This window comes from Rhodamnia argentea, chromosome 4 (assembly GCF_020921035.1).
Source record: "Rhodamnia argentea isolate NSW1041297 chromosome 4, ASM2092103v1, whole genome shotgun sequence".
Lineage (NCBI taxonomy): Eukaryota > Viridiplantae > Streptophyta > Magnoliopsida > Myrtales > Myrtaceae > Rhodamnia > Rhodamnia argentea.
Window position 1 is genome coordinate 16,467,460 of NC_063153.1, and position 286,820 is coordinate 16,754,279.

The window sequence follows — 286,820 nt, forward strand, 5'->3', positions numbered from 1 at the left end:
CCCCGACTTTAAAGTTTAAAGGATCATAAGCCAGTTTCAACGGAATGGCAATTTGAAATATGTATCATCAACCAGCGAGAGCTCCACGGCGGTCAACATCAATCTTTGCACCTCAATTACTCTTCTTGAAAACAACAGAGCTCGGCGTGAAAGATCAAACCTTTTCACTTTGAAGGATGAAACCGGGGGATGACGCCCTTGTCGTTCAAGCCTCTTCTTCCCAGTCCTCCACCTTCTCCAGGAACAGCTGATGCTTTGGCAAACCCATTGTTTTATCTCCCTTCCAAAGATGGGGAAAAAGAAAAGCACAGAAAGCTTGGAAATGAAAAGAAATGGAAAGGCTTCTTCTCTTGCTCAACTCTTAAGAGAAGCTGCAATGTTTGAAACACTGATACGGCCCTGCAAGCTTCTTCTTTTTTTTGGGTGTGCGAGTGTTGGTTGGCGACAATGAAGTAGAGAGGCAGAGAAGAGCAGGGGGAGAGGAAGGGATTTGCAATTGCAGTTCTGTGTGGGGATGGTCAGAGGATAAGGTTCTTCTCCTTCTTTCACCCTGTCATCTTCTGATCCAGTCATTCAGTTTTCTTTTCATTTGCATGAATGACAGGAAATCTTTGAACTATGTCTTATGTACAACTTTTACAATCCTTGAATTTGTGCAATGGCGTGGTCCGATTCTAATGGATCGAAATGCACAACGATCATTCGAGTTAAGGATCATTGTACAAATTATAGTTAAACTTTGTCTCATTATGTAATGTGATTTATGAATATTTAATTTGTACAATGTGATCTTAATTTTAGCTCAATGTATAATGTAATTTTCGATTTTGTAATTTATTTAATATGGTTCCTAAACTTTTGATAAATATCCAATTTAGTCCTCAAAATTTTTGAAAATATTTAATGTAGTTATTTTGTTAATTCAAATTCAAGGACAATATTGAATATTTTCATATAATCTGGGATTAAATTGAACATGTAACAAAAGTTCATACAACATTGAATAAATTAAAAATTCATATATCATATTATATATTGGATTAAAGTTTAAAAATCATATTACATATTGAGCCAAAATTCATAAACGTTATAGATGTAAAAGACAAGTCTCAACTTACATGTCACTTCACAAAGGTCTCTCTTGAAACTTGATTGAAACTCTAGTGTTATAAGGACTTTTGACATACTTCGCATTTCGAGTGTCATTTAATCGGCTCTTATATTTTGTCATTCAATAGGCTAAAATCTCTAAACAGAGCAATATCGTCATCCTATGACAGTCTCACTCTCATCGTCCTTTAAATGACTCCTATGGTGTTGATTAATTGCGGCATGCATCTAGTGGAGACACCTTCTGCTACCGGTGTCTTAGTAGGGTGGGCTCGCCAATCTAGAAGTTTCGAAATGAGATTGGCATGAAATAGCTGCGACTCAAATCAAACATCATATGACCAAAAAAACACAAACATCGTATCCTCTTTTCATAAGAACGCTAGAGTGTTGCCGCTCCCACGTTTTTACTAATTAAAAAAGATAACTTGATATAAGCAAGCATTTCCTTCTTTTGATTTGTTTCTCCCGTTTTCCGTCTTTTCCCTCCCACCAAACAATTTCAAGCAGCAGCCGCGTGCCAGCGATCAAACCAACACAGTACACATTCTCTCGACGTCTTACCATTGCCTTGCCGCCTCTGTTTCCTCAGCTCACTCTAATTCGGCGATTCCTAATGTTGTGAGTTGGGTACCGCGCGCAATCTTCAACTGGCGGCGGTAAAGTCTTCTATCTACTTCTCTCCATGCCTCCTATATGCTTGTGAAAATTACCCATTTGCAAAATCTTAGTGATTCACACGAAAGTTGGCAACTTCATGATTTAGAGGCAAGATGATTTCATCCTTCCTATGACCTGACGTTGGAATCTGCTCGCAACTACGTTACCCAGGTTGGATTGTGGGTTTAATTTCATTAGTCTTGTTCTAGTTGTGGACGATATGCTTGAACGATGGTTACCTCTCAAATACCGTCTTTACTATTCTCCGTCAGTTGACAATTTAGGGGAAACAATGCTCTGTTAAGTGTGAAAATGATATTGATGAGTGTTGGACATATCATAATTCTGACGGAAGATGTGGTAGTTTTCGATTCTTTCTTCTGCTTTGAAGCTTATATATCCCATTTTCAGGAAAAGGAAGAAAAAACCTGTACGGCATGTGTTTTTATAGTCAGTATCGCGTGGATATCCCTTGGAGTTTTGGAGATCCAACCATGTAAGCTTGATCAATGAAAGTGACCAGAAGTGTCCTATTTTTCTGGAGATTGCGGACATTTCCCTATGTCTTGAGGTAAATAATGTATGTTAAATCATATGTCCATCATATTATTATGTTCACTCTTTGGTTTGAGTGCAGATATTCTTTGATCGTTCGTGGGGCTAATTTTAATGTTAGTGAGAGAGAGAGAGAGAGAGAGAGAGAGAGAGAGATTGACATCATTTGTTCTTGCCATTTCATGCATGTGTACCCAAGGAACAAGAAAGATTGAGGTCGATTTAATGAGGAATTGCTCAGATGAAAAATGATTGGGCTTGATTATGTTAAATTTATTTCACAAAAGCCTGTTAAATATTCATGTAATGCTAGAAAAAGAAAATCATGACTTTGCATTTTTATTCTTTTGGTACCTGTGATATCTTGGTTTCCTTTATTCCTCAGAGTGATGCGAAGAAACAGAGATAAGTATCATTGTGACTCTCTTCCATATGCTGGATCTCTTTGCTCTTTCTTCTCCACAAATGCTCTGCAACTCGAATCAGATTTCATTGGGGTTGAGAAGGAAGAGAGGGATTTTGATCTTTTGGTCCGGTCTCACACAAAAATGGATCATGCTAATTGTCATCATGCTCAGCTTTTAGTATCAGGGAAAGCTCAAAATAAGTTCTTCTCCACCAGACTAGTGAATCTTTATTTACATCTTGGTGACGTCTTCTTATCTCGATGCACCTTCAATTGGATCCCAAAGAAAGATATCTTCGTATGGAACTGTATGATGTCTGCTTATGTCCGTTATGGTTTTTTCAGTGCCGCTATAGATTGTTACCGCAAGTTTCTTCTATCCTCTGATCTTCGACCTGATTTTTATACTTTTCCTCCGCTGCTGAAAGCTTGTGGAAATGTATTGGAAGGAAAAAGGTTCCATTGCTCAATTATGAAGCTGGGTTTTCAATCTGACGTATTCGTTGCCGCTTCCTTGGTACACATGTATGCTCGACATGGCTACTTAGGTGTTGCTCGTCAGGTCTTCGATGATATGCCATTCCGAGATACGGGCTCATGGAATGCAATGATTTCTGGGTATTGTCAGAATGGGAATGCAGCTGAAGCACTGGATATTTTGTCTGCTATGAGGTCGCAGGGAATAAAGATGGATTCTATAACTGTATGCAGTCTCCTTGCAATTTGTGCTCAGTTTAATGATTCATTGAGTGGGATATTGATTCATCTATATATCATTAAGCATGGGTTGGAATTTGATTTATTTGTGAATAACGCTCTAATAAACATGTATGCTAAGTTCAGTAAGTTGGGAGATGCCCAACAAATATTTGAGAGCATGGTTGTAAAAGATGTAGTCTCATGGAACTCAATTATTGCCTCATATGAGCAGAATAATGATCCAGTTACTGCGTGTTTGTTTTTTAAAGAGATGCAGTCAACTGGTTTAAAGCCTGATTTGTTGACAGTAGTTAGTTTAGCTTCAAGCTTTGCTCAGGTAAATGATTTGCGAAATAGCAAGTCTCTTCACTGTTTCACTCTCAGGAGGGGTTGGCTTTTGGAGGATGTAGTACTTGGAAATGCAGTTGTGGACATGTATGCGAAACTGGGCTATGTAGATTATGCACTTCAAGTGTTTGAAGAACTCCCTGCCAAAGATGTTATTTCATGGAACACTTTAATTACAGGTTACGCTCAGAATGGTCTTGCAAGTGAAGCAATTGAAGCATATCACCTGATGGGAGAGTGTGAAGACATAACTCCAAATGAAGGAACTTGGGTGAGTATTCTAACAGCTTGTGCTAGCGCAGGAGCTCTGAAAGAAGGCATGAGAATTCATGCGCTCATTGTTAGAAATGGCCTTATAGCAGATGTCTTTGTGGGGACCTGCCTTATCGACATGTATGGAAAATGCGGGAGACTTGATGATGCGATGTCATTGTTCTACGACATTCCAAGAAATACTTCAGTCCCATGGAATGCCATCATATCTGGCCATGGTCTTCATGGGCATGGTGGCAAAGCTTTAAAATTATTTGAACAAATGCAAAAAGAGGGAGTTGAGCCAGATCATATAACCTTTGTATCCTTATTGTCTGCTTGCAGCCATGCTGGTTTGGTTGATGAGGGTCAATGTAGCTTTCAGGTGATGCAGGAAAAGTATAAGATTAAACCAGGTTTAAAGCATTATGGCTGCATGGTTGATTTGCTTGCTAGAGCTGGTTTGATAGAAAAGGCGTATGATTTTATCCAAAACATGCCTATACGTCCTGATGCTTCTGTATGGGGTGCTCTTCTTGGTGCATGTAGAATACATGGAAATGCTGAATTGGGGACCTTAGCTTCGGACCGCTTGTTTGAGGTTGATCCGGAGAATGTTGGTTATTACGTTCTATTGTCTAATATTTATGCCAATGCTGGAAAATGGGATGTAATGGGTGAAGTCAGATCATATGCCAGAGACAGGGGCTTGAGGAAAACTCCTGGTTGGAGTTCAATCGAAGTGAATAATGCTTTTGATGTCTTTTACACTGGCAACCAAACCCATCCAAAATATGAGGAGATCTATAATGAATTGAGGATTCTGACTGCAAAAATGAAAACCCTGGGTTACATTCCTGATTATAGATATGTGTTGCAAGATGTCGAGGATGACGAAAAGGAGGATATTCTTACAAGTCACAGTGAGCGATTGGCCATTGCATTCGGAATCATCAGCACCGTTCCTAAATTTCCACTTCGAATCTTCAAGAACCTGCGTGTTTGTGGTGATTGCCACATTGCCACTAAGCTCATATCTGTGATTACAGAGAGGGAAATTATTGTGAGAGATTCAAACCGTTTCCATCACTTCAAGGATGGAATTTGTTCATGTGGAGATTACTGGTGAAGTGAATTATTGTTGTTGCTATTTGGTTTGGTCAACTCTCTCATGAATATTTGAGAATGCTATGTTTCGAAACTATACATGCAAAATGCCTCCTTTGACAACGCGGTAGTGTACATCGTCTAGAATGATATGAAGTGGAATTTCTGATTACTCCTGTCCAGGTACTTACTCTTCTTTTATAATCAGTTTTAACTTTTTTTTTTGTTTCAGTTACTGTGCTTCTGTTTTTCCACTTTTTCCTTAGATGAGCTTTTCCCCCCTACAATGACATTTTTGTTGGGTATGCCATGCTTAAGAATTTTAAGCTTGGGGTTTTGATGCTAATGGCTGTGAGAATTATGTTTGAAAGGGACATCTTGCCAGTATGTCGTAATGTGTTGAAACAGTGCCAATTTAATCAGTGGAAATTTTACTTTGTTAACATGTGAGAATGTTCAAAGATTTGTTATCACATAATGGTGAACAGCACGATCTAAAGCTATTAGTGCATCTCATTCGTGTGCTAGATACTTTAATGTCCTTTGGGCTGGTCTTTAGGATTGAAAGAATGGATCAGGTGTCATGTACTGTAAGGAGAAGCTGTTTTGATTGAGTAAAAAAATTAAACAGAACAGTTTTACTTGTTCAGCTCATCAAAATGGTTTGAGTCTCCAGTGATGGTTTGATAATGGGAAACATCTGTCATCATACTATGAAGGAAGTCCATATAATTGTAAGGTCTAGCAATTAATCAGAGCATATGATAGGGGACTTTGTTTGCAAGCACTTGAAAAGGAGGCACCATTTCTTTCTTATGTCAGCTGAATATATGCAGGTCTGTCGCTACCGTACTCAAGTGACTGTTAAAGGGAATGTTTGACAGTAGCAGCTTCTATAGCCTCTCTTCAGGAAGAGTCCACGGGCAAAAGCACATGTTGTCGCTGATACGAATTTGCTTTATATGAGGTGCTTTCAAATTTGCTTTTTGGCCCCATCTCTCTCTTGAGATAACTCAGCTCTCTAGCGGCAGACTTGAGGGTGAGAACAAGCAAAGATTGTTGCGTGGGGGAGGCTAGGCTGAAAAAGAAAAAGCATTTGGAAAGGGACATCTGCCAGAATAAATGCTATTGGAATACTGTCCATCCAGTTCAGTCGGTCTATAACAACGCTTATTATGACCTTGCATGAGTCCTCAAGTAGGATAAGGAGGAGGCCCTAAGGACATAATTCTCTACATGTAATACCAACATATAAAAAGATGGAAGTGGTAAGCATCCTGCTTTGTCACTATTGCATACTTTTCTTGCCTCTACTGCACACTTGTTTAGCCTTTTTTTTTTTTGTTTTTGGCTTATGGATGATGCCTTAATAGCTTCACAACCATACTTCCCCTGATCTTCAGTAGCTCTGGCTGCTGATAGAATAGGATTGCCAACTTGTGTCAATTATCTAACTTATAGCTATATATGACAGCAGAATTGTTCAAGGCACTTATACTGTGCTTCTGTGGCCTTAAAGCTCTTATGAAAGGAGGAAATTCTAACACTGGGGTAATTTTGGAGTGTAGGAGGTAGCAGAGAGCTAGGATTTCGTAATGAGCAAGAGATTCTTGTATCTTTAAAATCATTTATAAGTTGGATGGAACCAATGCTTAAGATGTTAAATGCAAGATACAAGCAGATGAATTCAAGTGGATAAGCATGTATGGTATGTTGGTCGATTGCAGCATGCTGATCAAGCATAAGGGAAAGAATAGTGCGAGGTATACTGGGACTAGTTTATGTAAATGGTATAGTGAGTAAAGAAACAGACTTTTGTTGAGAGTTTAATGTGGCCAATTTGCCTAAACACCCTCTACAGTCTGCCACATAAAATGGTTGTAGCATAGGAGGATGTTTGAATGGATGGATAAATGAATACTTATAAAAGAAAGAAGTAGAGGTGGAGAATTCGAGTAGATATTTCTGTGCTTTGAACATGTGAGATGAAGGCCCTTCAAATGATCAAATGAGAAGGCGTGATTTTATCATGGGATATAGGCTAAAAAGTGTAGGAAGGACCCAAAAAGATGCGGTAATTGTTGGAGAAAAGCATCTCGAGTTCTTGAATGTCAGGGAAGATTTGATATTGTACAGAGGGGAGGCATAAAAGAATAAAGATACTCTGAACTACGATCTACCAAAATTTATAAAATTTGAAAATTCGTAAGGACATATGGTTCACTTAATAGGAAAAAGGGCGGGTGATTGTATTGGACTTACCAATCTATTTTCGTATTGATCTTCAGAACCCAGCAAATAGTTCTTTATCGGATCATATGTGGTGCAAAGAGAAATATCTCAAGTATCGTGACAGCATTTTGCGAAAAGCAGTGAGAATTTCTTTTACTGACAAGTTAGCCCCATCAGCATTGGCCAGTTAACTGCAATGGATTCATGCATTGGCGTTATCCATGAGCTACAAGGTGACTCTGAAATCTGCTTGTTACGCCCACTTCAGTTAAGAAGCAATGGTTTTCGCAATTGCTCATTCGCAAAGAATGCAATGATACATGTTGTATGCTCTTCTTTGGTTGATATCACCCAGTGCTTATGATGATCTCAATGGTCCAGGTGGCATGAAATTTCTGAGAGGTTGCTGGACAAGAACCTTTTCATTTTGAAGCTCAACAATGTCTGCTTCTAGCTAAAAGTCCTTCCACTTGTTTCAGAAGACTTCCATTAAACACGTCAAAATGCCCAACATAAACAATCCTGTTGATGGGTATTATATCGTACGCTGAACATTTCGTTCACTTATCCGTGAGTTTCAGTCAGACAACCATAACTTCACTGAGCTTGGGGTGGACTACGCACCTTCTGCTACTAATGCTCATTTAAGAGGTATGTCTGTCTGATTTGGCTGCATAAGCTAATAACAATCTGAAGATCATGTCGCTGCAGTCTCTCTGCTGCCGTGATTTGATTACTGTTACCACATGCATCCTTGGCGCTGCTGTGCAACCCGACTGTTGGTAAAGAAGGAAGATTGTTTTGGCTGGAGGGTCTCCTTTATTGTAAAGATTATGATTACAAGGATACTTATACAGTTGCTAAAAGAAGGAAGATTGTTTTCGGGGTTAAACCACCACGTTCAAGGAAGGGCCTTTTCGCTTTTGCTTCCTTCTAGTTCTGTACTGACCATGATATTGCTTCCACATTTCTGAAAATTGATTATTTTAATGAGCAGGAAGGCCTATTCAACTTCAATTGCGCATTTGATAATTGTTAAAATGTGAGGGAAACCCTGCATCATTTTCCCAGTCACTGTAGCAAAAGCTGTGCTGCAAAACGAGTTGACTTTACACTCGGTTCAAGGGAAACGAAACTGCTCAAGTACGCATATAGCATACTCTGCATAGGGTTTTCTACATTTAATCTATGGACTCATTAAAGATGTACCGCAGAAAGAAAGAAAGAGAATGAAATCAGAAAAACAATAATCTCTCAAGTTAAAAGAGTAAAAGATAAACCTAACGGGAAATTATTCTTTCTAATAGGGTTGTGAGACTGTACTTACGATATTCGAGCAAGGAAATTTTCGTTTTAACAGTTTATCGGTGTAGATTTAGCTTAAAATATTAGCCTATAAATAAACCAATTGCATTCCCATAGTATATTTTTATCACTTTCTTCATTTTAAACCACTGGTAATGTTATAATAAGTAACATATATCTCCCGTATGAATTGAAACGGTATTCCTTTTGTGGATAAGAGATAAAACTCATGCAAAGAAATTCACATGATCTGCTTTGTTATATAAGAGGCCGGAAATGGGTTCTACTTCATCAAATCAGTTCTTGCACCAGAACATTGAGAGGCAAAGAAACAAGAGACATAGAAGCCATCAAAAGGGTCCAAAGACATGGCCAGAGTGTGTGTAGCCATAGCCGCTGTACTGGCCGTGGCAGCTCTTCTTCAAACCTTGGCCGAGCTGACCGAGCACGTCGTCAGGGATGACCAGGGGTGGTTGGTCCCGGGCAAAGATGGGACACCCTACGTGACGTGGGCTGAAGGCAAGAAGTTCTTCGTCGGCGACGTTCTCGGTAAGCACGCTCGAAACCAATTTTTTCATGCTTTGTGGTGTGCTTATTTCATAGAAAAAGACTAATTTATAAAGTATTTTCCTTAATATAATCACTTGTGTCACTTCTAAAAATAAATAAACAAAAAGTATTTTCATCGTTCACGAGATTGTTTAGATATCAAATGCTATCAATAGTAATAACATTCTTCAATGACCAATTATTTAAAACTATACAAGTGATCGTTTTAAAAAAAAAATTAAAATTATTCATTTTTTGTGAAACAAACAAGCCTTAATTGTACTTTTAATTTTCCTTGCCATATTTAATTGTTCTTCTCATGGTTAAGTTACATATGTGCAGCTTCCGATTGGAATTTTTTTACTTAGTTCGCATTTGCAATGCACATAACATGAGAGAGAAATTAACTTTCTCGCTAAGAAGTTTTCTACAAGATTTACCAAACACTTTTGGGATTGCAATTTGCTTTTCAAGAAAAAGAAGTTGAGCAAGTGCAAACCACGTGATTAGGGAGTAATCGAGTCGAGCCGACGCAATGCCAAGCCTGAGCTCGACTCGCCAAGAACACCCCCAAGACTCGAATTCGAGCTCGAGAACAATGCTGAATTAGTTAAATCAATCCCAAGCGGTTATCGAGTTGAGCCCACGGAACGGTTTTCGTGTCGAAATGCAATCAACGGCACTGACACGATCATTAAATCTAATAATTTCTTCACCTCCAAATGTTGTCAGTGTTCAATTTCGGAGAAGGGCAAGATGTGGCGGGGGTCGACGAGGAGGCATATTAGTCGTGCGACTCCACAAAGACAGACCCCATTTGGCAAAGCGAAACCGACGGGTTCCGCCACAAATTGGAAGACAAAGGGGATTACTACTTCATCAGCACCGTCGGCAAGCGCTGCTTACACAGACAAAAGCTGGCCATCAGCGTCTCCCCCGCCGCGCCCGACGAAGGCTCCTTCCCTTCGGTGGAGGATCCTCCTAACAAGACACCGAAGCCTGGTAATGGAAAGACAGCACCACTACCACCGAAAAAGAAGAAGCGCGTAAACATTTTCGGCGCTTGTGTTAAGGAATAAAGACTTACGGTGATGGGGCCGTGAAGAATAATGAAGACAAAGCGCCGCTTAAGATCTCTCCCCCGAATAATGCATGTTAAACGTTATTTCTTTAAGATATCTTATCATATACTTTTGATTCTTTCCGGATTGCAAGTATATATTTTTTAATAAGACCTCTAAAAAAGTTCATGTATTTTTAAATAATTAGTATAGAAATATACAGAAATTTCATGCCATGATTTTCATATTTCTCAACAATACAGACCCAAGTGCAGATCTCGTATTTCGTGTAATCTTCCCTTTCAATGAACTACTCGGTCGACCCTCAACAATGCCCGTCACGTCCGATAGCCAACGTCAGTCCTATCGTGTAGTCTGCAGAGACATGTTAAATAAGGAAGCTCCATCGAATCTGTTTCGCAGTAACGCCAAATTCATTGGCCGCATTTTTCTACGATGTTCGTGACAACGCCAGCCGTACCGGCAGCATTTGTCCACAGGCAAACGCCGCCGCCATACTCGTCACCCTCAAACGAACCACGACAACTTCCTACAATGACAACGGCCTCCTACTGTATAGCTTGCACAACAGCCACGAAAACACATAATAGACACGTCAATGTTAGCCGGTTCGCTCGTCAGAACATCGCGCAGGCATTTTTTGGATTCTTTTATCCGAACTCAAGTTTACATATTCTATGCCCCTTGAATTTGAGGGGATGATCTTCAATTGTCTTGATTTTTCGTACCTCTCGGGATTGTCCATATATCTCCATTTGATTATTCATATCCTTAATTGATATGTCATCTTAAATAATCAGCTCATAAAACCTATTAATAGGCTCATTTACTCTTCATTATTTAAAATCAAAACACACACATATTTCATATTTGTTCCTGTATTCAAGTGCAGAATTTCATTTGGATTGGAAAAAGCAAAGATTATTTTTGTGCCTATTTGGGTTCGTTTCTATAATGTCACTCATGTTCTTTGGACCAAAATAGGCTTAAGTTATTTGTTTAGTGTTCTTGGTATACCTCTACATATGGATAAGGCCACCAAACAAAAACGGCAGATATCATATGCTAAGGGATCCATCCTTATGGATTTTGATAACGCACTCCCGGATAAATTGGATATTGACATGGGAAATAACGAAATTTTTTAGGCCATAGATGACTACAGCTGGATGCCTTTAAAATTGAAGAACTATGACTATTTTGGCCACAAGGATTGTCCTGCTATTGGGGGTGATCGGTTTTCGGTCCGGTCATACTAAGCATCTGTTAGTTTTTGTGGAGGCCAGTTTAGTTTTGTGAGTGAGTGAAGGGAGCACAAGGAAAATGAAATGCTTTATTAGTTGGTGAGTATTACAAAGACTTCTTTTCTTCTAGTTACAAGAATGAAGTCCACTACACGTCTACACCTTATTTATAGGCATCCATCACCGACATCATCAAGGACAATCTCTACTTTTTCACATAATTCTAGAGACTTCTATTCTTAATGCATGCTAGACTTTTCCACACACTTCATCACCTAAATTTTTTAGTATCTTTTTGACTTTTCTAACTTACTCACACATTCCTAGAAGCTAAGCATTTCTCTAGACTATTCTACATTTTTCTATTCTAGAAATTGGATTGCCATATTAACACTCCTCCTTAATCCAATTTCGTGAAACTCCAAGCGTGTTCCGCAGTGTCTCGAACTTTGCTAGTAGCAGTGCTTTAGTGAGTATGTCCGCAACTTGATCTTTGGTCTTGCAATATTTGAGCTCGATTTCTCCGTTGCTTTGCGCTTCTCGAATGAAGTGATATTTGACATCGATATGTTTAGTTCTTCCATGAAAGACGGGGAGTCTTGGTTATAGCGATTGCGGACTTGTTGTCACAAAATATTGGAGTCGATTCTACTTGTGCTTCTCCAATGTCTTCTAAAATTCTCCGAAGCCATATCGCTTGACTAGTACTTATAGCAGTTGCGACGTATTCAACTTCTGCAGTAGAGTGTGCCACCGACTCTTATTTTTTGGATGCCCAAGAGAATATTCCGTAACCCAATGTGAATGCATAGCTAGTAGTGCTCCTCCTATCATCAGAAAACCTGCCTAATCACTTTCGGTGTAGCCGATGAGCTTAGCCATTGCGGTTGGCCGATACCAAATGCCATAATCCATAGTTCCTCGTAAGTATCTTAGAATTCTCTTGGCAACTCCAAAGTGAATTTGAATCGGACTCTGCATGAACCGTGACGGTAGACTTGTCGCGTACATGATGTCTAGTCGTGTGACAGTGGATATAGTAGACTGCCAATCAAACTTCTGTAGAGTGAGGCATCAACCTTTTTTGCTCGGTCTTCCTTTAGTAGTTTTTTGTTTGTCACGAGCAGTGTTGTAATTGCTTTGCAATAATCCATCTTTAATTTCTTCAAGGGGTTCTTGACATATTTCTTTTGTGAAATGAAAATCCCTCTATTTTTGTCTATTTCGATGCCGAGGAAGTAGTGCATCAAGCCCAAGTCCGTCATCTCGAATGTCTTCATCATTTCTTCTTTGAACTCTTGAATCATCTTTTCATTATTTCCTGTATACATGAGATCATCTACATACAAAGAGATGACGAGAGTGTCGGACTTACCTTGGGTCTTGATGTAGAGTGTCGGCTCGCTCATGCTCCTCCCGAATCCATGCTTGGTGAAATGTTTGTCAATTCTACTATACTACGCTCGTGGTGCCTGCTTTAACCCGTAAAGGGCCTTCTTGAGCTTTAGAACTTTTTCTTCTTGGCGTTTGATGATAAAGCCTTGTGGTTGTTCCACATATATTTCTTCTTGAAGATATCCATTTAAGAATACCGATTTCACATCTAGTTGATAGATCTTCCGTTCTTTCTGTGCTATTAGTGCTATAAGAGCATGAATAGTATCAAGCCAAGCAACAGGAGGGAAAGTTTCAGTATAGTCCATACTGGTTGTTGCAAATATCCTTTTGCCACGAACCTTGCTTTATGCTTTTGGATTGTTCAATCTGCCTTAAGCTTTGTCTTGTAGACCCACTTGACGCCAATGATTTCTTTGTCTTTGGGGTGATCGATGAGCTCCCAAGTTTCATTCTTCTCGATCATCTTGATCTCTTCCTCCATTACTTTTATCCAAACTTCTTCTTTGTATGCCTCTTCATAGTTTTCTGGTTCTAAGGCAGCGAAGTTGCATGTGTCATAGATTTTTCTAAGGGTTTTTACCCTCAATATTAGAGACTTTGGAGTAGCTTCTTCTTTCTTTGCTCTTGGAGAGGATGGTGGTGTTACATCGTGAGTGGTGGAGTCTAATGCTTCACCTTCTTCTTGTGTTGTTGACTCCTCACGAGTAGGTGGTATGTCAGGCAAGGTGACATACTTCTTCTCAATCTTCTCATTCTCCCGGTTCCAAGCAGCATTCTCGTCAAACTTGACATCTTGACCGATCGTGAGCTTCTTAGTTCTTGGGCTGTAAACGCGATAGCCTTTTGATTGATCGCTATAGGCAAGGAATATTGCCTTTTCTGTCTTTTCGTCTAACTTGCTTCTCTTTTGAGTAGGGACATGGACGTAGCATATGCAGCCGAACACCTTAATGATATTTTTTTGAAGGCTTCCATCCGCTCCATGCTTCAATTGAAGTTTTATTTTGAACAGCTCCGGTTGGACATCTATTTAAGATGTATATAGCCATGTAGACTACTTATGCCCAAAACGAGTTTGGAAGGCCTTTCTCCTTTAACATAGACCTTGCAATCTCCACAACGGTTCTATTTTTCCTTTCTGCTACCTCTATTTTGCTCCAGTGCATAGCCTACAATTAGTTGACGATGAACTCCTCTGTATTCACAGAATTTGTTGAACTCTCTTGAATAGTACTCCGTGCATCCGTTCGCTCCTTAGGACTTTGATTTTGCGGTCACTTTGATTTTCAATGTGATTCTTGAATTTTCTGAAAATAGAAAAAACTTCCGATCTTTCCTGAAGAAAGTAGACCTATGTCATTTTTATGTAGTCGTCAATGAATAGGATAAAATATTTATTTTGACTGGCTATGAGAGTCCTCATTGGACCACAAACATCTATATGGACTAGTTCCAATGGCTTTTTGGCTCTCCATGCGCCTCCAAATGGGAAGGACTACTTTTGCTACTTTCCAAGGATGCCTTCACAAACATTTGAAATTTCCGAAATTGCTGGAAAATCTCTCATCATATTTTTCTAATGGAGAATTTTCAATCCAGCAAAGTTGAAGTGGCCAAATCTTCAATGCCATAGCCATGAGTCATCAAGTTGAGCTTTCATGGCCATATCTCCGACATAGTTCCATCGAATAGGAAAATTCCTATTCGGCATTTTAGCAGAGGCAATATTATTGTTATTTTTGTTGTAGATAATGCAGCATCTCCACTAAAGTATAGAGAATACCCACATTGTATTATTTGGCCCATGCTAAGCAGATTTTGTGCAAGATTGAGCACTAGATATACATTATGAATATATTTTGGGCCTTTATTTGTTTCAACGGCGATAATGCCTTTTCCTTTCACATCAACTAATACGTTGTTGCCCAATTTTATTTGGTGTTTCATCAATGTATCAATTTTGGTGAATATAGATTCATCCCCCATCATATGATTGCTACACCCACTATCAATGTACCATGTATCATTTTTCTTATCATTTGTCACTTGGCTAGCATAAAATGTATTATATTTTCTTACCTTTTCTTTAGCATAGTTGGCTCAAGAATTTGTTTTCAAGCTATAATTTTTTTTTACGTGGCCATATCTTTTACAAAAGCGGCATTGTGGTTTATTTCTAAACCAGCGGTCCTTCTCCAAATGATTGGTTTTCTTGCAAATACCACAAGGTAGATATTTCTCCTTTTGTGAAGCTTCTTCTCCTTCTCTTTTATTTTTCTGCGAACTCTTTCCACCATTTTTAGATTGATGAGACCGTATGTTTATTTTAGACTGGAAGCACTTTCAACTAAATCTTCATCTTGTGCCATCAATCTTTTCTCATGTGCTTCTACAGAGCCAATCAATTCACTTACCGAAAGGGTCGATAAGTCCTCGGTTGCTTCTATCGTTGTGACAATAGGATTGTATTTTTGGGTAAGTGACACTAGTATTTTCTCTACGCCCCTCTGATCAGTAATTCCATCTCCATAGGCTCTCATTTGATTAACTAGTTCCTTTACTTTTCCACAGTATTCTTGAACGGTCTCATTTGTTTTCATTTTAGAATTCTCAAAATCTCTTCTTAGAAGTTTGAAGCCAAATAGTACATACCTTGTCTAATCCTTGAAATTCTTTCCGTAGTATCTCCCAAGCCTTCTTTACCGTATTTGCTCCAATTATTCTCGGAAAAACCGCTTCCGAGAGCGCTTGTTGAATAACGCATAATGCCCTTGCATCTTTTTGTAATTGATCCTTTGGAATAGATGCACCTTCTTGCGGAGCCTCAGAGCCTTTCTCCACGATGTCCCATAAATCTTGGGCCATCAAGTACGTAGTCATTTTGATGCTCCAATAGTCGTATGGGAATAGGAAATGAGGATGAAGCAACGTTGACCATGGGGTGATTTTAGGAGAGGATGATTAGGACAAACGTCCAAAACCAACCGAACGTGGCTCTAATACCACTATTAGTTTTTGCGGAGGTAAGTTTAGTTTTGTGAGTGAGTGAAGGGAGCACAAGGAAAATGAAATGCTTTATTAGTTGGTGAGTATTACAAAGGTTTCTTTTCTTCTAGTTACATGAATGAACTCCACTACACCCTATTTATAGGCATCCATCACCAACTTTATCAAGGAAAATTTCTACTTTTCCACATAATTCTAGATATTTCTATTCTTAATGCATGCTAGACTTTTCCACCCACTTCATCACCTAGATTTTTTAGTATCTTTTTTACTTTTCTAACTTACCCACACATTTCTAGAAGCTTAAGCATTTCTCTAGACTATTCTACATTTTTTTATTCTAGAAGTTGGATTATCATTTTAACAGCATCCTAAGCATCTTAGGTTTAGATTTAGGTTTAGGTTTAGGTTTATATTTAATATATAGTTTTTTCAAATATTATTTAGTCTAATTTGGGCGGTTTGGTTCCCCCTAGAGTCAGACCGGAGCCTTGAGAAAGGCCGGTTCAATCCGATCCAACGGTTCCTAGTTCGGTCGATCCATTATACTCCGCCCCAGCTACTACCAATAAAGAAGTTTGGGTTCCTAAAGTCCAAAAAACTATTGCCCCTCTCACCATGAAGACAATCTCTCCGGTGTGGGGAGCCCCTGGAGGTGCTGCACACGATACAACCGCCCTATGTAGTTTAGCTTATATTGTGCTATCCAATGTTAGCTCTTTGGCTGCCCAATCTAATGTTCCTAATGTTGTCCAATCTATAGATTAGGACAAACGTCCAAAACCAACAAAACATGGCTCTAATGCCATTATTAGTTTTTGCGGAGGCTAGTTTAGTTTTATGAGTGAGTGAAGGGAGCACAAGGAAAATGAAATGCTTTATTAGTTGGTAAGTATTACAAAGGCCTCTTTTCTTCTAGTTACATGAATGAACTCTACTACCCCCTATTTATAGGCATCCATCACCGACTTCATTAAGGAAAATTTCTACTTTTCCACATAATTCTAGAGATTTCTATTCTCAATGCATGCTAGACTTTTCCACACACTTCATCACCTATATGTTTTAGTATCTTTTTTACTTATCTAACTTACCCACACGTTTCTAGGAGCTTAAGCATTTCTCTAGACTATTCTACATTTTTTTATTCTAGAAATTGGATTACCATTTTAACAGCATCCTAAGCATCTTAGGTTTAGGTTTAGGTTTATATTTACTATATAGTTTTTTCAAATATTATTCGGTCTAATTCGGGGGTCCGGTTCCCCTTGGAGCCGGACCGGAGCCTCGGGAAAGGCCGGTTCAATCCGATCCGACGGTTCCTAGTTCGATCGATCCATTATACTCCGCCTTAGCTACTACTAGTAAAGAAGTTTGGGTTCTTAAAGTCCAAAAAACTATTGCCTCTCCCACCATGAAGACAACCTCTCCGGTGTGAGGAGCCCTCGGAGCTGCTGCACACGATACAGCTGTCCTGTGTAGTATAACTTGTACTGTGCTATCTAATGTTAGCTCTTTGGCTGCCCAATCTAATGTTCCTATTTCTGCTCAGTCCGGTCCATCTTCCACAGATTTCACACCAATCGGTAGCACGAAAAAAAGTTTCCAATTGAACACACTGACCTTTGGAAATAGATTTGCTTTACTGGGCTAATTCTTCTGGTTATACTCATAACTACATGAGTCAGCAGCCATTCTTAGCCTAACAATGAAGGGAGTCCCCGTGCAAGTCATACACTGCCTCATTGAAAGAACTCCGGGCTAACCCCTTTCTACTTTTTGTCATTTATGGAAGCAACGCTGAAGCTGAACATAGGATTCTGTGGCGTAGCATTGTCACATTCTCTACTCAGGACACCAGAAACCTGCCTTGGTTACTGATGGACGATTTCAATGAATTAAGGATACAAGTAAAAAAGGATCAGCTCAACTGCTTGATATGAACTTCTTCTGTTACGGAGGAGCTAAATACCATGTTTGAGGAGCTCGCACTAATTGACCCTCCTTCTGCAGTACCTTTTTTTACATCGACAAACAAAAATTATTTGTATATTGATCTTAGAACAAACAGAATTGACAATCTTTAATTAATGCAGAATGACAGAACAGTTATAACCACTATTCGATTGAACTTTTGCTACCATGTATCATATCATTCCCCTTTCGTTCTTTGAGTTCAACTAGATTGGGAGTATATGGCCTGGTATCATCGCACAAAATGGTATTGGACATTCACTAGGAGGATAAAATGGGAACTTTAATGGATTATCAGGGTCACTAAGAGGTATTTTTCTTAGCGACTATTTGGATGGAGCACAACCACACAACCGAGATCTCTAAGGTAAGTAAAATTGTCGGAGGCAGGGATTCACTTTACGAAACTTTTAGACCTTCCTAGGGAAATGCTTTGTTAGCTACTATGCGGAGACTTCCTGTCTTCATCTTTTCGCATTACTCTATGTGTGATGCTAGGGATGACCCTAAGCTTTTGTACTCAGTCTGATTAATAAAGCTTACATCTTTGCACCAAAAAAGAGAAACTAGAATATTGATCCAACTACTCGTTTATTATTATTATTGTTATTACATAGAAAGTGGCTTCACGTATAAAATCAACTCTCATTGTTGTCGAGGATCTAGTCTAATTGTAACCGCAAGAGGATTGTCAACTTTGAGATAGAAAAGGTTGTGAAAAAAAATACTAAGCATAGACCAACTTTTCACCATATACCACTTTCATATCTATCTATAATACACTAATTTGCTACCTAAGCTTTGTCTTCCTTGACCATTTTTCCCATTTCTATTAGCTTTTCTTATGAATTAATGTATAGAAAAGCCGTTTCTCTTTTGGAAAACGTCACCTTTCAAATCCTGAAGTCCGAAGACCACCCAAAACACTCAGAAAGATATGCATCCTCGTGGATGTAGACAGCTCATTCCCAGGAAAAATTCGATATCGACATGAGTAATGGAGACATTTTTTTTAGCCTACGATACACTACAGCTGATATCATTTTGATGCAAGAAATGCATTTGCTTTGGCCCCAAAAATTGTACCCGTTGAAGTAAAGAAATTTGGGTTCATATGACCCAAAATACTGTTGCCCGGGGGCTGAAATCAAATGAAGATGTTGCACGGGTTATCCCAGGATTATCTAGACCGTCTCTCTATTAACCCCATGGTTGCCCAGTCGAATGCCCTTGCTGCGGTCACGTCTGATCCTTCTCCCTCCCAATTGTTGACACCTAAATTTTGATTTTTAGAAATAAGGATTAGTCATAATTCTCACAAAAAATAATCTTCATACATTGCATTTTTATCTTTTGTTAGTTGCATCATCTGCATTTAGGGTCATAGATAAATCAATTGAGTTTGGCTTGACAAGCGCCCGGACTCGACTCAATCCAAGATTTTTAACCGAATCTCTAGGGTTTGCCGAATGGACCTATTTCTTGAGCGCAATTCTACTCATTCAAGCTTGTTTTAATCGTTAAGGCTTTCAATTAAATGCTCGTTATTTAGAAAAAGCCTTAGTTTGGGCTCGAGAATTCAAGATGAGTCCGTAATTTGGATTGAAAATTAGGATGGGTCACGAATGTGAAAGTGCCAAATTTTATATATGTGTCTTGGACATAAAATTAGATTTAATCAGCCCATTTTTTGTTGCTTAAATTATAGGGGGGCTTCGGTTAATTGTTAGTTCAATAATCTAGGCCCAAGGATATGTTTCAAATTCGTGAGCAAGGCCATGTTCGGCCATCTTCACTTCAACATCCCCTTGGGCGAAAAACTGCATGGTGTCCTTGAAGAAATGGACTCTTGAATTTTCGGATTTGATTAAAGGAGTTTTAAAGGTCTTATCTTGATAAATTTTTTGAGAAACTCTATCATTCTATGGTAGATAACGGAGAGTTTCAATAGATGTGGGCTCTATTAATCTGATGGATGCAAATTAATCCTACTTTACCTAGGATTAACAATCCGACGGTTTCCGACAAAAAAAGAGAAAATACAATATTGATCCAACTACACTTTTATTATTATTATTGTTATTACATAGAAAGTGGGTTCACGTATAAAATCAACTCTCATTGTGGTTGAGGATCTAGTCTAATTGTAACCGCAAGAGGATTGTCAACTTTGAAATAGAAAAGGTTGTGAAAAAAAATACTAAGCATAGACCAACTTTTCACCATATACCACTTTCATATCTATCTATAATACACTAATTTGCTACCTAAGCTTTGCCTTCCTCGACCATTTTTCCCATTTCTATTAGCTTTTCTTATGAATTAATGTATAGAAAAGCCGTTTCTCTTTTGGAAAACGTCACCTTTCAAATCCTGAAGTCCGAAGACCACCCAAAACACTCATAAAGATATGCATCCTCGTGGATGTAGACAGCTCATTCCGAGGAAAAATTCGATATCGACATGAGTAATGGAGACTTATTTTTTAGGCTACGATACACTACAGCTGATACCATTTTGATGCAAGAAATGCATTTGTTTTGGCCTCAAAGATTGTACCGGTTGAAGTAAAGAAATTTGGGTTCATATGACCCAAAATACTGTTGCCCGGGAGCTGAAATCAAATGAAGATGTTGCCCGGGTTATCCCAGGATTATCTAGACCATCTCTCTATTAACCCCATGGTTGCCCAGTCGAATGCCCGTGCTGCGGTCACGTCTGATCCTTCTCCCTCCCAATTCATACTAGTTGGTAGAAATGAAAGAGGATCAAACCGTAGAAACAAAGATGGTCCCAATCTAGTGTGGATTCTGATAATAGGTTCGCATACCCAATGTCCGGGATTCAATTATCTCTTTGGGGAATGCCATGCATTGCATTCACTGTTCGTTTCGCTGCTGCTAGTGACAGGCCCAGTGGCTTGTGTCTTTATGTTCTTGTTCTTCTCTTCTTCTTTTTTCGTCATTGATTTCGTCCCTTGGCCAAGAGTAACTAGACATGTACTTCTTGCCAAAAGAATACTTACTACTTGCTTTGCTCTTGCAATGCAGGTTGTCGTCAATTTGCGTACGGCACAAATGCTCGAACGGCTGTCGATTGGACCGAAGGAACATGGATTTTTTTCTACCATGATGTAAATCTGTTCTTGTGTATTGTACTTTTCTTCGTTTTTCACTTTCTTTTCTATCACATTGTTTTCTCAGTTACTCTTATTGTTGAAGCATTTTAATGCAAGAAAACCCGAAAATAAAGCACCTAAATCATCATTGAATTAAGGTGGTTTGCCGATCAAGGTGATTTATCGTCCGCAAGGGAGTTAATTGAAAAAAACATGACAATTCCACCTAATGATTAAAGAGAGTATTCATACTTTATTTAGGTATCTAATCTACCTTCGAAAAAGATTATCAAAACTCGAACAAATCCGATTGAATCACGGACTTCACGAAGTGGCTCTTGGCTTAAGGAATATTTAATTAATTTTAATCCTTAATCGAATTAATTTTAGAAACCCATATGCTAGTCGGTAGAAATGAAAAGGATCAACCGTAGAAACAAAGATGGTCCCAATCAGTGTGTATTCTGATAATAGGTTCACAAACCCGATGTCCGGGATTCAATTATCTCTTCGGGGAATGCCATGATTGATTACTGTTCGTTTCGCTGCTGCTAGTGACAGGCCGGGTTTGTTTATGTTTGTTTTTTTCGCATTGATTTCGGCCCTATCGGCCCAGAGTAACTAGCATGTACTTCTTGCCAACAAGAATCTTCAATTTTTTTTCCACGTTTTGGGCCGCACAAATTCCACGATATGTCGAGGGCATGGGTTTTTTCAAGCTAAACTGGACCGGGTACATAAAATTCATGACATATTTAATACTCTTCCTTTGGTTTTTCCTGATTCTCCGCAGTTGGAAGCTGTAATTGTCCTAGGTGTTAGAAGAGACCTTCCTGGAGGGGCAATTAGCACTCGGATCACTCAAGGCGTATGGAGGTTATGCTTGCAAGGTTTATCAGATGAATTCCTTTCTGGTTATCAATAAAGATGTACTTTTTTAGACTTGTCGATAATAGGAGAATTTGGGTCAAGGATTTTGGTAAACAAGCTGCTAACTCTTGATCAGATTGTTGGTAGGATTCTCCGCTCTATGCAGTCACGACATGGACCGACTCGAATAGAGGAATTTCTTCTGGGTTATCTCTGGAAGGCTCTAACGGGAGCACTGCTTTAGTCGAAACTGTCAAATGCTACGACATACCTGCTTGAGGTGGGGGCATTGAACTAACGACTTGTCGCAGTTATGCCCCGGTTTAAATTTCAATGGCTCCGGTTTTCCTTCATATGAATCTTGACCTTAAATTTCCATTTGGGAAACTTTGTTTGTGTTAAAACCTGTGAAGTTTCGTGGATTATCCCACTATCCCAAGCAATACTAGGAAATGTACAGTGATTTCCTGGTAAAATGAAGTGAACTTTCTAACTTTAACCTTAAAAGCCGTGGCAAGTGACTCCATCAGATCCTGTATACACGGTTTTGCTTTGGCGCGTTGTGTATGTGAAGTGAGATGAGCATATAAGCCCGATTCAGCAATTTACTCGGAGTTGAAATGGGGGGTTGATTTGCCCTGGTTATAGGTGTAATTACTCATCCGAGAAAGAAGAACTCAGTTTACTTTGTTACTGAAATTGCGTGCATTCTCCTTGAAAAATGAAGTCTAAGGATATGATATTGATCGCATCGGAAGTCCCTAAACCGGCATTCAGGGCACGGCGATCCCTGTAACCGATAGCGGCACTCCAAGCACCCTAATCAGTAATCTTATCATCCGCTGTTAGCAAAGGAGATTGGACGCATCTTTAAGACAACATGACTGTACCCTGATTTTTCCACACTAAGCTACTTCCGTAGTAAGGCCATCATCAAATCAGATCAGTCAAACTAGGACATCATTCATAAATTGCAAAAGGAAGCAGCACTAAAACAACAGCCCACATTCACATAAATTGCTAACTTTGCATCCTTCGACTCCGCACAGCGATCGACGTTCAAAGTTTTGATATCACACAAATGTCTGCCCCCAAAGATTCTTTAACCTAAAGTAAACATTCTGTCCCGTTTGCATTAGCAAGCAAATTTCAATATTTTATCCATGAAGTCTGGAAAACATGGTCCTCAAACCAAAATCTCTCCATTATTGACCTCGCATGCAAGAGGTCTGAAGTCCGACTTGCGGAGCTTGCCTCTGCTCGCCACGATCGCAGTTACGAGCTCCAAGCTCGCCTCGGGGTCACAATTGCTGAGGTCCGAGGCCAAGCTCGCTTCTGTAATTGGGCTCAGCCTATTTTAGTATGCATAACTTCGGATTTTCATTGATGTATTATTACTAAGTAATACTGTAAATCATGTCAATGCATCTTCCTCAATCTAGAAGAACTGATTAGAAGTGTCATATTAATTATGTTATTGAGAGTTTTGTTGGGTGATGAGACTCATGGAGCGGACACAATATTTGAGGGAAAAATACCAAAACCGTCCTAAACCTATTATTTTGGCGCCAATTGGCAACCCTCGTTGGTTGCGGGCAAGGGACCGCAAGCCCTTGACAGATTTGGGCAAGGCCATCCCGGCCTCGCAGGCAACCCTTGTTGGCCAGAATGAAATGAAAAAAAGAAAAGAAAAGAACAATTGAAAATTCAACTTTAAAAAATTATTAAAAATGTATGCATCAATGTCGGCCACTCGGCGTAGGACGGCCGGTGTCCACAATGACTACGCTTTTCATCGTATGTCCATCCCATTATACTTTCAATATTGAATATTCATATTAAAATTTAAGTTAGCTACTTTGAAAACTCTTATGTCCCATATAATAAGAATTAATTAACAATGTAAGATATCAATTTCACTAGTTGTGCTTGTACAAATTGGATTAAGAAATTGTCTAGTTATATACATATAAAATATCTATTTTTTTTTAACCTCATTTTTAGGTATTTTATTTTGTATTTGATTGGGTTCTCATAAATAAATGTAAATCCATGTAATAATATAGACAAAGAGTAATTCATACATCCTATAATCTATTCCCCTATCACCGATTTCCAGCAAAAATTGGCCAAAATGAACTCAATTGGCACAAATACAAAATATTTAGGACTTAATTGGTCTAATTAAAAGGTTTAGGACTGAATTGGTACAAATGCAATAGGTTTATAATTTTTTTTTTCTATTAGCATAGCGCAACTTTCTATTTCGATTGTACATTTCCAAGCTCAAGATGACAATTAAGCATACAACGAGGGAAATGCTGCGATAATCACGGGAAGTTTGAGCATTTCAAGTTGCCAACGGAAGAGCTTGAGTGTGGAGAACGAAAGCCTCGTTTGGTCCGTAGTACCAGAGAGTTGCATGTACCAAATTTTCTTACTTTCGCGGCGGATTATTCTAAGCCACAAATCTTCCATGTCGTTTTCTCAAAAGTTTACCAAGCTAAGCATGAAAATGATACATTACCAAGCTAAAACTCAATTGTTTCTAGAAACCCGTCTGTCACAATTGTAATATTAATATAGCCGGAGACATTGACAAGAATTTTCTCCCTAGAGCAGTTTTATAATTAAATAATTTTTCTATAAAAAGATAGAATAGAGGGAGGACCAGAGGACCTTGACTTCATGACCTACGTATTACGTAAATATGTGAATGTGTGAAAACGTTATCATTTGCTTTTAATGGTTGAGAGAAGATTAATATAGTAATCGAACCTGATGGGTTTCACATGTGAACCTTCCATTGTACCTAACTAGATATAAAGCATGTGAAACCCATTGGGATGATTGAGCTAGTCGTAACGGGAAAATAAGCGAAAGACGGCAAAGTGCACCGATGCGAGAATTTTGGTTTATTCTTACTTTGAATCGAAATACTAAACGTGACGGTTACGTCTTATGATTGGCGATGCTTGAACTTGTGCAGATCAAGCCTAGTTATGATAGGTTTACTAAGTTGACACTCAAAGATTATATATCAACGGATGTGACAGATTATTGACGGATATTTAAAGAGTCGAGTTATATCAAATGTCAATGTCAATCCGTCATATTTATTCACTATTTCGCTTCTTTTAGTTCTAGAATGACTATGATTTTAAATCCATTTTCTGAAAATTGATTATTTTTAATGAGCATGAAGGCCTATTCAACTTTAATTGCGGATTGAACAATTCCCAAAATGTGAGGGAAACCCTCCATCATTTTCCCGGTCATTGTAGCAAAACGTGTTGACTTTGTCCGCAACATTTAAGGGGGAAAATGCTCAAGTGAGATGTTTCTTACTCTGCATAGGTTTTTCTAGATTTGATCTTGTGCACTCATTGAAAAAGTTATATTGCACAAGGATAAAAAAGTAAACTTAATGTAAAATTATTATTTTGGGTAGGGCTGTGAGACCGTAATTAGGGAATTTCGAGCAAGGAAAGCTTTGTTTTGTCAGCTATTCAGCGTAGCTTTCGTTTAACATAGTAGCTAATTAATAAATCAATTGCATTCCCATAATAGATTTTTATCATTTGCTTAATCTTAAACTACCAGTGATGTTTATATGTAACAGCTAATTTAATCTCGTTGCTGCAACTGAACGAAAGTCGTCCATGCCGTGGCGAAATTGTTCTCCAATTTCTCCGAACCTCTTTCTCATTTTAACCCTTCGGGGCAAGGGAAGATTCTCAGGTTCTGGAGACGTGGAACGTGTCAAAGAGAGGAGGACATTTCTCTTTCTCGTTACTACCAGAATTTAAAGCAGAAGGTTCCATGCTCAAATGATTTGACAATGAAAACGTCGGCTGCATTAAAAGATCAGTTAACCGATTTGACGTTTTGACTTTCGTGGCATTGCTTGAATCTCATCACGCGTCCCTCGGTTGACTGAAAAACATGCACAGGATCTTCTTCATTATATAAGAGGCCACGGATCAGTTTCATTCGGCACTCAGTCTTCATCAAGATTAGTTCTTTGCACCACAACATTCAGAGGCAAAGAAGCAATACAAGGATAGCCGATCAAAGGGTCTAAAGAAGACATGGCCAAAGTGTGTGTAGCCATAGCCACAGTACTGGCGGTGGCGGCTCTTCTCCAGACCTCCACGGCACAAACCACGCACGTTGTGGGGGATAGCCTCGGGTGGTTGGTCCCGCCCGGCGGTAAGATTGCCTACGAGACGTGGGCTGACATGCAGACCTTCGTCGTGGGCGACATTCTCAGTAAGCACACTCGGAACGGAAGCCTTTTTACGCTTTCATTGTTTTTTTTAGCTTTGCTTGCTGTCCTAAACATTTTGCGCAAAGAGTTTATTTGCATGATTTACCAAATATTAGTGGAGTACAATTTGCTTTCATGAAAAAAAGTTTTAGCAAGTTCAAATCACACGCTAAAGGGTGTAATTAAGTCAAGTCGAATCGAGTTGAGTTTAAGACACTCGAGTAGTTTGAATTCGAGCTCAAGAAAAACTTGAAATTAGGCGAATCAATCTGAGTAACCATCGAACTGAGCCTGAATAGGCCGTTTTCATCCCGAGATGCAATCCATGGCACTGTTATGATCGTTAGCTAACTTCTCTTCTCATTGTGGCTCGAAAATTTTTTCAGTGTTCAACTTCACAACCGGAGAACAAGATGTGGCCAGGGTCACAAAGGAGGCATTTGACTCGTGCAACTCCACAAGCCCCATCTTCCTAGAGACAACCGGCCCGTTCAACTACACTTTGGATGCTGCCGGTGAGTACTACTTCATCGGCACCATGGACAGGCACTGCTTCTTCGGTCAAAAGCTGGCCATCAACGTCTCCACCTCCGCCGGCCCTACCCCTTCCCCGCAGGCTCCGACCCCAACACCGGCCCGAGGCCCCGTGACGTACATCGTCGGCGACGATTTGGGTTGGCTGGTTCCTCCCGGTGGCTACATCGCTTACGAAACTTGGGCATATGACAAGACCTTCTTGGTTGGAGATGTCTTGGGTAAGTTGAATAACGCTACGAAACAATGCTTCTTTATGTCTTCGAACAATTCAGTCTCGTCGTAAAACTTGTCACGCATTTCATAAAAAGGTTGAGTGCTAGGTACCAAATTTTTTTTTTTTTAAAATACGTCGTGTTAGATCAATTTAAATTTAAAAAAAAAAAAAGATCTCGTTTGTTTCGTGGAAACTAATGACTAATTTAAAATTTTTTGTCACTTGAAAAAATTGATCAATAATATTATTTTCAAATGAATAATAATCTATCCCTAACTGGTTCTAAAACTGATTGTTTATGTCACTTGAGTATCTTTTCCATGGAATTAAGTAGCATGCGAACCATTCAATTAATTACCGTAGTCTAATAGGTTCTATCTCTGTTATGCAGTTTTCAACTTCGAAAATAAAACCCAGGACGTCGCCGTGGTGACAGAAGAGGCCTACGACTCGTGCAACACCACCACCACCCTCGCCGTCTATAGGACAAGCCCGGTCAAGTACACCCTTACCACCGCCGGCGAATACTTCTTCACAAGCACCTTCTCTCGCCACTGCTTCTTTGGTCAAAAGCTAGCCATCAACGTCACCGCATCCAGCTCCGCCACTCCGCCTTCCACCACCACAGCCCCGACGCCGTCCAGCAGCTCCTCTTCCTCCGCTCCATCTCCAACCGCTGGCGGCCCCTCCGCTCCACCACCCGAGAGCTCCGCTCCGGCTAGGGCCATCTTTGGCGTCTCATCCACGTTGTTGCTCATTGCCTTGGCTCTTGTTCATTGAAAATGTTTCTAGAATCCAGTAAATACAATATTGGTCTGTACGAAATTCAATAGATACACCACGCACGTCATCGGCCTCCGTGACCTTTTCTTCACGTCTTTGTTTATACTTTTCACGAAGTAGGGTATCCACCAGAATTTTAGGCTCTTTTGTACCTTGATTCATTGTCAGTCCATTCAGGACAATAAAGGTTGATCCGTGCATTACTTTCATATGAATTATTGGAGATTATATTAAATGCTTGTTCAGTGAATTGCTTTTGATTTTGCTGCCTAAGAATCAATAAACATCCGATTTTCATTATCAAAAAAATAAAAAATAAACATCCGATTTTAACACTCTTTCCCATTCTCTCTCTCTCTCTCTCTCTCTCTCTATATATATATATATATATATATATATATATATATATATATATAAAATCAATTAAGAAAAAATACTTAAGTAAAATAGCATATATGCACATATATATATATGTGTATATAAACTCATACTCATAGACAGGTGTACATGGCTATACATACGTACGTATAAGTATATTGGAAGTCCTAAAACTTGTCAAGAGAGTGTAATTAAATCCTAAAACTCGTAAAAAATGCAATCAAATTCTAAAACGTATCTGTTAACTTCGTTTGATTTGACTAAAGAAAAATGCTTGGCTTTTCGTTATTTTTTATTCTACCGACGATGTGGCTAAAACATTAAATATAATATTAAGTTGGCGTCATTTTTGGCAAAATCTGAACTTCTAATTGAAAACTTATATTCAAAATAGCAACAACAACAAAAGAGAAAGGGAAGATGCAGGCGAGGGCCGCAACCATGCAGCCTTTGCTGCCGCCGTCGCCAGGAAAGGCTAGCGACAGCACGTAAATGTTCAGCGGGGGTCGTGTCCCTCACCCAAATGAGGCGAGAGCCTCGCACCGCCACCATTGGCGGCCCTCGGTCAGCCCTAGGTGTGTCTAAGTCGGTCCACACCCACTTGCTTAATGGTGGCAAGCGTCAGTCCATACGACTCCTATTCACGGGGCAGATGTTCAATGTGAAACCTAAGAATATAGCGACCCCACACGAGACTTCCATTCACCTTTAAGTCGTTGAAAACTTTTACAATTTAGTATATGGGGCTCATATTTGAAGGGTTTCGACTAGGTGTTGACTTTAATGATTATATAAGTTTCGTTTCTTATCAAAAAATGAGGTTTTGTGTGGTCACGCATGTTGGTGCCAGCCTTATCACCAAAAGGGGTGAATAGTATTGTGTCTAACAATATCACTTAAAGGATGAATAGGTGATTATGAACAGTTTTGAAACTAAATACCAAATTTAAATAAGTTAAAGCGGAATTTGAGTAGATTCAGTAACAAATCTAGAACAAGACGTGCAATGGTCTACACACAGTAAAGCTAGTTCGGAGTAAAAAGAATTACACACAAAATTTATATTGATTCGGCTTAGATAAGCCTACGTTATTGGCTGGGTTCACTTCCATGTGGAGGAAGCCCAATGAATTGTAAGCCTCTAGGCTTGAGTCCATATAATAATATATATGGAGAAATAGGGTTTCTCACTGTCATTATGTCGTAGCTGCAAAAGACGTTTTTTTTTTTTTCAGACGTAATAGCAAGAGAGAAAGAGAGAAGAAAATTTGGAAGAGAGTGTTGTTAGGATTTCAACGAGCTTACATCGGAGGTCAATTCGTGGTCCGATTGCTCGTGACGCATTTTTCTCAAATCCGATCGGTTTGATTTTCATTTGAATCTTCTTTCATCAGGTTTTTCGTAGGAAGAACTAAACATGCATTTTTTGGTGAGATTTATCCTTAATCTTTTGCGAATTCACATGTATTGCCAAAAATTGTGTTCTTGATGTTATTATCGCTATGTACCTCTCGTATTAACTAGAGAAGAACAATGTCTACCTAATTCGTTGATAGTGAAGTTTTTGAGTGGACTTCGGTCCCGTGGTTTTTTATCTCCTAACATCGAGAGATTTTCCACGTAAAAATTCCTTTGTGTTTGTGGGTGTTTGATGTTTATATATTCTGTCAAATATATTGCTCTATTAAATCATTTCCTATTAGATTTGCACAAGAGGAAAGATTTTTTATTCCACTGCGCTAATTCAATATGGTTCGGACTGTTGTAGATGTCCTAATATACGTTCATTCTCTCATGCCAATAGCTGATTGGCTGGATTCCATCAAATGAATCTTTGAAAGGTTACAAGTGATATCATATTTTTTCACTGTTACAAAACATTTCAAAGATAAAGTATATAGTTCTCGAGAATAAGTATATGAATCTGAAAAACCAGTTATGTTTATATGTGGCAGCTAATTTAATCTCGTTGCTGCAACCGAACGAAAGTCGTCCATGCCGTGGCAAAATTGTTCTCCAATTTCTCCGAACCTCTTGCTCATTTTAACGCTTCGCCCGAGGAAAGATTCTTAGGCTCTGGAGACGGGGAATGTGTCAAAGAGAGGACATTTCTCTTTCTCGTTGCTGCCAGAATTCAAAGCAGAAGGTTCCTGCTCAAATGATTTGACAATGAAAACGTCGGCTGCATCAAAAGATCAGTTAAGCAATTTGACGTTTTGACTTCCGTGTCATTGCTTGAATCTTATCACGCGTCCCTCGGTTGACTGAGAAACGTTCACAGGATCTGCTTCGTTATATAAGACGCCACAGATGGGTTTCATTTGGCACTCACTCTTCATCAAGATTAGTTCTTTGCACCACAGCATTCAGAGGCAAAGAAGCAAGACAAGGAAAGCCGATCAAAGGGTCTAAAGAAGACATGGCCAAAATGTGTGTAGCCATAGCTGCGGTACTGGCGGTGGCGGCCCTTCTCCAGACCTCCACGGCGCAGACCACGCATGTCGTCGGGGATAGCCTCGGGTGGTTGGTCCCACCCGGCGGTAAGATTGCCTACGAGACGTGGGCCGACATGCAGACCTTCGTCGTCGGCGACATTCTCAGTAAGCACACTTGAAACGCAACAAAAGTTCTTTTATGCTTTTATTGTACTTTTAACTTTGCTTTTCCCCTCTTAAACGTTATGCGCAAAGAGTTTCTCTGCATGATTTACATTAGTTTTAGCAAGTTCATATCATGCGAGTAGGGATATAATCGAGTTGTGTCGAATCGAGTTGAGCTTAAGATACTTAAGTAGTTTGAATTCGAGCTCAAGAAAAACTTGAAATTAGGCGAATCAATTCTGAGTAATTATCAAACCAAGCCTGAATAGACCGTTTTCGTCCCGAGATGCAATCCATGGCGCTGTTATGATCGTTAGCTAACTTTCCTTCTCATTGTGGCTCGAAATTTTTTTCAGTGTTCAACTTCACAACCGGAGAACAAGATGTGGCCAGGGTCACAAAGGAGGCATTTGACTCGTGCAACTCCACAAGCCCCATCTTCCTAGAGACAACCGGCCCGTTCAACTACACTTTGGATGCTGCCGGTGAGTACTACTTCATCGGCACCATGGACAGGCACTGCTTCTTCGGGCAAAAGCTGGCCATCAACGTCTCTGCCTCCACCGGCCCTACCCCTTCCCCGCAGGCTCCGACCCCAACACCGGTCCGAGGGCCCATGACGTATGTCGTCGGCGACGACTTGGGTTGGCTGGTTCCTCCCGGCGGCTACATCGCTTACGAAACTTGGGCATATGACAAGACCTTCTTGGTTGGAGATGTCTTGGGTAAGTTGAATAACGCTACGAAGCAATGCTTCTTTATGTCTTCAAATAGTTCAGTCTCGTCATAAAAACTTATCACGCATTTCATAAGAAGTTGAGTGCCAGGTATCACTTTTTATTTTTCGAAAATACCTCATGGTAGATCTGTTTAAAAAAAAAAAAGTTCTTAGAGTCAGTTTGTTTCGTGGAAATTAATGAATAATTTAGAATTTTTTGTCACCTGAAAAAATTAATCAATAATATTATTTTCAAACGAACAATAATCTATCTGTAACTAGTTCTAAAACTGATTATTTATATACCACTTCAGTTTCGATGGGATCAAGTAGCATGCGATCCATTCAATTAATTATCGTAGTCTAATAGGTTCTATCTCTGTCATGCAGTTTTCAACTTCAAAAATAAAACCCAGGACGTCGCCGTGGTGACGGAAGAGGCCTACGACTCGTGCAACACCACCACCACCATCGCGGTCTATAGGACAAGCCCAGTCAAGTACACCCTTACCGCCGCCGGCGAATACTTCTTCACAAGCACCTTCTCTCGCCATTGCTTCTTCGGTCAAAAGCTAGCCATCAACGTCACCGCATCCAGCTCAGCCACTCCACCTTCCACCACCACAGCCCCGACGCCATCCAGCAGCTCCTCTTCCTCCGCTCCATCTCCGACTGCCGGTGGCCCCTCCGCTCCGCCGCCCGAGAGCTCTGCTCCGGCTAGGGCCATCTTTGGCATCTCATCCACGTTGTTGCTTATTGCCTTGGCTCTTGTTCATTGAAAATGTTTCTAGAATCCAGTAAATACAATATTGGTCTATACGAGAAATTCAATAGATACACCACACACGTCATTTGTCCCGGTCACCTATCTTCACGTCTTTGTTTATGCTTTTCACAAAATAAGGTATCCAGCAGAATTTTAGGCTTCTTTGCACCTTGATTCATTGTCAGTCCATTCAGGACAATAAAGGTTGATAGGTGCATTAAATTCATATATATTATTGGAGATTATGTTACATGCTTGTGTGGTGAATTGCCTTTGATTTTCCCGCCTATGAATCAATACACACCCGTTTTTAACACTCTTTCTCGTTCTTTACATATATCTGATATTCAATTAAGAAAAAATACAGAAGTAAAATGGCATATATACACATGTATGCGTGTATAAACTCAAACTCCTAGATAGGTATACGTGCCTATACAAATGCTTATATTGCACAAAAAGTTCTAAAACTTATCACGAAAGTGCAATCAAATTATCAAACTTATCAAATTAGTGCAATCAAATTATTCTATTAACTACGTCCGATTTGGCTAAAGGAAAATGATTGGCTTTTTCCTATTTTTTATATCCTACCGCTAAAACAATAAACATATTACTAGAACAGCTTTGTTTTGGGCAGAATTTAAATTTTTCATACAAAATTTATGCAAATTATATTCAAAACCGTGCAAACCTCGCCGGCGCCGTCCCACCGTCACCGGGAAAGGCTAGCGACAGTACAAAAATGTTCAGCGGGGGTCGCGTCGGTCCACACGCACTTGCTTTATGATTGCAAGCGTCAGCCCATACGACTCCTATTCACGGGGCAGATGTTCAATGTGAAACCCTAAGAATATAGCCACCCCACACGAGACTTCCATTCACCTTTAAGTCGTTGAAAACTTTTACAAGTTAGCATATGGGGCTCATATATTCAAGGGCTTCGATTAGGTGTTGACTTTAACAAAGTTTTGTATTGCTAAAACCCTTTGATTTAAGAGGAATCTCCTAAACATATATAGAGGTCGTTTTACACAGGAGAATGAGATTTCGCGTCGCCGCGCGAACAAGTCTAGTTAAAGATACATGTGATTGAAGGGATTCTTTCGGTGGTTCGTGTGAAATTTCCAATTCCTAGTGAGAAATTAATGTGTGAAAGACATGCTCGATGACTATTCTTTCCTTTGTCATTGGCTTTATTGCATGTAAATTATGGGGGCTCGCGCATAGAACCCACTCTCATTGACGTCAAGGATGTCGTCTAAGATTGTAACGGCAACAAACCCCGTCAACTTCAAAGTTGAAAAGGTTGCCAAAAAAAAAAATATCACCTTCCTTCATAACTCTATTGTCACAAAAAAAAAAACAAATCAGTTAGCTACCTGAATTTTGTTTTTGTAACCATTTTGCACCTTCCTATCAGTTGTGCTTATGGATTTACATACCCACAAAGCCATTTCTCTTTGGAAACGCCACCGTCCAAATCCAGACCACCCAAAATCCTCGGAACATTCCAAAACTAAGCCACCCAACCCAACCCCTAAGCTTGGCCACTAGCATCGGTCGTCGCTGCCGCCCCTCTCGGTGCGTGCTTACTGCAAGAACCCTCTCTCTCAGTCAGCCTCATTCGAGATCGCTCATGGTAGCTCTCGACCTTAAATCGAGATTTCGAGCCACCTGCAGCCATGGATAGATCTAGTCCACGGGTCTATAAGAAACTGTGAACTGAGAAGGAGATGGAGAGAGTTACAAAGGAGAGAGTGCCACCAGCGGCCATAGACATACCGTGTCCATGGAGGATTACAAAAAAAGTCAACAACATATTGCAATCATGTTAATTCAATCCTATATAATTTTTTTTTTTTTTTGCCAATTGAGTCTTAAACATTTTTTATTTAAGCCAATTCAGTCCATCCAACTAATATTGCTTGGAAATCGCTAATATGGATGACCGTCATCCTACATGGTGCAGCAGACGCTGACGTGGATAATTTTTAATAATATTTTATTATTTTTATAAAAAAAAACATTTTTCCCTTTTTTACCCTTCTTCCTCTAAGCGAGGGCCGGCAAGGGTGAGCCTCAATCTTGCCATCACTAGGCGAGCCTTGGCCTCGCCGGTAGGCCTAGCATAGCCACTAGCGAGGCTCAACCTTGACGAGCCTCATCTTTAGCTAGTCGCCTAGGTTCGGAACCGGCTAGAGGGAGAAGGGGAACAAAAAATAAATAAATAAATAAAAGACAAAAAAAAAAAAACAAAGTTCCATCTGCTGAAAAAATAAAAAAATAGGGGCCAATGAGATAAAAATAATGAATTGTAAATAGAGTTCAAGTTTGAATTCCATCGAGAATATGGAAGTTAAAGCAAAGTTCCAAAAAATAGTGATATATCATTAAAAATATCCATGTCACATAGGACACGCCATTTTGGCGATTTCCGGACAAAATTGATCGGATTGACTAAATTGTCACAAATGTAAAAAGTTTAAGACTCAATTGGTAAAAAAAAAGAGAATTAAATTGACACAATTACAATAAGTTTATGATTTTTTGGGTAATTTTCCCTGTCTATTAGAAAATGAAGAGAGAGAGAGAAGAACAACATAATTGAGTAGAGGCGTCGTGGTGAGGGGTTAATGGAGGCGATGGCTATGGTGTGTTGGGGTGGTCGACGGTGGCAGACGGAGGTGCATGACGGAAGGGAGAAAAGGGATTATGCCTTTGTGGGGATGGAGGTTAGGATTTGGATGAAGTATGACAGGTTTTGTTTTAGTATTTCCAGAAAACTTTTTGAGTCCTGAATGTGATACTAGTCTAGGTTTATGTCATGAGATTTTCCTTTAAACTTCCACTCTTTCATGGAAGAACTCTTAATTTTGATTTAGAAAAGAATAGACTCCATTCATTAAAATTCAATGTATTTAAAGTGCAAAAGTCGCTTCTAATGTGATATATTATATAATACAAATGTATTCACGACTGTACTATTTTTTATTCCAATTTTAGGCATTATTTTATTCATTTTATCCCATATTTCAATTGCCATTGTTGTGAAGAGTCTGCGAATAGTTAGATGAATTATGTGATTCAGTTGTCCGATACTAACGATCTATTATAAGATTGAAACACTATTCTGAACATGAATACAATGTTTAATGATGAGTTAGATATGATAAAATTTTTGAAGATGATTAGGTAAATGAAATAATTAGCTTGAAAACATATCTTGTTTTAACTTCTATCATTCTGAATAATCTTTCATTATGCATAGTAATCCAATTGACATTGTAATATACGTCAATTACCAATTCTAACAAATGAGATTATTGTTAATGATTGAGATTTATCTAGATATAAGGTAGATCACCATTTTACCACCTCTATAAATCAAGATGCATTGGACAGCTAAGGGAAAATTACATCGCCAAAGATTATATATACGGTACAATATAATTGTTATTATACAACATATAATTTGTGGGGAAACCGATCCTAACTATATCTAAATTTTGTCTTTATATGTAGTGTCATCCTTGAACTTTTATTTCGTTCAATATGATGCTTAAGTTATGTTTAAACGTTCAATCTAGTCCTTAAAATTTCAGTTTATTCAATCTAATCTCTTAGGTTTCCAAAGCAAAGTCAAATCGGTTGTTCATTACTATTTGTAATTTTTCATAATTGCAATATTGCCCAAATTTTAGAATACTTTTCATTTCAATTAATTTCCTTAAATGATAAAAACATGAAAGCTTTTTATTGCCCTTTACATTTTGGGTCTTTCTAAGTATTACGGTAATACTATTTATGTATGTTCTGATCTCTATAATATTATAAGTAAAACCACATTTAAATATCGTGTTTCTATTCCTGCTATTTTAAAGATAAATATGTTATAACGATATCTCAAAGACAACATCAATCTAAATCTTGTTCTTAATTTTTTAAATGGAAACTATTTTCAAGCCTTTGTATTTTGTGTTTTCTTAATTAACTTTAGCTAAATCTGCATAAAGATAAATGTGATGCAACTCTCGATGAGGATCCATTTTTAGTAGCACAGAGATCATAAATTAACATATATTTAAACAGAACTATTGTAATGTTTATAAAGACCAAAAAGGTAAAGTGCAATAAATACAAAGCTTTCTTTTGGGTTGAAATAAAAAAAATATATTTTAAATATCAAATAAGGGCATGAAATATTTTCATTTTCTCAAATAAGAGCCTAAAGTGACTATGTCAGTATGAAAAAAGGGCATGACCTCACCAGTTAGTTAAGGGCATTTTCAACCTTTATTTTTTTTATTTTTTCTACTTTTCTATCTTTTTTCATTTTTCTATTTTTTTTCTTTCTTTTGCGCTATGGCTGGCACCGGTGATGAGGCCGCCCTCAAACGCCATAGGCCCTACTTTGCGTTTTACGCAAAATATTAATTAAATATAGTTTAGAAAATCCAAGAAAAATCCATAAAAAGACAAATCCAAAAAAGAACAAGTCTAAAATTTTTAAAAAAAAAAGCACACAAAAAAATGAAAAAACCTCAGGCCCTCCACTTGCAAAACCTGCCTTGTCCACAGTAATTCAAAAAAGAACAAGGCTAAAATTAAAAAAAAACACACAAAAATTGGAAAAACTCAGGCCCTCCTTATGTAAAACCCGCCTCATCCTCAGTGCGGCATCGATGATGTCCGCCAAGATTGCCAAAGATCCTGGCCCGGACCTGAGAGAAGGTCGCGGCCCTCTCCCCCTTTTAGGGATATGACGATGGCCTATATTTTTTTATCATTTTAATTTTTAATCTAACTTAATTAAAATTTAGGTTACAATTATTTTTGGACAAAAATGCATTTGATCGATCATAATATTAGCCAACTTGCAAAATCACATTCTTATTTAAAAAATTAAAAGCATTTTAAGCTTTTATTTGGAATTCTTTTCAACTAATAATAAAACTTTTTTGATAATATGTAAGGACTGAATTGAACAAATTTATAGCCCAGGGATTAGATTAAAAACGATCCGGGATTTGCACCTTTTGTCAAAATCTAAGGATTATTTTGCGTTATTTTCCTCGATTTTTACTTTTTTTCTCCTTAAATTATCCTCTAGATTAATACGAAACCGAAGGCGTCAGTGAAGCCGCGGCCAGGACGCTCTCTTTCTTCTCCTCTTCTCTTCAGAGAAACCCTAGGGAAGAAGGGGCAGCAGAGCATCGTCGGATACGGCCGCGCGTTTTCTCTGTAAGTAGAAGCTCGCCTCCTTTTCTTTGCCCTAAATCTCGTTATTTGTCCTCAATTCCATGTTTTTTTTTTCTTTTTCGAAGTGCGTGCGATCAATCTTGGGAGACCAAGCTCGAGCTCCGTGCTGCGTTCTTCTGCTTTAAGGTCGATTGATTGATTGATTGAAAAACTTGGGTTTGCATCTGCGTTTTCTGTTACCGTGTCGATGTTTCATGCTGATGTTGTCAAAATTCTGTTTGTTTGTTTGTCTAGCTAATTTTTTGGGTCAAGCTGCTCGCTGGTGCTGAGAAAAAATTGAGTTGCGTCAGAGATTGGGATTGAGTTGTTGCCTATGTTTCCGGTTCGAAGATTTCGATTTCAGGGAATTTCTCCTTTTTTTTGGGAAGGGGGGATTGCGGTGGAATGGTAGAATTTCTTATAACTATTTGGGTGATGTGTTTGCAATCAGATAGATTTTGTACTTCTGGTTGACGGAATTGGACGACTCATGTTTGAGATCTATTACTTGGTGGTCATTCATTGAAAAATTGTTTTCCCCTCGTTGGGTTTTCAATGGTGAAATATGGAGAGCATTGAGTTTCTTCAGTTACTCTGTCGTTAGGATGTTGTGTTTGGATAAACTTAAATTTGGTTTGGACCCTTTCTGGTTTCTAGAAACGTCAGAAAACGACCGGATCTATAGCGGTGAGCATGGCCCGGGTTGGTCCAGGTTCCTAAGGGAACTAGGGACCAAACCAGTGGTCCCGGTTCTCAATTTCCGGAACCGTGGAATGGACTGGAGGTCCCTGGAAGCAGTAAAATGAACATAAAAATTGAAGCACACCAATTATTTAGAAGGCAAAGATGTACAATGCAACCGGCTCCACTAGTACATATAAACAATCATACACAATCACATAAGTAGCTCCAGCATTATATACCTGATCACCCACTCTTTTCATCTTGCCCACTTGTTACCTCATGCTTAAAATGTATTAGAGAAGGTCTTGCCTACACCAAAAACATTAGCTATAGAGGTGTTGCTATCAGTGTCACACAGCAACTTGTCGTCCCACTAGCACAGCAAAACAATCAGAATTCAAAAAGAGACAGACATTCTCTCTGCCCATTAGATAGAATTCCAAATACCTTAGATGTTCCCAAAACACAGTTAAATTGCTAACCCCTTGCATAACAACCAGAAACCGTTTCCCATTTTCAAACCCCTTTCTTTTTGCCTTTTCCAGTTCAATCAAATCTACTCATCAAAGAAAGAAAGGAAAAAAAAAATAGATTAACATGTTTATTATCTTTTTCTTAGAAAAATTGTCGGTCATGGTGGGTGATCCATCCGTTTGGTTCTCCCTAGAACCGGGAACCAGACCACGTGGACATTGGTTCCTTTTTGAGGAACCAGTGACCTTCAAAACCGGACCAAACCCGTCTGTCCGGTCCGGTCTAGTCTGGGCGGGTCCCAGTCCAATCGGGGCGGTCTTGCTCACCCCTACAGATCTTTATATTCATGTGGAAGGATACTAGATTACCTGGTATTTACTAGCACATTCGCTCTTTCCCTTAAAAGACTTCAGTTCTTTCTAGCTCAAAGGAAGGGATGAAGACCGGAGACAATGAAACTAGGAAAGACTCAATAAATCTGGGGCACTCTCCCACCCCGGTCTTTGCTTTTCTTGTGTTAGAATTCAGTCCAACAATAGGCTTCTTAGTGAAAATAGAGGTTCTCGGACAATTCCAAATAGAGAAACTTCTATCATTTCAATTTGTTTGGAAGGGAAAAAGGAGAGGTAATATCTACTCCTATGTGTTAATCTGCGTTGCCCATGAATCTCGGTGACCACTAATTGGAAATTGACGTGGTAAGCAACAAACCAGAGACCTTGCCTATGAAGTATTTATCTCTCCTACGGTCCAACCAATTGGGAGAGATTCAATAGATTCCATTTTGGGGAGTGATTCTACAACTCTTTGTTGTACTGCGCTCATGAGGTTGATCTTGAGCTGCCATCCAAGCACAAATTCCTTTGTTTAACAGAATACAAATTCAGGATCTTCCGACGCACAGATCTCTTGAGAAACAAAGTCATAGGCACTGTCCAATACTATTGTGGATAATAATTACGATGGAGAAAATACGGATTTAAATTGTTGAATTCAAAAATGATGTTATTGTGGATCTTTCTTCTATATACGTTGATCTGCCTGTTAGGCTGCAGTGTTTCTGGTTCTTCTATTTCCTGATTTGCAGGGTCCTTTTTTCCCTGTTTTTCGGCTTAAAACTTTGCTTGCTTCATTATTGAGAGTTTTGTGATACGTTCAAAGTTGTTTGGTTTTCTGATGTCTGTCTGGATCTGCCAGAACTTCTGACCATGCCGAAGAACAAGGGAAAGGGAGGAAAGAACCGGAAGAGAGGAAAGAATGAAGCTGATGATGAAAAGCGTGAACTTGTTTTCAAGGAAGATGGGCAGGAGTATGCCCAAGTACTTCGCATGCTCGGTAATGGCCGATGTGAAGCAATGTGTATCGATGGGACGAAGCGCCTTTGCCACATAAGAGGGAAGATGCACAAGAAGGTTTGGATCGCAGCAGGTGATATCATTCTCGTGGGGCTTCGCGATTACCAAGATGACAAGGCTGATGTGATACTGAAGTACATGCCTGATGAGGCCAGGCTCCTTAAGGCATACGGAGAGCTTCCTGAGAACACCCGTCTCAATGAGGGTATTGCTGGTGGCCTTGATGAGGAGGATGAAGGCCCTGGTGATGATTACATTGAATTCGAGGACGAAGACATTGATAAGATCTAAACTTGGTTTGATAAACACCTCTATTCAGTTATCCCGAATGTTTCTCACCATTGAGTCATGTTTGCTTATGGTGAATTACACAGTATTTGGTATTCATGTAATAAAGTTGGATCTGGTTGTGAACCCTCATGTAATCTCCATTTTATTCAGCGTAAGCACCTGTATTTGCCCTGTCTCTGCAAGTTCTTTTTTTTTTTCGCTTTTTGCACAGTCAATATTAAGTTGCTTTTGGGAAGGCAGCTCATGTCTAGACGCTCTGTGGAGTCGAAGTTTTCTTTGCTTTCATTCTATCCGGTGCTTATGTATGCTCTGGTTTTTGGCTGTCACAAGTTATATGCTACATTGCCGGTGGTTTAGTAAGCATTGGTAGCTCTTTTACTTCTCTCCGGTTTTAAAGCCGATACCTCTTTGTAATTAGGCTCGTAGACTTAGTATTGGTTGTGTGATCTTTCCCAAGTATACTTAATTTGCTATGTCCGGGATTTGGTTTGAGTGTACTGATGATTGCCAATTTGATTGTTGCAATTTGAGTTACAAGTTTAGGCGGTCACATCAGAAACCTTCTTCAGCATGTTCAACTTTCAGTGCTCCTGGTCGGGGCGAGAAAAGATTGGATTACAATGTTCTGTTACTCGAATGAAATTCGATTTCTTAGTCCCTGAAATTGGATTTCCATTAGTATGTTAAACTTTTCGGATGAAGTGCTTTACAAGATATCGCCAAACCTCCTTGGGGCGACGGTTCTCCAGCTACCTATCTGCTTGATCATGTCTTCACCTCCATTCCCCATGTATCATCGAGCAGCTACTTGTTAGTGCTAAAGGAACATACTTGTTTTACAATGAGAGCACGTTCCATATGGTTTGAGTTTTCAAGCAAAAAGGTCACTCCACAGATCCAACACTAGGACAAGTTCCACCCTACTCGTACAATATTATTTTCTCAGAAAAGGGCCTACGGTTTCCCTGCACCACTGAAGTCTCTTCTTAGTCAAATCTGCAATCAAATGAACTTAGATATCTTCTCATCGAAAACGAAAAATTTCCATTGGGAAAATCTGCGTATCCGCCGGTCTTGATTTCGACCCTATTGTCCCGCCACGTCTCTAATTTCTAACATGAGTCCCCTCCTTTGTTTGCATGCAAAGTCAAATAAATCTCAACCACCAACTGTTCTTTGCTCTCTCTCCTTCCTCTTCGGGTTCTTCGGTTTGGTAACGGTCGCAAGCCGGGTCTTCAAAGACTAACCGAAATGCAAAATTATGAAGTGAGTTGACTCCAAGATGCCGTGGCAGATCTTGCCTTCTTTGACGCATTCCCTGCTTCCCCTTCCCATTTGGGCTCCTCCCGGCGAACTGAAGCGATACAGAAACTTCGTTTGCACAGAGCGTTCTAGATGAGCGTCAATGGCGTGCAAGAATTTGAGCTTTTTTGAGATGGAGAGTTAACTCTTCTTTAAAAAAAAAACTATAACTTAAGCCGCTTACAGAAGCTCAATACCGATGAAATATCGGCTTAAGCTAAAGGTAGATAAAGAAGACAGGTATACAAAGTGTATAAATCTTTTAGATGAACGATACGAGATCTCCCCGTAAAGAGATGATGTGAAATATTACGACAGAATAAATTAGCAAAGCGGTGTCGGTCAATACTTTCACAAACATTTCAATTCTTTCTCTTGGCGTATGTTGGATCCCCTATCATAAGGAGCAAGAGTGACATTGAGGGATCCGGGCCGTCTATTTCAAAATGAACAGCTCGAATTCATCCACATCACCTTTTAAAAGGAAGAGAAATTTTTTGATGAGAAATTTCAAAATTTTTAAAAAAATGATGTGGATCAATCGAGGACCGTCCATTTTTTATTTGGACGGTCCGGATCGATCATGTCACCCTTAACGTTGTCAAGGGAATCGGTTATGGGCAATTTTTTTTTTTTTTTTTGTAAGGTCAATTTCAGTGGCCTGCAACTGCATGACTTTTCCTTGATGGCATTCAATGGAAAAGGATTGACTTGGTGAACAGCGTAAGTCTTTGGGTTCGGTGAAGTCTTCACGCGGTAGCCTGATTTTCTGGAATGCTGCCGGTCAAAATCGCCCCCATACGTTCGAGAACGTTGTTCTATTTTTAAGAGTTTTTCCTATCCTGACCGGCCTATCCGTACTAGTTCAAATAGCAAACAAGGACCATAGTTGTTCCGTTCGGCTCGGTTCGATTCGATTTGATCCCAAAAACACCAAGACCAAATCGGATTAATTTGATATCTTAACTATTGTTAGATTGGTTAGATTGGATGCCTACCTAGAGTTAGATATATGGGATCAGTAAAGACAAAACAAGTTCTAAGCCAGCTTGGTCGAATTCGATTTGGTGTCGCCAAAAAAGGTGCATGAAATTATCTACGATGCTTGTCTCCAACCCAATGCGTGGCAATCTCTAAAGAATGCTCTATTTATTTCGCGAGAGATGAATAATTTGAAAAAATATTTTCATAAAAATGATCGCTTGAAATCATTAGTTAATGAAGAATGTTTTCATTATCGAAAGCAATTTATACCTGAACATTTCTTCGATCAATGAAAAGTTTATTATTTCATTTTTATAAGAAATACAAGCGATCGTTTTTAGGAAACATATTTTTCTAGATCATTCATTATTCGCGAAATAAACAGAACCGATGCACCGAAATGGGCAACACTCGATTGAATCATAATGAATTCACATTACATTAGCATGTCACGTGATATAAGCAATGCGGCGGAGTGTCGTGCTGACCTCGACAAACTCCTCTTCCTCTCCGCTCTTAATCATAGACGCGGCTCGTTTCGGGCGGCTGAATTTTCCACACCTGGTGCCAAAAAGCCAATGCAAGGACCCCCAGCTCCTATAAATTGAAACCCTAGCGCAAATGAGCCTCTCACTTCTCTCTGCCTCCCTCTCATTGTCCTGTAAGTTCGAAGTAGCTCAAAAGCACGTCCATAGAGGAGAGCGAACAGGGGCGACCTTACCACTTTCAGGACACACACAGAAGAGATAAAGGAAGGAAGGAAATGGTGAGCAAAATGAACATGCTTGTGTTGATGGCGTTCCTAGCAGCCACGATACAGTGTTGCGGTGCTCAGGCACCGGCGACAAGCCCGACAAGGTCACCGGTGACTTACACCGTGGGCGACGGTGTTGGGTGGAATGTGCTTGTCAACACCACTCAGGCGTATGAGCGCTGGGCTGCCAACAAGACCTTCATGGTTGGTGACATCTTAGGTGAGTCTATTGCTATTCATATCTATGTTAAAAGAGCAATACTTATTGAATCGCGAGTTTTTATTTAACGGCTTAAATTCTCAAATCGGCGACAACGATCCCACAAAACATAAAATCGAATATATGGTGATAAAGAAAGATCAATGCCTATCTTATTAAATAATTTTTTTTGCTCCAGCTTTCAAACTAAAGATAACATTGGATTTGATTATCTAAGAGGCTAAAACTTAGCATGCACAAATATAATTGGACTTACCGAAATAGACATTAATTTTTGGCTATTGACTATAACGCGGTTCAATTTTTGGTGTATGCAGTGTTCAACTTTGCCAATAGGACGCAAGACGTCGCCGAGGTTACGAAATCAGCATTCGACTCCTGCAACACCACCTCCACCATCTCCGTCCACACTGACCCGCCGGTCAGAATCACCCTCTCCAGCCCCGGCGAGCACTACTACACCTCCACCTACTCGAACCACTGCTCCCAAGGCCAGAAGCTCGCCATCAACGTCACCAGCAGCTCCGCCGCAACCCCATCGCCATCTCCTGCTGCCACCCCATCGTCACCGGCCCCAGCCACCACCCCACCACCATCGTCGCCATCCCCTGCTACCCCTCCATCGTCCACTGCCACACCGCCCTCCACCTCTACCAGTCCTCCTCCACCTTCCACGCCTTCTCCAGCAAGTTCCACCACACCTCCGCCGGCAGGGAACTCCGCGGCCTCTTTGAGCGTCACCGGCTTGTTCTCGGGGATTTTGTCGATTGCCCTAGTGTTGTTGTACTAGATTAGCTAAGTGATATTTTTTCTACCCTTTATTTACAGGGTCGTTGTGAGTTGCTTTTCTAGAACTGAGACACACACCTGTTCATTGTGATTGATTTTATACAATAAAACCTATTTTTCCGTGAACTACGTGCTGGACTAGCTAGATTAACTAAGCGTGAACTCAGCTCAATTTTACCAAACCTTCTCGAAGTCAATGTTGTCGGCCGGCCGATCTAACCGACCACTTGAACAAATTTCAACATTTGGCTTTGACCCGGCGCCAAAAATTTAGCAATTGAATTGGCCAATCACGGATCGAAACATGTGCTTCGGAATTGCCAAAGGGAGATTCAACCAAACACCACACCAAACTCTTGGAATTAATTATAACCTTGACTTCCCCAAAAAGTAGCAAAACAAAATGTCCATTGCCATATACTGCCCTCAAAGAAAAAACAAGTCTATGTTTATTTCACGAAAAGTAAATATTTTCGAGAGCATTGTTCTCAATTTAATCACACGTATCGCTTGTAAAAGATATTTTCATTATCGACAATAATAAAATAATTTTTGTTCATTAATCTTTATAAATAATCCAAGCGATTGTTTTCAGAAAAATATGTTTCAAATTATTGCAAAACAGACGGAGCAAGAAGGTATTAATTAAATCCCAAAGGTGATTGTGGATTTTAATACCAAGAAAAAGGGTGGGATTTGAAATTAATCACAAGCTCAACTCCTTCTAGGTGTAACCTAGAGCAGATTAGATCACGTAAAAGTTATTTCTCATTAATCTCCCAATCTAATACACGATTTACCTATCTCTAATTGGATATTTAAAGATGCAATTAATAATTTTTTTTAAGGGAAAGGGACGGGAGGACGACCGGTGCTAGCATCCCTATCTAAGCATTACCATAAGAGCCTATGTGGCGTTAAGGCCATTAAAAATTTGAGGAAAATTGTCAAAAAAAAAAAGCCCTATATCTATTGTACTTTTATCAATTCGGTCCTAAATTTTTTATATCTGTACTAATTTAGTCACAAACATTTTACATTTGTGTTAACTCAGTACTAAACCTTCTTTTATGGCGATTCACTCCTAAACTTTTTATATTTATGTCAATTTCGTCCATCCGGTCAATTTTGATCGGCCGGCGCTAGCATGGACGTTGCCGTTTACATTCTTTCCTTTTACTTTTACTTTTACTTTTGCTTTCTTCTTCCTCCGTTTGCATTTGCAATAAAACTCGTGTTCTCAGCTAACGAATAAAATCAAGAACATGAGGAAGAAGAGGACGGCACCGCCGCCGCCGCCGCCACACCTACGATCAACCCGACCCCTTTGATGGCTTCACCGAAGAGATTATCCACCTCAACCAACTTAATCAAAGAGATCTCTTCTGGTCTTCAAGGTCGGCCTCGCCCGAGCCAAATGCGGGCGATCACTGCGGCCCCCGCGTCCGTCGGCTACGGGGCCGATCTCGCCCAAGCCGGATCCGGGCGATTGCCGCGGCCACCACATCCGTCGGTTCCGTCACGTTCAACATGTCAATCTCGACTAGGCCGACGCAATTCGTGGCCAGGCTCGACAGCCCCAAGTGTCTGAAGAACCTTGTACTTGTTTTCCTTTCTTAATGTTGTGTCTCTTTCCCATATTGACTTCTTCTTCTTCTTCAAATAATTTCTTATTCCTTCATCCTCCCTTTGGCATCTCTGAAAAGAAATTGGCCGTGAGCATTTGCCGCAGATCAAACACACCTATGACATTAACACGCCAATTAAAATTGGGAAAAGTGTCAAAAAAAAAAGTCTTAAACCTATTATATTTATGTCAATTCAGTCCAAAATATTTTATTGATATGAATTCAATCCTTGAACTTTTGTATTGGTGCTAATTCAGTCATAAACATTTGATATTGAACCAATCTAGCCAATTTTGATCGAAAATTTACTGACATGGGCGTTAGTTGTCTTTTGTCACACGATTGGCATTGACATAGATAAAGAAAAAACAAAATAAAAATTATTAAAAATATTTAATAATATTACAATAATATTAAAAAAAATATCCACGTCACTAGTCGTGTCACATAAAACAACCGACGTTCAAGTCAACGAATTTTCGGCTAAAATTAGTGAGATTGACTCACTTGATACAAATGGCTAAATTGGCACAAATACAAAAGGTTTATGACTGAATTGACACCAATGTAATAGATCTATAACTTTTTTTTTTATACTTTTTCATTAAAACTTGAATGAGTAGATAAGAAAATATGCGGAAGAGAGAAAATATGATTTTTTTTTATATTATTAAACGAAAGGTGCACGAGCCCATTTATAAGCTTTACAAGATGATTATTTAAAATAGCAGAGTATTAATTATAATTAATTAGGCCCAATCGAGGTCCAATGAAAGTGTTTCTATTAAACAAGTGGATAAGAGGCCAACCTAATGTGGTGTCCGTGGTACTCAGTCCCGATATCCGCCCTATACTTGCCAAACCAATGACTAGTTGACGACATACATATGCTTAGATATCTCACGTGATTTGAAATTTCCCATGGTTTTTCGAGAAAACCCTTGAAGTGCGCCACGCCCGCCGCGACAATTTACGGATGAGTTTGCTACGGATACGCAAAGCAAACTTGGTTGAGTTGTTCTTGAACGATCAGAATCAGTAGCCGACCTCCCCAAAGAGCTGCTTGGAATTTTATCCAGACGAGGGAAATGGATGCAGCAACCACTCGGACAATGACAACGATGGCCGATTGACGATGACGATCCCCCTCTCAAAGCTAGAAAGTTCGTGCGCGCTTAGCTTCCTCGCGCACCCGGTTGGAAGATGGCACCTGGCCTCATCAAATCTCAGCACGTCCGAGATTGTTTTCATAACATCAGATGGTCAAAATGTCGGAACGGTTAGACGAGAGGACCCGGTAAGAAAATGCTTTCCCATTCGGGTTTGTATCGATTTGTATAGAATCAGTCTTTGCCACCTTCTCGCTCATGCCTCTTTGATACCCATTCTTTATCTGTGATTCCCATTTCTATTTATACCCCCGAAGAGCTGCATCGGTTTCAAATCATCCTGCATAGTTCCTAGCTACCAGAAGTTGCAGTTGTGGAAGAAGATTTTGAGGGTGTTTGAAGCATTTTGGGTTTGTGAATTGGTCAGGGACGACCTGGTGAACACGCTTTGGGAGAAAAAAGATGGGGAGAGGCGCCGTTTCCGCGGGCTTCTTGGCCATCGCAATGCTGGCCTGCCTCGGGGGCGCGGCGACGGCGACGGAGTACGTCGTCGGCGGTAGCCGAGGTTGGACTGCGCCGCCCAACATCACGGCTGGGTATTACGACGAGTGGGCTGCCGGCAAAGCTTTCACGGGCGGCGACACTTTGAGTAAGCATTCATCTATTTGTTCTCCCTCCTACAATGAACATGTATAGTCTCTCTCTCCTCTATTAGATATGCATATGAACAATTTCTTGTCAGCTCATATTGGTTTTTATATTCTGTCAAAAAATATATATATATTGGTGTTCAAATTATCTTGGACATTAATTAGCATTAATCGAATATCTTTCTAAAATTCGAGGAGCGGATACGTCGAGAATGCATATCAAGTCTAAATCTTTTCTCATCATGTCGTATGAACTCGTTCTCTGTAATGCAGGGTTTATCTGGAATGGAAGGCACAACGTCGCGGTCGTCAATAGAGAAGAATACGACAGCTGCACAAAAGTGAGCTCAGTTTCTCAAGGAGGCGAAACATTCAATTACACGCTTCCGGCAGACGCAAATGGCCTGTACTACTTCATTTGCACCGTTGATTCCCATTGCGAAAATGGGCAGAAGCTTGCCATTACCGTTGTCAGCCCAACCCCAGCCGAGTCACCGAATAGCTCGGGTTCTTCCTCATCCGCTGTCGGCGCCTTACCCGTGCTGGTTCTCTTATCATCAAGCATTATCTCGATGCTTATGAACTAAATTCAGGTCATAGAGACGGACGATACTGTAATTTTAACCTTTTCTGATTATTCATATTCGTGTCTAGTATGGAATAAAAAAGAGTTGTCGTGTACGTTTTAGTGAGCCCTTCGTAATTGATTAGTAGCTCACAGGGCAAGCATTGATGTTAGCTTTCTCAATCAATGAAGCTCCTTAATATAAGCACGTCCATTTGTGAACGAAGCGAAGATCGTTCCTTGTTTGACGAGCATCGGACCACCTCCTTTCTTTTGTCTGAGACTTGGTTGGGAGCCGACTCGGGGTTCGTCCCAGTCGTTAAAACTTGGTTGGCAGGTTGACCACAGCTAGAAAAAAGATTTTGAGTTCTATAAATTGCACTTGACTACTTGAGTCACGAGAACAACCCGACGATGATATACATGACGACCTGAATCGTACGCCAATGCAACAATGGGGAGCACCCTACCACGAGGCACCACTCCTCCCCGCAGCGATGAGTAGACCCGGTTAAACGAATGGGTCGAGTCGAGTCATTAATGGATCGACTAAAGTAGACCAATTTATGATCAATTTATCGTATTGCAAATCTAATAACTTATATACGACCTTATCCATACCCAATTCATACCTAATCCGGCTCATACCCATCTCATATCTAACCCGACTTATATTTTTGAAATACTTCCTTATTTAATCCAATATAGGAAAAACTCATGCCTATGAGAGTGCGAATCGAGTGAAGGTGAGAGAAAATCAAGAGAGTCATAGAGGCGGGTTAGGTTTAAGTAAATTGTAAATCCATTTATGACTTATTTACAACCATTTATAATCAATTTAACACCCATATTATGTTTGAAACACATTTATAATCCATTTATTGAATATAAGTAACCTACATAATGACTCAACCCTTCATATATGGGTCAATAAATGGGTTTGTGACCCATTTTGTAGGTTTAGATGAGGAGACTTAAAATTCTGACCTCGAAGAGCAATAAACTCCATCCAATGTCCAACTTTTAGAAGATGTTCAACATTATGGACATCCCCAATGGCGAGAAAATGTCATCTACATGGTATATGTCCTCTTTTTCGCTTGTAATTGAGCGATGTAAACGAGATGTATGCTGTGATAATTATAATGGAATATCAACTAGACGTAGTCCTTGTTGAAGAGTGAACCGGGATAACATATTGTATCTCTATTTCCCTTTCTTGCTTTTTGGCTTTACTTTGTTGTGATTATGCGCTGAATGCCACTTGAAGAGGCATTATAAGGGTCTATACCAAGAGAAAAGAGTAGAATTTGGTGCAGCTACTATCAGCAAGTAATTCGAGTCTCATTGACTTCAGATTAATGAACCAGCCAAATGAATTATGCCTATTGTTGTGTCACGGGCCATTGTATAGATCAAAATGGATGTTAGTCTAGAAGCCTAAGTCCGAGGCCGTTAACATATACAGTCAAACATACCTTCACTCAAACTTCATAACCATGAAGTCTATCTTTGGCCCGCTCAATAACCGCATGGGACACTAACGAAGTTCGATACGAACGCTCTGGGAGAGCTCTAAGAGGAAGCTTAAGTCCGAGCCCATTAACATATCCAGTCAAACCCACCTTCACTCAAAAGCTTAAGCTAATGAGTTGTGGGCCAACATGGATATATTAATTGTTCTCCACCACTTTGATTCTCCAATGTGGGATTTCTTTAAACTTTTTAATACAACTCACTCACACGTGCATCTTAACAATACACCGATTTCCTAACACTTTGTCGATAGAAAGTATACATATACATACAAATCGGACTATCTATCCGAAAATCATGTCTTTGGCATTTCGGACAATTTATTTTCATTATTTTGGATAATGCCATTGTCAGGGACAGCGGCTGCTAGGAACATGGTCACACAGATGAGGCCAGTTTGCAACGACCAATTCTTTCTTCTATGCTGCGTTTGCCCTCTTATCAATCTTTTCGTGCAAGATGGCCTTCAAAGAATTTGTTGAACCTGTAAGTTGTAGATGCCAATGGGTACGCTCCAGATACTCTTGTCTCCCCAAGAGCACAAGAGATGGAGATGTTGCGCATGGAACAAGGAAGGGAGCCCCAAAAGGCAGGCCTCCGATCAGATAGATTTGTTGACGTCGTTTTTCCTTCCGTTATGCCGAGGCCCGGCAGTATTCAGCCCCTGACTGCAAGGTCATCGGAGTGTTGCTGAGCTATTCAGGGACTTGCTAGAGGTGTTCAACGATGCCATGGAGGCTCTATCCACTAGCGACGATCTATAGACCAATCAAGTTTTGTCATTCGTCTACTTGTTTTCGCAATAATCAGCCGCTGGAGAAGTAGTGACTTATTCGGTCCAGGTCTTGAAATCCGAACCCTACCCATTTGAATCGATTTCCTAATTTTTGAAACCTAAAATCTACTCTGTATAACCTAGAATCTCAAATCGGACCAAATCTCAATAATATGATTCTCCTATTCTTGACTCCACCCTAGAGCCATACTTAGGGAAATTGCCAAAAAGAGTTCCTAAACCTATTGCAATTGTGTCAATTCAGTCCTAAATTTTTTTTTTTCAATTTAATTCCAAACCTTTTGCAATTGTGTCAATTCAGTCCATCTAGCCATTTTTAGCCGGCCGGTGCTAACGTGGACGCTAACCGTCCGGCACCGACCGTCCGACAACATAATATTTTAATAATAGTTTCGAATGTTTTATTTTTCTTTTTTTTTTCTTTTGTTTTTTTTTCCTCTACTGTTCTTCTTCCTCCCAGAGATTGAAGATAACGATAGTCCTCCCATCTCTCTCTCACAACGGCTCCTTCATCCTTGGGCATCTAATATCGACAAACCGGACAAGGCCAAGCCTCACCTTGCGTCGCCGTGGTTGTGTGAAGGAGGAGAGGGGTGTCTCGGGCGAGGGGGGCCGAGACACCCCTCTCCTCCTTTGCCTTCGTCGTTGTCCTCTCGTTTCTCCCTCGTGGCAGCTCTTTCATCCTCAAGTATCGGGTACGGCACCATCACCATGGCTACGCGAGGCTCACCCTCGAGAATGGCCGCGGAGGCGACCTTTGCCGGAGGCCCATCGCCTCTGGATCAACTCCTCGATCACGAGACGAAACAGTTCAAGTGAGTCGTTCATGGTCATCGTCATCTTCTCCATCTTTGGAAGAAGCAGAATAGTCTTGGGATTGGGAAGAAGAAGAACAGTAGAGGAAAAAATAAATTAAAATGTTAAAATATTCAAAAATTTTATTAAAATATTATGTCGCTGGATGTTTGGTGCCAATTAGATAAAATTGACCGGAAGGATTGAATTGAACAAAAAAAAAATTTAAAACTGAATTGATATGATTGTAATAAATTTAGGACTTTTTTGGTAATTTTCCCGCCATACTCAATGCTAAAGTATCCTAGACGATCTCCGGGGCAAATGCGCTGCTTGATACATTGCGAGGAATTCCCCCTAAACTGCATTTGAAAGTCATCCGGCTCCGAGGATAAAACTAGGGGCCAATGATGGTCCATTACCCTCTACATGCGCCAATGCCCGCCCGACATTTTACCAATGAATTTGCCACGGACACGCAAAGCAAACGTGGTTAATTTGTCCTTTGTCAATTACTGGCCAACGCCCCAAAAGAGATGTTTGGAATTTTCAATCCAGAAAAGAAAGAGACAAAGAACAGCAGCTCCCGCTCTGGACAATTACAACATTGGCCGATTCACGACGACAATTTACTCCCAAAGCTACAAAGTTCGCGTACGTTTAGCTTAGTTTTAAAAAAAAAAAAAAACGGCACCTGGCATCGTCAAATGGTCAGCCTGTCCTAGATTGCTTTCACATGATCAAATGGTCAAAGTCTCTGAATGGTTCCAAAAGAAGACCAAGTAGAAAGACATGTCTGCCAAAAGACGCAACGTATGCATTGAATCGGTCTTTTTGCCACCATTTTTACTCGTGCCGGGTTTGATATCCCTTCTTTATCCTGATTCCCATCTCTATAAATACCCCCAAAGAGCTCCATTGATTTCAAATCATCCTACACACTTCGTTGTCTTCAGAAGCTGCAATTGCGAAAGAAGATTCGAGGGTATTGAAGCGTTTCGGGGTTTGAGAGGGGAGACTCGTAATTCGGAAGAAAAGATGGGGAGAGGCCTCGTATTGGTGGGTTGCTTGGTCGCCGCAATGCTGGCTTGCCTCGGAGGTGCGGTGGCGACGGAGTATGTTGTCGGCGATAGCCATGGTTGGACCGCGCCGCCAAACATTACTCCCGGGTATTACGACGAGTGGGCCGCCGGCAAAACTTTCAGGGGCGGCGACACTTTGAGTAAGCATTCATCTACTTATTTTCCTTCTTAGGAACATATTTTGTCTCCTCTCGATTAGATATGCAGAGGAACAATTTCATGTTCGCAGGTTAGTTCACTTGTTTGATGGGGACAATATACTTCTGTCAGCTTATATTGGTGTTTAAATTTACTTGGACATTAACCAACACAAGTCGACTATCTTTCCAAAGTTCAGGGAGTCAAAACATGACAACTCGTGTCAATTTCAAATCTTCTTTTCTCGTGTCATATCATACTCATAATTGTGAAACCCTCTGTATTACGCAGAGTTTGTATGGAATGGGACGCACAACGTCGCAAACGTAACAAAAGAAGAATATGACAACTGCACAAAAGTGGACTCGGTGTTCGAGGGTGGCATCGCGGTCAGTTTAACACTTCCAGCGTCAGCAAATGGCCCGTACTATTTCATTTCCACCGTCGGTTCCGACTGCGAGAACGGGCAGAAGCTAGCCATCAACGTCGTCAGCCTGACCCCGACCGAGTCACCGAATGGCTCGGCTTCCTCTATCGCCATCGGCGCCTTTTCCATGTTGGTTCTCGTGTCATCAAGCATCATAGCAATGTTTATGAACTAGATTTGGGGTCATAGAGGAGGAGAATACTGTGATTTTCCTTTCTTAGCTCATGTTAATTTGGTTTGTTCAGTGGTCATCCATTCGTATTCGTTTATTGTATGGAATAAAAAGAGGCAAACAGTGATGCTAGCCTTCTCAATTTTCAAATAAGTTCATTTGTCCCTCATTTGACGAACATCTTCGGCCATTTTGCCTTTTCTTTTTTGAAACTTGGTTGTGAGCCGCCTCGGATTCATCGGAGTCATCAAAATTCGCTTGGTCCGTGTTTTTATGGTACGCTTAAATAATTGAACAGTAATCTTAATTTCACCTTCTTTGGATTAAAGAAAAGTTGACTTTTTTCACTTGGTCAAATTTTGGTTGGCGGCTAAAAAAATAAGAGTTTTCAAGGACGGCACTTACAGAGAGAGGTAAAGAGAAGGAAGAAAGAAAAGAAAGAAGGAAGGGAAAGTAAAAGCAAGGGAAAAGTTAAAAAGAAACGAAAACTCGCGTAAGACGATTTATCTATCTTGTTTTGTAGAATCAATTCGAGATAATGGATTTTGGGCTTAGTTTTGTGGATTGCTGGGGGATAATGGTTTGATGTTTATCATCGCTATGACCAGATGAGGGGTTTCTAAGTATGCACACTGATTTCAAGATTTTCTTCTGGATCGAGCCATCGGCCGATAACAGATGGGGACCTTGCAAGAGAAATCTTGATCGCCTTGTCACTAGCCATATTAAGCAATAGGTTAGTCAATGAAATGGACCATTAATGTGGGGTTTGATAAAGGTTCATTAAAAGATTTGGCCATTGATGTTTGATGTCTCATGGTGAACAAAATGAGTATTTCTAATTTCTATAAAACTATGTTGAAATTAAACAACTCATACCGCTCGTTTTAAGGGCTGCATCCTTTAAGTGAAAGGACGGTCGCATTATCCCTATTTCGGTTGAAGTCGGGGTGTGACAATTACCGATGTAACGACTTACAAACAATGAAACGAGGTATCTCTCTTAACGTGCCTTGATCCTAGTTACGACTTTTAAACATTTGGGCCAAATTACAACAAATTAACTTGTATAAATTCAATATTTACCTAACCAACTACCTAATACTACGCGGGCTCATCACTAAGATTTCTTAAAAGAAGAGCTACTCGGAAAAAAAAAAAAAAAACTTGTACAAATTCCACTCATTTTCCTCTCATTGTCACCATCATACATATCCCCTTACTTATTATTGTCTTATAATTTCTAAAAATAAATTGATCTTTATATATGATGTTTCCAATAGTCCATCCAAGTACAAGACCCTCCAGTCTAGGGGTGAGCAAATCGGACCGCCCGAACCGGGATCGCCCCAACCCGACCGATGGTCCGATCCTCGGTTCTAGAGGGCGGCGGTTCGGTTCCCGGTTCCATGGATATGGGACCGGACCGGTCGATTGTAATATTTTTTTAACTTTTTAATCATAATGCTAAATCCAATTTTCCCTTCTTTCTTTCCACAGCCTCTCCCTTTCTCACATCTTAGGCAGTCATGTGATAATTTTTAATCTGAAGTGTTTTTTGATCACAAAGGGCAAAAATCAAGTGAAGAAACATAATGTAAAAAAAAGTAAAAGAAGTGAGAGGAGGGGGGGGGGTGGGTTGGTGTGGGGTTAAAGAAAGTGAAGGGAACGGGAAGCACAGAAGCTCATCTTTGTTGGCTTTATTTGCTTTCATGTGATGACCTTAAAATCTTCCTCCTATGACCCTATTCCCATGCTACTTGTTTCTTTCTTCCTTCATGAACATATAAAATATACATCAATAATATAAAGACAGAGACAGTGGGAGAAATGCAGTGGACCAACACCCATTTGGTGATTGGAGTGTGAATATTATTCAAAAGTTAACATAGTTACCGGTCCTATAGAACCACCCGAGAACCGGACCAGACCACCTGTTCCCGGTTCTTGAGGAGAACCAGACGGACCGAGAACTGCTCACCCCTACTCCAGTCCGAGGTACCATTTGGGTTCGCCCAAGCTCTTGTGAGGGGGTCTACAGCCTAATTACAAAAGAGTTCCAGGACCCCAAACACCAAGGCAGGAACTGACACATATATTAATTGATAAAGCTTTCTATCACAAGATATAAAAACATGAGAAATCTAGTTGCTACAGGAACAAAACCCGATAAAAATGTTCATATTTAGCTGGCTTTCAAGCATGAGAACACTACTTTAACCACAAAACCAATATAGCCAACCGAAGCGTAGGCCAGCTCTATTGGACTTCTCTAGGGCATAGGCACTAGCTCTCACACATCGGGTCATGAGTCGGAGTAGCAACAATCTGTATCTCCATATCTCCCATGTGACTACTAGATCTAGACTTGTTGATAACTTGGCCATGATATCAATTTTTGTTGATAACTTGGCCATGAGGAAAAACTTCACACTTATAAACCAACCGTCAGCCCATTCCATAATTGACGTAGGATAGCCCCAACAGTAAAAAAGGGTGGGAAATTGGATCTAAAACTTATGTACTAAACCATATTTAATAGTAGTTCATAAATGAGTAGCATTTTGTTTTAAAAACAAGTTTAAGTGGGTCAAAAATAAATTACTTAATAACTTAATGGGTCTTAAATAAATATTAAATAGGTCACAAATGGGTTACTTAACTATCTTAAATGATTTTTTAATTTTTTTATTTTTATAATTTGATTTTATTTTATTTTTTTTCTAGGAAATCTGGTGAGGGGTGTGAATTTTTTTAAAACGAATTCTAATTTTTAATTTTGTTTTATTCTTTTCTTTTTCCTTATTCCTCCGCCACAATTGGTCGGCGATGGCCACAGAGCAAACTCACCGGGTCGGCCGGTCGCTGGTTGTTGGCCGGTCATCTAGAGGTCCTCGATCGCCTCTAATGGTCGGCCGATCATCGATTAGCGAACGGCATAGGTAGAAGGAAATCCTAGAATTCCTAGAAAAAAAAAGGAAAAATAAATAAATAAACTGAGAACTTCAAAATTTATACGAAACAAGTTTCTTCAAATTGGATTAAATATGGAATTACGAGTATATACAAGTATGGGCCGAGAAATTTACATTGCAACAAATGAGTCATAAACAGGTTATATAAGTCGATTTGGGTCGAACCATTTATGACCCAACTCAATACATCCGTTTGACGGATCTACTCAACAGCATGTAATTCGCTAATAAGAGCATCAACTACCTATTAACTGGATTTGAAATTCAGCCGGCTCCAAGGGTGAAATTAGGGGCCAAAGATGGTCCATTACCCTACCCTTCCAGAGACTAACATACCGTTATCTAAGCATCGTTCTCTATGGAATGCTCCACCAATCTTAAGGATCGGCTAAAATACAAGTTGAAACTCGAATGAGTCGTATCGATAAAAAAATTTCCATTTCCGTAATTCACATTCATATATCCGTTCTCTAAGTTCTAAACTCGAATTAGTGGGCAACCCGTGAGCCACGCGCCCACACGACATTTCACGAATGTATTTTCTCCGGGCACGCAAAGCAAACTTGGTTGACTTGTTCTTTGACAATGAGCAGACGACGTCCCAAGATGTTTGGAATTTTATCCAGAAAAGGGACAAAAGGACAATTAACTCTCAAAGCTAGAAAGTTTCTGTACGTTTAGCTTCATCACAACCGATTGAAAAGTAGCACCTGGCATCATCAGATTGTCAGCATGTCCGAGATTGTTTCATGCCTTTGATATTCATTCTTGTCTTGATTCCCATCTCTATAAATACCCCCAAGGAGCTGCACTGGTTTCAAATCGTCCTACGCCTCTTCACAGCCATCAGAAGTTGCAATTGCGAGAGAAGATTCGAGGGTATTGAAGCATTTTGGATTTAGGAGGGGAGACTCGTAATTTGGAAGACAAGATGGGGAGAGGCGTCGGTTCGGCGGGTTGCTTAGTTGTCGTCGCAATGGGGACTTGCCTCAGAGGTGCTGCGGAAATGGAGTACGTGGTCGGCGGTAGCCGAGGTTGGACCGCATCGCCGAACATCATGGCGGGGTACTACCTCGAGTGGGCTGCCGGCAAAACTTTTGCGGAAGGCGACACTTTGAGGAAGCACTCGTCTACTTAATTTTCCTCTTTTAGTCTCCTCAATTAGATATGCAAATGAACAACTTCATGTCCAGATGGCTAATTCACTTCATTGATGCAAATTGATGCAAACCATGTTCTCGTGTGAGCTCATATTGGTCCTCAAATTAACTTGGACATTAATCTAACATAAATCGACTACTCTTTTGAAATTTCAAGGAGTCAATATTATCGTTTCAATTTTTTTCTTTTTTTCTTCTTGTCACATCATACATCCGATTTTGAAACCTTCTCCATAGTGCAAAGTTTGTACTGAATGGGATGCACGATGTCGTCGTAGTCGTATCTAGAGAGGTATATAACACCGGCGGAAATGCGACCCTGCTGTTCAACGGCTGGAGCGGTGATGTGTTGCTTTATTCGCTTGGAGGGTATGAGAACATGAATGGCCAGTATCATTTCATTTCCACAGTAGATTCCGATTGCGAAACGGGCAGAAGCTAAGCCATTACCATCATCAACCCGACCCCTAGCCGAGTCTCCGGATAGCTCGGCTTCCTCGACCACCGCTGGTGTCTTATCCGTGCTAGTTCTCTCATCAGCAAGTATCATCACGATGCTTATGAACTAGATTTGGGTTATAGAGTATGATCACAGAGCAATGAGTAATGCAATCAGGTCCCAAACTTTTTATTGCATAGTTTGTTCGTACAACATTCGGAGAATACATTCAAAGTACACACAGAGAAATTTAAAATTATGGCGCATTCCGAACATAAAATTTACGACTTTTACTCACGTTATCCCACTTTTTTCACCTCTGTGAATTGTAATTGCCTACATTTGTTGTTCTTGATATAAAACCACCAATACGAGAGCTCGATTATCTCCAATGTGTTTCTTGCCTAAACCGTTTGTAATAAACCAGCTCATTTCATATGAATCGAGCCCCGAAACTAAGAGAGTACTCAAAGGGATCACCCAAAGAGGTGACGTAAGTTTAAAGCAAAATGCAAGTGCATTCGAACATCAGCGGATGAACAGAGCTGACAGTATGGCGGAGACAAGCACGGACAAGGAATCGGAGCTGAGCGAAGTCAAAAATGGGACGCTGGAGGTGACCTTGATGGCGAGCTTCTGACCGCCCTTGCAGTGAGAGTCGATGGTGCTGACAAAGTAATACATGCCGTTTGCGTTCGCGGGGAGCGGGTATGCGTAGCCCTCGCCTTCCTCGCCTTCGCCCAACACCTTCGACACCCTTTTGCAGTGGTCGTATTCTTCTCTCGATACGACGGCCAGGTTCTGAGTTCCCTTGTAATTGAATTCTGCAGCACATAGTTTCAAGCATCAAATTCCACGGCCGTGAATCGATAGGAGATTTCCAAGCACACCTCGAGAAAGATTAGATCGGAAATATTTGCTTATCAATAGAGCGATTCAAAATCTCCCGGACATTAGCAAGCAAAAAAATCGTGTAAAGAGCAGCTTGTGCTTTTTTTCTTTTAACCTGCTTTGGGCTGGATGTTTATTGAGAAGTAGGTAATCTCCATACAGCAATTTCTCACGTGCGATGCAACTTTTCTTTATTCAAGCCAATGACTAAGTGAATGAACCAATGTGGTGATAATGATATCAAAGTAAAACATTGAAGAAACTAAGGAGCTGTGTCAATGACTTACCCAAAACGTCTCCACCCATGAATGTTTTGTTTGCAGCCCAATCGTCATAGAACCCTGAAGTTATGTTCGGCGGAGATGTCCAACCCACGTGGTCTCCGACGGTATAGCGAGCTGCCATCGCACCCCTCGTGAGACAGGTCATCGCGAGGATCAGCAGCACGATTAGACCACTTCCGACCATCTTCTTCTCGCGGAGTAGGTTTTCGGGTTTTCCACAGTGATCCGTCTCTTTAGAATCACTCCAAAAGATTTTTATATGCAAAATGTCGGTGGATGTCTAGAAGAGTACGTCGTGTGAGGTTAGTTTGAATTGTATGCAATCACAGCAAGTATTGACACTTTCAATGGAGAAAACAAGATGGGTCGAGCTTGGAGGCTGGTAAGAGTTGAAGAGGTCAGACTGTATGGTTCGTCCCTTTGGAGGAGCTTTGCATTCCCTAGTCATGTTGGGAAGCTTTCGTTGACAAGTAATGTTCATGTTTGACTCACTGTTCTCCGCCAAAGTTCAAACACATCAAACTCTCTCTCTCTCTCTCTCTCTCTCTCTCTCTTATCAGACGGTACTTGGAGAAGAAGATAGGCAGGAGCAGCGCCGCGATGACTCTGGCTTTGGTCGTTTTGGCCTTTACCGAGTGCGAGGCGGTGACGTACTACACCGTCGGAGACGGCAGAGGATGGACTACTCCGCCCAACATCACCGCAGGTTTTTACGATGATTCGGCCGCCAATAAATCCATCGAGGCCGGCAATGTTCTCCGTAAGCAATCTTGAGCCCCTGCTATTTCATTTCCGCCGCGCCTACTTTGGAATCAGAGAAGAGAGACCTTTCATTCTATGGCATTTGAAATAGGGAATTTAGCTGAATGAAGGCGGAGGATACACCCAAGATTGACCGGTTCATTCTTTTGGTTTAGGAAATTTGAATTTTGGCTCATTACCTGTTTGATTACCTGTTTAACGTGATTACTTTATTTAAATGTGCAATGTCGTCCATGAACTTTTCATTTGTTCATTATGGTCCCTAAATTTTTTGTTTATGCTCAATATATTTTTCGAACGATGTGAAATGTTCAATGCTACCCTTAAACTTGAATTAATGGAATAACAACGTTGAATATTCACTAACCGAAAATTCAGAGACTACATTGAACAAAGTTAAAGTTCACAGATAACATCGCATATTGGGTTAAAGTTTAGGGACCACGTTGATCAAACTAAAAGTTCAAGGACCACATTGCATATTGGACCAAAATTTAAGGATCATTTATGTCATTTTCCTTAAAACTAAAAAATAACGAATATAAAAATAATAGATGATAGAATATACATTATTCGTGCTCAAAACACTTTGACAAGTCATGAATAGATTTACTATCCACAACAATATATCATGCTTATGATCAAAACAATACCCTCATTTAATAAATTGTGCAGGTTTCGAATTTAATGGAACACATAGTTTTGCTGCCGTATCGAAAAAAGAATACGACAATTGTGCCAAGGTTTCTCCGATTTATAAAGCGTCCACTGGCTGGAGCGGCGGATACAAGCTCTCAAGAGGCGCCGGAATGTACTTCTTTATCTGCACCATCGACTCCCACTGCGAGGCCGGCCAAAAGATGGCCGTTAACGTTACTGCCACCACCTCCGCCAGCTTCGCGACGTGGTCGCCGCCGTCAACTCTCGGTGCCCTCTCAACGGCCGTCTGCGCTTTCACCTTGTTTCTGCGTGGTCACTAGAATCAATTCGTATTCATGTTTTTTCTTCAATCTTGCACGTTTTGTCAATCTTCTTTTGCAGAATCGGTTTGTATTCATGTTTTTGTCGATCTTGCATAGCTATTTGCATGTATTGATCAAACCTCTGCCCCTGATTTCATGTTGCCCGTGTTTACGATGGAAAGATTCCCCGGGGGGAAAATAGAGATGTCTCCTACATTACCCGTAATATGTGGAAGTATCGCAAATTTTGTAATGCTACATGAAGCATAAGCCAGCGGAAGCCTAGGATGTAGAAGATCATAACATAAGTGATTGCTATATATCACCAGGAGTACTTCATCATACGATATATACATAGTTGCGGCCATGCCGGTCCCAAGGTATCATCAATTGCTAAACGGGACAACCGGCGGCAACGGATACAAACTTCCGGCGAGGCCAATGAAATGTACAATTTCATTAGATCGATTTTGATTACGTTCAGAGCTTATTATTATTGTTAATGAAGAAAGACCAGCCAAAGAAATTGCCAGAGCAACTGATCATATTTGACTTCTAATCCTACACCGCAAAATTCATGAAGTTACCACAAAGGGCAAATCTCTCTCTCTCTCTCTTTCTAATCACTTTTCACAGTAATAATCACACATAACACGAAAATAGCCGATGTATTATAAATGGTAAAGTTTATCTAATCAATTGTTTAGGGGCGCTCGTTAACAAGACCTGTTCACTGATAACTTTACGAGGGGCATTTTGATATTTGGAATCCGCTTCGTGGGCATTCAAGGAAAAATAAAAATAAAGTTCTAGGGGTATTTTGAAATTCCACATCCCGTTTTGAGACAAAATTAACATTTGGGTGGGATTTTGATGTAAAAATGAATACCGCCGATATGATGTTATTAATAATAGCTTAACAATTATTTCATGTTATAATTAATTTATGTTGGTTAGTAAAGACATAACTGAAAAGACATATGTTTTTTTTTTTTATGGATGACACATGTTGAAAGGGCGTCTATTGATAGCCTTTATTTAAAAGGAAGCCCAGATCCTCTCTCCATCCTATTGATAACTACATTGAACGAAAAGACAGTAGTTTTATTTCTATCTTCCATAAGATAGTTAACATAAAAGCACATGGGGTTGTGGGAGATAAATCAAGACGTCTTCATCGTCTTTCATTTTTTTGCAACAACGATCGCCGAAAGGTTTTCGTTATGGAGAAAGGTATGTCTTTATCCCTCTCGGGACATGAAAATCATGAAGATAGAAGATCCCTTAATGTCGAATTTTTGCATAAAAGTAATTACGTTAATTGGTTACATTTGAGAGTATGGAATTAGTCCCTTGTTATAAATAATAGCACGACTGCAGAATCATTTGCCAGTGGCGAAGGGCCGTTCGCTCGGTCTTTACCAAAGTTCAAACCCATCAGACACTCTCTCTCTCTCTCTCTTCTACCAGACGGTACTTGGAGAAGATGGGCAGAAGCAGCGCAGTGATGACTCTGGCTTTGGTCGTTTTGGCCTTCATCGGGTGTGAAGCGGTGACGGATTACGGTGTCGGAGATGGCAGAGGATGGACTGCTCCACCCAACATCACCGTGGGTTTCTACGGCGATTGGGCCGCCGATAAATCCTTCGACGGAGGGCGGCGATGCTTTGACCAAGCAATCTTGAGCCCCTGCTCTTTTATTTCCGGGAATTCGATTTTGGAATTTGAGAAGAGAGAAGCTTTCGTCTTTCGACTTTTTGAAATAGGGAATTTTGACTGAATGAAGGTGGAGGAACCACCAGAGATTGACCGCCGGTGGGGAGAGGAGGGCCTTCCCCTACTTTGGGTTTCGAAATATTTAACCGTGCATATGTTTTTTGTGCCGGAAACTTATATCGTGTTCACATCTATGATAAATTTACTCAAACTATTTTTTTTTTTACCATCTAAAATCCTAAATTGGTACACTTTTGAGAAATTTACCCCAAATTGATACATTTGTGACAAATTTACCCTCCGTTAGTTTTCGTTAAATTTTGTAGTCAAATTGCCGAGTTAGATGATACGTGACAATTGCCGAATGAACACGTTTGGGGATTTTACCCTCTATTTATCACGGGTGTATCAATTTGGGGATTTTCGTGGTATTAATCCAATTTAACGAAAACTAACCGAGGGTAAATTTGTCACATGCATACCATTTTAGGGTTTTTGGTGGTCAAAATCATTAGTTCGGGATAAATTTGTTATAAAAATATCAATTTGGGGTTTTTGGTGGTCGAAAAAATAGTTTGGGAAAAATTTGTCATATGTGTACTAGTTTAGGGTTTTTTATGGTAAAAAAAATAATTTAGGGTAAAATTGTGATAGTGTGTGTTAGTTTGGGGGTTTTCATGATATTAACTCCTTTTTTAAATATCGACCGATTTTCGGGCCAAAATTTTGGGGTTCCCCTTATTTCTTTTCTCGGGCCGGCCTAAACTAGTTTTTAGAAAATAATTTAATGGGATATACATTATTCGTACTCGAAACACTTTGATAAAAGTCATGAATAGGTATTTTTTTTTTGCAAAAAAGATAAACATAAAAAAAAAAGATGATTTCAGATGTCAAAAATATAATAATTATTCAACTTTCCCTCTGTAAATTTAAAATTTAAAATATCTCAGGGTAGGCTTGAACGGCCCAATCTTCGATCCAGGCTTTTTTTTATTAACTTCGGGGCCGGGCCCAAAAAATTGGCCCGGCTCGTGCTCACTCGCGCCTTTAGGTTGCCGACTAATTGGAGTCGTGCCTTTGAATTATAGACAAGGCCACTTGCACTTGCACGGGTCAAAAACCTCGACTAACTAACTAGATGGCTCTCGCGTCCTTCTTAGTCGTGCAACTCATCTTCTTAAATGTTCTCATGACCGAGATCTTAAATTCATATAGTTCGGAAGTTGGGTTAAACAAAAAAACATCAGCATCTTGTCTTAGATATAGAGATATACCGACAAGATTATCAGAATACCAATAGGTTTCATGAATCCAATTTATCCACGACAATATCATTGTTATGGATCAAAAAGTACCCTCATTTAATGACAAAATGACTCCTGGAGTGTCAATATTTATGCATGGCGTTCACTTTAGTGTCAATATTTTTATTTTTTGGATCACTTAAGTGGCATATCGAAGAAAAAATAATCACTTAAGTGCCAATTTTGAAAAAGAATGATCACTTAAGTGGCAATTTTGACCAAACAGTACACGTGACATTTTTTTATTAATTTTTTTAAGAAAAAAGTCAATCCACTTGACGTGGCAAATTTAAAAAAAAATAAGCTTATTTTTGTAATATTAAATTAAATTTAAAAAATAAGCAAATTAACTATAAAAGTTAAAAAAAATCACAAAACAAAAAAGAAAAATTGCTAGGTTGCGGCGCTCATCGCCGCCGCGCACCATTGCCGACAATAGGTGGGTGATGGCCGACGGAGGTCGTCGAGTGGCCGGCAAGCCCCACAAGCGACGCCCCGCCGACCTTGGCACGACCTTGCCGGCCACTTGACCACTCCTGTTGGCCATCACCCATCCTCGCCAACAATGGCCAGCAATGGTGGGCGAAAGCCCTCGCTAATGCAACAAATTATTTTGCTTTTTTTAATTTTTTTTTATTTTTTTTAGCTTATGATTTAGTTTTAAAATTTATTTAAGCTTTTGCCTTTTTTGTTATTACTGACTTGGATGCTCTGGCGAGGCCATGTAGATGCTACGTCAGATTTCCGATGAAACTCATCGGAGTGGACACTAAAATAACAGTTTTTAAAAAAAAATTGGTAAAGATAGTTTTTAAAAAAAAATTGATACTTAAGTGATTCAAAAAAAAAAATTAACACTAAAGTGAGCGTCGTACATAAATATTGATACTCTAGATATCATTTTCCCTCGTTTAATTAATTGTGCAGATTTCACATAAATCGAAACGCATGGTTTTGCTATAGTATTATTGAAGGAAGAAAACGACAATTTTGCCAAGGTTTCTCCGATTGATAAAGGATCCAATGGCTGAGGCTACGGGGGTACCGACTCTCGAGAAACGCCGGAATGTACTACTACTTCATTTGCACGATCGACTCCCACTGCGGGCCCAGCCAAAAGCGGGCCGTTAAACGTCACCTCCGCCACCTCCGCCGCCTGCTTCACGATGCCGCCGTCGTCGACTTTCGGCGCCGTCTCGACAATCCTCTCTGCACTTTCGCTTTGTTTCTGCTTGGTCATTGAAAATCAATTCGTATTCATGTCTTCTTCGATCTTGGATAGCCCCTTTCTATGTATCCTGAGATTCAATCTGACTTTCTATTTGAGATCAATGCTGCACGTTCGCTCAGTCTCCTTTTAAGAAAATGCATGCCAATGGAAGGAGCTTGATGTCGATTCCCTGTTCGTCTACGCTTCTCGTCGTCCTCAAGAAATGCAGCAGCATCAAACACCTTCACCAAGTCCACGCTCAAGCCATCGCCAATGGCCTCCTCTGTGCCGACCCGGGCCCTGTCCTCACCCGCATTCTCTTTGCGCTCACCGCTCTCATCCCCGCTCCCTCTCTATCAGGCCCGAGCGCCGAGGCATCGGCGAGCTACCTGTCCTCGGTGTTCAGAGCCATCCCAGACCCGTCGACGTTTTGCTACAACACCATCATCAGAGCCCACACCCTCCTCGCTTCCCCTCTCTCCGCCCTCCTCCTGTTCGTCGAAATGCGTCGCCTTGGCTTGCCCCTCGACTTCCATTCATTCCCTTTTGCTCTCAAGGCCTGTGCCCAGCTTCAGGCCCTCTCTTTGGCTCGGACCCTCCATTGCCAAGCCGTCAAGCTCGGGTTCGCGGCCGATCTTTTCGTCGTCAACTCTCTCGTCCGCGTGAATTCTATGTGCGGTCATGTGGCCGATGCGCGCAGGGTCTTCGATGAGAGCTCTTGCCGCGATGTCGTGAGTTTTAATAGCATGATCGACGGTCTTGTGAAATCGGGTGATGTCGAGAACGCGCGGATATTGTTTGAGGAAATGCCCGAACGAGATGCTGTCTCGTGGGGTACTCTGGTTGCTGGTTACGCACAGACAAACCAGTGCGAGGAGGCTATTCGAATGTTCGATCTCATGATTGCTTCAGACATTCGGCCTGATAATGTGGCCATTGTCTCTGCTCTCTCTGCTTGTGCGCAGCTGGGTGAAATTGATCAAGGGAAGAAAATGCATGAATATATGAGGGAAAATGAGATTCTAATAGATTCTTTCTTGTGCACCGGGTTGGTCGACATGTACATGAAGTGTGGTTGCATCGAAATAGCCATGGAGCTGTTCGAGGAAAGCCCTGAAAAGAATCTGTATACTTGGAATGCCCTGCTTGTTGGGCTAGGAATGCATGGATATGGTCATTCATCACTAGACTACTTCTCAAGAATGGTTTTCTCAGGTTTACGACCTGACGGAGTGAGTATTCTTGGAGTTCTTGTTGGGTGTAGCCATGCCGGTCTAGTCCATGAAGCCTCTGAGATTTTTGATAAGATGGAATCGGTATATGGTGTAGTCCGAGAGCTCAAGCATTATGGGTGCATGGCCGATTTGCTTGCCCGGGCCGGTCTGGTCAAAGAGGCCGAAGACATGATATATAAGATGCCAATGAGAGGTGATATCTTTGTCTGGGGCGGGTTGCTTGGAGGTTGCAAAATACATGGAAATGTCGAAACTGCAGAAAAGGCAGCTAGGAATGTAACGGAGCTGTGCCCTGAAGATGGCGGAGCCTATTCGATCATGGCTAGCATATACACGAGTGTGAACCGGTGGGATGATGTGGTCAAGACTAGGAGATCGCTGAGCGCTAGTGCCGCAAAGAAGAGCTCTGCTTGTAGCATGATTAAACTAAATGGTATCAGCCATGAGTTTCTTTCTGCTGATAGCTGGCATCCTGAAATTGAGGAGGTATACTTTGTCTTACATTTAATAAGACAACATCAACAGGAAGGGCGGTATTAACTTATGCTCCACATTATGCACGTGTTAAATGCGCCAAAATTTTTCATGGGAGGCAAATTTGCTGATTCCCACTTGATATGCCAATGTATATAAAGTTGAAATATCTATTCATCGAGTTATTATGATCTGAGTATGTTGTTCATACCATGTCAAAGAAAAATCAATAGCATTGAAATTTTGAAAACCAATTGCAATTGCACACAGCGCTTTCTTCTCAAAGCTAGAAACGAATAAGGAATTTCATCTGCGATGAAAACCAACATCATGGTGTAAGGTGTGCTAAGAAATGCAACACCATCAAGAAAGATTTGAGTTCATACATTTCCCATAAGCATAGCACTAACAGAAGTTTTGAAAGAGCTCATCATTTTCTGAAAACAGAGCTTTGATGCACGCCTTTGGTGCGCCTTCTGCGGAACACTGAAGGCTAATCCCTTTTTTCAATGACGCTTACAGAAATGACGTTCCGGACCACCACATGGGGCGACTAACTCCTGCTAGAAGCCAATACAACAAGATCCAACGAGGATCAGATGACTACAGCTACCATACTGACCATCAAAACTAAACCAACTCAATTAAACTCTCTTACCAGATCAGATCGACCCCACTGTCATTGTTTCCTCTTGCTATGCTCTTTCTCTTAATTTATTGCTTCACTTCATTCAGTCTTTGACACACCTTCTCCAAGGACTCTTGACCAGGTCATGCTGGCATGAGCACACTCTGCTCAAGTTAGTTGACAACTCCCGGAAAAAGTTATAAAGTAAAAAGTCAGTGAACATCACCATTCCAATTGGAAAATCGAGCCAAAGAAGGCATCTCCATAGATGATGTTACCCTGTCTTTTCCTTCATCCAACAGACCATTTAGTTCATCCTAAAGTCTTAACTCTCATGAAGATACCAACAGAAGAATATGGCAGCAGGGCACTGCACAACTAGTTCAATATTTTTTGAAAAACTACTGAGCTCTCCAGTGAGACACCTGTACCAGTAAGACATCGCCTTCTGACGTGAGGACATTCTTGCATTTATATGCTCACTAAAAAAGCTCATATTGGAGCTGGTAAATATCCCATTCTCGAACGGAGGCAATGCTGCATCTACCCTCTGCCAGATATCAGTTCCCAGATAGCCCGTCACACAATGTAACTTAACATGCACCAAGAAAGTGTCCGGATCCATATATGTCCATATAAAGAAAATTCTTTGTGGACTGCCTGAGATGAGAAAGCTTGGTTTGTTTTGTCGTTTAAACTTTTGCACCACAAACACTAGCAACCATCAGAAGCAGGTAACACTATCATCGTTAACGTAAATCAAGGGCAGATGCATACTTTAGGGCATTTCTGAACTAAAAGGCATTGATATAGCTGCAAGAAAAAGTGTCTATAAACCAGTACCCAAATTGTGTTGGAACTCTGGTTGCCAGAAAAATTGCCCAGCTCCCTCATTGTTTCCAAAAGGTTCCTTGCGCTTCCTAATTGTTGCCTCCAAAATCCTACCCTCACCCTCTGAAATCCATTTACATGGCGAGAACTCGAGCTGTTCCATGGTTGAGGTTCTGCTCGGGAGAAAACAGAATTCCTTGTTGACATGCATTTGTGATGCAGTAAGCGCCATTCTCTCCTGGGAACAATTCAAATCAAAATCCTCAGCTTCAGGAACTGGACTAAGTCTCGTGCTCGCACACGGATCTGAATCCAAACTCAACCGTAATGACAAGTCACATTTTTCCTCTGATGATTTCTCACCGGTGTTTCTGGAATCGACTCTTCTGACAATGTTCAAAGTACCTTCAGAACTACTATGGGATAAGACGTTGTGCAGCATACCAGCTTCAGTAGACTCTGGAATCGATCTCCCTATGGGGGTTCCAACAAGTATAGTGCCGGCATCATCTCGAACTTGTGAAACTGTCCGCAGCTCTTCAGTTGGATAGTGGGTTCCATAGTACAACGGATATACCGTATCGAAGTTCATCAAGGTGTTTGTTTCCATGTTCATCAATCCGTTAAATCTTCTGGGACTACTCTCAAATGGAAGAGGGTGACTGCAAGGAGAAGCAAGTTCATGTCTTTCAATCACATGATTGGAAGGCTCAGCTACCAAGAGATGGGAACCCGCAGTTTCGGACCTGGCAACTTTCGGAAACTGTGCAGAATGAACCGCCGCCGGTGAAGGCGGAAATCGTCTGTCCATTAGCTTATCCGAAGTTCCAGACATCTCAGCAACAGGTTCCCGTGCTCTTGGAGTCAGATAAGTCCTAAAATTATTGTGCCTTTGACTTCTTGAAGCTCTCACAGCGACACAACCCAAATTCAATGCAGCTGCTCATGAGCAAGCGCATTAAATCAACACAGATACATGGAGAAGCAGTGTAAAAAGAATTCTAAATTAAGTCCAAAAGTAAATGGAGACAGACCAAAATAACATCACCGAACTCTCTTACTGCCATGTAATAACTGCATTAGGAATGGAGCCAGAAGCTGATGAACCTTCCAAAAAACTCAGAGCTAGATCTAGCAGAATGCAATCTAAAAAGCATTTTGGTACCTTCAACACATGGTGGCAAAAGGTCTCCAGTTTCAGTGCTCTCATCCCTCCGAATAATGGTATTAATGGCATCATTAACCCTCTCCCATAGAGTTTCTAGATCCATGTACTCCGCCTAAGCAAACAAACAACAACTTAAACTTCAACAAACCACCATACAGAAACCATGAAAAGACACACCAACCCACGAACCCAAGAACAGCAAAAAAGGCAAAAGAACAAGAAAAACCTCGGAATTAGCTTTAGAGTACATGATTTCCTCAGCTCTGAGAACAACAATGGGAAGCTTCTCTTGCCATTCCCGGTTCTTCTTGGTTGCAGAGCTGTGAGCCTCGTTGACGACCCTGATCAACACCAGGTGGGGCAGTCCCAATTCACAACTCCAGCACACAAAAAAGACACCAACTTTAAAGCCTCGAATTCAAGCACAAATCAACCCAAGACCAACCCACCTGAAGATCTGCTGGACGATGGAACCTCGCATGGGATGGTGCCTATCGCTGTGCCAAGCTCGTCTGACGCACTCATAAGGTCTCGGGCCAGGCCTTGGCATCTTCTTCGCCACGAGATTCACATCAAGAAAACAAGAAACAATGAAGGAGGAGGAGGAGGGAGATTTTATTCGTGGTGCTTTCAAGCGGCTAAGAGGACAAAGAGAGACACTACATGGAGGAGACCGGGGCTTGATGGGGTCACTGTGGGGAGCGCAAACGTCGTGCTTTTGCTGTCTCTTGCCACTTTCGATGCCCAGTTCCTCGCAGTGGGTGGAGGGAGGGGGGTTGAAGAGAGGAGAGAGAAGGAGTTGCTTTCGCTTTCCCCGTTCGTTTTATGGGCTTTGTCCTCCCCAATAATTCACAAACCTTTCTTTTCTTTCCTTCCCATGGCGCTGAATGATACATGGATTTGTATTGTCCTTGCCTGTAATTTTCTCTTTAACATTTTGCTCTTCTCTTGTGCAAAGAGAATATCAGAGCAAGGCATGCTCAAATGGATGTCCAGAATCCAGACAGACAATTTGTCATCCCTCACCAAAACATTTACAGAAACAATTTTCATCAGATTCCGAGTTTCAATCTCCTTTTCCACGGTGCATTTCTTATACCTTATTAATTGTGTTGCACGTGCTCAACCACATGCCCGGCTGGGCGGGGCGGGGCGGGGCGGGGCGGAGTAGGCCTCAATGTTTCTTGGCCCGCCGAGATTTAGATAAAAAGTCTCAGGCCAAACTAGAACGAGGCGGTCCCGGCCTGTTCAGCCCTAGCCCGATTTTAGTACTCTCTTTCAAGTTTAAGAATAAATCAGTTATTATGTTTTTCGGCCTCAAAAATCACTTTTTTCTATGTTTATTCAGCTAATTTATTCGTGATTTTATCAAATCGTTTTGAGCATAACTAACCGTATGTCATATTTTTAAATTAGTGAAAAAAATATTTGGGGCCATGCCGGGCCATTTCAAGCTTGGGGGACCCCGAAATCCTGGCCCGAGCCTATTCGGTCAGGTCCGATCCGGGCTTCCGGGCAACAGGCGAGTCACATGCCTGCGATCAGGTGGGACAAGGAACACAACTCAAAATGACCCCGTGAGTCGCCTCGACCAATTTCCAGTCAAACCCTGACCAGGAAATGGAGGTGAACGTCCTCAAAATCTCAACCACAGTCCTGACAAGGGCGAAATGGATCCGAAGGGGAAAAGAACATGTCATGCTTTATCTGTAGCATCTAAAGCTTCAATAACCAACCAAGATGATGTAGGAGCTCAACAACACAGGCGGTGGACCACATGGAGGGAGGCATGACATGGGGAAACATGACACATGTCACAACCTATGTGGTTGTCCATCTAGACAAGCATATGTCATGCTTCGATTGAGACTTGGACAAGAGCACTTAGGGTCCCCGTCTATTTTGCAAAAAATAAATGACTTGTAAAATATTTTACTCTAAAAATGATCGCTTGTATCGCTTACCAAATTGAATGAACCAAAAAATATTCTCACCATCCTCGAGCATGTTTAGACATGGATTGTTGTCGATATTGAGAACATTTTCCATTGACTGATTATTTCAAGCCATACAAAAGGTCCTTTTTTCTTAAAAGCGTTGTATAGATCATTCATTTTTCGACAAAAAACCGAAACCCAAAGAACATAGAGAATTGACTCTACGGGTGCTTAAACTATCCACATGTCTCGCACATCCTCATTTTCCTCCACTTTGATTTACATGGTTTGTCAATGCATGCGGCGTGTGCTTAATACATGGTCTGTGATTTTGAAGAAGTCCGAGTCCGATTAGGGTGCGACATCTTTTTGATCATCGCATCGACGGTCAATCCTTACTCTGATATGAGATTGCCTAAATGTGCTAGATTGACATTGACGTGAAATCGAAAATACATCCATAACGAGAGAAGGGGGTGTTGTTTTCAAGCTCACTGGCCCACGAAACTAACATAAATCCCCAACAAAAAGTAGGATTAGACCAATGGATTCTCTGCTCAACAATGTTCAGTTCGAATAACACCAATTTGGGTAAAATTGCATCTTATCAGACAATTTGTGGATGGACTTATATATATGGTACAAACCTAGCGAAACTGAGAAGTGTAATAAACAAGTATTTGGTCAACGGTCTCTTTTTTGACTATCTAAGGAGGAATGCATTATCACTAGCATTATAATCTTCTTGGTCAGATTCCAAATTATTAGTTTGCATTTTTTTTAAGAAACTAATGCTCTTCGGTTTCTTTTTACCGTATAAATTATTGAAATTTTGGACTTGAGTAAAGTCATTAAACTACTTCGTCCGAACTTTTGGACGTAAAATTTAAGGGTATTCTCTAGAATGAAAAGAAGAAAAATATTTTCTCTCGACTTAGGAGATAATGATAGGGAAGTTAAACTCCGAGTCATCTCCGGATTGCTACGGTCGAATAGGGTCGTATAGTAACGTCTCGTATCCGTGGTAAATCATCGGAGTTTTGGCTCTTGCGTCATCGATTTGTGCTTCGCACAACATCTTTGAACCGACTTATCGGTGATGTACCTCTGATTCAAAGACAATGTGTACTAGCATTATAATCTTCTTGGCCAGATTCCAAATTACTAGTTTGCTTCTTCTTTTTTTCAGAAAATAATGCTCTTCGGTTTCTTTTTACCGTATAATTATTGAAATTTCAAAGGAGCTTCGCATCTGTCCTTCAATGTCACGTCCATGTCTGTTGCTCTGTTTACAGAAAGGTTGGCTGTCCATTTGCTCTGCAGTCTGCCCGATGTACTTCTTTGATATCAAAAGCGCTCCGCATCCCAACCACCGTCTCGTCCTTTCGTGGATGAGCATCAATCAAACTGAAAAATCAGAGACTCGTGAAAGAACGTGCGTATGCCATGCTACATTTGTGTCATCTTCCATATTTTTCTCAATCTTGTTTCATGTAATGTCGTTTTAAGCCGCATTTGATCGCCTGAATTTCCAATTAGGACTAAACTGGATAGGGCATGGTACTTTTTTTAATTTCATTCACTTTTCCTCGAAATGTGAATGAGAAACATCTTGATTCAAAAAGCATAATATCAAATCAAAGACGAATTCCAGACAACTTTAAAAAAAAAAATCAACCTCATAATAAGAAAAATCATTAAAACAAGGTCATAGGTTACACAAGCAAAGAGCACACCTATGGTTTCTTCATACCAAAATTGACGGCCTATCATCAAATCCATTTTCAATAATGAGCACGCATTAAGAACTCCGTTTGTAGCTACAACTTTGCCTTTCGGCGGTGTGCACATATGTTTGGCATCCCCAACACCATCACTTAGCATAATAAAATGGTTGAAAGATTATAGATTTGACACCTTTGAAAGCCAAACCTTCACGAAGGTCTTCTAATCTTCTTTAAGACCGAACTTGTTTACCAATCAAACCCAAAGAAAGCGAAACTCCGAAAATATACCCGCAAAAAAACCCCAATTCTATATTATATTGAGGTAGAAATATTCTTGAAACGGAGAGAAAGAAACTTCCGGATCTAAACTAAATCGGCGAAAAAAAGCTCCCAAAACAGGAGGAAAACGAAAAAGGAAATAGAAAACTATAACAACCTAAGATAAAGGGGAGGGGAGGGAGAGATCTAGCTCAAACCCTCAGCTCCATTGAGGTGAAAGAACTAGGCCTTGTGAAGGGAAGACGGAGAGAAGAGAACTAGGGTCAGCTGGTATATCCCCTACATTTCATGTTCAAACGGATAGGATATGATATGAAAATCTAAAGATTTACTTATATCTTATCAACTATTTGGTGAATCGCATGTAATAAATTGAATATTTTACTTACCGGCAATAGACTTTGCCCTCTAGGTCCATAGTTTCCTCTATATATAAACTAGACTTATTTAAAAAGAAAAGGAAAACTCAATTCACTGAAAATTATATCTACACATTATAGTCTCAACTAAACTTTGAAAACTCAGCCTGCCATGGACTGAACACAAGCAAGACTAATCTTTATAATTTATGGAGAAAAATGGAATAACAATTAGGGGTGTGCAAAAGAATCGATAATCACCCACACCATTTAGAATCGGATCGGATTGGCCCGGACCGATGAGTGCGGGTCCGGTTGCCGGTTTCAAGTGTGAAACTACTCACCCACCCACCGGATCGGAGAGCAACACATAATATATTATTTAATTTATAATTTAAAAAAATGAAAAATCTTAAATCCCCAATTTGAAACTTACTTATCTCGTCTCAAACTCTCACTCTCATATTGGTCACTCCGTCTCCGTCTCTCGACTCACGGCCTCAACTTTCAATTTCCATCGACTCATGGTCTCAACTCTCAATTCCCATCGACTCAGGGCTGCACATTGGGTCTTTCATCCTCTCTCTCGGCCTTTCATCTCTCCCCTCTCTCTCTCTCTCTCCCTTCATTTGCTTGGTGGGACGGGCCCGGGTGGGTCCATGGAACCAATGGACAGCTTCCAATTTTAATTTTTTTGAATCGGCCTTTAGTGGGGCGGTTCTTGCCTCGTCTACCCGGGTCACACTCAACACTAATAACAATTTCAGCAGTCGACAGAGCACGATGATTATAGCGGCAGAGCATTTCTTGGGTCTGGGGATGAGTAAAGACCGACCGAAGCTTCTTTTCCTTCTCTTCGTGGCTTTCCAATGAATGAGATCTTCCCTCTTCAATAGGAAATCGGGACCATTTTGCTTTGGCATAGTAAGAACGGTGTCGTTCTCGTGGACGCAGGCGTGCAGCAAGGTCATTGATGGTCTGCCCTTTATAGTAGAGAAAGAAGAGTTTGTCCCCCACGGCGATGGGAACGAGGTAATTTACTATCTCTTTCCTCTTGAATGTCAGAAAATGGTGAATCCCAAAAAGAAGATCTCGTTGGGATGTTTTCTTTGTCGGGTATAGTTAATTCAAATCACAGTTATAAATACCATGGCTCCGTTTGGGAAAGGCTTTCCTAAAGGTTTGAATCGTCGAAGGCCGAAATTAGGTGTTTAGAAAGAAATTAAGGAAATCACATTCGAAAAAAGTCAGCTTTGAAAAGGCTGAAAGCTCAAAACAGGTCTTGGGTTGCCTTGGGCTTTTCAGCCTTATCGGTGCGCTGTTGGAATAAGTTAAATGAAAATCTTTTAACTACCTTTGCCCTCAAAATTTTGTTAAAATTTCAACTTTAACCATTTAGAAATAGAAATCGTATATCTATTCAAGCGGTCCCTCGCTCTCTCTTATGCCAGATCAGCCTCGGCCACCTTGGGTCAAGCGGCCCCAACGACCCCCGCTTGAGGTTGCGCCCCCCAAGCAACGCTTGAGATTGCGAGACCTCGGGTGAGGACGTGGGTAGCCAAATCTGGCTTGCCCGTTGATAGCCGGCTTGAGCCAGATTTGGCTCACAAGTGGCCTAAACCTCGCTAGAAATATATGAGATCTAAATATTTTTTTAGTTTAGCAACAACCATTTATACAATGTAGTTTTTTCTAAAAGTTATTTAAACCAAAGTTGCTTTCCCATTCCTATGCCTTTTAAAATACACTTCACCAAATATTGTTTGCATTTTAAAAAAAAATCACTTTTGACCTAAAATTCTTTGCATTTTTTCAAGGGCTTTTCCCCAAAGCCGAACCAAACACACCATATGTGGGATAGGTATCACCTCATCATTATCTTGTCCTCTTTTGAATTTTTCATTTGTTCGTTGTTCGATATCATATGACTTTGATTCATATAAATAATATACGGAAGCTTTCACAAAAATTAATGCTAAAATTGAGGTAGGGCGTTATGTTATGGAGAGATTAGTCTATACCGAAGTTGACTTTTTTAGTGGTCATTTAGTCTCGAATTGAAAACTAATACCATCACAATTCCGTGGCATTACTAGTTAGTGGCGTCACATTTCATGTATCGTGCAAAAGGTTGTCGATTCAGTATCACGTTCGCCTCTAGTATCTTACAATGACTTATCACTACCCTTACAACTGGCTATTGGTGGACAAAGATCTTCCTCCCTTTTGACACTATGACTCCCCCAATGGTTGCTCGCGCTCCCGTCAACCTCGTCGCTGTAGACAAGATTCGATATCGGCGAGGCGAGAGGAGGTCTCTCCTCAAGATCCCCCGCCACCACCCTCGAGATCTAAGTAAAGATATGGTGGGTTAGTTAGGTCTCGACGGGCCGACAACCATGGGCGCCTACAGGGAGAGATGAACTTGAAGACATTGACACTAAAGTGGTGGCGCTGCCACTTGGGATTCGCCATGACAACTTCACAAACGGCTGCGACGGAGTCGATAGCTTTGGGCTGCGACCAAAGGGGCTAGATGGAGGGAGATATGGGGTCTTGGTTTTCATGGGTATTTAATCAAGTGGATTGAGGATTAAAGTAAAGTGAACTTTAATGGAAAAATTTGGTGGATTAGGTATCGAGTGAGGTATGCAGTTCTATCCCGGTTTGTATAGCATCTCTATCTTGCACGACACTACGAATCCTCACTTACGAGGAGTTTTAGAAGAATGCTAACCCATATGGTAATAATCTTTTTTATGTGTACTAATATCTTGTTAGCTAGATTATTTATAAATTCATGTGCAACAGAAAATTTCCACCGTTGTTCAGTAATTTTTATTTTTATTTTTGCAAAGATTGAATTTAAGGAGAGAATAAACTTTTCCAATGGATAACATTTTCGAAATATATCGAATTGATAATTTTTATTTAGTAAAATTAATACTCGTGTGTAAGAAAAATGTAGCAATGAAATCACTTAATATGTCGCTTTTACTTTCTTTAAGGGTATTTAAACTTTTACACATGTCTTGTTGGGGATCGAAGTGAAGTGAACATGGATAAAATTTTGTGGGTAATGCATCGAGTGGGTATGCAATGTATATTATGTTAAGAGTGTCAATTTACATAATCGAACAATAAGAAAAGAGAAACAAGTTCGCAAAAAATGGTTCTAAGTGTTATAACTATATTAATCATAGGTGGATGCTTCACCTTTCACCATTTCCTCTTCCAATGTATGTTACAAATACATTGATGTACATTGATGTACATTGATGTACATTGATATGGATTGATGTTGCACCTTTCACATCCCATGAGCGGTTTTTCCTCTTCCAATGTAATATACCCTCTAGCCTATAAATAGAGGCTTTTGTAAACTTGTTGAGGTAATGAAAAGTGAGTTAACATTTGCTTCCGCTTCACTCTTACATTCTTCTCTCGTATTATATTTTCAAGTTCGCTTTGTATTTCCGAGTTGATTCCAAAGATCACCGTTTACTTTTACAACACGTTATCAGCACGAACCGGTTAGAATCTTAGATATCACTCGAGGTAACACATCTTTACCTCTTCATTATCTAACATCTCTACATTTTCTTTTTAAGTATGTCAAACTTTACCAAGAGAGAGTTTGCAACGTTAGATATTACCGAAAGTAATTATCTAATATGGGTTTTTGATGTCAAGATACACTTAACATCATTAGATCTTAGTCGATCTATTCTCCCGGAATCTAATTATACCCCGCCCCGGAAGGCTAAGGCTCTTATCTTCATTCGCCACCATTTACATGAAGATTTGAAGGCCGAGTATCCGAGCGAGGAGGACCCTGCAATTCTATGGCAATCCCTAAAGGATCGCTTTGATCATCAACAAGAAGTGGTCCTTCCTCATGCCAGGTTTCAATGGATCAATTTACGCTTTCGGGACTTTAAGTCCATAGCAGAATATAATTCTGCTATTCACCGAATTGTATCACAATTAAGACTCTGTGGCTAGCATATCACAGAGATTGAAATGTTGGAAAAAACATTATCTACCTTCCATGCCAATAACCTTGTACTCCAGCAGCGGTATAGGGCAAATAATTATTTAAAGCATTCGGAATTAATTTCTGCACTACTTGTAGCGTAAAAGCACAACTAGTTGTTGATGCAAAATCATAATTCCCGTCTTCCTTGGATCGCTCTTGTGCCTGAAGCACATGTCGCACGTCATAAAAACAAGAGTCACCGGCATTGGAAGGGTAAAGGGCATAACTTGAAAAATCAACCTTATAAGAGCCGAGATAGAGGTTTATAAGGACCTAAACGTGGTCCACAAAGAAAAGAAGGTCCCGAAGTACCTAACCAGGTTGGTGCCAATGTTTGTCATAGATGTGGTTCTACAGGCCATTGGTCTCACACTTGTCGCACCCCAAAACACCTGGTTGACCTCTATCAAATGGAACAAGATGAGAGAAAAAGGGAAGCCAATGTTGCAACCAAGCCTTTTATGGAGGATAAAGAATCATCTCTTGACAATATATCTTTTGATATTGATCATTTTTTGGATTTAGATTAAGCAATACATATAAGTTTATGTTTATTCACATGTATTCTCTTAGTTTTTGAATAATATTCACGTTTAATATTATAATTTCATTTCTTACTCTTTTATGTTAGTCATCAATGATGCTGAGCAATTATCTCGAGGAGAAAAATAGTATTCTTTGTCTTGTAGACAGTGGTACTACACATACTATCCTCCAGCAGAGGAAGTTCTTTGAGGCATTAAAAAAATGCGAATGGAATATTACCACTATTTCAGGCGATAGTAATATAATTACAGGCTCCGGAAGAGCTCGTGTAATATTACCAATGGGCACAGAAATTTTTATTAATGATGCTTTATTTTGCCCACGGTCTAAAAGGAACCTACTTAGCTTTAAAGATATTCGTTCCAATGGGTTTCACGTTGAAACCGAGATCGAAGGTGGTAAAGAATACTTGTATCTAACTCGGATAAGTGGATACAGAAAACAAATTATGGAAAAGTTACCATCATTCTCCTCCGGGTTATATTATACTTACATAAATGTGAGTAATAAACATGTTGTGATGAACCTGAAGTTCACAAACCCGGAAGGTTTTCAATCATGGCATGACCGTTTGGGTCACCCAGGGTCGAATATGATGCGCCGAATATTAACACATTCAGTTGGACATTCATTAACAAATCGTGGGCTCCCTTCACCCACCGATTATGTATGCGATGCGTGCGCCGAGGGTAAATTAATTATACGGCCGTCTCTTACTAAAGTAAGGGTGGAATCTCCTATATTTTTGCATAAAATTCAAGGAGATATCTATGGGCCTATCCACCTTGCATGTGGACCTTTCGGGTACTTCATAGTCCCGATTGATGCTTCAACGCGATGGACATACGTTGACCTGTTGTCAATACGTAATATGGCTTTCGCAAAATTACTCACTCATCTAATTAAATTACGTGCACAATTCCCTAATTACCCGATCCAGAAGATCCGGTTAGATAATGCTGGTGAATTTACGTCTAAAGCCTTTGATGACTATTGTATGGCTATTGGGATAGACGTGGAGCATCCTGTGCCACATACTCATACATAGAACGGCTTAGCAGAATCTTTAATCAAACGCCCGAGAATGATTGCTAGACCGTTGCTGTTGAGGGCTAAATTACCCTTTAGTTTATGGGGACATACGATATTGCGCGCTGCATCATTAATTAGAATTCGACCCACTGCATATCATGAATACTCCCCGATTCAACTTGTACGTGGATGTGAACCCGATGTTTCCCATTTGCGAATATTTGGTTGTGCCGTATATGTTCCTATACCACCTCCACGGCGTTCCAAAATGGGGCCTCAACGTCGACTTGGTATTTATGTGGGATATGAATCTCCATCTATTATAAAATACTTGGAGCCCCGGATGGGCGACTTGTTTACTGCCCTGGTTCGCTGATTGTATATTTGATTAGGCACATTTCCCGGCATTAGGGGGAGAAAGCCTGAAGCTTAAAGAATGCCGTGAAATTTTCTGGAAGGAAGATCAATTGAATTACCTTGATCCACGTACAAACATGACCGAACTTGAAGTTCGGAAGATTATTGACTTGCAACATTTAGCAAGTAAACTGCCGGATGCATTTATCGATCACAAAGGGGTGACTAAGTCCCATATTCCCGCATAAAATGCACTACCTAGAGTGGAGATCCCTTTGGGACCAAAAATGTCTGATGAGCCTAGTCAACGCCGGAAGCGTGGACGACCCACGGGAGCTAAAGACATAAATCCGCGAAAAGAAAAAAACATTCGGTCACCCAATGCGCCTCATGCAGAGGAAAGCAATCCTGGTGAAATTAGTGCAATTGCCCCAAATAACAATTCCGGGAATACGGAACGGCCAAATCCTATTGATTTGGGAAACGATGAGGATTTGGTTGATGTTAATATAGAGGTTGCGATAAACTATATGAATACGGGAGTGAGATATGATAGAATTACAACCGTTGTCGACGACTCATTTGTCTCCTTAGTAGCGCTTACTGTCTCAAAAGATAATCTGGATCCATAACCAAAATCCATTCTTGAATGCCAGAAGCGTTCAGATTGGAATACATGGAAGGAGGCAATTAAGGCAGAACTAGACTCGCTTAATAAACGTTGTGTTTTTGGACTTGTTGTCCAAACACCCAAAGATGTTATCCCTGTTGGATACAAATGGGTGTTTGTGAGAAAATACAACGAAAAGAATGAGGTGGTAAGATATAAAGCGAGACTAGTTGCCCAAGGGTTTTCGCAGAGACCCGGTATAGACTTTGATGTCACTTATTCTCCCGTAATGGATAATATTACGTTCCGTTATTTGATCAGTATGGCAGTAAGTATGAATCTAGATATGCACTTAATGGATGTTGTGACTGCATATTTATATGGGTCACTTGACACCGATATATATATGAAAGTCCCTGAAGGATTTTCGATTTCCCGAGATGGGAAAGAATGAAAATCGTAACATGTACTGTATCAAATTGCAAAGATCATTATATGGTCTTAAACAATCAAGTCGTATGTGGTACAATCGGTTAGCTGATTACCTCCTGAAGCGTGGATATATGAATAATGTAATATATCCTTGTGTGTTCATAAAAAGGTCATCAAATGGCTTTGCCATCATATCCGTATATGTGGATGACCTGAATATAATTGGAACCCTAAAAGAGTTCGAAGAAGCTCGTTCCTGCCTAAAGAAGGAATTTGAAATGAAAGACTTGGGTCAAACCAAGTATTATCTTGGCTCGCAAATCGAGCACCTCCCAAAAGGAATTTTATTGCACCGGTCTAATTATACAAAGAGGATATTGGAGACATTTTACATGGATAGATCTCATCCTCTCAGCACACCAATGGTGGTACGTTCACTTGAAGTGGACAAAGACCCGTTTAGACCAAAAGAGGAAAGCGAGGATAGGTTAGGACCTGAAGTTCCTTACCTTAGCGCTATAGGAGCACTGTTATATCTTGGAAATTGCACCGGACACGATATTACATTTGCAGTAAATGTCTTAGCTAGACACAGTGCCAATCCAACCGGAAGACATTGGAATGGCGTTAAACATATCCTATTTTACCAAAGAAACAAAGATTTAACATTGGTGCGATATTTAGATGCTGGATATATGTCTGATCCTCATAATGCCAAGTCACAGACTGGTTATGTGTTCCTCTGTAGAGATACGGCAGTTTCATGGAAGTCGGTAAAACAAAGTGTAGTTGCCACTTCCTCAAATCATTATGAGATTATTGCATTATTTGAAACTGCCAAAAAATGCGTTTGGTTAGAAACTTTAATACACCACATTTAAGATTCATGTGGTTTATCCTCAATTCATGATGCCCCCACTATACTTTTTGAGGATAATGCGGCTTGCATTGCACAAATGCATGATGGATTCGTCAAAAGTGATAGAACTAAACATATTTCACCTAAGTTATTTTATCCACATGAGCTTCAAGAAAAAGGTGAAATAAATATCCATCAAATTCGCTCTAGTAACAATCTTGCAGATTTGTTCACTAAATCCCTACCTACTTCCACATTTGAAAAACTTATATATGGAATAGGGATGCGTCGACTTATGCGACTACTTCAATTAGGGGAGCGAATTAACCATCCTCGAAGGATGGAACCCGGAAGGTTTATGGTTGTACTCTTTTTCCCTTTTGTAAGTTTTTTTCCCATAGGGTTTTTACTTGCCAAAGGTTTTTAATGAGGCAACCTACATGCAATGACTATTACAATGAGGGGGAATATTATACACACTTTACTCTTTTTCCCTTCGCCGAGTTTTTGTCCCACTGGTTTTTTCTTGGCAAGGTTTTTAATGAGGCGGTTTAAACAGTGTATAATAAAAGGTGAACATCCAAGGGGGAGTATTATAACTATATTAATCATAGGTGGATGCTTCACCTTTCACCATTTCCTCTTCCAATGTATGTTACAAATACATTGATGTACATTGATGTACATTGATATGGATTGATGTTGCACCTTTCACATCCCATGAGCGGTTTTTCCTCTCCCAATGTAATATACCCTCTAGCCTATAAATAGAGGCTTTTGTAAACTTGATGAGGTAATGAAAAGTGAGTTAACATTTACTTCCGCTTCACTCTTACATTCTTCTCTCGTATTATATTTTCAAGCTCGTTTTGTATTTCCGAGTTGATTCCAAAGATCACCATTTACTTTTACAACACTAAGTAATTTTACGGCCACATATCTTCCCTAATTTATGTATCACTTAAGAGTTGTCGCATCACTTGATAAAAGTAGCTTTATAAAATATTCAATAATAATAAAATTCACTAAATTCATTTACTTATTAGATATTCTGTAGTCCCTTATTGATAAATATTAGAGAATTCCTGTTAATTTGAGCAATCAGATTTAGGGATGATAAACTTTTGCAGACTATTCTACCGCCGAGCTACTGAGGAACAGTGGGAGATTCGATCTCATAAAGTTCAATTCTCGCACTCAACTCAAAATCAATATGAGTTTGAAGTTTCCTTCGTAACGTTCGAAATTTCTTTATAGTGGCTTCGTTACATTCTTCATTTCATAAGGAACAGATCGCATGAATGATTTTAAAAAGACGGTAAGATTACTGGTAAAATTGACGAGATTACTGTACGGCATACGAAGATAATTACTTATTGATAAAGATCCTTAAATAAAAAAGAAAAATACAAAATACAATATACTAAAACACGGGGTTTTTTTTTTGTCGGAATACTAAAACACATGACATGATCACATTCCGGAAGAAAATAAAAACTCCGCGAACAAATGCTTTGATTCATAAACGCACTGCAGCTCTGGCTTCGGTTTCGGCTTCGGGCTCCCTCCATTTCCTTGGGAGAACGCCTTTCAGTTGAAGAATTCTGATCGATCGACACTCCGAGCTCCGCCGCCGCCGCCGCCATGTCGATTCGCCGGCCGCCGCAACCGGCGGCGGAGTCCCCCTGGGACACGATGCTCCCGGGCCCGCCCAGCCGCAACAACTTCGGATCCATGGACCTCTCTGCCTCCGGCCTCCTCGCCTTCTCCTCCGGTTCCTCGGTCACCGTCGTTGACTCTCGTTCTCTCCAGCTCATCACCACCTTCCCCCTCCCTCCTCCTCCTCCTTCCTCCGGCGCCTCCGCCTCCCTCTCCCCCTTCGTCACCTCAGTCCGCTGGTCCCCCCACCCCCTCCCCCACTCCCTCCTCCTCTCCTCCGCCTCCGACGACCTCCCCTGCCCCCTCCTCCTCGCCGCCGGCGACCGCCACGGCCGCCTCTTCCTGGTCGACCCTCGTTCCCGCTCCCCGCCCCTCCTGACCTTCGAATACGACTCTGTTTCTCCTAAATCCGGCATCCAAGACCTCTGCTGGATCCAGTCCAAGCCGGATGGCTTCCTCCTCGCTGCCCTCTCCGGCACCTCGCTCCTCTCTCTCTACTCCCCCGCCACTGGTCTCTGCATTTGGAAGTACGATGCCTCGCCAGAGTACTTCTCCTGCATTCGCCGTGATCCGTTCGACTTGCGCCGCGCATGTGCCATCGGGATCAAGGGGTTTCTTCTGTCGGTCAAGGCGCTGGGCGAAACCGAGGACGACATCTCGATTGGCGAGTTGCAGATCAGGACTGACTGCAGTGAATTGCAGAGGTTGGAGAGGGATTTGAGTGGATCGTCCTCGTCGTCATCACCGGCAGCTGCGATTTTCCCTACTTATGTGGTGAAGTTGGCATTTTCGCCACACTGGAAGCACATATTGTATGTGACGTTTCCGAGGGAATTGGTTGTTTTTGATTTGCAGTACGAGACGGCATTGTATGCCGCATCATTGCCTCGGGGTTGTGGCAAGTTTCTTGACGTGTTGCCGGATCCGAACAACGATTGGCTTTACTGTGCCCATCTCGATGGGAGGCTCAGCATTTGGAAGCGAAAAGAGTAAGCAACTTTAAGCTATTCGCCATCCTAGGCAATGAGCGTACATGAAATTTTGAAGCTGCATTTCGTTGAGAGGATCATTGCGTAGGGGATAACCTTTGGCTTGGTCTTTATTTTCCTTTGCTTGTATGGTTGTCATGCGAGTGTTTGTCAACTAAAGCTAGAAGCTGTATATTTGTTGTTGATGATGAGTACCATGTTGAAATGGTCTCTCCCGCTCTCCCCACTTAGTTTGATGGTTTAGCTTGGCATTCAGGCTATTTGCTTACAAGCCTGGCATTGCAGGGGAGAACAGGTGCATGTTATGTGTACTATGGAAGAGTTGATGCCTTCCGTTGGCACAATCGTACCTTCTCCTTCGGTTCTTGCAGTTGTCATCTGCGAATCAGATTCCACCCTTCAGAATGTTGCAAAGCAATACTCCGATGCACCTCCTTCACCTGCCTCCAGTGTGGAGTTCGACAATCCTTTTGATTTTAGTGACGATTCTCTTCTTGTTTCCAAGACACGATTGCTCTCCATTTCTGATGATGGAAGAGTGTGGAACTGGCTTTTAACTTCTGAGGGTGATTTGTGTGCTCAAAAGGACACAAGTTACACGAGTGCTGTGCTTGATGCCACTGAGTTATCGGCTCTTGAGAATAATACAGAAAACAGTGGTTCTACCACTGAGGGAATCCTGTCTGAAGAAGTTCAGCCGCCAGTGAATGTCAGTGATGCTAGAAGCCGCACATCAAAATCACCCCTCAACGAGACGGAAATCTCATTTAAGGTTTGTGGGAGACGAGGTTCTTTATAGTCATTCAAGCTCCTAGGTGTTATCTATAACTATTTGCACTGTGGCTTTCCTGTTAACAGTTGAGATGCTGATAACCTGAAATTATACTTGCATGCATTAATAATATTCTGCAGCTATAGGTATATATGGAACTATAATTCTTGGTGCCTTCTGTTCTCTAGTTTGGCAGTGAATGTGTCCCGGTTAAGCTCTATTTTTAGTTTCCTCCTGTTAAAGCAATGGTGCTGCTGTTCTGAATAGTGGATAATTTCTTTCTGGTGTCTAATTTTGTTAAGGTGTTAAAGAGGTTAAATTTCTCTTCAGCTATGTTCTGTTAGCGGCAGATCAATGCTCATGTTAATATCATACTTTAGGACATCTTTGATGTGGACAAGGGCCATCTGAATGTTCAAATGTTCTGGTTATCCTTGCTAAAGTCGTGATTGCTCCCTTCTGTGATTACCGTGCATACTCTTGTTCTTGTTAAAGTTACAAACTAATGGATTTACCATATCATTGAAATTTATTCCCTCATGTCAACACATTCTTCCATGTACAACTATTTCTCGTGTTCCCCAACATTTACCATTTACGTCAATTCTCCCATTGCCAACACATCCCTTCTTCTCTGTTTAGCATAAAAAGGCATAGTGACAAGTTATATTCCTGATGCAGATGAGTTTAGTTGGACAACTTCAACTCCTTTCATCAACAGTGACGATGCTGGCTGTACCATCCCCTTCATTAATCGCTACATTAGCCCGTCAGTTGCACTCTATCACCTCGTGACATATCATAGTGATTTCTTCACTTGCTGAATAATGTAGTTGATGTCTATTGAGTATGTTTGAGATTTTTCACTGATTAATGAAAGTTCAAATATGAAGGTGGGGGAAACAGTCCTGCTGTAGCTGTTCCACTGGTTGCTCTCGGAACACAAAGCGGGGCGGTTGATGTTATTGATGTTTCTGCCAATGCTGTTGCAGCAAGTTTTTTAGTTCACAGTGGTGTTGTTCGTGGATTAAGATGGCTTGGAAACTCTAGGCTTGTCTCATTTTCATACACCCAGGTCCGTTTGCTGTACATGCTATTTATCTCCTCCATCCATTAGCACTATTAATGTCCCCAGCCATATAATTAGATTTGCAGGTCACTGTCAATTACTAATGCATGACTCATGTTTAATTTTCAGGCAAATGAGAAAACCGGAGGCTACATCAATAAGCTTGTTGTTACATGCCTTCGAAGTGGCCTTTATAAACCATTTCGTGTTTTACAGAAGCCAGAACGTGCACCAATAAGAGCTTTAAGAGCTTCCTCATCAGGAAGGTTGACTTCTCTCTGCTTTCTTTTGACTTTCTAGAGATGGTTTAACTACACAGTATGTTTTTTTTTTTAGAATGATCAGTTTTAACTTCACTATGTTATGGGTTGCATGGTGCTATGAAAGGAATAAAGAAACAATGTCACCGCACAATTTAGCATGGTCCTTTTAAAAGGAATGATCTTCCTTATCACTTATCCTATATCTGTTTCAAAAAGGGGCTTACAGCCAATGGACAAGTCAATTGAGTTCTATAAATCAAATATTGAGTTCTACAATTATGGCACTCCACGTGTTAAACACCTATTTGCTGCAATTAAGGATTTATGCCTTGCTATTATCTATTTTGTGTAGATACATATTAATCTTGTCATTCGACTGCAGGCACAAGGATTAGATTGTAACAATTTATGATAAACGTGGTGGAGTTTTGTGATTTTCTTACCTTTCTGAGCTTGTTGGTCCTCACCTATCATTTAAAGGTTAATTACACAAATACTAGTGTCGGAGTATCTTTGGGTCCCATGTTAAGTAATCGCATTTCATGAAAAAAACAATGATTGGCGTGTAATATACATGCTTGGAGTTACGAGTTCTGGCAGTAAGGTTACTAAAGAAAATGAATTTCTGCAGTTCCACCTCATTCTTGTGTTGCTTTATTGCCCACTAATAGTTTTTTATGTCTTTCACTGTTATCTCTATGAATTCCATGATGTAGCTTAAGAAAACTTGATGGGGCCTGCTACAACCTCTTGCAGTTAGAAGCAGTTAAGTCATATATTAATTCAAACCCACTAATTTGTTGGAGAACTTATTGGTGTAGTGGGACTAGAGGTGGGCGTGGGGGCTTGACCGTGTTATTTTTCGAGGTGCAACTAAGAGTAGTGGCCTAGTATTCATGATCGTACACAAAATACGTGGATGGAGTTCTTACAATGACAGGGGAACACTGAGATATGCCTCTAATTACTCTGACACTGAGACTTGTAAGGTGTTGGTTCTCGTCTTCTGGTTAAACAGCATAAGGAAGAAAAGTAGTGACTATAAGTCGTGAGAGTCTAGGCACTGCACCTTTTGTTGCTTGCTGATAGTTGGGATCCATTTAGCAGAACATTCAACTCATTATTGCCAAAAAGAAAGTTGGAAGAGGATCACTTGGTAACGACATTGTTCAGGCCGATGAATTACTTCTGATATGATGGTTATAAACATTAAAGAATAAGGGTCTGTCAAGTGAGAACTCCAACTTGTTACCTTCCTGGGTTGTACCTTTCTTGACTCCTCCACCTTCTGAACAGTTTTATTACTTTTTCCTTCATGTGTCTGAGTAAGTTATGTCATCACAACGTATTGCAGGTATCTTCTTATTTTGTTTCGTGACGCTCCTGTGGAAGTCTGGGCTATGACTAAAAACCCTATCATGGTAAGTTAGCTTGTAACATCTTCTCCATTCCTATTAGAAATAGTTTGCATGCTTCTTGCTCAAAATGATTTTACTGACTAACGATAGACTATTGTTTGAGTAACGTTATTACTAACTTTACATGTGGCTCTTTCCCTATAAACATTGGTGGCAACTAGATCTTTTTAGTCTTTAGCTGTTGGTGATCTCCAGATTTTAATGTTCTAGTGAAGCTTCTCAAACCATCATGAAAGCAAGTGAAATTTTACACAATAAGAAATGTGATGGACTATGAACTCTTTAAGTTGCAAGAATTTGATCAAATCTTGACGAGACATGCTCAATTCCATAATACATGGAACGAAATTACATTACCGGAGAGAGTTAGCTGCAGCATCCAATTTTTTGGCCCTTAACCATTCTGTAATGACTAGGACGTGAATGCTTCTCCATACGCATGATATTATTTCATTCTTTGTGAAGCTAATTGTGTGGGTTTCTTTTTATGGTATGGAATATTTTGAATGACAAGTACTGCATTAATGACCTCACTTTTTAAAAAAGATTAGGTTTGGAATTTTTGGAAGAATTCCGTACGGAGGAGGAAGTTGTAGTACCAAAATATAGTTCTTATTTTGCTCAATCGAATCAACAGAAATTTATGCAAAATCTGTACAGTTGCATTTTTTTTTTGTTTGAGTTTCCTACTTTATGTAATTTAGCTTTTCATCTAGTAAAGTACAGTATTTTCCAAATATCATGTTAGCCATATTTTGACTACAACGTGCAAGTCTGATGCTATCCTACAGCTTTGCCATAGTGAATGTTGTGATTTAGATATTTATCATTCTTTATATCTCTATGTAGCTTAGATCATTAGCCCTTCCATTCACGGTATTAGAATGGACTCTTCCAACAGTTCCGAGACCAAGTCAACTGCCTAAGCAATCACCATTACTGCCCAAAGATCGAGCAGCTATAGCAACAGACGGGATATCTTCTCCTACTACGTCTTCAGATTCTAGTGAGCATGTCCATATACCTGCTAGTTTCTGCCTTTTTGTAACCGCTGAATATTTCTGAGTTTATGTTTTTTAAGTGGAGAATGACTTTCATGTGCAGAAGTATTGACCCAGGATGCATCTCATGATGATACAACTGAAAGTTTTGCATTTGCTTTAGTTAATGGTGCACTTGGAGTATTTGAGGTACATGGACGGAGAATCCGTGACTTCAGGTATGTTAGCGTGTCATCCTTGTACATGGAATTTGTCAATGTTGCTTGGTTGTATCTTTGTTGAATAAACAGTGTTTTAAAGGCAAGATATTCTAGAAATCGGCATGTCACTGACCATAAAAGTCCTAAAATTCATGCGGATTTGTCAATTTAGCCCTAAAATTATTTTTGGGTCATTTACATCCTAAAATTTGTTGCTGCATTTCGAATTAATTGTTTCGTTTACTCTGTCACTTTTTGTTAAATGGAACATCTATATGTGGCATTTTTTGTTAATTTTTCTTTTATTCTTTGCACAAGTGGTGCATCGGCACCTCATCATAAAGAAACCAAAAATTGACAAAAGGACATTAAAAAATTGATTAGAAAAGGGGCTAAAACCATAGAGAGAGGGGGGGCAACTTCATTGCCAGCGAGGGTCACTGCCTTTGGTCTGTGGCTGCGGCAGCCCTCATATGGCGAGGGTCACTGCGGCCACCACCAGGCGAGGGCCATGAGCCCTCACTGGTGGCCCCCCTCCTCCTTTCCTCTTCCTCTCTTGCAATCTCCCCTTTCATTTCCTTCTTCAAATTTTCTCTTCATTTTTTTTGAATCTTTCAGCTCACTTTTAATTGTCAATGTAATTGTAAATACAAGACAAAAAGACGGAATAATAAAAAATGCCAAGTTGTTCCGTGACTTCTGTCCACTAGAGGGTGATTGAGTAAATGGAAGGACTAATTCGAAGAATGACAACCAGTTTTAGGATTTAAAGGACCTAAAAATTAGTTTTAGGAGTAAAGTATTGAAACAAAAGTTTTAGGACTTCCACTATTATGGTTTCTAAAATCTATATCCAGTAATAAATAGGTATTAAGCTCATAAAAATTGACTTTTAAATTGATAATTATTGTATTCCCAGTAAATCTGATTTTAGTGGTATTTTTTAAATTTTGACTTTTATTCCCCCTCTAATACATTTCATTCACGAAACCAAACAATTTAATAGGTATTACATTACTTAAAGCAAACAAAGTAATAGTTATAACAGCTCTATCACATTACAGCTTAATAGCTATTAAGTTACACCTTTTCCGTTACTGCAACCTGACGGGTGTTATGCTATTTGTAAGGATAAAACTACGTGGATCTGTTTGTATGTGCAATGTCATTATATATGACGTTTTGGACAAGAGGACTTGAATTTTCTCCATGTGGGGTGTTGTGATGATTTTATGGCTTAATAGGCGTACTCTAGATTTCTCTTTAGCTTGCACGTATTTGAGCTAATTATATGAGTGAATCCGCCACCTCCATGAACTTTCTGCTGCTGAAACCGTCTAATTTGCAATGATTACCGTGACTAATCTCCATAAAAATATAGTCTGAAGCTTAATTTCCAGAGACCTTTGAAGCATATGCTGGTTGCCTGCTCATTCATTACTTCGTCACTTTATCGCATTCTTATCATTTCAAATCTTGAATATCTACTTTGGCCAAGTTCTGCTATAAGTTTCACAAAGGCCTATCTTTTACTTGCCTGCAGACCTAAATGGCCTTCATCTTCCTTTGTTTCGTCGGATGGGCTGATCACAGCGATGGCTTACCGCTTGCCTCATGTAGTACGTATATCTTTATTTGACAGCTGATTGTTATTCAGAAACAAAGAACCAACCTTTCCAAATCATTAGTTTGACTTCTAGTAAATTTCTTATCTCTCAGGTTATGGGGGATAGGTCGGGGAATATCAGATGGTGGGATATAACTACTGGACATTCCTCCTCATTCAACACCCATAGGGAGGGAATACGAAGAATAAAATTTTCTCCTGTTGTTGCTGGAGACAGGAGTCGCGGACGCATTGCTGTGCTATTTTATGATAACACTTTCACTGTTTATGATCTGGTATATTCATATATAGACTGTTGATGAGGACTCTTTTCTGCCAATTGTCTGAGAAATTCTGGCTTGAGAAATCTTGTCTTTTGTTTGAGGGTATTCACAAAAATTTACATTCTTTTATGTGCAGGATTCACAGGATCCCTTAGCTAATTCTCTCTTGCAACCTCAACTTCCTGGAACCCTCGTATTGGAACTTGATTGGTTATCTGTTCGAGCAGCTAAGGATGATCCATTAGTTTTATGCATCGCAGGAGCTGATAGCAGCTTCCGCTTAATTGAGGTTAACATGTATGTCCTTCTAATTGTAGGTTACCATTCTCTTGTACTTTTTGGTTTTATCATCTTGCTCGTATGAAGTATAATATACACCTGCATTCTCCATAGTTTTGTCTTATCAATAGTCCAGTTGTCCAGTAATTAAGGGAATATGGTGACTTAGCAGAAAGTGCTCTACCGACGATGTTAGTAATGATACTTTTGGGACATATTTTCATTTTATTTCTCCTTTGTCACACTCAAGTTTCTGTGAGGCTGTTGGTAGAATGTTTCGGCGTGACATATTGGCTATCCTTACGATATGCTTGTCGATAAGAAGCATGTAAGGGCCACACAAGGCTTAAGGACCTTGGTGGTGGAACTTGCTAATTACAGGATATATACAGGGCTAGAACTAAGCCGATTGATTCAGCTCATTCAATCTGGTAAATGTGGAACGACTGTACAGCTCATCAACTGCTTAGGGGATGGCCAGTCCAAGCAAATAGCTGAAAAGACATGCTCTGATAAAGTATCTCCCTAAGTTTGGTGCTTTTACTTTCTATCTCTGCTCCCAAGTAGATCATTTTAACGAGTGTAATTGTTGATATCTTGGTTTTCTGAGTCGGAATAACTTATCTCGCTATTATTAGAGTGATGCGTGGATTGAGTGGAATAGATCCATCAGGTTTTGTGCCATACTTTATGACAATTTATTGCTAACTTTTTATGTACTTTCAAACTTTATTGGTTTGATTTCCACTTCAAGTGTTATGTCATGCCAGATGGATAACTAGGTTAGTCAAGATGTTTGTCTCTCTGCTTGCAGAAACGACAAAAAATCTGCCTCTGGAATCCAGCCCAAGCCTAGCAGAGAGAGATTTCGACCGATGCCTCTGTGTTCTCCCATTCTCCTGCCACTACCGCATGCCTTGGTAGGGGCAGTTTTTTTTTAACTTTTCTCACTTGTGTTTACATCTTAGGTTCCTTTTGTTTCTTGGAAAATAAACGATTTGGAAAACATTTTCAAAAAAATAATCGTTTGTATCACTTAGAAAAATTAGTGAACGAAAAATATATTTATCGTTCATGAAAATTTTTAGGCATAAATTCCTATCAAATATGAAAAAAATTTCTATTGACTAATTATTTCAGACGATACAAGCGACCATTTTTTGGAAAATGTTTCCCAAATCATTATTTCTCACGAAACAAACGTAGCCTTATTTTACTGAAATTACTTATAAAAAAATCCCACTATAATATATATTATAATTCGGCTGTAATACTCATAAGCAATCATTAATGTAATGTATGCATTGCAGTTGGGGAATAGGAATGGTTCTGCTAACTTGATTAGTTAACTTTGCAGTTAGCGAGCAAAAAATTTAACTCTGCACTTGTTCACGGTTCTGACGTTGGATATATCTTCATGGAGTATCAAGTGGGACTGAGATAAGAAGTTTGAGATGAAGGGAGAAAAGTCAAAATGGTGAATCAAACATCGAAGTTGCAGAACTTCTATAGGAGTCATTAGCAGAACACGATAGAAGTTGTATCACTGGAGCTTAAAATGCAGATATTTTTGGCGCTAGATAGTCCTCTTCCACTGAGAGAAGACCCTCACATTTCTGCAGTTTCATCAATAATCCAGTTCTAATAGCATGCTTAATTTCCTCGTATTTTCTTGATAATAGGCACTGCGGATGATCTTGCAACTTGGGGTAAAACCCTCTTGGTTCAACACTACTGGGACCAGTATAAATAAGAGGCCTCACTTAATTCCAGGGGCCACTTCGTCGACTGGAGATCTGCGTGGATACATGATAGATATACCACCAGTAGGAGACTCTGTGGTGCCAGAGATGCTCCTCAAAGTATTACAACCATATCGAACAGAAGGTTTTCTTTTTGCTTTAAATTCTGCATTCTGTATTTGGCTAGTACTTAAACATTGAATTCCTGAATTTTTTTTTCTGTTATTTTTGTTGCTCACACAAGTCAGGGCATGTTGTTCCAGGTTGTATACTTGATGAAGAGAGGGCGAGGTTGTATGCTACAGTGGTTAACAAAGGCTGTATCGTAAGGTTTGCATTTGCTGCTGCTGTCTTCGGTGAATCCTCTGAAGCCTTATTCTGGTTGCAGTTGCCTCGTGCTCTCAACCACTTGATGAATAAGCTAGCAAGGAAATCTCTGCAGAGAGCTCCTGCATCAGCACAGGTATCAGAGCTCGACGAGACTGCAATGCTGAGCAGGATAACTTCAAAAGGGAAGTCAACAACCGGAGCTAGGAAAAAGGATCAATTGGTGAGTCTGTCAGCTTCGAGCCAAAACAGGCTCACTGAGCTGATGATTTTAGGAGAAATAATATTGATCAGGGATCTGGCAACTCTTGATTCCTCATAATTCCTCACTGTTTAGGTTTTAAAATTCGTTTCAGTAGTTCCTCTTGACTAAATACTGGATATCTTTTAAATTGTTTGTCATCTGCTATTTCATTGTCAGAGCCAAGGTCAACTTAAGTCAATGGCCTTCGAACAAGAAGAGTTGTGGGAAAATGCCAGTGAGCGTATCCCTTGGCACGAGAAACTGGAGGGCGAGGAAGCTGTCCAGAATCGTGTGCATGAGTAAGGCCTGGCGCATATCACAGTTTGCTGAATAAACAGACATAGAAATGTGAAAAGAATAAATAAGCATGTGAAAACACAGTTTCATGAAAAAATGATGTATTTGTTCCTGGTGGAAGCATTTGCTTAGAAGTTCTCTCCATCAGTTGGCTTCCTCTTAAATCCACATATCGACAGGAAGCTTTGCGTCTTGCTTGATCTTTGCTGGACTGGTCTTTTAAAGTTCGTTGGGCCTGGTACTTATGTGTATATGTATGCATTTTTTAGTTGATTTTATGCATAGAATTTCCTTATATGTTCAAACTATTTGTTGCATTGGAGAAAGTCTGGTTTATGTTGCCTGTAGGGACCAATATACGTACGGTTGTATCTGTGATTTTAGGTTCTTGGTCAGAGGAATTTCTAACCTCTCAGTGCAATTTGAGAATGGTTTGGTATCCTATGAAAAATTTGACCTTTAGAAGATTAGTGCCAATAGACTTTGTAGTTTCTGGGAACAGTAAACTTGCCTTTTCTGCTGTGAAGTTGTAAATTGGGGGGGACAAGCCATTGACCCAATCTTATATGGCAGAGCGTACATCAAGCATGTGTCTTAAGCTCTTGTATTGACCAAAAGTTAAATCGGAACCATTACAATTCTACTAGTCAAAACCAGTTGATGAGCACAGAAAAGTGTTTACGAAATGCCGACAACAACAAACCAAGCCTTCTTCCACTACGTGGGGTCGGTTATGCGAATCATTCTATGTCATTGTGATCAATTATGTATCATTTCCTTTATAAGTTTCTGATGCTCGATATCTTTCGTTATTTCATCCCTGGCCTTCCCCTGCCCCTCCTAAACACTCTTCATTTCCTAAGACAGGAGTTTCCAAGGTCTTTGTTCAACGTGACTAAACCATCTTAAACGAGCTTCTTTTATCGCATCTTCGGTTGTTGGAACCCTTACCTTTTCCGGGGTGTATTTAATTCTAATCCTTTCTTTTGGTGTGCCCGCATATCCAACAACACATTATCTCCACTAATTTCGTGCACATTTCGTGCTTAACAGCCTAGAACTTCTCGCCATAAAACATTAATGACCTTAGTTGCATTATAGACTTCTTCCTCAAGCTTAAGTGGCATTGTGTAGTTGAATAAAATACAATGCACTTTTCCTATTTCATCCATCTTGCATGTACTCTATGGGTCAATCCCTTGGATAACCTGATGTGTAATTTTCCTCAAGATATTATCAGAAAATCTAATTCCAATGTTTAACTAATAGGTGAATGGACATTGACATGTATGCAAGGCCATAATAAACTCCATAACCAATTGATGTGAGACTCTTAATCATACGTCATTTGAACTTTCATTCTTACTGAACTTAGTCCAGTCGGGTTTCATACATGAGTACCATATACTTTTTCTTTTCAAGATGCACTAGGTATGAGGAGTGCTTCTTTTGATCATGTCATGAGAATGTTATCCCTTGAGGGTCGAAAAAGGGGACTTGGAATGGGTACTTCATATCAACATAGATGCATCACATAATTTGTTATAGGATATTTGTAATATACCAATTTTGTTATTTTCTTGGTTTTAGCCATCCCAAGTTCGAGTTTGTTGGATCCGAATGATGTCCCTAGTCTGTTTTGCAGTGAAGATTTTAGCAGTCTGGCATTAGTAGAACTATTGAGTATAAAATTGTCATCTTCCAGAAACCTGAATTGTTCTTATCCCGGACTGTCGATTATTCTCTTGCTGCTAAGTTCAAATGGTTTCAATTTACAAATTATATTTTTTATATTGATGATCAGGCTTGTGTCAGTTGGAAACTTAGAAGCAGCTGTCAGCTTGCTGCTTTCGACCCCTCCAGAAAGCTCCTTTTTTTATCCAAATGCTCTACGTGCAGTTGCACTTTCTTCAGCTGTTTCACAGTCCCTTCATGAACTTGCTGTAAAGGTGAGTTTAATCTTACAGGTGTTTGGAAATGTAGAACATTACTCAATGTATAAAGCCCAATATCTTCGACTCACTAAATAAATCAAAACTTGAGCTGCTTTGATGTATATATAATTATCTTTGACGACAGGCTAAAAATGTTTGGATACCCTTTTTTTTTCGGTTTTACTATGCAGGTTGTGGCTGCCAACATGGTTAGAACTGACAGGTCACTGTCAGGTACTCATCTTCTCTGTGCTGTTGGAAGGTATCAGGAAGCTTGTTCACAGGTTGGAATTTTCTTAACTAAAGCTTTGATATATCTTCATTATCGTCTAATGTCAGTTGTCAACTTTAGTCTCTATGCAAACCCAGATGAAGGTAATTGTGTCAGAGACATTCCATCTTTTCTTTGGTCTGAGCTCTTCTTGAGCTTAGATAGAGAGAGATGCCATGTAGTATCACAGATTTTCTGTTGGGCATTCCTGAGGTTTTTAGGTTCTCTGACATTCTTGTGTGCCGTTCTTTCTTACTTCCTAGAATGTTTTTGTTGGTTTTATGTTGAAGATTCTCCTAAATCATACCACAGAATTTGCTTAAACATCCTCGAAACATTTAAGTTAATTTGGTGAAGGGGAAACTTACTATATGTAGTGCAAGCCTCGACTGCTAGTCTTTACAGTAACAAATTGTATAAACCCCTTGCCTATGCATTCATTGAATGACATCTTCCTGCACAAGTTATGGACAATTTGATGAGGTTAATTACCATATCTTGCCAAGGTTAATACAAATCTCTATTGAGGGGTGGGAATGAGAATAACAATGTATGTTAGATTACTGTTCTGATGATCTGTTCTTTCTCCTGACTTTGTTTAGCTGTCCGGCTCTTTGATGTGGTTACATCAGCATCCTGTTTGGTTACCAATATATTCTGGCTTGCAGACATGGGGAAGCATTGAGGTTTTGATTGATTTACATCTAGAATCCATCTGTTGACATCTCTGGTTTTGCAACTGATGATCCATTGAAAGTCATGTTCCTGCCAGCATAGATTAAATCTCGTTAGAGATTGTCCTGGTGTGGTTACTTTTGGTGCTTTAATATCTCAGTGACTAAGGATGCAAACTCTATGTTGTCGGTGGAATTTTGGAGGACTTGCTAATTTATTTTTTATTTTGAATCAATCCCTACTTTTGGTTGCATGATAAACTGTCATCATCATAATCATCCCTGCTGATCAATTGTATTTAATTGGTTTTTCAATGAGTCGTAAGTACACTCCTAGTGCAAAAAAGGAAGTATAAGACTACTGCCAAAACTAACCAAATTAAACGCTGTCCAGACTTGAACAGCAGACCTAGCCAACATCAACTAAATGGCTGATCGCTTTGATTAATTTTTTGCAGTTACAAGATGCAGGATGCTGGACAGATGCGGCAACTTTAGCTGCTACACATTTGAAGGGCTCTGACTATGCAAGGTTATCCCAAAATCTCCATTTGCCAAATCTTGATTATTACTAAGCTTTATCCAATTCTTTTAAACCTGATTTTTCTCCTATTATCTAGCAATTACAATTTTAATAGCAGCATTTATGATCTCTGATGCTTATACTTTTTTTCTGATAACAATTTCTATTTGTTGGCCTTTCATTATTTTAAGAATTTTATCAAATTTTAGTTGCCCTCTTCTCTCATCAAGGAAAGAAGGAAAGTGGGCACGGGTCTTCAAGTATCCATGCACATTTAATATGCACATTGACAAAATGACACTTACTGTCTTATACTTCAAGAAAGATCCATGTTTTGATTCCTACTCTTAGGTGGATGATGTTAATTAAGTTGCTTGTCTACATTGTATTTCGTTTTTTTCTGGACATTTCAATCAACAATGTGCGTACTTCTGTATGCACAAGTTTCTGGAACTTTAGTTTTAGCGTGAGTTTGTTTACGCTTAAGCAAAAGCAAAACTAATATTTTTTTTTTGTTTTCCCCGAAAATTTAAATTGTACCAAATTTCAAAATCATATGAAAAGTTTGTGCGAGTCTGTGTCAACATTTACATGTTGCAAAAGCCTCAAGTGTTTTGGCTAAATGAAAAGTAAAAGTGCGTACTTCAAAAGATTCAGAGCATGTCTGAGCTGACTTTTACCTTGGAATTTTATTTTACCCAAGTCTTGCGGTGTGCACATTTCGTTTTTTTTTTTTTCAACTCTAAACACTTCTTTCACCACATATAACTAATGACACACAATTCACACTTAATTTTTCTCAACACCAAACGAAAATTAAAAAGTAAAAATCAATTCGGACATGCTTGTATTATATCTTTCAAAACATGATGATTGGGATGTGAGGATATCAGATATTTAGTTGCTTCAAGGGAAAACAAAGGCCAGTACCTTCTTTTTGTGGTTATCTTCATGCAATAATATGGATAAGTTATCTGGGACTCTAAATCTTTTCTGTGTTTTGGCCAGTGGAGAGGTATAAAAGTTCCTTTTGCTGAGGTGTGGCAAATGACAAATTAGAAAATACATATTGAGGTAGATTTGTTGACACTTGAGAATGATAGAACTGAAAGTTATTGTGTTAGATGATTTCATTAATTAGATGACTATCTTACTTAAAATGTCGGTGATTTCACTTCATCCTAAATGATGCTATCTACTAAGCAGGTATACAAGATTTGGTCTAATTGTATTGGATGTATTGACATAAACAAATCTCAGAGCATCCAATTACACAAAGTCATTGTTTAGCATACCAGCAGTGCTCTTTCATATAATGTTGGAGACATAAACTGTGAAAGCATTGATTTTAATTGCAGAAAGACGAGCAAAGTCGATTCTTTCTAATTAATTAGTTGCTCTTTGGTCAGATCTTTTCTGCAATGGAATGTCACCTTTATCTCTGGGTTTTCCCGATCTTCAGGAAATTTTTTCTTTCCACTAGTATTATATGTCCATGTCAAAATAGATGACAATTGACCTCAACCCGTGGAGGATAATGCGTTGCTTTTAACGCCAAACTATGTGAACAAGTTGGGGAATGTCCACACCCAATCTACCAGACGGAATTTCTCTTTCACATGGGTTGCTTCCCATTTTGGATATTTGCTTCTAGATCTTCTCACCCAATTAAACTGCATCACAGCAAATTCTTTAAGACTCAGATTGATATATTTCGGGGCAGGACCAGCCATCTAGTTACCAGGCCCTTTATTACTGAACAGCTGTGATGGATAGCCTAAGAATCAGTTTCTACAATAATTTTTTATAGTTCTTGCCAAAGCTAAACTCAGGAAATGGGCTTGAAGATGGAACATTTTCACTCAGATGGTGTGTTATTATGTTCGCAGAGTGTTGCAGAGATGGGCAGACCATGTTCTTCTGGCTGAGCACAACATCTGGAGGTTTAATTCCGTTCCCTTTCTGTTCGTCTTTAAATGGCATTACTGGCCACCTACTTGATTATGGTTATTATCTTTCGGAATTTCTGATGAAATTATAGAATAAAAGGCTTAATCGTGACTCAATCTGTGAAGTGGTGTAAATGTAGATTTTGAGGATGTAGGGGTGTCAGTATGGGATTAAAAAGATGTGGTGAGTGTAAATAAGTGAGGCCTTTTCTTTTATCAAGATCATTTGATGCTCTTCTCAAACCACGGAACTGTTATTACAGGGCCTTGATTTTATATGTTGCTGCTGGTGCGCTCCAGGAGGCTTTGGCAGCTATTCGTCAGGCACAGCGACCTGATACAGCTGCCATGTTCATACTCGCTTGCCGTGAAATTCATGCAGCATTTATGTCCAACATGGGTGATTCCGATGATGAGTCCTCAGTCAAGAAGGAGCAATTCAACTTACCTGTTTTGGACCCAGAGAATGAGGATGTCATTGCAGTTGGGGAATACTATGGGCAATATCAGCGGAAGCTTGTTCATCTCTGCATGGATTCTCAGCCATCATTCGACTAAACAAGCTAAGCTGGGTCATTGTCCTGTCTATTATTCACTAATGTCTCTTTGTGCGGTGACATCATGCAATACCTATAGCCGGTGACTGCTTGTGGGATTCCTCCTTGCTCACAATACTCGTCGTTGATGCTGGATTCTTCTTTTACATAACCTAAATGCCCTCCTGTTCAGAGGGTTAGGAGAGAGGAGGTTCGTCAACCTGAGAATATAGCGCGACCCCACGCAAGGAACTTATTCTGGAGAAGGATAACTACATTTACCAAGGGAAATTTGGCGAATTCTGGGAGAATTTTGTGTTGCAGAAAATTCAACCCAATGGTCCATTTGTATCTATTGTCGAAAATTTTTGCCGTCTTTGAGTTGATATCTGCAGTTTTCCGAGGAGAGTATGGGGCTTTGAGATTCACATTCTGATTTTTTTTTCCCCTGAATGTACAGATCCTTGAACTAATTTTGCTTATAGCTGTGTATCTGTCTATATGAGGCTCTGTGTTTACATTAATTCTCTTCATATTAGCTAGTCGAAAAAGTTGCCATTAGAGCAGAAACTAGTACAAGTACATGGAACGGTACAATTTGCCTTGCCACCGGCACCAATGAGTTCGAAGTTTTAAGGTAGATTGTTGGTACGATGGAATAGAGTTAGATTAGATTTGAAGTGATTAACGAGATAAGGTGAAATGGATATTTCATGATACCATGCTTGATAGGACAAGCACCAAAAAATTGAAAGATGGGTGAATAAATTAAGTGGAAGTTATGGCACAATGAAAATCAAATGTAAAGGGTGCAGAATTCGTTCATTGTATAGATCAGTGTATTTTATGATGGAGTTTTGTCCTTTTCCTGAAAAAAAAGTCTTAATTAATGAAGCTTAATTCAGATATTTGATCATTGAATTTCTTTTTTTCATTTGTCCTTTGGATTTAATAGAATTAGATTTTAATCAATGGAGTTTTCCCCATTTACATAAGCTTCCTAATTAATTAGAAGCAAATTTTATGTCTATAAATAGTAGACTTTTTCTTCAAGGATAATCTTCAAAGATCTAATAGTATGGTTAGTTTCAGCAGGTTAAATTCGCTAATCAACAACATAAAATGCTTAAAATCAAAGAGATTAAATCCAGTCTCTAGGTAAATCTGGGATAACTGCAGTCGCCCAAACAAATTATGGTCATGACATTGCAAGGTTCTGGAAGCCAGAAGATCTACAAGGAAAGTAAGAAAAGTTCGGCTAAAAGCTCAATGCCGACCAGGCTGAAATCGCGATCTTCACCGATTTCAGTGTCATCATCTCTGCAGGACGCTAAAGGCAGCAGCGGGCAGCAGTGCCACAACGTCTCTCCCTGGAGCAACCCAGTTGAAATGTTGCTCCACTGGTAGTTACAGAATCCAGAGTCCCTTTTTGAGCTTGATCTGAACACCTCCTCCATTCCAAAGAAATGCTGGATGTTGGATGCGGGAATTATGGGCTAGCTCAGCACCATCATGAGTAAACTGCTCCGATCAGCTGTCAGCACCCACAAAGATCCTCAACCACCTTATCCAATAATCACCTGAAAACAGATTCAACCACAATAAGATGATGTATCCTCGACAGTCCATGCCCTCCATGCCCATTCCTCAAGTATCGTCAGTATGTTTGACTCTGATTTTCTAGTTTCCTACCTTCAACGTCTTCTCAGAGAAGGGACCATAGATGAATGGGTTGTTCATAGTAATCAAGCACGCCGAAACGTTCAATTTCAGCTCAACGAAGGAATCTCCGGCGGCATCGAGCAGATCCCATCTCTTCATACTCAGCTTTTGTGACGCACATAGCTTCAAAATCGGGGCTGGATGCCAATAGTGATCCTCCTCGCCACACACCTAGTATAGGACTAAAGAAAACAGACATTTCATGCAAAAGGAGGGAAACAATAGCATCTTTGGAGTGACAAATGTAACATAGAAGGGAAAAACTTACTCTTGTTGAGTTGTTATCTTAACTTGGTAGTAATCAGGAACAAGAGGCCGGAGTTCTCTTTCTCTGTAGGAAAGTGTCAACACTGTAAGGTGGGTGAAAATGTCTTGCTAGTTTCAACTCAAGAGCAGGTGATGGAAAGAGAAAGCTTACAGTCTCTCAGCAAATTGAGGAAAAAGTGTGCTTCCACCAGTCAATATGATGCTGCAAAATTCAGAAAAAAGAAAAGAAGCATGCAAAAAGAAGTTAACTACTGGTAATTAACAATGGCAAATGCATAGAAGTGAAGCCAGCAGTTCACCATTGCAATGCTCAAAGGATAGAATACCTTTCATAAAGAACGGGATGAAGATGTGGATGGCATGAATTGATAGCTCGAACAATGCACTCTGCCAGTCCAGCCTGATTCATTCCTGAAAAAGAAGGTTCACAATTGCACTTCAATGCCTGATATTTTAATACAGTACTGAACAATAAATGAGAATAGGATCAGATTAGGCACTTCCTCAGACCAAACAAGATGTGATTGACATTTTTAGTAAAAGACAACTGGTAAATGCACCAATATATCGAATCTATACTAAGATGCTGATGAGTAGATTTAAAGCAGTGAACCAATGATGACGGATGCTTACAAATAAAGAAAAAAATGAACAATGGATCAGATTAAGCACTTTCCTAGACCAAATGGGATGTGATTCCTCACTTCCTTAGACTGAACAAGATGTGAATCATGCGATTGACATCACTTAGCGATAGGCACTTAGCAATTCAGCAATACATCAAATCATAACAAAGGCACCAAAGAGCAGGTATAGATAGGAGCACAAAACGCACCCAAATCTGCAGGTTGAAATATCATCTCTGGGACGAGGAATCGCTCATTTGTCAGGTCAAACTCCTGTATATAAGGTAGTAAATATAAGGGAGGTTGCGAAGGAAAATATTTTCTATTTTTTCTCTGTGCAGAAACCAGACATTTACGAATAAAAAAAATCCCCAAAAGAGCTGTAATAGTATACGATATTACATTTTTGGTTAAATCGATTCTCTTTCTGTCTTCCGCAGATTCTGGCTTCTCAACATCAATAATTGTTCCACCTATAAGATGAGACTCATCTGTCGACTTGAGGTATCGTCGTGCTGCTTCTGGGTCTTTCACAAAGCCCTTTGTATGTGAAACTCCATCAGGAAGAACATATGTGCATCTAAAGAGATTATCCCATCCAGGCTTCCTAAAGATGTACAGTTGATTCATGTGAGCTCGCTGAAGTGAAAGTTGTCTACCAAAATGCATTGGTCCAAGTTCTAACACAATTAACTGACTAATCAAAAACTTCTGCTGTACTACTGAGCATTTGATTTCTTGGGGTGGTACTTATTGAGTGCTAAACATAGAGGCACAAAATGCATAGAGAGTAGTTCTAGCACAATCAACTAACTAAGTAATATTGAAAACAACGAGTAAGTTTTATGCCTTATCCCATTGAATAAGCCAACTACATGAATTTTTGTGTCATCACACTCAAGTATCAAGTTTTCTGTAACATCTAATACGTAGCTTCCCCTATGATTCTCTGGAAGATGCAAGCACTCATTATCTTTCATTCCTAATTTAGTGATATTAACTGATATAAATCAATTCAATTCCAGAGGCTATTCGTAATCATATTCCATCCTTCCTGAAGGGCTCAACTACTTGGGCTTCCTTAGTCCTTGACTTTAATTTTGTGCTGAAAAAATCTCTGGATGATACAATAACAGCAGGCATGGCTCGTAGCAAGACAACTCTGTGTGGTTTTGATATCAGTAGCAGCTTAGCCATGTATAGTCATATTGTGGAGCATTAAAAATTTATCCACATTTGCAAACCATTTTTAAGTATAATGCAAACCTTTGTAATTAGCAGACATTTAACTGGGCAAGAACAGATTCAATCTCACTATCTCAAAATTTTCAGGAAACCAACTAGAAGAAATTCTGTTACCATTACCTTCAGAATTCAATAAATTTTCCGAGCAATAAAGCAGAAACAAGCTTAACAACATACATAAGCTGCAGACTATCTTCAACCCATCATAACGAGATGCCTAACAAAATAAAGCATTACCTGGCAAGCTGCAAATCACGGTCAACATCAAGGGAAACAAAGCATAGCTTCTCCTTAACATCGTCCATCAAAAAGCTCTCATCCATAACACTAATCGATCTGTACGACACCAACTCCTTCAAATAATTCGTCAAAGCCTTCCCGCCCAGATCGATCCTCTTCACCCCATAATTCAAAGTAAAGTTCTGAAAAACAGGCACAGCGTGGGTAAAAGAGAACCCGCAATCTACAACAAGACTACACTGTGCCTTGGAGACCAACCTGATACAATGCATAAAGCCGTTACAAAGTGAAAAAGCCATAAACCACTCGAAATTTCCAGCTTTTCAAGATCACCATAAAGGGAAGAGGAAAGCACAAAAAAAGTTATCGAGACTTGAATCATATTCATAACTCCTCCCAGAAGAGAAGTCCTAAACCAACCTATACATCAATTCCAAGCATCCTAATAAAATGAGGAGATGAGTCGAAATGGTAGTGATTACCCTTGTGGGCTCGTGCTGGCCTCGTAGAGATGAACGAGTGCAGCGGAGTCGGCGACGTAGAGGGACTTAAAGTTGAAATCCTCGAAGACGAGCTCGTCGGTGGCGCGTTGGATGGACGGGAGGGTAAAGGGCGGCTCGGTGAGGAGGAGGGAGGAGGAGGACGTGCTGACGCGGAGGTGGTTAGCGAAGAGGTGTGCCCAAATGTCTCGCTGCAGGTCGGCGTTTATGAGGTAGCCGCGATCGATGGGGCGGCGGACGGCGGCGGAGGTGAGGTCGAGGGCGGCGGCGGAGGAGGAGTGGAGGGGGTCGGGGTGGAGGAACTTCTTGGAGGAGAGGGGGCGGAGGAGGCAATTGGGGAGGACGGCGGTGGGGTCGAGATCGCCGCCGTGGCCGGCCTTTATAAGGCCGCCGCCGTTGTCGAGGACCACCACGCTGCACATTGCTCCGGCGAAAGCAGAGATTGACTCGTCAGGTAGTGGGAAGGTGGGGTGAAGTGGCATAGATAGGGACGGTGACGACTGACGAGCAGGATGAGCAAAAGGAACCGGAGCAAAACCGTCCAGACCGGATTTCGGTCCGGTCATAGAAGAGCCGGTCTGGCTCCGCGCTATTTAGCATCCACAGTGGCCTCAGCGCCGTCTCCTACATTTTCCAACATTTCGACCTACTTCGACATGCGACACTTATTGACAATCTGACCCTCTCCGATGTGCGAACGATACGTGATCAGCGCTCTATACATGCCAGCAATACGCGAACCCATCATCCCCGACACGCCATTTAAACATTTAAGGATCAATTTTAAGTATTTTTAATAAATTAAGACTTAAGAATTTAAAATTTATTAAAAATATATATTTAAGTAATATAATCAGATTTGACAAAAAAAAATTTAATATATTCAACAACCCTAAAATTAATATACATAGCTAGTCTGAAAAAATCTTAATTGTAAACCCCTAACAAAAGAAGAAGAAGAAACTCACTACTAATATTATTATTTATATAATAAATTATATTATTTTATATATAACGTGTCCCAACGTATTGAAATTTTCAATTTTTTGATGAATTACGTGTCGAGAAATTTCATCGAGCTCTGCTTCTACTTTGATTGATTGAGGTAACAACCACTCTCTGCCATGCCCATGCACGAGCGAGTGAAACTCTCTCTCTCTCTTCTTGACTGTCGCTTTGTTCGGTCATTAAGAGTAGAAAAAGAAAAGATTAACGATTCGTAGATTAGATTATCATCAACAGTCTGCAGCACACTTAAACCATTTTAGCTAGAGTTTGAAGTTTCAATTAGCCAACATTAGCCTGCCTTGCAGTTTTAATAATTGTACGTTGTTTTTAGGGGCGAAATGACTAGGAAGAGGGACAGATTTTGGGAGTATGCAGAGCAATTAGGCAATCGCTTCAAGTGAAAATTCTGCCATCATGATTTCGCCGGTGGTGGAATGCCAAGGATTAAAGTGACATTTGGCCTGCATTCCTGGTCATGACATTGGTGCTTCCTAATGATGTCCAGGCCATGGTGGCTTTAGAAGCAATTTGCCCTCAAAAGGAAAAAAAAAAGAAGAAATAAATGTGGAATGCCTTCTTTATTCCATGCTCGGCACGAATTTTATCCCCAAATCGAGTATGGAAGTCGTAAGTATGCAAATGCTGTCAAAAAATCTTCTACTTTCCATGAGCCCCTCCAGAAGAGGCTTGTCCAAAATTATCCTGGTACCTACCTGACATTTTGTGCTGCTCATGCCATTCATTTGCTTTTCTATCGTATCTCTCGGATGGCGACGCGACGTTGGATTGGTGAATGATTATCTGCACAAGTATTCTGAGTCCTCGTCATGCTCGTGAAATTCGGAGGCTAAAGAGAACCGAGAGATGTTCTTTAGCCTGAAACTTCAGAATGCTTCAGCGTATTCACAATGCAAAATCGGAGATACGACGTTTGGTTGCCTCTGCTGAATGGAGGCATTTGACACACCCGAGGAAGAAAAAATGAGCAAAGTCGTTTCTGTTGTTGTTAGCCCCAATTTTGGAGCCAAGGCTAGGAGTTGTTGCAGCTTTTGGAACCACTATTTGGAGTTTTTTTTTGCGTATCTCGTAATCCTACAACTTCATACTTGTATGAAGCGATGGAGAGAGTAAAAGAATCTCCGAAGAAGAGGCTTCATGACAGTGATGATGGCAAATATGAGTCGATATGAAAGCTTTACTCTGGAATGCGTGCTAACTAATTCATCCAAATTCATCCGGTGCATGTTGTTGCGGCTTCTCCGAATCCATCATACTTCTTAAAGTGACAATTTTCATGGGAGTGAAGAAATGAAGAGCAGATCAATTTTGTACTGCAAAATATGGTTGCCGACGAAGAAAAAGAAGCTTTCATGGTCCAGGTGCAGCAATACAGCAAACGAGCGTCAAAGTCGTTCACATCTGCAGCAGAGACAAAGTTAAAAAGCATTTCATCACTGTAAGAATTCTTCGTTTCCTTATCAAGTTCCACTATGTTTAAGTTAAGTTGACCCAATACTAATGTAGCCAGAAGGTGATTGTCTCATCATTGTATTCAGAATCTGTCTTTTCTCATTTAGTTGCAACTTTTCAATCTAAAATTGAAAGTTCTACGAAAAGCCACATTAGAATTCTAGAATTAATTAATATCTAACCTTCGTGGAGCATGTGATCTGCAAAAGAAATCCTTCCATACACTTTTGACTGACTCTGAATGTGCATTAATTTCCAACCCAGAGTCGTCATTTCTTAGCTAGTGACTATCTTCTTATGACAGATGAATGGTGGGAATACAATGTTAATGGCCTTCCTGTCCTTCAAAAGTATGCTCTTCTGATTCCTAAGCCAACCCTGTAGTTCTTTTTCATGCTTGGAGTGTCGAAAAGCACCATAAACTTCCCAAATCTGGAAATCCGGTGGATCCCCTATCGGTTAATTGGATGACAATCTGTATGTAAGGGCAAATGCAATGATGATGGACCAGTTTAGAATGTTGGAGTCAGAACCAATGAAACCGATCGATTTCAAACAACTTAGCGACAACCATAATGATTTTGTTGATCTTGAGCAACATTGGAGATGTAAGTCTCTCCATACAGTACTTGAGAATAGCAGTTGAGGCGACATCCACGGAGCAAGCACAGAATGGTAAGGTCACCGAGTTTTTGCTCATTATGTTTGTTTCCTCAAATGCTCTCTATTGCTTGTAAGTTGCAAGTCTACCCTCACACTTATTCACAGAGGCAAAGGTTCAGGGAGATCAAGGAACAGTCATTTGAGTTGCTCTGCTAAGTCCAGAAACTGGACATGTGCACAACGGACCAGGATCAACGGATAAGTTGAATCTTTTCATACTTGAGGGTGATGTTGAGGAAGTTGAGATTACTGGGGAACAATTGGAAAGCCGCACAATATCAGGAGGGTCTGAGGATAGAAAGCCAATTCTATCTTGTGATTTGCTAGTGACCCTAGAAGGAGGGATAGGCAGATTGGGCGATTTCACTTTTTACACAGGATTCGAGAGAGTGGCAAATACGGATTTGAATCCTCTGACATGGCATTTCTATGTCAGGGTTACCATAAAATGAAATCGGGCCGTCCATTTTCATCCCTCGGCCAAGAATGCTCCACGTATTGAGGGGAAGGGAAAATTTTTGGGTGGGGATTTTGTTTGGCAGCCTTCCAAAAATTTTGAATTCCATCATCTCTCATCACATTCGACCCTCCCAACGTAAAAAAAATCAGAAACTTCCTCTCTCCCTAAAAACTCTCTCACACCGATAACCCTCCTCCAAGCCGGCCAACAAGCTTTCTCCGGTGACCTTCCTCCACACCGGCGTCGGAATATTTCTCTCTCCCCTCATCCCCTAATTCCAATCCCAAAAATCAGATACCCAAAATATATTTCCATTTTTGATCGTCCCTTATCCTCGCACCGATGACTTCGCCAAAGAAAGAGAAAAAGGCAAGCCAACTGAAGAAACCAAAAACTCTCTCCCACCGGTGACCCTCTTCCACGCCGGCAAGCGATCTTTCTCCGGTGATCTTCCTCCACACTGGCGTCGGAATATTTCTCTCTCCCCTCAAATAGGGACTCCCTCTCAAATGGATGATGATGGCACAAGGTAATTAATGTCTTTATGAAAGTATGTTAGTTTTTCTTTTGTTTTATTGTTTGTTGTTTAAGTTATTACTTGCATTTCCTTTTTATTGTTGATGCTCTTGTCCATTAATCTTTGCTATTATATATAAGTCTAGAAATTTTTTATATTTGATGGTTTTGAACACCAATGGAGAGATTTCATTGGAAAAATTTCTATCTTTTAATTAGTTGTTTCTTTAATTCTTTTTAGCATTTCAATAATTCAATAAAATCACTATTTTATCTTCTAATGATGCCACTTTGTCCACTATTTTTTTTTTTTTGTGATTTTATCAGTAGTAATGATTGGACTCCATAAGTAGGTATGGAATTTAATGATGTAGATAAGGCGTGGGAGTTTTGGAAGACGTATGCATTGAAAATTGGTTTTGATGTACGTAGGAGAGTTACTAACAAAAGAAAGAACGGTTCCATAACTTCTACATGCTTTTGTTGTGCAAAAGAAGGATGTCAAGGAAAAGATAAACGGCAAGAATTAGTAAAAAAACCTAGGCCTTAAAGGATGATGGACTATCATGCCCGAATGAGAATCATATTAGTTCGAGAGAGTGGTAAATATTGTGTGTATGATTTTGAGCCAAAGCATTTCCATGCACTCCACTTTGCAGAGTGTACTCACTTGATACGGTCACATAGGCAAATAAGCGATATCCAAACTCAGCAAATTGTGTTGGTCGATGATGCGGGCCTCACACAGACAAAGCAACATAACTTGTCTAGTGTATAGGTTGGGGGAAGAGAAAATATTGGTTACACGAGGGTTGATCTAAAAAACTATCTTCGCACTAAACGAAGGAGAGATATGGAGTTTGGAGACGCATGATGTTTATTGATGAACTTCGACAAACGACGGATCTTAGACACATCTTTATTCTATGCTATTCAGCTTGATAGTAATAAACAAATAATAAACATATTTTGGGTAGATTCTAAGATGATTATTGATTATGCCCTTTTTGGCGATATTGTTACCTTTGACACCACATTTTCCACCAATAAAAAGTACAGGCCACTTGGTGTATTTATTAGATTCAATCACCATAGAGAGCTTGTGATTTTTGGGGCTACACTTTTATATGATGAAACCACAGATTCCTTCAAATAGCTTTTTGAAACATTCTTGAGGGCACACAAGAGTACATGCCACTCGATGTAAGCTTCTTCGCAAGCTTCTGCACATAACTTTGGTGGCGAAAGTAATCAAGTTCTTGGAAGTTACAATATACCTCGGGATTTTCACAGTGGTCTACTGAGTAGGTTTGAGGTGTCACAAGATTTGAACATGCCTTCCATGATAGCATCGCTTGGTAACGTGTAATGCGTTATTCTATTTGCACTAAGTTATATTGATATTATCATGCATGCTAATTTCTGATTAAATTAACTCTTTCTATTTCTTCTATTTGACAATCGGGATGTAAGCCTCCTCCAATCTCCGATACACTTATGTGAATTGAAAAAGATCTTGATTCCGTCTGTCAATTGAGTGGGCTTGAGTGCATAATTTTCTTATTATTTTACATTTCATCATGTACTTGCTTATATTAATTTAATTTTTTATTGGGTTGCATTGTTAAGATTTAATCCAACACGTTTCATCATTGTTAAGAACTCAAATCAACCAAAAATTCTAACCCAGCACATACAAAATGCATCATGCAAGCTTTAGCTTGTCAATCTTAAGCTTAAGCAATAACAAAAAAGCACGCAGTGCCTTAGCATTTCTAATCGATGTTAACATTCCTGAAGCCACTAATCATATCTCGATAGTTGTCATTCACCTCCCTTACATAGAGGCGGTCGGTTCCGTGGAACCACCGGTTCCGGTTTCACGAAAAGGTGGAACCGGAACCGGCGATTGAAAATTTCGGTTTCGGTTCTGAACCGGAACCGGCGGTTCCGGGCCGATTCCGGTTCCGAACCGGCGGTTCCGGGCTGGTTCCTGGGCCGATTAATTCCGATTCTTTTTTTAATTTTAATTTTTAAAATAATAAATAATAAAATAAACATAATAAATTATAAATTATAAAATATAATCAAATTGTACATTGTAATAAAATGTGGGAAAAAAATAGAGAGAGGAGGAATGGGCTTGAACTTATTGAATTATCATTAACCGCCTACATATTTTCTTGGGGATAAAAGAATCAAAGCCCATGTAGTTCTTTTACCTTTGATAACTCCAACTTACCTCATCGTCAATCGTCGCTACCCGTTGTGATACCCGTGGCGGTGGTATCTCCAATATCATCACCAAAAAATTTGTGTTCTCGATCTAGCTCTTGGTGTCGAAATTTCGCCCTCGTCCAATCGTCGACACGAGCTTGAGCTTCCACGGGACTCGAGCTTAATCTTGAACGGCGAGAGTCCAAAACTAATCCTTGGCGCTAAATGCTTGTTCAACGCAACCGTTGAAGAAGGGGTTACTAATATCGACGGCGATGAGGGCGCGGTATCGATTTGGTCAACTCTTCCACCACATTAGGATTTCAAAAGCTGTACTATGTTTCGCATCACGAAACTCAAATTGAGTGGTTAAATATTTTTCTAATTTAGAAATACTACCTGTTACCCCTTTTTTTTTTTTTTGCCTACTCTTGAGCATATTATACCCTTTACTAAGTGAATTACCACCTTCGCTACGTGAGGCGGTAGATTGTAAAGATCCGGAATCACTTAAACCATATCTACTACAAAATTCTCCATATAATACTACTATAGATTTTTTAACATCTCCTAGTATATTTGAAATATTTATTGAATCTTCTAAATATAAACAATCATGATAATACACATTCAAATAATCTAGTAAATCATCTAATTTAATACGTGGATCAAAATCAATACCAACTAAATAGACAAGAGGAATTTGCAAATAATAATACAACCATTTTTCTCGCATTACTAAAATAGTTCGAGCTAATTCGGTATCATTTTCATATTCACTAAAAACACTACCAATATTAACACACTTTATTAAAAATAAATGCGTAGTAGGATAATAAATACTAGATAAAGTCTTAGTAGCATCATTAAAAATTTTCAAAAAATCTAAATTTTTTTTGCAAACGTCCCAATGTTGAGGAAGTAAAGCAATTTCAAGAATATTTTGTGAAATAAACATACGTAATAAATCTTTATAATCAAAAGTTTGCCGAAGCAACTCATACTTAGAATTCCAACGAGTCGGAATATCTTTTGGAAATCTTCTTGTCTTTCTCCCATTTTGTTTACAAAATTTTCTCCATGATTTCATAAAATGGGGACGACTCTATAAAAATTTAATTGCACCCTTTATTGGGGCAAGAGAAGTGTCAAGAGTTCGTAAATCATCTTGTACACATAAATTTAAAACATGACAATCACATCTAATGTGAAAAAATTGTCCCCCAAAAGTGGGTTTGCAAATATTTTCTAATTCGGAAATAGAAGCGGTATTTGCGGCGGCATTATCAAAACCAATTGAAAATACTTTATTTATCAAATTATATTCTTCTAAAACTTGTCTAATTATTCTATAAATATTATGAGTGAAATGTCTTTCATAAAAAAACTCGGAATGCAATAAGTCTTTTTGAATAGTCCAATCGTCACATATCCAATGACACGTGACACCTATATAAGAATGAATTTGCCAAGAATCACTCCAAATATCGCTACCTATATGCACCGTCCATTGAATTCAAAAAATTTTGCTAAAGATTTTTTCCTTTTTATAAAGATGAAAAACTTCGCGTTTAAGAGTATTTTTGGAATAGTTTGTGCTTGGGAACCAACGCAGTATTTATCAAATATTTCGTATTAAAATTTTCACCAGTATTAAACGGAGCATGATCAAGGGCAACATATTCAGCTAATGTTTGTTTATAAAGTGCATCGGTGTAACGGAATATATGATGAGGATTAGAAGTGGCGTACCCGAAAATTTGTTATTGCATATTGTCGATCCCCGCTTGCGTGAGATGTTTTTTCGTCAAATGCCGATGGAATGTTCCGTAACCGTCTCCTTTCGTAAATTTATATGTTTGCGAACAATATTTATTTTACATTATACTTACCTTCGCCTTCATCACGTACCTTGTCGAAATGTAGCCACAAGTCGGATGTATTATATCGGCCCTTCCGTTCCGGCTTATTTGCCGTTGACGTTTCTTCGACACCGGTGGGAGGATGAAGACTTTCTTATGTTGGGATGTGCTCGACGTTCGGAATCGGGACATAGTTGATATTATCGTCGTTGTCTTCCCAACATGTATACTCACAAGGATCATATTCGGGAATGGGATACTCGGAATCTCCGCCATCTTGCTTGATTTTCGCTTCCACTTGCCATTTTTTAGAGAATTGATCGGAAATTCAATTGAGAGAATTGAGTTGGGATTGAGAGAATTTGAGCAAACCGAGAGGATTTGAGAGAATTTGAGAGAATTGTTTATGGGATTTGTGAGAAAAATGAAAGGGAGATAATAGGTATTTATAGGCAAAAAATAAAAATAATTCAATTTTTTTTTTTATAAATGGCAACGGCCAATTTGCATGCAACGGCTCTTTGGGCCAACGGCCCAAAGAGCCGTTGGGTGGGGGGAGGGAGGGAAGGGGGGAAGCAGGCCCGGCATGGGGCAAAGAGCCCACTCTTTGCCCCACTGCCACTTTTTTTTTTTTAAAATAATTATGGGTTGGAATCGGCCCGGAACCGGCCCTTGAGGGCCGGTTCCTGTGTCGGTTTGGAACCGTGGACCCGGTCAATGGGCCGATTCCGGGGCCACGGTTCCAAATGGCCACCTCTACCCTTACATTATGTAGCTCATGTACAATTAATCAAAGCAAACATTGGGTATGTTCCAACTCTTGTATGGTCAATCGATACGAACATTCGCTATGTTCCAGCTCCCTTTGAGTTTGTTCTAACTTAAATCGGGTTTGTTCCAACTCCATTTTCAGATCTCTAATTATATTGCTACATCTACTAGGACAAGCATCGTCCTGATTAGACATAACGAGAAACCATATAATTTTTAGATCCATAAACCATTGAAAACTTAAAGTGTTTCATTACAAGAGTAAGCAACTAACATACCTGTTTCACATGTTCAATATTGGGATGAAATCGTGTAGGCAAATGAATTGTCATTGGCAACTCCTTCATATTGAAAAATTTCAAGTACGCCTGTTTTGCGGCTTCTCAATTGTTATATCATTTATAATTTGCATTACTAAAACCACTTACTTGGACTTAAGTTTGAGGCCAACTATCATATATGCTGATATTATGGTCATTGAAACGACATAGTATTCCTTCGGCATTTCAACAAACCTAAAATAGCATAAATAAGTAACATCAAATACCAAGGAGCATTAGCATTCAATTTACAAAGCATTCATTTTACCAAGTATAACATAAAACGTGCCAACACTACAATTTACAAAGCAAAGGTCAAGCAAAATATAAGAAAATGGAAAAATTAAGCTCAAAGACCAATGTCAAACAGAGGAACATACACTAGAAATACTAATACAATTAGTATTGATGAAAAATCTCACCATGTAACAACTTCAGATGGTGTGTTAGAACCCTTATTATACAATGCACCATGCGAACTATTTGATCCAAGGGATCCTACAATATACAAAAAGTTTCCATGAGTAGTGACAAGGAACCGATTACGACTTAAACAACTTGGAATATATAAAAATGTGATCTCACCAACTTGGTGGAATGAAAGAATAACTAGAGTTATATCTTACTACTTAATAACGTAGACTAGATAGAGAACTCATCAACTTTGCAAGTAAAAAATTAAGTACATTCAAAGCCGATCGAGAGAAGACGAAGAGTATAAGTAAGCGTCCCCTGCAAATGTACAACAATATAAATAATTTTATCTCCACAGAAACTACAGAAGCAACAATTGACTAACAATTACTAAGTCAACAAACAGAGCATAATTTTGGGTTAACCAAAAATTTTCTAGTAACAAAAAAAAAAATCAAATATTTCAAAAGCAACTTACCCTGAAAAATTGAAAACCTAGAATTTCAACCCAACAACGCTGCATTTAGAACAAACAAAAGCAAGGGTTCAAAACTATAAGAAAAGGGAAAGAATTGAAAGTAAAAATTGGGTATTTGAAGAATTATGTACCTTTTTCTTCGGTTGCCTTGCCTTTTTCTCTTTGTTCGGCAAAGTCACTGGTGCGAGAATGAGGAACGATAAAAAATGGGAAAATATTTTGGGTTTGTGATTTTTGGTGTTTGAATTAGAGGATGAGGGGAGAGAGAAATATTCCGGCGCCGGTGTAGAGGAATGTCACCGGAGAAAGCTCTGGCCGGCATGGAGGAGGAGGGTCATAAGTGGGAGAGAGTTTTTGGGGAGAGAGGAGGTTTTTGTTTTTTTGGGTTGCAAGGGTCGAATGTGATGAGAGAGGATGTGATTCACAATTTTTGGAAGGCTGCCAAAAAAAATTCCCACCCAAAAATTTTTCCTTCCTCTCAATCTGTGACGTAGAAGAGCATTCTTGGCCAAGGGATGAAAATGGACAGCCCGATTTCATTTTATGGTAACCCTAACATAGAAATGCCATGTCGGGGGATCCAAATCTGGCAAATATAGGCTTGGATTTAAGGTTGCCTTGTAGATGCTATGCCACTGTGCATATTCGTGGGGCCTTATCCGAGGCTTTCGCTGTTGAAGATAACCGTGGAGAACGTGAGTCTTCAAAGCAACTGCTATTTGTCTAGTCTTTGTTTAAAACACACCATCTAAAACTACTACGGACAGCTAGTATCCGGAGTTGTGTAGGCTGTACTTTTTAAAGACAATGCTAGAAAATCAATTAGTCATTCTTATGCTAGAACCTTTTCGGCAAGCAATTTAACATTAGAGGAGATTTGTAATGCGGTACTTGTTGGGAAGTTTCTACTGCTTATGCAAGGGTGGACAAGTGCACAAACAATTGACAGGGGCTGGCATTGTCATAGTCCGAGATTTTGTCGACCTTCTTTATTTGGATCAATCAAGACTGAGAAATGTAAAGCCCCGCCTTAGGTAGTGCTGCAACATTAAATCTTTGTTTTCGTATACATAGTTCTCAATGAATTATTTGAATCTCCGATGCTATGTGGAGCCATATTCTGGAGCATGCCACATTATGCGTCTCGCTGCCGAAGAGCATGTTTACTATTTCGATGAAGGCCAATCCAAGGGCATTCGTTTCAACTGGAACTATGAGCTCAAAGGACTCATCCGTGATGGACAATTCCTCGGTGTGGAATCACTCTGCAGAGATCAAACGGTTAGGCTTGAAGCGTTGTCACAATCTGCCACATTCATGATTATTGAGCATACTTAGATGCAAAGAAACCAAAGCTTTCAAGCTTTAATCTAAGGATCAGACAAACAAACAAAACTAATATTGACATGACATTGGCATGGTTTAATGACAATTTGCAGCTTGTTTCATGTGTGAATTGTAGTAGAGAAAATTTTAGCGATCTTATCAACTAGATGCGAACTCAATCACCGCCGAAGAAATCCTCGAGGGCGTCAACACTGAACTTCGTGGAACTCATGGTATGCAGCAAGACGCTCATTGCCTTGGTTGACACAGGGGCGGCAAACCTATTTCTCTCAAGCGAAGTGGCTAAGAGATTGGGACTCCGCGTGGAACCCACTAAACATTTCTTCAACACACTGAACTCAGAAGACTAGCCAGCTAATGGCATTGCTAGAGGCGTCAAGATTCAAGTTGGCGGTTGGAAAGGAAAGTTTGACTTCGAGGTAATTCCGCTCGACAATTATGATCTCATACTGGGTATAGATTTCTTTGACAAGGCTCAAGCAATGGTTGACCCGAGAACCAAGTCGATCATCATCATCGATCCCGATTACCCATTGATCGCAACAATGTTCAATGGGGTGAAAGAAACAAAAAATATCAACACGATTCGACTCGTGGAGAGTAAAGCAAGAGTTGAGGCGTCGCTTGAGTTAAGCGCAAACACCCGACCTTTGGAGAAGCCAAAGGAAAAGTGGGAGCTGCCCACGTAAACACAAAACACTCTGCCAATCAGTGTGTTGTTTCCAAAGCTGGAAGACATTGATGCGGCCAAGACAAAGAACGAGTCGCCGATGACTCATGAAGCGGTCGAAGCATCGAAGAAACCTCAAGTCTCGAAGCCGAAAAAGAAGTGCTCACGCAATCGAAAGAACAAAAACCAAAAGAAGCCTACAATCCAAGAGAAGGATGCGGGAGGCCAAAAGAAAAATTCCGCTACGTAAATCAACCCTTAGCCAAGAGCACCGAGGACGGCACTCACATGGGTAGAGAAAAATAACACGGGCTGAGACTTTCATGCCCCAACCGGTCGTGAATATGGCTGCGATGATCCCCCAAGATTCTCCGTGTATTGGTCCCCTAGGGTTTGTCTAGGGTTTTCTACTATATTATAAAAGGTTCTCGGGGACGGGCGAGCCAGTAATTTACCTTGTGTTATGGAACCTTCCTAATAAATGTTGGTGGTTAGAAAGATGGAAGATGAGATCTTAAGCTGTTAGATGAGATAGAGATTTACGGTTGTAATTCAAGGTCCCCTGCTATATAAAGAGAAGTCCTCTATGTTATTTGACATCCACAAATCAATATCACAAAACATTTCTCCCCAAAGTCTCTCTCTAGAGTTTCCTCTCTCTATGAAGACCCATGTGAATTAAAGACAGAAGGCTTCAACGATACAAAGAGATCCATGTGAATTAAAGACAAAAGGCTTAGCTCGGGCGCTTCAATGATACAAAGGAAGCCCGAGTCGCCGCATGGGTCAATCCCAAACTCTACGGCCGTGACACTTGAATGTGAGAGAACTCTCTCTTTGAACCCATTCTACAGGTTTACCTCAAATTCCAGTCGAAAATCGCCTACCAAAATTATGACCAAACCCCATAATATCATGAGACATTGGATTTAGATTTGATCGGGTTGCTTTAACGCGCTACTAAATTGGCTACAGTTTGTTTCCCATGATACAAGGAATAGCGAGAACCATGAACAAGGTACAGTGTCTCATAGCATGAGCACCATGCCGATGATAGATGTCCTGACTTCTCTTTTTCCGCTTGAACAGGACCTGGAAAATGGAGCCACTCAGCATTTCCGTGAAAGGTTCCATTAAATGCAGACATAGATCAATTAGAGACATATGAGACTCTTGTAAATTGAAAAGTTCTATTAGGATCTAAGAATAATATCAAACCATCACACAGTCTTTAAATGTGTGTACGACTTTACAATTGATTTTCGATAAAAGATGCATCCAGTTAGAAGCATCCTTGACTGGCAAGAAATGACTAGAAAGGGTTGAAACCAACCTGTCCAACCAATTTAAGTATCACTATTGGGTCAACATGACGAATGAAAACTACAGTAGAGAAGTCACAGTTACGAGATATTAGGCTGGACCTTCAAATCTTGTTGTGTGCATCCATTGACGGCCAAGTTACAACTTACCCTGAAGAAGATAGCTCTGTTGCCTGCTGACTAAACATCAGAGCTTGAAGGTGTAGTCTTTTTCGGAAAAGTTGCATTGGCTTTTACATCCCTTTAACTTTGCATTTTACAACAATACTGCAGAAGCAAAGTTATCTATGTTTCTCTACTAGCAAAGTCATCTCTCTTTTTCTATTCATTTGAAAGCTAGAAGTCTGAAAAGGCAAAGTTATCTAAGTTTCTCTACTAGCAAAGTCATCTCTCTTTTTCTATTCATTTGAAAGCTAGAAGTCTGAAAAGGGCAAACTTCTTTTCAGAAAGAATGAACATGTTTCACCCTTGCGCCACTTAAAGTCATTCATCATCTTGCTCTTCTTTGCAATTATCACCCTCCTTTTCAAGATCCGATCCCAAAAGTAACTGTCTATTTTCCATGCCAATGTCAAGGCTACCGTGCAAGGACAGCTGATCCATTCGGACATTCTTCCTCTTGTAGTTCCAAACGAGCATTGAAATGTAACCCCGAGGGGACAGAAGAGCTTGCTCACGAATGCAACTCCTCTGCTCTTCCAAAGTCTACGAGTCATCAAAGCTTATGTATGCCATTAATGCCTTCTCATCTCCAATTACATGGGAAAGGAGAATAATCAGTTTCAGGAACAAGAGACATTCTAGGATACTGTAGAGCATTGATAGGCTCAGCAAGACCCATCCTCAGCAAATTATGGTAGTCATGAGACTGTCCTTTCTTTTCCTTTAATGGACGACTCAGATTTCTTGCACCAATCTTGTACACCTTAGCTCGCGAATGGAGTTTGTACTTGGCAGCATATAGCTTTGCAAGAGAACCACTAATTATGTAGGAACAGAGGTTCCCAATTTTCATCCGGTAGTCAGCATATCGATAGCACTCAACCATTGTGGACAAAAACTTTTTAGTTTCCACATTTGTGTGAGCCTGCGTGGCATGGAACATTCTGAAACAAGTTTGTAGATCAGGAACTTTATGTTCCTGAACGGCCTGATACATTGCTTCAAGCCCGCTGTGACTGACAAAAGGGTGCCCACATCCTTCTTGCTAATTATCTTTCCCCCAGTCGCAGTGTAACATAAAGTTGGATAGACAACCCTCCAGCACAAGACATGATCAAGGAACATTATGCCCTTCATGATCTACTCGATAGGGAGGCTCTCATTGTCAAGCTTAAGCATATATTTCTGATCACAAAATTCTATCAATTGCTTTCTCGATGTTGCCGCATATGCTCTCGGGCCCCAAACACCAATCAAAATGTGACCACCATATTGCACATAGTCCATCTTCCGAGTTTTATCAGGGCCACTTGTCAGAACAAACTCTGGCCAAGATGTATCCCCGGTGCTCTTCCCCTTCTGGGCTATTCCATATGACGTCACTCTTAGATGGACGATGAAATTCCGTTATCTTACTCTCCATCGAACGGTCTAACTCATCAAGGCATATATTAGCCAAAAGTGGGCTAAGAATTCCACAATCTCCACAATTAGGAAGCTTCCCCGCTTCGTCGGGTGCAAACCCGAAAAATGTGTCTAACCAGTAAGGGTGGGGCTTTGGTTCATCTTCTGCTAACACCCTCTTCTTTTGATACTTCCTCTTCTTCTTTTTCTTCTGTTCACCATCATCGGGCTTACTCGTTATGACTGTTGTTATTAACGCTGCCTTCACCAAAACAGCTATCTTCTTATCTCTAACATCCCTCATCAACAACCTACAACTAACCCAACCTTCATCCCATCCAATATGGTACTCAAATACTCCTTTATATACCACAAATACCCTGCAAAATTCCTCCACATCACCCTCAACACCGTATGTGCATTCCTCCCAGGCCTAAAAGCAAATGACTTCTGTGAAAACCTGGCTTCATAAATTGGCTCCAAAATCATCAACAAAACCTCCTGCCCGATCTTATCCTGAAATGGGGTCGGCTGTGTGGTAGTCAAGATAGCCTTAATCTTCCTCTTCGATAATGACTGATACTCCATCTTATCCCTTGGTGACTTAATGAAAAACTCCAACCCAGAACCCCATCTAAACCTATTATCAAGAACAGCATTTCCCAGTGCCAACAAGTTGTCCAGCTCAGCTCTCCGGATTGAACTCTTAGGCACATAGGAACCAGTCTCATCGATGCGGGCCTTTTGATATGCCATCACCCATAACTTGAACCTTCTGAGATAAGAACTCAAACTGGTAGAAATTCTATCAGGTTCTTTGAAGTTCTCGATCCACATTTGTGAACAAACAGACACCCCATCTTCTTTTATCATCACCCCCATGACGGTGCGTCGGAGTGTCCTTCCTTATCTGCCTTGGCTATTTGCAATCTGATTCTCTTGAAAGGGAAAACCAAAACAAAAGAAAACCGCCATCTCTCAAATCCAAAGGACTACAATGAGAGCCAAAAACATTCCGACTGGTACCGATGGTAACATGCAAGTTCTTGAGAAATTGTCGAGTCAACAAAGATATGCCACTACGCATTTCAGATTAAACTTATCACACTCGGAACTATTCTTGCGTCAGCAACTCCCAAAAAACCACCGAGAACAGGGGCAAAGGAAAAATTGCTTCTTGAGCATGAAAAGTAAAGAACCTGCCATGAGCCAGGTTGCCAAAATCCCTCGTTGGCCTGCGAATAATCTCTCTACTACAGCAATCTCTAAACCGGAACTTTATCTGAGCTGATTGTACGAATGCTGCAACAGAAGAAGAGTTAACATCAGCTCAAACAATCCGGAACGCATATACCAGAGGACAACAATTTCAGAATAAACCATGTCATCGAACCAATGTTAACTTGCTCGCACAAGGACATAGAGCAGCTCTTAAATGCTGGAAGAATTCTAATGAAGTAAGGAACCTTTCGAAAAGCTCTGTTCGATTAGCTGAGACAGAAGAACACGAGTAGCGAAGAGCCTAGGGAAGGACCGATTTCACTCACCTTCATTCCCGCGATATCGAAGCAGCAAGCAGAGCATTAATGGAAGGGAACTCCAACACATAAGCATTCACTTTCTCGAGAAAAGTCGAATAGAAAACTTTACTAGCTGGAACGCACGTCCCGCAAAGAGGAAGAAGAAGAAGAGGTGAAGGAAGAGATGGGAAGGGGTTGTGCCGATAGGGTCAGACGGAATGGCGAAGGATTAATCTCCGGCAAGACTGAGGGGTTGTGGAGCGAGGGTTGTGTTCGTATCGAAGTGGTGACTGTGAAGGAGGGTTTTTAGCCATTTGAGCTTTTAGGGTGTCGTTCTGGACGTGTTGGTTAGGGCATGGAGGAAAAGGACTCGCTGTTTTGCTCCAAAGGTCTTGAGACAAGGTTTCGTTTTAAGCTGGATTTTAAGCAAATCTTCTTCATTTTTTGCATCGGATGGCAAATTCAGGAAAAAAAAGTGTGCTTCCACCAGTCAATATGATGCTGCAAAATTCAGAAAGAAAGAAGAGCACACATAAAGTAGTTAACTACTGGTAATAAACAATTGCAAATGCATAGAAGTGAAGCCAACAGTTCACCATTGCAATGCTCAAGGGACAGAATACCTCTCATTAAGAACAGGATGGAGATATGGATGGCATGAATTGATAGCTCGAACAATGCACTCTGCCAGTCCGGCCTGATTCATTCCTGAAAAAGAAGGTTCACAATTGCACTTCAATGCCTGATATTTAATACAATCCTGAACAATAAATGACATAAGGATCAGATTAGGCACTTCCTCAGACCAAACAAGATGTGATTGACATTTCTTATTAAAAGACAACTGGTAAGTGCACCAATACATCGAATCCTCACTAAGATACTGAAGAGTAGATTTAAAGGCAGTGGAACCAATTGTGAAGGATGTCAACCAAATAAAGACAAAAAATGACCAATGGATCAGATTAAGCAATTTCTTAGGCCAAACACGATGTGATTTATCACTTGCTTAGACTGAACAACATGTGATTGACATCTCTAGGCACTTAGCAATTCACCAATACATCAACTCGTAACTAAGGTACCAAAAAGCACCTTTAAAAGATAGGAGCACAAAACGCACCCAAATCTGCAGGTCGAAATATCATCTCTGGGACAAGGAATCGCTCATTTATCAGGTTGAACTCCTATATAGGAGGTAGTAAATATAAGGGAAGTTCCGAAGGCTTCGCAATATCTTCTATATTTTTCTCTATGCACACACCAGACAAACGAATACAAAAATCCACAAGTCAGCTGTAATGAATATCCGATATTACGTTTTTGGTTAAGTCGATTCTCTTCGTCTTCTGCAGATTCTGGTTTCTCAACATCAATAATTGTACAGCCTTATGTAAGATCAGACTCATCTGTCAAATTGAGGTTGTGTCGTGCTGCTTCTGGGTCTTTGACAACCCTTTGAATGTGTGACTCCATTGGGAAGAACATATGTGCATCTAAAGAGATTATACCGTCCAGGCTTCCTAAAGAAGAACAGTTGATCCAGGTGAGCTCACTGAAGAGAAAGATGTCTACCAAAATGGATTGGTTGAAGTTCTAACACAATTAACTAACTAACCAAAAATTTCTGCTGTACAAAATTGAGTGCTAAACATAGAGGCACAAAATGCATAGAGAGAAGTTCTAACACAACCAACTAACTAAGAAACAGTCAAAACAACAACTTAGTTTTATGCATTATCCCATTGAGTGAGCCACCTATATTCATTTTTTGTGTCATCATACTTAAGTATCATGTTTTATGTAACATCTAGTACCCGGCAGCTTTCCTTATGATTCTTTGGAAGATTTAAGCACTCAATATCTTTCATTCCTAATTTAGTGATATTAACTGATATAAATCAATTCAATTCCATAGGCTATTCATAATTATATTCCATGCTTCCTGAAGGGCTCAGCTACTTGGGGTTCCTTAATCCTTGACTTTAATTTTGTGCTGAAAAAATCTCTGGGTGATATAGTAACAACTACATGGCTAGTAGCAAGACACTCTTTTTGGTTTTGCTACCAGTAGCAGCTTAGCCATGTATAGTCATCTTGTGGAGCATTAAAAATTTGTCCACATTCACTAACCATTTTTAAGCATAATGCAGAAACAAGCTGAACTCCATACATAAGCTGCCAGACTATCTTCAACCCATCATAATGAGACGTCTGAACAAAATAAAGCATTACCTGGCAAGCTGCAATCACGGTCAACATCAGTCCACTGAACCCTGACTCACTTTGTTTTCCATTTGCAGAAGTAGCAGTCGACAAAAGGGAATTGCATCAGCTTCATGTTTTTCTGATTAACTTCTTGGGCAAGAGAAGCACACCACACTAGTATGAAACCATACTATATATCACAGAGCTGACTAGTTGAAGGATTCCTTCAAAGGAGAGTGCTCTAGTGAAAGTCTCAAGTATTTGATAGGCAAATCCCCAAACTAAAACCTCTCATCCGGGTCATTTCATTCCAAACAGCAGCTCAAATTCCTTAAGTATATTTCAGTTCTCGCAAGGTTTCAGAATAGAAGACTTGAAAGATATTCAGAATTTCCCTCAAATAAGCCTCACAGGGCATAGAATAGAAGACTTGAAAGATATTCAGAATTTCGCTCGAAGATATAGAGCTTCCATTCCTCAAAATCAGCACATGGTCAACAAAACACATATACGTCGATTTAGCTTTAGAGCTTTTTGGACGATATGAAAAACCCGCTGCTCAGAATCTTAAGACGAAATAGTTTGGGCGTGAATTCACTTCGGAGTTCACCGAAGGATTGGAATTCTCATTCGACTCCAGTTGGATATTCTGGTTAACGCGCAAAATACGTCAATAGTCAATTGACATCAAATATAATATCTAAATATATAAAATCCTGAAAATAATACCTCCACGGAAACCTTCCCTTCGGTGTGGAAGACTACCTCCTCTTGAGTCTCAGCCAAGAGGTACCTGGAATCCCTCTCACACATTTCTTGGGTAGCCATTACACTTAAATAAATTAAAAATGAAAGTGAGATATAAAGAGCAAGACGGGAGAGAGGTAGGGCATCGCTCCCTCTCTCACCTTCAAACTCACTTACCTCTCTCCTGTCTCCTTCTTCATATCTCACTCCCGACTTCTCTCGATATCTCACTTTCATTTTTAATTTATTTAAGTGTAATGGCTACCCAAAAAATGCGTGAGGCGGATTCCAAGCACCTCTACCGAAGAGGAGATAGTCTCGGACACCGAAGGGGAGATTTCGGTGGAGATATTATTTTCAAGATTTTATATATCTAGATATTATATTCGACTTCAATTAACTATCGACTTACTTTGCGCGTTAACAACCAGAATATTCAATCGGAGTCCAACAAGAACTCCAATTCTTCACCGAACTCCAAAGTGAATTCGCGCCCAAACTATTTCGTCTTAAGATGCCGAGCGGGTTTTTCATATCATCTAAAAAGCTCTAAAGCTAAACCAACGCATATGTGTTTTGCTAACGATGTGCTAATCTTGAGGAACGGAAGCTCTATATCGCCGAGGGAAATTTTGAATATCTTTCGAGTCTTGAGGAATGGAAGCTCCATCTCTCTGAGGGAAATTTTGAATATCTTTCGAGTCTTCTATTCTATGACCTGTGAGGCTTAAGAACTGAACTATATACTTAAGGAATTTCAGCTGCTATTTGGATTGGAATGAAATGACCCAGATGATAGGTTTTGTTTTGAAGATTGCCTATTGGGACAACTTTCAACTGCTATTTGGATTGGAATGAAATGAGATAGGTTTTGTTTTGAGGATTTGCCTATCAAATACTTGGACTTTCACTAAAGCAGTCGGGTGTGGTGTGCTTCTCTAGCCCAAGAAGCGAATCAGAAAAGCAGGAATCTAGTGCAACTTCCTTTTGTCAACTAAGAAGTCAGGGTGAACTGGAGTGATATGTTTTTCCCATGAAAGAAGGTAGACTAGAACTGAAACAAGTTCATCAATGGACTTGAGCTGCTGCTGTGAAACTGATCTAGATGTTGCTTACTAGTTCTTAGATCTTCTTGCGTAGCTTGAGTGAGAAATTACTTGCTCAAGGATCTGTTCATTCCGCTTGTAATCAGCAGACATTTAATTTGGGAAAGAAGAGATTTGATCTCACTATCTCAAAATTTTCAGGAAACCAACTACTGACTGAAATTCTGTTACTTACCATGACCTTCAGAATTCAATAAATTTTCCGAGCAACAAAGCAGAAACAAGCTGAACTCCATACAAAAGCTGCCAGACTATCTTCAACCCATCATAATGAAAAATAAATAAGCCTTACCTGGCAAGCTGCAAATCACGGTCAACATTAAGGGAAACAAAGCATAGCTTCTCCTTAACATCGTCCATCAAAAAGTTCTCATCGACACCAACTCCTTCAATAATTCGTCAGCCTCCCACCCAGATCGGTCCTCTTCACCTCATCATTCAAAGTAAAATTTCAGAAAAACAGGCACCGCGTGGGTAAAAGAGAACCCGCAATCCACGACAAGACTACAATGTGCCTTGGAGACCAATATGATACAATGCCGAAAGCCGTTACAACGTGAAAGGCCATAAACCGCTCAAAATTTCCAGCTTTTCAAGATCACCATAAATGAAAGAGGAAAGCATAAAAAATTATCAAGACTTCAGCTTATTCAAGTCAACTTTGATACTTTAATAGCTTTGTTCAATCAACAAAAAGCCATGACGAGAACCTCAGAATCATACTCATAACTCTTCCCAGAAGAGAAGTCCTAAACCAACCTGGTAGAGATGAGTCGAAAATTGTAGTGATTACCCTTGTGGGCTCGTGCTGGCCTCGTAGAGATGAACGAGTGAAGCAGAGTCGGCGACGCAGAGGGACTTAAAGTTGAAGTCCTCGAAGACGAGCTCGTCGGTGGCGCGTTGGATGGAGGAGACGGTGAAGGGCGGCTATGTGAGGAGGAGGGAGGAGGAGGTGGTGCTGACGCGGAGGTGGTTGGCGAAGAGGTGGGCCCAAATGTCGCGGTGCAGGTTCGGCCTTTATGATGTATCCGCGGTCGACGGGGCCGCGGACGGCGGCGGAGGAGTGGAGGGGGTCGGGGTGGGGGAACTTCTTGGAGGACAGGGGGCGGAGAAGGCAGCTGGGGAGGAAGGCGGTGGGGTCGAGATCGCCGCCGCCGTTGTCGATGACCACCACGCCGGACATTTCTCCGGCGAAAGTAGAGAGCGACTCGTCAGATAGTGGGAAGTGGAGGAGAAGTGTGGCATATATAGGGACGGTGACGAGCAGAGTGAGCAAAAGAATCGCAACGGAAACCATCGAGACCGAATTTCGCTCCGATCCTGGGGCGACGATCTGGTTGGGTTACTACCAAATCGGAACCGATGCTAGTTTTACGGGTGAGCAAAAGGATCGGAACGGATCATGGGATCGAGTATTTCTTTTAATTTTATTTTTATTTTTTAAATATTGTTAAAGAAGCCATTTGAATTTTTTTTATTTATAATGATACTCTTACACATTTAAAATGTGAATATGTGTTTCAAGCACATAAAGTCGGTTCCACTGGATCTTTCGAAAACGAAACCGAACCAATTCCAAGCACCTTCAATCAAGTCTTCAATTTCTGGGTGGAATCAGATTGGATCGAATCAAAAACCGATCACCCTTAATGATGAGGCCCCTAATTGATTAAGCTGCCCAAAATTAATTAAGCTTAGGATCCCTTTTTTCGTAAGAAATGAATTACTTAAAAAATATTTAAAAAATGATAGTTTATATCGCCTAAAATAATTAGTCGATACATATTTTTTTCATTATTAATAATAATTTATGTTATAATATTTTCATACACGATGAAAATATTTTTTTCTGTTCATTTTTTTTAATTGATCATTTATGAAAAAAATATTTTCCGAACCACTCATTTTTTTCAAAACAAACATAGCATTAATCAATGGATTATCTTTAATAATTGCACGGTATGTATGGGTTGAGGAGTTGTTGTTGCCGGAAATTAATCGCGCGCTCGATATACATCAGTATTATCCAAGTATAATTGTAAATGTACTAGTTTTATTGCGTCTCACGGACTCATCACCTCCAATGAAAAAGGGCAGGATGAATTTAGGTTAAAATTCCATTTAAATCCTTATTTAATATTTTTCAAACATTCGTGCTAAAAAAAAGTTCAAATTGCAAATTGCGGAATTTGTACATATTAAGAAAGAGAAGTGATTAACTTTTTATGTCCAACATCGGATTTGCTAAAATATCCTCAAGCTTTTTAAGGTTCTCGCAACGACGGAATCAAATATGATGATTTCACATATTCGAGAGGATGGTTTTGTGTTGGCGAGTATTACTTCCACTAAAATCACTTATTTGCATTACGACATCTCTTGTAATTATCGGTTCCGTGGCGCGTAGGTCAGGTGCTTCCTTTTCATAGAGACCACCGAGTTACACACGGTCGTGTAGCACGTGCCTCAACTCTAATTTATGAGAAAAAAATGAGAAGTCATTCCAAATAGTAAGACCGACTTAAATATAAGGAAAAATAGAACAAATGGTATTTGGACCTTGATCCAATGTGTAATACCATCCTTAAAATTTGGGTAACATGATTTTTAAGCTTTGGCTCGATGTACAATGTCGTCCTAAATTTTCGATTTGTTCAATGTTATCCCCGAATTTGGTAAATTTTGAATTATATAAAAATGTTTAAAAGTTTAGGGACGACGACATCTCACATCGAATCAAAATTTCAGGTTCACGTTGATCATCTTGAAATTTCAGGAACGATATTAGATCAAAGTTCGGAGATTATCTGTGTTGCTTTCTCCGAGTGGTATGGTCACGGTTCCCTTTTGTTTGTAATGCGCGGCATAATACCGTGATTTTTCAGAGGGGGAAAAGAAGAAAGCCCCGACCTCTGACCAGGCCCACCATGTCCATCGGCCATCTTGGAGTTTCTTGCTGGGCAGGGCTTGGCCATCTTGAAGCTCCATGCGAGAGCCCATCACACGAGCTTTCGCTGACCCATTACCCATCCGCCACCAGAGCGCCAATCCTCCACTGTTTCACACGGAAAAAACCTCTGCTTGATCTTCTTTTTTGGTCAGCCTCTGCTTGATCTCACTGACAAGAAAACAAACCTTGAAAACACAAGGAGGAAAAAAAAAAAAAAGAGCAGCTTTAATTGTGGAGAAGCAGAGAGAGAGAGAGAGAGAGAGCATAAAGGGGTGACTGCCCAATTTGTGCAAGGTAGATAGGGTTATTCTCAATTTGCTTCCTCCAGTTTCTCTCCCTCCTCCCAAGTCACAAAGAGCAAATCCCTCTGCGTCTCCAGATTTGCTTTCCTTTCGCCGTCTCTTGAAACGCAGCAGGAATCAAGAAACCTCTCTCAGAATCGGAGAGTCGGGATCGCCCTTCTTTCTCTCTGTGTTTTTTTTTTTCTTCTTTTCATTTTTTTTTTTTTTGGCGTTTCGATTCGATTGGGTTCGATGGTATTCCCGTTTCCGCTGATCTGAATCAACCCAATTCAAAGAGCAGCTGCATGAGCTTCGTTTTGGGTTTCAAAGGCTTGTTAGATTAGATCGATCGCGAGAGGGGGGGAGAGAGAGAGAGAGAAGCGAAGAAAGCAGACAGATTTCTGCAAAACATGTCTGCAATAGTGTGTGGAAAGAGATCTTTTTTTGAGGAATTGAGTGCTGCACCGTCGCCCGTTGTTTCCAAGAGAATCCGCTGCTCTTCCTCCCCGGTTCGCTTGTCTCCTCCGAGGCAGCAGTCGTCCTCTTCTCCTCCTCCTCCTTCCTGGCACCAACCGGGGTCGGTGGTCCTGATCGAGGAGCTCGCCGCTATCTTCCCTGATATGGACAAGCAGGTTTCGGCTATTCACCATCGTCCTCCTTGTGTTCCCTTTATTTGATTGTTATGCAGTTTCTTGGGTGGAGGAGAGGAAACTTGTTTGACTTTGATCGCTTTTTAGGCTGTGATTTATGCTTTGGGTTGCTTGATTGTTCGTCCATAATGACTTCGTTTATGCCTTTTCATACGTGATCCTGATTTCTGGGTTATGTCAATTATATCGGTCTTCTGCTTCCGGATTGTTGTTTGTAGATGATATTTAAGCTGAGGAGTTTTAATCATAGCTTTAGGTGTTATGAGCATATTGGCATTTATCTCTTTTTAGAAAATATTGGATGATTAGATATTGATCGACTTGTGACGTGATTTCCAAGTGGGTTGATTGACCTCATATCATCTTGGAGCCTAATGATCAGTGATCTATGTTGATAGCTTTAGGTGTTTTGGGCATATCAGCATTGACTTCTTTTTAGAATATATGGGATGATTACGTGTTAATCATCTTGTAATATGATTTTCAATTCGGTTGATTAACGGCATATCATCATGGAACCTTATGATCCGTGATCTTCTGTTCTACAGAGCTTCTTTTGTTGCTTATCCTGCAATCTCGAGATTGCCTAGCAATTGACAGCCTGTGATATAATTGGAGTCTCGTGTTCACTGTAATGAAACATGGGGAAAAATGACTCAATTTGATATCTGAATAGACTTTCTTTTGTTTTTCTTCCCAGATGATGATATGATCATTAGAAAAAATATATAACTACCCGGTTGCTAATATGACATTTTACATTGTTATGACATGTTCCAGCTTCTTGAGAGAGCACTTGAAGAGAGTGGTAATGACTTGGATTCCGCTATCAGAAGATTGAATGAACTTCGCTTGGGATCTGCTGATCCAAATTTGGGTTCTGCTCTGGATGGGTCTAATGCATCAGCAGATGTCAATGTCCAACTTCAGTCACAAGGTGAAACTTGGATCCTTTGCAGATTAACTCCTGTATCGGGAAAGCGAGCTCCTCACTCATTAATTTCCATATAATATGAGGAATTTTCAGTTTATATTTTCCTTTATCTTCACGGGATTCATTTTATAGATGCGGAAGTAAATCAATCAATTTCAAATATTCTGATTATTAGAAAGAATGGCATAGCTCTCTTATGGAAATTGGATTACTGAGTATGAAGGAGGAATACTTTCATGCCTAACACCGGAAGTTCCTTTTCAATTTGCCTCGTGGCATATGGGAGCACGTGAAATGATGAATATGCAAATTACTTTGACCTCAATTACCAGCTTTGAGGCTCTCTTCATCACAATCATGTTGCACCCTTTTCTTTTCTTCTTGGGGGTGTATTACTGATTTGATCCTTTTGCATTGACTGCTTTTGTAAGCTTGTATGGGGTTGTGAGCATTATCTACTTGTCATGAGCCAGACATTAGTGCTGGATTTACCTTTTTCTTGGATTCCTTGATTGATGTGTCGTCTTACTTTTAAGTTTCAGAATTTGTTGCTCCTTGTTGGGGTTTAAGTTTCATGACAGTAGACGATATATGTTGCATTGCAGGGGGTGAAACAACTGCTGGAGAGGCAGGTTTAACGCAGGATTCATTAGCTGAAGAGACCTTATCAATTGATGGGCCAGAATGGGTGGAACTCTTTGTGAGAGAGATGATGAGTGCGTCCAACATGGATGATGCCAAAGCCCGTGCTGCTAGAGCGCTCGAGGCATTAGAGAAGTCCATCTTGGCACGGGTTGGTGCAGAAGCATCCCGGAACTTTCACCAGGTAGCTATTTTTGTTGTATGGAATATTTCCTACTTTGACTTTCAAACCCACCAAACTACCGACCCCCAAACAAAACAAAAACAGGAGAAGAAGAGGAACTTAAGATAAATCAACTGTATTATGCTGATATTTTATCCCCTCCAGGAGAATATGTTGCTAAAGCAACAAGTAGAAGCACTGATTCAGGAAAATACAATTCTCAAGAGAGCTGTGGCTATTCAGCATGAACGCCAGAAAGAACACGAATTAAGGAGTCAGGAATTGCAGCATTTGAAGCAGGTGGTGTCTCAGTACCAGGAGCAGTTGAGGACTCTTGAGGTTCGAACTTGTGAACACTGAATCTTCTTAACTATATGCTTGGGTTTTGATTTATTTGAACGTAATTTGTCTGTAGAATGTAGAGGGGTTTCGCATTTCCTGTTTGGCTCCTTTTATCGTTAGGTCCTTGAGATATATAGAATCCTTCTTGCTGTCTTGGTGTAACCGCTGCTCTGCTGTGGTCGCTAGACAAATGAATCTTTTCTTACGGATTTATCTTTCGATGCCATGCTAGGTGAACAACTATGCACTCACGATGCACCTGAAGCAAGCTCAACAAAGTAGCTCCATCCCTGGGCGTTTTCACCCTGATGTGTTTTAGGGAACTGTGAATCTGTTGATTTGGGCTGTTGATGTGGACTGTGGTCTATGCACTCGAGCTATCTTTCAAACGGTGCAATTGGCCTGACGACATGCAAAGGCTGTAATCCTCCCAATCATCGGCAATCAGCAGTGGGTGTCTTACAAGATAAGTTAGCAAAACATAGCAACTAGTTTGTTACATTGTCACTCCTTTCTTTGTATTTAAGCAGATGAAAATGGTATGCATGTTATGCTAGTAATTCAGTTTGTGTTTGTGTGTAATTATACATGGGGATTATTGTTTCTGAAAGTTGCTGCATCACTGCAATATCACATTGTTTCATGAACTGCTCTAGCAAATAAGTAGAAGCAATGTCGTTGAAGGCACTTGCATGGGCATCTTACCGATGCTCGGAGTGCCGGACAAGGAAACTTGGTGAGGCGACCTTGCTCAAGTACCTCACGTAATGCGCAAGCTGTGATTTGCTTGCCTCATAACCATTTACCACCGCAACAAGGAATGTTTGTTGGAGCCTGACTATGAGGACGATCCTCCTCTGTTGAAACAAAAGCTCACAGAATTAGGGGAACGAATGGTCTTTCTTTACGATGGTTCAATGCATGAGGTGATATGCTATGAAAATACAGCAATTCGATGAACTTTTCTTCTCATAAGCAGGTGGGCTTCAATTTGCAACCTTAATTTGGACTCGCGGCTTAGTCCTGTCACGAATATCCTTTTCCTGTTAGGAGAACCTTATACCATTAGTAAAGTTACATTCTTTGATTCTGCCAAAGAAAAGGTGTTAGGTTCTGTGCGGTGGCCAAGAGGTCCAGCATTGTTTCTCGCTTCAGCCCTAAGGAAAGGTGGATAGGAAAAGTTAGCCTTAAGTAGAGACTCGGTGCCGGTTCATTTCGGTGTGTCGCCAAGGAACTTTAGCTTTTTCTCTGGTGGGCTGCTTTCGGTGTGTTTCAGTTTCTGAGGTTTTTATGGAGTTTGTTTGTGAATAGTAGGGCCACAACTCTTTAAGATTCCATTCGCAAATCTGAATGCAGAACCAGGTGTCCATGGCTTTGAGCCCCAAAAGTAAGAGTCGGAGCAACCCTGTGAGAATCTGAACTTAGGATGTGGGGATATAATGCTCCCTCCTGTCTGCGACAGGTTTTTTCAAGGTTATTTGGTCATTGCACCAGGCAAGAGAATAGAATGTTGCAAGCGTTTGAACATTCCATGGGTATGGTGAGCCACGGAGCATTGTTTAACCATCCAGTCACAAAGCAAAGCTCAGTGGCTCCGATCTCACTTTCTGGCGCTCGAGACCCCAGCAGCAAAATGCGGGAGGTTTTTCTGCTTCGCCGCCTTGTGATTACGCGGCCGTGTAGATTGTTGGCTGATCTTCCAAGGCAGCCTCGATACCGGTTCGCTTCTATTCGCGATTTGAGGATGCTTAAGATGATTAAGCAAGGCATATTCCCTGCACTCCGTTGAGTGTAGTATAAGAATGTGGAGATTCCAAAACTTCCTTTTGCATAAAAAAGAAAAAAAAAAAAATAGCATAGAAGCCCTAGACGTATGTTAGCGGCCATGTGCAAATACGAAGTCATTTTGTCATGGATCTTCTATCTATTGAAGTAACCTCGTATCATTATGAGTAACATGTAAGGTCGGTCATTCGTCAAAGTTTCATTACGGCCACGATGCTTCTTCATCCTCGCGTGTTCCTAGGGGGTCAAAGGGACGGGCCTATGCTACGACGTGATCATATTTGATAATGAACATGTACGCCGTACAAGCACGAGCAATACTTTTCCCATGAGTTAAAGTTACATAAAATTGAGGATGAAATTGTCGAAATTGATGATGCCAAACGTTTACGAAGTATACATTTTGACTGGTCAAGCCCTTCGTGAGCTTGACTCGGTCCGTGCATAAAAAAAGAAAAATAAATAAATAAAGACGAAGAAGAAGAAATCAAACTCCCTTGCCATCCGGGGAATCGAATCCTGTTCCCACCCATTCTAATCTGGCCACGGGAGCAAGGACCACTTTTGTGCTACTAACTAAATGCCTACCGGGGTTCTGCTAAATTTCTAAGTTAAAAACCCAAGAAGAAAAGAACAAACTATACAACACGGCAAGAGATTCCTTGATGAACAAGTGAACCCTTATAGTAAGAGGTTTATGTATCTATTACCTAAAACTCCGAGGTTTCTCCGGCGACACGCGTCGATGATGATCGGCGGATCCCCTCGCAAAACACTCATGAAACTAACTCTATTTTGGGCCTTTGATGTTACTACGGTGGTTGTGATGGAGCCCGTTCTCGGACATCTGATCCTTGCAAGGACTCCACTGACGCTGAACCGACTGGTTTTTATCTGTTGCCTGTACAGTGTTACACCATTTCCTTTTGGCATTCTTGCATGACACTCGATGGCTTTGGGAGACAGAATAAGGGAAACCAAGAAAAGGGGTGGGCGAAGGCTCAATATGCAGAGACGAGGAGCGTTTGGCCGCCCCTCATCATCCTCTTGAACTCGTCGAAGCTGACCATCCCATCTCCGTCCACGTCCACCTTCCTGATCATCTCCTCGCACGCCTCCGCCCTCTTCCCTTCGCTCATCCCTAGCGACGACAGCACCCGCCCCAGCTCCTCCACCGTGATCACCCCGTTCCCGTCCCTGTCGAACACGTCGAACGCCTCCTTCAGCTCCGCCTCTCCGCTGCGCTCCCCGTCGACGGCCTTCCCGACGGCGGACATGGACTCGAGGAGGCCGCAGAACTCGTCCAGGTCGATGCGGCCGTCCCCGTTGGCGTCGGAGCCGGCCACCGCCTCCTCCACCTCCGCGTCCGACACGGAGATCTGGAGGCCCCTCAGGGACTCCCTCAGCTCCTCCCTCGTGATGAGCCCGTCGCCGTTCCTGTCGAACGTGGCGAACACCCGCCTGAGCGCCCGCGCTCATAGCCGGCCGCTCCTTCTTCAGCTGCTGCTGCGGCGGCGGCGGCTCTCGGGCCGTGGTAGATGAAGCGGAAGGCGGGATCGGGGGCTGGGCGAAGAGGGCCCTGAGCAGGACGGGGAGCTTCTTCGTGGGCACGCGGAGGAGGATGTTGGCGAGGGAAGCGAGGAAGACGAGGGACAGCAAGAGTGCAGTGAGTAGCATCATGGTCGTGTTTGTATGGGGGAGGGAGGTTGCAGGGAAAGAGAAGAAAGTTGGAGGAAGATGAGAGGAAGGAGACGCTGAAGAAGGAGGGAGGAGAAGAAGGTTGCAACGTTGACATCCAACTTCGGAGGAACGCGGTATTTGGCGTGCGGGGGCCACAAACCGCGTGGAATAAAAGCCGGAGTCCTCCAATCCTAGGAGAACCGGACATCCTGATACGCGTGGAGGGTGAAAGAAAATGAAATGTTGAGCAAACATTAAATTTTTTTTTTTGGCTCTTTGTGAGACCCACATAATCAACTGACTCGTCTCGAAGTTACACGACAAGGAGTTGGGATGTCCGCCCATTTTGGATTGGAAAATGCTTTGGTAACCGTCCTCCGTCGTCAAACCAAATAAAATGCTATTATTCACTGTTCATTCTCTAGGCATTACGTTATATGATTATGTAATTATCATTAATTTACTGGACGATTAATAGTATGTTCTTCGTCACAAAAGACAAAAAATAATAAATAATGAGAAATTATTGTGGAGTCCATTCTGTCAAGAATTCGTAATCAAGAGCACGTCGTTACTCTCTCGCAGGTATCCAAAAATTGCTATGTTAGCAAAGCCCTACCTGATAGTCTCTTTGCTGATTGGTTGCACATAATTTCCTCCAGGGGTAAGTGTATCGCTCGCTTCACCATTTCATGGTCTTACTCAGTACAGTAAGTTGGTTATGTAATAGTGATAAGCACAAACATAGTATATTGAATTTTAAATAGATGAACCATACTAATCTTTCCAAACGATGATACCGAGAATGGTTGGCTAGTTCACTCGATTTAAATGTTCTATATGGAAGCGGTAGGACATGTAAATTGATCTCACAAAAAAAAAAAATTGTGCCTACTGTGTCAAATTAGGGTGCTGATCTTAAGGGACGTTGCACTATTGCAGTGATCGGTAACTTTTACGCCATCTCAAACTAGCATTGTCCATTTTAAAGTCAGATGCACGCGTGAATGGTATTGTGACTTAAATAGTTTCACATACGCTGCAAGCCCAAGTGAAGTGGCTTATATATAACATATTTACATGTATACATTCATATGTATGTGTATGTATATTTAAGAGAATGCAGTAGAAACCTGATTCCTTTCGGGTGGGGAGATCTCAAAGAGAAAGCTAAAGTCCGAACTCATCAATATATTCAGTTGAACCCACTTCTACTTAAAAGCTTAATCAATAAGTTATGGATCAATTAAAATATATTAACTTCTCATACATACATCGTGCGAACTAGCAAAGCATGATTATTAAATGGTTCACCTCCGAGTTCAAATCTCGAACTATTCTATATAAATCGGTGTAATCTCTTTTTAAATATATTTGATGGGAAATGCACAAGTAAATTGACTAGCCGGCGTTACATGAATAAACGATGAGGAATAGTTTTTACAAAAGTAATCCTTTTTTTCATCATTACAAAAGAAATATTTGTCTTTTCATTTAAGTACTCTTTTAATCCTCGCAAAATGTGACAGCTCTTTTCACGAAGGCGGCTCTACCTTCTCAACAGCCCGCACGATACATATTGTTCGCCCCAATCGCTAATCAACTGCACGTCTTTAAGCGCGTCGTGCTTGTTTTAAGGTTATGCAAGACTTTTCTACCATTACAATAAGCCCCATGCCTGAGCGATGTGGGATTAGAAATAGATTTGAAATACACCCCAAACTCATGATACAAAATTTGGACAAGATGATACGAAGTGAAGTTGGAATTAAAACGTGGGTGATGTATTTCAAAGTCTCTAAGATAAATCTTGTAGTTAAAAGCATCCCAAAAAAGGGGAACAAAAACCAATTTTCATATATTCAACACCGTTTGCCTTTATGAGCGGTGTCCCATCCCTTCAAAACGAAAATCGTGGTCTCCAATGCACTGTCATTATCTTGGATGATGGTAACCGTTATGCTAAATTAGTCCTTTTCAATTCAAACCCCGTGGATTGCTTTCATTCAAATTCAACATGTTCCGTGAAACTTCTATAGATCATGACCATATGTACACATAAAAAGATTGAATTTTGTCTATTCGTAAGGCTTATAGAACATTTCGTGGGTCTTTTAAGTAGCCGAATCTTTGTGTCTTAGCCCCTAGGTAATCAAAATACGAATAGCGATCCCTTATCAACACATGGCGCAACTGAATACCGTTCTTCTCTTCACTATTTCTTGCCCTTTTCCCCTTTTCTCTCTTGTTCTCCTCCGTGTGCAGCTTCCACTTTTTTATGGCCCACCATCTCACTTCGCCGTACTAAATGTCATTGTACCTTGCCGACCTTTCCGGACTCAAATTACGACGGAGGCGGTGACCTCGGACGTCATTGGGCTCAAGCGACTCCGTATCAAAGGGTCCCTAGGCATCGAGGCCTCGTCACATCTGTAGATGATGATGATTATGGAGAGAGAGAGAGATACTGTGGACGACCGTAGTTCCAACCAAGATCATAGATATCTCTCCCTAAACCAATGCGCTAGTAGTACTAGCTTCCCACCGGCAGCTCCACGGAGCTCTATCGCCGAGCTCCATTGCCAGTCGCTATCATTATGGCTAGTGATGATTTCTATGTACATGTGTGCCGTACGACCCAATTCACATGGGTAGAGCTTTCAAAAAAACTACTCGAGTGATTACATGTGATGGTGGCATTTCTATGTTTGGGTAAAAACCAATTATAATAAAAGTATAAAAGTTGCACCATTTCACAATGAAAATATTTGATGGTCAAATGGTTGTGCTATTGTTTCGTATTGAAGGCCACGGAGTTCAATTTTCAGTAGGTGTAAAAAGCAATGTTGTTTCCTAAAAGCAGCTTTAAAACTGGGTTAGAATCGATTCAACCTCAGAACGTTAGAAAGACTTCTTGTTTGCTAGCATCTTCGTGACGCTACAACGACGGGCTCGATAACCTCGAACCTCAGAGTCTCCAGTGGTACAAAGTAATAACCTTTATGATAAAGCTCGGAGAGGATTGCTAGTGCTGGTGGCGCCTCCCAACCTTTCTTATAGTAAAAGATTACCAAAGTCACAACATAAAGCTGCTCAACTTGTGCCTTTTCTTTCCTTCAAGAGTAAGAGAGTAGAGCTCGCGCAACATGTCTATCGGATATGAGTTTTGTAACCTTTGGTGCTCCACTCAACGGATTCTCCCATTTCTTTATGATGCTCCACTGTAGTTTTGAGCACCCTATTGACGATCATGACCCCCCAAAATCCAAGTGGTGCTTTTGCTTGTGGCGTGGATGCACATGAAAATGTTTCCTTTGGAGGGTAAACGATTACAAATAATGGATCACCTACTCTTATTATGAAAAAATAATGGCAATTCGTCACTCCTTGTGCGTCTTTTATTCTATAGCATCACGAGCTTAAACATTATAAACTCTCTATACTATTAGATAGAGAATAGGGATCCTATTTTACAATGAAGGAACCTCTCTGTGTTGACTTTCGATCTCGGTAGATCAATGTTATGCTCGATGTATATAAATTTTAGCAGCATTGGCACAGACCGAATCTAACGATTATTCAAAACTAAGATAACCCAAAACTACTTTTGATTTCACAAGTTTCTTTCAAAATCATTTCACAACTAATTTCTGTCACAATCGTGTGAGAATAGTTCGAGTAGAAACTCCCTCCGCCGTCGTAAAGTAAAGTTTGCGAGCTCGAAAATTGCATGTGTTCGGACGTACAAATTTAAGATACGGTAACGTCCTTGATTACCGTAGAACGAGATTATGTCACATGCAATAAAAGATTGAAAATTCAAGAGTAAGAAAATATAAATGGAAGTGGGAAAACTCAAGATCTGAAAATCATTTTTCGAAATAACTAGTTATATTGCTTAGGAGAATTAGTCGACGAAAAATATTTTTGATTATCAACCACATTTTTCAAATCTTGAGTTTTCTGTGAAACACACGCACCCTAAAGTTTACGAACTTGCACATTTTATTCTCATACCAATGCATATAAAAAAATAATAATCAGTTGATAGCATTTCGGGAAGAATAAAGCTAAGAGATTCCACAAGAACAAAAGCACCTCTTTACATCATAAAATAGGACGTAAACTTCACATATCAAACGTCTGATGGGATTTGCGGCTATTTGGCACGATTTTGTCGAGTGCCGGGGCTATTTTGAAGACAAAAATGATGTTTAGGGAATATTTTAATAATTGACTTTCGATGTAGGGGTTTAATTGAAATTCCCTACCACTTCCCGGATAGCAAATCGCATGCTAACAGGCAATTTTCGTGACATTGGAAAGAACAGCAGAGCATTAACCTTGCTCTCTTCAAGAGACGAGTAGATCCACCTTAGTCCAGGTCCAGTTAGGTGGTTTTCCAAAAAGGCACTAGAAATGAAAATGGGAAAAATTATCAAAAAAGTCCTAAATTTATTGCAATCGTGCCAATTCAGTTTTAAATTCATTTTTTTTTTTTGTTGATTCAATCCCAAATCTTTTACAATTGTGCCAATTTAGTCAATCCAGCCAAATTTGCCGCTAGCGCCGACATGGACATCGGTTGGCGACACAATATTTTAATATTTTTAATATTTTTTAATTTTGTTTTATTTTTTTTATTTTTTTCCCCACCTCATCTTCTTCCTCGGCCAACGACTGCAAAACCCATCTAGTTTAGCATCTGAAGTAAACCATTTTCGGGAAAAATCAAGAGAAATCACAAAACCCACATATTTGCACTCATTCCCTCAGTTTCTTTGTGTTTTCCCTTTTTTTTTCTCTCATGGGTGTGTTTTGTTTGTTGTCGTTGGGCTTCGCCATGGCTGGCTGAGGCACGACCTCACAAGATCCGGGTTGGCGAGGTTCGGCCTCGCGCAGCCACGACGAGCCGAAGCAAGGTCGAGTCTCGCCCAACCCGGGCGAGGTGGATTTCGTTCATTGTCAAGACATTGGTAAATTTTGAAGCCGCTCGTGGTGGACATTGTCGGGAAAAGATTAGCATCGAAGAGTTTGTAAGCCTCTTACTGTTGGATAGAGGAAGAAGATGAAGAGGGAAAAAAATATAAAAAAAATTAAATAAAAATATTAAAATATTGTGTATTTGGACAGCCAAATTTGGCCGAATAGATTGAATTGTCATAATTGCAAAAGGTTTAGGATTGAATCGGCAAAAAAAAAAAATAGAATTGAATCGGCATAATTGCAAATTGATTTAAGATTTTTTTGGTAATTTTTCCAATGAAAATGCTATGGCTTTTTCGAATGCCCCATGGGATATGGAGCTATTTGACACAATTCTATCAAGTGTCGGGGTTGAAATGAATGTTCATGGGATATTTTGAGAATTGACTATTAATACAAGGGCTAATTGAAAATTTTCCTTTATATTTCCTTCATTTAGGGTGGGTTTAGTTTAGCATTCCCAAGAGTTTTCAGCCCTCAAAGCCTATTGGGAGAATGTTGAAACATTTGGTTTAGCTTTAAACAAGCATTTGATCAAATGCTGGCCTTGAGAAAGCTGAAAGCCCAATGCTAGTAACCAACATCGAGCTTTCAGCATTTAAACAAATGCTAAGAGATTTTTTTCCTTTCAAAATTAACATCATTAATTCTCCATATTTTTTATTTTGCCTCCCTTTTTATTGTTTGTCTTCTTTGTCGGTTCAGCAATGGGTAATTTTTTTAATTAAAAATTAAAAAATTACATTCCAAGCCCATTTGGAATGTTATTTTTACCAAACACCATTCAACCCAAAGCTTATTTTCAAATGAGATTTTACCAAACGCAATTAACATTTTCCTAAGCCTCTTTAGGTTGAAGGCATTTGTATTTCTCCTAAGCTCATTTCAAATGTTGAACCAAACCCACCCTTAAGCTTTTGAATCCATCTCTACTATTCATTGGGCCTTGGGCCTTTTCTTATTTGTCTTTCAACAATCGAATTGCAGGAGGAATTCCACATCGGACGATCCATCCTAGATCGCCAATCGTTGGGTAACGAGCAATTTTTGGAACCCTAAGAAAAACAGCAGGACATGAGGCTATTTGACAAAATTCCGTCAATTACCGAGGCTATTTTGAAATAAATGAAGTTCAAGGGTATTTGAAGAATTGACTGTAAATACAGGGGCTTATTGAATTTTATTTTTTTTCCTTTCACTTCTTTCGGCTAGGCTTTCAAGTCAATTTCTACCGTCTCTTGGGTCTTGAACCCTCTTCTTCTCTGTCTTTCGATAACATGATTGCCGGAAAAATGCCACTCTAGATAAATCGCAAATCGCATGCTAATGAGCAACTTTTGTAACCCAAGAAAAAACTAGGGGTGAGCAACCGGACCGGGTTTACCCGGAACCCGGATCGGCCCACCCGAAAAACAGGGTCGGGAATCGGTTCTTGCTCAAACCGGTCCGGGTTTCGGTTCCAATTTTTGGGAACCGGTTGAAACCGGTCCGGTTTCCGGTTCTAGGTGAAGACCCACCTGGACCGGTTTTAGAACCGGTTTTTAGTTACTTAAAAAAAAAAAAAGACACCATAATGTAGTATCCAAATAACTATGATTTTGGTTTTATGCTTGTGGTGTTTGAGTTTTTCTAGTGTTGGTTCATGCGCGTTAAATGTGGTGTCTTTTAGCATGTTATTTGGATCTTACAATTTCAGTTCTTTTTTAATGGGTACAACGAAAATTGAAGTGTGATAGAAAGATTTACACTATGTTAATTCGGCGTTACGGAGGATCATTGTTGCTTTTGATGGATTGCAACTTTTATTTTTTATATCAAGGTTTGTTGCTTTTGGTGAATCATACTATTATTTATTATTATTTTTTGGATTGTTGCTTTTGGTGTATTATAATTTTTTTTGCTCATTTCATCAATGCTCATATTATTTTGATGAAAAAAAAAAGGAAAACGAGGTTCTCGGGTAGACCCGAAACCGGACCGAAAAACAGGGTCGGTTCCAAAACAGGTTCCAAGACAAACGGGGTCGGTTCTCGGTTCTAAAAACTAGGAACCGGTTATAACGAGGTCGGTTTCGGGGTCTAGGCCTAGACTCGGCCCACCCGGCCCATGCTCACCCCTAGAAAAAACAGCACAATATTAAAATTTTCTACAAGATAAGGGTAGATCTATTTTAGTTGTGATCCTATCGGGTGATTTTCACGAAGGCATTTGATATAACCGTGGTTGGCCGGTGTTGGCCTTTTGAACTTAGGATAGAAGATTAGTTATTTGACACAATCTTGTCGAGTGACGGGGCTACTTTATAAAAAAAAAATGAAGTTCAGGGGGTAATTTTGAGAATTGTCTATGGGTTAGAAAAAATTTCCCCTTCCACTTCCTTTGCCTAGGCTTTCGAATCAATTTCTACCATCTATTGAATTATGGCCCTCTTCCTCTTCATCTTTCAACAATAGGATTACTATAGGAATGTCACATCTAGCCATCTGTTCTTGAGCTTACTTTGGCAGATTTGGAAGTCCCGCAGCTCCTTCATCTTCTGAGGACACAAAATTCCCCCTCAATCTACGATAATCGATGCCCTGGCCAAGCATGAAGAAATGATTTTTAAACAGCTGAAATTATTAACAGAGGTCAAAGCTGAATCCCTTGAACTAGGAAAATGGTTACCTTCATATCGTGGGTCGTGGAAGATCAACGTCAGCATTTCGTGATTGGAGGACAAATTGGAAGCTTCAATCGTCGGCGTCTATAGATGTAGCAAGGGTGTGATGATCGACGGCTTCGCACAAACGACATTGGGCCATCCATTTCAAATAGCAAATCGAGTTAATATCAAATTTCATAACCATGGAAAGAAGAACATAATTTTTACTTTACTTTTTAAGAAACGAGTAGACCCACCTTAAGTCCAGATCTAATAATGTGTCTTTCAAGAAAGGCACCCAAAAAAAAAAAAAAACGCGACTTTTATGAATATCTTATGGGACATGAGGCTATTTGACATAATTTTGTGAGTACAGGGGCTATTTTGAAAAAAAAAGTGATGTTAAGGTCCTAATTGAAATTTTCCAACTTTCATTTCCATCAGCTAGGCTGTGAGCTCAAAATTTATCGTCTCTTGGGTCTCGGCCCCATCGTTCTTCATCTTTCGATTCAACAATAGCTGGAGAAGTGAGAAGTGATGCATCATGCGATCCGTTCCTCTTCGCAAATCGCAGGATGACGAGTAGCTTTTGTTAATCTTGGGAAGAATATCAAAATCCCAACTTTGCTCTTCAAGAGACGACAAAGACCCATCTTTACTCTAGATCCGATCGGTGGTGTTCAGGAGGAGGAGTTGGTATAATGCGAGATCGATTCATTGCGGTTTGTGCGGAAATTTTCATGGAAGGGATGATCTGCGTGAGAGTGAAGATCCTAGGACGCTTCTCTGTGCTCTAGGTGGCCGAAGAATTTCTGCTTTTGCGCTAATTAGCAATGCTCTGTGAGAAGATTGCTGTCGTCGTTGCTTATTCTTCTGGAAGCAGTGGCCTTTGGTCGTGTTAATACTTGCCTTCGCGCTCGAAATGGTAGTAGTCTGCTAATCCTTTCATCTGTCGTTTCTGTTACTTAATGTGCTCGAATGCAAGGTTGGTTCTGTGCTTGTCATTGTGGGTTTGGCCTGGAGCTTCATAATCTTTTTACAAGCTACTCTTGTTTCTATGTATCGAACCTAATGCGTTCCGTTGTTTGACCGGTGGGCCGGCAGTGGTACCTCCTTGTTTCCTTTCAATTGATATGAATTTTAGTGATGAGAGCAGTATTGATTGGCAGTTCACTTCTTGGGGGGTTTGAAGTCTCTATTCTGATGTTTCCAGAGTGGAAACATACCCACTGACCATAGGTTATGAAATTTGCGCTTTAACTGCTTCCATCAGATTCTCTTCTTAGGTTTTGCAGACTCAGGTGGAAGTGGAAAGAGGAGAAGTAGTATAGTAAGGGTGACAATCCATTGAGGACGCTTTTATGAAATTTACGCACTTCTGCTGATGGAATGTCTTGTAACAGAACCATCTGAAAGTCTGGGACAATCTAAAGGCGCCTTTGGAATGTTAGGCATTAAAGTATGAAACAAAAGAAAGGTCTCTGGGTTGTCTAGTGTGAGTCACATGGATGACGTTCTACTGAAGTTGCAAATGGCCTCTAAACGTAAATAAGATGCACACCTTGATTGCACAACTCTTGTTGCTTTTGCGAGTTGGGCTTTTAATTTCTTTTCCCCTTTGTCAACTTGCCGCATTATTGCTGATGGAGGCAATATGCTACCATAGCTACAGATGAACGTTCATATGCTTGTTGTAGAGCATAATGTCCGTGAGTAATGCCCGCGTTTAAAATTCTTTTAGGCAAGGTTCCGAAGTTGAATTGATGTCTTTACTTTAATGCATGCAGGGTCATTCTTTTGCTGAAGCAGGGGATGCCCAGAAGAACAACTTTGATTTAGGAGAATTTGTGGGAGACTTAAATGTTGAGGAAGATGCCAGCAGGTACACTTTGGTTTTTCATATTTAATTTGCAAGTTCCTATTCTTTATTAATTACCTGCTATAGAGAAGTCTTTTTGTTTGATCTTGATTTACTAATTTCTTTCATGCTTTTCTATTCGTTGTTATGAACCCTCTGTACAGTGATGATATTTCGCTGGAAGGTCTTCAACAAGAACTGGAAGAGTGTAAAGAAGATGATGTAAGTGTTTCTTTTACCTGAAAAGTAGATTGTATGGTGTTGAACTATGGGCCTTCCTCTATCAGCATCTTAAAGTTATATGCGTTGCTTATTTGCATCCGCACTTTTTAAAAACTGAAGTTTGCATCCTAAGCTCTTTATACTGTCCTCTGCGCTGCACATGAGTCATTAGTGAGCTCTTGATCGAAGTTCAGATCATTGGCACTCCTATCCTTATAACTTTATGTGCGGACAATGTTGAAGCCATTTGCAACATCTTGCCTTGTCTCTCCCTTCTTGAATTTTTGGCACTAAAAGAAAATGTTAGCTTCTGCTTGAGAGTTTGCTACTAGAGTGAACCTTTCGTGCGTAAATTTGTTCGACTTAATTATTTCGTCATCATAAACTTCCGTAAATGAATCACTATCACTATTGGAGAGAATACCTTTCTAGTTGGATGAAGAGATGTTTCTAGGATTGTTTCTAGGCTTTAATCCTTGTATTTGTTGCTCGGCATACTCCACTCATGTTCAATTAGGTGCAATCTGAGATATAAAAGTTTACTTTTGGTCCTTAAGTTTTGTTGCTTATGCGGGCTTGTCTAGGTTTTTTTCAGGGAGGAATGTCCGTAAGTAGGTTTAAATCCCATGGGTGAGATGAAAATTTTACATTTGGAAGAAAAGCACTGTTGATGCCTTAGGTTTCTGATTCTTAGGTCTATGGAGGGAAAACCATACAGTTTATGCCTTGATTCGAAAGAGCCTATCGATGTGATCCAACTTGGTGAGTTATAGGGAATGCTTGATACAGCCGCACCATTACTGTGGTGACTACACTGAAAAACAGTGCTTTTTAATTCCTAGAAACTCCTTGAATGTTCCATGTTTAGAGTAGGGGTTGCATGATAGTGCCCTTATGCAATTGCTGTTGTTTTATCATAAAAGCGTTGTGAGAACTGGACAATGACCTGTATTTAATTGATTGCGAAGCATTAAGAAGAGCCTTTTCAAATAGAATAATAGTATTATAAGTCCTAAACCTTTTGTACGCAATGAATTTGAGTCTTAACTTTTTGTTTTTTACTATATGGTTGAAACCTTTTTGAAATGTCGCAATGTAATCCTTCCTGATGTTTGTCCTCGGTAGCCTAAGTACAATTGTTTCTGGACTTGCTTGTTTTCTGTAAAACAAGTTTAGTACTTACGGTTATTTTTCTCGAGGGTTCTGTAGAGAGGTACATAATCTTGTTACAGATCTGTCTATAGCTTTTAATCAATGATACTATAACTGGTATTTACAGCTTAAATGTTAATTGTACATTGTGCCTGTGGTTGTATGTAATTAGTAAGTTACTCTTAATCCAGAATGCCAACTTCTTGATGTTGGTTAGGTTGATATTTGTGATGGATCATGCAGATTGAACTTCTTTTCTTAAATTCTTTGGTACTGTCATCAGTATACCTTCAACTACCATTTCCTGCAGGTAGTAGCCAACATATTGTCCAAGGGTACAGCACTCCGTGATTACACAAAAGGGGTGGAAAACAATCTGCGGCAAGTTGAGTTGGACTCAATTCAGGTCTGCTGCTATTTTGATGCATGTTTGATTCTTGGCGGCCTATTTTTTTTTTTTTTGCTGTTGCATATGATTTGCATATGAGTTTATTTTATTCTTTGCTTAGTAGTTGGGGTAAACAAGGAGGGCCTTGTGGGTAGAGGTCTCACTTCATATTCCTAAGCTCACTTCCCAGATAACCGCGACCAGTGTGGTTCTTCAGGTCAATTATATGCCTGAAGAATGTCTGATTAGACTGACATTTTATTACCAACAAGCTTCTATCTTGGCCATGGATTACTATCAATTTACTTTGCAACCTGATATGTCTGCTTTTGCTTCCCTTAACCTATGTTGTGTGTGCAATTGGGTTCTCAATCATTTTTTCCTCAATTGGGGAGGGAGGGAGGGCATTGCTACTGTCTACAATTGCCATCTACAGTGGGTATGATCCTTGTTAATGGTTGGAGATGATGCCCTAGTGAGGGTCTGTGATGAGGGTCTCCAAATCCTTACAGGGTTTGTGGCTAGGTGGTGGTGGTGCCAATCGGATGCCACATCGACATGGCTTGTTAATTTTAGCCGTGTGAGTAATTTAACTGTGTTAGTCATAGTAATGGCTAGGGCAAAAGGACTTGATCTCAGAAATCGAGACAATTAGATGACTTGATTGCACAAACCAAAAATGGAGGACCATCTGATGCATCTATTAATAAATGAAGTTAGGTCAGGGCAGATCATCCCCCTTTCCCCAATTCAATGAAGTCAGTCATGAATCATGAAACATTAATGTAATTGAGTCATTGAGATTGGTACATGCATGCAAAACCGATATCATGAAAGAACCTTTTTTCTCTGGGGTGCTTGTGTTATCTCATCATTTTTCTCATTCCTTTTGGATAATTTGAACTTAATATGTATTGATCATAAATAATTCTTTTGGCAGGACTATATAAAAGAAAGTGATAATCTTGTCTCCCTTCATGATCAAATTCGGGAATGTGATGGCATATTGTCCCAGATGGAAACCCTACTTAGTGGTTTTCAGGTACTTCGACCTGCTTAGCTCTTTACCTATTATTTGCTCACAAATGGATCTCGGATTCACACTTACTGAGTGATGAGATGACGTTATTTTGGACTCTGTACGTTATTAAATAAGCACATTGTTCTGCTGTGACTGTGATAAACACTTAGATAAGTGGCTCCAAGAAATGCTTTCCTCTTGTGGAATTCCATAATTAAGCATTGTAGCATCAAATTCAGGCTTTGTTACTTTATGGCCAACGTCTCCATTATATTATGCCTCTACTGATTATCATGAGCTTGACTATGCTGATAAATGGATTGTTTGTTCTTGTGAATGGAGGCCAAATTTTGTCCACGTGGACAGGAAATCTGTAGAAGAAAATTAGGTCCTGATATCAAGTTTCCTTAACACCTCATAGATTGTGAGTAGTGTGGGGAGGGGAGAATTTTTATATGGCTTCATTTCATCTGCATTGCCTTATTTTCTTCGTTAATTGCTATTTGAATCTTTCCCTTTGACATGTGCTTTGCCTTCTACAAGTCATACAGTGTACGGAAGGCAGCTTGTGATACCTGTGTTTAAATTGCCTTGGTCAACATACTTCTGTTAAAAGTTACACTTGCTCCAATTCTTTTTGGGGCATGCTATTATCTAGCATGATCATTTAGAACTACCACTTTGTCTCTTAGTTCGGCCAGTTTTGGTTAAAACCTTACTTCTGCAGGCTGAGATTGGGTCCATTAGCTCAGATATAAAAATTCTTCAGGAAAAATCTATGGATATGGGTCTCAAGCTGAAGAATCGCAAGGTAATTAATGTCTGCTTTGTACTATATTTTCGTTTCTAGCTTAGGCTTATGCTTTGGCATGTTAGTCTTTATTGTGAGGTTAATTTTTCTCATTTTCCCTGTTTCTAGTCTAATGTCTTGATACTTGAAGACGATGAGTCCTATTCATTTGGTTTGATGTTTTATTTCCAAAGAAAACAGGCTCAGCAAACTATTGCCTTTTACTTCTTTTTTTACTTTTATTGGGTTTTTATTTATTTATTTATTATTATTATTATTATTATTATTTTTTTGGGGGGGGATGGGATGGAGGGGACCATATTTATTTTCAAACTTATGAGAAAAATATTCTGATCATTGGATTTATATATACCACATTTCCTCCGCAAATTAAGATGTACTTTATTTTACATTGCTTGCATCGCCAATAGCGAGGTTCGGTTATTGCTTTATTAGCTACAGGACATTCCATCAAAATTTGCAATATTATGATGTTTTCCTTGAGGCACATAAGAATGTTATTCTGTAGAAAGTCATTTGCACTCATGAGGCTCTTCCAGGTGGGGAGGAGGGGGAGGGGATGTTTAGCTATTGCATATAACCTTAATCTTTCAACTAGAGGGTGCATTTTTGTTTATCTACTAAAACTTTAAAGCACATTATATCTGTAAATAGCGGTGCTTGAGGTGAGGTGAGCTTTTCCGCTGCATTTGTAAACTTAAGGCACCTCTTTTTCTAGTTTCTGCGATAAACCTATTAGCTTCATGATCCAAACAGGTGGCAGAATCGAAATTGGCGAAGTTTGTTGAAGATATTATTGTCCCTCCAAGAATGGTGGACATAATTGTTGATGCAGAGGTACTGTTTCCTCTGTTCCAGTCTCTCTTCTCAGTCATCTCCATGGTGCACTTTTTAGAATCACTAGCAGGGAGCCTGTACTTTGACAACTTGTTTTGGTTCACGAAATAGAAAATTGAAAGGAAATAATCAATACATGTTTTTACCCTGAAAAGACTTTCATCTGGGACATAAATGAAAAGGAAAAAAGCAACAAATAGTTGTTGATTCAGATGTGCTGTTTCCTATCTTTCGGTCTCTCTTTTCTCAGTCATCTCCATGGTGCACTTTTTAGAAGCTCTAGCAGGGGCCCTGTGCCTGACAACATTTTTAGTTCGTAAACTGAAAAATGGAATTAACCAAACAAGGATGAGGGTGATTTGGGAGTCCTCAAAATGTGTGGTCCTAGAGGAAAAATGTTACATTACATTCCACACCTAATTTTTCCACATCTTCGATCCAATGCAATACCAAACTCCCTACCCATTTTCTTAGCAAAAGGTATATTATGTTCTGTTGTCATGTGAATTTTCTTTTAAACTTGAGATGTTTAACACATAATTTCTTTATCACTCAGGTCAATGACGAGTACCTGAGAACTCTAGAGATTTTGAGTAAGAAGTTGAAGCACACTGAAGTGGATCACATGGCAAAAACAGCTAAAGCCCTCAAAGATGTTCAGCCTGAGCTTGAAAAGCTGCGCCAGAAAGCTGTTGCAAAGGTTGTTATCTTGTCTAATAAATGCATTGACACATGGACCGTGACCAAGTCTTGTATAGTTGTGTACTCCTTAACTGTAGTTGGCATACCTTTCTTTATGTCCCTTTACACTTTCTGGGTGTTGTATTTATCAGATTAGATAGTGTCCTAGTCAATTATCTAGAAGATCCAAATTAGTAGTTCGGAGAAACTTAAATTAAACACTTATTTTAAGTTGCCAGATGGAAAATTATTAAAAAAAATGAAATAGTATAGCTTATGACCTCAAAGGCTACATCTTCATAAAGAACTGAGCTTTGAGCTGATTTTAATCGAATTCCAAATGCTAAATGAAAAGATAAAATCAGCAGGCTACGTAGTATGAAATCAAGGCTCTTATCATAAAGAATTCCTTTAAAAGCCTCCATGTTGAAGTCCTGAGTCCTCATTTAATATCACTTCCGACAAATGATGAAATGCATACCATGCACGGTGCACTGAGTTTATGTCTGGCAGGGCTTTTGCAAGAATGATCACTATAAATAAGAGAGCCTCTGTACTAACACCGGTTCTGAACCAGAAGAGATCTCTGGTTTGAAATTTCCAAACGTATAACTGTGGCGAGACTTTGCGAATCTTACCACAACCATCTGATTTTGGTCCATCAGAAATCCATGATACAGCTTGCTTCTCCTAATCTAAGAATACTCTTAGAAAGTATGGATAACGAGCAGTCTCCTGACAGTGATACTTGTATTTTCGTGGTGCTACTGAATGTCAATATACTGGCAAACTCTTAGAGATCCATTTGTACAGTATCTCTTCTATGTTAATAGTATCCTTGTACTTCATCTGATTTAATTCTGTTGGTGTTAGGTTTTTGATTTCATTGTTCAGAAGCTTTATGCATTGAGAAAGCCCAAGACAAATATTCAGATCCTTCAACAGAGTGTTCTTCTGAAATACAAGTAAGTGGTCTCTTGTTATTTTATTGATTTTAGTTTTCTGATGTTGATGTTGGCGGATGTATATGTAAGGCTTTGACTTAAAATCTTTGGATATGCCATCTAGTTTCCTAACAAGATACTTTTGGTGCATTAACAAATTATTATGATATGATGTTCTGTGTATATCTCACCGTTGAGTCCTTACCTATTTGCATATAATGCACCATGATGCTTATATAAGTGGTCTAGACATTTGGTTTAATAAATGCAAAAAAGCAAATATTGACATATGGTCTGCAATACCGTTTGGTTGACATTACATTTTCTCTAGGTATATTATTTCCTTCTTGAAGGAACATGGCAAGGAGATCTACCTTGAAGTTCGTGGAGCATATATAGATACGATGAACAAGGTAAACGTTTTTACATTATTGCCAGAATCCTGATCATATTTTGCATGACTAAGCAGTTACCTTACTGAGCTATGGAAATGATGTATAATATGAATTTAGAATGGCACTAGATCCACAAATGTGTGTAGAATGACATTGGTTGGCAGAAATATTGGGCTTTACCTTAGCTAAATGGGCATCTGTCATGGGTGCTCTTGTCTCCATTTATGCTCATCATCTTACTAGGAAATCTAATTACGGCTTTCTCAGTTCAATTTACGTGGCTTCTTTCTGGTTTATCTAGACATGCTCATCTTGAGCACAATATAAGGTTGTTACGATCTATTTATAGGTGGCTAAACATGTTCGACACTGGCTGGCTGCAGGTTTTAAGTGCACATTTCCGAGCTTATATTCAAGCATTGGAGAAATTGCAATTAGACATAGCAACATCTAGTGATTTGATTGGTGTGGATACCAGGAGTACGGGTTTATTTTCTAGAGGAAGAGAGCCCTTGAAGAACCGGTCCGCTGTATTTGCACTGGGGGAGAGGATTAACATTTTAAAGGTTTCATTCTTGTAATTATGATCTATAATTATATTAAGGCCTTATGCACTTTTTGATGAGAAACTTTCATCAATTGTGTAATTATAATTATGTGTTATATTATGCACCCTTTGACAGGAGTCCCGTGCTGTTAATAGAGGGATTATAATAATTAGAACTTGTTGAGTGTCTGGCAGTCTTGATCAGTTGACATCCCTCTTAATCTTTGTTGATTACTCCTTGTCAAATCATGGTTTTCTAATAGTGACTTCTATCTTATAGGCCAGCCTTTGTGCAGGCAGTTAATTGAGTTTGCGAATATCCAGATTTTTTATGCAGGACTAAATATTCTGCCAAGTGAGCACCTTGCATCATTTGAGACAAAATTAGTTATATAACTAGTCTAAGTTATCTCATGCTGCAAACAAAAAATTTCTGCCTTAGCACCAAGGTTTTGTTGCTATCCTCTGCCTCTCCGTTTTCATCTTGGGTAAATATGTTCCCATGGCATGAATATTAGACCAACCACTGACAGTATTCTCTCTTGCTAAGGATGGTTTATTTCCTAAACCTACCCAACAATTGTCAAAGAGCACATGAAGAACATGTAGTTTCTCAAGTAATGTGAAGAAATAGAGAACTTTCTGACCTTATTAAATAGTGATGTTATTGCAGCCCTTGATTTAAAAACCTCTTGAAATAGTCCTTCTGTTTTTCTTTTCATTATCTCTCTGTCACACGAGGGAGATGAATATGGTCTCATATCTTTGGTTTCAGGAAATTGATCAGCCTGCATTGATTCCACATATAGCTGAAGCCAGCTCACAGAAGTACCCATATGAAGTACTCTTCAGGAGCTTACACAAGCTGCTTATGGACACTGCCACTTCTGAGTACTTGGAGCATTCTCTGACTATTAATTTCTTGTTTATCATTGTTTAATATGTGATCACTCTGACTCTCACATTTTATAGGTACCTTTTCTGTGATGACTTCTTTGGAGAAGAAACTATCTTTTTCGAGACTTTTGCAGGTTGGTTGGATTGCATTCCCTTATTTCAATGAAGCATCTTGTGTTTGTCCCATTTGGCATTCTTGTTGTATGTTATGCAACATCTTGTATTTTAGGTGCATTTAAATTATTTGTGACTGTCTGGATGCTGCAAGTATTGCTTTTGAATAACAATAAATTGGGGGTTTAACAGTTCAATTTGAACTTTGTATTGACTCTCTTTCGCAATATTCCACCATTGCTTGTAGCAGCCATGAAGATTGCTTATGTGTTGTTACTTGGATCTAATCAGGTCCTTTTGCTGTCATCGATGAACACTTTGGTACAATACTTCCCAATTGTTATGATGCTATTGGTCTTATGCTTATGATACGGATAACACACCAGCATCAGGTAATGTTCGTGAATCTTATTTAATCTGCAGTTATTTCTTTCTTCGTTACAGAGCTAGTGTAGCCCAGTGAAGTAAATTTTACTTGAAGTCATAACATAATGCCAGATGACGATCTGCTATAAATTTTGGCAGCTATTTTTCTCACATTGCTTTGCTGGAAGTGGTCTCAGAAGTTCATAATGGCTGCAGCAAATGAGATGAGTAAAACCAACCTAGGAGTAGCACTATTTAGTTGAATAATAATTGGCCTTTCCAAGTTGTTGTTGAAGTTATGGTGTTCAATCTGTTTGCATTAAGTGATTAACTGGTCAAAGGTACTTGACTGCCAATTTTTCAAAAACCATTTTCTTCTGCACATACAACTACATGTTTTCAAATTGACTTCAACTGTCAACATCTAGTGATTAATTGGGTCGAAGGTACTTGACTGCCAATTTGCTCTATCCATTTTTCTCCGTATAAACAAGCTACTGGTTTTAGATTGACTTCAGCCATGAATTCTCTGTGGCGGTGTATGCTAATGGATCATGAAAATGGTTGGCTTTGTTATTTCCTTTTGACTAGTCTTTATGTTAATATTTCATTTCTTTTCTTCTTCAGCTAATTATGTCTCGGCGACGAATTCCATGCTTAGATTCATACTTAGATAAGGTTTGTATCTTCTCACCACATATCATTTAGTATCAATTGGCGACCTTTCTTAATTTGTACTCCTCAAGTTCACTTAGAATCTCATGTTCATGCATCTTCAGTTTGGCTGTGTTTACAAAGTTTCACAGATTGAGCGAGAAAGTAGATATCAGATTTTGATGTTTTTATCATTGGATAATTGAAAGCATAGTAGTTACAAATGTCTCATAAAGATCTAAGCATGTCATAGTTATAATTTACGGGTGGATATAAGGGGAACTTGCTCTTATTACTGTCAGGGCCTTATGTGTTATATTTCCTAAACCTGCTGTGTGTTTGTTGGAGCAATTTGCCACTGCTCCTACAGTTATATACTTTTAGGGCGACTCACTATCAACTGAAAATGAGCAGGTCAATATCTCTCTGTGGCCACGCTTCAAAATGGTGTTTGACTTGCATCTCAACAGCCTTCGCAATGCTAATGTCAAGACATTGTGGGAAGATGACATCCATCCTCATTATGTCATAAGGCGTTATGCAGAATTTACCTCATCACTTATTCACCTTAATGTTGGATATGGAGATGGGCAGGTGACTATACTGATAACAAGGGTTTGTTTAAATCACGTGAGTTGATTAATACACTCCAAACTCATTGTTTGCAGCTAGAATTGAACTTGGAGCGGCTGAGGATGGCTGTTGATGATTTACTTATAAAGCTAGCAAAAACGTTTTCAAAACCAAAGCAGCAGATCGTGTTTCTTATCAATAACTATGACATGACTATTGCTGTTCTCAAGGTATGTTACAGTAATTACTTCATTTCACGTATAGGTATTTCCCTAAATAATCTTATCGGTCTGTTGAACACCACTTTGTCCCCATGAAATATTGACTATTTTCCAGGAAGCCAGCCCAGAGGGTGGGAAAATTCAACTGCACTTTGAGGAATTGCTGAAGAGCAATACGTCGTTGTTTGTGGTATGAAATTTACCTGTTGCATGCTAAAGTTGCACATTTCATTGAAGAAGTTCAATCAAATCTGAGAAACCACAAAATTTGCCTTTTTGTTAAGAAATTTTTGTGGTATTTGTGCTTCTCGTCTGCAGGAAGAACTACTTCTGGAACACTTCAGTGACCTAATCAAGTTTGTAAAGACAAGGGCCTGTAAGTGCCTATCGTCAGTAGCTATTTTATTGGATGGACTTTAATTTCCTTCTATGCCTGACCTCTAGTAATTTCCTCCCTGTTCTCATCACCATTCAGCCGAGGACCCAAGTTCCACATCAGAGCGGCCTATAACTGTCACTGAAGTTGAGCCAATTGTGAAGGACTTTGGTAGCCGGTGGAAAGCCGCGATAGAATTGATGCACAAAGATGTGATTACCTCTTTCAGCAACTTTCTGTGCGGTATGGAGATATTGCGAGCTGCTTTAACTCAGTTGCTGCTTTATTATACCAGACTGTCCGATTGCATAAAGAAAATCCAGGGAGGATCTGCGCTTAACAAGGACCTCGTGTCTATATCTTCGATCATGTATGAGATCAGGAAATACTCTAGGACTTTTTAGGTTCTCTTGATTAGTGCAGCACATAATTTTTCTCCCAGCCTGTGGAGTGAGGATGTCACATGCGAAGATCTTGAGTACTGGCCCTTCAATTACACATTTGCTCGTGTGTTGATTATGTATTACAGAGAGGTTTTCTGTGAAGCTTTTTGAAATTCATCGTTTGATTATCTCGGGTACATTGTTCCATTGCAGCTACTTTGAAAAGGTGGCACTTAATCATCAAACATCTTATGATATGATTGCAGCGGTATATGTGCTCATTGTGATTTAGTAACAGTCGTTCTTGAAGTACATGAGTAAATCTCTCCACTTTGTTGAAATTCAGTTGCGTTCTAACCTTGATAGGTGACCACTTGCATCGATTTAGTCAAATCACATTTCTCCAAGCAATTTCACATATAGGCGGTCGGAAAACTTTGATGCCCCTTGACATTGTTGTTGAAGTTGTACTTGGAACAAGAAACTCTTGGGAAGAAATGGACTCTGCATTTCAAGGGAGATAGGAAAATTTACCAGCAGTATTCAGACTGGTAGATCGTGAGCAAGGAAAATACCTACGGAAAGTCTTAGTGGGTATAATATCTCCTTTTGTATCAGAGAGGCGTAGGCTTTTGCTTAACATATTTTGGCCCTTGTATGTCGCTTTATGCCTTGCTTTAAAACCTCTTTCTAGTATTGATAGCTGTTGCCGTCTTTGCCAGTTGGCTTGGAGGGGTCGTTTTTGAGATGAGACATCGTCCTGGTCCGGATAGTTGCTATGGGGCAGAATTGAAGCAGAGGGGCATAGGTCACATTGGTTGATAGTGCCCGAAGGCACATGAGCTATTGAAGGTGCTGACTGCTGAGGCATTTGAGCAAGTTGAGAACCGTGCTTATTGAAGGTGACTAGGGTGACATGGAGGGGGCTGCAGCTTGGACATGGCCCTGAGTAATAACTATTGGACGGCAGAGAAGGGTCTTGACTGGTGCCGCCGAATGCCACGAGTGTCTTAGCGTGGAATGCAGAAGAATCTCGGGGGCCTTGATGGTTCGGGAACCGATGGCATCACGCTGCTTCTTACCACCACCAAGTTTAAGCAGCTTTGAGACGATGACTGCAAAGCTCGAATCAAACAAGCATGGACACTGGACCATAAAGGATTAAGATGATTTAACTAACAAGTACAATAACAATGAGTATTTTTATTTTTTGTTTATTTGATTCAATCTAATCACGAAACCTAGAGACCAAACTAAATCAATTTGGATTCATGCTTTTCGGTTCACAAGCCGAAGCCACACAAGTACCGCAAACAAACCAATCCGACAACTTGTTGAAGCCCCCAACATGGAAAATTATATTAGATGCTCTCGGAACATCACGTCATCATCGTCCACCCAATCGATCATAAAACAGAAAGATCAGTACATCAAAACAGCGATTACCCTTCCACCGGCAAATCGAAGAGAAACTGTTTTCCCAAAAAAAACAAGATAAAAAGAGGGAGAATCTGTTGCTTCTGTCCAGTCTTTTTCTCCAATTAAGTTGGAAGCCCATGTGGACAATCCTTGGAAGGGAATCAAAAACACTCAGCAAGTCACAAGCAACACAGCCAATCGAGAGCGCCTTGTGCATTTAATTTCCACCAACAAAAGGAAGAGCACATGCCAATGTTCCTCCTATGAAATTGGCCATTTCCCCATCCCCCAAACAAAAGTTGTGATCGAATCATTTAGTGAGGAGTGGGCCCACTTCGTCTCTGGGACCAGTTCCTCTGGGCCCATCTCTGTTGTCCATTTTGTCATCGCACCAAAAAGATCCAACGGCAGCCCACGGCCCACCCTATGCTATTGGAAGCAGCCCGCATTTATGGCCAGCAAAGAAAAACTTAAAATCACAGTTATTGTACGTGACCCTCTATTCGAAATTCGACACTTGTCTTCAAGTAAAAGCGTTTCGGCAATCGAGTTTGTCATTTTCCCTCTCTCAATCGAATGGCTGGAAGGATGCACATGCCGAGATCATCGATGTCAGCTTGTTATAATCGGATGGTCTCGAGAGCATCATGCCTTTTATTCATTTACCGGTTTTCAAGTATCTTGTGGGCACGGGTAAACCTAACCGATTCGGCGGATCTTGTCTTGTTTCGAGTCCCCATTCCGTTCATCCTTGCCCCCGCCTTACGCCCTCCTTGCATCGCATGCCCCTACTCCTTTAGGATGGTCCACTTACTATTTATCTTTTTGGCTCTCTTTATTGTATGATATAACTATTTAGAAAAGGCATACTTTTTTCCATTAAAACAAAGTCATATGAATTGGGGTGAAAACTAGAGGAAGTAGAACAGTGAGACAAATGGCTGAACCAATTAAACTTTGCCCACTTTTTCATGGGATTCGACACATTCAAATGATACCAAATCACAGATTGCTCTTACTTGCAATGGGTTGACTGTTGAGAATATTTGGAAGTCTTCTAAAGAAGATACAGGCTCTCTCTCTCTCTCTCTCTCTCCGTTTATGGGCCATGAAAGAGAAACCCATTAATTGGCCAAGAAAGCCATTAATGCGCAGAGGTAAACAATAGTTGATATGGAAGTGGAGGATTCTCTTCTCGTTATATGAGAACTAGACGACTGCAAACAGGTTGACAGTTTTTTTTTTTATTATTAAAAAAATAAGCATTTTGAATATTTTTCATTTGTTTTTCAAGTTGGAAGTCCATATGATACTTTGCATTGCACTGATCAATGATAGCTATTAGCTATGCCATTGACCATCAGAGGAAGAAAGAAGTCACCGGTTATATCTTTAGTCAGTAGATATATGAGAAATACTAATAAAACCCTAATTTCCTTTTTTTTATGACCACTTACTAACTACTAATTCATTTCTTTGGGTATACTTCTATATTGCCTCCCAAGCTGGAAGCTGGAATATTCAGCTTGCTTATAATAGGTGCAACTTCTTCCCAATTAAAGTGTCAGGTAAGCCTCCTTACATAGGAGTGAACATGCGTCTAGGATAGAACCCAAAAGCGGAATGAACTAGCTATAGGAACCAACTCGGCTCCAGGTTCCCACGGTTACCAATCTGTTCCCGATTCCAAAAAAGTGGACCCAGTAATGTGCAATTCGATTCTTGGTTCCTGGGTAAGAATTGAACAACCAAGAATTGAATTGGGAATCGCAAAATCAAACTGAGAACTAGGAACCGAGAACTTTTATATGTTACATGTTTTGAACTTTTTATTGTTTATTTTGATTTACATGTTTATGTTCTATAGATTGTTGCTATTGACAAATGATGATTTTATTGTGGCTTTCATTTTCATTTTGTTTAACTAAAAATGTAATAGAAAAATGAAGAAAAAATGAAAAAAAAATAAAATTAGCCGGTTCCCAATTAGACCTTGGAACCGATTGATAGGGTAGGTTCTATGATGTGCTAGGTAGGTTTTAGTTTTCAAAAATTAGGAATTCGATCCTAACAAGATAAGTTTCAAATTGTAGGTGAAACGTGAACCGACCCTTGCTCTAGATAAGGAATGTGGATATTGAAACGTCTTTCTCACACAATCTTAAGAAGAACCGTTAACTCCTCCTTTGGGAATTGAAAAGGAAGGAAAAAAGTGAAAAATAAAACCAAAACAAAAACCAACAATCTAACAAGAACAGTAGCTTGATTTTGAAAGAGAAGCAAAATGAATGGCCATGATCTGAGAAGGATGCACAACGGAATCACGTAGAGAACAGAGAAGCTCGGCTTGTGATAGACTTCAACAGACAAGGATGCCGACGACAAGACTCACAAGCCGCCGGAAATGACATCTCTCCTGGACGATGACGGAAAGATTAGCGAGTGACGGTATAGGGTTGCTCTTAAGGACAACCAGAATAGATCTGAGACCACGACAAGTAGAGGAGGATGGTGCTACTCTAGTATGAAGAACAGTGGACAAAAAACAAACGACTTGTATCGGCAAAAGGTGGTGGTCCCAGTGTCAAAATACTCTAGGATTTACAGAAGGAGAGAAAGAGAGAAAATAGTCAAAAGTTATGCCCACACTCGATTACATAATAGAAAAGTACATTGATGGCTTTATCTATAGAATATGACAGACACAAATAAAACCCTAGTTTCTTTCTTTAGTATTGTTTATATTAACGTGCAATTTACATATATAATGGGGAATTTCTGTAAGTATGTTTTATCTATGCATTAGTCACTCCTATAAATACATATTATACACTCCTAGTTGGGGTAGAATCACTATAAATACTTTCTTGTTATTTTCTCTCTAATTCTAAATATGCACATGGTATTAGAGCAGGATAATGCATCATGTTCTTCAACACCTTTACCCCAAATGAGCACTTTTTTTGCTCCAATTGCTGTCTCAATAGTGTCCAACACATCTCCGAATTTTTCTTTTTCTCTACCATCTTTTTGGCCATCATCTTGTCTTCCTGTTAATCCCAATTTTCCATCACCTTTTAATAATATGTCGCCCACTTTCACCTCTTCTTCCCTCTTCTCTACTGTTACTCAAATTATGGCCGTGCAATTAACCTTGCTAGCTCTTGTTCTTCCCAACATCACTAATCTTGTGTCCATCAAACTTGATGCAAACAACTATCTTTTGTGAAAATCTCGGTGCGAACCTATTTTAATGTGTAACGATTTGTTGGGCTATGCGGATGAGTCTTTTATGTGTTCGCAGATGCTTATCAATGATCGGAATAGTCTCGTGGTGGTCAATGCCTCTTATTCCACGTAGGTCAAGACAGATCAATGCGTTCGTAGTTTGATTAACTCAACTCCTCATAGTTAACATTTTTCGTGAAGTTCACAACCTTCGAAAATCTCGGGAGATTTGGCTCACTCTAGGATGATGCTTTACTTATCGCTATGCGGCCAAGGAAATTGGACTAAAGTTTGACACAGCGAGGCATTCTTGGATCTAAGCTTCATCTTTCTTGTCAAATTTGGAATGGAGTGGGTGCCATCGCGCTACAATGTTGACAAAGATTTAACCATGCTTTCATTGCTACTGATCCGTTGGACTCTTTCTCATCTCTCTTGATTGGTGAGACCTCTGATCCAATGTGGTATTTTGACAATAAAGTGTCGGCACACATGACTAGCAGCATTAGTTAAATTCTATACCTTTTTATGGTTTAACAAAATTTCAATTGGTGATGGTTGTTTATTGCCTATCAAGCAAGTCAGTAAAGCCTTTTTACATACTGGTTCTCAATCTTTGCTATTATCATCTATTTATCATGTCCCTAATCTCGCTTGTGATCTTTTCTCACTTACTCAATTTTGCAAATATTCCTTCACTATTGATTTTAATGGTTCATCCTTTTCTTTGAAGGACCAATGATCCGAGAAAGTTCTTCTCCATGCTGATTTTTCTCTTGGTCTTTATCTGATTTTCAACTCCTTGGTGTCATGTCACTTACATCGTATTGTGGCATCTTCTGCTTTACTCACTTGCCGGCATGCTTGTCTTGGTCATCCAAATAAACAAGTTTTGAGTTGTGTTTGGAATTCTAATTCTAGGTTGGTATCTTGTGAGTCCTGTCTTGTGGGCAAATCTCATCTATTGCCTTTTCAGCTTGTAGGCACACATGGAAACACTTCTGTTCTACAAATCAACTTCGGTTTCTGAGTAGAAGGTGATGTTTTTACTTTTGGTGAGAAGTAAATTTTTTTACTTGTTCAAGTTACTTCAAAACTACTTCTGAAGCCCGAAAAAAATGCTCCAAAAGTGAAAAAATGAAGTTGCGTAACCAAATGGATCTCTACTCTAGAAGTGTTGTCATGCACATCGGTCATTGTGCATCTTTTCCTTTAGTTGTCATTCATTCTGATGTATGGACGAGTCCAATTTTATCTAACTTTTAATTTTAATTTTTTGTGATATTTGTGGATGACTCGGTTCGCTTAGATTTTTTCAATGAAAAAACAAATTTGAAGTGCTTGCCCACTTTAGAGTCAATTGTTACACCTACTTGGGATTGAGGGGGAGTATTAACATATTATTTACATGTATAGTGGGGTATTACTATAATTATGTTTTGTTTGTACCCTTACTATAATTAGTCACTCCTATAAAATACATATTATACAACACTAGGTGGGATCGAGCCACCATAAACACTTTGTCGTCATTTTCTCTCCAACTCTAAACATTAACAATACGGCCACCTCCATAATTATACATCTAACACATTGAGAAATGTTTAATCTATTAATAGGCCCTAAACCAACCCTAAAAGAGAGTATTTATTTCATGCTAGCAAGGACGAAAATATGCTCAAACTAGTGTACCAACCTCCATCTCAATTTATCTTCCCTGTGGGTAATGTACTGAAACTAATTTAAACGCCAAAATCAATGCCAAAATTTAAAGTTAAAGTCAAGGGGAACAAAAATAGAAAACCCACCATCCAAAAAAAATATTTCAATCTTTTTGGCTCCCTATTACAGGTCAGCGTACATAATTGTGAATCTGTGTGGGTGGGGGTCGGGGGGTTTGCATGTTGGAGCAAACTTGATTGTTTTTTTTTTTTCTCTTTTTCCCTCATGAGTTGCTTGTGCAATTATTCGGGTAAAAATTGAGATCTCGAAGCATTATATGCCATTTTTGTCCGCAGCCTTTTTGTCAAATATAGGAGCAACGTTGGATTTATCGTGGGTCGTACCCAACACCGCCACACAAAAAAGCGGTGCGACGTTGATCGGATGTTGTTCGTTTCTGCTTCTTCCTGCTCTTGCACTAGACTTGTCATGCATCATACCTCATCACACATAGAGAGGGAGAGAGAGAATTCACGGCTTGGTTTTTGGAACTTACTTTGATGGTGGGTCTCGCTCTGGGGAGATAATTTACAAACCATCTAATCGTTCTTCTGTTCTTGTAATTGTCTTCTTCTGACCCTTTTGCTTCGCTGCTTTACTACGACGGAGCTTCGACTTTATTAGGTTTTGGCTCCATGCAATCAACACATTGCTAATCGGATAGGTCGAATAGGGTCCCCATCCGCGGTTTCCCTCCTCTTTCTCTCTCTTTTTCTTCTTCCCCAACTTTTGTTTCTTTCGAAGATTTTGGAACAGTGAGGTTGAGGCCAAAATGCCAGTATCATACTATCACGGGGCATCAGAAAAATGGGCTCTCGATGAAATTGGCAAGAGTTTAGCCATGTTGAAAAGTTAAATTTCAGTCCCGTTCGCAATGTAATCCACGAACATCACTAAGATTAAGGTTACATGGGAGGATGTTATATTTGCGTGGAACGACAATACCAAAAGTTCAGCTTGTTTGATGAAGGCAATGTTTGATATTTAAGTAAACTTTCACTTCCTCTCATACTTAGTCCGGTCTTTGGCGAGACTTAAGCATGAACATATTTAATTGTGTGGCAAATGTGGCTTAGAAAGATTTGAACTCATGAACTTTTGCTTTGATATTATGTGAGATTTTATGGGACCGCCGTCAACTATTCTAAAAGATTTGAACGTAAGTTTTTAGATGAATATATGATTTAATAGTTAATTATTCTATCACAGCTTGCTATACTTGTATATGACTCTTTGATTTTCCCTGTGATTCTTTTGAATGTGCTCATACCGCCACCATCCCATGATCGCACTAGACAAACGTAATGCGACATACACCACTAAGGTTGGGTCATGGCTAGGGAAACGACTCCTAAAAGGACAGTATGAAGCCCAAAAGTATCACATAGGATTATGCATGCATTGATATGATCCTCCTCTCTCCCGAATGTGTAGAGAAATGGGGGAAAAAGAGAGACAAATGTCACTATTGAGTCAAGACATCGTGATGTGAAGCTACACCGGAGCGAAACCACGACCGTAATCGGGCTGGCGGACGACGAGCCCCGATGTAGATGGACTTGGGGGATGACGTTCGCACATTAATGCAATTACTTCCCTTTTCTAGGACTGCAACTTGCCCCCGTACACCCGACCACACGCAAGCCCCACCACATATCAATTTTGATATAACAGGTGGTGGTGGGGGCCAGCCAGGTGGGCCCCCGAATTCTGCAGCAACTGGGCCTCGCGCGAAATTCCCCCCATCTCGATTCAAGTTTCTTGGCCCATTCGACCGAGATCGGGCCCACCAACCACGTTGGCGGGAGTTGGAGAATCGCAATCATGCGCATGGATCGACGATGCGGTTATCTTCTTCGCCTTATCCTACGTTATTCAGTGCTACAACCAAAACTTGCCATCTCCTCAGAACCCCATCATTCATCCGCTTTCAAAAAAGCGTGTTTGGCTTCTTGTGGCGTTGCTATGGTATCATCGAGAAGATCCACGGATGGTGGTTGATGAACATTGTTATACCCATTTCGATGATGAGTTCTTCTCCGTTGTTCATTTGCGAGTTTAGTGCTAGTAGATTATGCCCGAAACGATGTCTAACCTGTCATTCCTTTCTCGCGCAAGTTACGCCTCCAATGTCCTAGCTGTTTGCAATGGTCGATCCCTCCTCCATTATTGTCCCATGTCCGTACAGATATGTTAGGATTGTGTGGTCTTCCTCTCTCTCGACCCCCCGTTTGAGGAGGTGGAGTCCTTCTTCTTCTTCGGATCTGTGGTTTCGGACAACCATATTCATGAGCGTCGGGAGGACTGAAACTGCGGCGCCCGCCCGCGTTCGACAGTACTTCTCAATCGTATAAGAGGCTGCTGCGCATTGTCATTGTCATTGTCATCTTCAATAGCCAGTCTCGTCTCCCACATACGGCTAGAGCAGAAGAGAAGGAAAACTTGAGACATTTGTGCTAGCCATGGCCCCATAACCTTAAAGTTTCTCCATTACAAGTGGAGCGTAAAGGTCTCTCTTTGTCAATGCTTCCTGTGCAAGCCCTCTCCATTTTTGTAATGCACAGATAATTTAAGCCAACATAAAAAGGGGGGTATGTTTAGATTTTTTAACCTCCCTTTTTATGCTTTAATAATGATAGTGGATATGTACTATATGCATGTTATTTATGCGGACTTGATAGTTCTACTATATGGTTCATTTGAGTTCACATGAAGTTCAAGTTGTTCGAAACCTAGATCTCTAATTGGGGATTAGACTATCAAATTTAACTATCTCATCTCATCAATATCGATACCTCTACGAAATTCAAAATCCAAAATCTTCCTATTTATAATCTAATTCCGTTGATTTGAATCATCCCACAAGTGTATTGTATTATATTGCCGAAAAATATCGAGAAGGATCAACCAAAAGCGACATAAGTATTTGTTGAACTTAACAAATTAAGATTGTCATATGAAGGAATATAACATACTTTGAGAAAATAATCATGCTACCACATCAACATGCATCGCATGTCCATATGTTGCATTCACATAATATAATTTATAGATATCGTAAGATCATCATTAGGTTGTTATCATACATTATATCTCCGTTGAGTAATCAACAATTATGCCAAGGGATAATGTAACTTAGTTCAATATTGTAATATGTTACGACAATGCTTATACGGTATGTCTAAAGCAATATCATTCACTATTTATAACTTCAAGATGCAATTGTTTACCATAGTCATTAGGTTTTTATATTGTCAACAATTATTTATGTGCATGTGTGTACGTACGTACGTACATACATACATACATACATACATACATACAATATTGTTCTAGTTTTAAAGATAGATGTCTCTTTTTAATATCCAACTTATTTTAAATTATAATAAAAATTTAAAAATAATTAATAAATATGTTAATTACTCGACACTATCCTACCTTGCTAAAAAAAGAAGTTTCTTATGCTATTAAAAAGGTAAGCTTTTGTATTTGCTCTAGCTTTTTAGATGTACTATTAATTGATTCGGATATAAAAAATTCTTAACCAATAGGAAAATCACATGAATGCTTACATGGAACAAAATGCTCTTTCTTAATAGGCAAACAAGATTGAAAATGCCCTTTTTCTTGGGGAAAAAAGTTTATAAAGATAGGGGTTTCGGAAAAAGAAAATCTCGATGTTTGAATATAAACCCACCAATATACAATTCGATGTTATTATCAAACAAAAATCTATGTCATTCTCAACAATTAATTTCATCAACATAGGAAATTTAGCGTTTAGAGATTATCGGGATTAAGGGTAAGCGGTTCTAAGTTCCATTCGGGTTCCACTTGAAATCTATCCTATCACAGGTTCTAGGGCTACCCGGGTTTCGTCTATATTCTTAATAGAATGATTGTAGTGAGTTATAACATCTAATGACTACCATTTGCCATTATAATTTACTAATCATAACTCATATTTAGAAACGTGAAAAATATGAAACATTAAAGAGTGAAAATCTGAGTCATAGATATCATCGAAAATGGAAGCTCATACCAATGGTTTCAGATTACACACTAACCATCGGACACCATAGAATTCCGTAGGATCGCGCGATGACATAGAACAAGAAAAACACAAAAATTTGTTGCAAGTTTCAGGTTTCACCTCTTGGAATTTGGAACCTATCCGTCAGACCGATTTCCTAATTTTTTGGAATCTGGAAACCCTACATACCCCAGAGCCTAAAACATATCATGTTTCCATTGATTTAGTTCTCTAGTTCTTGTTTCTGCCCTGGAACGGAGAAATTACCAAAAAAGTCCTAAACTTATTGCGTTTATGTCAATTCAGTCCCAAACTTTTCAATTGTGTCAATTCGGTCCTAAACCTTTTGATCATTTGCCAATTTAGTCCTAAACCTTTTCAATTATGCTAATTCGGTCCTAAACCTTTTGAAATGTTGCTAATTTAGTCCTAAATCTTTTTCCATTTTGGTCCTAAACCTATTGTTTGAGCAATTGGCCGAAAGGACTAAATTGGTAATTTGTGAAAAGGTTTAGGATTAGTTTGGCAAATCGTTAAAAGGTTTAGGACCAAATTGACATATTTGAAAGATTTAGGGCTGAATTGGCAAGTTGTCAAAAGGTTTAGGACTAAATTAACACAATTGAAAAGTTTAGAATTGAACTAGCACAAGTGCAATAGGTTTATGACTTTTTGGACAATTTTCCCATCTTGGAACCATACTCACTCCTAATCAGAACACTTCTTCCGTCTTTCATGGGATAAAAAAGCTCTCGGTCTTTATGTGGCATTTCAAGTTTTCAGATGTAGAGCAAATAAAGGAATCAAGGGATTTGACAAATTTTAGTGAAGCTAACGTAAGAAAGTACACTAGAAATCTAAAAGTTCAGGCAACCAATGCAATCGATCCTTTCAATGAACAGGACCGAAGGTCACCTATGGCGCTGGGAATTTGGCTATTAAAAAGAACGTTGCAACTGCTTTCTCCTCTATTCTAGAATAATCTCACATTGCACTGCAAAAAAAGAAAAGGAAAAAAAAAAGGATCAATCCACAAGCTGAGAGGTTAGGAGAGAAAAAGGATAATGTATAAAACGTCTTCCATTAGATTGATGTTCGATTTGATGTAGAAGAAAAGCAGAACATAACGATTGGGGGACCATGAACACCCCCATACCTTTATCTCCCAAATAAAATCAAAAGAAGATCCCCTTTTCACATGGTGGCATGTGGTTCAATTGGAATGGTGTCAAGGAAAATATATTCATTCCATATGTTTTTTTTCTTGGAGCAATTTCCCATATGAAGAAAGAGTACTAATTTTCCAAAATGATGCAATAATTGCATGACTATGGCTATAAGCATTGGAACTCATGATGACCAATTAGAAAATCTGAGACTAACATCTTCATTCATGCATTGAGCATTGTCTTCTCAATTTTAGCACATCTTCTTTAGTTTTTTTTTTTTACACTTTCCCGGTGCTATTTGGAATGTAGGGTTGGCAATTCTTGTCGGTGTGTTGTATTCGTGACCTTCTCCAACTTTTGAATTGCCGAAGCAAGAACTTTATATAAGAGTTTGAGGGAAGCAGTTCGATGTACCAGTGCACACATTGTTATCATCTCTCACATGCCATTACATACACTAGAAGTAAACCAAGCCAACCAATCCATAGCTCTTCAAGCATGAGAACGCAAGGAGCACATGAACTCATCAAATGCAGCCATATCCGCACCGCTAGACATGAGAATGTCAAAAAAGAATATTCACTCTATATTTCATTGCGTAAATGGGTCATACTCAGAAGTTTGGATTTTACCTAACTTGATGTATGAGATGTGCATATTTAACGTATTATTACGAAATTAGGGTCATATCTCTCTCTCTCTCTCGGTATAATTATATGATATCAGTTCATGAGGAAGTATTTTTTTAGAAATCCTCTAACTCCGATGTGGATGATTTTTTTTTGTATACCGAAATTAGGCTTAGTATGGTGAGCGAAACACCTTCCTCTGCTGCAAAAGGACACAATGATAGTAAAGTACGGGAGGAATTCAACAGTTGTTTACCCAATAAAAACTGTTTTTATTTAATTATTATTTTCCAAGAAGATTTTCAGTTCCTCGAAATTTTTCTTTGCTTGGCTGAGCCCCCAATCTGACATTTTCTTGCAAGCCCCACAACGCACTCACTCAAGAAAAAAAAAAAAAACAGAAAGGGGTTGGTTTTGTGGGTAAAATGAACCCTACTTGGTGTCTTCTTCCTTCTTCCACTCTATAAAGCTGGTTTTCTCTTGCAGATTTATGCTGGAGTGGTCCATGAAAAGCCCTTTTGTATGGGCCTCTCTCTCTCTCTCCCTGTCCCTCTCTCTCTGGGCTATATGAAGAGAGAGAGAGAGAGAGTGGACCTTTGTGGACAGAAGATAGAAGATTGGTGAGATCTGAGGAGGTGAAAGTGAGTGCAGCTTGGAAATTTCAAGTCCTGTCATGCTTTTCCACAGCTTTCTTGAACTTCTTATCTTCCAGTCTTTTGATCTCTCTCTCTCTCTCTCTCTCTCCTCTCTCTCTAAAAAGATTGAACAAACCATCCTTAGAAGCTCAAGAAAGCTGTGGGAAAACATGGCAAATTCAGGATTTTTTTTTTCAAGCCATTGTGTTGCAGACAAGGGAAAACTATCTCAGTATTCCTCACCACATGTTGTGAAACTCAGCGGCTTCAGATCTCTTTTCATCTTTATGGTAACACCACTGGTTCTTATCCTCCTTTTTTGGTTGTTCTCTCTTTTTGGGGAAATGGCATTGTGAATTGTCAGATCTAGTGCACACAAACACACATCTCTCAGCATACAATTTAGCAAATCAAACCCTCCAGAATTTCGTGCGATAATTGGGTAATTCAACTGGGATTATGCATTCTTCTTCCTAATGATGTGACCATGGTCGTGACTTGTGGCACAAATTTAACTAAATTATGCATTTTTTGTTCCCCGTACAATGTGGGTTCATCAGTGTTTCTGAGAAAAAGAAGATGATGACTTCTGCAACTGGTTTGCTTCTCTCTCTACTGCAACACGTTTGAGGCCATGCATGGCAAAAGGGCTGTATTTTCCCTAAAACAAAAGAAAATGCTATAATCTCCCTTGTTGTCAGTGAAATTCATGAAAAACATTTCCATTGAACTCTAAAAAAAACCAAACAAATTCTGATCACTCGATCAAAATGGTGAAAAGGGAGTGATGTTGCAGGGGAAGATTCCTTCACTCCTGCTCTTTTTATCTCCAACACCAGTACGTGTTAATTAATGATAAATGGCTCTTCCTGTTGCCATCCCTAGTTCTTTTACTACATCATCTCCTATATTTCTGTGAAATAAAAGGTTGAAACTTTGTCACCATGTGACATCAAGATTTTACCCACATAAAAATTTCTCTCTCTCTCTCTCTCTCTCTCTCTCTCTCTCTCTCATATTGTCTATGCTACAATCACCTTAAATACCAGTTCAATTACATTCTAAAAAACCATAAAACTTGTGGAACAATTTCGTATTGTGATTGGCTTATGCCCACCGCCTTCTCTCTAGAATCCGTCCGTAGGTGTATAGTTTTTTTACCCTACCTAGTCTGACTCTTTCAAACCTTCTCTTTTGCACAGTGCTTTTGAAGGCACACAGAATTCTTAGCAAAAAAAAAAGAATAGCCAAGTACCAATTAACTCTTCCATTTTCCCACCTGCTAAATTAAATTGAGGATCTTTTAACTGCCAATTCCAGGTTGCAACCTCACTTCATTGGATCTGAAATTCATGAACCCATCAAGGGAAAAGTTGAAGAACTCAGAAGAAATGTTAGGCCAAAGCACGTTTTCCTCCCTCTCATTCACCATACGTGTTTTTAGCTGGAGAGAGAGAGAGAGAGAGAGAGAGCAGGTAAGGATCTGTTGCAATTCTGACATGTTTCGCTTTTCATTTTAGTTGTTTATAGCTTCTGTGAGTTTCACAGACATGTCAAGTTGGAATGGTTGTTGGGTGTTGAATCGCGCCTGAAGCTCTCAGCAGGTATATATTCGCAATCCAGATTCAGTGCATCTCTGCAGAGGTAATCCTAGTTTTCAGATTCAATCACAATGTTTTCAAAACATAGCAAAGGTCTTATTTTTATTTTTATTTGATTTTTCAAAAAATGAAAAGAGTTGAAAAACCCATCAGTGTATTTTAATATACGAGTTTGCTTCTGAAAAATCTGCATTTTCAGCTATATTTTCGATTAATCATGGTAAACCAGACAGGCCAAAGATATACATTTTCAAGAAGCTTCCATGTCTTGGCCATAAACAAGAAGCTTTCAGTACTTAAAAGGGTTTGAATGGTTTCATCAAACCATGAAGCTTTGCAAAGGTTTCTGTTCTAATGCAACTGAGATGTTTTTCAGTCCACATTTATGTACGCAGCCTAGAGAATTATAAGATGAAAAACATGTCTTTTGGTTGCCCAACTTTCCTATAGTGAACAGATTTGCGACCGTTGCGACTGGCAATGGCGAAAAATCACATTGTGCATAGATGCTGTGTCAATATACTGTTTCATCTCTCGCACATCGATAGCTCAGAAAAGTAATTAGTTGTGTGGGGAGTGTTCTTACCTAGTTGTGACTATGATTACGGTTAGTATATGTGATACTACATGTACACTCAACAATTTTTGACAGCTTTTTAGTAGAAGTGGGTGGATGGGCTCTTTGATTAAGCTCAGTTACATTGTACTTGTAATTTTATGTGGGAGGAAAAAGGGATCAACTCACCGGGTCAAGGCCATCCTTCTCCGGTCGCAAAGTTTGAAATCGAGTCCAGAGGAAAACAAAGTTTTCGATACGCAATGTAGTAACTCTGCCAATATCATACCCTAAACAGAGTCCTATGAACAAGTATTTCATTGTGAAAAATGGAAATACTTGGAGACATTGGACCTTATCGAAGATACGTTCTATAATTAATAGAAGATGATATATGTGTCGTTGATCTCAGTTAGCTCGGAAGAGGCTCAAGTGTCGCTCTTATTGTCACTGTATCTAATAGACCTGAATTATGCCGTCGAACGAAGGGAGATGACAAGGAGTTGGGAGTCTGAAAAATCACTGAAAAACTCACAGCCACGCTTCACAGCCGAATAAGATCGACAGTAACCCCAACTGAGTATAGGGATAGAATGAGAAGCTGTCGGTTTGGAAATATTGTCGTAGAAAAGGACATGCGAAACGTACCTCGCTTTAAATTGTTGGGGGAGTGCACCAATTTACAAGTGGGCCTAGGACTAGGAGTTCTTGGGGACCTAAAAGTTGAAGTAGTATCCGATCCATTTCAATTTTATCATCACCGAGGCATCTTGTTTGCAGTTGTTCAGAAGATACGACCACTTCAGTGCTAACATTCGTACTAAACCGCCGCACAACAATATCAGATCTTGCCTCGACCTAAATCGCAAAAACTAGTTCCATACGTGATTGGGTTGAAAAGGAAGCAGATGTGGTGTAACTCATAACCTAGGCTGCTCACCATGCAAACCTTTGCTTACAAAAGAAGAATTGAGTGAGTGCTACGCTTTACCAGACATGGCGTTTAACAGGACTCTTATGCACTTCTGAAGCCGACAAATACTGCGTCAAAACCATCAACAACAATGTTGCGATGACCATGTCCCTGTAATCTAAAGTTTCAAGAGAATATAAAACCTAGTTAACATTCTTGGAAACCATGTCAAACAATATTATGTAGCCTCAAGTGTCCATTTCTAGACTCAGTGTAGACTCCATTGTACAGATCAAACCATAGATCGGCAGAAAATACGGCCACATAGATACTTTTACGGACCAAATAACCGACCTAGTTTCACATATTATTGTGATCTATGCACAGGTATGAACTTAGGCCTTCTACTATTTATCGCCAAATGGGATTAACATATCCACATTCATTACGCAGATATATTTTCCAAATTGAATTGTCGACAACTCCGTAAGGATGAATATACTTTTGCCAGAGTAGCTAGGAAGGGCAAGTCTTTATAAGAAGTTCGCGTGGTAGAAGCTTCTGAATCCCAATCTTGTATCTCACCATTTCAGATGTCGATTATCATTTTGCCTTAAATCTTTTAAGGTGAGTTGAAGATGTGATAAATGGTTCTATTATTCTTATTCGAGTCATCAAGAAGGTAACAAGGAGTGGACAGTTATTATTAAATCACCAAGCTCAAACTTTTGAAACTTGTCTTCGATTAAATATTTCCTGTATTTGTTCCAATAGATTCCTTTTGGTCACAAGTTGTTCTTATAGATTAAGTCAATCATATGTCAATAACTACTGAAAATGTTGCAAACATTGTATTTTCTGGCTTATTCTTTGCAATAGCTATTTGGCATCTATGCGGGACCTCATCGAGACAACGCGGATCCAATAAGCTTCTCCCTCACCATATTTGGTTTTCTACCGCACCAACAGTAGAATGAATCTGCGTGAATTACATTCTTTTGTAAAGACATCTAATTATACTTGTTTGTTCGATTTAACTGCAGATTTATTTAAAATGTTGACATTTCAGACAATAAAAGTACCAGAAATGCTTGCAATATATATGTAAAGAATTGTGGCATTTCAAAACAGATTGCTACCTAAGATTAGCTGAACAATTAAACTCCCATCGGAACAAATTTTGACCTAAATTTCCCGACATATGATTTGAAGCAGGGTGATCGATCAAACACGATTAACGAGACAAAAACTCATGAATTCAGGGGGCATAAAAGGGAAATTGAAACCGACTTGCTTCATGATGAAAACGAGAAGGGTAAAATGTGGATATCATCTTGCTCCACATTTGCAAGACTGTTCATGGCTCAACCGTTTCAAATGACAAGGAACTCCATTAAAAGGCACAAGAATTTGGCCACTTTCATCTTCACATAACTACGCATAACAAAAACCATAAAGGCGATATCTTTCTTCCCTCTTTTTGGATATAATCAACCATAAAAGAGTTTATCTGTTAAATGCAGTTTCAGTATTCATCCTCATCATTAGAAAGGTTTATAAGCTTTCCATGAACTCAAAAAGGCAAACGAATTTTGGCAGGTGAGGTAGATACTTGAAGTTATATGATAAACACAAGTGATTTGTCTTGAAAATTTTTCCCACTTACAAGCGCAAAATATATATATACACACACACACACGAACTAGGGTATGCACCACGAAGAACCCCACCGGTATTTAAGGTGGATCTAACTGATGGAGCGGTCCATAATTCTTATGCTATAATTTCCAAACTACATCCACTTGTCCGAAAAAAGGGGAAAAAACACCAGAAAAAAATGGTAAAGTATCTCCATTGACTCGGCAGAAATTTATGAAAGGTCATAAGGTTTGGCCATTTAAAAAAAATATCTAAACTGAAGCTCCATGACATCACAGCTTGTAACAGCTCATTTTGGTCCGTGACAAAGTCTTTTGCCAAATTGCAGCCCCTCAAATTATGTAGCTCAATATTTCACAGAATCTATACGACCTTTGAAGTTCCAAGGTTTCGAATGGTAGTAGAAACTCTTACATTATGCAATCTAAGGATCAAATGCAACATTAGGACCCCATTTTTGCAATCACATGAAAATGGCATTGTGTTATGTGTATGTTGCTTTCCGGAGCAGCGTTTAGATTTGGAGATCAGTTTTGACGATTATTAAGGATGGTGTGATCAAGGGGCATATTGGGTTTAGGAGGAAAATCACAGGAGATGACATTTTTCAACTGATAAAGAGACACTTTCTTTGCCTAAATTTTCCCTGTAAGTTTTTGGATTATGAAATTGAAACCCTAACTTATTTTTTCAGTACTTAATCAATATCAAAGGTTTCTCCCATAGAATTTAGTTGAATCTTGAAAGCAACTCACAATGTATGGAGGCTTAATTCAAAGCTTAAACTTGGCGTGGATGGAGCTCCTAAAAGATAGAAATGAAATAACTAAAACATGCATTATAATTAGGACAAAGATTAGAACAGGATCAAAGAGCTTAGTAAATCCAACACAAACAGTTGTTGAAAAATATGAAAATATACAAAACCAACAGCACATGTCTTAATTCAATAACAAACATACATTTTACAGAGTGAATTAATATCAATCACAGAAAAGACTGACCATAATGGACTAATCTGGCAATCAAAGTGGTGACAGGCCAATTCAGTAAACATGCAAACAGATCAGAAACACGAATTACTTGCAGATTTTGACTGACGGCCATGGACTGATTGATTACTCATTTGACTTGTTTGTCTTTCCCACAGTGCCTGTAATTAAGAAACAGATTCACTGAAAATAATACAAATCAGAGAATTAATGAAAAAGGAGCCATCATAGAAAGAATTCTGGCAATTTGACCAGATCTGTGCATGGTTTTCATGGATCCCTACATTATTGCTCACCTCGAAAAATGACGGATCCACAGAATGAACGTCCATTCCACTTGCGAAACAAGCAAATTTCATCACCACCCAGTAAAAATCGCGTCTTCATGTGAATCGGATATAAAGAGACTTTGACAGGGAGCTTCGCCGAACGTACTGACCATAATCCATGAAGTGGTAGATGCAAAACAAAACCTTCGTAATAGCACACAAAAAAAAAAAAAAAATTCTCAAGAAGTCACACAGATCCTGCACAAAAAATCATCCCGTGCTTTTTTTTTCTTCTTCTTGACCCTCTCTGTATCTTCCCACAGCTTTATTGAACCGCACGAAAAGAAGAGGACAAGCCAAAAAAAAAAGGGGGGGAAAAGAGAAGATGGGTCTCATCTCATCTCCTCACATCTCTCCAATAATAACCATGCAGTTCAAGAAAGCTGTGGAAGAACACAAACAGGGCCATTCCACGACAAACCCATCAAGCTCCAAGGGAGAAAGAAGAGATTGGAACGAATCCCATCAATCAAAAGAGAAACAAAAGGTGATCTGGTCGAAAAAGGAGAGGCAGAGAAAGAGAGGAGGGCTGTTAATGGCGGATGATGGAGTGTAGGGGAGAGAGGGGCTGAGGTTGGGGTGGTATTTATAGTGGGTGGGGATTTGCCAATCCCTAGAAGAATATTGGACCCTGATCTGATCAGATTACCACTGCTGCACAGGAGCAACAACCCCACCATTTTTTTTTTAATCTTTCTGCAATTAAGGAAAAGCTGACTCCCCTGGGGTTGATCATCATCGTGGGATCGAGAAAAGCACATTGGGTGAGGCAAAATCGGGACTGAGGACGTGCGATTCAGGCGCAACTTGCCGTATCTGACGGTGTCGGTTACCCTAATTTGGGGACGCGAAACGTCAAGTGGGCCCCACCTTGATAAAGTGGGAGAAGCCTTGCGGGTAGACATGGCCACGGATGGGTTTGCGCCCGGAATCGACCCGTGAAATAACCAGAACCGGCCCGTTAACTGAGACGGCGGTTCCGAACCGGAACTGGCCTGGCCCCTCATAGGCAGGTTCCAATTTTAAAAACTTAAGAACTAGCAAATAAAAAAAAAAAAAAAAAGAGGCCAACAGCTCTTTCCCCCACCCGGCCCCACCCCCGGGGCCCCCTCCCCTCTCCCCCCCACCCTTTTTATGGCCATTGCACCCCCCAAATTTTTTAATATTTTTTTCTTTTGTAAATTTCCTATAAATATCATACTCTCGCCTTTCATTTTTTCTCACAAATTCTTTTAAATTCTCTCAATCCGTTCAATCCCAGTTCAATTGTGTCAATTTTCTAAATTGGCTTTTCACTCAAATTTTTGAAAAAAAAATGGCAAGTGGAAGCGGAGTTTGTGATAGGGGAAAAAGCCCAATGCCGATGGGGATGTGGGAATCCGATTATCCTTAATATCATGGTTCTCGTGAGTTTATATGTTGGGTAGATGATAATGATAATATCAACTATGTTCCCAACGTCACGCACGTCCCAACGCAAGAAAGTCTTTATCCTCCTATCGGCGTTGAAGAAACGTCGACAGCAAAGGAGTCGGAAAGACAAGCCCATGAGAGTACATCCAACTTATGGCAACACTTTAACAAGGTACATGTAAGCGAAGACAAATACAAGATAAATTGTAAATATTGTACGAAATCATATAATTTTAATAAAGAAGACGGATATGGAACATACCGTCGGCATCCGACGCAAAAACATGCAATGCAAGTGGGAATCGACACCAAGCAACAATAATTTTTCGGGTACGCCAATCCTAACACTTCTCTTTTATTTCGTTATAATGATAAACTTTATAAAGAAACATTAGCTCAATATGTTGCCATTGAACATTTACCTTTTACTACTGGTGAAAATTTTAGTTTGAATTTTTTGATCAACACTGCATGTACTCCACAAGTAAAACGTGTTCCGAGAACTACTCTTAAACGTGAACTTTTAGGGTGTATAAAAAATAAAAAAAGCTTTGCAAATTTTTTTTGCGGATTTTAATGGACGTGTGCATATAGGTAGCGATATTTGGAGTGATTCTTGACAAATTCATTCTTATATGGGTATCACATGTCATTGGATAAGTGACGATTGAAACATTCAAAAAAGAGTACTTGCATTTTGAGTGTTTGATGAAAGGCATACCACCAATAATATTTATAGAATAATTATGTAAGTTTTAGAAGAATATACTTTGATAAATAAAACTTTTTCGGTTGGTTTTAATAATGCCGCGTCAAATACCGCTTCCATTCCCGATTTAGAAAATATTTGTAAACCCTCTTTTGGCGGATAATTTTTTCACATTAGATGTGCTTGCTATATTTTAAATTTATGTGTACAAGATGGTTTACGTGCTCTTGAGACTTTTCTCACCCCAATAAAGAGAGCAATTAAATTTTTATGGAGTTGTCCCTAAGTTATTAAAGAATATGACAGATTTTGTAAATCACATGGACAAAAACCAAAAAGATTTCCAAAAGATGTTCCGACTTGTTGGAATTCTACTTACGAGTTGCTTCATCAATCTTTTGCTTATAAAGATTTATTATGTACTTTTATTTCAAATAATGTTTCTGAAATTACTTTACTTCATCAAAATTAGGTAGTTTACAAAAAAAATTTAGATTTTTTGAAAGTTTTTAATGATGCAACTTATACTTTATCTTGTGTTTATTATCATACTACACATTTATTTTTAATAAAGTGTGTTAACATTGCTGATATTTTTTGTGAATATGAGCAAAATTTTCAATTAGCTCCGACTATTATAGCAATGAAAGCAAAATGGGTACATTATTATGCCTGCATTTCTCTTATTTATTTGGTTGCTATAGTTTTCGATCCACGTACTAAATTAGATGGTTTGTATGATTATCTGAATGATTATTACTATGATTATTTACATTTGAATGAAACAGTAGATATTAAAACTATACAAGTAGAGATTAAAAACGCTATAATAGCATTATATAATGAATTTTGTAGTAGATATGATTTAGGTGATAGTGGATCTTCTCAACCTAGTGCCACACAAAGGGAGGAGAGTGGTAGACTTAGTAAAGGGTACAATATGCTAATTAATAGACAAAAAAGATAAAAGAGAGCAATATGTAATATTTCCAAATTAGAAAATTATTTAACCATTGTTTTTTAGTTCCGTGATTTCGAACACAACATAGATTTCAAAATTCTGGAATGGTGGAAGACTCATTCAACCCAATTCTCAGTCCTCGCTCTCATCACAAGATAGATGTTAGCAACCCCTTCTTCATCAGTTGCAATTGAATAAGCATTTAGCGCTAAAGGATTAATTTTGGACAACCGCCGTTCAAGATTAAATTCGAATGCTGTGGAGGCTCAAACTTGTGTTCATGATTGGATAAAGACTAAATTTCGACAACAAGAGTTGGATCAAGACAACGAATTCTTCAATGATGATAGTGGAGATGCCATCGACACGGGTACCACAATGGGTAACGACGATTGACGATGAGGTAATTTGGGGTTATCAAAGGTAAAAGAATACATGGGCTTTGATTCTCCTATCCCCAAGAAGATGAGTAAGCGCTTAATGATAATTCATTAAGTTCAAGCCCATTCCATCTCCTTTTTTTTTTTCTCCCAAATTTAATTACAATGTACAATTTGACTATAATTTATAATTGATCATTTATTATTTTTATTTCATAATTTATTTTTTAAAATTAAATTTTAAATTCGAAATCGGAATCGAGCCTTGAGCCGGCCCGGAACCGGAACCGGCGGTTCATGGCCCGTAGCCACGTCTACTTGCGGGTGGCATAACACCGCGTAGTGCCGTGCAGAAAAATGGGGATCGGCTCCTGGGCTGGACCGAATCGGAAGATTTCGGGTGATTCTCATTGAGTATTGATTCGATTTTTTATTTTAATTAGTTTGGAACAAGCGAGCATCGGTGTGGTTTGCGTACTTTTAAAAGGAAAAAGAATGGCCCAAACAGTTCGGACAGCTCGGAAGACAACATTGAAAAAGGGTTTCGTGGTGTGTTGAAATAAACTTGTCGGTTCTACCTTGTCGGCTTTGAAATCACCATCCGAACTAACCATACCGGACTTATTTATGTAACATTTACACACACATATATATATTTTTAATTCAAGCTATCTCTCAACTGCGGTTGAATAATGCCCATGATCTCATGCCCGAAAGACGTCTTGGCTTAATCAATGGTCTAAACTCGGGGGAATACGGAAAGAATCCTTTTAAAGCATCGACTTTTGTAGACTGGTTGAATTCTAATGTACAAAATAATGCTCGGGAGGGTGCCTAACCCACATAAACTAGCTGCAATAAGGAATGTGAGCCCGAAGCCGGTGGGACCAAAGCACGTTGACCCCCCGTAACGCAAGCATTTGCGTCATATCCATCTCCAACAAGGAGACTCTACAAAAGAAATGCTCGGATAGGATTGCCCTGTTGCATGAAGTTGAAAATAATATCAAAATGTTTCCAACCAAAGAAATGCACCAATAGGAACAGTTCCATTTCACCCAAGAGCCGGACCAAGGAAGTGGTTCAATTCTCGGGTGGGTCCAGTTCACGGTTCCCATTTTGTGAAACTAGTCCCTGGCGAGTGGTCTCAATTCTAGGGTAGGAACCACCCACCCCGGAACCGAGTGCCCTAATACAGAGGGAGATGATAATTTATAAATTATTAGAATCGATATCACACTTGTTAAGTGAGGGGATAGTGATACAAATAGTTCATGAATTTTGCCCCAATATAAAATATGGTCTCTAAACATGAAAATGTTCAATGTGATCCCCAAAGTTTAATGTATAATGTCATCCCTGAACTTTTAGTTTTTTCAATATGATCCATGAACTTTCTATACATGTTCAATTAAATCCCTACACTGTATGAAAATGTTATGACAAGATTGAACAATTTCATACAATCTAGGAATTTAATTGAACATGTACCAAAAGTCTAGGGATCACATTTAACAACTTAAAAACTCATGAATGATATTGCACACTGAGTTAAAGTTCAAGAATCGCATTGAACATATATGAAATTTATGGATCTCATTGCATATTGAATTAAGGTTCATGGACCATTTGTGTCGTTTACCTTTAAGCAACCGAATGTAAAGTAATGTCATTCCAAATGCATTGATTGCTCTAGTGATATGCCTAACAAACATTTGGAAGATCAAGCATTTCATTGCTAAGAAATTTAATAAAGGAAAATGCTTCACCGACAGTACTATCGGGGATTGCACAATCTCAACCGTAGATCTACACATCATCGCTGCATATTTTGCATAAAGCACTCATTGATTAGGAGATCGTGTGATTAGAAATAATCGACGATCTTGACAAGCTGTCATGTTAGGAGCTTCCTTTAACAAATGCCTTGATGTAATCGTAAATTTGACAATTGAAAAATTAATGTGCTAAGTGAATTGATGGATTGTTGTAATTGACCGTTGAATCTGACTTAATAATTTGAATGCCCACTTGCAATCTATCAAATCGTTACATAAATTTCGTGAACAGTGTTAATGTACATAGCATTTCCTCTAGTACTTACATCCCATGAAGCGCTTACGCGGTGCCATTCATCCGGTAACAAGTGTCCACATTTGGTAAGAATTTTTCTTTTTCCTTTTTTGGACAGATTTTGGTAAGAAATTTTTTATTTTTTTTTGTCAGAAGAAGATTTTGGTAAGAATTGACAATGGATGGAATGAGGCATACAAAAGTTGTCAACTAGACGAGGCAATGTGTGGAACACATTATCATTAGATTCATTAGCAAGCTCCGACTTTCGTATGCCTCATTCTAGCCTAGACGACGTCAACACGTATGATACATTGAATAAATTAACAGTTTGAATACGTACGACGTCCGATCTTTGTGAGGTCAAAACCCCCACTACCGAGAATATAAAGAAAAGAGGCTACATAATTTAGGTCTCCCTTGGCCAAACCACCATCTTGGTAGCCTATTACAAGGATGGAACACTCTTTTGAAAGCTTGAAAGCCCAAGGCATCCACCAAAAGGACATAGAGGAAACAAAGAGCTTAAGAAACATTTGAATAACCTCGGAGTCGCCAAATGACATCAAATTTTTAATATGCAATATATGCAACAATATAATCAAATTCATATCTTATATCCTAAATTACCTAAATCTCATCAAATAGAATAAAATCAATATCCTAAACTCTAATGACCAATTTGATAGTAGTCTTCAGCAAATCTCGAGGCGATCTTGTTTGCCTCGATGAGAGAAAACTCCTCCTCGAGTTTTGAAGAGATGAGGAATTATATCACTATCCTTTATCTTCAAAGAGCATTAATTTGTTCTTGCTTCACGAGGACATGCCCAATGGACATTTCAAGAGGGTTCTTGAAATTGATCAAGAATGATTTAAGTCGATTCAGATGCTCTCAACTTACGTTCCACTTTGAATTGGTTTGCATGTCCTTCTTCATGGTTATCACATGCTTATTGTTTCGCTCTTCAGGGGTTACCACTTCATCTTCATCGCCATAGTGGATCCCAAATGACTGATTGCTGGGGTTCCTCATCAACCCAAGTAATCTTTGCTGCTTCCTCTTCCAAATCTTCATTCGAAAATTTGATCTCATTAACCTTTATCAAATTCCATTTCTTTGGAAAGATCCACTATCTTCAACCATCTCGGAAGGTAAACAATCTTTAGTATCCGGTAGACATGTCAAAATAGGTCTAAAATCCATTTTATAACCCACAAGCATTTAAATAGGTCATAATAAACATAGCAGGCCAAAATAATAGGTCTACAAAATAAAAAAGCTAAAATAAATGGTTGTAATTGAGTCCATTGTAAATCCAATTATAACCTACTTAAGACTACCATTTAAGAAGCATCTACTCTTTCTTTTACTTTTTTTTTTTATTTTTTTCTTTCTTTTAAAATATATGGTTTTTTAAAAAAATTTCTTTTAAGACTGGCGAGGCTCACCGTTCTTAGAAGAAAAAAAATCATACTTTTTAAAAAGAAATAAAAATGAAAAAAATTATAATTTTTAAATTATAAAAAAGTTGGATTCTTTTAAATTACATTAATTATAAAAATTATCCACAGTGATTTAGTAATATAATTTTTTCAATAATTTATAAGGAATAAATTTTCTTAAAATTGATTAAATATATAAGTATTTTAGTAATATGGGTCGAATCGGGTATGGGTCAAGAAATTTGTATTACACATAAATAGATTAATGGGTCAATTGGATAGGATCATTTATGACTCGACCCACCCATTTGACAGGTCTAGTATTTGGTAAACTCGTCAAATGGGTCAATCGAGTTTGGTTTGGGTCGGGTCATAAATGATCGAACCCAAATAGACACGTTTAACCCATTTATGACCCATTTATTACAATGCAAATTCAGTGACTCATACGCCATACATACCAACCTAACCCGTATTCCTAAAACATTTCTATAGTTCGTACAATCTAGAAAAACTCATACCCAAATTGAGGTGAGAGTGCAGAGTGAGTGCAAGATCAAGTGAAGATGAGAGACAATGAAGAGAGGATCATAAAATTGGGTTGAGTCTAAGGAAGTTGTAAATCCATGTATGATCTATTGACCACTCATAGTATATAGAGAAGCCTTATCATCGTTGGACAACATTGACTTTGGCTCTAGCTCTCACATCATCGAAGTTTCCGAATCCCCTTTTGGAGGTTTTGAATTTGACGACTCTTTCTTCTATGTTGCTATTGCGCATGTCACCCATTTCTAGCACTGTTTGTTCGATGCGGAGGTTTTTCAAACCTTAACTCTAATACCAAACGTTGTTGGGGCATAGCTTTGATACCCAATGACGTCGGGATGTGTGTTGCACAAACCAGTAAATACGAGAATGTTCTCATCTTATCGAGGTTGAAAACCCCACTACAGAGAATGGGAAGGAAGAAATTAGATTACCTAGGTCTTCTTTAGCCGAATCGTCATCTCGGTAGGCCACTCTTGATCGCCCGAACCCTGGAGAAAACAAAGAGAAAGACAACATGGAAAAGTTCTCAAAAATGAAACTTCGTTCAATAATACATTTCATTGTAATGAGGGACCCAGGGTTATTTGTTAATAAGCAGCAACACTATCGAAGTGTTCATCGAACGTGTCTCCCTCACGACGGCATACTTTCGGGGGCATTTCGTGACCTGTGTACAAGGGATGAACGTTTGTAACTTGTACGAGAGTTCGCACATTTTGTGCTCTACCGCGTATAATCGGGGTGCCCGATTCAATTGGGATTAGTGTTGCCTGCTAGGTTCATAAATCCCATTTAAATTTGCTGTCAATTACTACCAATTCTCAGTATTCCTAACCAGTGGATAGATGACCTTTTGTTTTTAGCTTTCCTTTTAATAAACCTTGTGGGTGACTACTAATGGACTTAAAAATTAATCCCCATACTCATCCAGCAAACAAATGTCTGGGTGGGGGACAAGCTCGTGGAAATGCATATTCCTCTTTGCTGTCGCTTTATCGTTTGTCCCCATCTTCCGGAATTGAAGGCGCACACATGCCTGACACCACCGGCAACAGGTGCGTCTTCTTTTGATTTAACCCACCACTTTGTCCTTCCCCTTCTCCTCTACATCTTGGTAATTCCACTGCAGAATCTCGAGTAAAAGGTGACTTCTCTCTCTCTCTCCCCCCACTGATGGATAGCCATCGCAGTTCATGTCCGATTTTTCGCTTACTTACACGTTCATTGAATTTCATGTGTTGTTAGAATTTCTCTAAAATCAACATGTCCAGTTAGACCTACCTATTCAAAAACTTAAGCTAATAAATTATGGGTCAATTAGGATATAGTAACTGTTTCATGTCACGTTAATTCTCCGATGTGAGATTTTTTTTAACACAACTCACATATGTATCTCGATAATTTTTCCCTCACATATGAGCTTCAGTGTTAGGTTTGTTCCCCTTTAATTCAAGTATCAATTTGCATCAACTTATCTCAACTTGGACCTCTAACGCCGAACTTCATCCTTGGTTTCTATCTCTGGATCGAACCATGAAGTCTACCATCAACCCCGCATTGCTATTGAGGTGTGGTTCATATTCCACATCGACATAAAGGCATATGAGTCCCACTCCATGCTAAGTTAACTGGGATCCTAGAAAGCTGTCCCGACGGGGATCTCAAGGGGGCAGTGCCTCTTGGACATCGGGGTATTTTTACGATTTGATCCTATATTTTTTCATTGATAGTTTGAAGTTAGGACCATGAATAACTATTACTATATGTACTTTTTTTTGTTTGTAATCGAGTGATGTAACGAGAGGTGTGAGATGTTAATTATAATGGAATCATCAACTGGACGTAGCCCTAGTTTACGGGCGAACCATGATAAATCTCGTATCTCGAGTTCTCTTTCTCGATTTACACTTTACTTCGTTTGTGCGTCGAATCCTAACAATTGCTACACGACAACGCCCACTTGTATGGAAATCGCGTTGTTTACCAGATTTTTCTTTTAAGATATTCACCAAATGCCAAGACATATTGAGAGTGCGCCACGAATGAACCACTAATCAACCATTAGCAACTTTCCTTTAATTTATCTAGGGTCGAGTTTCGGTCGAGACATATTCTAACAAAGCCCATGAGTGATGTCTTATTTTATTCCTATCTAGTAAGAGCTTTTTGCTAGCTAGGCCTCGTTTTGGAAAACGAAGGCATGCATCGCAAAGCTATCATATGACCCGATTGGGACTTTGTAGGATAGGCTAAACCTCTCGTTGTTGCTCGAAAAGACCCTCCACTTCAATCGGTACTGCATGAGTGCTTAGGAACTAAGCATCTTTTTTCTCCATTTGGCCCCATCTTGGCGGATATATTTCACCTAACGCCACCGGCTCATGTCACTTTCTTTTAATCATGTGAGAAGAAGGGAAGAGTGTATGCAAAGTGACTATGAAATGGATGTAATGACTAACTGAGTGATACTGACGGTCGATAGATTACCCAAGGACATTGAATAAATGAACTATATTCAACCAAACTCGACTTTACTATCTCTACACGCGGCCGAAACATGGCCGTTTTCGGTGTCATCCAATCCACCAATCGAATCTTATCTGGACACAACTTGTCAATGCCCACAAAAGTTTTTAAAACTACCCGGATCAGAAGTCTTCTCAGCTTCTGAGCATATAATTGAAGAGGAGGTCTGTATAAGACATGAATGAACTGGAGTTGGTGGATCTTGCTTTCTCTTTGTTGTCGCATGAACTGCAAGCCACATGCGTGCTTATTGAACAAATAATGGAGGGATCAGAGATTGTCTACTGCTGAGGACGTGCATTACAGAGCATACTTTTAGCTTTCATTATTCTCTCTTCTTGGCCCATTCGCAGGGTATACTTAAAACTTAGTTGGACATGTCAGTGCTCATATGGTCCTTGTGCATGCATATAATGGAGATCGTGTCCTAACAAAACACGGCCCAGTCGCCAAAAAATGCTGATTAAGTTGTTAAGCGCTTGATTTGGATGCAACAGATTGTATACGTGCACCACAATGGCCTCTTGCTAATATCCCATATCATCAAAACGATGGTATTTTTTTATGAACTAATCAAGATTGATGTTCGACGTTAGTTGTTTGTTAAGACATTCACTATACAAATAATAAAAAAAAAAACGACATTCACTATATTTAGGTAGTCATAATGTATTATTAGAGAGCGCTTATGACTTGTGGGCCAAAAAGAGTTTTGAACACACTTGTAATGTTTAGTGAACATACATGGTTCAAAGGAATTGAGTTTATATTTTTCTGCGTTGATCTACTTAAGAGTGATTTTAATTTATTCTTCTATTCTAAATATTATCGGTGCTGTTATGAGATAACGACGAAATGTGATTGAAGATAGATGGTTGGGGGGCCCCCACTTCTTTATTACGGTAAAGTATTTAGACGTGGAAAAACCTAGAGACATGGAATGAAATACGGAATCGTTTCTATTCTTAGATCTTTGAGGGTCTCAAGATCAAAGATTATAGCAGAGAAACTCCAATTATGTAAGAGACTTAGATCGTTAGAGACTTATTCGTATTGTGTGCAACCTTACCAACCAATCGTAATTCTCTTTCGCAAAATTGAACTCCTATTGTTTTTCGCGGATCTGTTGGGTTTATTTGAATTTTTTTAAACCCATCAGGTATATGATCTTCTTTCGTGCCATATTATTAAGCGTGCTTGGGGTCAAGCCACGGGGCCATTTTTCCTAATCGAAAGGGCAATATTTCGCTCCTTCACTGGTCGAACGAAATTTCCTCCGATCGTGCTTTCAGAGCGGTGAATTACAAGTTACGGACGTCACCCACGTTAAAAAATGAGATTTGTAAAAGATTCATACATTCGTTTTACATCAACATTGCTTCCGTCGTTCCAGGAAAACCAATTCTTTCTTCTGTCAAGTTTGATGAGAATCTGTTCAAGAAGGGCCACCAACCAAAGCTCTTCAGCTTTGACAGAGGCATTACTTTGGGCCTGTGGAAACCCAGTCAAAACTCTCAACACAGAGCAAAGTGGGCCTTGAACAAGCCCTATTTCAAAGAGCACTTTGAACCTTAAACTTAGGCAGGAATTTTTTTTTTTTTTCCAACCAAGTTGTTGAACAAATAAGTTGCAAACATTATGATGAATTAATTAATGTTTAGGTGATTGTTGATGAACTGTTTTTTTGATTTTGTATAAAATAAAATATTATTTTCAGGACAGTTTGTCTATTTTAAGTGCAATAAAAAAAAACATAACGGTTCTGAAAAATTCTCTTTTGAAATTGAATTTAATCAAATAAGGAGAGATATCCTTCAAGAACATACACTTATATCGCGCGCGCCACGCGTGCGTGCAAAGTTGAATAAACATGGCAAACAGGGTTTATTTCATTCATTGTGATCTTGCATTCAAGCTTGTTGGTTAAAAAATACTACGAAAAAATTAATCAAAAAGTCTTATAAGAGCAAAAATGCAGAGCATTGAATAGATAGAGAAAGCCTGCTCAAGTCGATCTTAGCAGTTCGGACCGCACCTCCGAATCCGCTTTGCCGCTTTTCCCAAATCGATTAAATCCAATTCATTTGATTACAGAAGGTTTGGTTGATCGCAGCGGTCGCTCTTTTATGTATATACTCTTAAGTCACCTTGGCTTTCACCTCACACAGGTGTAAATGAGGAAACGTTATAGGAGTCTCAATTTTCCACCAAACAAACCCACAATTTCTCCTAGTACTTAGCTCTTTGTTGTTTCGTGATTGTAGAAACTCCACTTCTTTGGTACTCAGAAGCAGACATCAGAAGATTTAGTGGCATTGTCTCTTCCTCATTGTTTCTCATGCTATAACCAACAACAAAGCGGCAACAATTGCATCCAGAAGAACATTGAAAGAGAAGCAAGAAGCGGAGGCGGGATTCTGAAAGAGAACAAAGACTACATGCAACTCCAATTACATCCCCCCAATGATAGGTTTACAATGAGCACAGGTCTGACAGAAAGATGACGACGCAAAGCTCATCTTTTATTCCTAATTTTCTCATCGAGCTCTCCCTGATGAGCTGTCATGAACCCTGAACCTGAACTAGTACAACAACATTGTGATATGGCGAAATGCGGGATCCACTCCACTCCCATATGACTCACAATCTCGACGTCCGAAGTGCGCCATCTAATCGTGCCTCTACTTCCGCCTTCTTATGATCTATAAGTCATAACTCCACTTCAATGGCATGAACTCTCTGCGCCTCCTCAGGCAAATGGTCCAAGTCAAGATTCAACAAACCGGATGCCGCGTCGTATTCGAACTCGACCTCGTTCGTGCCCAATTTGCAACTCTTTGGTCTCGTGGACGAGTATGCGCCGAACTTGCCGCATCCCTTGACCTCCATATGAACAATCCCCACCAATTCATTGCTGCGATTCTCCACTCTTTGCTCGCCCATGACATTCCCTTCTCCTGCATACTCGGTCTCAAGCTCTGACAACTCGGCGCCGCCCTTGACCTCGTATCTCAGCCCTTCAATTGCTCCGCCAGCGTTGAACATGTTGATGAGCCCCAGCGGAGCAAAGCTGAATCCAGGTGCCAAGACCTTGATTGGCGTGATGGTTAACATGTCGTGCTCAAGGACTTTGAGCGACACGGGCATTGCGGTATTGTAAGGTAGGACGACGAGGTCTCCGCTCTTGTGGCAGTACATGGCGCAGTCGCCGGACCAGGTGGGGTCTGTGGCAGCTTCGCTGATGAGGTGGACATCACGGCCACGGATGTATCCGGTGATGGCCTCGGTCTTGGTTTGGTGGAAAGTGTTCTTTCTCTCCATCATGTTCCAGGCTGCTCCTTGGCAGTTGTAGACGCCAAGGACACCAGTGTACTTGTTCATGTTCCATATCTTCAACAAGCTGAATGAAAGTAGAAGACTTGGTCAGTGAATGCAATTGGGAGATTGACAGACATTATTAACACCACGGAATATGTTATGCGATGGATTAGCTCTATTGTCCAAGACTTGTTTCAAATGACTGGGCCAGGCTGACATCACAAAGACAAGATACATTGTAAGAACTCAATTATCTGGAAACTAAGATGAAACGGTCATGAAAAGTCCACTTTAGATTGATTCAGGACAGAGCTTCAGCTTTACTGATGGGATTTTCTTGTGATTGAACTCAAATCCTAACATAAGTTATGGGTCGAGTCCAGACATTTTCATCTTCTAGCTATTAAGTTGCAGACGTTCAGAGATGCACATATACCTCAACTTCAATCTAGGTGTCCCCAAAACTGTCATAAACTCCTTGATCTTAAATCGTGTATTTTCCATGAGAATTAAGTGAATTCGAATACCACAATGGACAGTTGAAAACAGAGCAAGTGAAATCTATATACCTAACGCCATCCCGGGCCGGGTCAGAGAACAAGCAATCACGGGTGGGTCGACCAGGCAAGCGGGCTCGGAGCACCGACCCGTCAGGCAGAACAAGCTTCTTAAGGAGCTCGAAATTGTGCTTCCCAGGTGCATCACTGCACAAAACGAAACATTCAGATTGGTATTAGCAAACGAGGATTGAGACTGATGTACTCTCAGTATAATTGACTAATAAGAATGAGCTTCACCAGGGCATCACTCGATATAACGTTAGATACTGAAAAAACCCCAAAGGGGAGGGTCGTGATTCCTTGCCTGACATAGATGGGACCGCCGCTGATTGCCCTGGCTGAAGCATGGTACTCGGCAGCAGGATGGACAGAGTGGAACATGTCCCAATCAGTTTGCATGAAATCTCCCAGGAAGACGCTGTTGTAGGCAACCGCCGCTATGTGGATGGTGTGCGAGACAGGATCTCTCGGGTAGAAGTCATCCGACGCGCGCACAATAGCGGTTTGTTTCGAGCTGTTCGTTGTTACATCAAACGGACAAAGTAATTTAGTCAGACTATATAAGCAACGCAAGACATCATCAAACTCAGATCTCAGGTCTATGTATTGAAGAAAAAACACCAAAACTACCTGAACCAAGAGACTACACTTACCAGTACAGCGCATCGGTGTTGTGGCTCATGCACGCAATGCAACCATTATCCGGGAAGTTCCTGGCCACCGACGCATCGAGCGCCTGGTGGTACTGCCGTGTCAACTCAACCCGACCGCCCAACCCAGCTCCAAGAGTCTCGAGTATACACTGCACATCCACCTTAACCCCATCTATGCCCGCACTCGCCAAGTAACTGTGCAACTCATTGTAGAATTTGTACACGTTCTTTGGGTTCACAAGCCCCAACCCCTGGAGCGCAATCGCGTCATGCTTCCATGTCGGCTCATTTTCGATCACCCCTTTCGACAAGGAGGGGTACTTCATCAAGGACCCGTATTCCTCCATCTCCTTCACTCCCGGTCGTACCCCACCCCAATATCCTGTGATCGCGTGCCACACATACACATACTTAAGCCCGTGCTTGTTCTTTGCTGTGTTGACGATATTCTTGATTCCCACCGCTGGGTCGTCCTTCTTCTGGAACTTGGCATTCTCCTTAATCCCAGTCAATCTGAAAATTCGACATCAGATAAGAATCATATGTCCATTTTCGATTGAAATAAGACGGCGTTAGAACTTTAAATCATTCCAAACACGCACCTGAGCAACTGTTGCTTCTTCTCGCCCTCAGAGCTCTCCTCGGCCACGGGATCGGTTCCAACGGACTGCCACCCGTCGTCGATGATCACGAACTTGGGCGGGGTCCCGCCAGCTGCAAGAGACGCGAGGCCGGCTTCGACGCCCTCTTGAGTCACATCCTGGTAGAACGCATCCCAGGTGCACCATCCGAAATAGTCGACGATCCCGGGCAGCTTCTTCTCGTGCCGCTGACGGAAAGTCTTCAGATGCAATTTAACGGCCCTGATTGCTTCGAAGATGGTGGCGAACGGGTCCGTGCCGGAGTGGATGAACACCGAGTGGTTAAAGGACGAGGCTTTGGTCTCAACATCGCCGCTCTCGAGACATAGCTGGAGCTCGTCACGCTCATTCCCCTGCAGGTAGAGTTAGAGCCTTCAGCTTTCCGCACGAATTCACGCACTTTGCCCGGTTATGAAACCAGGTATCAAGACCAATTAGATATTCATAACTATAGTTGAGACGAGCTCAAAAAAAGATAACCTTGTCAGCAAATTCAACACAGTCCTACCTGCAGGCACGCCCTGAACGGTCCCTCGATCAGCGGGAGGAAGACGGTGTACACGATCTGGTTCTCCTCGTTCCCCTCGTCCGACTCGAGGTGGGATCCGTCCTTGGTCTCGACCAATAGGAACTGAGTCTCCAGCGGAATTTCGCTCCCTCGGTCGCCCATCTTCTGGGCCATCCACCAGAGCTTGAACCGGAAGCAGGCCATGAACCGGACGTCACGGAGGACCCCGACCGGCACCACTTGGCGGCTGTCTTCCTTGTCGAAGACCGCCCCGAGGAAGACCCCCTCGACCGTGCCAGACGACGAGCCGGACGCCGCAACGACATTGTCCGGTACTCCCGTCAGGATCGTCCGGTCCTTGACGATCAGTTTCCGGTCCGAAATCCGAACCGCCGGTTTGATCGTCATCTCTCCCTTGCCAAGCTTATCGGACCGCCCACCTGGCTCGGTTCTCTGCAATCGACGAGAATCCGATGCGTTAGCATGACACGTTCGCAACAAAAAAACTCCACCGCCAGATCTGAAACGCAAATGACGTTACCTGAAAAGCCGATATGCGCAATGCCCGCTTCGATCGATGTCTGCAAGTTCCGAAACATGAAACCCACCAAACAATCACTCGTTAGACGATGACCCAGATGAGCAAATTTCCTCGCATTTCCTCTGCGCGTCGCGAAACGGGAAAGAGAAAGAGAGGGGAAAGGGAGAAAAAACGAGAAAGTACCAGAATGCGTGGAGCGATAGGCGACCGCGTTCGAGACGGTAAGAGAACACGCGAACGACGAAGACAGTGATGAGAGGGAGCGCAGGACGGGTCTGGTATTTATACTCGCGAACCTCGAATTGTATTTCAATGGAGAAACCATCGTTGCTGGCTTCTCAATCTCGTCGATGGTTGCTTGCTGTAGCTACTTGTCCCCAGCGTCGACGCGGCCTTAGCCTTATCCAACGGGCGCGGAAATGTCTCCCTCTTTTTGACGGAGGATCGCGCCGCCACGTCGGATCCACGCCGCACCAATCCGCGGGGTCGTCTTCCCGCGGAATAACACCAGGAGACGCGATCGGGGTCGAGTCACGCCACGCGAGGCTTTCACGGTGCTCCCGTGAGCTTGGGGCTGAGGGACTGACACGTGTGGGTTGTGATTACTTGCTGGGGAAAGCGAGATGTGGTCCCCCGCTGTCTGGGCACGTGTCGGTCGGCTTTTGGGGGAGGTCGTACTCTTGGTGGGATTTGTGGGGATCGTGGTTGTGATTATTTTAGTGGAGCTGATCTGTGTCCACGTATGAAGGGTTTGACGTTTAGCGGCGATTTTGTGTCGTCCGTCTGATCTGACCAGAGAGTCCTGGCTTTTCCCGTCAGGGCCAGCTGAGACCACGGCAATCCAACGAGGGCGATATTTGACCGGTCTTAGCTAAAATTCCTTGAGATGAGGGTGGTTGGTTTCAAAATAAAACTCTATTTATTTAGCAAAATTTAAAAAAAAATTAAAAAAATTTCTTCATAATGATCATTTGTATTATTTATAAAAATAAATTGAAGATAAACACTTTTATAGAATATTTAAAAATTAAATTATTGATAATAATAAAAATATTTTTTTATTATTTAATAATTTCAAACGATCATTTTTTGAAAAATATTTCTTAAACCACTTTTTTTTTTTCCAAAAACAAATGGAGCGTAAGTGGCCAAAACTTACCACGTCGTGGCCAGTTCTTAGGTTTTTTAGAATTAGGAATGAACCTTGAATTTAGGGTACAGTCAAGCATCGATCGAGACCCTTTTTTTTTTTTTTGTTCATTTTGCTATGTATTAGACTAGTTTAATTTCAGGTTTTTTTAGTAGGATGATCAGATATAAAATCGAGGAACCTAATCGATCTCCTTATGAACCGGCCTTAAACGGTATGGTTCTCGAGTTAAGCTTGCTTGGTGATGGGAGTGCACAACATAAATTTAATACTTTTACTCGGAGAGATCACCAAAAGAGAGCTCAAATCCAAGCCCATTAATATATCCAATCAATTCCACCTTCATTCAAAAGCTCAAGCTAATGAGTTATGGACCAATATAGATATATTAACCGGCTCTCCATCACTTCGATTTTTTGATGTGAAATTTTTTTATCACAACTCACTTCACACGTATATTTTAATATTTGTTTATTTACAATTCACGAACGAAAAGGGCAAAAAAAAAAAATAAATAGGAGGCCAAGTGGCATGCCACGTTTGACTTCGGTGTCACAATGATCGCCGCCCGCTGAAATTCTGGAACCAACTACCAAAAATATCTCCGGGCGTCCAACTAATCATTCATGGTCGAATTATTTGAAAAATCCAATGATGAGGCTTCCCCCCCACCCCCGCGGGTCCCACCGGCTGCATGATTACGCAATATTTAATGTGTTTTTAATGTGGTGAGCTGGAAACTCGACGACGGACGACTTTCGCGAGCGAATTCCAGATGGCCACCCCAATTTCTCTCCCCGACATTTTTGAATTTTTCACGTGCACGAGAAATTGGGAAAACATGGTACGTGCGTGCGTGCGTGAACATACGATACGTGTCCGCGATGGACAAGTCCCCCACTTCCTGCGATATTGACCGTCTCTGTGTCTTGATCAATCTCGTGACTATGTGTCGCTCGATTAATTGCTGATTAAGATTTCGTGCTGGTATAGTTTTCCAAGAAAACTGGTAATTACGTGGGGGGAACTCAATGATTTGAACGAAAGATACGTGCGTGAAGAAGAATGAGATTTTAATGTTTTTGAATTTGACAGAAATATCTGTCGTCGTTTGTTGGAATGACAGGAAATTAAGGGGATGGCTGATGTCATCGCGAGGATAATGACGGTCATTAATTAGCACGGCCCCAAGTGGCGACTAAAACCTAACTATTATTAATTTACATGGACCAACCCGTGATGGCATCGTCTCCTCTCTTTTTTTTTTATTAAAAAAAAATCCATTTAAGTTCATCTCTATATGGCTAGCAAACATTAAAAAAAATGTAAGTTCGTATTTTACATGAGACATAAGTTGCACATCTCGTTTTTCATGCGGTTAGTGATGTTGTAATTATCAGTTAATGGAGTGAGCAACACGAGACATGTCTTTTCAATTCACATGTCTCTCTAATTCATATCTCTCTTTAATTTGTGAATCTCTTTGGTTCGTGAATATCTTTAATTCATGTATTCTTTCAAATCATGTATCTTTTCGATTCATATGTTTTTTTAGTACATGACCTTTCAAAATCTGTAAATTGAAATAAATGATTCCTCTTTTCAATTCTTTTCTCTGATTAGCTTGTTCAAGAAAAGGTTCGATTGAGTCTTGTTTGTATAGTGCTAATCCGAACAAGTTCAAGTTGTCGCATCTTGGGAGGCGTAGTTCGTAAATCTACAGAGTACCGGTTGACAGGAACTAATTGCTTTAAGAATATTATGTAATCAATACTTCACCTCCTATCTTATTATGTTGCATTTTATAGCACCTTTGGAAAATGTACATTCAGCTTGTAATTCAATCATCTTTACTTGTTAAGAAAATCAATCAATATATATTTATTGATTTGGTCTTTATTTTTTCAGATTTATGATTTATATTTAATTTTACTGGTTATAACAAACTGTGTTGCGTATTCAATAAGTGATGGTTGATATCTTAGTGAAAAAAGTGTGAGCAAGATTCTCACCGACACTATTTTGTAAAAGTTCACCAATTTTTATTTGGGTGAGAATACGTACCTCCTACGTCGGAGTTTTCCCTCCATTTATTATAGTTTTGTAACCCAACGTAGTTTCGAGATAATTCAATACCCACGTTGAGTGTTTTGTTCCCAAATGTCTATAAGTATGCTACGTTGTACAAAAAGAATTATGAAGAACTATCCGTAGATTGAAACGACTGTTCAAAGTTTTTAACAATTAAATGTTCATATTAAAAACTGATGAAATTGAGAACACTTTTCTTGTGTCCTTTAGACGTTACAATCGAAGATGAGATGAGTTTTGGAGGAAAGCGGTTTGGATAGCGAGAGAAGAGCAAACTAATCACTGAACAAACGTCGATTGTGGTAAGCATAATAGAAGGATGTCATCACCCACATTTTTGTTAACAATAAAATGGTCACCAAGAAAAAAAAATGTGGCTAGGCGATCCAAGCCTCCGAAGGTCACAAAAATTTGTACAAATTTTGGAATGTTTGTAAGGCCATCAAAGGATTGAGTAATTTCGTGCGATTTCGTCCACATTCTAAACGCAAAATATTCTAGACTCCACTAGTAATCACCGCGAAACGAAAAGGATACATGTTCTCATATGGGGGTCGTTTTCAAAATGGGCCTAGTCCCATCGACCATCGTCTTCATCAAGCCATCGATGACGTCATAAAACGTTGCGTAGCACGTCACCGGTGAAATCCACGACGCACATGCCCATATTCTTGGACATCCACGAGAGGACAAAATCCAGGACAACGGGACAACCTAAATTACCTTGTTTTCTTCCCCTAAAATTGTCACCTTTCTTTCCGCCCACCTTAATTTGGACCCGTCTGCAATCTCAAATTCCAATTTTGCCACCACATTATTGGCAACAAACACGAATTCAGCACGAACAGTTGGATTGACGGTATCATATTCTTTTCGTGGAAGTATATACTTTTACCAAAACTTTCTGGTTTTTTGACAAGATTGAATCAACACGAAATTAGCATGAAACCGGTTTTTCTACACCATCGAGGGTAAACAATTTCACATTTGGCGTACGTTTCCTGAATTTCGGATTTCGTCTTGTTCATTAAGGAATTGAGGGTACTTGTCTTTTCAAGAAAACATTCAAAACGGAAGTTTGTTTTGTTCCGCGGCCTGCTACCCATTTATTGATATATAGTATGACTTCTTCATTAGGTGAGTTATATAAAGTGATAATAATATAATTGATCCTTGAATTTTGATCTCCTTAAATTTTAATTTGTTCAATATGATCTCTAAACTTTATTTATTGTCAATGAACTGTAAATTTATTAAATACAATCCTTGAATTTTTGGTTTATGTTCTATATAATCTCTTAATTATATGAAAACGATCGATCTGTCCTTGAACTTGAATTAATTGAAGGACAACATTAAATATTTTTGTATAATTTATGGACTAAATTGAACATGCATCAATAGTTCAAAGACTATATTGAACAAATTTAAAGTTTAGGGACGACTTTACACATTAAGAGACCGCATTACAACAAATTAAAAGTTCAACAACCGGAATTGCACACTATCTTTCGCTTTTCCTAACTACTCGGGGATGGAAATAGTTCGACCCAAACTTTTCAATTTGAGTAACCCTAACGTTCAATCCGATCAAGCATAAACTTGATAATACTTTCACTTTGTCTTAATCAATCTCGCCACTATGCGTCGCTCGATTAATTGCTGATTAAGATTTCGCGCTGATGTTGTCTTCGAAAAATTGGTAATTACGTGGGGAGTGCTCAAACGATTTCAACGAAAGATACGTGCTGGGAAGGAGAATGAGACTTTTAAGGTTTTTGAATTTGACAGAAATATCTGTCGCTGTTGGAATGAGAGGAAATTAAGGGGATGGCTGATGTCGTTGCGAAGATAATGACGGTCATTAATTAGCGCAGCCCCATGTGGCAATTACCACCTAACTCGTATTATCAAATGAGTTGGACCACCCCGTGATGCTATAATCTACTCTCTCTATTTAATCCATTTAAGTTCATCTTTCTATGGCTAGCAAACATAATAATAAAAAAATAAAAAGGCAAGTTCGTCTTTAAGATTAGACTTAAAGCAGCACATCTTCTAATGTTTCTTGCAATTATTGATGCTGTAATTATTATGAGTTAATGGATCGACGAAAGTGAGCAAAACGAGACATGTTTTCCGTTTGCATGTCTCTTAGTCAATGTATCTCTCGAGTTCACAAATCTAATTCATAAATCTTTTTAATCTTCATGTATCTCTTTGGTTCATGGGTGTCTTTAATTTATGTACCTCTTCGGTTTATATATCTCTTCAATACATGATCTTTCAAACTCTATAAATTGAAATAAATTATTCTTCTCTTCAACTTTTTTTCTCTCTAAGGTAGCCCATTCAAGAAAGGTTCAATTGAGCCTTGTTTGCATAATGTTAAACTAAACAAGTTTGAAGTGTTGTATTGTGAGAGGCATAATTTTAAATCTATAGAGCACCATTGATAGGAACTAATCGCTTTAAGGATATTCGGTAATATGTACTTTACCGCCTGTCTAATTCTGTTACATTTTCATAGCTAACTTTGCAAATGTAAATTTGATCTGTAATTCAATCATATTTACTCTTTAAGAAATTCATTCAATATATATATTTATATTTATTGACTTGGTCTTCATTATATCATTATCACTCTCTCACTTCATCATAGTTGTTATTTTTGCTTAATTTTACTGGTTATAACAAACTTTATTTATGTATCCAACAAGTGATTATTGATATCTTTGCGAAAAACGTGTGAGTGCGATTCTCACCGGCACAATTCAATTAAAGTTTACCCATTTCTATTCTCGAGATTAGTCAATACCTAAAATTAAGAGTTTTGTTCCCAAGTGCCTATAAGTGTGCAACGTTAAAAAAAAAAAAACATTATAAAGAACCACATGTTAAAATTGAAACGACCCTTCAACTATAGGTTTTAGTAATTAAATGTTCATATTAGGTATCGGTGAAATTAACAGTAATTAAAAAGAAGAAGACACTTTTATTGTGTCCTTCAGACGTTACAATCGAAGATGAAATGAGGGTTGGAGGAAAGTGGTCTAGAGAGCGACAGAAAAGACTATAAAAAGAGTAGGCTAATCACTGTCGAAAACATAATAAAGGGTTGCCATCACCCACATTTTCTCTAATAATAAAATGGTCACCAAAAAAAAGAAATTGTGGCTAGGCGATCCAAACCTTTGAAGGCCACAAAAATTTGTCTAAATTTGAAATGTTGCAAGGCCATCAGAGCATCGAGTAATTTCGTCCGATTTCATCCACATTCTAAACACACAAAAATTTCTAGACTCTACTAGTGGTCACCACGAAACGAAAATGATACATGTTCTCATAAGGGTCATTTTCAAAATGGGCCGTTTGGACCGTTTTCTTCATCAAGCCATCGGTGACGTCATAAAACATCGGTCGACACGTCACGGGTGCAATCCACAACACACGTGCCCATATTCTTGGACGTCCACGCGAGGACGAAATCCAAGACAACGAACAGCTTGAATTTCCTTGTTTTCTTCCACTAAAATTGTCACCTTTCTTTCCGCCCACCTTAATTTGGACCCGTCTACGGTCTCAAATTCCAATTTTGCCACAAGTCCATAACATTATTGGCGTAAACACATATTTAGGACGAACAGTTGGATTGACGGTACCATATTCATTTCGTGAAAGTGTGTACTTTTGCCAAAACTTGCTGTTCTTTTGCCTATATTGCATCAACACAAAATTAGCACAAAACCGGTTTTCCTACACCATCGAGGATAAACAATTTCACACTCAGTGAATGTTGCCTAGATTTCGGGTTCCATCTCATTCATTAAGAAATCGGGAGTGCGTGTATGTTTCCTAAATATTTTCATATAATTTACGGACTAAATTGAACATGCACCAATAATTCATGAATTACATTGGATAAATTCAAAGTTCAAGAACGACGTTGCATATTGAGTCACAAAGTTCAATGACTACATCGAGCAAATTAAAAGTTCACGAATTGGAATTGTACATTTGGGTAAAGTTCAAGTCCTTTTCTCTCGTAGAAATGAAAATCAAAATGCGCTCTTCCGCTTTTACCAATGACTCGGGGATGCAAATAAAGCGAGCCATCTTTTAATTGTCCGAGTTCAACCCAAACTTTTCAATTTGAACAACTCTAAAGTTCAATCCGATCAAGCACAAATTCGATAACACTATTAATTGAATGGAGCTACCCGTGATCACATTGAAATGAACTAATATTTTATAAGGATTCACTTACCGGGAGCTCTTTAGGTATTTTGGAAAAAAAGGGCCAAACATTATGATGTTCTACATATAGTTAATACTTTGAAACTTGACAACTTATTTATCAATACGCTCGATAAGTAATTTTTTGACACTAATTGTCATAACTCATTTCAGATGTACAACCAATTACTTTAATTTCCACTAACCTAGCCAAATGAGGGCAAAGAATGTTAGTAGTTAATACACACTTCTGTAATCACATCTAATGTGTACTTAAGATTGTTAATAAAGGTGTAACGATTAAGATTCATTTGTCATAATGCATGAGAGAGAGAGGGCGAAGATGAAGCCATCAGCATCATCATCTGCCGTACACGTGTCTCTGTTCCCTTTATCCAAATCATCTTTATCCTCTCGGCCCGAGAATAATGGTACTTATGTCGAGCCGATTGCGGTAATCAAGAAAGCATCTTTTTAAGATTCTTTCAAGATGCCCCTGAGAATTTGCGATTAGATTTCGCTGTTAATGACAAGTGTGCGGACACGAATCTCCGCGCGATCTCTCGTGTCACATGCGGCTCCTCCTACAACGCTTGTCGTAATTAGGTTTTTTTTTTTTTTTTGGGGGGCCCGAAAATTTGTCGCAAAGAGAAGAAAATGATAGCACCGCAACACTCCCATTTCGAATAAATCACGTGTTGAGCAGCCTCGCCATCCGCTTGTCTTCTTCCTCCTTATTCTTCATTATCCTCCCCTATAATGAATCACTCTATAAACTAGTCCGGATCAATGGTATATGTCGATGATCTTGATCCAAAATAGAGTGCACATGGCCGAAGAAATTCGAACGGCGGCGATATTTAGTTTTTTAATTAAAAGTTCTCGACATTCCAATCAATTGCGCCATATGTGATTCCATGTATCGATATGATGCGATATTGTTCTCCAACTCTCTCATTGAGTAAATTGTTTTCAAGTAATTTTCGTACAAAAAAATTAATCTTTATCATGCCCTCTAAAAAAGCCAATGTGTCAATATACTCAATTGAAGGATCGCTTATGAAAACAACATCGATGTTTAATTGCGGGTTTCAATTTCAATCACAACACTCTTTTTAATCATATTTTACTAAAAATGGCCTCACACTTAAATTTTTTTTTTTGTTGCACAAACTGAAATTTAAAAGCCAAAAACCCCTTCATCTAGCTTCCCTCTCCCTCCTATACAATAGCAACCAAATGCACACAATTTGCAAGGCGGGGACGGGGATGTGATTTCGTCCTCGCCCCATGTGTCGGTCCCCGACTCCATGGATGCAAGTAAGAATCGTGATCTCTATTAGATACCGGCGATCGTGTCAATGAGAGTACTTTTATGTATGATTGCGTCGCATGACAGAGCCGGATGTAATGTAATGTAACGGATCAATCATCCATACCCACATAATAAGATCCCACTCATTTAGTGACATTTGTGTATGCATCTTGCTTTTTGATTAATCGGTTGCAGCATGTATCGCTGCCACGTGATGTACCGGTCACATGAAATACTAAGTCAATGTGAAGACAATCCGACAAGTAGATTTTATGGGTGATTGGCTTTGGGCTAGGTCGGTTCTCACCTGGAAATTGGGAACCTAATCGGACAAGGACGATTCTCACTCCGTGGAACCAAGAATCGATCCTAGTCATATTGGAACATGCGGTGTTATTTGTTTTTTTTTTTTTTTTTTTATGGTTCAGCTACATATATTTGGTCTTCATTTTTTATTTATGGTCTTTGCTAGAAAAAGATAAAAAAAAAAAAAACTCTCTAGGCTAGTTTGGTCCGATTCCTCTTCCGGAATCGAGAATCGGATTGGTTATTCCCGGTTAAAAAAAAAAATAGAATCGAAAACTGGACCGATTACCAAGAGAATTGCCTAGTAATAACCGGCATGGTCTAGTTTTTGGGTTGGACCAGGATCGATGTACACTCTTAATAGCCATTGGGAAAACAAATAAAAAGTTTATTCTCTAGTTCCTACTCAATAATTAATGCTCAAAGTGTCATAAAAAAAAGTTCTTCAAAAATCACATTGAGAGTGTAAAGGGCGTGCCAACCCTTCATATCAAAATGTAATGTAAATGCTAGGCCGGTCTAAATGATAAGGAAATTAAAGTGCTTGAAAAGTAAAGAGCAAAGATTCAAATTAAAAGGAAAGAATCGGGATTAAAATATATTAAAAGAAAACTAGAGGAAGGAACATTGAGGATGGGTTTGGTTTAGCATTTGAAATGAGTTTTGGAAAAATACAAATGTCTTCAATCTAAAGGGGTTTAGAAAAATATTAATTGCATTTGGTAAAACTTTATTTGAAAATGGGTTTTGGGTTGATGGTATATGTCGATGATCTAGATCTAAAATAGTGTACATGTGGCCGATGAAATTTGAACAGCGGCGACATTTAGTTTTTTAATTAGAAGTTCTCTTCATTCCAATCAACTACGCCAAATCTTTATCCGTAAAATTATGCATACATGATTCTATGTGCCGATGTGATGCGATACTGTTCTCTAGTTCTCTCGTTGAGTAAATTGTTTCCAAGTAATTTTCGTACAAAAAAATTGATCTTTATCAAAGCTAATATGTTGATACTCGATCGAAGGATCACTTATAAAAACAACATCGATGTTTAATTGCGGGTTTCAATTTCAATCACAACACTCTTTTTAATCATGCTTTATCGAAAAATGGCCTCACACTTTTGAAAAAATTTGGCACAAACGCAAATTCCAGAACCCAAAGACCCCTTCATCTAGCTTTTCTTTCTCTCTCTCTCTCTCTCTCTCTCTCTCTCTCTCTCTCTCTCTCTCTCTCTCCTATACAATAGCAACCAAATGCACGCAATTTGCGAGGCGGGGCGGGGACGGGGATGTGATTCCGATTCCGTCCCCACCCCGTGTCTATCCCTAATTGCAATGCACGCAATTTGCAAGTAAGAATCGTGATCTCTAGTAGACACCTATGATTGTGTTAATGAGTAAGTACTTGTATGTATGATTACATCACTCACATGACATTGTCGGATGTAATGTAATACAACACGGATCAATCATCTATACCCACGTAATAAGAGCCCACCCATTCGGTGACTTCTATGCGTGCATCTTGCTTTGATTAGTCGGTTACATCATGCATCATTATCACATAAAATAACTTTATTAATGTTTAAAATGTGTTGGATCTAAGTTGATCTAAAGTCAATCAAGTAGATATTAATGGGAGATTGGCGTCGGGGTGGGTTGGTTCCCACCCGGAAATTAGAAACCTAACCGGATAGGGACGTTTCTCACTTCGTGGAACCAAGAATTGACCTTATTCATTATGGAACATGCGGTATTATTTATTTATTTGATTTTTTTATGGTTCCGCTATATATGTTTGTTCTTCAGTTTTCATTTATGGTTTTTGCTATAAAAAATATTAAAAAAGAAAACACTCTAGGTTGGTTCGGTTCGGTTTCTCCTCTGGAATCGTGAACTAGATCGGTTATTCACAGTTCAAAAAATTTGCAATCAGAAACTAGACCGATTCCCGCTGGAATCGCCCAACAATAGCTGGCATGGTCCAGCTTCCGAGTTGGATTGGGATCGATGTACACACCTGATAGCTATTGGGAGAACAAATAAAAACTTACCTTGGTTCAAAATGTAACAAAAATGATCAAAGTGTGGTAAGAAAAAGTTCTTCAAAAAACACATTTAGTGTAAATGTGAGTGTAAAGGGCGTCGTAATGTAAATGCTAGGCCGATCTAAATGATAAGGAAATTAAAGTGCTTGAAAAGTATAGAGCAAAGATTGAAATTAACGGAAATTAAAAGGAAAGAATTGGGATTAAAATAAATTAAAAGAAAACTAGAGCAAGGAACATTGAGCGTCGGTTTGGTTCAGCATTTGAAATGAGTTTTGAGGAAATGCAAATGTCTTCAACCTAAAGGGGTTTAGGAAAATGCTAATTGTGTTTGGTAAAATCTAATTTGAAAATAGAATTTGGGTTGAATGATGTTTGATAAAAACAACATTTCAAAGGGACTTTGAATGCAATTTTTTAATTTTTAACTAAAAAAATTATCCTTTACCCGATCGGCGAAGAAGATAAATAGTAAAAAAAGGGGGCAAAATCGAAAATATAGAGAATTGATGATGTTAGTTTTGGAAAGAAAATCTCTTATGATTTGATCAAATGTTGAAAGCTCAATACTGGTCCCTACTAGCATTAGACTTTCAGCTTTCCTAAGGCTAGCATTTGGTCAAATGTTTGCTTAAAGCTAAACCAAATGCTTCAGTATTCTCCTGATAGGCTTTAGGGGCTGAAAGCCCTTTCGGAATGCTGAACCAAACACAATCCGTGATTAACTTACAAACATTGGAAATGAACTTACTCGAAATAAATTACATTGGACTTAAAATAACTTGAAAGTCATAACCACGTTGACACTCAAACGAAAACATTGGAACGGATACGTCATTGTTGTTTACAATGCACACAAACAACAACTTTAAACCTAAAATTAAGAGATATGTGCACTGGAAATCCTAAAACTTGTCACGAAAGTACATTTGAATCATAAAACTTGTAAAAAATGCAATCAAGTTATCTTGCTAATTTCATTTAACTTGGCTAACGAAAAATGATGAAATGATTTTTTTTATATAGTTTCTCGCTACACATAGCCAAAACAACGTCGTTTTGATATAAATCAGACTTTTATACAAATTTCATAAAAAACATAATAAAAAATCAATTGTTTCTGAAAAAAGAAGAAGTTGGAAACCGGAAGGCAGGGCTGCAAAGCTCTCGCCACCACCGCTCCAACTCTCCCTTTTTTTAGCTTTAATTTGGACCAAAATGACATCGTTTTGGCCTTATGTTTCATGTTTTAGCCTCATCATTGTTACGTAAGATAGAGAAAATATTAAAGAAAAAAACATGTCAGCATTTTTTGTCAGTCAAGTTGAACATAGTTAACGGAAAGATTCGATTGCACCAACTTAATAAGTTTCAGTTCTTGATTGCATTTTTTACAAGTTTTAGGACTCAATTACACTATCATGACAAGTTTTAAGATTTTTGGTACACATATCTCTAAAATCGAAACTGAAATTGAAACACTTGAAAAGGCATCTTAACTTTCTTTATTTTATTAATTGGATTTTGTTTTAGAGAGAGAGAGAGAGAGAGATCGTTGAGTTCGGACTACATTGTATATTGCGCTGATAAATGTTATCCGCACACCTCTTACAGGACAGCAAGACAAAAATATCATTGATATGGAGAGAGGAGAGAATTCAAATTAAAGCAGATAAACACATTTAGTGTAATGAACTACGATAAAAGACTTGATAACGGACAGATTTGCTTAGTTGAATATGTAGCTCAACTACCTAAGGCTAAACGGGCATATTCGAATAATCATCGTCGTTTTACCTAATTATTGAGAGCCACTAAATTTGTCGCACATAAATGGGTCAAAATGAGATAAATGGGTCTATTTGAATATGACTATTTATGATTCCACTCAAATACGATCCGGCCCATCTATTTGACGGATCTTATGGATTTTTCATATTTGGGCTCCTTGGGTTTTCTTTGACAGTTTGCTTTCCTCTATTTCCCTAATCTTGGTGATTCCCGTGGCCGTCATTGTATTTTCCCACAAATGTCTCTTCTAGTGGAGATGGTTTGGGGCTGGATGTGTGGAGGAAGAATGTATGGCGCGGTGCCAATGTAGTGGAGATGGTTTGGGGCTGGAAGGCATTGAACCGTGACGATGTTGTTACTATGAATGGTGTGTGATTTGGAGCTATTTACTGAAAAATGGTCTCTCTCTCCCTCCTATACAATAGCAACCAAATGCACGCAATTTGCAAGGCGGGGACGGGGATGTGATTCCGTCCCCGCCCCATGTGTCGGTCCCCGACTCCATGGCTGCAAGTAAGAATCGTGATCTCTATTAGATACCAACGATCGTGTCAATGAGAGTACTTTTATGTATGATTGCGTCGCATGACAGAGCCGGATGTAATGTAATGTAACGGATCAATCATCCATACCCACATAATAAGACCCCGCTCATTCGGTGACATTTGTGTACGCATCTTGCTTTTTGATTAATCGGTTGCAGCATGTATCGCTACCACGTGATGTACCGGTCACATGAAATACTAAGTCGATGTGAAGACAATCCGACAAGTAGATTTTATGGGTGATTGGCTTTGGGCTGGGTCGGTTCCCACCTGGAAATCGGGAACCTAATCGAACAAGGACGATTCTCACTCCGTGGAACCAAGAATCGATTCTAGTCATACTGGAACATGCAGTATTATTTTTTTATTTTTTTATTTTTATTTATGGTTCTGCTACATATACTTGGTCTTCATTTTTTTGTTTATGGTCTTTGCTAGAAAAAGATTAAAAAGACAAAACACTCTAGGCCAGTTTGGTCCGATTCCTCTCTTGAAATCGAGAATCGGATCGGTTATTCCCGGTTCAAAAAAAAAAAAAAAAAGAATCGAAAACTGGACCGATTCCCTAAAGAATTGCCCAGTAATAACCTGCTTGGTCCAGTTTTTGGGTTGGACTAGGATCGGTGTACCCTCTTAACAGTTATTGGGAAAACAAATAAGAGTTTATTCTCTAGTTCCTACTCAATAATTAACGCTCAAAGTGTCATAAAAAAAAGTTCTTCAAAATCCACATTGAGTGTAAATGTAAGTGTAAAGGGCGTGCCAACTCTTCATATCAAAATGTAATGTAAATGCTAGGCCGATCTAAATGATAAGGAAATTAAAGTGCTTGATAAGTATACAGCAAAGATTGAAATTAGAAGGAAATTAAAAGAAAAGAATCGGGATTAAAATAAATTAAAAGAAAACTAGAGCAAGGAACATTGAGGGTAGGTTTGATTTAGCATTTGAAATGAGTTTTGGGAAAATGCAAATGTCTTCAATTTAAAGAGGTTTAGGAAAATGCTAATTGCGTTTGGTAAAACCTCATTTGAAAATGGGCTTTGGGTTGATAGTATATGTCGATGATCTTGATCTAAAACAGTGAGCATGCGGCCGATGAAATTTGAACTGCGGCGACATTTAGTTTTTCAATAACAAGTTCTCAACATTCCAATCAATTGCACCAAATCTTTTTCCGTAAAATTATGCATACGTGATTTCATATGTTCTTTAGCTCTCTCGTTGAGTAAGTTGTTTTCAAGTAATTTTCGTACAAAAAAAATTGGTCTTTATCATGCCCTCTAAAAAAGCTAATATGTCGATACTCGATCGAAGTATCACTTATAAAAACAACATCGATGTTTAATTGCGGGTTTCAATTTCAATCACAACACTCTTTTTAATCATACTTTACGGAAAAATGGCCTCAACCTCTTGAAAAATTTTGGCACAAACGCAAATTCTAGAACCCAAAAACCCCTTCATCTTGCTTTTCTCTCTCTCTCTCTCTCTCTCTCTCTCTCTCCTATACAATAGCAACCAAATGCACGCAATTTGCGAGGTGGAGGCGGGGACGGGGATGTGATTCCGATTCCGTCCCCGCCCCGTGTCTATCCCTAATTGCAATGCACGCAATTTGCAAGTAAGAATCGTGATCTCTAGTAGACACCCATGATTGTGCTAATGAGAAAGTACTTGTATGTATGATTACATCACTAACATGACATTGTCGGATGTAATGTAATACAACACGGATCAATCATCTATACCCACGTAATAAGAGCCCACCCATTCGGTGACTTCCGTGCGTGCATCTTGCTTTGATCGATCGGTTACATCATATATCATTATCACATAAAATAACTTTATTAATGTTTAAAATGTGTTGGATCCAAGTTGATCTAAAGTCAATCAAGTACATATTAATGGGAGATTGGCTTCGGGGTGGTAACGTCCCACCCGGAAACTGGAAACCTAACCGGATAGGGATGTTTCTCACTTCGTGGAACCAAGAATCGACCCTATTTATACTGGAACATGCGGTGTTATTTATTTATTTGATTTTTTTTATGGTTATGCTATATATATTTGAACCAGGCTAGGTCGGTTCCCACCTGGAAATTGGGAACCTAATAAGGGCGATTTTCACTCCGTGGAACCAAGAATCAATCCTATTCATACTAGAACATGCGGTATTATTTATTTTTTATATTTTTTTATGGTTCTGCTACATATGTTTGGTCTTTGCTATAAAAAGATTAAAAAACAAAATACTCTAGGCCAGTTCGGTCCGATTCCTCTCTTGGAACCGAGAATCAAATTGGTTATTCCCGATTTAAAAAAAAAAGAATCGAAAACCGGACCGATTACCGCGACAATTGGCCGGTAATAACCGGCCTGGTCCAGTTTTTGGGTTGGACCAGGATCGATGTACACTCTTAATAGCTATTGGGAAAACAAATAAAAGTTTATTCTCTAGTTCCTACTCAATAATTAATGCTCAAATTGTCATAAAAAAAAAGTTCTTCAAAAAAACACATTGAGTGTAAAGTGTAAGTTAAAGGGTGTGCCAACTCTTCATATCAAAATGAAATTAAAATGCTAGGCCGATCTAAATGATAAGGAAATTAAAGTGCTTAAAAACTGTGGAGCAAAGATTGAAATTAAAGGAAATTAAAAGGAAAGAATCGGGATTGAAATAAATTAAAAGAAAACCGAGCAAGGAACATTGAGAGTGGGTTTGGTTTAGCATTTGAAATGAGTTTTGAGGAAATACAAATGTCTTCAACCTAGAAGGATTTAGAAAAATGCTAATTACATTTGGTAAAATCTCATTTGAAAATGAGCTTTGAATCGAATGGTGTTTGGTAAAAACAACACTCCAAAGGGGCTTTGAATGCCGTTTTTAGTTTTTAACTAAAAAAATTATCCTTTGCTGGATCGGCGAAGAAGATCAACAATAAAAAAGGGAGCAAAATTGAAAATATAGAAAATTGATGAGGTTAGTTTTGGACGAAAAAAAATCTCTTAGCATTTGCCCAAATGTTGAAAGCCCAACACTGGTGACCAGCATTAAGCTTTCATCTTTCTCAAGGCTAGCATTTGGTCAAATGTTGGCTTAAAACTAAATCAAATGCATCATCATTCTTCTGATAGGATTTGGGGGTTGAAAACCCCTTGAAAATGCTGAACCAAACCCACACCGAGATTAACTTAGAAACATTGGAAATGAAATTACTCAAAATAAATTACATTGGACTTAAAATAACTTGAAAGTCACAACCACGTTAACACTCAAACGAAAACATTGGAACGGATACGTCATTGCCGTTTACAATGCACACGAACAACAAATTTACCCTAAAATTAAGGGATATGTGCACTGAAAATCCTAAAACTTGTCATAAAAGTGCATTTAAGTCATAAAACTTGTAAATACTGCAATCAAGTTATCATGCTGAGTTCATTTAACTTGGCTGAAGAAAAATGATGACGTGACTTTTTTTTTTTTTAAATTATAGTTTTTTGCTACACATGGCCAAAACAATATCATTTTGATATAAATCGGACTTTTATACAAATTTCATAACAAATATAATAAAAAAGCAATTGTTTCTAAAAAAATAAGAAGTTGGAAACTAGAAGGTAGGGCTGCAAACCTCTTGTCGCCACCGCTCCAACTCTCCCTTTTTTCTAGCTTTGATTTGGACCAAATTGATGTCGTTTTGGCCTTATGTTTCATGTTTTAGCCGCATCATTATTACGTAGGATAGAGAAAATATTAAAGAAAAAAACATGCTAGCATTTTTCGCCGATTAAGTTGAACATAGTTAACGGAAAGACTTGATTGCACAAACTTAACAAGTTTTAATACTTGATTGCACTTTTTACAAGTTTTAGGACTCAACTACACTATCATGACAAGTTTTAAGGTTTTCAATACACATATCTCTAAAATCGAAACTGAAATTGAAAAGCTTGAAAAGGCATGTTAACTTTCTTTATTTTATTAATTGGATTTTGTTTTAGAGAGAGAGAAAGGGAGATGGAGAGATCGTTGAGTTCAAACTACATTGCATATTGCGCTGATAAGAGTTATCTGCACATCTCTTACAGGACAGCAAGACAAAAATATCATTGATATGGAGAGAGGAGAGAATTCAAATTAAAGCAGATAAACACATTTAGTGTAATAAACTACGACAAAAGACTTGATAACGGACAAATTTGCTTAGTTGAATAGGTAGCTCAACTACCCGAGGCTAAACGGGCAAATTCAGATAATCGTCGTCGTTTTACCCAATTATTGGGAGTTACTAAATTTGTCGCACATAAATGAGTCAAAACAAGATAAATGGATCTATTTGAATATGACTATTTATGATCCCACTCAAATACGATCCGGCCCATCTATTTGACGGATCTTATGGATTTTTCATATTTGGGCTCCTTGGGTTTTCTTTGACAGTTTGCTTTCCTCTATTTCCCTAATCTTGGTGATTCCCGTGGCCATCATTGTATTTTCCCACAAATGTCTCTTCTAGTGGAGATGCTTTGGGTTTGGAAGTGTGGAGGAAGAATGTATGGCGCGGTGCCAATGTAGTGGAGATGCTTTGGGGCTGGAAGGCATTGAACCGTGACGATGTTCGTTTCATAGTATTTGGAACTGATGAGCAAGAGGGAGCATTGAGATCAGGGAAAATGGACTTGATGTGCAGGATGCTTTTGTTCAGATGCGGCACGGAAAGAATAACACTAAAAGTAGGTTGTGGAAGCATTTCTCCGAGACTTCGGGGAGTTTTCTCAGTGGGATTTCATGTTGTGAATGCTGAATTTTTGTTGAAAGCTATGTACGGCAAGATTCAATTTGTTTGCTATTGCCGCTATATCTTCATCAAATCAGACAAAAAGTTTTGGGCCTTTTCTTATTATATGTTAGCTTTCTTGCGTGTTATTGATTGCCTTGCCTAGGCATCTAACCGTCTGACTTTAGCTTCAATGTCTGTGGCTTTCGTGTTCATATTCATCTTGGAAGTTCAAAATTACTTTTATTTTGCAATGATTCTGCTTGTTTGTTAACCTAATTTGCATAGTATGCCTAATGTCCTGGGTTTTTATGTTTGATTAGTTGTTATTTGGAAAGCAGTATCTTTTATCCAATAGTTTGATACAGTTCTTTCAGTCTATGGACATGCTCGAAGTTCTCAATCTTGCTTTCTCTTGGCCTCTCCTGCTCTTTTGATTTAAGTAATTCCCATGGCCTGATGTTGGCAGTTCTGTTGGTTTCTAGATTGGTCTGCTTCTTGTGTTAGGTAAGAGTAATTGGATGGACAATGTTTACAGTTATTGACATTGCTTGCCCTTCGCACAGAACAATTTAACGTGGGGGAAGCAAATGTCTCATGATCCTTTTTCTCTCTGTCTTGAGGAAAAACACCTATATTCTGTAGCTTGGTCCAGTGTTGCAATATATTGCTTTTCATAACTATAACTAGCACGCGGTGATCAAGTGTGTGTATACTTACATGTACAGACCTGTATTGCCTTTTAGCTGACGATCAGGTGTTTAGACTTGCATAAATAGACAATGAACAGAGGAGGAGGAGCCAGAGCAGGACTAGGTAGTGAGAGCGGACCCACGGCAGCTGCAGCTGCCCAGAAGCAGAAGACACTTTTACAAAGAGTAGAAACTGACATCGGCAACATTGTCGACAATTTTCAGTCACCTTGTGAATGTGGCCAGAGTATGCATTCCTTCCTTCCTTCTTGCCCTCTTCCAGTCTGGAAACCTTTATCCCTCTCAGTAATAGTCATAAATAGAGTTGAGAGTATCCATGCATTAATTTCCTTTGTGCGACGCTAGATGGAACATTGACAAGCCGTCTCTTCATCAGTATTTGATGCTTCAATGTATTGACTTGATGCTGTACTAAGCTATCATGAGGTTATGCCAATAGATAGGAGGGAAGGCTGCTTGGGCCCTTGTAAACTGCCGAAATTGGGAAAGACAATGTTTCCGTGATCTTGTTCTTCATGAATGGAGGATTGAAAGTGCTTTTATTTTCCAAATGGAAAGAAATCTGTTTGAGATCTTCCAGAAAATGGATGTAAATTTTCTTTATCCTGATAATAGGCATTTCATTATCTCAAGAGGTTGCGTTTGCCACACATGCATTAGCTACAGCAATGACCATAATGCAAAATGACCCTTGCAATCTGGATTTTCTTGAGGGAGCACAAGTGGTAACTCCAAGATTAGTTACTCGAATCGGCAATGTGCGGGGCTAAGGATTATTAACTTGTCAAAGAAATACGATGAAGTGGCAAGGGCATCTTTCTATAGTTTGAATGGACTTGAGGGGAAAATAAGTGGCATGACCTTGAGATTAGTTACTTGAATAGGTGATTTGTGTGGTTAAGGACTATAATCTTTTCAAGGAATGTTGTTAAGTAGTGGGAGCATCTCCTCACAATGCATCAGAAATTTTAACCCTGGATTGATCTTCTTCTGCACTTCGGAAGCTTATCAAAGAAGCAGATTCTCTGTGCTCAAGTATTTGTTTCCTCCGCCATTTGATGCATGTACCGAAAACGGGTTCGAGCGGCCGATTCGCTGCTGAAATTGGTATCGGAGCTGAAGCATACTGCCATATTTTCCGGATTTGCATCTCTAAACGACCATGTTGAACAGAGAATCGTCGAGTTCAACCGAATTGGATCGTATGTTGTCTAGAGTTGCGGAGGAGGCAGCTGCCAGTCTCAAAGAGCTCGAATCTCATTACTACTCTTCGTCGTGGAGGACGACTCACCCCACTGAATCGTAGAAGAACTTGCCTGCAATCTTGAGTATTGATTTTGGGAGTTGTTTTGACTTGCTATGCACATTACATCGAGCTTGTAGATGTTCTTTAAATTTTTAGCAGGGGTGATTAGGAGCCTCCCTCTCACTGTTCCTGAGCCGTGTCCGTGGATTAAGTTTGATTTTTCTGTAGGCGGAGTATTGAGGAGATATTCGACATTGGAATTGATCCAAATTACTTGTCGTTCCGTACTCGGTGCAAATCTCTCTTAGCAAGAGATTAGCAAAATTAAGTTTTATCCCTGTAATGGTACTTAATTTTGCTAATCTCTCACACCTCCTTTTTGCGGACGACTCCATCTTTTTCCTAGATGGGAGACTTATTGAATGTCAAAACCTCATGATGATACTGAATCAATATTGCTACGCCTCGGGACAGGCTATAAACTTGAACAAATCGGGAGTTTTATTTAGTGTGAACTGTCCCCCAGATTTAAAGAGGACTATGGCTGCGGAATTAAGGGTCCCCGTTATGGAAAAAACCAGTAAGTACTTGGGAATCCCTTCTGAATGGGAAAGTCGAAGAAGGATATGTTCTCCTAGCTGCTAGCAAGAGTTAACTCGAAACTAGAGGGGTGGAAGGAAAATCTTATATCGAAGGCAGGAAAGGAAATCTTGATTAAATCGGTAGTCCAAGCCCTCCCCCAGTATGCTATGTCTATCTTTAAGGTACCACTATCTATCTGCAGAGCTATTGAGAGAAGGATAGCTAATTTTTGGTGGAAAAATTGTGATACACAGAAGGGACTTCACTGGAAAAGTTGGGAGGTCTTAAAAAGAAGAAGGAGGGATGGGTTTTAGAGACCTTGCATCTTGTAATAGAGCTATGTTGGGAAAGCAAGCGTGGCGGCTAGCTCTTAACCAGAATTCTCTGTGGAGAAATGTGTTAAAAGGTCTTTATTTTCCAAACAGGAATTTCCGAGGCCGAAAAGGGGTCTCGCCCCTCCCGGGGATGGCGAGCATTCTAACAAAAACAGGGAGATACGATCGGTGAGGATGTGAGGTGGTGTTGGCTCGGAACAAATATTAATATCGGGGAAGATAAATGGCTGAAACAAGGAATTATTGGAGGACCAGCTAATCGGAATGATCCTACACAAGTGGCTGAACCGATATCTCAAGAGGACCACCACCTGGGACGAGAAAACTATAAGGGAGCTCTTTGATGATAAACTAGTTGAGGAGATCTTAGCAATTCTCCCGAGCTCTCTTGCCTCCGAAGATAAACTTGTCTGGCTTACGAAATCAGGAGTTTTCTCGTGAAAAGTGCCTACAATACTATCCGCAAAAAAGAAAAAAAGAGAGGGCTCTAAACACGCCTCATCTTCCTTCGGACCCTCTAGAAAGTTTTGGCACTTGGATCTCGCATCTTCGAGGCCCCCAAAAGTTAGAATTTTTCTTTGGAGAGCTTGCCAAAATGCTCTCCCAACTAGAGAAAATCTACTTAGACGGAATATTATTGTTGAAGCCTCCTGCCCCTTTTGTGTAAACCAGGATTGAAACGGTCGAACACATCTTCTTCCACTTCCCCCTGGACCAAATCTGTTTGGAGCCACCCTACAATGAATTTACTATTATCAAGCACGGATATTTCAAGAGTAGATCGATGGCTTGAAGAACAACTCGAAAGGACGGGGAACTCCCTCTTGGATGGAGAAAATTGCAGCAATCCTCCGGGTTAATCTGGAAATCCCGCAATGATCGCATCTTTAGAAGCAAAAATCTCAACAAAAAGAAGCGATTGAAAAAGAAGATACCTTGCTCTTCAGTTATAAGAGATGGAACAAAAGAGATGAGAAAGCCATGCAAAATCAACCTCACTTGCAATCCGTGTGGGTTCCCCCAAAGAATCGAGCTCTAAAGATCAATATCGATGGTTCCTTTGATGCTGGATGTAGAGAAGCGGCAATTGTAGGTGTTCTTCGAGATGGATCTTGATTTGCTTTGAAGGTTTCGTAGAAAAAATCCAAGCTTGTTCACCTCTTCATGCGGAAGCGAGAGCGCTAGTGGGAGCCTTAAAGTTTTTGGGATCTAGAAGTGGGGAGGACGTCGCTTGGAAGAGCCCGCAAGGCGTTGATCGACCTGTACTTGAACGAGATGTAATCCCGTGGGAGATTGAGTCGTTGATACCGGAAGCCCGAGCCCATCTTCGAACTACACAAACCTTACCGTGGCCCATTGCGGGACGATTAACCAAGTTGCGGCGGGTGTTGTCTAAAGCATCGCGTTTGAACTTGCTTCTCGCTTTTTGGTTATGTAAACCCCCCAAACCTTATGGGACTTTCTTTGTTGTGATGCCCCCCTGGGTTGAGTTTACGTTCTGCTAACCCAAGCTGAGAAATAAAGATTACTTGTGTTTCCGACCAAAAAAAAAAAAAAAAAAAGAGATTAGCAAAATTAGCAAATCTCTCGGAATGTTTTTGAAGAAGTCATTTTCTAAGAAAATATCAATATTTTTCGATATTTGACAGAGGTTTGAGAATGAATTGTAAATTATTTTTTCCTTATTTGGATCAGAAACCTTAACTTTTATCTTCCAAACACGACACGCATTGCTCACGATATGTTTATACGTATATCGAAAATTTCGTTGTCTTGGCAGTCTATTGGTGAGGATTCAATAATTTGGTAAAAACATACAGATAACATCCTACATTAACTAAACTTTTGAAGTAATTGAATATATGTTAATTTCGAATTAATGAGGTTAAGGCTCATCTCATTTTGTTAGTAGACCTAGGCTCGGCCGTTGAGGTCCCACCCGACTTGGGCACGACTGCACGAAACCTTGGCATGGGGCGCTGAGGTCAAGCCTCGAGGGATCCAGGCCTATTTGCTAGGGTCGTGAACCCAGGCGTCGAGGACCCGGCCTTGATCGAAGACTGGGCTTCGACCTGGGGGACTCGTACATGTAAATTGGCTAAGTAAAATTGTGAATGCGTGCAATGCCCGGGTCTTCAATTAGTGTTTGGTTCAGTCGTGCAATGGTGTAAAGATAATCTCGACTCCACTGCTATTCGTACGACGACGGGGGCGGTATGACGGCCTCGTTCAAAATCACCGGCATTTTCGGCTTAAACTAACGTTCAATCACGAGCATGAGACTCGATAATTATTGATAGGGAAAATTTCAGAAAAGGGCTCAAAGTCCCTTCATTTTCTAAAAAAAGGGCATATAGTGGACGTTGATTCAAAGAAGGGCCTCAAGTGCCCAATTTTATTTCAAAGAAGGGCCTGAGGTCGCCGGCCGGTGAGTATGTACTGTTTCCGGCGCCTGAAATAAGGGCATTGTTGTCCAAAAAAATTTAAATTAAAGAAAGACCCAAAAGCCAAAACTCTAAAATTAAAAATCACAGGCGGAACAAGGGCATGTTTCTGGCGTTTCTGGCGTTCTCTTCTTCTCTTCAACCCACGCTCATCAACGGCCAGGGAGCTGAGGGCGTGCGACGAGGTAGCAACGTGGGACAAGGGGGTGACGACGCTGAAGGCATGCGACCGGGTGGCAACGGCGACCTCCAAAGGTGAGGATTTTGAAAGAAATTAAAAGATTCCTCCTCCTAGGGTTCACGCAAAGCTTTCGCCCCCAATTCAAAAATTGTCTCGATTGTGTCTGCCGTTTTACCTCCGCGACTCGGGTGAGGTCCGGTGGTGTTGGCGATGTGCGACTAGACGGCGGTTTTACAGAGGGGAAAGAAAGCTCCGACCCCTAAGCCGACCATGGCCGATTCGAAGGTGGAGACGCTGTGCGACATGCTAGGAGGGCGAAGGCTTTCCGTGAACCCTAAGAAGAGAAATTTTTTAATTTCTTTCAGAATCCCTCACCTTTGAAGGTCGCCGCCGCTGCCATAGCTTGGACGTACGCCCCCAGTGCCGCCACGTCAGGCCGGACGCAGGTCGTCGCTCGGTCGCTCACGGCCACTCCTTGTCCTTGACGAACGTGGTTTGGGGAAGCAAAGAAGACAGCGTGGGGTTTTGGTTTTTAACTTGAGTTTTGGGTCTTCCTTTAATTCAATTTTTTTCAGACAACCATGCCTTTGTTCAATCGCCTGAAACAGTACATACTCTATAGCCGGCGATCTTAGGCCCTTCATTGAAATAAAATTGGGCACTTCGGGAGCGTTTTGGAGCACGCGTGTCGTTTTGGAGAGAAACGGCGAGCCCTGGTCCTCCATGCCCTAGCCCAACACTTCCGGAACGACCCTCCCAAAGGCTCAGATGGCCAAAAAGCCTCCTTCACGGTCAACCACTTCGACACGGACGCGACCCTCGCTCCACAACCCCTTAGTCTCGCCGGAGATTAACCCTTCGCCGTTCCGCCCCCACGCTGTCGGCGCAGCCCCTCCTCCCCATCTCTTCCTTCACCCCTTTTTCCTGTTCCTCTCTGCGGGACGGGCGTTCCAGATAGCAGTGTTTCCGATTCGATTTTTCTCGGAGAAAGCGAATGCTTATGTGTTGGAGTTCCCCTTCCGTTAATGCTTTGCTTGTCTGCTCCGGCATCGCTGGAATAAAGGTGGGTGAAATCCGTCCTTCCCTAGGCTCTTCGCTGCTCGTGTTGTTCTGTCTCTGCTAAGTAAATTCTTCCTTGGTTTAAGAGCTGTTCTATGTCCTTGTGCGAGCAAGTGCACATTGGTTCGATGATGTGGTTTGTTCTGAAATTGGTGTCCTCTGGTTTATGCGTTTGGGGTTGTTTGAGCTGATCTTAACTCTTCTTGTTTTGCAGCATTGGTACAATCGGCTGAGATAAAGTTCCTACCATCCCGGTTTAGAGATTGCTGTAGTAGAGATTAATCGCAGGTCAGCTTGCAATTTCGGCAACCCGCTTGTGGCAGGTTCTTTATTTTGCACCCTCAAGAAGCAATTTGTACTTCCATTTGATGCGTCCTTTGCCCCTATTTTTTGGAAGTCGATGAGGCAAGAATAGTTCGAGTGTGATAAGTTTAATCTGGAATGCATAGTGGCATATCTTTGGTGCTTCATTCTGAGAAGTGTGTCGCAAGAAGGTTCGGTGCAGTGCCAATGTAGTGGAGATGCTTTGGGGCAAGTAAGACATTGAACCGTAATGATGTTCGTTTCATAGTATTTGGAACTGATGAGCAAGAGTGGGCATTGAGATTAGGAAAATGGACTTGATGTGTAGGATGTTTTGTTCAGATAGAGCACGGAAAGAATAACACTAGAAGTAGGTTGTGGAAGCATTTCTCCCAGACTATGGGAAGTTTTCTCAGTGGGATTTCGTGTTGGGAATGCTGAATTTTTTGTTGAAACCTGTGTACAGCAAGAATCGATTTGTTTGCTGTTGCTGCTATCTTCATCAAATGAGACGAACAATTATTGGCATTTCCTTATGATATGTTAATTTTCTTTTGTGTTATTTCACCTACGTTACACGGACACGCACATTTAAAAAAATTTGCCGTGTCGGACACGTGTCCGACACGGCGGGACACCGCCGGACACGCGAGGGGTAAAGGGGTAAAGCGGTAAAGTCAGACGAAGACTTTCATTTTTGACCTAATTTCTTTCCTACTTCTCAGTGTCGCTTTCTCTCCTCTCCCTTGCATTCTCATTTCTCGGTTCTGTAGACTGTATTGCGACCTATGTAGTACCGACACGACACGGGACACGGGATACGATACGACACGACACGCCGACACGTTGATTCTCAAAAAATAAAGAATTTCGACACGTTGGGACACGTTTTATATTAAATATATATTTAAATTTTATTTATATGATTATTTCAATTAAATTGATTTGATTCGGATTCATAAACTAATAAATAACAAAAAAGAGCTTGAAATAAATTTACAATAAAAATGGGATAAATGTTAGCCTCGTCAATTAAGATAAGAGATCTGTGATAAAAAAAAAATTAAGATAAGAGATCCGATTAAAAAAAAGTAATATAAGAGACCTCTAATTTCTAAAGCTCTAACCAAAAAAAAAAAAAAGGACAGATGAGAGCGAAAAAAAATAAAAATAGAGTAAATAAATTAGAGAACCCACCAGCTGTTGCGGCTGTTTGAAGAGAGAGAGAGCGACTTGCGACTGCGATTCGTCGGATTCTCTCTCTCTCTCTCTCTCTCTCTACTACCCCCCACTCGCTGTGAATCCGATAATTTCACTCCTACTTCCACTTCACCCAACCCAAGATTGCTTTTTTTTTTTCCAGGGTACAAATCTGCTTCACCTTCTCCAGTTGCGGTTAGCCAGCTGCCATTGCTGTCGCTGTTGTGTCCTCCATTTTCTTTTTATTTTCTTGCACCGCTCTCGATTGGGTTCTCTCGAGCGTACAAAGCGCTGCTCTCGTCGCGCGGGGGTGTTGCCCGCCCAGCTGATCGATCAGATTCTTCTCGAATTTCGTGCCCTGATTGCAGATCTGGGTGGCGCCTGATTCGTCGAGCCCGGAGCTCTCCCTTCTCTTTTCTGGTTCCCGGTGAGTGACTAATCTCAGTGGTCGTGCCCTCTTGACTAGCTCGGCGACTTGTTCTTGATTTTCCATTTTTTGGGTGGGCCAATTGAATCTGAGCTCCGGTTAGGTTTCTGGTAATGGGCGAATGCAGAGGATGCGACCACTCTCAGCCTTCAGTCTTTTAGTGATTCGGCTTAATTCACACTCTGCGCTTGGATCTCGAGAATGAGAATTGGAGAATGCATATATTTTTGGCGATGACGTCTCCCTCACTGTCTCTCTATCATCTCCATCATCTCTCTCCCCCCAAGCACACACATTTTCAGAGGTAGATCTCAGTCGACGTTTCCGATTGAAGATTGAGCCAATACGATCACCAAAACCAAATCCCAGGTAACAATCGAACCCTCCTCCAGCCCATTTCCATTTCGATCCTCTCCATCGAATTTCGCCGATTTTATCTTGGCAAAATCACTTTTTTTCACGCGGCGGGATCTGGCCTCGCTCTGGCGTCACCGACCTCGCAACCTACCTCGCCTCCTCCGACCTCACGTGCCGCCTCTCCCCCACCTCCCTCGCCAACGTCCTCCACTACCATGTGCTCCTTCACTTCGTCTCCTCCGATCTCCTCCAAATCCCCCTCCGGACACGTGTGTCGCCGGCGTGGACAACGTCCTCCACTAGCATGTTGTCTATTAATTGCTGCCGACGCAGCTCACTGTCTGACTTTAGCTTCAATATCTGTGGCTTTCGTGTTTATATTCATCTTGGAAGTTCAAAATTGCTTTTAGTTTGCAATGAATCTGCATGTTTATTCAACCGAATTTGCATAGTATGCCTAATGTCCTGTGTTTTGATGTATGATTAGTTTTAATTTGGAAAGCAATATATTTCATTAAAAATTTGATATAGTTTTTTCAGTCCATTGAGATGCATGAAGTTCTCTATCTTGTTTTCTCTTGCCCTTTGTATTGTCCTGTCCTGCTCTTTTGACTATTTTAAAAGTGATTCCATACCTTGATATCGGCATTCTGTTGGTTTTTAGTTTGGAATGCTTCTTGTTTTCACTAGATTAATTAGATGAACAATGTTTACAGCTGTTGACATTGCTTGTCCTTCCTTAGCGAATTAGACAGAACAATCTAAATGTGAGGTAGTAGTTGTTTTTTGATCCTTTTTCTTGAGGAAAAACACCTATATTTGTAGCTTGGTCCAGTGTCGCAAGTTATAGCTTTTCATAACTTTAAACTAGCGTGCAGTGACCAAGTGTCTGTATACTTGCATGCTCAAACCTGTATTGCCTTCCAGCTGAAGATCAGGTGTATAAACTTGCATATATAGATAATGAACAGAGGAGGAGCAGCCGGAGCAGGACTAGGTAGTGGGAGCGGACCCACGGCTGCTGCAGCAGCTGCAGCTGCCCAGAAGCAGAAGACACTCTTACAAAGAGTTGAAACTGACATCGGCAACATTGTCGACAATTTCAGTCATCTTGTGAATGTCGCCAGAGTATGCATCCCTTCGTCCTTGCCCCCTTCTAGTCTGGAAATCTTTATGCTTCTTAGTAATAGTCATAACTACGGCTGATATATTCATGCTTTTCCTCTGTGCGATGCTAGATGGAACATTGATAAGCTGTCTCTTTGTCACTTATTGGCTACCATGTAGTGTGAGGTCTACATCTCCTTCAAATGTATTGACTTGATGCTGGACTAAGGTATCAAGAGGTTATGTCAATGGATAGGGGGGAAGGTTGCTTGAGCTCTTGTAAGATACCGAAGTTGGGAAGGACAAAATGTTTCCGTGATCTTGTTCTTCATGAACAGAGGATTGAAAGTGTTATTATTTTCCAAATGGAAAGAAATCCGTTGAGATCTTAGAAGGTTGTTGTAATGGACCTTTTGACTTGGAGAGTGGAGACCTAATATCGGAAATTTCCAAGATGTCATGTGAGGGGGGATACAAAGTGATAAGTATAGATGATATTCAAAATGTGGATGGTTACTTCCTGATATTGATGCTTTAGAAAATATGTGCTTTGATCAGATAGATGATAAAAGTAAAGTTTATTATTGCCACTTAGTTATTCGAGTAGCATGTACACTCCGAGAGATTTTTTTAACATAACATGCAAAGCGATATTACTCTTATGGAAAAATAAAAGAACAGTTGTTCTATACTCTTATCTTAAATTTGAAATTTCCAAACTGGTAAGGGTTTGATATGTGAAGAGCATCCATCATGATATTGACTCATATTCTCCCTTATGGCAGGTGAATGACCCTCCTGTTAGAAACTCACAAGAAGCTTTCATGATGGAGATGCGTGCAGCAAGAATGGTAAGAATTGGACTTTAATCTGAAGTGAGGTTTGGTTATTTACTTCTTGTAACCTAGAAAAGATAGTTAATTCTGCTTCTTACCCTAAAAAGCAGTTCATGTTCAGCATACATGTTTACTGCGTGTCATTTTGGTAAACCTCTGCTGAATCCATGGGAGACCCAAAATTGCAGAGCTATGAGACTTCTAGAAAATGGATGTGGAATTTCTTTATCATGATAACAGGCATTTCATTATCTCCGAGATTGTGATTTGCCACACATGTATTAGAAATAGCAATGATCATGATTCAAGATGACCCTCACAATCTGGGTTTTCTGAACAGTTTAAATGAACTTGAGGGAACACAAGTGGTAACTCCAAAATTAGTTGAATTCATTTTAAAAGAATACAATGAAGTGGCTAGGGCATCTTTCTATAGTTTAAATGAACTTGAGGGAAAATGAGTGGCATAACCTCGAGATTAGTTACTTGAATAGGTGATGTGTGTGGTTAAGGATTAAAACTTTTCGAGGAAATATTATTAAGCAGTGGGAGCATCTACTCGCAATGCATCATAAATTTTAACCCTGGATCGATCTTCTTCTTTACTTTCCGGAGCTCATCAACGAAGCAGCTTCTCTGTGCTCATTTATTCGTCTCCGCTGCCATTTGATGCATGTACCAAAAACAGGTTCAAGCGGCTGATTCGCTGCTGAAATTGGTATCAGAGCTGAAGCAGACTGCCATATTTTCTGGGTTTGCATCTCTAAACGACCATGTTGAACAGAGAATCGTCGAGTTCAACCAACAAGCCGAAAAATCGGATCGTCTGTTGTCTAGAATTGCGGAGGAGGCAGCTGCCAGTCTCAAAGAGCTCGAATCTCATTACTATTCTTCATCGCAGAGGTCAACTCATCCCACAGAATCTTAGTGGAACATGGCTGCGATCTTGTGTATCGGTTTCGGGGATTATTTTGACTTGTTACTTATCTTGAGGCTAACAACAGCGATGAACAAGTACTTTACATGGAGCTTCTAGGTATTCTTTAATTTTAGCAGGGTGATCAGGAGTCTTGCTCTCGCTGTTCCAGAGCCTGTGTCATGGATTAAGTTCGATTGTCTATGCGGGGTAATTGTGGCGATATTAGACTTTGGAGTTGATCCAAAATACTTGTCGTTGAGTACTTGGTGCAAGCAAATCTCTCTTAGCAAGAGATTAGCAAAATTGGCAAATCTCCCAAAATATTATGGAAGATGTCATTTTCCAGGAAAATAGTAAGATCTTTTGGTGTTTGATTGGAGTTTGAAAATGAAATGTAAATTATTTTTCTGTTATTTAGAAATGAAAAACTTAATTTTTATTTTGTCAAATAGAAAATTTCATTGTATTGGCAGTTTAGCGGCGATGATTTAGTAATTTGGTAAAATTACAAATAGCATCATTCATTAACTAAACTTTTGAAGTAATTGAATTTGTTGATTTTTTTTTTTAAGTTTGGTTCTATTCTATCATATTCTATTTTACAAGCCACATTGTATGCTTAATGTGTTGTGTATAAGTTGCGAAACTTTGCTCCTTTACTCACGTGTCCTCATTCTAATTCCACCTTCTACTCATTCTAATCCCCCAAGAAGGTGGAATCGAACTCCCCACTTTATCCTTTGATAACTGGGGCAACTCCAGTGATTGGCCTCAATGGACATTAGTAATAAGTTTTTTGTTGCTTTGTCCACAATGTATAAAATATTTGGTGCAAAGTTAAACAGCACTGATGCCAATGAGGTGTTAGCTGAGTTGGTGAGATTTATGGGCCTCAGACAGTTAAAGCGATGAGGTTCTATGTTCGAATCTTTCCGACCGCGTCTTGAAGGATTTAACCAGTAACATTGGTGCTCATACTCTCACCATTCTGATGAATAGTCCATTGCACGTGAGAAATCTCGGTTATCCTAGGCATTGCGTTAGTAAATGAATATTCGACTAAGTAAGAAATTGCGAATGTGTGCAATGCTTGGATCTTCAACTAGTGTTTGGTTCATCCGAGTCTATGTTTGGGTCGTGCGATGGTGTAAGATAATCTCGACTCCACTTTTATTAGCACCAAAACGAGACGGTGACGACGGCCTCGCTCCGCAACCCCTCACTCTCGCCGGAGATTAACCTTCGCCGTTCTGCCCCACGCTGTCGGCGCAGCCCCTCCTGCCCATCTCTTCCTTCACCCCTTCTTCCTGTTCCTCTCTGCGGGACGTGCGTTCCACATAGAAGTGTTTCCGATTCGATTTTTATCGTAGAAAGTGAATGCTTATGTGTTGGAGTTCCCCTTCCGTTAATGCTTTCCTTGTCTGCTCCGGTATCGCTGGAATGAAGGTGGGTGAAATCGGTTCTTCCCTAGGCTCTTCGCTGCTCGTATTGTTCTGTCTCAGCTAATCGGAACAGCGCTTTTCCAAAGGTTCCTTCATTCAATTAAATTCTTCCTTAGTTTCAGAGCTGTTCTATGTCCTTGTGCGAGCAAGTGCACATTGGTTCGATGATGTGGTTTGTTCTGAAATTGTTATCCTCTGACTTATGCGTTTCGGCTCAGATAAAGTTCCTATGATCCCGGTTTAGAGATTGCTGTAATAGGGATCAATCGCAGGCCCACGAGCAATTTCGGCAGCCTGACTCATGGCAGGTTCTTTATTTTGCACGCTCAAGCAGCAATTTGTACTTCCATTCAATGCCTCCTTTGACCTTGTTCTCGGTGGTCTTTTGGGAGTCGATGGCGCAAGAATAGTTCGAGTGTGATAAGTTTGATCTGAAATGCATAGTGGCATATCTTTGTTGACTCGACGATTTCTCGAGGACTTGCTTGTTACCATCGGTACTAGTAGGAATGCTTTTGGCTCTCATCGTAGTCCTTTGGGTTTGAGAGGTGGTGGTTTTCTTTTGTTTCGGTTTTTGTCGTTTACTCCAATGCACTGTCGCGGGCCCGATCCGGATGACCACGCCAATTTGATTAAAGAAGATGGTGTGTCTGTTTGTTCACAAATGTGGATCGAGAACTTCAAAGAACCTGCTGGAATTGCTACCAATCTGAGTTCTTATCTCGGAAGGTTTGAGTTATGGGTGCTGGCATATCAGAAGGCCTGCATTGATGAGACTGGTTCCTATGTGCCCAAGAGTTCAATCCAGAGAGCTGTGCTGGAGGACTTGTTGGCGCTGAGAAATGCCGTTCTTGATAATAGGTTTAAATGGGGTTCTAGGTTGGAGTTTTTATGCTGTTCTTGATAATAGGTTTAGATGGGGTTCTAGGTTGGAGTTTTTCGTTAAGTCACCGAGGGATAAGACAGAGTATCAGTCGTTGTCGAAGAGGAAGATTAAGGCTATCTTGACTACCACACAACCGACCCCGTTTCAGGATAAGATCGTGCAGGAGGTTTTGTTGATGATTTTGGAGCCAATTTATGAAGCCAGGTTTTCACAGAAGTCATTTGCTTTTAGGCCTGGGAGGAATGCGCATACGGTGTTGAGGGTGATCAGGAGGAATTTTGCAGGGTATTTGTGGTATATAAAGGGGGATTTGAGTACCATATTGGATGGGATGAAGGTTGGGTTAGTTATAGGTTCTTTGATGAGGGATGTTAGAGATAAGAAGATCGTTAATTTGGTGAAGGCAGCGTTAATAACACCAGTCATAATGAGTAAGCCTGATGATGGTGAACAGAAGAAAAAGACGAAGCGGAAGTATCAAAAGAAGATGGTGTTAGCAGAAGATGAACCAAAGCCTGACCCTTACTGGTTAGATACATTTTTCGGGTTTGCAACCGATGAGGCAGGGAAGCTTCCTAGTTGGGGACGTTGTGGAATTCTTAGCCCTGCTTTTGGCTAATATATGCCTTGATGAGTTAGACCATTGGATGGAGAGTAAGATAAAAGAATTTTACTGTCCATCTAAGAGTGACGTATATGGACTAGCCCAGAAGGGGAAGCAGAGCATGGCAATACATCTTGGCCAGAGTTTGTCCCGACAAGTGGGCCTGATAAAACTCGGAAGATGGACTATGTGCGATATGGTGGTCACATTTTGATAGGTGTTCGGGGCCCGAGAGCAGATGCATCAACATTGAGAAAGCAATTGATAGAATTTTGTGATCAGAAATATATGCTTAAGCTTGACAATGAGAGCCTCCCCATTGAGCACATCACGAAGGGCATAAGGTTCCTTGATCATGTCTTGTGCCGAAGGGTTGTTTATCCAACTTTACGTTACACTGCGACTGGGGGAAAGATAATTAGTGAGAAGGGTGTGGGCACCCTTTTGTCAGTGACAGCGAGCTTGAAGCAATGAATCAGGCAGTTCAGGAAGTTGAATTTTCTCAAGGGTGACAGAGATCCTGATCCGCAACCTTGTTTCAGAATGTTTCATGCTGTGCAGGCTCACACAAATGCACAAATGAACAAGTTTTTGTCCACAATGGTGGAGTGGTATTGGTATGCTGACAACCAGAAGAAAATTGTGAACTTCTGTTCATACATAATCAGGGGTTCTCTTGCAAAGCTATATGCTGTCAAGTACAAACTCCGTTCGCGAGCTAAGGTGTACAAGATTGGTGCAAGAAATCTGAGTCATCCATTAAAGGAAAAGAAAGGACAGTCTCCCGACTACCATAATTTGCTGAGGATGTGTCTTATTGAGTCTATTGATGGTCTGCATTATACTAGAATATCTCTTGTTCCTGAAACTGATTATTCTCCGTTCCCTTGTAATTGGAGACCTGATCATGAGAAGGCATTAATGGAATACATAAGGCTTGCTGACTCGACGACTTTGGAAGAGCAAAGGAGTTGCATTCAAGACCAAGGTCTTGTGTCCCCTTAGGACTACATTTCAATGCTCGTTTGGAACTACAAGAGGAATACTGTTCGAATGGATCAGCTGTCCTTGCACCATAGCAGTGAAGATGGCAACGAAAATAGACAGTTGCTTTTGGGATCGAATCTTGAAATCAGGGGCGATAATAGCAAAGAAGAGCAAGATGATGAATGACTTTATGTGGCACAAGGGTGACACATGCTCTCTCTTTCTGAAAAGATTTTTTCCCTTCTCGGCTTCTAGTTGTCAATTGAGTAGAAAAAGAGGGATAAATTTGCTAGTAGAGAAACTTAATGACTTTGCTTCTGCAGTATTCTTGTAAATTCCATAGTTAAATGGATGTGGTATTGTGTATAGTCCTATTTATACGAAAAAAAATATTTTGGGCCATGAGATGGAATCGGAGCCACAACTAATGCTGCCGAAGGAAGATTCAGTGTTTTTCCTATTTTCTCAGGAATAATTTTCATCAAATGGACTTTATTAGGCTTTTTCCGATTCCTTGATCATCTCTGGTCACAAAGAGCATTTGTTAATTATATGATCTGTTTGGCCAGATTATTTCTGAAAAATTTTCTTTTGGTGCTCTGCAGTGGCCTGGCGAACATAGTGGAGGTGATTCACTGTCTGTCACCCAATCGGTGCATCCTCTTTCTAGTACCTATTTGCTAATTAATGCAGTTTTGAAAGCCAATGCAACTTTTCCCGAGAGGACTCCACCTTCCAGCTCTCTGATGTTCAGCATTCAACAGAGCCATCTTCTTCAGGGTAAGTTGTAAGCTTGGGTGCCAATGATGCACACAAGAAGTTCAGTTGAACTTCCAGCCTAATATCTTGTCACTCTAAGTGACTTCTCTATTGTAGTTTTCGTTCTCCATATTTAACCCAATAGTGATACTTAAATTGGTTGGACCAGGTTGGTTTGAACCCTTCCTACTCGTGTCTTGCTAGTCAAGACGCTTTATTGGATCCATCTTTTGTGGAATATTAATGGAAGTTCTATACAGATCTAAAGAGGTGTTGACACCTAAATTTTGACTTTTCATTTTCAATCATTTTCTGCATAAAAAAAATAGAACTAACTTTAGTTCTAAACAAAAATAACAAAATCATTTTTATTTTTATCATTCATGCATTCATTTGCATCGGCGGTGTGAGGAATTGAGCTTAATTTGACAAGCGACCGGATCCGAACTTGTATGGGAAATTCTACCCGGGCATGGTGAAGTGTCTTGAAAATTCGAGAAGGCTTGGACTTATTTTCAAATTTAATCCAACCTGTTCTTGCTCATTTAAATGTTTGAGGTTTTTAATTAATCATTTATTTAATTAATTAAATTCCAATTTGAGCTCAAATTTGCGCGCTAAGCCCACATCACATGTGGGATTTGGCTGGCCCTATGCACGTCTATTATGGCCAAAAATTTCAGTCTTATTTTAACGCAAATTAGGCCCCCTAAGACTTAATTAAAATCTGATTTTTGTTTAGGGGACTATTTTGCGATAATTACAAAATTTAGGCCCAAGCTTGCAAGGTTTATGTCTATATAAACTAGCTTATGTCTAGGTTTTCGAGGGGGGGGCCACAGATTGCAATACACGGCCATAGTACTCACACGACAATTGAGAAAGAAAAGTCTGAGAAGAGGGAGAAATAGAAAAGAGAAGAAGTCGGTTTCCAAGCTTCATCTTTCTTTGCACGCTCATGGAGAGTTGATCGCCACTCCTGCCATATGCATACCACACCAACAGAATACTTGGCGACAAAAAAGAAGACTAAGGGAGCAAGATTCAAGCGGTGGGGGTCACGGTCAAAAAGGAATCAGGTAGATTGATTACTACCTTTTTTCTTTTTGGCTACTTTTTTGTCGATTTCTCTTGCAGGTTCGCCGACGAAGCTATGCCACCAATCTGTCAAGTCATCAACCTGCGAGTCCGCTGACGAGCGATATTGGTTAAACTTCGTCACGCAATCAGCAAAGTCTACCCCGAAGCATTGACAGACGTAATCCGAGAAACACCTCCAAATTTGCGTTTGTAGCCTCACCGAGCCAAAAAAAAAACTGGAACATCACGCGTGAAGTCATCAGGAGCGGTGAATTTGTCTGCTTTTGGTTTTGTCCAAACTCATGAGTACGATATATATTGTGGGATGTTGCGGTCTCCCTTGATTTTGTCCAGACACATGAAGAATTTTTACAAATTTTAATTCTCTCATGTTAATTGCTAAGTGGAGTGCAGGGCCGAAGACAATAAAAGTGATGCCAGAACAGTCCAATATGCCAGATCGTATTGTTGATCACCCTCACAGGCAGCTCACTCCAAGTTCACGCATGAATCCATTGGAGAATTATGTGTTCAATGCAAGACCATGTTCGGTCAACATATAGCAGGAGTGCATGCATAAAATAATGGAAAATTTGACTCCATTCATGGCCACGCTGAGATGGGTTGTTCGTTGCTAAGCCATCAACACTAGTTTGAGCCGATTTTTACGGGCTGTTCGGGGTTGCGTGTTCTACCATTTTTGGCACAATTTCCCTGCAATTTGTTGTTTCTTTTAGGTGGATCTATGCTTTAAATTGCTGCTGCAAATTAAGCTTTATCGACGATAGAAATTTGTCTTTGCCAAAATCCATGAGGTGTGCGGAATTCCCTAGCCGATCGGTCCATTCCCAAGCTTGGTGTGCAGGTTTTTTCGATCAAAATTCGAATTGAGAAGGGTATCCGCAAGATAGGTAAAATTCTGATTTTAAATATTTTATTGCCTATCTTGAATATATTTGCATATCTTACGATTGCATATTTGAGCATATCCGGCATAGCATCAAAGTGGATATTTTTTTCAAAATACAGGTCGATTAAGAAAATTTCTTTTCCTAATCCGCAACTTGCCATACAATCGAGAACGTCCATCTTTAAGATTATTGATGGAATACTCGATTAGGCAAGGACTTGAGTTCAATCGTTAATCGTAAGATTACGAATTAAAGATTGACTCAAATATTTGCGAAATATCTCAAAACTTGATTGATATATCCACTTTCTTGATTGACATTGATTGACATATTCACTTTCCTCATTTGATTTGAATTGCTTGATTGTCATATTTTTTTAGAAAATACCCGTCGCATGATGTGATCTCAAAAATTCTAAAAAATTGCATTCATTCACTTTGCATATCTGAAAATTGCATCTTTTAAAAAAATAACATCATGTAGATACTGCATATCTAATTTTTTATTCAGGTTAGATTGCATACTAGAATAGAAATTGCATGTTTAAATAGAATTTTATGCCTAAAATAATCTATCTTAATATATTAGGGTTTAGGTCAATTTGAACTCTAAAATATGCAAGATAAATATTGTTTTGGCATAGTTCTATTTTAGGAAATTAATTCATCCGAAAATATAAAAAAAATCATTCATCCTTGCCACGTCATACATGCCACGTCATCCATGCCACGTCAATATTTCTTGCCATGTCATATTAGGTTGCATTTTAGCTTATATTGCATATTAGAATTGCATGTCTAGGTTTTAATTAATTTACATGTCACGTAGTTAATTTAATTAAACCACGGTCTCACTTGCATATTAATTTAATTTGCATGTCATCTTGTTTAGTCTTGCATTTAATTCATAACATTGCATCGCATATAGTATAGTTTTTCATGCATTCATAAAAAAAATTAAAAAAAAAGAACTATCTTGTGTGGCGCATGCTCTCTTGATTATATTGACTTCTGGATGTTCATTAATTGATTGTGCACCCGCATGATAACATTTGTTAGTGACTTAGGTTAAAATCAATTAATGTTGCCTTCTCAAATGATTTTTCACGAGATAAAATGGTACCGAAAGGGCGTTAGAGTAATCCGGCGTAATCAAGTCCCCAAACTCTTAATCTACGGTTCGTAGGAATAAAATAGTTCTCCCGCTATTTTATTTAGGTTTCTAATCGACCTACCATAAATGATTAGTGGCGGCTCCAAAATTAAAATACATCGCATGTTAATCAATTGAACCTCAAGTTGCGATTTGGTATGGACTTGGGAGAGTCCGAGTTAGGTTGGTTAAATAATTAACCTGATAATCCATTAGCCTAGAAATTCTCGAATTTTTTAGGTCGCGACAAGAGGTACTGCTTCGTGTCATGGTTGGATAATTGATTCTTTGAATGTGGCTTTACTGATGAAGTGATCTTAGAGATGCTGATTCTTGAATATAGAAAAAGGAAGACATTTCTTTATAGGATTTGATTGGTTATGATGTTATTATCATTTCTTAGGACTGGCATATTTACGTTGTTGTTGATCAATGAAAATTGTGACCATGAAGATGATCCATTGAAGCAGTGGAAGCTCTTCAGATTTGAATTTTTACAACTTTGTCTGTAAATGCACGATTTCTGCAAGAAAAAGCATATGATGACTTCGAAAAGCAGATGGGAAAATATCTTCTGTGGTAGCCAGCCAATCCGAATGCTTGACTGCGCTTGAAAATGCCTCCTATGTCTTCTGAAAATGCAATCAATAATCTCTCTCTCTTGCTTGATCGCTAGTACGTCTTCAGGCATGGTGTTGTGCGAGAAATTTCACCATCATTGAGGTAGCAACAACTCTCTTTCGCTTGCTTCCATGTCTATGCATGCACAAACGACAAGCTTATAAGTACTAATTAATTATAAGCTAGGATGTTCGGTCATTTAGAGTATGCAGAAAAGATTTAAGGATTTGTACATTAAATTATCATTAACAGTCTACAGCTTCCTTAAACATTTCCGCTAGACTCAGACTTGAGTTTGAAGTTTCTAGTTGCCAGCTTTCAATAGAATTTTAGAGTTGGCTTCAGTTTAAATAATTGTACGATGTGTGTCGCTTGTTTAGGGGCGTATTGACTTGGAAAACGGACATATTTTGGGAGTATGCATAGCAACTGGCAGTTGCTTCAGGTGTAAATTATGCAAACATGATTTCGCTGTCGCATTCGTGACTTAATGCTCGGGATTTCATCGGCAAATTCATGTTGGCAGAATTTAGATTGCCAAATTGCTCTGCATACTTCCAAAATCTGTCGCTTTTCCTAGTAATTTCATCCCTAACCAAATGGTGCACACCGTACAATTATTTAAACTGCAAGCCAACTCCCAAATTTTATTGGAAGTTGGCTACTAGAACCTTCAAACTCAAGTCTAAGTTCAGCTGAAATATTTAAGGAAGGTGTAGATTGTTTATGATAATTTAATGTATGAGTCTTTTAATCTTTTTTCCATACTCCCAACGACCGACCATCGGAACTTATAATTAATTAGTGCTTGTGCGGTTTGCACAATCTAAACTCTTTTGTTTTTTTTTTTTTTTGGCTTCAGATCATATACGTGCACGGTCAAGCGACAAACCCTTTCTAATCTGAAAATGACAGTGGAGATTCCAGGGCTCTTTCCAAAATATGGTAATTTTTTTTTACCAATTTAAATGTTTTTGTAAAATTTTACCGATTTAGGGCATGTGCGCCTACACCTTAATTTTTGTGTACTTTCTTTTTTCTTTTTTTCTTTTTATATTTATAATAACGTTTATCTATGACGTATATATTTATACAATTCGGATGATGACGATCACACGGCGGCAGCTTGCAAGCGTGGCGGCGGCGGCATGGGGCTCCTTGGCTTGCGGCGCACGGGAGCCCTTGGGCGCTGGGTCGGCGGAGGCTGCACAACTCCGTTCGACCGCTCGAGCCAACTGTCGACGCGCCTTCCATCCTCATCGTCACCCCCAGCCGCGAATCACTTGCGGTCATTCCGCCCATGGGCCATGCCAACCCGAGATTCGCGGACTTGCAACCCCTAGCTGCGGATAAAGTTTTTACAAAAACACTTAAATTTGGAAGGCGCACAGGGCATGTGCGCCTGTAATAGAGGCGCACACGCCCTAAATCGTTAATTTTTTTTATAAAGACACTTAAATTGGTAAGTTTTTTAAATCATATTTTGGAAAATAGCCCGAGATTCCAAGCCGTATTGTGGACGAGATTTGGCGGGAATGGAAATTAATTTACCGGTGTGAGAATAGGAACTTAGATTTAGAGGGAGAGATTTTCACGCGTTTGTGCATGCATAGATATGGAAGCAAGCGAAAGAGAGTTGTTGTTGCCTCAATGAATCAAAGCAGAAGCAGAGAGTATGGTGAAGTAACGAAATTTCTCGCACAGCGCTATGCCTGAAGACGATCGAGCGAGCGAGAGAGAGATACTGTTGATTGCATTGTGGGGAGGCATGGAAGGCCTTTTCAAGAGCAGTCAAGCAACAAAACTACGCGGACGATTTTAAACTTTTTGAACCATTGCGTCAGCAGTTCGTGTGGCGGGGACCAAAGTGATGGAAGAAAGCCAAAAGAAGCGCGTCCGTTCACGAAATCAGAACTCGATTCCAAGTTTTTTTTTTTTCGAATTGCAATTACCAATAGCAAGAATTTGGATTTTACAAGTAGATCTTTCAAACGGGTGGGTCAATTTTTACCGTGCTTATGTGCAACATGAAGTCATAGACAACCTAACAACGAACGCCCTCACCAACTCGGCGAGTTAGCTCAGGGAGTCGTCCATTCTTCAGAGGTACCAATTTAAGGAGAAATATTGCTAAAAATCAGACCTCGGGTTGAGACTAGAAATTGTGGGTTGGGTAAAGGGAGCGTGAAGGTGGCGCCGAGGTGAAGGGAGGTGGATCTTGCATAGGTGACGAGCAATGCCCTCGCTTTTGTGAACCGGTTCGCTTCTAAGTTGGTAAATAAAACAGTAACGGAAAAAAGACTTCAAAGTTGAAAAGATTTATGGAGAACTATAAAAAACAACTTTTGTTATCCCTATCGATGAGGATGTGCGTGATAATTAATCTATCTTCCCCAGTAAGTCGCCTTTTATTGCGCTATAAGCGACAATGGTACATCTCTATGGGCCCATGTAATCTACAATCTCATCCGCGCATCCACTACAGGAAAAATTATCAAAAAAGTCCTAAACCTATTGTAATTATGCCAATTTAATCCTAATTTTTATTTTGGTCAATTTAGTCCTAAACCTTTTACAACCGTGTCAATTCGGTCTATCCAACCAAATTTGGCTGGCTGGCAATGACGTGGACGCCCGGTCGAGGCGGCCATTCGGTGACATAATATTTTTTTTAAATATTTTAATTTTTAAATTTTCTTTCTTTCAAATTTTTTTCTTCGCTCTCCATCTTCTTATCGTGCAGCAAACAACTTTGGCACTCTATAACTTAATCTTGTCCTATGAGGTCCATCACGAGCGGCTTGGAAAAATACCAATGTTCCGATAGTGAACGTGAAATCCACCTCGCTAGGGGTCAGGTGAGACTCGCCCTCGTAGTGGCTAGGTTTTGGCTCACCATGCCAGCCCGGATCCGGCAAAGTCTTAGCCTATCTCACCCAGCCATCGTCGGATGAGGCGGGCCCATACCTCGTTCGACGACGATGAGGTCAAGCCTCACCATGGTTGGGCAAGGCTCGATCTCGCCAGATTTGAGCTAGTGAGGTCTGGCCTCCCGTGGCCTCGGCGAGGTGAGCCTCGCCCGGCCATGGCGAGGCTCACCTAGCCGGTGGGCGGCGAGGCGAGCTTCACCCGAGGTGGGTCGTCGGCCAAAGGAAGAAGATGAAGGGCCGGAGGAAGAAGACGAAGGGTTGGCCAGAGGAAGAAGATGAAGAGGGAAAGGAAAAAAAAGAATAAATAATAAAAAAAAAAAATAATTAAAATAATGTGTCATCGAAAGGCCGGTGCTGGTCAGTGTCCACATCAGCACCGGCCAGCCAAATTTGATAGGATGGACTGAATTGACATAATTACAAAAGATTTATGATTAAATCGTAAAAAAAAATGGTTTAGGACTGAAATGTCACAATTGCAATAGGTTTAAGACTTTTTTGATAATTTTCCCTCCACTAGAATATGACGGGCTTATTAAAAAAAACTCACGTACATGTGTGATTCTTGAAATATGTTTGAGATGGAAAGGTTTCCAATCTATATTAAGACCCTTTTGTAGTTTAACATTTATTTTTTGGACCCACTCGAACCAGTTTCTATAGTTTTAGACAATTCATTTAGGACCCGGTTCATTAAAAATCTGAGTTGCAACCCCACGCAAGGAACCATTAAACTGCGGACTCCGAAGGACATTTCCAGAAATGTCGTCGAACACGACATGTTTTGCAAGCAACTCATCTAGGCAATCCTGCTCGAATCCTGTGTAAAAGTGAAATTGCCTAATGTGCCCTTGACTCCTTCTAGGGTCACTAGCAAAATCACCAAATAGAAGTGGCTTTCTCTCCTCAGATCCTTTTGGACATTACGTGGCTTTCCAATCGTTTCCTTGGTCCACTCAACTTCCTCAATATCACCATCAAGTATGACAAAGATTCAACTTAGCCATTGATCCTGGTCTGCTCTGCACAGCATCTCCAGTTTCTGGATTTAGCAAAGCAACTTGAATGGTCGTTCCTTGATCTCTCTGAACCTTTGTCTCAGTGAATAAGGGTGGGGGCACGCTGGTCATGAAATGGAGTTTGAAAGGATTTTGCAGTTTAACCTATCAATTTCGAACATCTTAGCGACAACCACGACAATTTTGTTGATCTTGAGCAAGACTGGAAATTAACTGGTTCTTAGACCGTTTGCGAGAATTTAATGTCCGAATCCTTATCTCTTTTTCCGCACTCTCAATGACCGAACATCCGAACTTATAATTAACTAGTTCTCGTGCGGTTCACACAATCTAAAGTTTTTCTTCTTTGATTGATCTCATCGTTAGGAAAGGGATGCACGAACAAAGCCACAACCCCTTCCTAATCTGAAAATGACAGTAGGGATTCTAAGCATACGACATTAGGCAGAAATGGAATGAATCTACCAATGCGTGAGAATAGGAACTTAGAATTTTCAGGAAGAGAGAGAGAGTTTCAATGGTTTGTGCATGCGTAGACATGGAAGCAAGCGAAAGAGAGTGGTTGTTGCCTCAATGAATCAAAGCAGAAGCAGAGTCCCGTGAAATTTCTCGCACAGCGCCATGGCTGAAGACGTACAAGCGGTCGCACTATATAGATTATTGATTGCAAGGAAAATGTGCAAATTGGCAAAAGCGGCACTGAAGACTAAGTCCCAGACGATACTCACGGACGAAGGAACTTGCAAGAAAAGAGACGGCGGCGGACGACGGACTGAAACTCGCGACAAGTGACGAGGATTGGGCAAGGACCGGGCTCAAAGTGGCCGCGGATCAGGCGAAAGCAGCAGCGGAGAAGAATACGTGAAACATTGAAGTAAGCAACAAAAGTACGCAAGACGACTTTGAACTTTTGAACCGTTGCGTTAGCAGCTCCTACTCCTATGGCGGGGACCAAAATGATGGAAGCAAGCCAAAAGAAGAGTCTCCGTCCGTTTACCGAATCAGAACTCGAGTGCATTTTTCCGAATTGCTATTACCAATCGCTAGAATTTAGTTTTTATAAGTAGATCCCTCAAACTTGTAGGTCGATTTTTGATCGGATCAAAAACGGGTCCGATTCAAATTAGCCAATTTTAACCTTGTTTACGCAAACAAAAAATTATTGCAACTCCTACCTGACCTGATTCGGACCTAGCTCATACCTGACTTAACTCGAGTTTCGGTTTTTTAGCAATTTTTCTCCTTAAATTGGTACCTCTGAAGAATGGGCGACTCCTTGGGCCGACTCCCCAAGTCGGTGAGGGCGCTCGTTGTCGGGTCATGGCTATGACTTGGCGTTTGTACATGAGCAAGGTGAAGACGTGAGCGAGCAACGCGCTGAAGGACAAGAATTTGCGGGTTGTGTCATGGGAGCTTGAACATGGCGATGAGGTGAAGGGAGATGGATCTTGCTCAGGTGACGAGTAATGCCCTCGCTCTTGTGAGCCGGTTGACTTCCAAGCAAATTAACTGAATAAAAAGACGTTTGTAAACAAATCAATAATGAAAAAAAAGCCTAAAAATAAAAGAAAAAAACTTTGGAGAACTATAAAAGCAAATTTTAGTATCCCTACGATGAGGATGTCCGCGATAATTAATTTTATCTCAACGAGTCACCTTTTATTGTGCTATAAGCAATGATGGTAAATCTCTACGGGACCATATGTAGTTTAACATTTATTTTTTGAACCCAATCCATCCTGTTTTTGAAATTTTAGACAACCCATTTACGGCACGATCCACTAAAAATATGAGTTACAAAATGGTCCGAGAGACGACGTCTCAGGTCGATCTCACTTCTAAAATGGCAGAACTTTTGAATTTTGGACCGGAAACTTTTGACAAACTCTCCATTAGTTTGGCCAAATACACAAATAGCACCAAGTTCTACCCTTGTGAAAAATTTAGTCACACCTTCCAAATGTACTGAAAAGATTGCTCAAAATTTTATCACCGTGACAAAACTCCCAATAATCTAGTACTCGATCCATTCTTGAGTCCAACACACATTGTCAACCCTTCAAATACAATCCACTTTCATCTCTAACATCAATTTAATTGTGTCTCCTCAATACTTGAATTACATTATTTTTTGCTAAACAAACGCTAAATAATTCTTTCTCTGCCTAAAACAGTGCTCCAAGATTTATTTCTTTCCCTTCAGAATAGGACCTTTTTGGTTAATCATTTTGAATTTTCCAATTGTAGTTCACAATACTTTCGAAGCTATTCTTGTTTCGCAGGCCAAATGTTGTGCATTTTTCTTTTGAATGGTCGTGTTAAAGCTGTCACGTACCGGAAATACAAATGAAATGTAGAGTACGAATATTGTTATGTTTCCATCCATCTTTCTACCTTTTTTTTTTAGAATTTTGTTCTTAAGAGGTTACAAAATTATCAACTAATAATAAGTGTAATTTTAAAAAATGAAATGCAGGTTCAAGTAATAGTATTTGAAATGAAAAAAAAAAAAAAACTAACAAGGGAAAAAATGTTGGTGACTTTGCCAAATCTTGGTAAATCCCAAAGCCTTTTGGTAGATCGGAAACAAATTGCCTATTCAAGTTACTATTTTGACTAGTAAGATTAATTCGGTTTTGAAAGTAACTGTATACTGAATTTGATGTTGATGAAGTCGGTAACTAGTAGCACGCTGGCGAATTCGTTACAATGCGGTAAATTATTGACTTCTGTTTTTGCCCACTTGTAAAATATAAAAGAAGTTGGTAACTTATTAATTGACGTCGATAAAACTTGAAAGAATCCAATAACTTACTCACCCTAGCTGTAAAAATTGAAAGAGCCAATTAATTTAACTTTAGTAAATTTGACTAGATTAATGGAAATCCATTCTTTTCCAGGTTAGAATTATTTGGCATTATTCGCGATTTTGAGTATGGTGAGATACAAAGATGCTTATCTGGAGACCGGATGTGTTCAATTATTTAACATTATTCGTGAGGCACAATTATAGAGAAAACTCTCTCTCAAGTCTTGTTTATGAGAGAAACTTAACGAATAAACCACTATTAGAACCATAGCAAGTCCAAATTAATGGTGGTTTAAGCCTTATAATGTAATATACATTAGATAATCAAATACACAGAAAATGGGCCTAAAGATGCTCTCAAAACGGCCTAAAGATGCTCTCATGGCCGAGTGACAAAACTCGAGCAGCAAGGCTTTGCCCTTTTTTTAAACTAAAATTTTTACCTTTTTTGATTCTAATGATTATCCTTTTTTTCCTTTTTATCCTATATTCGTTTCATAGAAGATTTTGCTATCCATTTTTCTTTTAATTTTCAATTTTTTCTGATGAGGTGCTTGGTAGATTCCATATCGGCACCATGTGTCTTAAGAAAGTTACAGAAAAAACACTATTTCCACATTTTCCGTTAGTTAGATTAGACGGAGTTAAGTGAGTGATTTGATTGAACCAATATAATAAAATTTAAGATTTACATGCATTTTTTGATAAGTGTAAGACTTGTGGTGCACATTTTCGATAATGTTTTTGCACATGTACCTGTAACATAGAGAATCAATGCCTTCTTACTAATAGATCAGATGAGTCTACATAGGATCGATACAATATAATGGATTACGTCTATTGAGTGAGTGTGATCCTGGACCACATAATAAACTAAATAGATTTCCACATACGCTCCTGCATCCATCATTTTTATTAAACTTTCAATTTTCGCGAAGAAGTTGATTGGTTTTATGTCGCTGTGATCAAATTAGCTGTGGTGCCTGCCTTCTTCTCTATCATTTTTTTTTTTTGGGTAAGGTTCTTCTCTATCATTTTCATGTCTTCAATTGTCAACTAACTTGAAAATTGAGTTGCGTACTTGGAAAACTTCTGGGTCATGACAAGCTTTAAAGACCGCTTGGGAGGATGAGATGTGTGGCATCTTTGACTTGAAGAGTTCCCCAGAAGAAAATTGAGTTTCCTCCATTAGTCCTGAGCATGTGCATGTGGACTTGGTTGGTGTTGACGTTGGAGGTACATGGAAGCCAAAGGTTTCGTTTGTTTCACGAAAAAATGTCACATTTTTGAAAAATATTTTTCGAAATATCAATTTCCAAAGAAATGACAATATTTTCTGGTGGAGATCTGAAAATGAATTGAAAAATATTTTCCATCACTTGGCAAGAAAAACATTTCAATTTTTTTTATCTCGATTTATTTTAATATTATTTATTTATTTTATTTTTTCTTCTTTTTCTTTTTTTCCCCCATAGTCTCCGGACTTCATCGACCGGCCAAAGGGAGGCCCGGTGACGGCCAACCTTAACGCCCTTGGGCGAGGCTCGAGCTCACTAAACAAATACTAAAAATACCAATTTATGTGATATTTCTTGGCAAAAAACACATATACTAAAAATTAACTACATCATATGTTAGTTATTTCTCTCATTATTCTTGAGAAATGACACTTGGGAACGAATTTTTCCTTTAAAGCTTCGGTAGATCACCAGTAACTTTTTTTTTTTGGTCGAATTTGCTAGTGATAAATTTTTTTTTTATCAATTTATAACATTCATCTTTCTCTTGAGGACGAGTTCTAGGTCAACTAAACGGCGATAGTCAGGTGTTCCGTAGAATTGGCCCCCAATAGACTTGGCTTTGCCCATGGCTATTTAGTGGAATAGGCCCTACCGTGATAATCAATGAAAAGGGTAATTCTTGGAGAGTGGCCGAAGGAAATCTAGCCGAAGAGCAGTTAAGGGACGATGCTATAAATTCCACTATGACGTAGGCCATGCGAAGATTACTCAATAGATATAATGAGTAATTCTTGACTGACTTGGCTAGTCTCTGTCAAGAAAATAATGAATCTATCGATCGGTTTATTGCTCAATTTAAGAAGGCTAGAAATCGATGCCTCATTTCACTTTTAGAAAAAGAATCATGAATCGAGCTTTCGATGGATTGAAATTCAATCTTAGATAAAAATTCGAAGGCCAAGACTTTGCCGATTTATTTCAATAGGCAACGAGAGTGTCTAAGTATGAGCAATTATTTAAAGACACAAATAAAGGGCCACATGAATACTTCATACAAATTTAATAGCTGTGGCATAAGTGGTGCTCGAAAAGTTTCGTGTTTGTTGATCCTTAAAGTTTGCCAAAATAAGAGAAAAAGCAATGGCTGAGGCTAAAAGTACACAATTTTGTTAGCAAATTGGACGAAAGGTCCCACTTATTTTGGAAAGATGGCCTCATTAAACTAACCGAAGGCCAAGTAATTCCAAGTAAAAAAGATTTTGTTAACAAAAAATATTGCAATTGGCACCCTTCTTGGAGCCGTAATGCGGTTATTGCATTGTTTTCATAAAAAAGTGTGGCAATTCGGCAATGAAAAATCAAATTGCCGACGACAAGATGGCATATGATGACCCTTGATTATTTAATTTAAAAGAACCGAATGATCGATAAATCAATCAATTCTTTTAAAATGGAGCATATGTTAACACCCACGAATGTCTAACTTTTGGTTGTTATTGCCAAGTATCAAACTTAGTTGATGGGAGCAGAGTTTGGTCATCGATGAATAAGAACAATCAACAACTTGAAGGACATCAAATGCAGATTCACAAAAAATAGAAGGAAAGACAAACTTCGATCATATTTCTCTTCCGATAAACTCAATCAAACCCTTAAAACAAATTAGACGTGAATTTGCGCAAGAAAAATGAAAAGAAAATAATTCCAAATCAGCAACTCTTAAAAGGATAGTAACACATAATTGAATAAATGACGGAATTACTAAGTTACAAAAAAAAAATTTATATTAGAGAAATTGGTCTAAGAATAATTGCACATCATTGATAAGCGCCAACCTTCTATATACATGGAAAATTTTCCAAAAAAATCATAAATCTGTTGGAGGCGGCCAATTCAGCTCTACACCCTTCAATTGTTCCAATTTAATTCTAAATCTTTTTTGACATTTTTTCAATTCAGTATTAAATATTTCAATTATGCTAATTTAATCTTAAAAGTTTTGAGGATTTGCCAATTTAGTCTTAAAACTTTTAACGAGTTGCTAATGTAGTTCTTCCAACTAATTTTTGCCAAAAATTGATGACATGGTGATTTTCAGCCCCTGAAGAGTGCCGATGCTACATAGGTGACAACAAGCTCTAAAGAACACGAGAGGCGGATAAGACATGTCACACCTTTGACTTGAAGTGATCCTCAGCAGGAACGTATAACCCATGGCCACTGGCAGGTATCCCCTGAACCTAGCAATATATTAAACTGAATTTTGATCATTAAATTTCGTGAAATCTATTATTTGTCAATGGTCCATATTCAATTTACTTTCTAGGCTTGTCATGACCCACGGCGCACCATAAAAATGAAACGTCCCTCATTTGTGTAAAAAGAGAAAAAAAGAAGAAGAAAGAAACAGTAAAAAAAATCAATAATTAATTAATTCGGAAATTTGTTTAGGAATTAAAAAATTGTCCACGTCAATGATACCCAGCGAAAATTAGCTGAAATGACTAAATTGATAATTCATTAAAAAGGTTTAGGACTAGCTTGGCAAATCATTAAAATGTATAAGATTAAATTGATACAAGTGAATGGGAAATTGGTAAGTAGTCAAAAGGTTAATAATTGAATTGGTAAAATTAAAAGGTTTAAGGCTGAATTGGCGGTTTAGGGCTTTTTGGACAAATTTGCCCAAATTACACAAGAGTCCCGACGTGATGAAGCAGACATTTAAACATTCAACATACTAATCTTAGAGCAAAGTAAGAAACGAGCTAAAATCCTTACATGTAGCCCATGATATTTTTGACTTGGGGAATCAAACTAACCCATTAGTCAAAATTGCACTGCAGAATTTGAAAATAAACGGAAGGTTATTTTCGTTGTAAGTCTTTAAAAGAATGTAACGAGGAAATGATAGTATGTTGGTTGATCAGTAAAATTTAGAAAATTTGTTTGGCACCTCCCCTGACCATATATAGACTTCGTTGCCCGAGGAACATCACCAAGCCAATAATTTTTTTTTATTTTATAAAAAAGTGAGGAAAATGAAAAAGAACGGACTATTTTTATTTAAATATTATCTAATATGTAGGATGATCGAAGATGACTAAATTGTCATGTTAGCAATTTCATTCGAGATTTGGCCGGCGCAATTTGATTGCGCATTCACTTAAATATTTTAGACTATATCAGTTCAATTAAAATGATTAAGATCGAATTCAAATTTGCACAATATTTTTGAGATCGAAAATACAAGTCTTCTCCAAGCAACTTTTGCACATGGACCCTGAACATATAAAATCCATGCATTATGACAAGTAAATCAGGTGATTCTACATAGAATCCGCACGATACAACCGATCACATCCATTGAGGACATGAGATTTCGGGGATCGGACAATAAATAGAACAGATTTCCATGTACAAACCGGCGTTTTCGGCTCGATCACATCGACAGCTGTGGTGCCTGCCTTCTTTTCTAGCATTTTAATGTCCTTAATTCTTAACTAAATGGAAATGGTTTGCATGCTTTTCTTCGGAAAATTTCAGGGTCACCACATGGGAGGATAAGAAGTGTTGCGCATTTGAGTTGAGACGGTCCCTGCAGAAACGTATAACCCACGGTCGCGCCAAATATTCCATGGATCTAGTCAACGGTGGTAATAACGGTCCCGTGGGACTGGCCCCAGCAGACTTGACTGTGCCCATGATTGTTTCATGGAGTTGACTTTAACCGTGACAATCACTCCAAAGGGGAAGACCCTGCATGTATAAATTAAGTACGCGACCCTCGTTAAGTTTGCATATGGTGAAGCAGAAGAAAAAAACATATTGCACACAAAACTCCATACGGACATGAAGTGTCTTTTCCTGTGTATGTGGGCCTGGGTGTTGTTGGCATCAACGGGAAGTGGAAGAAGCACGGGATGCTTGCAAGAAGAGAGGAATGCACTGCTCGAGATTAAGGCCGCCTTCAACCGCCCGCATGGGTCTTTTCTTCCGTCGTGGCGCCACGGCGATGGTGACTGTTGTGGCTGGGAAGGCGTTGAGTGCGATAACACCACTTTGCGAGTGACTGAATTGTATCTGAGCAATACGCACCATCAGAAGTCGAGGCCTTGGGTTATTAATGCCACCTTGTTCACTCCTCTCGAGGAGCTTCGAGTGTTGGATTTGAGTAGAAATCGTCTTAACGGTGAATCTCCCTCTGTCTCTCTTTCTCTCTCTCTTGTTTGTTTCATGTTTTTCTTTTTTCGAATATGTTACTAAATAATTCGTCTACTTGGCGTTTCTCTAATAATAAAAATGTGATACTAGTGCTATAAACTATAAAGTGGGTTAACTGAATTAGTGACACACACATGGTTGCACTGATGATGCAATAGGAGAGTCATCCTTACGACGTGGAAAAGTTCCAAGAGTTAGCTCAAGAAATAATGATTTACGAGATGCCGACCTTTTTGCCATCATGAAAGGTCGACTGGTTCGGACTTTGCACCCCAACAAAGTTGACTTGTGCAAACCATGATAGAAATTTGGAGATGGCAAATAGTAAACTAATGCTTATTGGTCAAACGTATCCTGCCACATAACAATCACGGAGGTAAAGTCAAATGTCACGTGTTGTGAATATTCTCTCACCTTTGCTGGAAACTACATGTAATAGTTATCATTATAGGTATATGTAGTCGTTTATGAGATTGGCATACCAAGTCAGATAGAGATTTTTCTTGTACTTGGATATGTTGGACTAACTAGTTTCTCCTTATAAATCAATTCTCCTCGTCATGATCATAGAGTTATTCTAAAAAAATTGAAGATAGGTAGACATCTGAATTATGTAGATGATTGATTAATCACAATGCATGCATGGATTTTTCCAAAATCAGATATAAATGGAACGCTGCACCTGAAGAATTTGAAGAGGTTGTATCTATATGACAATCTTTTAGATCGAGTCCCCTCATTGTACAAGCAAACTTCAGCAGAGGCCCAAAACTTGTCTTCTAATCAGCTTGGAGGTACGTGTAAGGTAGAAGACCATGCCTTGATATGTATTGTTCGATTTTGTGAACATTTTCTTGACAACAGGTGTGGATTTGGAGGTGTTGGATCTTTGGGGTAACAAATTGGGGAATGATGCCCTCGTGGACATTATGAGGATGACATCTCTTAAGGCCTTAGACATCAGTTTTTGCAGATTGGATGCATCTTCGAAGTTACTGGAAGGTACTTTTGTGGAAAAGATTTCGTTTATTGGTATGGATAGCTTATCAACTTTTTTTAAAAATAAAGTAAGGTGAGTGTTGTCTTGAACATAAAAGGCATGACTGCATTACATGCAACGTCCTCCAGAGATCTTCTTTTGGCAACAGGCTTTGTTCAACAAGGAATATAACAAAATGTATGATAACAAAGTTATGATTTGAAAAGCTGCATGGATATCCACTATGATAAAGTATTCAGTCCTATTTCACAAGCAAATAATATTAAGAGATAGATGATAAAGTTACATAGCATGATAGTTCGTATTTGATATATAAAAAGGCTAATATCATCAAAAATCACAAACCGATACAACTATTATGAAAAGTCTATAGAAAGAAAAATGATGATACTCATAGGTGCAGTGTCCACTTCAACAGGCTTGTGCAGATTGAGGAACCTTGAAGAGTTTGATATCTGTGGCAATGAATTCTGGGGTCCTCTTCCGTCCTGCTTCTGCAATATGACCTCACTCCGTGTGTTTGATGTTCACAATAACCATTTTAGCGGGGCCATTCCACCATCTCTCCTCTCCAATCTCAAGTCTCTCGAATACATTGAGCTTTCCGGAAATAATTTCGGAGGCTCGCTTTCGCTTGCTTCCCTGGCGAATACTTCTAACCTTGAGGTGTTCCGCCTCCTTGACAACCTTCATCTGGTAGTAAATACAGAAGAGCCCGCTTGGTTCCCTCCATTCCAGTTGAAAAGGTTTGGCTTGTCAAGATGTGTGCTTAACAAGGATGCAAACGGTGTAATCCCCAGCTTTTTTGAAAGAGCAACATGACTTGAGAGTTGTTCAAATCTGCTTCAATGGAATCACAGCAGATTTCCCAAACTGGCTGTTGGTCAACAATGTTAATCTAGAATGGTTCGATCTCAGAGGCAACAATATGACAGGTGCTTTTCATTTGCCTTCTAATTTGAGTCGTGTCAGCATGCGATGGGTCGATTGGTCTGCTAATTTTATCGAAGGAGAGCTTCCATCTTGGTTTGGTTCTATCCTCCCGAATTTGCAATATTTGAACCTGTCAAACAACTTATTGGAAGGTAGAATCCCTTCCTCAATGGGCAATATGAAACTACTATTCTCATTGGATTTGTCGAATAATGGCTTCACCGGAGAGATACCAGAGACGTTGGCTAAAGATTGTACGTCGCTCATTTCAGTGGTATTGTCAGGCAACAATTTGCAAGGCCAAATGCTACCGAGGTATTCTAACTTGAGAAAATTGAATTTTTTGTTTCTGGATAGCAATAATTTCACAGGGGATATTTCGCTTGGCATATTAAATAGCTCTTCCTTGCTGGTTTTGGATGTAAGAAATAATTCCCTATCTGGAACAATTCCCAATTGGATTGGAGATATTCCACGATTGAGAGGGCTTCTGATATCAAGTAATTCATTGGGAGGTCCTTTACCGTTGAGCTTATGCAACTTAAACTATCTCGTTCATCTAGACCTTTCAGGTAGCAACATTGGGCCAAACATACCCCCTTGTGCCAATGTTACGGTTATGAGGTTCTTGCATCTAACGAATAACTCGCTTACTGGGCATTTTCCTGAGTTTCTCTCTCGAGCTTCATCAACGGTCACATTGGATCTCCGGCATAATGCATTGTCTGGTAAGGTCCCCAGCTGGATCGGTTCACTTAGGAACTTGAAGGTTCTTCTATTGCAAGGAAACAACTTTGAAGGTTCAATTCCGCTGGATCTGTGTCTGTTGAAAAATATGAGCATATTGGATCTCTCCAAAAATAATCTTTCTGGACAAATTCCTTCTTGTCTGAAAGATTTGACATTTGGATATGATGGGATATCTGCAGACTCATTTGATACCTCTGGCTATTGGGTAAAGCCTGTGGATCCATACGGATATAAGGGCAGATTCTCTACTTTTTTTAGGTATAGTGAATACGGGAGGTCTGCATATACAGATGGATTAGAAGAAGTGAACTTCATGACAAAGAGTAGGTTGGAATCTTATAAGGGCTACATTCTACAACTCATGTCGGGAATGGATCTCTCGCAGAACAATTTCACAGGCTTTATTCCTCCAGAGGTCGGCTATTTGAGTGAACTTCTAGCATTGAATCTGTCACACAATCATCTGACGGGACCGATCCCAGAAACGTTTGCCAATTTAAAGAATGTAGAGAGCTTGGACTTGTCCTACAATAGCTTAATCGGTCCCATCCCTCCACAACTAATAGAGCTCTACAGGCTGTCAGAGTTTAGGGTGGCTTACAATAACTTGTCTGGTAGGACACCAGACCGAAAAAATCAATTTGGAACTTTTGGTGAAGCAAGCTATGAAGGTAACCCTCTTCTTTGTGGACCACCATTAACAAGCTGTGATGGCTCAAATCAGGGACAGGGGACACTGCCACCTTCTAATCATATCAAGGATGATGACCCCTGGAGAGAAGCCTTCTTGTGGAGTTTTGCAGGATCATATGTGGTGGCGTTCTTTGGGATGGTCCTTTTTCTCTACCTAAACACGTACTATCGATATGTGCTGTTCAACCTTGTTCGTAAGCTTATCCCGTCGTTTCCCCAGTAATAGATTATATGATGAAACCGCAGAGAACCTTTGTTTAATAGGATTGTAATCAGTTGAGTTGAGCATTTTTCGAATGCTCGACTCCTAGAGTGTTGGTATTGTATTTGCTGTCCTAATAGTTTGAATATCAGGAGATGTGATTTGGTCGTGAACATCAAACCTATCGGGTTTTAGTAGCTCAGCAGCCTGAGCCCCACTTTCTGCTCACTATGCTTGATGAAGAATTATCTCAAGAAAACTAAGCCTTGTCCAAGACTTGATGCAAAATTGCTTGGAGGATAAATTCAACTCTACTGGTAGAATTTCAAGAGTCAATTTCTTCTGCATTTCGATGCGGATTTCATGCTCGAACATGATCCCATGATATATGGTTTGAAAGCTTGATGTATCTATTTTCAGATAAATCAAGTTCAAGCAATTTAGAATTTTCTACTTTACCTCTCTCTCTCTCACACGCGCGCGCGCAATTTATATGCTTTGGAAGGGGAAGAATTGCGGGGGAGAAATTCCAGAATGACCTTAATAGTTGAATACGATGCAAATTGGCAAAGTCAGCGAGTTGGGTTCTGCATTATTCATGCCTTGTTTCGACATCCCAGCAGATGAGATCAACAAACAGATCGCATTGGGCTTCAGCCCATCTAATAAAGATTTCGTCCCGGTATCAGGTTTAGTAAATCGGATATCTTAATGAAATTATGAGGATCTGTGACGTGTGAAGCTCCGTCGCTATCTTGCATTAATACCATTAACGCTATCGCGCAAAATCAAATTCCCCTATGACTATCAATGCAAACATGATGCTAACTTGACCACTCCATACAATAAATTCAAGCGACATCGACTGAGAGATGCATAGATGTTGGAACTGCTGGAAAATCGGTGGTGTGACAGCAGAGACAAAATAGGAAGTGCTGAGATTTCCAAATTGTTCATTTTCAATGCTTATGTTGGCAGTGTTCACAATTTTCTGTTGTTTGGAGCGTCAAGGCAGGCCAACCTTGAACTAGTTGCTCGCCTATGTTTGTGTTCAGATCGGATCTGCTGAGATTGTCCAAGGTGCATGTAAATTCCCATGCCTTTGCATTTAGCCCTCCTTAAGGTGTGTGGTTTGAATGTGTGATGGGACTCCGTGACTTAAAATTATTTCAAATGAGCTGGTCTGGGAATTCTCTGATGGGCTTTAGCAATTTCAACCAGCATCTTTGATGTCTGATTTTCCGTTCAAGTCCTTTGTTGGCCAGGACTATTTAACGTAGAATGCTCTGTAGAATGCTTATTGTAATTGGGTTGGATTAGCAGCTACCGGTAATACTGTTCGGACTGGTTATACTTGCAATATTAGAAGGACCTGGACACACAACTCCTACCTACATGCTTCGCAGATTCAACTGCCGAGGCAATATTTAAGACAGCAATTATTCCTCAGCCATGTGATCTTGTTCTTCTGATAGAGATATGAACTTCTCATCCTCAATAGTCAATAGTCAGAGGGAACTGTCAATAACTGAAATAACGTTTGGGGCCTAACAATCATGGCGCTTGTCTGGAGGCCTCCCAGCAGAAAGCATGCTTGTTAAAAAGGAGGAGAGCTTAATACTCACCCATCTGCTTAACCACTGCGAGTGGTGACGATAATTTTGGTTCCGGCACTGAACCAATTGGAGCTTCCAAGCAAATGTGATTTACTGGACTGTCGACATTGTCGAGGACAGTGAAAATTCTGACAACGGATAACATATTTGTGACATCGATGCCTTCATTCAGAAGAATTGAGCTTGGGACATTCTTGTCCGTGAAGGTCAGCGATAAGCTGTTCTTGCAGAGAGATGATTTCTCTTCTGTTTCCCAATTTCCCAAACATCTGCAAGGAACATAGACTACAGAGAAAGAAGGAACAGTTTGAAACACACATACACCTCCGCTGCCTATTCTTTTATGAAGATGATCTATTCCAAACTGCTTGCCGGTAAAATCTAGGTAACATTTATTCGGCATTCGGTTGACATATGTCGGCCCCTAATGAAACGTTGAGTTCAACTAGTCTTTAAGATACTGAAAATAAGAAGCAGAGATACTAGTGAGTATTCATGGTAAAAAGAAATAATATGGTTCTCATCTCTGCCATTGATGCACAGAAATCTTGATAATTCTCTGATTCGAACACTCTCGGAACTGTATTTGAAAAATAATTACGAGCTCTGTCCCGCTAGCTCATGTGAAGATTCTTGAAATCTGAATTGATTCTCATTTGAGCTTTGTCCAAGAAGTTAATGACGACCTGATTTCCTGGGACAAATGATGCTAGATAATTGTGCCAAGTAGCTAAAATGCCTGACAAAGAGACTAAACCTGATTGAATACATTTTCTGATTGCAAATGACATAAGAAAAGTACTTATATATTGGTACACTAACCATGCCTCCCTCTCAGCAATCAAGATGAACATCAACGAATTCCCGGTGCTTATAAGACTCTCAATATTGTAAGAGCAAAGGTATTGTTAGGCCGAAGCACTCCAGCCCCTTGGCCCGTCTTGTTCCAGCCATCTGTTGTATAGTATCGGCCACCTAAGAGTGGCTTTCAGCTTAAGCCACCTGACAGCAGCATTTCTCGGCTTCCTGTTCTGCTCAGGTTCATAGGTCCGACTAGAACCTGTGACTTTCCAATGTCCGTGAGTCTCAGATGTCTCTAAGTGATCTCTGCAATTTAAGGAAACCTAGCCAGTAAATGCTGAGTGGTTGCATTTTCCAAGTCTTGTTCATTACATGGTAGAAACATATCACCGTGAACTCGAAAAAAGATAAGTTATTGAAGCAGATCAACTGTCATTGGCATAGAGCTCACGCCATGACACACTGTAGCTTGTAGGCAGTTCTCAATACTCCCCGCATCATGAGAAACAACCTGTTGCCAGATTAGAAGAGTGCTAAAGGTAACTCCTAGTGATCAAATTGAAGTCGAACATATCGGTATGATATTCTGAGATTTGGTCATAATTCTGGCAGGCCATTTTTGACAGGGATTCGAGGTAGATCTGCAGAATGGATTCAAAGAGAAAAGTTCTTTCACATTCACGAGGAAAGTCATACCATATCATTGCATTGCCAATATCTATACAGAAAGGAAGAGCTAGGAAGGCTGTCTAATGATTAAATCGCTAAATTTTGCAGTCTACTGCAATTTGCAAATGAAACAAGCTGCAAAGTGTCTTATGTCGTTCAATATCATTGTGATTTTTGTTGTTTGTCTTATCCTTAGATTAAAGCTTTCCAAGCTCTGGTTTATTTGCATTTAAGCATGCTCAATAATTGTGAATGTGGCGGATTGTGGCATACTTCGACCAAACCTTTTGACCTCTGGAAAGTGATTCCACACCAAAGAATTATCCATCACAGTGAGTCTTTTAAGCTCGTAGTTCCAGTTGAAACAAATGCTATTTGATCGGCCTTCATCGAAATAGTAAACATACTCTTGGCAGAGGAGACACATAAGGTGGCATGCTCCGAAGTATGTTTCCACATATCCGCCACCCACAATTTGAAATTCAAACAATTCATCAAGAACTAAGTATAGGAAAACATAGATTTAACTTTTAAGGCACTCTCGTAACAGTAGCATAACATAACAGACTAAAAAACTACACTCAACATTTCTCAGTCTTGATTGATCCCTGGAAGGTCGGTGAAATCTCAGACTGTGACAATCCCAGCTCCTGTCAATTGTTTGTGCTGCTGTCCACCCATCGCCACTCCAATTAGTCTCCAGACGTAGTCACTCAGTAGAATTGAGAAATGCTTCTTGGCAACTGTAGAAAGCATACGAAGCAGAAACTTCACAACAACTACAGCATCATAAATCTCCTCCAAAGTTGAATTGCTTGCTGAAAATGTCATAGCATAAGAATGACTAATTCATTTCCCTAGCATTGTGCAAGTATTGGCCTCTACACAACACTGGTTCTAGCCTACGCAACTCTGGATCTACACAAATAGCAGTTGCTTTGAAGACTCGCGTTCTCTACGGCTATCTTCAACACTGAAAGCCTCGGATACGGCCCATGGATATGCCTCGCGTCGTAGCTATCTATAAGCAACCTTAACTCCAGGATCAACAGCCATATTGAATCTTGTCATACATGATGGAGATATCGAGGAAGTTGATTTGACAAGGGATCAATCGGGAAGCCACGCAATATCAAAGGTATCTGAGGAGAGAAAGCTTCTTCTATTTGGTGATTTGCTAGTGAAATCCTCGGCCCCATGGATATGCATCCCATCATAGCATCTCTGAGCAACCTTAACTCCAGCCCGGTATTTGCAACACTTTGTCCTACTCGAATCCAGTGTAAAAGAGAAATCGCCGGATAGAACTGGCTTTTCTCTCCTCGGACCCTTTTGATATTACGTGGCTTTCTGATCGTTTCCTTGTCCGATCAACTCCCTCAATATCACCGGACAGAAGCTCGGCCGCTATTACTACAACCAGATTCCACATCACAACTGCCAGAAACCCCGGAAGACCCTTTGGTGTGAGCCACGACGACCTCAGATCTGAAGTCTGGCCTCCAAATTGGACGCCGCAATGCTTCAGAACTGAGGTCACGCGCCTCAAATCCAAGGCCCGAGGGGGAGGGTGGTGACGGACAGGTAGCTGGGACGATGGTGTGGAAGGTGATGGAGGACGGCGGGTCGTTTGTGGTGGTGTGTTGCTGCGGTGGACCATGGACGTGCAAGAAAGAAGAGAAAGGAAAAATAAGCACAATGAAAAATAAATAAGAAAAAGAATAAAAGTGACTATGCATCGAGTTTCGATCTTATCCGATTCATTTAAAAATCGGAAACTGGACTAGTACGATTGGTTCTCACTTTCTGAAATCGGATTAGAGATGCTTGGAATCGGATCGGATCATGCAATTACACCTTAAGTCTAAGAATAATATCAATTTTAGAGTTCATTTCCAATCCAATTCAAAATTTGTTGAACTCCGAAAGCAATTAATGTAATGTAAAGTGTCGAGGAAATGAAGCACCTTCAATTTTTTTGGATATTAGATTGCTCTCTTCTTAACCTCCATTCTCAACACAAACCATCATACAGAGCATAATTTAGTGACGATACCGATAGTTGCAGTGTCCACTTCAGCGGGTTTCTGCGAATTGAGAGATCTTGAAGAGTTGGATATCGTGGAAAACACAGTTTGAAACACAAGTACACTTCCGCTGCCTATTGGTTTATCTCTTTTACGCGATGATCTGTTCCGACCGGCTTGCTGATAAATCTAGGTACCATTTCTTCGGCATTCGCTTGATGAAACATTGACTTCAATTAGTCTTTTAAATACCAAAACTAAGAAATAATATGGTCTTTGTCTCTGCCATTGATGGACAAAAAACTTGATAATTCATCGATTCGAATACTGTCGTAGCTGTATTTGAAAAAATAATCACGTGCTCTATCCCGCTAGCTCATGCGCAGATGCTCGAAATCCGAATCGATTCTCATTTGAGCTTCGTCCAAGAAGTTAATGACGACCTGAATTTTTTGGCAGAAATGAAGCCAAGTAATAGTGCCGAGTAGTTAAATTGAACGGAGTCTACGTCTTATCCGATTGTAGATGATACAAGAAAAGTACGTATCTAGTTCTACTCAGGTTCATAGGTCCGACAAGAACCCGCAACATTCCGATGTCCAATGGTGTCAATGTCTCTTAGTAATCTCTGTATTTAACAAAACCTATCTGAATAGTTACATTTTCCAGGAGCTGTTCATTCCATGGAGTACCACAAGGTTCAGCTTAGCTGTTGATCCTGGTCCGCTCTGCACAACTTCTCCAGTTTCTGGATTTAGCAAAGCAACTTGAATGGCTGTTCCTTGAACTACCTGAACCTTTGCCTCAGGGAACATGTGTGGGGCCACACTGGTCATGAAATGAAGTTGGAAAGGTTCCTCCTTCAAAGCTTGTACTTTGCTTCAGTGAATACGCGTGGGGGCATGCTGGTCATGAAATGAAGTTGTAAAGGTTCCTCCTTTAGAGCTGGTAGTTTGGGCACTTTGAACCTGTAACAGAAAGTTTATTCTTGAAGAAATTTGAGAGGACCCATAGCACTGCCATCTCATCCTCTCCTGTACCAAACCATGATCAATGGTCACTAGTGCACTTGATGTACATACGCATAAAGCAACTGAATGCCTGAGCAGCACAAAATGTCATGTAGATATCTGCATACTTTTGGACAAGTGTCTTCAGGGCTCATGTTACCCACGACGTTTCATCCACCATTGCTCGTGCTTCTCTTCCCCTCGGATATGCGCAAGATAGATGAGAAGGGCAAAAGGAAGAACAGGGTCTCTTATTTCGGGCATTTTAATTCTCAAAAGGCTTGGATTCAACAAGAGTCAAGAAAGACACAAGCTTGGTTCTCTCCTTTTCCTTTTAATAGGCCATTCTTTTGTCCGAATGGCATCCCAAAAAATGTGGCTCTTTCGTTGGACAAAGGCCAATATAAAGAACGTTATGGGCTGCTGTAAATTTTTTGTTTGTTTTTTTCAAATGTATGCTTAGCTAATCGGCAGAAATTCAAGTATTAATAACTTCTTCGCAACCAGAGATTACTAAGTTCAAGGATTCAATTACGCTAATAACCTGATTAGAGCCATTTCAATATCTCTAACTTGATTATTTGTTGGCTAAGGTATCCACGCGGTCTTTTTACTGAATTATCCTAAGATTCTCGTTCACTAAGTGTCCATACGATGTTTCTGTTTTTGATTATGAATCCTAAGATTCTCGTTCACTAAGTATCCATGTGATGTTTCTGTTTTCTTCTTTTTTCTGTTTTTGTAGATCGATCAATCAATCTAGCGTTCCCTCCCCTGTGCTGCCTTAGGAATTTCTTCCCAAATCAGCCTTTCCTCACACACAATCATAGAGAGAAGCTTTGGATTGTATGAACTTGTGATGATATAAATGAGGGGAGGTGACCCTTATATATACAAAAACTCCATCGATTACAACCTTAGATCTATCTTTGACCTAACGGTGGAGATTGCACCTGCCTATCCATTGATTACCTTGCATCACCCTATCGACTAATCACATTTATAAGAACTCTCTCGAAAACGGTGCATTTACAATATTGCCCTTTCTTAGGAATATTCTAGAGAACTCAACAGAAATGTCTGTTCTTGAATTATTCACGATTCTTTGAGCTCAAAAATATCTGGATTGTAACACTAGGAAGTCTGTCTAACGAAAAGATCACTAAATTTTTATCTCTACAATAGGTCACACATGAAACAACCTGCAAATTGTCATTATGTCATGCCTTATTAAGAATCATGTCATTTCATATCAATGTGATTTTTGTTTGTTTATATGATCCTTAGATTAAAGCTTGAAAGCTCTGGTTTCTTCACATTTAAGTATGCTCAATAATCATGAGTGTGGCGGATTGTGGCAATAATTCCAACGCAACAAATATTAGGTCAATTGGACATCCGATGATCGAACTTTAATGATACCCCAAAAAAGATCTAGGATCTCAAAACCATATCTAGAGGCCTGCGATGTGGGCCCAAATCTTGGGTCCGTGATCATTTGTGCATTTTTGGAAAACAAGCATTAATTTATAAAGCACCCTCTCTTCAATAAGACGAGAACTCTGAGCTAGTCTGTAATTTTGGGACTAGGAAAACTCTCTAGAAAGCTCTCTTTCCCACAAGATTTACGCCTCTAGATCCAAATCGGGTACGGAAAAGTTTCTCTAGGAAGTTTTATTTAGATTAAGATCTTAGATAGCTCTTCGAGCATGCGTTTTTGTACTTGGAACGCTGCAATATTCAACACTCAAATTCTCAATATTCGATTGTTGCTAGAAGGCAAAATGTCATTGCAGGAAAGTTGTCCAAAAAGTTCTAAACTTAGGATTCATGAACGGACTACAGAGGCCAATTTAATCTTGAACCCTTCCCAATGAAATATCTAGATAATAGACTTAGGATTCATTGCCACTGGATAGTTGCGGTGAGGTAGAAAGGAAAAATAAGAAAAAAAAGAAAGAAAAAAAGAAAATTAAAATATTAAATATAATATTAAAATGCAATATAGAAAAATTTAAAAAAAATTAAAAAATTAAATAGAGGCAATTCTAAAACGTGTTTTCACCTCTTCAGATTGAGGAATTCACTTTCCTTACTTTATACTTGTCCATCGACATGTTTTCCATTGGCTAAGTTATTTTTTAGTGAATCAAATGGTAAAAGTCTAGAAAACTAATTCTGAAAAAAATACTTTCTCTAAAACAAATGCACCCGTAGTGCAAAATAGCGAAGTTCAAAGTAGCAAGGAGAGAGAAAAGAAAAAAGAGATGCAGTGACGGCTTTATGAGTATTCTCAATCTCTTTATGCCTTGATTTCGAGAGAAGATTATCATTGTATTCCTACTTTCTTTGAAATCTAGTGGATTTGTAGAGTGCCTCGGTGTGGAGACGTAATTCAAATTTGGATGAACTTCGACAACAAATTCTCCGATGTTTTCTTTTGATTTTGTTCTTTTATTAATGAATTCTGCTGGTGTGGATTATTTGCTTGTGTTATTTTCTAAATTGGTGCACGATTCCTAAAAAATGATATCGGAGCTGATGGTTGGTGATCAATGCGATTTTTGGGCAGTGGGCATTGTGGTGTAGTAATACGAGTTCGATGGTAGACTTCATAGGTTGGTTTGGAGAAAGAGACCAAGCATGATGTTGGGCGTTGGAGATTCAAGTTGAGATAAGTTGATACAGAATAGTACTTGAATTAAGGAGAAACAAACCTAACACTGGAGCTACCACGTGAGGGGGAGATTGTTGAGATACATGTGTGAGCTGTGTTTAAGCAATCCTATATCGGAGAATTGATGTGGTGTGGAGCAATTAATATATCTAAGTTGGCCCGTAACTCATTGTCTTAAGCTTTTGAGTGAAAGTGGGTTCACATAGATATGTTGACGGGCTCAGATGAAGGGTATCGAGCTCCTACTATACGCTCTCAACGGGTCCTCAAGGGCACAAATGAGAGAAAAAAGCTGAGAGGAGGGGAGGGGTGAATAGGGAGTTAACATGGAGATCTGTGGGAGCGAGCTGGCAAATTCTTCACAAAGGAAAGTCATTAACGCGGGCCACTGTATTTACAAACAAATTTAGACGCGCATTTGCAAAGAAAAAGAAAATAGAAGGAAAGAAACTTCCAATTCAGCGATTATTAATGGATGAATTACTACATTACACAAATCCAATTGTACATGTATATGTTAAGTTATTAAGTTATTTTATGGTGTTTTGGACGAATTTCCTCAAATGCCTGGAGCATTTTGAGCTAGTTGTTAATATTACTGGATAAAGTTACACTAGACCAATCCGTTTTTTCACATCCGCGAAAGGGCAAGGGTCCATCCGCCCTTTGCTTGCATTGACCGACTTTCGGAGTCTTGGCCAAGTGCCTCATGCAAAAAAACGAAGTAATTAGTGTAGCGTTTTGTCGGGCGGTAAAGAGGCAAAATCTCATCGAAGATCAGATCGAGATGGAAAGACGAATCGAGTTATTGGGCCGCCTTTCTTTTCCGTCGTCCTCATATTTCTTTTGGATTAAACAAACATAAAGTTCGTCAAGGTTTTGCCACTTTACTTTCTATAATGGACATTCCCGGTCATAAAGGTAAAGCATTTCCCAGCTTTTATCACAGGTGGCCAAGACGACATGGGAGAAATCTGGGTCAAGCTATAGTAGATGTGGCAAGTGGAAGCTGATAGATTCGCTCTAAAGAAAGACCAAAGGCTCGGATGCAAAAAATTTTGGAGTAAAATTTCTGCTCCAGATGTTCTTCTAGAGCATAAATATATTTTGCTTTTATCTTGGCACGACGGTTGAAAATATTTTTATTTAATACAAGTAAGGTATCAGTGTGTTGCACAAACTTAAGACTATGTTTTCTTTATAGATTGCTAATCAATTCCACATTCATTGATACTTCAAATTAATTGTAAGATATATTGAATGTTGACATGTCTTGTCTCGATCGCCTAGTAAAATTGATCAACAATGCCTTATTTTTCCTTCAATGAAGCCAAACAAATTCCAATTTATTTGATATTTCTTGGCAAAACAACATATGCACTAAAAAATAAAAATATCAAACCTTAGTTATTTATCTCTCTCTTCTTCTTCTTTTCTTTTATGGCGAAGTGATTCCTGGGCACATTTTTTGGCTGATTTGCTAATGATAACAATTTTTTTTAATCATTTTACAATCTTGATCATTCTCTTTGGGAGAAGTTCTAGGTCAAATCAACGGCGATAATCACGTGTTCCGTGGAATTGGTCCCACCCAGACTTTGAGTTTGGCCATGGTTGTTTCGTGGAGTTGGCCCAAAAGTGATAATCATGCGGAAGGGAAAGGCTCTGAACATATAAAGGAAGTAGAGATGACCCTCTCGTGAGTTTGATGTGAAGCAGAAGAAACAGATAACCCACCCACAAAGCGAAACACCGTTATACATAAACATGAAGTGTCTTTTATCGGGTATGTGGAGTTGGGTGGTGTTGCTGGTTTTGATGGGGAGTGGAAGAAGCATGGGGTGCTTGGAGGAAGAGAAGAATGCGCTGCTCAAGATTAAGGCCGCCTTCAACCACCCGGATGGGTCTTCTCTTCCCTCGTGGCAAGGCGAGGACGGTGACTGTTGCGGCTGGGAAGGTGTGGAGTGCGATAACACCACTATGCAGGTGACTCGACTATATCTGAACAATACACGTGAATGGGGATTGCCATCGCCTTGGGTTATTGACGCGTCTTTATTCCTTCCCCTGGAGGAACTTCAAGTGTTGAATTTAAGATGGAATTCTCTCTCAGGTGAGTCTCTCTGTCTCTCTGTCTTCTCTGTCTCCTCTCTTTGTTATTTGTTTCTTTTTTATTTTTATTTATTTTGTCAATTATGTTTCTAAGTAAGTAATCGTTTACTTATCATAATCATATGAGGGTGCTACAAACTACAAAGTGGATTGAGTGAATTCTTTTTTGGTTACCTCTTCCAATCATCTATATTTATCTGGACACATGAACTCATTTGGAGTTGGAGAAGGCAAATGGTTCCAAAATCCCGAGCCACTCCGCCTATGCATCCAGACATGAAAGAAAGCTAGAAAACTTGGTGGTTCAGTCTATTTAGATAGGGAAAGCAAAATAATGCACCCAACACAGATGGACATAACTGGTAAAAATAAAATAGATGACATGTCGGTTTTATTTACATGATTAAGTCGATGTGACCTAAATACATCCTCGAGAAAAACAGCAGGAGATTTTGTTACAGATTAAGCGATATAACAAAAATTTCAAAAGATGCACAAATCATCCAAACACTATCCGTACATTATTAAGGTCCTCTATATTCATGACAATTATAAATTTGCTCTCTTGAAAGTTTAATACCAAAACATGAGGACCATTTGACGGTCCAAATTGATTTCCCATTTGCTTTTCCGTTTGCTTTTCATTATTTTTCTTTTTTCTCTTTTTCCTTTTTCAACTTTCCCCCTTCTCTTTTAATTGAGAAATTATCAATTCAGCCTTAAATTTTCTAATTTCGCTAATGTCATTTTAAACCTTTGCGCGAAATTCCGTTGGTCTTTTCTGCTAACTATAACTAGAAATTGCTATGTGGAGATCTAATCATCGGCTGCCTTCATATGTGACACGGCCAATGTTTTGACATGAACAACTCTTGATGAAGTGACATCGTTTTGCATGCTTCTCTAAATTTTCTGTCTTATTTTTTGTTTTCTTTATTTTTCCGTGCTACTGTTCATCTTCTTCCTTAGAGAGCTGAGACCACCAAGTCGGTTCGTTTCCGTAACACCGCATTTCCCTGGAAGATCTCGTAGGAACCCTAGCTATCCCTACTGGTAGCGACTAATCCTTTATTTATTTATTTTTTTTAAAAGGTGAGCCTTTTTGAATTTCTGCTCATTCAATATCCCACGAGATGTTGTGCTCTGTATTAGGTGACTCTCGATTGGTTGTTTCAAAGTCTTGGCTTTAATTTCTTCACTCACAAATACCCCTCTAGGGAGCTTTGGTTTTCGTATTTTTCTTCAGCTTGCTCTAAATTTTAGACGGGTCTTTGGTTGCTTCATGTTTTCCTCATTGCCACAAGTTGAGAACAACAAGTGGCGAAAATGATAAGAATGAGGCTGTTATTATGGAGCTCCAATCTTAGAGCCCGTGGATCCCAGCAACCCCGGCCAAGCCCGTGGAAAATGAAAGGAAAGAAAAAGGTAAAGAAAAGAAAAAAGAATAAAAGAACAGGGAAAAACAGAAAAATCATAAAATTATGCAAAAACGATATTGTTTCGTCAAGAATTATACATGTCAGATTGTCGATCGTGCCATGTAGATCGGTCATTCGTGACTCAACATCACATCAGCTATTTTTTGCGGAAATGGCCAAAAGGACTAGGTTAGACTTTTGTAGAAAGGTATATGATCAAATTGGCAAATTTAAAGAAATTAGAATTAATTGATATGCATAAAAAATCAAGATTAATTCGATAATTATCCCTTTCTAGTCTCTGTTTGCTCTCACTTCTTCTCTCATGTACAAACCCACCGTGGACACTCATACAAGCGATGCTTATTGGTCGAATGCGAGCCACATGACAGTGCAATGCATGTTGACACGTGATAATCACAAAAGTAGAGTACAAAATGTGACGTGGAAAGCACACAATTATCTCAGCTTTGCTAGTTAACTAAATATAATAAACATTGGTAAAGGTACAAGCTACTTGTTTACAAAGTCACGTCGCACAGACTTTTTTTATGTTTGGATATATCGGACCAAACTGTATTCTGCCTTTTCAATTCTCCTCATCATGAACATATGTTTATTTCGACATATTGAGGATTGTTAGATAACTTATATTTATAGATGATTAACTAACCATTGCATGTATGGATGTTTTTATTAATTAGAATTAAACGGAGTGTTATACCTGAAGAAATTGAAGAGGCTATATCTATCTGGCAATTATCTACAACGAGTCCCCTCATTGTACAAGCAAACTTCAGTGGAGACCCAAAATTTGTCTTCCATTCAGCTTGAAGGTACACGCAAAATAGAAGACCATGCCTTGATATATAAAGTTCGGTTTTAAGAACCTTTTGTCAATCTCAGGTGTGAATCTGGAGGTGCTGGATCTTTACGATAACTATTTGGTGAATGATGCCCTCGCGGACATTACGAGGATAACATCTCTTAAGGCCTTAGACATCAGTGGTTGTGAGCTGAATGCATCAAAGTTACTGGAAGGTACTTTTCTGAAAATCCTTTAGTTTATCACCCTTTTAAAATAAGATTGTCTTGAAGATAGAAGACATGACTGCATTCTATTTGCCGTCCTCTAGATCATATTTTGGCCGCACATTTTCTTCAAGTAACTTAGTGCCAACAACATGTATCTAGATTAGTGATATTCTCTAGTTGTTTGGCTTATCCTTGAAATTGGAAGGATTTAGTTAAATGTCTATGCAAGCCATAAACAAACCCATGTCATGCTCCATGTTTTTATCGTGGATTCATGATGTCGGTGATCCTTAAACGTTTGGTCATTTACAATTTAATCCCTGATTTTTGAAGATTGAAGTTTAGGGCCCATGCTTTTACTTTTGTGTATCTTTCCCGGCCAATGTGAAGAGTAGTGTGATGACAAAACAGATGCAGTGAGTTATTGCTAAAAAGATACGAATAGTCTGAAATGACAACATAAGTTCAAATATTGTATAACCAATTTCCATGCAAAAGTTCAGGAATCAAAATCAAACAATGCTTGAAGTTTATATCTTAAACCACAATGGTGATCAACTTCAGGCATTGAAAGTTTTAACAGATTTCAATGAGCCATGGAGCCAAAAAATCTAAGTGACAATAAAGCTCAAACAAATCAACCTTAATGGACGTAGATGTCTCCATTGATTTTTACTTTATCCTTTTTGCTTAATCTAAATCTTGCAAATCTTTCACTTTGACCTTTTTTTATTAAAAAAAAAAAAATCGAAACACCTGCAGCATGTACAGCTATGGAGACATAGTTTCCTATATTATTTTTAAATTAAGTTACAAGTAAGATTTTGCTAGTATAATAAAAAGGATTAATACCACGAAAAACCCCAAACTGGTGTACCTGTAACAAGTTTATCCAAAAGTAATTTTTTTTACTACGAAAAACCCCGAACTATTTTTTTGACCACAAAAAATCCCAATCCGATAATTCTGTCACAAATTTATCCCAAACTATTTATTTTTATTATAAAAAAATTTCAAACTGGTACACTAGTAATAAATTTACCCTTTGTTATTTTCGGTTAAATTGGATTATTACTACAAAAAATTTCAAACTGATGTATTTGTGACAAATAGAGGGTAAAAATATTAAATTGATACGCTCTTCACCTGCCATGTGTCATCTAACTCAGTAATTTAACGGTAAAATTTGACGAAAACTAATAGAGGGTAAATTTGTCACAAAGTATACCATTTTAAGGTAAATTTGTCATGGGTGTACCAGTTTAGGATTTTTTTGTGATAAAAAAAATAGTTTGGGGTAAATTTGTCACAAGTATACCACTTTGGGATTTTTCGTGGTATTAATCTTAATAAAAAACAAATTATCTTTTACATTTCGCAAAGAAAAAAAAAAGAAGCACATCATTCGTTGGTTATGGTAATACTTCATGATTAAATTACCTATATAAATGGAAGTACAATAAGCGAGTCAAGTTTTCGAAATCTACTATTTGATTCTCAAGTATCACTTGACACTGATGACAAAGGGGAAAGGTTGCATTTGATTGATAGTGACTATTATCAAAAGGCAAAGTACCATGAACACAAAAAATATCTTTCTTTCATAATCTTAACTAGCTATATTGATTGATCTGATGCTAATATCATATCGTTTTTGTTTTCTAATCTCTCTTATTTGGAGATATTAGGGTTTAATTAACGAAATAAAAAAATAGATATTCAAGATTGGGCATGTCAACAAACAATATGTTCAGGCGTCACATTTTAATAAGCCCATACATAGCCACATTAACAATGAGCACCACTAAAAAATAAGTAGACATTTCATCTACGTGACATTCTTTAACTTCTTTTGGACAAACATACATGAGAATGTTCTCTCGTATTCTTGACACGTAGCACTTCATCTTGCCTTTGTGAGAGCAACTTGACAAGATCCATAACATACATCTGCAACATGCCCTCCATTTGACAAATAAGCTTTTAGATTTGTTCGTCGTCTCAAACTTCAATATGTTATTGTCTTAATATTTTAAAATGAACAAAGAGAAAGTATATTCCATGGAACACTTCAATTTATCTTTGTGATTACGGTGTAACAAGGCACATTGCATAGGTTTTGCTGAGAAAATTATCAAAAAAGTCCTAAATCTATTACTATTGTGCAAATTCAATCATAAACCTTTTTTTTTTTCAAAAAAATTAATTTTTTAAAAAAAATATCTATTTTAGTGCGGGTCACGCCATGTAGGATGGCCGATGTCCATATCTACGATTTCCGGCCAAAATTAGCTAGATGGACTGAATTGGCACAATGGAAAAAATTTAGGACTCAATTGGCAAAAAAAAAAAAAAAACTAGTTTAGAACAAAATCGACACAATTACAAATAGATTTAAAACTTTTTTTGTAATTTTTGTGTTTTAGCCATGCGACCGAAATGCGACCAAAAAGTATGTATTAGCTTGACGATATTTCATTCCCCCAAGATTCTCTCTCCTATTAATTTGAATTTTAAATAATGGATACAAAGGAAGATATGCTTATATGAAATAGCTAACTTTGAAAGCAACTTATAAATAGTTTATCAAGAAAACAATTTCTAATAGTAGTAAATCATGAAACTTATTTAATTAGAAATTAACTCTAAAACATATACCATTTAAAAATATACTATTTATCATTTCAATTTTAGCTTATTTCATCACATGATTAACATTTACTTAGTAAATAAGTTTTAAATTTTTGGTTTGTCATTGAAGACTTTAACTCTTATTTGAATACAGTCACTTAACAACTAAGCTTTCACTTATCTACCATTTCATATATAGGTAAAATCGGAGTTATGTTCGTTCATATGCCCATCATGTGGTAATTCACTTCGACTTATAAGCATTGCCTTATTAATTTGTCATCAACAAGCGTTTATCTTCATTGAGTTTAATTTAAAAAAATAAGTATAAAATAAAGTACCTCCAAAATCTTCACACACGAAAATTTACAGTTTATTTAGTTTCGCTTCCTCTAAAATTCATTATCTGAAATAGCTGATTTCATTTAAAGCATATACATTTAACAAAATATAAAAATGAAAAGAAACTTATCCAAAGTCCACTTAATTTGAAAGTGAGTTTTGCTCAATTTTGGTTTCAATGGTACCAATTCAAATAAGATTTCATTCATGGATAATGAGAAAATGATCTCGACGTTCGACTTAGGTGAATGAAAATCACATTTAAAGAGTACAACATTAGTAAGACAATCCGCATAATTATAATTAAGCTTTTCTCCCACGTTTTGTTTGTCCGATTTAAGGAATGTTTTTATTTGGTGCATTTCATACCCAATGAGTAACACATCTATCTCTGAGTGTTTTAACGATATGAGTACAATTTAGTGATGATACTCAGAGTTGTAGTGTCCACTTCAACAGGCTTGTGCGGATTGAGGACCCTTGAAGAGTTGGATATTGGAAAGAATGGATTTTGGGGTCCTCTTCCTTCTTGCTTCTGCAATCTGACCTCACTCCGTACTCTTAATGTCAAAGGAAACAATTTTAGCGGGGCTATTCCTTCATGTCTCCTCCATAATCTCAAGTCGCTTGAATATATTGGCTTCTCTGGAAATGCTTTTGAAGGCTCACTTTCGCTTGCTTCCTTGGCCAATACTTCCAACCTTGAGGTATTCGACCTCATGGACAATCGTAATCATCTGGAAATAAATACAGAAGGGCCCACTTGGTTCGCTTCATCTCAACTGAAGGTGTTTGTTTTATCAAATTGTGTGCTCAACAAAGACGCAAATGGCGTCATTCCCAGCTTTTTCAAACAACGGCGTGACTTGAGACGTGTTCGGCTCAGCCATAGTGGAATGAGAGGAAATTTCCCAAATTGGCTATTGGACAACAATGTCAATCTAGAGCACCTCCAACTCCAAGGCAACAATTTGTCGGGTGCTCTTAATTTGCCTTCCAATTTGAATCTTGACAGCATGCGGTGGTTCGATGTGTCCGCTAATATCATTGAAGGAGAGCTTCCATCCTGGATTGGTTTTATCCTCCCGAATTTGGCCTATTTAAATTTCTCAGCCAACTTATTGGAAGGTAGAATCCCTTCCTCCATGGGCAATATGAAACAACTGCAGACATTGGACTTGTCGAATAATGGCTTCACGGGAGAGATACCAAAGCCACTAGCTGAAAATAGTACGTCACTTGGACTGTTGAAACTGTCAGGCAACAACTTGCAAGGCCAACTACCACTAAGGTTGTTTAACTTGCCAGGGTTGACATCTTTGTATCTGGATAACAATCATTTCACAGGAGGCATATCGCATGGCAAATTAAATGGCTCCTCATTGCGAGTTTTGGATGTAAGTAACAATTTCCTATCTGGAACACTTCCTAATTGGATTGGAGATATTGAATACTTGAAAATGCTTGTGCTATCGAGTAATTTATTGGAAGGCCCTTTACCATTGAACTTCTGCAACTTGCATCATCTCGTTCTTTTAGACCTTTCAAGTAACAACCTTGGGCCGAATATACCCCCATGTGCCAATGTTACAATTATGAGGTTCTTGCATTTAGCAAATTATACACTTGAAGGGTATTTCCCTAAGTTTCTCTCTAGAGCTTCATCGATTGTCACATTAGATCTAAGACACAATGCATTGTCAGGTGAGGTCCCCAGTTGGATCGGTTTGCTTCAGAATTTGAAGGTTCTTCTACTGCAAGGAAACAACTTTGAAAGTTCAATCCCTTCGGATTTGTGTCTGTTGAAAAACATGAGCATATTGGATCTCTCTCAAAATAATCTTTCTGGACAAATTCCTTCATGTTTGGAAGATTTGTCATTTGGAAAAGATGGGGCATCTATGAATGCCGTGGAGAGTTCGCCGTGGCTATTGGAAGATTTCGCATTTGCTCCCACAGAGACGCCTCCGTGGCTATTGGCATTTTACAAATATGAGGGTAGATTCTCTTTTCCGTATTGGGATTATCTAGATTACACAAGAGCTAAGTTTGAATTAGAAGAAGTAAACTTTATGACGAAGAGAAGGTTGGAATCTTATAAGGGCAGCATTCTACGACTCATGTCGGGAATGGATCTCTCGCAGAATAATTTGACGGGCTTTATTCCTCCAGAGTTCGGCCACTTGAGTGAACTTCGAGCCTTGAACCTCTCGCACAATCATTTGACGGGACCCATCCCAGATATGTTTTCCAATTTGAAGAATGTAGAGAGCTTGGACCTGTCCTACAACAGCTTAATCGGTCCAATCCCTCCACAACTAATGGAGCTTTATGCCCTGTCAGATTTTAGAGTTGCTCACAACAACTTGTCAGGCAGGATACCAGACGGAAAATTTCAATTTGGAACTTTTGATAAAGCAAGTTATGAAGGTAACCCTCTTCTTTGTGGAACACCATTAACAAGTTGTGATAACTCAAGTCAGGTACCGGAGACACCGCCATCTCTTAATCATACCAGGGAGGATGACTCCTGGAGAGAAGCCTTCATGTGGAGTTTTGCAGGATCATATGTTGTGGCGTTCCTTGGCGTGGTTCTTTTTCTCTGCCTACACCCGTACTATCGGTACATGCTGTCCGAGCTTGTTCGTAAGCTTATCCCATCTTTTCCCTAGTAGAGATTGTTCTCCGAAGCATTTTGTGATGGAAAAATAAGATGAAACAGGGGGAAACCTTTATGTAACAGGATTTTATGCATTTGAGTCTTTATCTTTCATTTTGAACGCTTGACTCCTATGAGTGTTCGTATTGTATTCCTTGTCTTGCTAATTTGAATATTAGGAGATTTTGATATGGTTGTGAATTGAGAGAAAATAGTTTAGTTCAACATTGAAATGAATCCAGCATTGACAGATTCCTGTAAATGTTACCCAAGATGTGAAATATCTGATGTTTACAGACCGGGGTTTATCGACTTGAGACAAGATCCTACTCGCATAAAGGTTTGGGCACGGAAAAATTGCTTCAATTTGACGATGAAGGCATGCATTGCAGGACCACTGGCTCTGCAGCTTGAGCCCACCTTTGAACTCATTCCTTGATGAAGATTTATAGCAACTAGCAAGAGAAGTAAGCTTACCAAGTACTTAATGCAAAATTTTATGAGCGACTGTCTTCTGCATGTGCATCAGGATCAATGAATGTGCCTGTGTTTCTTTTCCCATCACCTTAATGACGTTTCCAACTAAACCAAAATAGATATTTGTCAAAAGGTGGACCCAATCACACCTTTTAACCAGAAGAAATCTGCATCGAGCTAAATTGATAGTCCTTTGGAAAAAACCAGAGCACATTATGCTGAGCTACATATATGGCAGATACTGAATCGGGCAATGCTGCAATGCAATAGTTCCACATAAAAACATGAAGTGTTCTTCGCTGGTGCTGTGCATGAGGAGTTCAATGGTGTTGATACTAACTATTGCAAAATAATGAGAATCTCATCGAGTTAAAACTCACTGGCAACAACTTCTCCGGTGCTTTTCATTTGCCATCCAAGTCGAATCTTGTCCATATGTGTTGGTTCAATGCATATGCCAATAGGATCGAAGGAGCGCTTCCATCTCAGATTGATTCCATCCTTCTGAATTTGCTGTACCTTAACCTGACAAGTTCAAATCGATAAGAGGTAGAATCCCTCCTTCGATGGGTGATATAAAATTGTTGACGACCTTAGATCTGCTGAATAATGGCTTCACAGGGAGATGCCAGAGCCATTGGCCATAGGTTGTGTCTCACTATATGCGCTGTAACTGTCAGGCAAAAAATTTGCGCCGCCGAATGCTACCTAGAACTACTAACCTGACAAGGTTGAAATATTTGTATCTGGAAGACAATCAATTCACTGATATATATCACCCGGCATTTTGGATAGCTCAGACTTAAGCATTTTGGACCTAAGGGATAATTTCTTGTTCGGATTGATACCAAATGGGATTGGGGATATTCAATTGTTGGGATTCCTGATGTTGCCAGTAGACATACTGGGTGGTACTTTATTGTTGTGCTTCTGCAAATTGAATTCTCTCGTTGTTTCACACCTTTGGACCAACAAATTTCGGTCCAAACACACCCCGGTGTGCTCATGCTACATTTACGAGGTTCTTGCATCTACAAAGTGAAGAGCTCGCTGTGCCTTTTCCTTAATTTGTTCTAGAGTTTAGTCCATCGTCATATCATATGGAAAATGCGTTGACAGGTGAGATGCCCAGCTGGATAATTTTGCTTTAGAACTTGAAGGTTCTTATGCTGAAACGAAACCACTTTGAAGGTTCAATTTCTCTAGCTCTTTGTCAGTTGAGGAAGATGAGCATAGTGGATCTCTCCTATAATGGTTCGAGTGCTTTTTTGGATGAACTATAACAAGTGCCCTTTCATGTCAAAGAGGAGATTGGAATCTTATGAGGGCAACATTCTGGAAAATGTGTCTGGAATGGATCTCTCCCACCATAATTTGATGGGCTCTCTTCCTCTAGAAAACGGTCAATTGAACGAAATATACGTCTTAAAATCTGTTGCCTAATCATTTGGCGGGACCGATTCCCGAAATGTTCTCCAATTTAAGTAAATATAGAGAGCTTGGAACGTTCCTACGAGAAGTTAACTGGTCCGATTCCTCCCCAACTGACAGAGCTATACGCACTTCCAATAGGCAAGACACCTCAAAAGAAAAACCATGGCTGTGGCCTTTTTTTTTATTTATTTAATATCTTGTATCAGAGCTTTGATAGATGCAGAGATTGCAAATGGGCTAAAGCAAGTTTCATTTCTGCAAATTCTATCTGCTTCCATCTGTTGCTTTTTCCCCCAACCCTATTAGGTAGACACTCTTAAGGCGAGCATAACAACGCTTCTAGAGTAAAAATCCGTACGGTAACGTAATTTTTGGAGCAAAAATCCATTTGGATACACAACTACTTCAATTTTTTACTTCTTGAGCATTTCTTTTTTTTACTCCAGAAGTTATTTTGGAGTCACTTAAAGATATAAAAAAAGAAAAGAAAAGAAATTACTTCTCTCCAGAAGCTCGTGCTCTAGCTTTTTTCTATCGTGTAGATGACGATATAGCTGTTAACAAACTATTCTCATGGTGGTGGTGAGGGTACTAGCTCTTTAGACAAAAAGGAAACGTAATAGCAGAACAACTAAAATGATGGATTAACGATCTTACAAACAGCACAGAATAAGATGAAATGATCACATTTATTACGCTGGAGGCATCAATGTTAATCTGGAGTGCTCCCGATCGGTGGACCCCACAAATGAGGTGAGTGAAGTTCTTCAGAGCATGGGTTTCCTTCCTTTATCAAGGAATGAAGTCTCCCATCCCATTTTTTTGGCATTTTATAGCAGAACAAGGGCTGATTGAACCGTGTTCCCTGGATCTGGGTCTCGACATCTAAAGATGAAACTGTTCTGCGCCATCCGAATTCCCGAAGAAAAATGGCCGCGACCAGCCGTAGATCAGGTGAGTTTCCTTGGCTCCATGTGCGATACAGAAGCCATTCATCCATTCTTGACAGACCATGTCTGGAAATATGCACCTTTACTGCAGGGTTAGACCAAATTGGTTTTGTCCAGGGGCAAAGAATGAATATATGCTCTGTGGTTTCGACTTCTCGGTTGCATAGAGAACAGGCAGGGTTTCTGCTAACTTTTCTCCGGAGTAAATTCTCCCTCGTCGGTAAAGCATTTTGGCAAACATTCCAAAGGAAAATACGAACCTTTTCGTAATCATTTCATACTCCATACTCTGCTCCAGAGGACACTAAGATGGTTTGAAAGACGAGGTGGCTTGGGCAGGGCTAGGCTTATTCTCCTCCTCTCTAATTCCGCGGCAACCACTCTTCACTGAGTATGCCCCTGATTTGGCTCCAGTCCAAACAATCAGGTCTTTAGAAACCTGTGGGCGTACTGGGATCGACGGAATTTCCTCCACTATGTTGTAATCAAATAAGGATCTGAGAATTGGCTCTTGCCATTTTATTGTTGCGTCACAACTCTCCCATCAAAATCTGCATTTAAATTTGTCCCTCTGTTCAATCCATTAGCATTAGCAAACTGAAAGTTCAGCCAAGGGAACAACTGTTTCCCATTTATTCACGTCAACCCATTCAATTCCAGACTCAAACCAGATACTTTGGAGGACGCAGCAAACCTGCCTTTATCCCACACAATTTACCATTGCGAATTTGCACCTTGCAGTCCATCCATCATGATTATGCGTGCCTTTACTTTTACACTGGTCATTTTTTATTTTTTTTTCATATTCCATTTAAAAGCATGCAATACTTAAATCTTAAATCTAAATATACTAAATGCATTAAACTAATCTAACCAGCAAGTAGCGACATTTTCTAATATTGAACTTTCTATAATTTTTTTCGTTTCCTAACCGGAGGCCAGCAATGTTGACCTAACCAGTCTTCACCTTTGGAAATTCGTTGGGCTCGGTGGCCGGCTAAGGGAAGAAGGTAGGAAAAAAATAAGAAAAAAGAAATAAATAAAAAAAGTTTATAAATATCAAAAGTTGGCCATGTTAGCGCTGCCCACGTTATGTCAACAATTTCTTGAATGCTTCGCTTTTTTACGATAATTTTTGGGCTTTCATCACCAAGAACCTCGACTCGTTAACCTTCTCATCGTGGACATAAGACATGATATACCCATTGTAACTGCTTGGCCTTTGGATATCCGGGATCCCTCGCCACGAAGAACGGCCTGCCACCGTAACAACCTGGCCCATGAAGAGCACAAGGATGCGGATGCCCAACAGACTGCCTGGGCATCTCAACATGCGATTTTTTTCTTGCTCGCTCACTAGCAGCAGGTAAAAGATGTCAGTGTTAATGTTTCGATAAATTCGAAAATGAGGATAAGTAAGCCAGTGCGGGTAAAAGCTCATGACTATGATCTTTGACAAGTTCATGAATGATCCACTTACCGCCTCTCCTCCTCTTCACATGCAAATTTGGCATCTATTATATTCTCTAGACTTCTTTGAACCACTTTCCGAGTCCGGTGTGACCCATATCTGGACTGGAACATGCAAATTTGGCATCTATTAGATTCTTTAGACTTCTCCGAACGTCAACTGTTGTTTATCGAGGTGGTATATCCCATATACTTCTTAGATGGCTGAATTAATGAATAAGCTTGCCCTCCTTTTCTTTGCGTTTGGTCTCCTCTTCTCCTCAACTTGAGGGGATGAAAATTTCAAACTGTTTCTGATTCTTAGTATTTTTACTCACACCGCGCTGGGTTTTTAAGCGGGGTTTCCAAGACCGATCTGGGTCTGCTTTCCTCCTTCAGTATATGCTGAAGTTGGTTCTCATTTCTATCTTGATTCATTTTCTATAAGCTTCATGGTTTTTCATATTTCTTAACCATCTTCTTAGTTGAAAATCTTTTAAGCACCACTTGCGTTAATTGGAGTGGAGACTTTCCAGAACATACTCAATCAAAAACTGCCACCGTAACTTCCCAACCAGAATTCCTTAGTTAGTAAAATGAATACAATCAATATTTTTTTTAGAGACAACAACTTGCCGGACCTTGAGAATTAGATGAGGTGGGATACATCTCAAATTTTGGCTTATCCCGCTACCGGTTTACTCGTTGAAATATTTGAGGCGAATTCTATCACAAATGTCGGTTTTTACAGCGATCCTAAAGATCCATAAGATCAATTGTGGAATTAAACATCGAGTAAATCTCTCTTCCAAAAGCGTTGCCCTTTCATCTTTGAGTTCGGGAGCTAACCTGAAGTCATTAATGGCCCTTTCAAAGACTCCTGATGCATTTCCAAAGAGGAAATAAGAATATGTCGACACGCGAACCTCAATGCCAATCGAGCACTCGCTTGTAGCATGTTGTATGCATTCCCCCTTTTTTTTGTTCCAAGAGATGTGATTTGGCAATTGATTTTCTCACATATCTGAATCAAGAGAAGCCAAGGCTGACGCCTCAAATTTCGCGTAGATGATCCACACTTTCAGATGCTTAGTCCGATCTAATAATCTATCATAAAGCTCTCCTTATTTGTCGAAATTCACCTGTATGCATGTTGTCAAAAGACAACTACATTACTACCGGATATTCTCCCTATTAGACAGCACGCATCAACGATAACTTATAAAAAAACATACAACTCTGTAAATTCATCATAATTGCCTCCGCAGTCAACAACTTGGAACATTAGAACCCCAAAAAGATTTAATATCACCTCAAGGACAGGTCGCGTAAAAGTTCTATTATTGTGCCACTCAACTATTGTACTGGCAGTCAAATAGGACTTAAAAACCATCCTTTCATTCCACATAGACTCATAAGCTTTTCAAGTGACTGTAAGCCTTTAAAACAAGAGTTAATATAATCAAAAATCCAAAATAAATACATATGTGACAAATTTATTCCAAACTATTTTTTTCACCACCAAAAACTCCAAACTGGTACACCTGTGACAAATTTACCCTAAATTGGTACAACTGTAAATTTGTTAATCTCCATTAGTTTTCGTTAAATTTTATCATCAAATTGCTAAGTTAGATGACACGTGATAATTGTTGGGTGTACACATTATCCTCTATTTGTTACAAATGTATCAATTTGAGATTTTTTGTGGTATTAACTCAATTTAACAGAAATTAACGGAGGGTAAATTTGTTACATATGCACCAATTTGAGATTTTTTATGGTAAAAAAAATTAGCTTTGGGTAAATTTGTCACGGTTGTATCAGTTTGAGGTTTTTCGTGATATTAACCTTTAAAACAAAGAAGAGAAAAATAATGACAACAACGGTAAACATGCATTAAGATCACATGGGGCAAAATCAACGGCAAGCATCCATCATAAGAGAACCTAAAGGCCACAAGTTTGAGACTAGAACCCTGGGTTGACGCGATTTGTGTATCAAAGAATTAACATATTAGCGTGGGCTTCAAATGACTTTGGTTATAATTGTTTAGGAGTCGTTTTGCATTTTCATTTGAGATTTAGTTATCGCCTAACATTGAACACATCAAATTTTAAAATTACGCGGGCAAGTACGTTAGAAAGCATTTGAAGCCGTATGCTTTTGTCCTCGATCCCATGGCCAAGAAGAACCTGAAGACACGTTACATCTAGGGTTTCCTATGGTTTTTTAGGGTGCTCTAGAACATTCGCATTGACGGGCAATAATGTAATTATCCCATATTCTAGAAGCTTCCTTTTTAATGTTGATGGTTAGTTAGATCAAAAGATACAATCTCAGCCCTTAGATAGAATCTAATTAACGTTGTAGTCCGAGGCTCTCTACGATATAAAGAGGTGTCCTTCTTTCATTTGATCATCCAAGAAAATATTTTTTTTGAATATTATGATTCATTGTCACTATTTTTTGAATTCTGTGATAATTTGGCTTGAAAATTTTCTAAAGATACTCAAAGATATCTAAAATATTTCACAATGTAATCGATTAGGAAAATTTCCTAATCCGATGTATATGAAAATAAGTCTATCTATCGGCTTTGGATGGAATTATTTTTATAGCGGGCATTAATTTAGGGTCATCTATCGGCTTTAGATCGAAACTTATTCAAAGAAATAGCGGTGATTATCTTTTTCATTAAAAGATTTGCAACTTTAATTTAAATTTATTTATAAAAAAAAAAAAAAAAAAAAAAAATCAAAAATTTCAATAAAAGAAACAAATCGTGCATGTCTCATGTTTAATTTTCATGTCACAAAATCTCAGAAAATAAAAAAGATGTAGCAAGATATGGTTTTTAAAACCACATCTTATCACTTTTTAGAAAGATAGGATTTTCTAAAATCTATCTCATGGATTACATTCAATAAATATGATCTTGGGAACCATTAGATAGATATTTAAAGATGGACATAGGGTTAAGATATTTTCTTAAAAATTTGGGAATTAATGCAAGTTAAATCCAAACTTTAAGAGGATCTTGAACCAATTCACTTTCATTTTTCCTTTAATTTTTAATTTCGAAAATACATCAAAAATACAAAAACAAAAATAAAAGAAAACCTAAAATTATACCTTTGAACTGAGTCATAATCATCAAATTGTCAAATCAAACTTTTTATGAAATTGGTACCGAAGGGCATTAATTGGAAAATTAATGTAACCAAGTCCCAACTTAAGATCTCCTGTTTGTGAAAAAAAAAAATTTTTTTCCCTTTTTTTTTTTTTTTTTTTATCCTAAAAATGATTAGTGGCTCTGAAAAATAAAAATATTTTGAAAGATAATCATCTGAATCATAAGACATTTGGTAGAAGCTGAGCTAAATTAATTAATCTAATTAATTTACCCATAATTATTGGAAAATCCAATTTTTAGGTCGTGACAAAGATCAAACAAAGAAATACAAAAGCACTTCTCCCAAACGTTTCTAACTAATTTCTGTACATATTCACCCAACATTGGTAGGGTTTTTCTTAAAGCCTAAGTCGTACGTATTCACCCGACATTGGTAGGATTTGGGGGGGGGGGGGTTTCACCCGACATTTTTAGGGTTTTTGGGAGTGAGCATAGGGTTTTTGGGAGTGAGAGGGTTTCACCCGACATTGTTAGGGTTTTTTGGAGTGAGAGGAGGTTGACGTGTATATAACTATAATGAATGGAATAAGAAGCAAAATAATACTGCAATCTTTCCCAAAATAAGAGGAATCATATCGGTGACCAAAACAAGGAAACAATTTTCTACCTCCGAAAGTGCCATTGTTATTTACTCTTTCTTCTTTGTCCAATTCCTTGTTTTTCTACGTTCCTTTTTTACTTAAAACACATTAGTCTCTATGTTTTGGTCAATAAATATGATTGATATCTTTATCGAAAAATCTCAGCCGTAATATTTCCTCGTTCAACTTCCCAAAAACTTTCCTAATTCAACTGCAATGGAATAATCTCAGCCGTAATACTTCCTTTTTTTTGTTTTTGTCAAAGTAATACTTCCTATTTCAATTTCCATAAAACTTTCCTCATTGAACTGCAGCCGAGGCCTGCATATTTTGCAATCTATTTCTACATTTTCATCACTCTCATCAGTCTTTTGCTTTTCCTCGAGCGAAAGACAAATAAATATTTTTTTACACAATCCTCTTTTACCATGATGAAATCATGATATGGGTCATTAACGAGCCCACTATCGTTAGCCGTTGGATTTGCAACGTCAAGAGTGTCCACCGTTGCAGGCTTCGTGACCTGATCATCGGCCTTGATACTGAGTGGTGCACATTTTCCAAGCCCAATAAGGTTGTTTACCAGGTCACGATCCTCTAGCTTTGTGTCGGCCACAAGCGTCTCATCTTCGAGACCCTTCACTCGACGTACATTCCCACGTCACTCTTCGTGTTCCTTGCCAACGAGAACTACACTTTCATCGGAGTCGGCATGGATGAAAACGCTAGGAAGCTCAATAAAGACTATGTACTCAACGTGTCATGCACCATCGATATCCATACACTGGCATTGGAGGGATTGGATAACTAGCCGTGGGATCACATGGGTCTCAAAATGCTATCCGAGCAAATCCTCTGTAAACAACTCGAAAAGGTGCTCACCGATCGTCAAATCGAGCATGGGTGCCTCAATGCGTTCACTTCTTTTGAGCTTCGGGAGAGTTTTGAGAGCATCATGGTGGATAGGGTCTTTGATGGTTGGTGTGTTAGGATTGATAAGAAGAAGATATCTACCTTTGATCTTCTTGATTTTAACTCGAAAAACTATGCTTCATGAAATGATAACTGTTTCTTTCCAAATATATGTACGGTACCATTTCTAACTTATGGTAATTTGAATACTAATTGAATTTGGGATTAGAAGCGGCTTGTAAAACTTTATGAAGCAATCAAAGTTTTAATCCATAAAGATTATATACTCTTCACTTCTATAATTGTTTTTAGGTCGAAGGTGGACTTTTGTAATTCAACTACTCATAAAAGCTTGCATTCTAGAGAGAGATTCTGAGAGACGATTCGCGAGAGAATACCAAGAAAGGCTTGTTAGAGTATCCAAAAAGGAGTCTTATTATACCTGTTATGTTGATTTGAAGAAAAATAATAGGAATTTGCGATCTCGTATATTTTCACAATATGCATAATTTTTTTTTATTGCGATCTGCACTATAAGTACAATAAATCAGTATAATTTTCAACCTTCAATATTTTTACCCGAAAGTTCTAGGAAAGCCCTAGACTCATCATTGTTAAAATTGAATAGATATGATTATTTATTTGAAAATATAAAAGGTAACTATAAAATAATACCATATTGATTTTCATTTCTCAGCGAGCGAATTGAAGAAAAATAGAAAAAGCTTACTCTAGGAGATATTTCTCTTTAATTTATGAAAAATTGTCAAAAAAGTCCGAATCCTTTTCACAATTTGTCAATTCAATCTCATTGGCAAAAAATTGCTATCGTTGATAATTTTAATAATATTTTAATATTTTAATGAATTTATTTATTATTTATTTATTTTTGCTTTCCTTTTCTTTTTTTCCTCCTACAATTGCTCAGCTCTGCCGGCGTCAGGTTAGGGCCACCCTCATTGGGCTAGGACAAGGGCAGCCCTTGCCGGTGTCTGGCGAGGATCGCCCTCGCTGGCGTCAAGGGAGGGTTGCGCCCGTCGGCTCAAGGCGAAGGCAACCCTTGCCTAATCTGGCGAAAGCCGCCCACACCCGCCCCGGTCAGTAGTACTATTAGTTGTCACTAATTGCTAATTACGTCCTGGTGGGTCCACTTGTTTATAGATTATATCCACACCCAAGTGATTCAATTATGGCCCAATTTTTCCACACCCTCTCTCTACCTCTTCGCTTCGCTGCAATTTGGCTGGCCAAAAACAGAATCGAAATGAGTAAACAATCCCTCTCTCTCTGTCTCTCCAATCGGCTTTCAAAATCTTCATCACCTCTACGCCACGTGTCATCCAAAATCTTCATCAGCACTTGGCCTCTGAAGCTCGACCAAGCCACCCAAGAGGAGCCCTCATCGTCGTTTCGTCTTCTTTTGTTGAATTCTATTTTTTAGCGAGTGGTCAAAGTTCGGTTCATAGCTTTCTTGTCGCACCCTAGATATATTTTAGATATCTTCTAAAGATATTTAGAAAATTTCCTAATAGAGAGCTTTGGTTTTCTTAATTTTCTTTTGCTTGTTCTAAATTTTAGATGGATCTTGTTAAAGATATTAGGATATCTAGTTGATTCTGCATATCTGTAAGGATTATATATATACCTACTTTGATATTGTATATCCTTGATTGATTATATGTGGTACTATGTTTATATTATTACTTTAGATAGTCATGTAATAAAATCTATAAATAGAATCCTTGCGGTCTTTTATATTTAAATAAAAATATAAAATTATAATAATTCCTCTCATCCTCATCATATTTCTCAAGTGATCTGTATTTGCTTGTGGATTTGATGAATCTTCAAAGTTACTGGAAAGTACCTATGTGGAAATGCATTCTTCTATGACGTTTTTAAAATAGGATGATGTAGGGTTGTCTTGAACATGGAAGGCATGACTGTGTTATATTCGACGTCCTCAGATCAATTTTGGCTCCACATTTTCTTCAAAAAAACTTAGGCCAACGACTTATATATATAACGTGAAGCCACAAATAATCCCATGTCATGCTCAATGTATTTATTGTGGGATCAAGATGTCGGTGATCCTTAAAAGTTTGGTCATTTCAATTTGATCTCTGATCTTTGAAGATTGAAGTTTAGGCCCCATGCTTTTACTTTTGTGCAACTTCTTTTCCCAATCAATCTGAAGATTAGAGCGATGACAAAACAGATGCAAGGAGTAATTGCTAAAACTATACAAACAATGCAAAATAACAATTTACCACAGGAGTTCAAGTATCGTACAGGAATTATAACCAAATTACATGCAAAAGTTCAGGAATCAAAATCAAACAATATTTAAACAATGGGGTCAAACTTCAGGGATTCAGAGTGTTAATAAATTCAACCAAGCCATGAAGCCTAAGAAACTAACGGACACTAAAGCTCACACAAAGCAACCTCAATGGATGTACAATCTTTAGATTGATTTTAACCATACTCTTTTTGCTTATTCTAAATCTTGGGGATCTCTCACTTTGACCTTTTTCTTTTAAATTTGAAACACCCGCAACATGCACAACTGTGGAGACACAGTTTTTTGTATTATTTTTAAATTAAGTTATCGTATAGATTTTCACAGTGTAGTAAAAAACAATTTATTTGGTACTCTTCACAAAGGACAAAAAAAGACGCACATCATCTGTTGTTGATAGTAATACATCTTGATTAAATTATATGTATTAATACAAGTACAATAAGCAAGTCAAGTTTTTGAAATCTACTAATACTTCATACTGATGACAAAGGAGAAAGGTTGCATTTGATTAATAGGGACTATGCTATCAAAAGGCAAACTATGCTTGACCGGAAAAATATTTCTTTCATAATCCTAATTACTTACCTTAATTAGTTATACATTCTAGAACAAGCTGTCTTTGTGTATATAAATATTTTGTATATCTGCCGTGAATATATACTAAAAAAGACCGGTACTATTATTCCTTTGAATTCTTTTGAAATCTTCTCTGTTCCATAAGTTGTGCCAAATTAGTCATAACTTTTTCGATAATTTGCCAATGTATCCCTTTTTGCCAATTTTGGCTTAAAATCAATCATATTAATGCTAGCCATTTTACATGACATGATAGGCATTTATGTGGATACTTTTTTTAAAATTTTTGTTAGTTCTATTTATTCTATTTTTTTCATTTATTTTCCTTTTTTTTTCTAATGTTAAGGTTGGCGCGAGGCCGCCAGCCATTGGCCAAGGCCCAAAAACCCTCATTTGCCACTTGTCGAAGGGCCTATGAGCCCTCACCGGCCACACGTGATGGCCACAAAGATTTTTTTAGGAAAAAGTGATGTGTGGGTATTAGTTTGAGATTTTTCATGAGAGGAAAATTTATTTGAAATAACTATGATACCGATGTACCGGTTTGAAATTTTCGTTGATAATCATCCTTAGATCGATGAAGTAACAAGTGATGATTGCTGTTGACTCTGACGGGGTCAATTCAATCAAGTTATGAAATGTGATCCCCTGAGTCCTTCTCATATCCGATGTGAAGATAAATCACCTAAAGATTCTACCTTTCCACCGAATTTCTGTATCAATTAGCAGAAAAGGAGAAGAGAAAAAAAGAAAAGATAAATTAATTGGCGCCTCCTTTGAACATAGAAATCGTTGCCAGAGGAATATCAAGACACTGAGATTTTTTTTTGATTTTTTATAAATGATACGTCCACAGCGAAATGGCCAATATATTACAATAAAAAAAGCTAAAATAAGAAAAAAGATCAGAGTCCTTTTGTTTCAAATTGTCCACATCAAATCACTCGATATGATATCTAGATAGTCGGGCTGATGATGATTGGACCATCACATCGGCATTTTCAAGCGAGATCTAGCCATGAGGACTTGATTACATTTTCATTCAAAGATCTATATCCACATTGATTCAATTAAAAAGATTAAAATTGAATTAAAATCCGTATGATATATTTAGAACTAAAGATGTAGTTTTTTACCAAACAACTTTTGCACATGGATCCAAAACATGTAAAAGCAAAGATTTACAATCAGTGCATTATATGAGTTTACATAGGACCCATTGTCGCGACCTAAAAATCCGGGTTTCTAGGCTAATGGATTATTAGGTTAATTATTCAACTAACCTAACTCGGACTCTCCCAAGTCCATACCAAATCGCAACTTAACATGCAAAGATATTTGAATTGGAGTCGCCACTAATCATTTTTGGTAGGTCGATTAGAAACCTAAGTAAATTAGCGGGAGAACTAAATTACTTCTACGAACTGTAGATTCTAAGTCCGGGGACTTGATTACGCTAGATTACTCTAACGCCCTTTCGGTACCGTTTTATTTCATGAAAAATTTTGTCGGGCAACATTAATTGATTTTAACCTAAGTCGTTAACAAAGGTTATCATGCAATTGTACAATCAATTAATTGAACATCCAGAAGTCAAGGTAATTGCGGGAAGCATACGCCAAGACAAATTGTTCTCACTTTTGAGTTTTTTCTTTTTAATGGGATAAAGACTAACTTATATGCAATGCATGAATTTAATCTAAGATGCAAATGAATTAAATGCAAGGAAATCCTAAGCGTGCATATGAAATTAATTTAATTAACTAACCTAGATGACATGCAATTAAATGAAACTAATGTGCAAATGATGTTACGGTCTAATTAAAATGAGCATGACTTACTGAATTAATTGAAGACCTAAACATGCAAATTTATATGATCTAGACCTTGCATGCAAATGACATGACAAGCTTGTTTTATTTATTTATTTATTTTTTGTATTTTCGGATTAATGAATGACCCTAAGTAAAAATATGGCTAAAGATAATTATCTTTCATATTTTAAGGTTTAGGTTTGCCTAATCCCTAACATATTAAAGATAAATTATTTTAGACCACGAAAATCAATGCAAATATGCATATTCTATCCTGGAATGCAAATCTAAATTAACTTGTTCTAAAATTAGATTAACGTGCAAATATCTACATGATTTTTATCTAAAATGCAAATTTATCTAAAAATGCAATGCAATATCTTTTAGAATTTTAAATATCACGCAAGAGCATATTCATTCTAAAGATATTATGCCAATCAAACCAATCAAGAAAGTGGATATCTCAACCGATTTTTGAAAAAAACATTTCGCAAATATCTGAATCCAATCTTTAATCCGTAATCTTACGGTTAACGGTTGAATTCAAATCCTTGCTCGTGGCAAGTTGCGGATTAGGAGATTTTCCTAATCGATCACATTTTGAAAGATTTTTGATATCTTGAGTATCTTGGATATGTTCAAAAGATTTTTCTTGAATTAACTAGATTATCAGCAAGATTTCAAAATTCAAATTAAGCAAGTGATATGTCGAGATACCTAAAACATTGAAGATCGATGCCAAAATTCTCCAGGCAAATAATCAACCACAATATCCCAAAGATATTCAAATGATATCGCAATCTTTCAAGTCGGGTAAGCAAATTTCAAGATACTTAATTTAGACATGCAATTTCTCAATCAAAGCAACAATTTATGCAATGTTCTAAATCAAGTAACAATATTCTCCAAATATGCGATCTAATCGGCAATTTATACATATAAGCAATCAAATATTGAAAGCATTTGAAATAGGAACCATACCCTAAATTGCTTTTCAGATTTGATTGGCCCAAACTTGACGAGATTGCGGATGACGGACCGGCGAGTAAGGCTTGCGGATCAGCGGCTTGTGGCTGATGAAGACTCGCGCTAGTGATGGGACTTCTCGATCACTTCGCAGATGGGACTCGCATCGTGGCGCAGCTTAACGGAGTCACAGTAGTATCCCGCATGAGGGACGAGCAAAGATACGGATTGCAGGTGACCCGTCATTGTTCGGTTGCCAAACGAAAATTTTGGTTGTGCAAAAGCTGAGTCACCAATTGGGTCTTCGTCTGATCATCATTAGGTGCTTGGATGCGGAGTCCCAGATGGTCGGTCTTTGATGGCTTCTGATGGAGTCTCGGCAAAACTGTAGAAGTAAAGGAAAAAGCAGCTTGCCTGTCGCGGTGCAAGGACGACAATTTGTCAGAGACTTACCTGAAGGGCACCAAGGATTTTAATGGTGTATGGTGCAGGTGTCGTCTCAATGATAAGAGACATAACACTGCCCATTGAAGACTTCTTTGGCTTCTTCTGCAAATTGGTTAATCTTGCACGAGTCTCTCTCTCTTTTTTTTTTAATGAAGCTCTCCCTTTTCACAGTACGAAGCTCACTTTTTTGAACCAACCCTCCCACTAGATGAAGCTCTATGGTACTCTGGAGCTCCCTTACTTTTCTGCACCATAACACTATGAAAGCTCCCCCCTCTTTTCAACGAAGCTCCCCTCTTTTATAGACCCAGGAGAAATCTCCCACGATTTTTATGCAACCGTGAAATCCCTTGATCGTAGGGATTCAACAATTTTTGTTCAGATCATTTTTTATATCCCACGGTCTTGGATTTCTTCCTTAAAAATCGCAAGGAGTCATACCAAATAATAACTAAAAAAATCTTAGTATTATTGGCTAGTTGATTCCCATAATCTGTTTAAGTTCAAAAACCCACGTACACAATTTTGACCATATAAATGATCAAAGGACTTGGCCGTACATCCAATGTATGGGTTTTAATTTACCAAATTAAATCCAGAACCTCTATCACTTAAACCTGTCCACCGCCGGTTCAAATTAAAATGCAAATGATATGCATGAACGACAAACTTAAATACGAATGATGAGCTAATTTTTGTAGGAACTAAAAATAATTCCTAATTTTTATGCTAATTAATGATTGAAAATTTTAGTCAAAATTTAGGTGTCAACAGCTGCCCCTCTTTGAGTGGAGGCTCGTAGAGGTTTCGCTCAAAGACAAAATTGAGCCTAAATTTTGACAATGCAAATGATGAATGAACTTTTTTTTTTTTTTTTTTTTTTTTTTTTTTTTTTTTTTTTGCGGGGTTTTAATCCCAATTTTCAAATTGAATGATGCATGATATGCAAAATGTAAGCAATAAAGAACGTATGTTAAGGCTTCTTACTTCATACGGAGCGGTAAAAGAGTCTTACATACGGATCGCATACAAAAAGCGCCCAAGTGAGGGGAAGCTTTATAATGCTTGAATTCCCTTGATCTTCGAACTTCTATTCTATTAGAAGTAGGTTCTCAAGGTACATGGTTGCCTGTCTTACTGTAATTTCCGGGATGCGAAACAAGTGACGATATGATTTAAAAATCATTTGAAGAAATGAGAAACGTGTTGCCTATACCACTGGGCAATCACGAAAAGGACCATGCCATCTATTCCCTTGGATGAACATGAGGTTGGTTGTGCTACCTATTCCACTGGGTAGACACAAAGAGATATGTCACCTTTTCCCTTGGGTGAACATATAAGAGAGATCATGTTGCCTATTCCGCATGGCGAACACGAAATGGATTGTGCTACCTGTTCCATTGGGTAGACACAAAAAGGTTTGTCACCTATTCTTCTGGGTGAACATATGAGAGAGATCATGTCGCCTATTCCACTAGGCGAACACGAAATTGATTGTGCTACCTGTTCCTTTGGGCGGACACAAAATATGTCACCTATTCTACTGGGTGAACATATGAGAGGCATCGTGTTGCCTATTCTGCTGGGCGAACACGGAATGGATTGTGCCACCTGTTTCACTAGGTAGACACAAAAAGAGAAATAATGAAGAATAATTTAGGAGACGTACCCGAATTCTTTTCGCTATAAAAATGACAGAGCTAATTGCCTTGCACTTGTTTTTACCTGAGACGGGGTTAAAACAACACACGCATACAGGCAAAGCAAACATAATTCATGAATCTATCTGCATTACCAAGCTTCACTGAGGAATTTATCAATGAGAAAAACAGTTTCGTCCTTTTGACAATTTGATCACATTAAATGAGGGACCTTCAATTAGAAAGGACTTTCCACTCGCTCTCAATGAAAGGCTTTTAACCCGACCCTTGATGCGGGTAAAGAATCACTCAACCTCTCTTCATCGTGCTTGACGAGGGTCTGGATATTCTCGAAATCGGTATGATCCGACCAATCTGAGAGGTCTTTTGAAGGACTGAAATGCAGGTTTGGTCAAAGTTTTAACAATGGGGACTCATGGGAGTCACGGCTTTGAAAGAATTGATATCACACATTGCTTCGGGTTTACAAGTCGGGAACCCCGCAAAATGAGATAGAAAAATCTTGCTCGCACTTCTTCGAGCCACATTTATAAGCATTTAAAACCCTACGTTAACATAAGTGCCATAATCTGAAGAGACTTTGATAAGGGTTGTAACGTAGGTTTGGGTAGGTTTGAAATGAATGGCCTATTTTCATCAAGAGGGTATCACTTGAGGAAACTCGGGATTGGTAATCATTTATCGGGCTTCCATCACGGACTCTTGCTTTGGCAATTTGCGAACTCTTTTTGGGATCCTTTCAAGTGATTTCCTTCCGAGAAGCAATTTTGCACATCAAAATTTTTCGAGATCTCTCTCTCCTTGATTGATTTTTTTAAGAGGGATTTTCTCTCTTTTCCTTCCTTTTTTTTTTTTTTTTTTTTTTGAGAGAGATCTTCTTTGAGAGAGAACTTTGCTTGATGGAGTCCTTTTGCATCCTTTCTTCGACTTCTTCTAAGCTTCTTCCACTTGCCCCAAATCATTTTGAACTTGCCTTGAGCTAATTTCATTTGTTCACCATGGGAATGATCACCAATCGGGTTGAAATGAATCCATCGCTCAAATTGGGTATGCAAAAGGGTATAGTGTGTAGGGAGATAGAAAGAAATGCTCTTCGTCATATCTAAGGCACTCAAGCTAACACGGAATTTGCATGCAGTAAATATGCTTGAAGATTGATGCAAGTGAAAGCAAGAAAAATTCTAACCATTTTCGAATTTCTGAGATATTGCCCCAATGTGGGGTTGTTCCTGACAGGGATAAGAAATGAATCTCCGCTCAAAAGGGTTAAGCAAATGATAACCTGTAGTGTTTAGATAGCAGAAATGAATGCCTCTCATCACTTTGGTCATCATACTTTTCTCGAGATAACCCTTTACCTTGTAAGCACGGAAATTTTCACTCAACTCGCACTGGGGATTAATAATCCGGACGTGTATGGAAATGGCTTGCCTTTCGTCATCCTAATGTCTCTCATTTAATATGATCATTTCATTAGGACAGAAAAAGACTGCCTGATCAAAAGGCTTCCTTAATAAACCATGCATGGAATTTTGCAATATATGAGCATCTTTTAAGTATGCAAAATGTAGCAATTTGAATCGACTTGTCATGTTTCATGAAAAACTTGTGCATTTTCTTAATTTGAACAAATTATGCAAATATATTCAAATTTGTAAGAAAATCCTCTTGGATTGGGAGATCATGGATTGCCTCTGAACTTCTAAAAGAATCAAACAAGTCGGTGAGTTTGTTCCTTGAGTCGAGAAGTGGCTTGTTCCTGAATCTGCGCCAGTATAAAGAGAAACATGCACGAAACAAGTCAAGTGAAGACTTTGAGATGCCCTGGCTTGTTTAACAGCAACGAACATCATGGTTAGTCATATGCCCTTGTAAGAAAAAAGTAAAGTGTCACTTTCAGAGCCAAGTAGGTAGAGGAGAAATATACTCCCTTTTTAAGACCCGGGTTCACTTGTCATTTGCCCCTTTTTCATTGGGACAAGCTCTGTCAGGTACCCATAATATGGAATTGCCCCCCGGTTATGCCCACATTGAAAGTTTAACTTCTGGCCTTTAACGGAGGCTTCACTTCTATTCTCGATCCTACGAGAAGGAAGAAAACAAAATGTCATCTTCAGAATTTGTCAAACTCTATAGAGATACTCCCTTTTAGATCGGGTGGCCTTGGTTTTGCCCCACCTTCCGTCGGCTAATACAACACGATCGAAAGACCGATTAAGGATAAAGCATGGATTGCCCCAACTCGCCAATGGAGTGGGACTAGCCCGGGATTTCTAGCTTGCTTTAATGCTCGACATTCATCTGTAGGGTTGTCCTGGGATGATCAGGCTTGTGCATAGTTAGAGTTAAAATATTCCCTTTTGCCCCTGAACATATAGTAGATGGATCAGTAAAACAAATAGGGTTAAACCATATGTTGACCATTTTTCTCTCAAAAACGTTTTTTTTTTTTTAACACCTTAGGACGAAAATTCTTGAGAAGCCCAACCCTCAGTACTTACCATAGATGATAAATTTTTCATTCGTTGGTTATCGTCATCGGATTGGTTTGGGATACTTCACCAAGATTTCAAAATTTAATGAAAAAGTTCTGTAATTATATTGATATCAAATCAACGAATTACATCTTATTGAAATGGAAATCCTAAAGTGCAATATGAAATAAAAGGGAAATCCTAAAAAGCGATAAAGGTTTCCACGTAGGGGAAATGAAAAGACTAAAAAAGTGATTGCTATTGTGGGCCGGCGCCGTCTCCATCGATGACTCTTCAAATGTCGATCGAATGATCTAGTAGTGGGTTGCTCTGCACATTGGGTTTACCGGGCGGTTGAAATGCAAATGCCCCGGTTTCAAGTAGATCCTGGATGCGATGCTTGAGTACAAGACAATCATCGACCGAATGACCCATTTCGCCAGAATGATAATCACACTTTTTCGTGAGATCATACCTAGGATACTTTGGGGGATTGGGACGTTGCGGCTCAGAGGACAGCGGACCTTTCTTTCGTAAGATAGCCGGGACTTGGGAAAGTGACCCGGGGAGTGGAGTAAACCGGCGAGGTTTGCTGGCCGGCGCGGTTCTGGCTTTGCTGCCCATAAGAGGTCGGTGTGGGCGGTGAATTGTAACCAGGTTAGCTGGTGCCTTTCGTGCATAAGTCATGCGACTTCGGGGACGGATTCCTTCTCCTTCTTACCGAAAAATCTCTTACTAGATGCACCTGACTCACCGTACCACCCTTTCTTGAGCCCGGACTCAATTTCCTCTCCCATGGAAATGAGCTCACTAAACGTTCGGACCACCGTAATCAACATACGTGAACGGACTGCATGCGGAAGAGTTGATACAAATATCTTCATCAAATCTCGCTGAAGGTTGGGCATAATCGTCCGCCATGTTCCTCCAATGAGTAGCATACTCCTTTAGAGTTTCACCTTTCTTTCTCGGCTCTCTCCAGGATCTTCCCGTGTAATGGTGACATCGAGATTGAACTTAAAATGCTTGACGAAAAGATTCGCCACCTCTTCCCATGAATCCTTCCGGTTGATCCGGTGGTTAGTGTACCACCTCATTGCGGCATCCTTCAAGCTTGCCTGGAAAGTTTGGATCATTAGAGGTTCATTGGACATATATCTGCTCATGTGCCCCTGGTACATCTCAATGTGTTGAATTGGATTTGAGGTGCCATCATACTTATCAAAGGTTGGCATCTTGAATTTTTCGGGCACTTGAACCCGAGCAAAAATGGACAGATCAACAAGCGGAACACTTTGAGTTCCCTCTACTTCTCGCAACCTGCGGTCGAGCTTTGCCAGCAACTTGACATTCTCATCATTTAAGTGTGGATGATGAACATGGGCTGCCGGAGATATACTAGTATCGGTCAAATTGACGTCATCCGAGTGAAAAGTTGGGTCGGTATCCATTGCATGAGCCTTGTCGGGCCGACGACCTTGACGGGTTGGAGGTGGAATCTCGGACCGAGAGCCAACATTGACTTGCTGCTGCTTGGCCATAAAATCATTCATCATCTTGGACATGGTAGCCGAACATGTTCATTCATTGCATTCATGTGTTCCTTGACTTTTCATCGATCATGGCCGCGATCTCAGGCTGATTGGCCATCCTTCTCTTTGTCACTGACCGAGTGTTATAAGAATGTGGAGGATCCGTAGTAAATTACCTAAAAAAAAAATTGATCGAAATGAATATAACAAGTAAAAATAGCGAGTCGGTCCATGACATCCTCTAGACCCCAAAACGAAATCAGGAAATTTCCAACTTCGTCAATCCTCATGAGAAAATTCATGTCAATTCAAAAAATGATTGAAAAAGATCACATTTACGAACTTAAAGTCAAATTAACGATAAATAAATAACATTTACGGAAGACCGGAATGTCGGTCTGAACAGTAACCTTTATTACAAGAAAAGCCCATAAAATCATGAAACATAATTACGACTAAGAAACTAACTAAGAACAAAACAATGACTCCTAAACATGGCAATCAAGTCGCTTTTCTCTTCTTTGTGAGGACTCGATCTATAGACGAACGGGCCTCCAATTCCTTCCGAAGTCGTGCATTTTCCTTAGCCAAGGTCTCCATTTGCTTCTTAGCCTTTTGTGCGTTCTTCTCATAGGCCTCGATCTCGGCTTCACGAGTGGGCTTCACGGGTATCAATGGGAACTTCGGGAGCATATGGGCCGGTATGAAATGATGCTGGATATCTTGGGCTCTAGCATGATAAAGCCTTTCCTTTCCCTCGGGCTCCGCTTCGGGTAGCAATAGTTGGCGAGTCTCGGACTCAAGCCAAACTTAATCGATATGTCTGAGCTCGGTTGCATATTTTTCGGCTGCAACGAATTGGACTTGAAAAGCATCGGGCCCCGGTGGTGGTGGAATGTCCTGCAAAACCCCATATTGTCATACCACGCAAAGAGGATGATATCTTGTCACACCTGTAACACCCAACAAGGGTATGGGCTTCCACTCACCGTGATACAAACGAGCCTCGGAGACTCGGAACCATATAGCTTGCCATAAGAAAACCTTAGGACTCGGATCTTTAAGTAAATCAATCCATTGAGAATAAGACAATCCTTTAAAATCTCTTTGCGGTTCTTGAAATTTTGCAATTGGATTTTCATTTTCACTTATTCGAGGTATAATCATCTTAGAACCAAACTCAGCATAATGAGCGAAAAACCACATTTGCAAGAGTTCGGGTGAAGCATGGAATGTCTTATCTTCCTTTTTTATGAAATGAGACGGGGATATGAAAGTTTCAGCTAGGATAATATTAATGAAATTCATTCCACTACAAATTTGCCTAACTATCCAAGCCATGGATGGATTGATGAAATTCTTTTGAAGTGGAAAAATCACAAGCCCAAAGAAAGCTAGAATGAAAATCCTACCTCGCAAGTGTAAATTGCTTTCATAAAAACGCTCCATGACAAATGAGAAAGGACACATTTGACATTTTTCTTTCAAAATTTTTCTCATTTTATTCTCGCTAACTTTCAAAAATTCAGCTAAAAAGAGAACTGAATCAATTCCCACACAAGGATGAATTAAATCACTGTCTAAGGGTTTTCCAATGGCAATGCTATATTCTTCCAAAGTCGGAGTGAGCCCGTGCTTACCTAGAATAAAGGTAGCGGTATCCGGGCACCAAAAATATGCAAGTGCCTGCATAACCTTGATCTGTAATCCAATGTCCAAAAGTGGCAACATGTTACCCATACGGCTAAGGACGTAATTCCATGCATCGGCGTTCAAATGACCCCACATCTGCTTCAACTCGGCCTTCGGAGCTACGAAACGGAGATCTAAATGCCCCATTGTCTATAGATCACGTGCCACAAACCTAAGTATCATGGACCGACCCAAAAAAATAACATAAGACAAGATAAAGTTCAGGAGCATACATTACCGTAGGATAGGAAGATAAACAATCACATGGACATGCACATGATTCGTGAGTTAACCTTATTCTATCTATCCTAGAGGCTGACAAATTGAAGCGAAAGACTTGCGGCAAGGCGACAATCTCGCGCACATAATCAAGATTAATCGTAATCCTACGATGTAACCAGGATTAGCCGGGTCATTTCACTTCGGCTTCTCGAGTTAAAAATCATAACTCTTGCCTCGGTAATCCTACCGGGCATGAGTTCTAATTTTTGAAACTCATTTTTGGGAAAAGATTCGGGATTGAATTTGGACTAACTTTCGACCATGATCTCACGGTGAACGCTAGAACCAATCTCAATACCATCCTAAAACTAGTGGCCCAGGTCCAGCCACGGGTTATTGTGTGGTGTAGTGCTAAAGCAATTAATCATGCACAACAAATAATATGCAAACACCGCTTCAAATTTGCAGAAAATAAATCACAGAAATTCCAAACTCCAATCCTGCAAATCAAAGAGGTTAGCCACACACTCCACCCCTTATATCTCCCATTCGCAAAACCATTTAACACTTGAGTTAAGAACTTACCTGGAGTCCAATTGTCAAACAAAAATGCAGCTTTTTCATGAAATTGTCGGCCTAAGTCCACTAAGGTTCCTTTTAATTCTTCCGAAAACTAAAGTGATTAATCAATCAATTTTATTTCGAAAGAATTAAGAAATCAATCCCCAAGTGAGTCGCCAAGTTGTCGCGACCTAAAAATCCGGGTTTCTAGGCTAATGGATTATTAGGTTAATTATTCAACTAACCTAACTCGGACTCTCCCAAGTCCATACCAAATCGCAACTTAACATGCAAAGATATTTGAATTGGAGTCGCCACTAATCATTTTTGGTAGGTCGATTAGAAACCTAAGTAAATTAGCGGGAGAACTAAATTACTTCTACGAACCGGAGATTCTAAGTCCGGGGACTTGATTACGCTAGATTACTCTAACGCCCTTTCGGTACCGTTTTATTTCATGAAAAATTTTGTCAGGCAACATTAATTGATTTTAACCTAAGTCGTTAACAAAGGTTATCATGCAATTGTACAATCAATTAATTGAACATCCAGAAGTCAAGGTAATTGCGGGAAGCATACGCCAAGACAAATTGTTCTCACTTTTGAGTTTTTTCTTTTTAATGGGATAAAGACTAACTTATATGCAATGCATGAATTTAATCTAAGATGCAAATGAATTAAATGCAAGGAAATCCTAAGCGTGCATATGAAATTAATTTAATTAACTAACCTAGATGACATGCAATTAAATGAAACTAATGTGCAAATGATGTTACGGTCTAATTAAAATGACTGCATGACTTACGAATTAATTGAAGACCTAAACATGCAAATTCTATATGATCTAGACCTTGCATGCAAATGACATGACAAGCTTGTTTTATTTATTTATTTATTTTTTGTATTTTCGGATTAATGAATGACCCTAAGTAAAAATATGGCTAAAGATAATTATCTTTCATATTTTAAGGTTTAGGTTTGCCTAATC

At 39.5% G+C, this 286,820-nt stretch overlaps 18 protein-coding genes, 4 long non-coding RNA genes and 6 pseudogenes across 36 annotated transcripts; 20 read left to right on the forward strand and 8 right to left on the reverse strand.

Annotated features, from left to right (window-relative positions):
• The first annotated feature begins 1,593 nt into the window (after positions 1-1,593).
• LOC115757364 (pentatricopeptide repeat-containing protein At4g33990) lies at positions 1,594-5,309 on the forward strand. Of its 3 annotated transcripts, none has more exons than XM_048278260.1 (3): positions 1,594-2,069; positions 2,182-2,341; positions 2,711-5,309. In XM_048278260.1, the coding sequence occupies exons 2-3, from the start codon at positions 2,280-2,282 to the stop codon at positions 5,157-5,159; spliced, it is 2,511 nt and encodes an 836-aa protein (XP_048134217.1). In that variant the 5' UTR covers positions 1,594-2,069; positions 2,182-2,279; the 3' UTR covers positions 5,160-5,309. The 3 variants fall into 3 exon arrangements, with proteins under 3 accessions (XP_048134217.1, XP_048134216.1, XP_048134218.1); XM_048278259.1 differs by having other exon boundaries at positions 1,594-1,941; XM_048278261.1 differs by having other exon boundaries at positions 1,594-1,769.
• Positions 5,310-25,991: 20,682 nt separating this feature from the next.
• LOC115757375 (blue copper protein-like) lies at positions 25,992-32,407 on the forward strand. 3 transcript variants are annotated; one of them, XM_048278264.1, is made up of 4 exons: positions 25,992-26,187; positions 26,572-26,940; positions 31,054-31,422; positions 31,806-32,407. In XM_048278264.1, exons 1-4 carry the CDS (start codon positions 26,007-26,009, stop codon positions 32,192-32,194), a joined length of 1,308 nt encoding a protein of 435 aa, XP_048134221.1. In that variant the 5' UTR covers positions 25,992-26,006; the 3' UTR covers positions 32,195-32,407. The 3 variants fall into 3 exon arrangements, with proteins under 3 accessions (XP_048134221.1, XP_048134223.1, XP_048134222.1); XM_048278266.1 differs by lacking the exons at positions 31,054-31,422; positions 31,806-32,407 and adding an exon at positions 27,328-27,922; XM_048278265.1 differs by lacking the exons at positions 25,992-26,187; positions 26,572-26,940 and adding an exon at positions 30,407-30,697.
• A 7,381-nt stretch (positions 32,408-39,788) lies between these two features.
• LOC115757363 (eukaryotic translation initiation factor 1A) lies at positions 39,789-40,401 on the forward strand. Its single transcript, XM_030697569.2, has one exon. It carries the CDS (start codon positions 39,789-39,791, stop codon positions 40,224-40,226), a length of 438 nt encoding a protein of 145 aa, XP_030553429.1. The 3' UTR covers positions 40,227-40,401.
• Positions 40,402-43,147: 2,746 nt separating this feature from the next.
• On the forward strand, positions 43,148-44,397 carry LOC115757360 (cucumber peeling cupredoxin-like). The gene is made up of 2 exons (XM_030697566.2): positions 43,148-43,486; positions 43,804-44,397. Exons 1-2 carry the CDS (start codon positions 43,276-43,278, stop codon positions 44,274-44,276), a joined length of 684 nt encoding a protein of 227 aa, XP_030553426.2. The 5' UTR covers positions 43,148-43,275; the 3' UTR covers positions 44,277-44,397.
• Positions 44,398-47,244: 2,847 nt separating this feature from the next.
• Positions 47,245-48,356, forward strand: LOC125314915 (cucumber peeling cupredoxin-like). Its single transcript, XM_048278289.1, has 2 exons — positions 47,245-47,661; positions 47,936-48,356. The coding sequence occupies exons 1-2, from the start codon at positions 47,475-47,477 to the stop codon at positions 48,247-48,249; spliced, it is 501 nt and encodes a 166-aa protein (XP_048134246.1). The 5' UTR covers positions 47,245-47,474; the 3' UTR covers positions 48,250-48,356.
• Positions 48,357-52,294: 3,938 nt separating this feature from the next.
• LOC115757373 (umecyanin-like) lies at positions 52,295-53,357 on the forward strand. Its single transcript, XM_030697579.2, has 2 exons — positions 52,295-52,576; positions 52,866-53,357. Exons 1-2 carry the CDS (start codon positions 52,393-52,395, stop codon positions 53,174-53,176), a joined length of 495 nt encoding a protein of 164 aa, XP_030553439.2. The 5' UTR covers positions 52,295-52,392; the 3' UTR covers positions 53,177-53,357.
• Positions 53,358-57,079: 3,722 nt separating this feature from the next.
• On the forward strand, positions 57,080-57,878 carry LOC125314830 (annotated as a pseudogene).
• Positions 57,879-58,029: 151 nt separating this feature from the next.
• LOC115757374 (umecyanin-like) lies at positions 58,030-59,287 on the reverse strand. Of its 2 annotated transcripts, XM_048278286.1 has the most exons (3): positions 58,926-59,284; positions 58,267-58,571; positions 58,030-58,151 (listed from the first exon to the last, which is right to left on the reverse strand). In XM_048278286.1, exons 1-2 carry the CDS (start codon positions 59,104-59,106, stop codon positions 58,276-58,278), a joined length of 477 nt encoding a protein of 158 aa, XP_048134243.1. In that variant the 5' UTR covers positions 59,107-59,284; the 3' UTR covers positions 58,030-58,151; positions 58,267-58,275. The 2 variants fall into 2 exon arrangements, with proteins under 2 accessions (XP_048134243.1, XP_030553440.2); XM_030697580.2 differs by lacking the exon at positions 58,030-58,151 and having other exon boundaries at positions 58,168-58,571; positions 58,926-59,287.
• Positions 59,288-59,522: 235 nt separating this feature from the next.
• On the forward strand, positions 59,523-60,664 carry LOC115757376 (stellacyanin-like). The gene is made up of 2 exons (XM_048278056.1): positions 59,523-59,682; positions 60,360-60,664. Exons 1-2 carry the CDS (start codon positions 59,523-59,525, stop codon positions 60,662-60,664), a joined length of 465 nt encoding a protein of 154 aa, XP_048134013.1.
• A 1,468-nt stretch (positions 60,665-62,132) lies between these two features.
• Positions 62,133-64,912, forward strand: LOC125314914 (annotated as a pseudogene).
• Positions 64,913-64,988: 76 nt separating this feature from the next.
• LOC115757369 (pentatricopeptide repeat-containing protein At5g61800) lies at positions 64,989-66,765 on the forward strand. Its single transcript, XM_030697574.2, has one exon. It carries the CDS (start codon positions 65,035-65,037, stop codon positions 66,652-66,654), a length of 1,620 nt encoding a protein of 539 aa, XP_030553434.2. The 5' UTR covers positions 64,989-65,034; the 3' UTR covers positions 66,655-66,765.
• A 186-nt stretch (positions 66,766-66,951) lies between these two features.
• On the reverse strand, positions 66,952-70,150 carry LOC115757371. 4 transcript variants are annotated; one of them, XR_004017324.2, is made up of 5 exons: positions 69,665-70,146; positions 69,442-69,556; positions 69,213-69,327; positions 67,247-68,986; positions 66,952-67,148 (listed from the first exon to the last, which is right to left on the reverse strand). XR_004017324.2 is itself a non-coding variant. In XM_048278267.1 (5 exons), exons 1-5 carry the CDS (start codon positions 69,763-69,765, stop codon positions 68,046-68,048), a joined length of 1,188 nt encoding a protein of 395 aa, XP_048134224.1. In that variant the 5' UTR covers positions 69,766-70,149; the 3' UTR covers positions 66,952-68,045. The 4 variants fall into 4 exon arrangements, 3 of the variants coding, with proteins under 3 accessions (XP_048134224.1, XP_030553436.2, XP_048134225.1); XM_048278267.1 differs by having other exon boundaries at positions 66,952-68,709; positions 68,794-68,986; positions 69,665-70,149; XM_048278268.1 differs by lacking the exon at positions 66,952-67,148 and having other exon boundaries at positions 68,037-68,285; positions 68,492-68,986; positions 69,665-70,150.
• Positions 70,151-82,882: 12,732 nt separating this feature from the next.
• LOC115757366 (WD repeat-containing protein 11) lies at positions 82,883-99,951 on the forward strand. Its single transcript, XM_030697573.2, has 20 exons — positions 82,883-84,040; positions 84,326-84,812; positions 85,494-85,581; positions 85,706-85,887; positions 86,011-86,147; positions 87,499-87,565; positions 88,412-88,568; positions 88,667-88,781; positions 90,307-90,382; positions 90,483-90,665; positions 90,790-90,950; positions 91,747-91,852; positions 92,615-92,819; positions 92,938-93,224; positions 93,423-93,544; positions 95,347-95,491; positions 95,668-95,760; positions 96,880-96,953; positions 98,834-98,887; positions 99,157-99,951. Exons 1-20 carry the CDS (start codon positions 83,037-83,039, stop codon positions 99,449-99,451), a joined length of 4,038 nt encoding a protein of 1,345 aa, XP_030553433.2. The 5' UTR covers positions 82,883-83,036; the 3' UTR covers positions 99,452-99,951.
• Positions 99,952-100,785: 834 nt separating this feature from the next.
• On the reverse strand, positions 100,786-104,554 carry LOC115757370 (actin-related protein 6). Of its 2 annotated transcripts, XR_004017323.2 has the most exons (9): positions 104,012-104,554; positions 103,527-103,787; positions 102,447-102,651; positions 102,254-102,317; positions 101,745-101,829; positions 101,570-101,620; positions 101,420-101,482; positions 101,122-101,333; positions 100,786-101,009 (listed from the first exon to the last, which is right to left on the reverse strand). XR_004017323.2 is itself a non-coding variant. In XM_030697575.2 (8 exons), the coding sequence occupies exons 1-8, from the start codon at positions 104,509-104,511 to the stop codon at positions 101,204-101,206; spliced, it is 1,359 nt and encodes a 452-aa protein (XP_030553435.2). In that variant the 5' UTR covers positions 104,512-104,554; the 3' UTR covers positions 100,786-101,203. The 2 variants fall into 2 exon arrangements, 1 of the variants encoding a protein (XP_030553435.2); XM_030697575.2 differs by having other exon boundaries at positions 100,786-101,333.
• Positions 104,555-113,136: 8,582 nt separating this feature from the next.
• Positions 113,137-113,447, reverse strand: LOC125314916. Its single transcript, XR_007198257.1, has 2 exons — positions 113,275-113,447; positions 113,137-113,180 (listed from the first exon to the last, which is right to left on the reverse strand). It is a non-coding gene; the product is annotated as an uncharacterized LOC125314916 (long non-coding RNA).
• Positions 113,448-117,905: 4,458 nt separating this feature from the next.
• On the reverse strand, positions 117,906-125,605 carry LOC115757367 (annotated as a pseudogene).
• A 2,226-nt stretch (positions 125,606-127,831) lies between these two features.
• Positions 127,832-131,303, forward strand: LOC115757361. Its single transcript, XM_030697567.2, has 5 exons — positions 127,832-128,557; positions 129,356-129,512; positions 130,115-130,335; positions 130,480-130,653; positions 130,889-131,303. The coding sequence occupies exons 1-5, from the start codon at positions 128,336-128,338 to the stop codon at positions 130,973-130,975; spliced, it is 861 nt and encodes a 286-aa protein (XP_030553427.1). The 5' UTR covers positions 127,832-128,335; the 3' UTR covers positions 130,976-131,303.
• A 1,481-nt stretch (positions 131,304-132,784) lies between these two features.
• On the reverse strand, positions 132,785-134,235 carry LOC115757365 (annotated as a pseudogene).
• Positions 134,236-142,181: 7,946 nt separating this feature from the next.
• LOC115757359 (vacuolar protein sorting-associated protein 52 A) lies at positions 142,182-155,345 on the forward strand. 3 transcript variants are annotated; one of them, XM_030697564.2, is made up of 21 exons: positions 142,182-142,676; positions 143,539-143,633; positions 143,774-143,831; positions 145,294-145,389; positions 146,312-146,413; positions 147,120-147,203; positions 147,960-148,040; positions 148,597-148,740; positions 149,595-149,686; positions 149,997-150,078; positions 150,444-150,626; positions 151,383-151,498; positions 151,580-151,638; positions 151,910-152,010; positions 152,612-152,662; positions 153,053-153,232; positions 153,307-153,441; positions 153,548-153,622; positions 153,751-153,808; positions 153,908-154,051; positions 154,405-155,345. In XM_030697564.2, exons 1-21 carry the CDS (start codon positions 142,674-142,676, stop codon positions 154,449-154,451), a joined length of 1,986 nt encoding a protein of 661 aa, XP_030553424.1. In that variant the 5' UTR covers positions 142,182-142,673; the 3' UTR covers positions 154,452-155,345. The 3 variants fall into 3 exon arrangements, with proteins under 3 accessions (XP_030553424.1, XP_030553425.1, XP_030553423.1); XM_030697565.2 differs by having other exon boundaries at positions 154,458-155,345; XM_030697563.2 differs by lacking the exon at positions 154,405-155,345 and having other exon boundaries at positions 153,908-154,379.
• An 11,397-nt stretch (positions 155,346-166,742) lies between these two features.
• LOC115757362 lies at positions 166,743-169,508 on the forward strand. The gene is made up of 2 exons (XR_007198215.1): positions 166,743-168,670; positions 169,280-169,508. It is a non-coding gene; the product is annotated as an uncharacterized LOC115757362 (long non-coding RNA).
• A 16,043-nt stretch (positions 169,509-185,551) lies between these two features.
• Positions 185,552-189,747, reverse strand: LOC115757358 (probable galactinol--sucrose galactosyltransferase 6). Of its 2 annotated transcripts, none has more exons than XM_030697560.2 (8): positions 189,541-189,747; positions 189,358-189,413; positions 188,817-189,269; positions 188,270-188,661; positions 187,668-188,180; positions 187,319-187,528; positions 187,024-187,158; positions 185,552-186,536 (listed from the first exon to the last, which is right to left on the reverse strand). In XM_030697560.2, exons 1-8 carry the CDS (start codon positions 189,680-189,682, stop codon positions 185,846-185,848), a joined length of 2,592 nt encoding a protein of 863 aa, XP_030553420.2. In that variant the 5' UTR covers positions 189,683-189,747; the 3' UTR covers positions 185,552-185,845. The 2 variants fall into 2 exon arrangements, with proteins under 2 accessions (XP_030553420.2, XP_030553421.1); XM_030697561.2 differs by having other exon boundaries at positions 189,358-189,397; positions 189,541-189,679.
• An 18,666-nt stretch (positions 189,748-208,413) lies between these two features.
• Positions 208,414-209,650, forward strand: LOC125314661 (annotated as a pseudogene).
• LOC115757357 (mediator of RNA polymerase II transcription subunit 22a-like) lies at positions 208,545-219,602 on the forward strand. 3 transcript variants are annotated; one of them, XM_030697557.2, is made up of 6 exons: positions 213,917-214,195; positions 214,406-214,507; positions 217,304-217,307; positions 217,406-217,606; positions 218,371-218,436; positions 219,110-219,602. In XM_030697557.2, the coding sequence occupies exons 4-6, from the start codon at positions 217,442-217,444 to the stop codon at positions 219,347-219,349; spliced, it is 471 nt and encodes a 156-aa protein (XP_030553417.1). In that variant the 5' UTR covers positions 213,917-214,195; positions 214,406-214,507; positions 217,304-217,307; positions 217,406-217,441; the 3' UTR covers positions 219,350-219,602. The 3 variants fall into 3 exon arrangements, with proteins under 3 accessions (XP_048133473.1, XP_030553417.1, XP_030553418.1); XM_048277516.1 differs by lacking the exons at positions 213,917-214,195; positions 214,406-214,507; positions 217,304-217,307 and adding an exon at positions 208,545-208,555; XM_030697558.2 differs by lacking the exons at positions 213,917-214,195; positions 214,406-214,507 and having other exon boundaries at positions 216,786-217,606.
• LOC125314662 lies at positions 209,719-227,658 on the forward strand. The gene is made up of 3 exons (XR_007198115.1): positions 209,719-209,729; positions 224,080-224,083; positions 227,474-227,658. It is a non-coding gene; the product is annotated as an uncharacterized LOC125314662 (long non-coding RNA).
• LOC115757356 lies at positions 214,597-223,640 on the forward strand (annotated as a pseudogene).
• Positions 227,659-239,596: 11,938 nt separating the features above from the next.
• Positions 239,597-243,616, forward strand: LOC115730855 (receptor like protein 21-like). The gene is given in 5 exon segments (XM_030661474.2): positions 239,597-239,973; positions 240,668-240,799; positions 240,870-241,007; positions 241,424-241,806; positions 241,808-243,616. Coding segments are annotated over 5 exon segments (2,790 nt in total). The 5' UTR covers positions 239,597-239,633; the 3' UTR covers positions 243,605-243,616.
• Positions 243,617-247,526: 3,910 nt separating this feature from the next.
• Positions 247,527-247,908, reverse strand: LOC125314773. Its single transcript, XR_007198203.1, has 2 exons — positions 247,708-247,908; positions 247,527-247,571 (listed from the first exon to the last, which is right to left on the reverse strand). It is a non-coding gene; the product is annotated as an uncharacterized LOC125314773 (long non-coding RNA).
• A 6,172-nt stretch (positions 247,909-254,080) lies between these two features.
• Positions 254,081-262,864, forward strand: LOC125314772 (receptor like protein 21-like). The gene is made up of 4 exons (XM_048277857.1): positions 254,081-254,496; positions 256,618-256,749; positions 256,820-256,954; positions 260,381-262,864. Exons 1-4 carry the CDS (start codon positions 254,151-254,153, stop codon positions 262,591-262,593), a joined length of 2,826 nt encoding a protein of 941 aa, XP_048133814.1. The 5' UTR covers positions 254,081-254,150; the 3' UTR covers positions 262,594-262,864.
• The last annotated feature ends 23,956 nt before the right edge of the window (positions 262,865-286,820 follow it).

Coding starts and splice junctions, on each gene's coding strand:
- LOC115757366 (XM_030697573.2), top strand. CDS start 83,037: ATGTCGATTCGCCGGCCGCCGCAACCGGCGGCGGAGTCCCCCTGGGAC. Junction 85,888..86,010: donor TCTCATTTTCATACACCCAG/GTCCGTTTGCTG, acceptor TTTAATTTTCAG/GCAAATGAGAAAACCGGAGG. Junction 88,782..90,306: donor CGGAGAATCCGTGACTTCAG/GTATGTTAGCGT, acceptor ACTTGCCTGCAG/ACCTAAATGGCCTTCATCTT.
- LOC115757374 (XM_048278286.1), bottom strand. CDS start 59,106: ATGGTCGGAAGTGGTCTAATCGTGCTGCTGATCCTCGCGATGACCTGT. Junction 58,572..58,925: donor CATGGGTGGAGACGTTTTGG/GTAAGTCATTGA, acceptor TATGTGCTGCAG/AATTCAATTACAAGGGAACT.
- LOC115757376 (XM_048278056.1), top strand. CDS start 59,523: ATGACTCTGGCTTTGGTCGTTTTGGCCTTTACCGAGTGCGAGGCGGTG. Junction 59,683..60,359: donor CGAGGCCGGCAATGTTCTCC/GTAAGCAATCTT, acceptor TAAATTGTGCAG/GTTTCGAATTTAATGGAACA.
- LOC115757359 (XM_030697563.2), top strand. Junction 148,741..149,594: donor GCCAGAAAGCTGTTGCAAAG/GTTGTTATCTTG, acceptor TGTTGGTGTTAG/GTTTTTGATTTCATTGTTCA. Junction 153,442..153,547: donor TGACTATTGCTGTTCTCAAG/GTATGTTACAGT, acceptor ACTATTTTCCAG/GAAGCCAGCCCAGAGGGTGG.
- LOC115757375 (XM_048278264.1), top strand. CDS start 26,007: ATGGCCAAAGTGTGTGTAGCCATAGCCACAGTACTGGCGGTGGCGGCT. Junction 26,941..31,053: donor CTTGGTTGGAGATGTCTTGG/GTAAGTTGAATA, acceptor AATTTTTTTCAG/TGTTCAACTTCACAACCGGA. Junction 31,423..31,805: donor CTTGGTTGGAGATGTCTTGG/GTAAGTTGAATA, acceptor TCTGTCATGCAG/TTTTCAACTTCAAAAATAAA.
- LOC115757358 (XM_030697560.2), bottom strand. CDS start 189,682: ATGGTTTCTCCATTGAAATACAATTCGAGGTTCGCGAGTATAAATACC. Junction 189,414..189,540: donor CTATCGCTCCACGCATTCTG/GTACTTTCTCGT, acceptor GGTGGGTTTCAT/GTTTCGGAACTTGCAGACAT. Junction 187,159..187,318: donor GGCGGTCCCATCTATGTCAG/GCAAGGAATCAC, acceptor CGTTTTGTGCAG/TGATGCACCTGGGAAGCACA.
- LOC115757370 (XM_030697575.2), bottom strand. CDS start 104,511: ATGCCACTTCACCCCACCTTCCCACTACCTGACGAGTCAATCTCTGCT. Junction 102,652..103,526: donor CGTGATTTGCAGCTTGCCAG/GTAATGCTTTAT, acceptor GTACATCTTTAG/GAAGCCTGGATGGGATAATC. Junction 101,334..101,419: donor AAGATAACAACTCAACAAGA/GTAAGTTTTTCC, acceptor TGTTTTCTTTAG/TCCTATACTAGGTGTGTGGC.
- LOC115757357 (XM_048277516.1), top strand. CDS start 217,442: ATGAACAGAGGAGGAGCAGCCGGAGCAGGACTAGGTAGTGGGAGCGGA. Junction 217,607..218,370: donor ATCTTGTGAATGTCGCCAGA/GTATGCATCCCT, acceptor CCCTTATGGCAG/GTGAATGACCCTCCTGTTAG. Junction 218,437..219,109: donor AGATGCGTGCAGCAAGAATG/GTAAGAATTGGA, acceptor TACCAAAAACAG/GTTCAAGCGGCTGATTCGCT.
- LOC115757363 (XM_030697569.2), top strand. CDS start 39,789: ATGCCGAAGAACAAGGGAAAGGGAGGAAAGAACCGGAAGAGAGGAAAG.
- LOC125314915 (XM_048278289.1), top strand. CDS start 47,475: ATGGGGAGAGGCGCCGTTTCCGCGGGCTTCTTGGCCATCGCAATGCTG. Junction 47,662..47,935: donor CACGGGCGGCGACACTTTGA/GTAAGCATTCAT, acceptor TCTGTAATGCAG/GGTTTATCTGGAATGGAAGG.
- LOC115757373 (XM_030697579.2), top strand. CDS start 52,393: ATGGGGAGAGGCCTCGTATTGGTGGGTTGCTTGGTCGCCGCAATGCTG. Junction 52,577..52,865: donor CAGGGGCGGCGACACTTTGA/GTAAGCATTCAT, acceptor TGTATTACGCAG/AGTTTGTATGGAATGGGACG.
- LOC115757364 (XM_048278260.1), top strand. CDS start 2,280: ATGAAAGTGACCAGAAGTGTCCTATTTTTCTGGAGATTGCGGACATTT. Junction 2,342..2,710: donor ACATTTCCCTATGTCTTGAG/GTAAATAATGTA, acceptor TTTATTCCTCAG/AGTGATGCGAAGAAACAGAG.
- LOC115757371 (XM_030697576.2), bottom strand. CDS start 69,765: ATGCCAAGGCCTGGCCCGAGACCTTATGAGTGCGTCAGACGAGCTTGG. Junction 69,328..69,441: donor ACTCTAAAGCTAATTCCGAG/GTTTTTCTTGTT, acceptor TTGTTTGCTTAG/GCGGAGTACATGGATCTAGA. Junction 68,987..69,212: donor TTTGCCACCATGTGTTGAAG/GTACCAAAATGC, acceptor GCTCATGAGCAG/CTGCATTGAATTTGGGTTGT.
- LOC115757369 (XM_030697574.2), top strand. CDS start 65,035: ATGCATGCCAATGGAAGGAGCTTGATGTCGATTCCCTGTTCGTCTACG.
- LOC115757361 (XM_030697567.2), top strand. CDS start 128,336: ATGTCTGCAATAGTGTGTGGAAAGAGATCTTTTTTTGAGGAATTGAGT. Junction 128,558..129,355: donor TCCCTGATATGGACAAGCAG/GTTTCGGCTATT, acceptor GACATGTTCCAG/CTTCTTGAGAGAGCACTTGA. Junction 130,654..130,888: donor AGCAGTTGAGGACTCTTGAG/GTTCGAACTTGT, acceptor ATGCCATGCTAG/GTGAACAACTATGCACTCAC.
- LOC115757360 (XM_030697566.2), top strand. CDS start 43,276: ATGGTGAGCAAAATGAACATGCTTGTGTTGATGGCGTTCCTAGCAGCC. Junction 43,487..43,803: donor CATGGTTGGTGACATCTTAG/GTGAGTCTATTG, acceptor TGGTGTATGCAG/TGTTCAACTTTGCCAATAGG.
- LOC125314772 (XM_048277857.1), top strand. CDS start 254,151: ATGAAGTGTCTTTTATCGGGTATGTGGAGTTGGGTGGTGTTGCTGGTT. Junction 254,497..256,617: donor AAGATGGAATTCTCTCTCAG/GTGAGTCTCTCT, acceptor TTTATTAATTAG/AATTAAACGGAGTGTTATAC. Junction 256,955..260,380: donor TGCATCAAAGTTACTGGAAG/GTACTTTTCTGA, acceptor CCACTTCAACAG/GCTTGTGCGGATTGAGGACC.